The sequence below is a fragment of the Colius striatus genome, chromosome 1 (genome assembly GCF_028858725.1).
Source record: "Colius striatus isolate bColStr4 chromosome 1, bColStr4.1.hap1, whole genome shotgun sequence".
Classification (NCBI taxonomy): domain Eukaryota; kingdom Metazoa; phylum Chordata; class Aves; order Coliiformes; family Coliidae; genus Colius; species Colius striatus.
In genome coordinates this window covers 140,074,927-140,278,258 of record NC_084759.1, presented here as the reverse complement: position 1 = coordinate 140,278,258, position 203,332 = coordinate 140,074,927, and the positions used below count along the sequence as shown (strand labels likewise).

The window sequence follows — 203,332 nt, the reverse complement described above, 5'->3', positions numbered from 1 at the left end:
GCTTTTGAAAAGTTGAGGGAGGAGAAGTTCATAAAGCAGACCAGATAATGCTGATGTGCCACAGACACAATCCACTTGCACTCAGGCACAAATGGTAAAATATATGAATAGTATCTTGTTTTTTAGTTGGTACTAGGGAAAAGAGTGGGAGATAGGGCATTCTTATTTCTTTTAGTGATTTTAGCCTTTTTCTCTTTAGAGTGAGCTTTTCAATCTGTAGAGCAGCAATTCTAGCCTTCAGCCCTTTGAATGTTTTTGCTCTGTTTCTCTCAGCTTGGAGGGAAAAAGACTGAAGACCTGGACAAGACAATTGATGGGCTGTACTTTTCTTCTTCCACCAACACAGGGACGCTTTCTTGGTAAGAATTACACTTTTTAACTCTGTAGTAAAGAGTACCCAGGATAAGTGTTAACACTTTTATTATATATTAGTGCTATTATAGTAAATGTCTTTATTAGTGGCAATCCTGAAGCTATTATATCTGTCACCTTAATAAATTACCTATTTTCCAACCTTCTGAAATTGTGGCTCATAAACCAAATTCCCCTGACTTTGCAGAACCGTTTTAAGTGGAAGTCCCTGGAAGGGACCCTGACAGGCAACTGTCAAGCTCTCACCCTTCACACGATGCTCCCATCTGTGCTGGGAGACCATGGTGCCTTTCTGCAGTCTGATGTTGTAATACTAACTGGCCTTTACAGGCATTCCAGTTATGGTTACTGGATGTGGACAGTCTGCGGTAGCATGGAGCTTGGTGTGAAGTCTTTACACTCTGTCAGGAAGCAGGGTGAAGATTGCAGGAGAGCGTTGCTATCAATTGCCACAAACATTTGGACCTTGATAACCCACAGAAGCTGATGTCACTCACATTGTCCTCTTCTTAGTAGACCTGGCAGCTACAATTTAAAGAACGATTAAGGCAAATATCCCATATAAATACTCTAATTAGCAGCAAAATTTCTTGAGTTACATGAGACAAGGTCACATTTGTGATCAAATTTCTATGCTAACAGCACAAAATATAAATAAAAATAAAGAATTCTTTGTCAAACAGTGGCCAAAGATTAGCTTTCCAGCTCACATAATTTGGTCTAAAGTTACAAATGTGGAAATAATAGGCAGATGGTTTTATTTGGGAGTCACACGATACAGTTCTACAGAATTTTCCCTACTTCACATTTAGGTAAGCTTTGCATGAAACAGAAATAATAGTTGCACTGCACTTTTGAAGAGATTGTGGACCAAGTCAATAGAGCTAGAGTGGAGTAGGAGAGCCAAAGGGTAGCACAAACCAATAATGAAATCAACATGTTACATTATTTGGCCAGAGAAAGATGAGAATGGTGGTGGGATTTAATGGTTCATTATGAAATACCACTTGCAAGAAAAGTAACGCATTCAGGGATTAAGATAGGGTTCTAAGAATTAGGAAAATTGGGGTTTATTTCTGACCTTGTAATATACTATCTGTGTGATCTTCTACTCATGCCTCAGTTTCCCAGCACATGTACATACTCAGTTCAAAGATGTTCTGTGGGGTCCTTCATTGAAGGTTATAGCCTCTTTTGGGAAACCAGCTGAGATGAATGAGAGCATGTAATTAATTTCATTGACTATTTAATGTTTTAGATTTCAGATAAAAAAAAATGCTAACTAGACTGAGAGTTAGTATCGCAGACTCACAGAATCTCAAGTGCTGATAGGGACCTCGGAAGATCATCTAATCCAGGCCCCTTGCCAGAGCAGGACCACCTAGAGTAGGTCACACAGAAGAAATGAGAAGGAAGAAAATCCCTCTTTGTTTTAAATAGCTTCACCTTTCATTAGACCTTTACTGAGCACGTCAAGTCCAAACATCTCTTACAAGCACTCTGTAAAGCCTGATTTTTGCTACCCAGTGTGTTGGGAAGGGATTATCTCAGATCCATTAAACACAGATAATGTGGTGTCTAAAGTGAATGCTACCATTGATACACATTCATGTCAGTGCTTTGCTGATTTTAGAGCTTTCATGGTACTGAGGTCTGGTCTGTGGGTCTGAAGTGAGGAAAAAGAGAGGAGGAGGAAGAAAGAGGGAAACCATTAAGACTTTTGCAATGGTACAGCAAAGACTCTAGGGTTTGGATGATGAAATCTTTTTTATGTGAATGATTGCAAATTAGATAAGAGAGAAATGAGGAATGGCATCAGACAACAAAGCTCTCAAGGCCTGACAGTATCTGCAGAAGTTTTTTCCTTACATGTGAGTAAAAATGTGTATACTTCCCTCACCAGAGGATCTTTTCATGCTTTTGAAAAGAACCTGAGGAGTGCTTAGGAATATCAAGGAATACTTAGAAGACAGTTTAAGGAATGAAGTTCAAAAACATTTATGTTCTGAGAAAATTAGGCCCTAAACTCACCTACTACTACTAATGCTACTCATTATTGCAGCATGGACAACCTGTATGTCTCCATTAGGAAAGATCATTCTCAGATTTCTTTTCCACTGGACTCAGATTTCTTTTCCAAGAGTGAAGTGGAGCATACCTTAAAAACCACAGACTGTGAAGACTCTGAGGGAAACTTTAGGAAAGAGGAGTTGCTTTGGAGCACCAGGATGAAACACCAAGAAATGTTAGGCAGTGGCTTAGATTTGTTTGTTTCAAGGAAATGGAGAGCAAATTAAGCTATTTCTTCACATTCAAAGAGTCTATATTTGTCATCCCAAAGTGTCAGCTATCCAAGAGCTTTCCTGGTTATCTCTTTCTCACTTTTCCTATGAGAGAGAGTAGGAGACTCACAACACAGCTTTTTTTGTTGGTAGCCATCATTCAGTTAGCCCAACAGCAAGGACAGGAAAAGGTCTCATTCACATAGCCACCACTAGAGGCTACCCCAAACCTCAATAGAGAGCTGAAAAGCCTCTAATTTCTAGTAGAGCACAAATTTACAGAGAGAAACCAGAAGTGAGGCCATAACTTGTGTCTCATATGAGCATATGTTTCATGTCTTCAGCAATGAAAGAAAACATTTTGAGCTTATATCAAGTTCATATATCTATCAAGTTTTAAATACTTTTCTAAATTGAAATTTTCACTGGGAAAAGAGTTAGATATAAGAAATCTTTTTCATCATCATAGTTGTTTTTGTGAGGGCAATATACATTTAATGAAAGGGAAATACTAGGTTCAGAGAGGTTAAGAGACTTTCACAGATTGTTAGATACTGTCATTAACCCTTGCTGTAAAAGCATAGCCTGTTCTGGGATACAAGCTTTTTATAGCATTTTTATTCACTAGGCTCAGATATCACATATATTAGAATGAAGAAAATTGACCACAACTCTCTTAAAAATCAGTCTTTATTTAATACCATGAACAGCCTTGCAGTGAAGTAGTATCTTTTCTAGAGGTGGGTACCTACAACAGCTTCCAATATTTTGTGAACTTTCATAATCCACATCAACTTGTAACACTGCATCTATATGACCAGGGAGCCTACTGTGCATTTACCATGACTGAATGTAGACTCAACCATAATAATGAAAACTAAACTTTTTACTCCATTTAGTACTGTGTCCAATGCAACCTGTTTTGCTGTGTCCCAGATAGAAGTAAATGGATTATGTCACGCTTTGTGACAAATTATTTCAGACAATGTTGGCTTTTCTCCATGAAAAGCCTCTATCACTTTCATCAATAAACATTGGCAGCATCTAAGTCAGCCTTTCACAGCATTTCACGTTACCTTTCATACTGCTTTGCAGTATATCCTAGGACACGAGTCCCATATTTGTAATACATGTAGGAGACACTGAGATGTGATCAACAGATCAAGACCTTGTTAGGTGGGCACAGATTTTTGTTTAAAAATGAGTAGTAATGCTGATCTCTGATGGTGATATCTATTTTTTAGATATTAGCAATAATTGTTTCTCTTTTTTTTCCTCATTGTCTCTCATTTTCCATGATGTTTGACATTTCCAATGGGTTGTTTTGAATACACAAATCCCTGGTTGCAACTAAGATGACAAAGCCAAGTGAAGAGTTGTCTTAGGAGTTACTTGTGCAATCACAGAGGACACAATGTGATATGAAATACCAATAGGAGGCAATGACAGGACTATGAATGGTAAGATAATTGTCCCTGGTAGCAAAATGTGTTGACTAGTGGACAGAGAAGGAAATTGTTGACTTCATATTTGGACTATGTTGTCCATTTCCAATATTGTTATTGCTGACTCTTCCACCTACTCCTTGGACATGGAAAGACCCTTCCCTAAGCAGAACAATGTTGTCTTACTATTGGGAAGTGGAACTGCTTTAGCTTTGCAATGTCACTATCTGCATAAAAATCCACCAAGAAGACGACATAAGCATGGGGAAGGCACATGGTTTGCAAGAGGATTGTACTAATACAAAGCCTTCAATTCTGTCAACTATGTCTGAAATGGAGTCTGCCATTTATGGCAGAGTATGTGAAGATGTATTAGAAAAATGCAGTAATATTTTTTTTACTAAGTCAGTAGTGAGAAAGGAACCAGTGTTGGTGCTGCAGATATTTTCTTATGATGATGGAAGCAGTGGGAAGTGTGGGGCTGGATGTTCCTTACTAATTTTGTCTGCCTCTGTTTCTCAGGTTTTTGTATTATTCCTTTTATTATTGTAAAATATATTGAAAATCAACTGACATATCTCAGGTTTAAATGTTCCATCTCAGGAGAGAAAAAATAATTGTACTACTTTGAGTAGCATATAGTAATGGAGATCTGCTAGATACATTTTCGTGGTTTTTCTTTTCTCTCATTACATATGGGATATGTAGATCAGATCTAATCAGATCTGCTCTGGTAAATGCTCAACTCCCTTTGGATTTTTTGCATGCTAAATAAAACCAACTAGCTTTGTGTGTACATGCTGCTTTTGTCCTTTGAGATTCCATTTGTTTACATTCAACAAAGGTTTTGTTTGCACTGTAACAGATTCTTTTTTGCCAAAATAAGGGTATTTTTATCTTGCAGATAAATACACAAGCCCTTACCAAATATGCCTTTATAAAGGGTCAAAATGGTGCATATCATGGAGATAGACTCTGCATGCTGTCAGTCTCATGCCCCTCTGTGTTCCCGCTGAAGAAGAATGCTGTCAGCCATGGCATCTACCTATGGCTGTTGCTCATGGCTCCGTGACCTTCGTAAACCATGTCAATCATGTAAAGCCAGCAGGATTCTCCAGTAGACTCTGAAGTGCTGGAAATACTGACAAGGTAATGCAATTTTCTCTCTTCCCCATCTGGATCTCTTCCCATAACTTGCTACCTGTTCTCCTTAGGTGTTCAGTTGCTCTGTTGCTATGAACAGACACCTAAAAAAGGTGAAAAAAAAGATATAATATTTTCAAACATGCTTTGAGGAAAGGTCTTTTTGACATAGTTATTCACTGCTCCCAATGAATTCAGTGGGAGCACAGCACCTAAAAATGGAGCTTTAAAAGCCTTTTAAAAGGATGACCTGTCCACAAAAGCATCTTAACTGCATTGATTCTCTGTAAATGTTAGGCTCTGTAGGTCTGCATTCATCTTGCCTAAGTTTAGCTACATGACTGATGCACTTCAATTAGGAAAGTAATTGTCCTATCTCCCCTGTAGTCAGTAGAGAGAAGTAAGCTGCTTGTACCACAAAGATTTCAATTGCTCCCAGTAGGTGCCTCTTATCTCCTAGGATACTCAGGGTAACTCTAGTTAAGTGTCTAAAATTAGTTAATAGGGAGGTGGGGAACTACCTGTCTGTCAGTCACTTAAAATGGCAATGTAGATATTTTTGAAAGGTAACCTATTAAATTGTAAAATGTCTTTTTTCTGACAGAGGTCAGAATGATTTTTTTTTTTTTTTAACTAAGGAAAAGGCAGCTGATGCTTTTAGGGCAGATACTCAGCCGTTCACTACAAAACTGAAACAATAAAAAAAGAGTGGTTTTGGTTCTAGGTGCTCACTGATGCGAAATTATGATTATGACGCTTTGGCTCCATAGGCTCCATACCCAGGTGCTATGACACTATAAGGCAGGTATTTTTTTCATGGTTGTTCATATTGCCTGTCTTTGCTTCTCTGTCACACCCTGTCAGGTATTAAACACATGTGGAAAAAGTGCTGCTGTGAATATATAGTTTTTACTGTTTATTTCTGTCAAACAATTTCAAGAGGCTGCAGTATTTATACTTTTAAAAGAGGAGACTTCTGAACAGCAGACAATGAAACATCAGTCCATGTCACAGAGTCTCAGGTGAGCTGATGAATGGATTTACCTATTATCCATAAAAAAATATTAGTGGGGATCTTTCATGAACCGTGTAAACATACTTTCCTATGGATTCCAAAGGATATGACGTCAGATGTCTTTCAGGTTAGAGATTATTTTATTTCCCTTTCTGATTCTAAGTGTGCAACAAATGTCTGCACTATTATTAGATCCCTTTGCAGACACAAGCACAGAAACTCATTGGCAGTTACTACTGAATTAAAAGGTTTATCTTAAGCAATAGCCTGGCTGACATTGGAGAATGGATGGTAGATCATAGAAATAAGAACAGTTAGGTATGAATAACCTGGTTTCTTGATTTTCTTTTCTGCATATGATCTGCTTTCACACTGAGTCATTAGTATTGGAGACTCAAGAAGTGTTTGTACAATAATTTACATAATAAATCCTGGCACATATTCTGTAGTACTGACAAACATATGTTCTAGTGGGCTGAGGCTCATTAGGTATATCTTTTTCTCACCTGTTGCTATTACAGATTTTAAAGACTTCACTTTGAAACTGTTCTTGCTCTGAGTTAGTGGTGTGGAAATGTAAAGACATTTGAAAAGGTTCCTGAAAGACTTGTTTTCAATTCATAAGAACAGAATGAACAAATCTGTGGCAAGTTCACAAGGAAGTGTAAAACCAAAAGCTAAGGTGGCTTAAATTACATGGGACGTGGTACTGCCTCCATTGAGGAGAAGAACGTATGCCTCGTGAATTGCTTCCTACTGGAGTTGTTGCAGGACCACAACTGAGGGATCTGCCAGAACCCACATGTTCCACCAGTGGTGCTTTTAGCCAAGTGAAGGCAATTCATTTATTCTCACTCTTTGTGAAAGAGTTTAATGCAGCAGTAGCAGACTCATCACTAAGATGACCCTGGTGACATCTGCAGAGTCACAATTGGTGTAAGTTCTGTTCTTGGAGAACAAGTGGAAAATAAACAATTAAAGCTTTCTTCCACTGTCTAGGAACGTTTGCAAACCATTAAAATTATTATTTAAGTCAAAACGTGGCTTCAGGCTCAGAGAGATTGCCTTACATAGGACCTGCGTAGTAGGTTCAGTTGTTGTATGACATTCTGCTGAGTAAACATGGAGCAGTACCGGGGCTCAGGAATTTGCAGATAAAGAATGTTCCGTAATATTTTGCACTTGAACTTTTAATAATTACTTAATGAATGTGTATTCCTTATCCTGTTAAAAATAGTTATGTGACAGGATAGGCTGAATTCCTCATCTGTATAATTTTCTAGAGGCCACAAATATTATTCCAGTGTAATGCTCCAGAAGAAAAAACCCTCCAACTCTAACGTATAGTAAGACTTATATTATCAGTTTTGAGAAGGGCTGGCATTTATGATTTGTGATGCAAAAGATACTCTGCAGGATCAAGTTAGCTTTGAGCAAAGCAAGATTAGAATTGTGCATGCTGCACATTGCTGATTGCAAGATGTTGATGAGCTAATTAAAGGTTAAGTTGTGAGTTCCTTAATCAGTGGTTAATCAGTGCATTAAAGTAGGTAGGTGTGTTGCCTGACAACAAGAAACCTATGGAAGAGTTAGGGAGTGTATTGTTTCCCCCTCACCCTCAGCAACAGGATCTGTGAGTGAGGAGAGAGGGGGCTTTGCTGTTCTCTGCCTGGATTCTTGTCCAGTATTCTTGATCAAAAATTATTATTTTTACTACACTTACCATTCAACCTTTGTATTTAAGATGGCTTTTTTATGTTAAGAAAGCAAAATAAAGATAACTTCCCCATTTCAGGATTTGTGACTCTCAGATTAGTTGAAGGGGACTTGAATCTCACCTGGGTCTCTGAGGATTCAAACAGAGCAGTGGTTCCCTCTTTATTACCTGTGACCTTATGTGTTTTCTTTGACCCCTTTGCCTTAGAGCAGCAGAGGCTCTAGCATCCTGATTACCTGCTCATTTTCAGTCACAGGTATCTATTTCTTTATTTATTGTCTCCTGTATTACATGAATTTCCAGTGCTTTGGTCCCTCACCATTTGGACCTTGTTTGCTCATCCAAGGTAGGGTTTCTCTGGATGAGATTTGCCAGCTACTCTTATGATTTATAAAGTAGGAACTGCTCAGGGTTATCTCCTTTCTATCCTTCATCTGGTCCTTCTGACCTTCAGCTCTTTTTAATACTGGATTCATATATGTGTGAATAGTAGAGTTCTGGACTGCATTCACTCATGAGTGTTATCTATTCTTCTGGCATTATGGACAACTTTCATTGTCGTTCATAAGATGTACCTTTCACTTATAATGTTTATTTCCTCAAAACATTTAAAACAGTAGAATGTTAAAAAATTCATTTCTCTCCTACCTAAAACTAAAGAATGAAATGAAACTAAAACATTTTTCTAAGTAATGATAATTTGTTTCATCATGTTTAGTCTGCATCTCGTGGTGTTTTGTTTTCTCCCTCCTCAAGAACAGGTGGGGCAAAAATTTCTAAAATGTTGAAGGTTGCCAAAATGTTCAGCCTCTTAGAACTTTTATCAGCCATGGAGATAATGGAAATATTAAAATGTCATGCAAATGCGAATTAGTTGGCAGAACATCTTGTTTCAGACAGGGAAAAAAGCCTTGCACACAGAGTGGCATATTTATACTTTCAGAATTCTCCTTATTGGTTAAAATGGAACACATATAGCTGTACCTTGTAAAAATAATGAAGTCAAGTGTATAAAACAACTATGCTTCTCCAGTTTTCAAACACTTTCAGATCAACAAATTGAAAAGGTTTTTCAGGATTCTCTTGTGGCTTTATCCATGAAAGATGAAATCATTCAAAGAACAGGGCATAAAGATGCCATCTGATAGTGTTGATCACAATAATGCACTCTATGCTAAGAAAATAAGACCAGTACAGAAGTAGTCTTGAGTGAGGTTTAGCATTCATTGTTTCCTATAAAATTGATTGACAATTCTTTTCCAACTGTGTAATTTTTAAAAGAGCTAAAGGAATTGTTCAGCCCAACCTCATTTATATTTTGAAATAAAGCTTTGTGTGCTTTTATTCATCATGGCAAGCATAGAAAAATACCAGCACTTATCTGATCCTGGCTTTACATAATGCAGCATTAGTCAACAAAGTTTTACCTGCATTCTTCCTGTAGGTTACTAGGTCAAATACTGAAAGTCATTACCATTTCATGGCTGCTTGGTATATTGCTTAAAAAGAAGTTGGAGAGCTCAGCTTAGCTCCTGACAGGCCAGCAGAGCTATACGAGAGATGCGTAGGCTGTTTTGGACAAAATGAGAACAAACTCAAGAAAACTGAGCTAAACCCCAGCTTTAGGCTGTGGTCCAGCAACAAATTCCATTGATGTTTCCATGGAGCTCAGGGCAGAATCTGCCACAGTTTTGTTTTAAAAAATATTCTTGTGAGGCCACAGTGTTTTCTATCTTGCTGGAAGTATGGTAGGAAGAACAATAATTTTGTGTTATTTTGGCTCATCTTCCACATCTTTCAATGGAGCAGAGAATGGAAGCAGGAGCAAAAGGCAGATATAGCGAAAGATTGATTCTTTCTCTTATTGTTTGGTTTTAAAAACAACAACAACAACAAAAAAAAACCCATCTGTGGTGCTTTATAGAGAAATATAACAAGAGGTTCATGAATTGAGATAAAAACAGAGACGTCACTCAGTAATTAACAGCATGGGCAAAACAGATTCAACTTGGGGAGAAATGGTTTTATTTTTTAATGAACAATCAAAACAAAACAGGGATATGAAAAGTAAAACCAAAGCTTAAACCATCTCCCCCTACCCTTCTCTCTTCCTGGAACTCTCTTTCCTTCCCCCTAAGCAGCGCAGGGGATGGGGGTTGCGGTCAGTTCGTTAGAGATGAACTTTCCACTACTTCTTCTCAGTGGGAGGCCTCCTCACACTTCCCACTGTTACAGTGTGAGGTCCCTCCCACAGGAGACAGTCCTTCATGAACTGTAGCACCTGTCCAGCAACTTTTTCCTCTTCTCAAATATGTTATTGACAGAAGTGTTACCTCCATCATTAATTGGCCAGGCCTGGGTCAGCTATGGGTCCATCTTAGAATTGATTTGTAGTAGCCCTATTAGCTACAGGGGAAGCTTCTGGCAACTCATTATTTAAAGAAGCAACTCCTGTAGCCCCCCACTACCAAAAGCTGGCCCAGGCAAAACCACTACAAAACCCCAAAACAAACCAAAAGAAATTCTGACTTGAAATGACTTCTGAAGAAAGGATTGCTGTAATGCGTTAAGACATTTCTTTGGGGAAAAATTGCCTTGTCTTTTCTTGTTTCACTTTTTTTCCCTTGAGAATTATAGATTAAAGATGTCCCTAGACAAAGGTCTCGATCATAAAAACCCTAAATGGATGCTGCTGCATGAACCTTTCCTGGCTTTGTAGATGTACTTTAGCTCAGCAACAGCCAATCAACATCTCAGATCTGAACATTCACAGCTGTGGGAACTGTATCGTAGATTCCTAGTTTGATTTCAGCTGATGTGGTTATTGTAGTTGAAAGGAAGGACAGGCACCTTGAAACAGTAGCTTTTTCTTATGCTTACCTCTAACCTGAAGCATATTGCAAAACACTGACAGAACTTCCACAACTATGCTTCCCTTTTTCTCAAAAAGGCTAGCAAAGCATTAAATAAATTAAACCACATTCTGAAGGTTCATACAAATCGTTTTTGCTCTTTTCCAAATCTAGTGAACAGCTTTGGAGTAGGGAACAATTCTGCACCAGCTCCTGAGAGGGAGGGGTGTTATTTTAAACTAGTGTAATTCTGAGTTTCTGCAATTGACAGCTAAATTTATTGGATGGTGTGGGAGCTGACTTCTGGCCCTGAAAAAGAAAACAAAATGTCCTGATGCACCATCTTCTAACACTGCTGATGCACTCAATGACTGCACAGATCGATGGGACACAATGGTGCAAGTCCTCCTCCTTCTCACTCTGAGACATCTACATCATGCATCTCACCCACTCATATAGACTCTTGCAGCAGGCAAAGAAGACATTAGTACTCCCACACAGTGATTCATCACCTTAGGGCAGATGGCTGATCCCCGTCCTGCAGATAAAACCCTATGCAAACTCCTTCCATTCTGGTCTTCAAGCAGTGTATAGTCAACTGAGTCTATACAGCTGTAATTTAATGATCTGAATTCCCTTCCTGTATCTGCATTCATCTCAGTTGAAAAATGGATAAATCCTTCAAAAAGTGTAGTGGGATACTGCATTTCCATTGGGAAATTACCAGCAGTACTTATGTTATTTGTTTGGTGAAAAATGATTTCTTACCTTTCTAGGAGCCTGTTTTTCAGTTTCTGCTGTGAGATATGGGATTGTTTAGCCTAGAGAAGACTAAAGGAGGATCTTATAAACTCTTATAAATGCTTGAAGGACTGATGTTGAAAGGATGGGATGAGTCTTTTTTTGTCATACTCAGTGACAGGACAAGGGGTAACATGTACAAGCTGGAACACAGGAAATTCCACTTGAACATAAAGAGAAACTTATTTCTTGTGAGGCTGAGGGAGCTCTGGCACAGACTGCGTAGGGGGAGTGTGGAGTCTCCTTCTCTGGAAGTTTACAAACCCACCTGGAGGTGTTCCTATGCAACCTGATGTTGGGCCCTGGGCTATAATGAACGTTATGGAGTTAGACAAAGACAGAGAAAGTTAGCAGTTCATCTTTGAATCGCCTTCGGCAGCAGAAAAAGAAAAGAATGCCTATGTGATAGCAAGCTTGAGCAAGGAGGAAACCTTGCAGATTGTAACAGAAACAAGGTCAAAACAAGAAGTCAGGACAGAGTATTAAATTGAGCATTGAATAGAGCATTCAATTAAGCATCGTGTGATCGCATGTACGTGACTAATAAATTGCAATATATGTTACTAACAAAAGTATAAAGTTAAGCAAAAGGTAAGGTAAGCATAACCATAGTCTAGTGTGAGAGAAAACTAACTGAAGGCCAAACAGATGGGTTATATTTTAAACATAATAAGGTTGATGTTTTAAGTACAATAAGGATGATGTTTTAACACAATGAGGTTGGTGTCTAAGTTGTTACAAAAGTGAAACTTTGAGGCCTTATGTATAGCGCATGATCCTTAGTATTAACTAATTGTCATGAATTGTAGCATGTATACAGCATTTGGAAAAAGTATATAAGTGATGATTATGTGACAATAAATTTGGAGTCGTTGCACATCATATTGGTGTCTGGTTGTTCCCTTCTCGCATAATGAAGAAGAACCCCTGCAACCTGATTGAAGTGAATCTACTTTAGCAGGGGGGTTGGACTAGATGATCTCTAGAGGCCCCTTTCAAGATCTGAATCTAGAGCTGCTTTTATTTCACAGGTACCAAACAAATTAAATAAGCTGCTTAGGGTTCACATTTGACTAGTGCCACATATACACAGAGAACCATTTACATCTATGCCCTTCTGTGTTTTGATCTGCACTGTGTCCTCCAAAGAGAGCTGCAGTTGTTATGAGATTTTTCTTTGGATTCTGGAGAAATAGTGATACAATGCCTAGCTGTGGAAAGTAAAGAGGAAGCATGAAGATTTATGTGCTTTAGGTTTGACAAAACAGTGAAAAACCTTATATACATAACTCATCGCTGCTCATGTTGGAAATAGAAAGTCAACAGCTAAAGAAGATACTCTTACTGTATATTTTAGATTTGCCATTTTAAGATACATTCAGACATTTCTGTGTCATCCTATTTATCCCACTATGTTCACTGATTAGAATAAACATCTGAGAAAATTTGGCTTGCTTGTATTTTTAACTTTTCATATAAATGTCCTGTTTAACTTCAAAGAGAAAATAAAGTACCTTTTAAAATGTTTTAATACTTTTACAAAAATTTAATCCCCCTCAATTCAAAGGTCAGTCAGCGTTTGCCTGGGTCTCTGTTTCAGTTAGGGAGATGTAAAGAGTCTAGAGAAAATAGTGGTCCTAACACCAGAGACAAGAAAGATGCCACATCTTCTGTGATGACTGTGAGTTTTTCTTGTTTGTGTTTTACTGAGGAGCGTGATTTTATTACAGTTCCTCTTGTGATGGGAATTTTGTGAAGCAGCCTGTTAGATACATTAAGGGTGGCTAAATAGCAGATGTTTAGCAGTCCCAAGGTAGCCCAAACAGCTCCGAGTCAACTCTACTTTTTTGCTATAGGTTGAGAAAGAGAAGTGTCTACCTTCAGAAATTGTTAACCTCTTCATATTTACTCAGTTGTCTGTGACATTTGACACTGTAATACGTACAAGATCCTGTCTGTCTTTTTCTTCTGATATTTCATGATGCTAGGAAATAAATCCTGGGTACTGCTGAACTTCACTTCCATTCATCATCTTTCTTCATGTTGGTGGGAAGAGCAGAACCAGTTATAAGTCCTCCAGCATAAATTCCATTCCTTTCTGTCAGAGCAAGCTCCTTAGGACCTTTTGGGTGTCTCTGAGAAGTTTAAAACTAGCAGAAGTCACCACTTTGGATAATGTTACTTTCCCTCCTACAGCTGAGAACCTTCCACAAGCTCTTCATTTTACTTTCTCCACTGGTAAAATGTTTCTAATAAACCAATGTCACAGCAGCCAAAGGAAGACAGAATGAAATAGACAATTCTTGTAATTTTCCGTCAGTCATATGATACCTGATGTTTTTCTTCAGTTTGTAGTGACTAGTTGCAAGTAATTAAGTGGTAGAAAGCCAGATCCTCATAGTAATGGATACTGAGAACATGAATAAAATTAAAATTAGGGCTGAATATCTAGTTAAAAGTTCCAGGGTATACTTTAAAAAAATTGTTTTCAATACTCTCTCCTGGTTTTTTTTTTTTTGAGCATCACTTAAGATATTTTATGATTGGTAACAGACACATTGATGAGGTGAATTAGCTGAAGATCTCTTTCACCTCTTTTCCCTGTGATTTGGGTTTCTCTAAGCTATCTTTCATAGGCATTCAGGGCTGGCAGGAGTCAGGATTTTGTTTTGGTCTACAGAATACTTGATGAAGAGAAGGACATCAATCCCTGTCCAGAGTGCTATGTGCTGTGCATTAAGAAAGGAAGCAGGTATGTCTTAGAACATGAGTTTCACATGATCCAGAGTATGGAAAAGCATCTTGCAAGATTTTAAACTTCCTCCATCATTAAAAATTACAGTTCTATGTCGTATTTCCCGCCATAGTTAAAAAACCAAAAGTTCTTCAAGCAACGGTTAGGACAATTTTTTTCTAAAGTATTTGTTTGTCAACCAACTGTAAATGTAGTTACTGATATTTCAAGTTCTTCAGTTTCCTAACAAGCTTAAGTTTTAAAAAAAGTGATTAAAGTATAATTACTGAGAATATACTAAATTAAAATGGTTTGGCCTCTGGAGCAAAATCAGCTTGTTACAAACCAGATCTAGAAGCTGAAGAAACAGACATTGGAAGCCCTCTTATCTTATGCTGCTACAGATCCATGGTGGGGTGATGTTCTCTTGGAAAACTTTGGTGCACTTGGAGCAAATCCCTAAAATTCAGGCCACTTGCCAAGGACACCATAATCTCCACCCAAGTAGTGCAGGCTGTGGGAAAAGACAACTTCTACTTGTCCAGAACAAATCCCCTGTATCCAAAAGTGGCAGGAGATGAAAGGCAGAAATGGTGAATTGTAGATAAGTCTTTATGTCATTTGTCTCACCTTGACTTATGATCTGTAACAGGATATATTATTCTTGAGAGCACTCCAGATCAGTTAAAATGAAGATAGTACAATAGTTTCAGCTAAACTTAAAAGTGGAACATTTTCACAGAGTTAGCATAAAAAATGTACTCTTTGATTCATATTATTTTTCTTTTGTATTATGCTATTTACTTTATGTTGTTCCCACATTTTCTGCTACTTAAAATACTTTGGAATAACTGCCAGGACATAATTACATGGTTGTGTTTGTCAAGAAGTGTAGTTGTGAGTATGGCATTTAGGATTTTGGAAGCTGAGATATTGCCAGGGAAAGGTTGAATTGCAAAAATGCTGAATAGTAATAATAAAAAAGAATATTCCTCTATAAATAATCTTGTTAGACTTCAGAATTCCACAGTGGTCAGGGTAATAAGGCAACAGCCTTCTTTGGTTTTGATGTGCTCAATGTTTTGAAAGTTATTCTGGTAAACACAGACACTAGAAACTCGACTTTTCAACAAAATCTTAGGACTTGAAGAAACTTTGTGGCAAATATGCCAGTGTTGTGCCCTACCAATGTTGGGCATTGACAATTAAAAGAAGTGTGTACAGAGATTGAATGTCACCATTTGATAGTGCTGTGAGCTCCACAAACACACGTCTATATCTGTAGCTCTGACTGACTCTGCCTATGGATCATCACACCAAATTCTACTGAAAAACATATAATTTCACTGAGTTTTCAAAGTGGCATACTCATTCCCAAAGGCGATTTTGTTTTAACTTTTCCACTGTTCACATAAGCACTTTGTGAGACTGAAAATTTCCTGCTTCCCCAGTGAGATGCATTGGGCTTCTGTGTTGCAGTGCCTTAGCCCACCTCCCTGTCCGTCTCACTGCTGAAGAGAAAAGTGTCTGTGAATTAGGCTGAATTGATATTACTGAGTGAAATGATCTGTCTCACTTTGATGGTCGGGGTAACAGAGCAATGCTGTAGAGAATGGAGATTCCTGTGTTTATCCATCTGCAGGTCCTGCTATTGCGCATCTCTGGGAACATCTGTTGTTACATAGCAGCAGCTACAGGGAGTCTATGTGGTGTGCATACTTTTGAAGCACTAGAAATCCTTTGACAACGTTAAAAAAAGAAGAATTCAGACAGGGCCAGGATGGAGGAACTGAAGGAATAACAAACGAACTGACAGTAAAGACATCTGGAAACGGCATTACTGAATGCAAGACACACTTACCAGAATTAAAGTATCAGGCGTGGTATGTACTTTTATGATACCTACAAGCATTAAAACCTACTTTTGGAATCAAGTCTCTTTAATCACTATTCCAATACTTTATTTCACAACTAGAGTTTAGAACAAAGCAGATGTGAAGATTAGTTTTTTTTAATGTAATAAACTGATTTATAAATCTACTTGGTGTATTGAAATATCTCTCATACATATATCATAAGGATTCTAATTTATTATTGTATCTCCTTTGAAAAAAGCCACACAACTTCCTCTCCATATTTTATGCATAGTACATATTTTAATGACAAACTTCAAACATTTCCTCTTCAGAAGAATAACCTTCTAAGGGCTGCCTAGTGCATAGACAGACTATATTCTACATGGTTTTTTATAATTACAATCTTCTGGAACTTTATCATGATCTGAAAACTCCCTTCATGCAGCTACAATAATAAAAACTACACTTTCACCAACAGTGTACTATAGTATATATTGTATTAAGTGTTATAAAGTATTTTATGTGTGTATTGATACTTCATATAACATAGATACTATAGTATATAATTAGTAACATCATTTTGTATCAGCTTTACAAAAATAGTATTTTAGATGCAAAATCTGCTATCAGGAGTGTCAATGTGAGTAGCATGTCTTGCTGATGGCTAAGCAAATGGCTCAGGATAGACTTAGTTGTTGCAGATAAGTTTCTGCTGAATGTGAAATTGATACCTAGCAACCTCAGTATGCAATATGAAGTCAGGCTCTATCTTTGTAGTTAGGCTGAACTCTATTAATGTTCCTAATCACATCAACCCTGAGGCTGGGCCTGTGGTGAAATGGAGAAGAAAAATAGAAAAAAGATTGGTAAACTAGCAGAAGATGGAGGTCTTGGAGTTCTTGTCACAGTATCCCAACCTTTCATACTGGTACGTGTCATACAAAAACGTCTTCGGTGCTCTAAAAAGGGTTTCCTTTTGAGGAATATATTTATAATCCTAGGAAAGACATCTGGACTTTTATGACTCTTCTAAGCAAAAGGATGAAATAGATGTACAAACATAAATTAATAAAAATTTGCTTGGTAATCCAATAGCAAAACTCTTCTCACAATTGATGGATATTCTTGTCCTTTCCTGGTTGTGGCCACTCATGATCTCAGCGGAATGTGAGAGATGAGGAAGAGCATGATGTCAGAGACTAAACCTGCAGCACGGTACTGAGAAAACATTGTTGTAGACTATGAAACAGTCCAGTTTCCTTGCTACTGCAAGGAAAGGAGATATGAATTTCTGGAAGGTTCCCAGGAAGTTATCACAATTTTAACTCAATCCCATATAGTTTTGGAGGGTGCCTATTTCTAATGGATATTGATGATTATCTTAGTCCAAAACAATGAACTCTACAAGTAAATGTCACTGGCTAAATCCAGAGTTATAAAACCATTTCAGTTAATTTACTGAAGCCTCAGAGGAAACATGGAGGGGAAAAAAAGTGTATGCGTGAAGGTAATGCATGCTAAAGGAGAAAAAAAAATAATGGAGTAGTTACAACTTTATTTCTCTTTTTTATTTTGGAAAAAGCAGTGGACAATCAAGGTGAGATTTCAATTTAATATTCCCACAGATAACTTTGGTGTTCAGGTGTTTTATGACTTTAGGTAAACTGTTCCATATATGCACCTGTTGATCATGTAAATATCATTTGATCTCCTTTCCACAATGCACTGCATTAGCTTGTGATCCAACTATCACATTGCTTTTGGGCACAATGTTTCTGAAATTCTGAAATTAACACCAGAGACCTTTCCAACTGTAAAAAGTTTTCTTGACATCAACCAGTTCCAGTTGGATATTTTCCAAAATTCAAACTTAGCCATCTGTGGCTGGTTAAAGTAGCTGTTTCTAGCTATTACATTATTATCTTCATTATTTTACATGGGGATTAAATGTATGGTAAAGTAGTTACTTAAGTGTCTTGACATGTATGTGAGCCAGAATGAAACATAACCATGAGCCAGTACCTAACTTCAGAACTGCCTTTGCTCAGATTGTGGGCAGGTTTGGGCTTGGGGTTTCACTGAGTAGTTTGACATGTCTCTAGATGAATGTTATCACATTGCTCTTCAATCTCTCCTGGGCACTTCTTGGAAGGACATTGTGGCACAGAAAGACGTTAGCAGATGTTTTTATATTCACTCATTTTATGATTTGTACTCTGTGTTAGTAGCTCTGTTATAACTTGTTTAAAGAGAATGAAAAATTGTTATCGCATTTTGCAGGAATGACAGCACTGCTCAGAAGTGTCTCAGTTTTCCACTGTTTTAAACATTTTGCCATTGATGCACAAAGGGATTAGAAAAAGTGCTAGTTCAAGAGACGCATAACTCGGTACGTTTTTACTATGTTCAAGTCTATAAAGCAATTACACATTTCATTTATTTTTTTCCACAGGAAAATTGCATCAGATTTATTTTTCTAGAATCTGTTGATCCCAGTTCCTTGTATTTAACCTTACCTACATTTTATTCACTTGCTACCCTTTGGCCATTAAAGTGATTTATTTTTTTCTTTACTAATACTAGCAGTTCATTCCACTCACTAGAAACCATGCTGTGAACTTTTCATGTCTAATGACTCTTTTTTTTGTGACTGTGAGGAAGATTGTTCTGTGACTTTCTCTTTTCATATCCACCACAGAATAGCTTTATTTCCCAAACCCAGAGGGATTCTGAGAAGTTCAGAGAAAATAAGAAGAAGGGTCTTTCCTTTTCATCCAGTCTGTGGTACTGGGCTTGTGAGAGTATTTTTCATCCAGTCTAACTTTAAATACCTACATTTGACCCTAGCACCTCTTTACATGGTCACATTGTTGTCATATTTTGCCATTTTTTATTTTCAAATTTTTATTTCCATTACTAAACTTTTCTTTTCCCCCCATCTCTTTTTGTACCTACCGCAAATTTCACCACATCTGTTTTGAACTTCTTTGCTATTTGGTAAGGATATTTATCTTGCATGGTTTCTTTTGCTCCCTTGCCTCTGCAGGAAAATACATACCTCTGAAATTTTAATCCTAGATTTTACTTAATTTTACTTTTATCTTTATATACTTTAAATATATAGCTACTCTTGTTTTCTCTAAAATCTTTTCAGTTGGGTTAATTCTGCCAAGGAACTAGGGTTTGTGGAATTAAACACTTTGCAGTAAGGGTGGCTATCACAAAAGTATCTCTCCAAGGCCTCTGTCTTACAATGAGATTTATTGGGGTAGACCTTTGCATTTGACTGTCGTCCTACTCATTCAGTAATATTCCCCATAGAGCAGCCTATTTGTCTGGAGATCACTGAAGAATGGGAACTTACTGTGAAACCCATGCTGCTTGCTTGCTCTGTGCCTTGTTGCCAAACACTGAAACTCTGTTGACGTTTTTGCTGTCTCACATTGCAAATTCACATGATGTATGTGCTAGTTTCCATATTTCATCATCCCTTTGTATTTTAGGTAATTTCTCTTTGATTGATCTCCTCCTGATGTTCTGTTTCCTCTGGGATTGTCCTGAATGATGAAAATGCCTGAGTTCTTTATCTGAGCTGCATAAATTCTTTATCTCGGTGACTCACGGAAGAAGTGATGCACCTATCTGCAGAAGCGGTAACTTCCCTTTAAGAAAGTGAGGTCAGCATATGAACAAAGAGTCTTGGAAGGATAAGCTCTTGGAGCAATTAGATGTAGGAAGCTTTCCCCTGGTTTATTATTTTTCTTCTTCTGCATGACAGGCTTTTCTTAGTCTTGTTAATCAAGACTTGAGGAAAGTACATTCTGTAAAGATATTATTTCTTCAGGTCCTTTAAATAAAGCCGTGTTTCTGTTGCACTGCTTTAAGACATATTATTTTGGAGGTTAACCAACACCTAGGAATTTTTGTAGTTTCTGCTTTTCCAGCTGATGCCTGCATGAGCCTTTAAAAAACACAATTTCACAAACAGTATCTGGCCACTACTGGAATGAACTGAGACAGTGTTCTGTGTGACAGAGCCCAAGACAAAGAGGCATGAGGAGTTAACACCAAAACAATATTATGTAATCCATCTTGTGTTATATTGCAAGTCTAACTGTAATACACAGTGTGTATATATATATACATAATTAACTATATATATAGTTATAACAACATGCAGAGAGGAAAAACCTGGCATCCATAGGTCACACACTGAAAAGGTTATTTTTCATGTGTTCCACTCTCTTGCTTTTTTGAAAAAGTATTCAACCATGTTTACCTCACTTATATTTGGAAACTTCTTACTTCTATATTTAGCTTTCCTTTATGTCTTGCTTCAGCTCAGAAAAATTTGCCAGAGATATCTCCTTGAAGATGGCATCTCTGAGTCATGGAACTCAAGCTAATGGAAGCCTCTTACTCATGTCAAGAAACTGCTTCTGTTCCCCTGTGATCAGCCTGTGAGTGCTGCAGATTTATGGCTTGACGCAGTGCCTCACAGGAGAACAAATGCAGCTTTACAGCTGCAGCTGGAACCAAAGGAAAAGCTACAAGAGATTCATTTCACCTCTAAGTTTTCTTATTGTCATTTATTTGAAATTATCAGAGGGAAACTAAGCACTGATGATGGATTATTAAGAAATCTGATATGACAAACTTTAAATATTTGTGATGTATGAAGAAAAACACATTTTAAAAGAGTTAAGAAACTCTGTAGGGGGAAATATATAGTAAATACTATTACAAAATATGGAAGCAGGTGAATGAACCAGAAGTCAAAATGGGTATGGTCAAGGACTTACAACCCTCATTTACTCTGCCATTCAACTAAGGGTTTTAAGCAGTTGTGAAATTGTAGTGGTCACTGGGTTGATAGGTCCTATGCCGACTCTGGAACCTGCTGAACGTGTACTGATACATGTCTCTACTGTGAAGAACTCGTGTTGGGTTCTGGTGCCCTAGGAGGGCAACGGACTCTCATGGGAATTGCCTATGCCGGAAATTACTGAAGATATAGAATAAACTGCAGCCTTTTGAGCTACAAAAAACAAAGACATCATAAACTTTAAGATAATAACTGATCTTCTGAAAATATGTTGCTCTGCAGGTGCAGACAAGTGTGTGTCATGGCTGAAATGTTATTACATGAGGCCATCAAAGAATGAATGTGTATACTTTTTGCTATATACATCTTTGAACAGTTTTTTTTCCCCCTAAAATGTGTATTACAGACAAGTCCTTGTTCTGTTGCCATTAGACTCAGTCTAGCATTGAAACGGAGCAAATTTCTGGAACTTACAAGATTTCTCCATTTCATTTAAACATTAATTCACTAACGGAGACAGAAATCAAATATCAGAACACTTGAAAGTCTTAATAATTCACTTGGAATGCAGCACTATGCCTTGGTGAATCCACCATATAAATCACTAAGAGTATTGATAGCTTAAATTTTCCAACAGGCACAAAAAATTTTGAGTTTTCCTTTTTTTTTTTACATTTTAAACTTAGCCAAAATATCAAGATACTTCAGATTCAAGATTCTACAATAACTTCAAGTACATTAATAATATTAATATCATCCTTTCAGTGTTGTTATGAAAACTATTTTTTTAAATTAAAAAAATAAATCCATTATGCTCCAACTAGTAAGACTGAAACATTTCTTTCAGAGAACTTTGTAATGAGAGTATTTGTTTCACTTTAAGTATACTGAAGAAAATATTCCTCTCTCTACCCTTGGGGAAAAAAATAATGTGGAAGTATATTTTCATGAAATGTTTAATTCTGAACAAATATATGTTCCCAAAGGGAAAATTCTGACACACATATGTTTATTTACAGATAACTTCCTTCCAGTTTAAAAAAAATCAAGAAGTGTATGCTTGATGCATCTATTCTCATACTCAATGGGAGTCTTGGCTTGTGGCATTTTTCTTCATCTAGTTTCAGGCCTCAACCACTGGTTAAGTCAGGTAGGTACTACCAGTAATGTAAGACCACTTCAAAATATGGAATAGTATGCACAGTATAAAGGGAGTGGAGGAAATGCATTCTTCTGCATCTTCTTATGTAGATTCAACCGTTTTGCTTAGGTTTCCTTCCTTACCTAATCGTTGACTGCTAGTATTGGACTTCTGTGTGATTAACATGTTTTATTTCACAACTTTCTCAATCTATCTCCTTTTCAAAAGGCATTATATATGACTCAGAGAGCCAGCTATACAGACTGAATCACAAAATATTATGATCCCTTGGATAGATCACACTGATGCAGACATGAATACCATTTAATTCTTCAGGGCTTGCGGAATGTGCCTACCGTGTGGATATCAAAACTAGGACAGATGACCTTGCTTTGAGGCTGTGCTTCCACAGAGTTCTAAAATACCTGTTAAAACTGCTTTATAAATAAAACAGTAGAGCTTTTGACGTTTAAAGGCTTCAAGATATGCCATACGCTTTACCGCAGAGCACTTCTGTAAATCATCTGCTAACCTCATTGGTCCTTCTTAAAGTATAAAGTTTTTGTAAAAGAAAACAAAAAAGACAAGGTAAGGGGTGGTAATTAGGCACAGCAACAGGTAGCAGATTCTGCAGTTTCATACTATTGTCGTGCTTACAGCAATATACTTCCTTAACACAGCACCATTTCATTTGTACAAGGGGGTGAAATGTAACCTTTTTATATCATGAATGACATTTAAAACTGCTACTTGTTCCAGAAAACACATAGGAGACCTCAGTTCTACCTTAAGCCCCATCTTTCTGTCTGCAAGACAAAAAAGTAGTTAATTGTTTTCTTCAGAAGAATCCCGTATCTTTACATTCAGTATTTCAGGAACAAGACTCCATTATCCCTGAGAGAAAACAACTCCAAAACTTAGGCCAGTATAAAGGAGACAGAAATCTATTCCCTTTAAATCATTTAGTGCATTTATGTGTTTTTAGTTCCCATCTATTGTGAGCTGTTTATTTTTATTCCCTCCTAGGGGCCTGTTGCAGCCATTAGTACCCATTCTCCTTTTGTTGACTCTTGCTCCCACTGCTTTAATGGCACCTGCCTGCTCTGCAGTTGTCTTCAGCCTTATGCGTGTCTTTACTTCCAGTCTTAATGTCATCTATAAAACCCATTGCAGATGAATCATACCAAGGGAACACATGCTGGTGCTTACTGCTGATTGAGGCTCAGGACTGGGTTAATTAAAAAAAGTCTCCGAAAACACTGGAAGAGACTTGCAAAGAGCCACAAATAACAGGAAGCCTCACAGCTTGACTATTGACAGGGCCTGTGTGGACGTACTATTTTCTTAAATACAGAAGATGAAGAATGTCAGAGGAGGAAAGAGTTCTTTTTAAATTGGAAGCTGCCATATGCATAAACAACAGAGCAGCCTGGGTAGTAGAAGCTGTTTTTGCTTTAGCCCCCAAACTTAAAAGAATTATTAGCCTATCTCCAAGAGTTATCACCATCACGTAGGCTTTAAATAATGTAGTGGCAAATGACTCAATTATTGTTAATTTCAGACTTGATGGTAAACTTTGTCCCTTTTAATATTGCTAATTTGATAGTTCAGCCTTGTAACAGCTGTGTCATCTCAGTCTTCGTCTACTGATATAATAATTTTACACAGTACTGCACAGTCATTCATTAAGATCTGTTTTAAAAAGGACAATTCTCTGTCACAAAGATTGCAACTGATTAAGTTTATCAGTATCATTTTTGAGAACATCAGACACCTCAATCATTTCCAAAGACTTCAGCAAAAAAATTTTGTTGTTTAATGTATGTACCAGTTTTGTGACATACTGTAGAAGCAAAAATATTTGCCACTTAAAAATACAATCTTTATTTCATAAAACAAAGCCTATAATTTAATGGAATATTGAGATACCTTTGAGTAGAAAACTGCTTTCTTCAGAATGGTTTTTTTTCCTGATGCATAAGGAAAAAAATCATTATTTTGCTATTACTATCAAATTGTTCAAACCCAACAGTTTTTAATTCAATATTTGTGTGATTTCATGATAACACAGACTTCAAAGAATACAAGTTTAATGCTAGATTTATGTGAGGGCTGGCCAGAACTGTAGCACTCAAAGTGCCAGAATACTCAGATACAAGATTTCTGGTTTGGGATTTTTTTGTTTTTGTTTTTTTCCTGGAGGAAGCTCACATACACTAAGGTTTGGGTTATTGTTTTTTTTGTGGGTTTTTTTTTTGGCTTTCCATTTATAGTTAGCCAAATCATCCAAATAAAATTAGAAGATGCAGCAGTACAATCATTAAATAGTTGCAGGTTCCATATATGGCTGAAACAGTGAACAAAGCCTCGAGCTTTTCTCTATAGAAACATCAAAATCAGGGTCTCTATGAGGCCTCTAGGTCCTCCTTTCTTTTTAACCACCCATCTGCCCTTCACACAGATACTGGATTTACAGTAAGCTTTTAAAAGGAGCTCAGGGAGTGCTATCCCACATGGTACTTTGGTGAGGGAGATAAAGGACTTAATCCCTTCTTTCCATAGGATATTAGAAGCACTGTGGTTTGACAGGTCAGCATTGACAGATGGAAATTGTATGAGATATGCTGGATATTCAGCAGTAAATCAGTCCATCAGTCCCAGGAAAACTCAGGGACAGTTTGGGTTTTTTTCCACCATAGTTACAGTTTTGTGATGTGGTAGTATGAACACACTTCAGTCTCATGGCAGGGAAAATAGTATCTGGCCCCCTAAAGAGAGCATTCTTTTCCCCATGCATTACCTGCTAAAAGTTCCCAATATTTTCTTTTTCGTTTTACTTTTTAGACACACAGAGAACTAGAAAGCCACCGTTAAGCTCATGGAAGGAGACTGCAACATCAGCAAGCAAGCAATAGAACTTTTTTACTTCCTTGATCTTTCTGATATTCTCACTTTCATAGAATCGTAGAATCATAGAATCATAGAATGGTAGGGGTTGAAAGGGACCTTTAGAGACCATCTAGTCCAACGTCCCTGCAGAAGTAGGGTCACCTAGATCAGGTCGCATAGGAACATGTGCAGGCGAGTCTTGAAGACCTCCAAGGAAGGAGACTCCACAGCCCCTCTGGGCAGCCTGTGCCAGGGCTCCATCACCTGCACAGTGAAATAGTTTTTTCTTATGTTTAAGTGGAACTTTTTGTGTTCCAGTTTCATCCCATTACCCCTTGTCCTGTTGCTAGCTGCTATAGAAAAAAGGGATGTCCCAGCCTCCTGACACCCACCCTTTAGATATTTATAAATGTTAATAAGATCTCCCCTCAATCTCCTCCAGACTAAACAGCCTCAGTTCCTGCAGCCTTTCCTCATATGAAAGATGCTACATTCCCCTGATCATCTTGGTGGCCTTGAGCTGGACTCTCTCCAGCACTTTCCTGTCCCTCTTGAGCTGAGGAGCCCAGAACTAGACACAGTTCTCCAGATGAGGCCTCACCAGGGCAGAGTAGAGAGGGGGAAGAACCTCCCTCGACCTGCTGGCCACACTCTTCTTGATGCATCCATACTTACTTTCTGTAAGTAAAAGAAATTCTGCCATAATTTAAATCATTTAAATATTTAAGAGTCAATCCCAGTAATCTAGTCTTTACTCATTCCTATCATTCCCCTTTCCTATTCATTTTGAAGTGTCTAAGCCAATGCAATTCTCACATTAAAGACAAATAAGATAGTTTCTTAACACCTTCCTTACCACTTCATGAAGAACATTGAGAAGTATTACAGAAGAGCAAAAAGGGCAGGTCAAGGGAGCTTCTGCTCCCCTTCTACTCTGCCCTGGTTAGGCCTCATCTGAAGTACTGTGTCCAGTTTTAGGCTCCCCAGATCAAGAAGGACATTGGAACTTGGACATGGAGAGAGTCCAGCACAAGGCCACCAAGATGATCAGGGGACTGGAGCATCTTTCTTACGAGGAAGGGCTGTGGGATATGGGGCTGTTTAGCTTGGAGAAGAGGAGACTGAGGGGGGAGCATAAAGAATTCCACTTAAGGAAAAACTTCTTTCCTGTCAGGATGATGGAGCCCTGGCACAGGCTGCCCAGGGAGGGTGTGGAGTCTGCTCTGAGTTTTCAAGACCCACCTGGATGTGTTCCTGTGTGGCCTCATCTAGCTGAACCTGCTTGAGCAGGGGAGTTGGATTAGATGATCTCTAAAGGTCCCTTCCAACCCCTACCATTCTGTGATTCTGTGAAATAAAACAACAACCCATTCAACCAAACCTCAGCCTTTCATTTACTCGGCTAGAGACATCCTTATTAGCTGATATTTTTACTTAAGACTCAAGTGCATCTTAGAACACATTGCATCTTCTGGAGTCTCTTGCTAGCGAGATTCCAGTCAATGCCTTTTCACAAGTGTTATGGCTGAGGGTACCCAGCCCTGCTTCACAGGAAAGGGTTATCCATGCAAAATTTCTATTGTAAGCAGAGGTAGTATGCATCATAGAAGGGCTGAGATTGAATGTGAACTTTGAAGGTCATTTTGTTCAACCTTTCTGCTCAAGCAGTGTCATTTGGAACAAATGGGCTGGAGCACAGTTTGGCTTCTTCTTAAGGCAAGATCTGAGAATAAAAATAAGAGGACTCTGGAAAGGTTAGTGTTTCTTCTGTGCCTACATCTTTCTGTCTCTGCTTAGAGTCAAGGGGAATATTAGAGTGCTTGAAGGCTAAAAGTAGCTCAAGAAGTAACAGGGGATCTTTTAGGCTAGAGAAGACATTTTTGTGTACAGGAATGTGAGTAGAGGACTTATGGAAGTCTGGCTGATGTATCAGAGATGAAGGAAGGCTTACTGTGGCAGAGTAACCTGTTGTGGGGACTGAGCAACTGGCAGGAAGCAGGTTTTAGAGCCCTTGAAGCAGTATAGAGTGAGCTCTGTGGCTCTTGCGAGTTTTATTGTGTGTTGCTGTATTGTGCTGCTGTTGCTTAAGGTACAGGGAAAAACTATTTCAAAGGACTTTTATTTAGCTGCCCTACATGAGACTTTTCTCAGCCCACATTTTAATGCTTGACAGCTGAGCTTTTACAAGTTTTCAGAGCCATTAATCAGAGCAGTGTTTTGGGAAGATTTTGCAATGTATATTTGAGAATTTGTATGGTACTGGTTTAAATTAAAGGCTAAGGCTTACTTTTGAGGCTGCTTTTGGCCTCATTCTGTAAAGCATGGAACCCTGTATTATTGTTCTAAGAACCCATAATTAGTAGCAAATGTTTGCAAAATGCTATAGGTTGTTGCTAGGGTGCTCCTTCAGGCTGGGATGTGTGAGGGATGGTGAAACTTAATTTAGATCTATTTCAAAAACTGTTTTCTTAACTGTCATTATAAATCGTTTTTACACAGTGCAGTATATTCTGACTTTTCAAGTGGACAACAGGAAAAAAGGCATTCTTTCAGGAATAGGTATGCCCTTATGTGAGCAGAAATTAAGCTCTTCTTCTCTGAAGTAATTTGCCAGTGAATCAGACATGAGATAGGAAATTAGATTTCAAACCTAGCCTGGGTTTTTTTCATAGATGTGTTGATTCATCTGCCCTGAACCACTCCAATTCTAAGCTATCTTGTCAATTAAAAGAAGGAACAAAAGTATATGTTTATTTGTTTTGAAGGTAAATGATAACTTTTCTAAACTCATAGTAAAAAAAAAAATTGAGAAGCATTAAAGTACCCCCTCCAAATCTCTCTATATAACATTATATGACTCTTGAAAGTACACATAAGGTTCCATGTAACAACATGACAATCACTTTGTGTGTTTAATGTGAAGTTTTGAAAGACCTCTGTAGGAGGTGGGAATGGGGAGGGCAGGAACTACTGTGGGAATGGGAACTGGAGTAGGTACCTCATCCTAAACAAAGAGCTGGGAGCCCAGGATAGCTGCCAAAACCCAGCCCCAGGGGTGGCTGTGGACACCACCTTTTCTGTAAATGCCTTGCTGAATTAATGTCTCCAGATCTAAAGCACCTGATGGGGGATCAACAAAGCAGGGAAGATTTGTGTATTCAGGATGAGTCATGCACAGCCCAAGAGGGAATGCTGCCATAAATTATGACCGTTTTGATAAATAAGTGTTCAGGTGGACTGGTGATGCAACTGAGCATTTGGCTTGGCCTCAAAGAGTCAGGTTTCTGTACTCCTGCTCAAAAAATATCAGAGTGGAGACAGGTAGAGGTGCATGTGTAAAATGTTCATGGGAGTATTTTATTTTCTATCACAGAGACATGTGAAAAACATAGAAAAGAATGATGTCTGAGGCGAGGAACATGAGTGAGATTTGGCATGCAAAATAGGTATTTAAATATTCCTCTCTTTGGCCTTTCACCTCCATTTTTGTGGGACTAAATTGCCAAGCATGCAACAGTGACATTACAGTAGGTCAGCTTCCCTGGCATTCTCTCTGTATCCAAGATCCTTAGCTTGAGTTTCCATGCACAGTACTTACTGTGCTGGATGGCATCCAGCTCCTAGCATGCACTTGCAGGATGATAGGCTCTGGATTATGAAATGTCAGAGATCCTTTTGTGCTCATTCAGTTTTGTACTTTAATCTTGGGTAGCCAGATGCACATGGAAGCATCTGTGCGCAGCTGGTAGGGGGCCATAATGCTTTCCAGGAGACTTAACTGGGCTGAACAATTAACTCATAATTGTTCTCCAGCTACCTCGACTGTTGAGTTGGGAAAAAATGCACCTGCTGGTATAGAGTCCCTTCGTGAACCTTGGCACCCTCTGTGCCATTTCATCATGCCCAATCATTTGAATTGATAACGATGGTGGGAGGATGCCACTTATAAAGAGTATTAAGAATGCTTTCAATGTCAGACGTGAGTCCTCCCTCCACTCTGAACATCTTCTCTTCTTCTTTGATGCTTTATTTCTAAATAAAAGTATTTTTTTTAAAGTTCTCTCCCTTTCAGAGGGAAAGAAGGAGATAATGAGATATCTAAAGTTACTTTGTTTTTGCTGATGAAAATAAGATCAGGATCTGGTTCTGTAGAAGTCACTTCATGTAGTAATTTATTGTAAAAAATGTATTCTTTCTTTTACCTAACCTCATTAACCTCATTAAAAGGCTAATCTAACTTGGCCTAATATTTCACTTTGTACTATTAATTACGAATATCTGTTCCCTTTCTTCTTAAGAAGAGAGAACGAGATGTGGCTTCCACAGAGTATGAGGGGAGAAGAGAACATGCCCATCTAGGAGGGAATGAGGCTCAGTCTCAGCACTTTGGCTCACATCAGCATTCCCTAGCTAACATTCAAGTTAAACACAGAAGATTTGAGATGCTTTTTCTGAAATGAGCCTCAAAGGAGCAAAAGATGACTACTTAATTTTACATCCTACCCAGTGGAAAGAAAGCATCAGCTAATGTAAACTAACTCAGATATGTGTGAGTGCCTGACAATTTGCGCTAGTAGACAATCTGTCCAGCCCTAAGCCTAAGCCCTGTGTGTAGTGTCAGGAGGAGTATCTTTCTCTCCAGGTCTTTTTGTTACTCGTCAAGCACATGGTGGGTGTGTGAATGTTTGTATTTGGCCACTGAACTGCAAATGCCACATTATCTTTTAATGACCTAGGAGAATGTCATGCTCTGTCATTCTTTCCTTTACCCTGGTGCATTTTCCAGTGATTTCAATAACTGAAAATTGTTTTCTTGATTATTTTCTTTCATATGTCTTGGGCATCCCTCTTTTAACTGCGACACCTTTCATCTTAATGAAGGATCCAATCACTTGTCTTTAGAAGCCCTTCTTCCACAAGTGTTAACTACCAATACATTAACATTCAAGTGAAGTCACCTGAATGACATGCTGCTGTTATCAAAGAATCAGAGATATTAATTGGAACCAGACTGGTGAAGTGCTTATCTCTAAGACATGAAGTTTATAAAGACAATCTAACTACATTCCTTTATTGTTTAGGGCAGGAGATGCTTTATTTTTATTGCCTTGTTTTGCTCTCAATCTAACATCAGTGAGGCTGTATAAACTCAGCCAGTAGTTAGTTTTGTTTTGTTCCAATCAGATTCATGCATTAAGGGTTTGGAGTTATTTCATTTAGACTGTACAGTAGTTTGTATTTATAAAGCTTGTTTTCACAGAGCTTTGTTTTGGGGGTCTGTGTAGCATTTCAGTATTATTTGAGATAGTTATGATGCTGAAATGCTGCAGTTAGGACAATGTTTGGTAGTCTTTGGAAACTGATATTTTCTAAATTTGTTTCCCTTTGGTTGGGGAAAGAGCTTGACTTTTAGCTGAATATAAGCAAGTGTGGGTGTTTTTTGAAAAATGTTATCTTCTGTATGTGAAAGGCTTAAAACGGGACTTTAAAAGCCCTTCATTAGGAATACAGTCCTGCAAGCTAGAAATGACGGTGATTTTGCTTCCTTAAAATTAAGTGTTCACAGTTTACATATGCTGAAAAGAGGTTGCATGGCTTGTATCCTAATTGAGTGGCCTTAGACCCCTACAGGAAAGCTTCTTTTCAGATGAACCCTACTAGTAAAAAAAAACCAAACCACACAGGGCTTCAACTGAGAAAAAGGGATAGATGCAACAGGTAAGTGTTGCTTCTTGCGTACCTTGTACTTTGTACACATTGACCAGTACTTATCTTGTTGATGTTCTTCTCTACAGGGGAAAACACTTCTATATTTCAGTTTTTGTGAGTAGTTAAATAGTTACCTCAAATCTGTCTTAGAATAATTCCACAAGGAATTGTTGAGTTTCTAGTCTCACCAGTCTTACAGACCATGATGTATGTAAAATATCCTAAGAAATAACTGACAACAAAAACAGTCCTTTGCAACCAAGTCTCTACTGTTGTTTTGATAGTTGTTTACTATCTTTGTTTATGTTACACTAGCCATAGAACATAATACTTTTTGTAAACAAAGGTTATAGTATGGCTGCTACTACCTAGCCATCTCTGGAGAGCCTGTAAAGTCTTCCTGCAGTGCAGCAGAGAAAGGCTCTTCACTACATAGACTGGATCTCTAGAGTAAGCATACTGTGCAGAAAGTGTGAGAAGTTGCAGTTTGCCAGCTTCACTGTTTGTTCTGGTACTTTGTTACTCCTTAGAATGAGGAAATACCTGTAACAATAACTGCAACAAGTAGCATTTCTTTGTGTAAAGTTGACAGCTGTGGCCTATTGTCACTGTCCTTGAGGGAACTGCTGAAGGATCTCAGGACTCTACTAGCCACTGAATACTGTCTGACTTGCCCTAGGCAGCCGGTATGGCTTAAGGTGCCATTTCTTTCAGATAAGGATCAATATGACTAGAAACAGTTTAGAATGGTATTAGGAGCTACCTACTACAAACACTGAAAGATCATGCTGCTATTGGTAGATGAGATACTAAGATTTTTGGGCAACCTCTGGCTATCACGTAGGAGGTCTGATGGGACCTTTCTCAGATTTGCAGCGTATCAAGAATGAGGTGGGGAAACAGCAACCTATGTTGGGTAAGAAAAAAATTGTCTTTGCAAACATGGCTGATAATTTTCCTAGTAAGCAGTGTAGCTGGAGAGAAATGTCTAAAGCCTCATTATGGCTTAGATTAGGTAGCCTGCTTGAAAGACAGGTGAAAATATCCAGCTGAAATGCAGATATATGTTTCAATGTTTGATGGAAGCTTTCCTGAAGAGATGCTGAGCTCCAAAAAAAAAGATGGAAAGTTGAGAGAATGGCAGTTTACAGTGCATGGATGTAGATTCATAGCTTCTGTTGCCCAGCTGTTACTTGGTTAGCACTAAGATGTGTCTACAGTGTAGATATAAACTGAATTAAATTTCCATGTTAGCATATTGTCCACTCCTTTCTGAGAATATTTGTTTGCTATTGTTACTATAGAGGTTGAGTACAGTTTACTTTTCATTAAGCAAGCAGGAGAATCTGCCAGTTCTTCAGCAAAGGCCTGATAAGATAGTTTCCTTCATCTCACATTGACAGCAATGATGCAAATCAAAGAATGTAAACGGAAAAGCTGTCTCTTAAACTGCACTTTCTTGTAGCGGCTATACTAGTTTTTACATTGGCTGACTTGGCTGTTAGTGTTTGTTGTCTGATATCTGAGGACAGAGCTGCTATCCATCTGGGAGTGAAAAATCATTCCCTCTGTCTGAGAGGTAACATGCTGCTTCAAATCTATAGGCCAAGTGCAATGAAGTTCCTTTTTTGGGGGGAATGTAACTGGTACTCTAAGTCACTGTGTAGGGACCTGAGTTCTGGTTACTGTTTCCATTCCATAGAATGACAGATTCTGGTGAAGATGGTGTTAGATACAAAATAAAAGGCTGTGCAGATTAGTATAAAGATCACCGAATCCATTTTACAGCGTGAGTGTGATTGAGTCAAGAAGAGGACAAACAACCATAGGTGGAAAGGAAACAGTGCTAGATAAATACAAAAAGCTGTCAGACTGCTGGTTTGCACTTAAAAGAAAAATAAAATTAGGCAAGTATGTAATATGGCAGCTTTATGCTTACCTGTCTACCATCATGGCTAACATTGACATTCCTTAAGTTCAAACTCTTTGTTCCTTTGGCTTCTATCAACCTACGTGCATCCACAAAGTGGGCTGTTTCTGTAGCATTTTCAGTTTGTCAGAGGGATTTTCAGTTTGTCAGAGGACTCCCAGGTCTCTCTCTGCAGAGCTGCTCTTCAGCAGTTCGACCTCCAGCCTGTACTGGTGCATGGGGTTGTTCCTTCTGAGATGCAGGACTCGCTCTTGTCCTTGTTGAACCTCATGAGGTTCCTCTATGCCCAACTCTCAAGCTGGCTGAGCTCCCGCTGAATGGCAGCACGGCCTTCTGGGGAATCAGCCAGTCCTCCCAGTTTGGTGTCATCAGCCAACTTGCTGAGGGTACACTCTGCCCCCTTATCCAGATTGTTGATGAAGATGTTGAGTGCTTTTGAGAGACCTTCTTGAACCTTACAAGAACTACTTCAGCACAAATTAAACTCTAGTCTTATAACTCCGGTTGCCATACACCATCCTTCTCCAGTGCTTTCATGGAAATTCATTAAGCATTTACTTACTAGAGAACATTTACATACTAGAGAAGCCTGTGTATTGAAAGGAACCTTCTCAGAACCATCTCTGCTGGACTTCATACGAATTCCCACTTGCATTAACCTGAGCACAAGCAAAGCTCAATTTCCATTGTAACAGCTAAAATATACCCGAGGAAAACAAAACAAAACATATAGAGCTTACTGTTCTTCTTTGCTATTCTACAGTAGCAAATAACACTTATAGAAACACTGTTGGCATTCCCAGATTCTGCATCTCTACTTCCACAAACATACTGCAAGTGTTCTTGCAGTAGGTTTGAAGCAAAGCAACCATTCTGCAGCAGAACAAACTCTCATTGGCAATCTATAAAGGGCAAAAACCCCATATTGACAATGAGCAGAAAGTAATCCTTCTCATTGGTCGTAGTCATCTGACTTGTAAGTCTCTTACTACAAAAATACTCAAAGATGTGACTAAAAGCTTAAGTTCATGATGCTACTAGATTCCAGAAATATGGATTCTCTTGAGTGGTTTAATTACACATTAAAATATATGTGGTCCACAAGAGATACATGACTTGTCTTTATGACTAGCCTTTGTTCTCCTCAGCGTGAAATTACTGTATCAGTTTTCTTTGTTCCTCACATTCATCACCTCACTTTATTCCACAGGGATGCTAACTGCCTTTGCTCTCAAAAAAAATTATCTTACAGTAATCTTTGTAGCTAAACTCCAAGCAATGTATTTCTCAGCTTGTGTTTAGCTTTCAAAGGTTCTGTTTCTATTTCAAACTTGCATAAAAAACCTGATTTTTCCAGTCACATGATTTGTTCAATAAAAGTTATTACTTTAACCTTCAAATATCATCCTGACTCTGGTCTTGATTAAACATGCTACTTGAATTCAGCCTTTTTCCTTAGCTAGCACAAGTAACTATCCCTCTGGTTTTTAAGTTATAAGTTTGAGCCCAAACAAAATGACTTAGTGATGAAATAGTCTCTCTTTACTTCAAGTACGTCTCCACAGTATCTTCAAGTGGCCTTCAGTTTTTCCCATGAAACCTCATAGATAATTTTGTTTCTGTTAAATATAGGCAAAGATACCTGCCCATGATTAAACACACAGCCAAGGAACCTTCTGGATGACAAATATCTGAAGTTTTTAAGCTATTGATGGGAGTGAGGACACGAGCAGGTGGGGAGTATTGTGTCAAAAGCAGATAAATTGTGTAGTGCTAGTTTTAGAATATAGTAGGATTAGACTAATACTCTCGATTCTTGTCCTCCTTCAGCTACTTGATGTTATTCAAAGTCATTATCCAAAGGTGCCTTAGTTGTGAATAGATTACCATTACCTGTAAATCACGCAAAGTCATTTTCCCGAGAAATGGTTCAGCACCTTCAGTGTTTACGAGACAGCAGGATAAACTTTGAATTAGTAATTATTACTCCATATACCATTCTGGGATTCTGTGATATAGGCTGTACAGTGGACTTCAGCAGGATCCAGAAAATGAGGGACTGCAGTGAGTCACCGTGTCAGAAGGTCAAGTGAAATGTTACATGAGAGAAAAAACAAAAATATTTTTCCACTCTTTAGAATTTTTGCCTGCTAAGTCATCCACTCATCTTGATAACATGATGATTTATCAGTAATTCCATGTTTTTTCTTTTTTAAAATACCTATTTTATGTCATATTTTTACATTCCTTGTAGATTACTGATGTAAGACAGGGAGAGAGCTGTTTTTAAGTAGCATTTCCTACAAAATCTTGTGAGTTTCTCATTGTCTTCTTAATGATTTTCAAGGCATTTTAATTCCTCTACAGAGGCTTCCAGCATTTTAAATTTGTCTTTCTTAAAAAGGACTACTTGAACAGTTTCCTTATGTAATACACGTTATTGACAATGTATAGGGGGATGGAGTTTGTTTTTTTTTAATATAAAGAAAATTGTTCTCTCTTGTGAAAAGTGTGAAATATTTATCCTTTTCTCTGCAGCTGCAAAGAAGTATCCAACTTATAGAGGTAAAATATTGCTATTATGTTCTGGGGACAGGTGGGTGCATGTGAGGAAAAAACCTGACCATTGCTAGGCAAGGTAATCCCTTGGTCAATTTGCTTGGCGATTCAGAAAAAATTCTGAATAAAGACTGATATTTGTTCTTTATCTTATCCAAATCATCACCTTAATTTGTGTTTCATCTCTGTCAGATCCTCTGATTTAGAGCAGACTGGGATTTACTTTTTGCAGGTTCTATGATGATAAGCACAGAATGCTGCTGTTTAGTTTGTAGGATGTGAGATGCTGTTATTCTCCTATTAGACCTTTCACTTCTTTATCTTGTTTTTCAGCAGTATCTGCGCAGAATCTATCTTTGCAGCAGAATATAAAATGGAAGCAGATTACCTTCAGAGGAATCTAAGACTTTGGTGAGGGAGATAATGATCTGAACTTCTAGTGTCAGCCAGCACCAGCTTTGCGGTGCTTTGTGTTAACACTTTAGTAGAAGTCATTCCTATTACCTACTGCTTGTTGATGCTGTCATGACTGACCACTTGGAGACTGGATATTTTGCAGGAATTTGAATGGTTTCAACATGCTTATTTTGCATCAGAACCAAATCGGTGATACAGTTTTACAAAATGCAACAGCATTGAAACATCCTGTAAAGGAGCTTGTATTGATGGTTGTGTGACACGAGCTTTTGACGTCTAAAATCTTCCACAGGAAATTTGCAGAAACAGACTTGTCCTTGAAATGCTCAGATTTGAGAGACAGTTCAAAATAAATGGCACTTAGTTACCAAAATACAGAGCAAATGTTCAGAGGAAGATACTTGTTGACGTGTACGGTGATTAATTACTAAGAAAATATGATAAAGGGAGTCAAATGTAAGAAAAATACTGTTAGACTCAAGAGCACAGGGAAAAGTAATTGGAGGCTGTTGTTAGCTTAGCTTCTTGCTTGAATATCTCAGATGAATGCTACAGTCTGCTTAGACGTGTTGATGTACCAGTGTTTGCAGATAGCTGCTTTGCTAAAGGGCTCTTTCTAGAAGTCTCATGGTCAAGCCTAATCCAAATGATCTTCTGGCATTTATGTGTAGTATACTAAGTTCCAAGGGCAGACTCATATTTCCAAGTGGTAGTGGGAATGTGCTTATGTTCACTTTCTCTTCTTCCCTTGCTCCCTTCTTTGCTCTCTAAAACAGTGTTATACACACTGTAATTGAAAATTAATTAGGGTTTCTGATCCCTTTTTTTAAAAAAAAAGTTACTTTGGACTTTTTGAAATCTTTCCCTGGTCTTCATTTGGATTTGAGCTATAAGCTAAAGACTTAAGAATAAAAGAAGACTTTCAAGTGCAGGATTGTCAGTATAAGCCTCACTGGGATAACAGGGAGAGATATATTACAGCTTTTTTTAGTTTTTTCACCAGCTAAGTAGTACATAGTCCCTGTCCTCAGTTCCTTGGCTTCTCACTAGATTTCCCAGTATAACAAAGAAGATAAATTTTGGCATTTTTATATTTTTAAGATTTTAAAAAACAACTAATCTTTTATCTATTAATTTTATTTTTCCTCTTCATACACTCAGATCTGTGAAGATACTTCACATCTTTGAAAACACAACAGAGCTTTGCCTTTAATGCAAACAGAAAATGACTCATGAAAGATATTCCCCTGTTTGCCTGTTAATACCTGTGTGACTACCTAGGCTTAGGATTTCTATCATCTTTGTTTACAAGACGTCAATCACCTGAGGCAACCCACTCCTATGTCCCTCTTCTTTCCCACTGGCCTGAGCTGTGTTGCCCCAGGGTGCAACTGCATTTTCTTCACTTGTACTTGAAGGTCTGGTGTAGAAACCAGGTCAGAGAGTTAGATTCTGGGCAAACTTTGAAATAAAGGATGGGAATGGAGTGTGCTGCCTTCCCTGTTGAAAATCTGATGGCTGGGAGAGCAAGAAAATTGCCCTATGCCTCTGTCTTGAATTTCCCTTTGCTTGTAAAGTAGGCATAAATGTTACTTTTCCAATTAAGTTACCTTATTTGTCATCTTAAGATGTGTTATCATCCTTGACTAGGAGAAGGGCTGAATGTAAAAAGTAAATGGAGGAAGGTGAGGGCAACTGTATTTTCTGGTTTTATTATGCAACTATGGTAACAATTTGATTTGACAGGAAACAAAAAGAGTTTTGCTTAGTAAAAAGGGAGAGTCCCATACCCATAACTATAAAAACCAGAAACAATTTCTTCAGTGAAGAACTGCCAATATACAGTATTTTATTTTGATGTTGAGTAGATTTATTGCTTTCCTCTTTTTCAGCTGCAGTTGAAAGTATGGCCTTGAAACACTCCTGTTGCTTATGCTGTTGGATTTTTGTGCTCTGAAATACATGCAGTAATTTCTTGCTATGCATGGAGAATTTGAATAAATAACAGAGACTGAAGTTCCAAAAAAGACTTCAAATGGTCTGTTATTGCAAAAAAAGCCTACCTGAATTCCCAAATACAATCACTCCAGGTTTATAATAATATTAAAATACTGTACTGAGAAACTATAACTGTATTCATAACTTCTTTCTACTCCCAGCTGGATATTCAAGGTGTACCATACTCCACGAAGTACTGTGGTCTGATCAGAACTGTGGATTACTCAGTCAGAGGTGAGAGTCAGGAATGATGCAATAGGTGAGGGAGAGGCTTGGTGGGGAAAGCTGTCATATATTTTTGCAGGTAATTCCTGTAAATGTCAGATGCAAGTCAGGATGCCCAGAATCCTGAATTTGGCACAATATGACTGTTTAGCTTTGTTGACAACACAAAGCAGAAGGTTGTTCTGCTTGTGTGGTTCAGGACAGTGTCCTTGTTGCATAACCACTGTGGTAAGCTATTAGTGAGAAGAGAATGAACCCTCAGCACTAGCACCTAAAAGAAAAGCTTCAGATGATGGTGTGGGGATGATGAATTTTTATAGAGACTTAGAGTTTTAACCCCAAAGGCACAGCTGGATACAAGGAAGTACAAGCTGTTTGAGGAGAGGTGGTCCATTTGAGGCAAGGTCTCATCTTTCTTTGCTCTGGTATTCTGCCTTTCCTCTGCTACCAGGTAACATGGTGTTTCTGTTAGTCACCTCTTCTTGATGCTAAGCATCAGTACATAAATTGTGGCTTTTCCCATCATGGAAAAGGATAAACCACTTCAGATCTGGTCTTGCTGCCCTTTTGCCAGCACAGGAATGATACAAATAGTGGTGTTGTCCAAAAAGAGGTCTGGTTATCTGGTGTGCAAGTCACCAATAATCACACTCAGGAGAAATATAGCTTCTTTATTTCAGGTTTGTGTAACCCTGATGCTTGGTGGTAATTCCACAAATCAGGCACACCTACCATGAGCTTCTGAGCTGTCTTTAAAAAAAAAAAATTACAAGATTATACACTCTTATTTGCAATAATTAGTCAAATTTTAGGCACCTAGTGTGTAAATTAGTGTGCCTGCCCACTTTGCCTTTTCCACCCTTTTCTTTGGAGTCTGGGGTGTAACTGGGGTCAGTGGTCCATGAGCCAGTGGTCACCATCTCCACCTGCTGCAATTACCTTCCAGTTTCATTGCCTGGCAGGCATAGGAGGTTCATTGCAGTATCTTGACTGGTTCCTGTTTATCCTACCTAGGTTCCTGCTTTTGATATGCATCTACAATAGTGAACTGTTTTAAGCTTAATTGTTGTTCTTACAGTGTTTCTCACAAAGTTCTTCTGACTTTTTGATAGCAGTGGATGCTGCTGGGTGAAGCTACCCTTCCTGGAAATAGCTGTCAGATTACCTGCTCTGCCCTTGACATTAACAGCAATCAGAGAAAGTTTGTCTTCTGGAGGAGACAAAAAGGGCATCAGAGTCATGTCCATCTTATTGCTAATAGACTACTACCCTCTGCATGATCTACCTTGTCTATGCATGCATCTAACCTTTGTTATACCTCTAAGTCCTTCTGCTTATATAGAGGAAAAAAGGAATAAATTGCTTTTAAAAATTATTTGATCAGAAGTCAATTTTCAGTAATCAAAGTAAGCAATTCTAAATTAAAAATATGGAGAGTAAGAGTATCTTTTATGCGATGACTATGATCTGATTTGTTGAAAGTTATCTGGTAATATCTATTTCCTCAGTGCAGTATTCCCTTTTCTCCTATTAAATTGTAGTTCATTTATACAAACACCTCTTCAAACATAACACATTTTAAAAGCATTGACAAGAAAAGGAATCTGCAAAACGGATTTTAAAAGGAAGCAATCAAAATCAACTATTTGTGTCCTTTTATTTATTTATTTATTTATTTTCCTGAACTCATTTGGATTAGCTTGCATCAGTTAATACACAGTCACGCTCCAGGGGACAATATGCTAGGAAGGCACAGTTAAGCTGCAACATTAAAACAAGATTTGTTACCATACATTGCCTGTATATTCTCTTGAGTCTCTTCAACTGAATTGCTAGATTTTTTAAGCTCGATGCTCATGTTCACTTCCTCTGAGGTGTTTGAAATGCAATGAATTCCTCGAAGTGGTGCTTGTCCTGATTTCCCTGCTGTGTTTCTATAGGGACAGTCTGGCCCCCGCAAAGGCCATTGAGACAGCTTCCACTGCTCGCTCACTCTGTCAGCTCTTCCCAGCAGCCTCCTCCCAGTGTGGATCCCAATGAGCAATGCCGAGCCCCTGTGCAGATGGCAGCTCACCCTCACCTCAGCAAGGAGTCCACAAGGAATTTTATGGGTAAAATAAACCACACTCATAGGAGCATCCTGTGAGGAAATGACTGAGAAAGTATTCTCGCTGCCAGCTCCTGACAAAAGTTTAAAACTGTCAGCCATGGTGGGAGGAGAAGAGTGGAAAAGTTTCTTGCCACCCAAGGCTGACTAAAAGGGGTTGCTACTGTGTGTGCTTGCACATGGAAACTTCAATGTGGGGACAGGTGGCAAAATGACAATGTTGAAATGTAGTGGAAGATGGTGACATTAGTAACCTCTGGGGAGTTGTGATGGTACAAACATCAATTTGAGTGATACAGCTTCCCAAGGCTGCATCTGGAAGAGGAGATACTGAAGTGCTCTCAGTGGTATAATGCTCAGGCAGTTAGGTGGAAAGGGAGCCGATTTTCCCTGTTTCTGCATATTTGGTCTTTCCATATAATCTCTGAAGAAGATAAAATTACTGAAGATGTCTCCATCCTCTTGCCATTTAATATTTCTTTCTTCTCCACTCCTTAGCACTAATATATTCCAGATTTTTATTAGCTGGGAAATGCTACCTGGATCTGTTTCCTCATTTTCTCCTCTGTCTAGCGTGTGGGCGTTTTGACAAATTACCACCTAGTCCTCAGCTGGAAAAATCTGTTCATTCCACATTTGTTTTCATTTCAAAGATTAATAGCTGGTAAACCATAAATAAAATTCCTGAAGTAGATGGGGAGCAAGTCTCCAAAAATCCATAGTCCAGGTAACATTTCCACCAAATGCTAGCAAACAGCTTTTTATTTAATTGCATATTCACCATTCCTTTGAAACAACTTCAGTGTAATGGAACTTCTAATGAGTTAGGACCAGGTAATGACTTGGGCTCGAGCTGAGAAGAATGATGGTAGGAGTTCTTAGGAGTAGAGAATGCACAAAAAAATTTTAAGTTCTTCTCCAGAATAAACAGGCCAAAATTAATTACTTCTTTCTTGGGGAAGGTAAAACTAAACCAAAGATCTTGACATGGATATTTTCTTTCACTTACCCACAACTGTCTTAATTCTGGATCTTTTTGGCTAACCAGGAGGAGGTGAGAATACCTACTTAACTGGAAGTGCTGTCTTTACCTGATCTAAATAATCTCTTTTTCACCTAATTTAGAGTGAATTTCTGTAGTATAAATAATTCTTTTTGTCATCAGATATAATGTGAATGTCTGTGGGATTCCTCAGATCTGTGATCTGAATTTCTCTGGCCTGTGATTTTTACCCAGCGCTGATACCTTCTTATTCTTGGCAGTTTATGAAGTATTCTAAATTGTACTGGGAATCCAGGGAATCTATTTTTCATATCATTAAACATTAATTTTTAAATAAAATCTCTTATTAGACTAAAAGCCCTACTAATTTTCCAGATTTTTTTTAGTCATATTGAAGTAGGATTCTCAGTTCATATTATGAGGTTTCTGCTTTTGAGCGCTGTTTTAGTGCTTTTTATTATCTTTAGTATTTTTTTTTTTGTATAGAGAAGGGAAAAATAGAACAGCAACAGAAACAGAAACATAAATGAGATTTGCATATGTTTGCGAAGCCTTAGATAGATGACAGTATCAGCAGCTGAGCACTGTGCTATGTTCTCTGTAGGAGACAGAAAAAAGACTGAATGGTGCTTCCTAAGCTGATCCATGAAGGGGCTTGCATCCAAGAAAGAAAAGATTTAGAGCATAACTATTGTTTCAATTACATGTACAATATGGTTCAGAGACCACATTAGAGCTACTCAAGTAAATCGTCTGAGATGCCTGAAGTGCACATGTATAGTTCTTGACACTGATTGCTTTGATCCCCTAATTCAGTGTTAATGCACTAAGGTACTCATAATCTAGGATTACGTTAGACAATTCATCTCTACTCAACCTGAAATTCATAGTATTTTCTAAAGTTTACTGTGGGGAAAACATATGTGGATGTTTTTGATTTAGCATTCATAGAATCATAGAATGGTAGGGGTTGGAAGGGACCTTTAGAGATCATCTAGTCCAACCCCCCTGCAGAAGCAGGTTCGTCTAGATCTGGTCACATAGGAATGTGTCCAGGCGGGTCTTGAAGACCTCCAAGGAAGGAGACTCCACAACCCCTCTGGGCAGCCTGTGCCAGGGCTCCCTCACCTGAACAGTGAAATAGTTTTTTCTTATGTTTAAGTCAAACTTTCTGTGTTCCAGCTTCATCCTATTACCCCTTGTCCTGTTGCTAGCTACAATAGAAAAAATGGATGCCCCAACCTCCTGACACCCACCCTTTAGATATTTGTAAATGTTAATAATAAGATCTCCCTTCAGTCTCCTCTTTTCTAGACTACACAGCCCCAGTTCCTGCAGCTATTCCTCATATGAAAGATGCTCCAGTCCCCTGATCATCTTGGTGGTGCTGCACTGGACTCTCTCCAGCACTTTCCTGTCCCTCTTGAGCTGAGGAGCCCAGAACTGGACACAGTACTCCAGATGAGGCCTCACCAGGGCAGAGTAGAGAGGGGGAAGAACCTCCCTTGACCTGCTGGCCACACTTTTCTTGATGCATCCCAGGATGCATCCCATTGGCCTTCTTGGCCATGAGGGCACATTGCTGGCTCAAAGGAAGCATTCGGAAGACAGATTCTGTTGACAGATAAAGAACAATGGAAGTAAATATCTCTCTAGCACCTTCTCTCTTGTCATGTGATCTGTTTAACAATGGAAAAGAGGAATGTCAAAGGAAACTGAATTTAAAATATTTTGTTTAAACCATGACTTTATCTAGTTATTTCCCTATTTTACTTCGAACTTCATTTTGACACTTTAAGTAGCAATGAAGTGTTGATATTGCTCTACTGAATTCTATGGATCTTAGAGATTCAATCAAATCTCACCAAATAATTTTTAAAAGATAATGTGAGAATGTTCTTTGATTTATGAATCAGTTTTGTCGTTTGTCAGTGGGGCACAACTATAGTTGACAAAAAGTTCCACTTAAATATAAGAAAAAACTATTTCACTGTTCAGGTGAGGGAGCCCTGGCACAGGCTGCCCAGGGAGGGTGTGGAGTCTCCTTCCTTGGAGGTCTTCAAGACCCACCTGCACATGTTCCTATGCAACCCGATCTAGGTGAACCTGCTTCTGCAGGGACATTGGACTAGATGATCTCTAAAGGTCCCTTCCAACCCCTACCATTCTATGATTCTATAATACTGGATATTATATTTGTATACGTGCGACTCCACTTGGGAACATGAGCTTAGCAAAGTCTATCAGTGTTGATACCTGTCAGTTAACTTCTTTCTATTTCTTTACAAGACTGTGGATGAAGTTTACTGTTTGAGATAATGCTGCTTCAGAATTATCTTAAAATAATGATGATATTCCCTGACAACAACTTTTGAAAATACAAAAATGGCTACACCTCCACAGATATATCATCATATTTCTTCATCCATTTACTGAGAATTTTAAATTATTAGTGTTTCACTAGAGATACTTAAGCTTTCATTTATGCAGATGCTTTCATCCAAAAGGATCACAGAGTACTCTGAAACCTCTGGCCAAATCCAAAGTTTGGCAATGTAAATGGAAGCCCAGTGACTTCAGTTGATATTTGGATAAGCTCATTAAATTGTTAACAATAATGTCAAATTATTAAATGTAGATTATAAGATTCATTTAAAAAGTTACTTTCATACTAATTTATTTTTAATGTTTTGACCTTGACTAGCTAGACTCTCTGCTTTTAAAATTTTGCCTGATTTCTGTTGAACTGTTCTTTTTCAATTCAAATTATTCTATAAAAATATTTTAAATTACATACAAATATAATCTGGGAGTAATACATTCAAGTAATCAGAATATGTATATATTCAAGTACATCAGTGACCAGTGCTGGAAACTGAAAGGTGCAGGCACATCAGCAAAGGTGCCCATCTGCAGGTGTATTCTTGACTGCTTGTAGCTGTGATGGCTAGACTATGACATTCTTAGTGACAGGAGGATTCACTAACTTCATACAATAATTAAATGCATGGTTATTTGTAGTTCCAGGCATGGTACCAAGTATCCAAGTACCTGAGCATTGCAATGTTATTTGCTTACTGTCAACAAAACTAGTCTACACCTGGCTGGTTTGTGTTCCACTTCAGATTTATTTTGGAAAAAAGCTTAGCTTTGAACAGAGGTTGAAGTAGTAAGACTTAAACATTGAAATCTTATTTAGGCCAAATAATTGTCTATGATTCAAGTGTATGTTTAGATCAAAATTTCTCCCCTTTTTAGCTGTCTTGCTTCTGGCTTATCCTGAACTTTAATTATTTTGAACCTCTACTGATGAGGACATCTAATGTGGTCCTTTTTGTTGTTTGTTTCTTTGGTTTTCTTTTACCAGTTGAAACAAAGCTGTTGCTAAGCTGTAGAGCAGGATTTCTTAATATCACACTGAAACAATGAAAAGCAGTCTACAGAAATATGCATGACTTTTATGCACCCAGTAAACTTCTATCAAAATATTTGTAAACATTCACAAGCCGCTTCCATATCTATCACTTTGCGTCATTCTAGAAAGGCAACATATCATGCATAAATTTCACTTGTAGTCATTAGTAAAATTAAGATAGGTAGCTTTGAGAATCTGGAAAAAATGTTCACAGCCAGAGTTTCTGACTTCCAGTTCTGTGCCTCAATCATTGAGTCACATTATTAATGAAGAAAGACCAGCTAGAATCTGACCTTGCTTCACATGAAACAAATGGCTTATACAAGACAAACCAGTTAAAAAAAATTCTCGGAAAAAAAGCTCAGATTTATATTTGAAGAGGTATTACAATTTTGTTACCTGCACTTATTATTTTAATATCTTTGTGCCTTTTATAAAATGAGGAACCTTCACATTTTTGTAAATCTATGTGGAACAATCAACAAATTGGATTTGTTCTCCAAAAGACCAACCTCATTAGTGTTTCAGGCAGCTGTTATACTGTATGTCAATATGAGAAATTTCCATAAACAGACCTCAGTTAAAACTTCTGCCAGTCTTAAACTGCCAGGTGGAATTCTAGTCAGAAAATATCCCTGTGAAAAATGAGTGGAATGTTCTATTTGTTCTTCTTTGCTTTTATTTGTATGAAAGAGTCGATGTAAAAATACAGATATGTAGTACATTATCTAACAGCCTAAAATCTCTTTCCACTGTTTTAAATTATGAAGATATTACTTCTACGTCTTCTATTTCTCTGTAATAAAGACTCTTCAGCAGTGTCAACTACCTCTTCAATTCCAGCCAAGGCCCAGCAATGCAAACAGAAATAGATGCTTGTTTCAGCGTGTGCAACTTGGAGTTGAAGCTTCCTCCAGACTAGATGTGGAATCAAGATTATGATATTTCTACAACATCAATCTTTTGATCATAACCAAACTCCTTACAGCAGATATCTTACAACTTACTATTGGAAATGTATTTCAAACAGAAAAAAAATCTAAAATTCACCAGTTGACAACTGCATGTGGAGACTCAGCTTAAAAATCATGTGTTTTGGAGCCAAGTTTCTTTTATATACAAGGACAGGGCCATCTAGTGAAGTCAAAGCCATAAGCTGAAATTTGAATGATCAGAAGCAATTACCATTGATCTCAGCAGGTTATCCCGTGATAACTTGCTATAGGGTACAGTGTGGATTGATGAAATCTTAATAGTTTCTAAACCAGAATGCTCTTATGTACCAATGTGAAGAATATGTAAGAAGTCTTAAAGAGACATTGCTTGTATCCTTGCTACATATAACTCCAAAAATGATTTTTTTAGGGATTTTTTTCCTTCTTTCTTTTTTTCTGTTTTTGATTGTACCATTGCAGTACATGAGATTTTCTTTCTGTTTTCTACGACTTCTTTTCCAGCTCCTGTAAAACTTCTTGATACTTTCATTTCCCTTCCAGTTATCAAGGCATGTTGCAAGCAGGTCAAGAGATGTCATACTGGCCATGTGGGAGACTTTAGTGTTGGTGCATTCCAAAATATGTATTCTTGGTTGTGTATAACCAAGATTTTTTGTGTTTTTTGTTGATTGGTTTGTTAGGGTGTTTGTGTTCAATATAGTGATTGTATTCTAATCTTTCTGTGTGGATATGGCTATTTTGAAGCCACAATGTGGAGTTAAGGCCTTCTGCCCATCAAAGTAAATTGCATTTCCAACAGTAAATAAGTACCAAACCTTAGTAGAGAAGTGTCCAGAATTCCTAATAAAGTAAATAAACAAATAAACAAACCAAAATGTACTAGTCTGTTGGCATGTGTTACTCGAACAGAAACAGGTTCAATATTTAGGCACAATTTCTAAATTTCAGGTCAAGGAAATTTCATGATAATTAGCTTTAGGGTTAGGGATCAGAGCCTCTTTGGCTTGGAAGAAAAGTCAAATGTAAGGAAAACTAATATTTTTAAATTTTATTTAATAATTTATTTCCTCTATATTAAAAATCATAGAAAATATACCACATTACCTTTTTTATTGTTGTGTTTATCCTAGAAGAGATGTAGATGAAGGTGGCATTGTTTTCCTTAGTCATAAGTATTTATCAAGAATTATTTGTCAGGAAACAACTGTAGTGATTACATTTGGAATAATGCCTGCAGCAGAGGGAACAAATAGTATCTTGTCTAGACAGTCCTGTTATTATTATCTTTATTTCAATAAGATTGTCTTTGGTTGTCTTCTGGGACAGCCTTATGAAAGGTATATATTTTTATATCCAAGAATAAATGGCATACATTTGTGTTTAGAAAATATTTTGTTATCAACCTTTTGGCATTCAGAGACTGAGGACAATGCTAGCTTTTTTGAGTTGATTGTAAAGGAAATAATTTTGAGAGAAGATTTTTTTTCTGTCTCCAGAAGCTCTTGTGATTTGAAGAATTGTTCGGTAAATCTCATTGCACACATTTTGTATGCTGTTTAGTACTACAGTTAATAAACTTAGCATTTGAAGCTAAAGTGATTCCAAGCTTGGCAATGTTTCCTGTAATTCAGAGAAATGAGTTTTTGAATAGATATGAAAATTTCTGGCTGCTCATAGAAAACGTTATAGGCTTAGCTGCTGTGTGCCTCTGAAGCCTCACCAGTATCAAAGGAGTATGTGAATTTTGCAGGTTTTCTGACAATGTAAATAAACCCCATATCAAATATATTATTCTTCTTTTAGAAGTCAGCATCTTCAGGTCTTTAAGCTTTTAATTTATGGAAGATGTTTTGGATTGATTGTGCATTTCTAGATCCTTCTGTAAAAACTGTTAAAGCTCTAATGTGGGAAATAGTGCAAAAAGTCCATGTTCTTTCTTAACCAAGAGATCAGGAGAGATTACTATAATGATCCTTTCTTTTTGTTCCAAATATATATTGAAGGAAATGACACTGACTTTCAAGGTCTGATATATGGGAAAGGGGAACTGGGACCTGACTATCCTTTATGTTGGCAGAACTGGTACCTTCCTCCATTGTGAGGATGTAGTGATGCCCTACCTGGTGACTCATTCAGCTCTCTCTCAATAGGCCTCTGATTAGACCTGGACATGGGCTCGCTAGTTGTTAGGTCTGAAATGCCTCAGTGGATGATGGTGATGACATTTTAGTGCTCTAAAAGGAGTGAATCAGTGAATTATGATGGTACTTTGTAAAGCTGTTGCTATTCTGCCCTCCCCAATTTCTCTGGTTAATTGAAGGACTTGTGACACTAGTGAAAAACACTTGTGAGCAGAGATGCAGGGGGGAGTGCAATTCTAAAAGTGCAAAGACTTTGATGCTGTGAAAAATGAGACTCAGCTTGCACCTAAAGTAATATAGAAATACCATTTTCTCTGGAATTCACAGTTCCTGTATTTTACTTCCTTCTAACTTGGAGCAAGCTTGTGTGTTTGTAACTTCTCTGCAGAAGAGTTTCTACTTCCTCTGCCTTCCAGTTTTTATTTTCATAAACAAAAACTTTTCCCTAGATTGTTATTTAGCTCTCCTATAGCTCCCTTTTTCACTCTAATTTTCATTTCCCTAATGCTGGCTTGCAGCGTCACTCCTACAGCTATCTTAATTTTCTCCTTAGCTGATTGTTCATATTTTCAGATTTCTAAAGCTAACTATCAAAACCTAGGCATTCTTTGGAGTATAACTTGAAAAGACCTGAAAAATGTCACCAAGCTCTGAACTCTCAATACAAAACCTTTTTCATGCTTAAACAGGATGCTACCAAGGGGGTCTGGGCCAAAATAAAAAATGAAAAATAGTCTTTGTATTTTAAGTGATTTAGACAGCTGAAAAAAAAATCAACAGTATATATTAATTTCTTCCTTTCTTGAAGCCCATAAAAAAATCCCAACATCTTCCTCCAAACAACTGCTTTTTTCTCTCATTGTCACTTTCATCTCCTTTACTACCATTTCTTTCCATTTCTGTACATCAATGCACAGTGTTTTCTGGGTTATATCTACAGCTGAAATGTCAAAATTTGACTTGGAGATGACAGACTGATTAAAATCATAAAATTATAGACTGGTTTGAGTTAAAAGGAGCCTTAAAGATCATCTAGTTCCAACCCCCCTGCCATGGATAGGGACATTGTCCACTAGATCAGGTTGCTTAAGGCCCTATCCAACCTGGCCTTGAACACTTCCAGGAATGGGGCACTCACAGCCTATCTGTACCCCACTACCATCACAGTGAAGAACTTCCCTATGTGTCTCAGTTTAAAGCAATTACGTCTTGTCCTATCATTTCATACCCTTGTAAAAAGTCCTTCCTCAGCTTACTTGTAGCTGTTTGTCATTCTCCTTGCTTTCTGTTCAATATCACTAAGCAATTTACTCCTATGTGTATTATTCTGCTAGTGTTAATATTCACACTGCTTTACAGCAATTAAGAATCTGCACTCAAAAGTTTGTCTATGATTCAGAAAGACATCCCAGATGAAATGGAGCTTTTAAGTAGGGACAGAAACTTCTCTGAAAGTGGAAGACTTTCAAAAAGGTGTTAGAGCAAAACAAGGCTCTTCTTCAACAAATGACCTTCAAAATGAAAACCCCTAATCATAGAATCATAGAATCATAGAATCATAGAATCATAGAATCATAGAATCATAGAATGGTAGGGGTTGGAAGGGACCTTTAGAGATCATCTAGTCCAACCCCCCTGCAGAAGTAGGTTCACCTAGATCAGGTTGCACAGGAATGTGTCCAGGCAGGTCTTGAAGTCCTCCAAGGAAGGAGACTCCACAACCCCTCTGGGCAGCCTGTGCCAGGGCTCCCTCACCTGAACAGTGAAATAGTTTTTTCTTATGTTTAAGTCAAACTTTCTGTGTTCCAGCTTCATCCTATTACCCCTTGTCCTGTTGCTAGCTACAATAGAAAAAATGGATGTACCAACCTCCTGACACCCACCCTTTAGATATTTGTAAATGTTAATAATAAGATCTCCCTTCAGTCTCCTCTTTTCTAGACTACACAGCCCCAGTTCCTGCAGCTATTCCTCATATGAAAGATGCTGCAGTCCCCTGATCATCTTGGTGGCCCTGCACTGGACTCTCTCCAGAAGTTCTCTGTCCCTCTTGAGCTGAGGAGCCCAGAACTTGACACAGGACTCCAGATGAGGCGTCACCAGGGCTATTCCCTCTGGTAAAAGCAAGTGGAGTACTAGAACTGTTTCTAACATAGTCAGAAGCAGAAATAAACAGGCAAAAGGTCTTGCTTTGAGGAAAGTGAAGAGAATCAAAACAATAGCAAAACCTGTGTCAGCAGATACAATCATATCAGGGCTTTAGGCAGAGCCTAACAGATAGGCCATGGTAACACAAAGGTTTCACACAACTGTAAGCAAGAAAGTCTGGGACACTAAGACAAAAAACAGCATGCCACTAGTAATGTCATTTGCTTCCTCCATGCTGTTATTGCAGTCTTGGTCACTGGCAAAAGAATGTCTCCTTCCAGAGAAAGCTGATCTCATACAACCCAGTCAGGGGAATGCTGTTGTAAATCTCTATCCCACAGAACTTTGACTAGAAATAGATGTGACTGTGTGACAAGTACTTCTGCTGCTTTCCAGACAGAGGTGAATTTTCCAGATTCACTGCTTAGCCAGTGTTATTTTAGATGGAAATTACGATAATGTGCAAGTTACTGAGCTTGACATTCTTTTGGGTCATCATTATAAAGAAAGTACTCATAGATTTGTAAAAGTGGGAGATGGGAAAATAAGAGATGAGTTTTAATGTCAGCTTTTGAACAAAGGAGGTGTGATTCAACCAGCTGGAATCTGTCCTTGAATCCTTGTATTTCCGTATCATCAATCTGTTTCTACAGATAGAAATAATGAGCTTTATCTAACACAGGCTTGGTACTACTTCTGTTGTTTAGACCTTCTTAATGGCTAACAAGTTCTTCCCTTCCTTTTTGTTTTTTATTTTTTTCTGTAGCCTTTCTTCTTATCCTTGGTGACTTAAAGAGCTCTGTGGCATTAGTAAAGAGTTTGTATTGATATTCACTCTGACACTGTAAATGAAATGGAAAACCTTATATGCAAATGCTTAATGTTTAATACAAGTTAAAAATCATGTTTATTGACATTAAGTCTAAGTGGATTGGAAGACTGTAAAACCTACAGAAGTAAGACCTCCAAATAGACTTGCTAACTTCAGTTGGCTTCTGGTTTCGTAATGAGTTCAAATCAAATCTTGCCAATTCAAAATGTGTTTTTAGAAAAATCTTTCTGAAAGCTGAGAATCAGCGCTTCTCCCTGACACAGGCTTTCAGTAGTGGGCTAGATTCATAACCTTAGGCAGAGTCAAGCACCATTTATAATGGAGTTGCTTTTACAAGAAAAGTACACCAGAAGTTGCAAAACAATGTTTTATATTTGATCTTTGGTCACCAGTATCCTAAAGGTATCACAAGTACTCTTTTATTAAAATAGATTTCTAACCCATTTATGATTCTTCAGATTACCTAGCATCAGCCTCTATAAATCTTTTTGTCTGCAATGTCTCATCTGTCACTTGACATAATGCTACTTCAAAGCCTTTGTATTCTGAGAAAGAAAATTGCTTGTCCTTCTCCTTTCTTTAATTCGTGAACTCTCAGGGACAGTTTTCTAATTGATTGTGTCTTACAGGGATACAAAACTTACAGCTTTTCAGGAGAGGGGAACACAAGGAAGGCAACTGATTCTACAGTGCTTTATAGTTCACCCCTTCTGAAATAATCATGCTATATTAGCATTTTATTGTCTTCTATTTACTCTTTAATTGATCCACAAACTCTGACTGTATGTTAAGAAAAAAAGCCTTGTAGTGGACATGAGCATCAATTGCTTCACTCCTTCCATCTCTCATGAAATGAGGCTATCTGAATGATGAGTGAGCAGTATTTAGGGACTTGACCCAAAAGATATACCTTCATGTATTTTCTTTTTTGAAATTAGACTTTGTGGATTTTCAAGCTTGAGTGTCCAAATCTGAAGAGAAAAAGGATGACTTGGGCCACTTTGGGAACACCAAAATCCATTGAAGCTCAGAGAACAAGTTGAAGAATAAACAGTTGAAAGAAATTAAAGTTGGACTCTGCTCTTTTAGACTCCTCCTTAACTTGACTGCAGTGCAGGGTTTATTCTGCTCCTGTTACCCAGCTTTGTTTTATCTTGAACCACATCTTCTATGCCTGTTTTGCACTGCTTGCAGTACTGTCAGTCTCCAAATCACTTCTGCTACAACATGTTCCAAAAGCTAGGAAAGGAGGGGAAATAGCAGCACCTAAGGTAAGCTTATTGTGACTTATTTGTGTGCCAGCAGACCTATTGTGCCTGTAACGGAATCTTGCGCCTTTTCCTGGGGCTGGGAGCCAGCATGTACCTGCAGCTATTGTGTCCTTGACATCTGGAACAGCCTTAGCACACTATTCTGTTGTCTACTGTGCTCATCAGAAACCCAGGGGGGAGTAGGGGAAGGTGGGGGTCCTCTCTGGAGCACTCTCTAAATCGAACTAGTCTCCCTTAATAGCTAAAGCTAAGAATGCCATTCTGTTCCTCTTGCATTTAGAGTCATAGAATAATAGAATTGTTTTAGTTGGAAAAAACCTTTAAGATATCCAACCACTAAACTAACACTGCCAAGCCCACCACTAATCCATGTCGCTCGTTATCTCGTCAACCTATCTTTAAAATATCTCCAAGCATGAGGACTCCAGTACCTCACTGGGCAGCCTTTTCCAATGTTTAACAACTCCATCAGTGAAAGGGTTCTTCCTAATATCCAATCTAAATCCCCCGTGGTGCAACCTGAGGCCATTTCCTCTTGTCCTATCATTCATTACTGGAGAGAAGAGATCAATCCCCACCTCACTACAACCTCCTCTCAGGTAGTTGTAGAGAGTGACCATGTCTCCCCTCAGCCTCTTCCAGACTATACATCCCCAGCTCCCTCAGCTGCTCCTCATAAGACTTGTTTTCTAGACCCTTCACCAGTTTTGTTGCCTGTCTCTGGACATACTCCAGCACCTTGATGTCCTTCCTGTAGTGAGGGTCTCAAAACTGAACATAGTATTTGAGGTGCAACTTCACCAGGGCTGAGTACAGGGAGACAATCACTTCCTTGGTCCTGCTGGTCACACTATTTCTGATGTGGGCCAGGATGCCGTTGGCTTTCTTGGCCACCTGGGCACATTACCTGGCTCATGTTCTCCCAGCCGTTGATTAACACTCCCAGGTCCTTTTCCACTGGACAGCTTTCTAGCCCCTCTACCCCAAGCCTGTAGCATTGCATGGGGTTGTTGTGGCCCAAGTGCAGGACACGACACTTGGCATTGTTGAACTTCATAGAATTGGCCTTGGCCCATCTCTCGCCTGGCCAGGCTCATCTGAAGAGCCTTCCTGACCTCAAGTAGATCTTGAGCTAGGGTCACAGAATCACAGAATGGTTGAGGTTGGAAGAGACCTCTAGAGATCCTCCAGTCCAACCCCCCTGCAGAAGCAGGTTCACCTAGATCAGGTCACACAGGAATGCATCCAGGTGGGTCTTGAAAACCTCCAGAGAAGAAAACTGCACAACTTCCCTGGTAGCCTGTGCCAGTTCTCCCTCACCATCACAGCTTGTATATGTTACTCCTTGCCCTGTCACTGGACCCCCTGCAACACTTCTGTAAGTTACCAGTATGCACAGGGAGACTTATAGCAGACCTCAGACACTGTTGCAGCACGCCATTTCATGCTTATAGTTTACTAGAACTGCTTAGCCTCATCCTGAGCATGAAGTAGAAATTCCCTTCTGCTATTTAACATAGGCATCATACAGCTTCGTGGAATTGTTCATCAGTTTTTGACTGGGATCCATTGTGGACTGTTACAGGTGAAAGTCAGTGGTTTTTGTGACTCTACACACTTTCTGAAGGCCAGCCCAACATCTGATTGTCTCAAAGTTTCAACTGTGGACAAACAGCCTCTTCCAAAGCCTGGCTATGGTAATGCAAGAAGTCACAACACTAGGTCCCCATCATCTGCTGCCAGTGAAGCGGCTCATAGGAGACTCCTCTAATGTGTTTTAGTTCAAACAAGCTATTGCAGCCAAGACCTACTTCTAAGTCAATCCACTTAACTTTTATATAAAATGTGCCAATTAATAAATATTGAAGCCCTCCAGGCACTTAAGAGGAAGAAGTGCCAAGCATTTGGGTGCCAAGGTAGACATGACAAAGCCTTACATCAGTATACCTTGATTTGCATCCCACTCTCTTTACTCCAACTGTTTATTCAATGGGGATGGATCATTATTCTCATTTTATCTGTTTCTCTGCATTTAGGCAGAAAGTTGACACCAGAAGAGCATCTCCCAGTTTGTTAATCACATGGTAAAGAAATATGGGAAGAAATTTGATATATTAGATCTTAAACAATTTTGAGAAATTGTGACTGTCTCTAGTGTTAAGTGGAGTTACAGGGCTGAAAAGAATGGGGAAAAAATGTTGCATTTTTTCTTGTGGATGCCTAGCAGAATTGGACCTATTTAGAGGTTATGATAAATATATCTTGCTGGGATGTGGCCGAGAGAGTGCCACGGCTCATCGGAGATGCAGGCTACTACCCCTTACTTGTGTTCCATGTAGGTATGAATGATGTCATGAGGCATGACATCTCCAGGATCCAGAAGGATTTTAAATCCTTGGGGGAGCAGGTAAAAGATAGAGGAGCTCAGGTTATTTTTTCCTCTATCCTGTTCACTAGAGATAAAGGGGAAGTCTGCAATGGAAAAATCAGCCAAGTGAACTCCTGGCTGAGAGGCTGGTGCCAGCAGGAAGGCTTTGGGTACTTTGACAATGGATCCTTCCTTGGGGACTACGGCTTGATAGGACGGGATGGGATTCACCTCTCCCATAAAGGCACTGGGTTATTTGGGAGTAGACTAGCAAATTTAATAAAAAGGTCTTTAAACTAAGGGACTTGGGGATATGTGGGTGTGGATGCGGGGCCACGACCTCATTGTGGTCACAGAGATGTGGTGGGACAGCTGCCATGACTGGAGCACAGCCATGGAGGGTTATGTATTGTTCAGGAAAGACAGACTGACAAGGCGTGGAGGTGGAGTTGCTCTCTATGTGAGAGAGCAATTAATGTGTACTGAACTGTGCCTGGGTGGGGATGAGGAGCGGGTAGAGCTCTTATGGGTAAAAATCAATGGCCAGGGCAAGGAAGGTGATATTGTTGTAGGAGTTTGCTACAGGCCACCTGATCAGGAGGAGAAAGTGGATGAGGCCTTCTACGAACAGCTGAGAGCTGCCTCACGATCACAGTCCCTGGTCCTCATGGGGGACTTCAACCACCCTGACATTTGCTGGGACAGCCACACAGCCAAGCACACGCAGTCCAGGAGGTTCCTACAGATTGTTGATGATAACTTCCTGTAACAGATGATCGAGGAACCAATGAGGAGGGGTGTGCTGCTGGACCTGGTACTGACAAATAAAGAGGGTCTGGTTGCGGATGTGAAGGTTGGAGGCAACCTCAGCTGCAGCGACCATGAGATGGTAGAGTTCAAGATCCTGTGGGGAAGAGGCAGGACACAAAGCAGGACCATGACCCTGGATTTCAGGTGAGCTGACTTTGACCTCTTCAAAGATCTACTTGGACGGATCTCAAGGGATATGATTCTAGAAGACAGAAGTGCCAAAGAGAGCTTGTCAATCTTCAGGCACGACTTCCTCGAAGCCCGGGATCAGTGTGTCCCAATGCTCAAGAAAGGAGGAAAAGGAGGTAGGAGGCCTCCATGGATGAGCAAGGACCTGCTGGGACAACTCAGGTAGAAAGCAGCCACCTATGAGAGGTGGAAACAGGGACTGGCTTCTTGGGAAGAGTATAGGAACATTGCCAGGCCATGCAGGGGTGCAACTAGGAAGGCTAGAGCCCTTCTAGAATTAAATTTAGCCAGGGAAGTTAAGGACAGTAATAAGGCATTTTTCAAGTACATCAGCAGCAGGAGGATGGCAAGGGGCAATGTGGGCCCACTGCTAAATGCTGAGGATGCCCTGGTGTGCAGAGAAGGCCAAACTACTAAATGCCTTCTTTGCTTCAGTCTTTACAGCCAAGGCCGGCCTGATGGAAACCCAGTCCAGCAAAAGTAATAGGATGGCCAGGACTTGCCCTGGGTGGAAGAGGAAGAGGTTAAAGACTTGTTGGCCAAGCTTAAGGCTCATAAGTTAATGGATCGTGATGGGATGCATCCTAGAATGCTGAGGGAGCTGGCTGATATGAGTGCTAAGCCTCTCTCCATCATTTTTAAAACAATCATCGAGGACAGGCATAGTGCCTGAGGACTTGAGAAAGGCCAATGTCACGCCAGTCTTCAAAAAGGGTAGGAAGGATGACCCAGGAAACTACAGGCTGGTCAGCCTCACCTCCATCTCTGGAAAAGAGATGGAACAACTCATCCTGAATGTTATCACTGAACATATGAAGGAAAAGATGGTTAACAGAGGGAGTCAACATGGCTTCCCCAAAGGGAAAACCTGTTTGACCAACCTGATAGCCTTCTATGAGTGCATAACCAGCTGGGTAGATGAGGGGAGAGCAGCGGATGTCATCTACCTTGACTCCAGCAAGGCTTTTGACACTGTCTCCCATAACATCCTCATCAGAAAGCTCAAGCAGTGTGGCTTGGATGAGTGGACAGTGAGGTGGATCGAGAGCTGACTGAATGACAGAGCCCAGGGGGTGGTGAATAATGGCACAGAATCGAGTTGGAGGCCTGTGGCCAGTGGAGTTCCATAGGGATCAGTTCTGGGGCCAGTCTTATTCCACATCTTCAATAAACAACCTGGATGAGGGGACAGAATGTACCATCAGCAAGTTTGCTGATGACACCAAACTGGGAGGACTGGCTGATTTCCCAGAAGACTGTGCTGCCATACAGCGGGATCTTGACCGGCTTGAAAGTTGAGCAGAGAGGAACCTCATGAGGTTCAACAACGACAAGTGCAGAGTCCTGCATCTGGGAAGGAACAACCCCATGCACCAGTACAAGCTGTGTCCAGTTCTGGACTCCTCAGCTCAAGAGGGACAGAGAACTTCTGGAGAGAGTCCAGTGCAGGGCCACCAAGATGATCAGGGGAATGGAACATCTTTCGTATGAGGAAAGGCTGCGGGAACTGGGGCTGTTTAGTCTGGAGAAGAGGAGACTGAGAGGAGATCTTATTAACAAATATCTAAAGGGTGGGTGTCAGGAGGTTGGGACATCCGTTATTTCTATAGTAGCTAGTAACAGGACAAAGGGTAATGTGGTGAAGCTGGAACACAAAAAGTTCGACTTAAACATAAGAAAAAGCTATTTCACTGTGATGGTGATGGAGCAGTGGCACAGGCTGCCCAGAGGGGTTGTGGAGGCTCCTTCCTTGGAGGTCTTCAAGACCGACTTGGACATGTTCTTATGCGACCTGATCTAGGTGAACTTGCTTCTGCAGGGGGGTTGGACTAGATGATCTCTAAAGGTCCCTTTCAACCCCTACCATTCTATGATTCTATTGCTACCTGCTACAATTTTTTAAGCTATTTTGATCTTGGGTTGGAAATCTCTAGGCTACTTCTTACAAGAGATTTTTAAATGTAGCTTTCTGAGATTAGATTAAATCTGGTGATATCTTATAAAAACATTGCTTATTTTTGCAATTTTCATTTGTTTTGGAGCAAAGATTAGAAAAGCATGCAAAGATGATTCACATCTCTTTTGTTTGCTGAAGTTATGACTAGTTATGAATTTTCTACAGTTCTACATGATTTTCCAGAAGACTAAATTGTCAATATAAATATACAATTTCTGCTTCTGAGAAGAAAGTTGGGTTTTTTTCCCCAAATGTTTTTTGTTTTCTAGTGAAATCTTGCCAGAAATAGTCTGTTTTAAATGTACCGAGTCTAATTGTTAATAGGACTGATGTAGATTGCTGTTTGTTTTTGTTGAATTTACTCTCAAATTTTCAATCATGTGAAAGTGATGTCTTATAAAACTAATGTACTAGAGCTACAGAGTGCTTAGGTAGTTATCTCTTCCTGTCTTTCACCTTCCTATCTTAATCTCATTCACGTTGGCTTTAAAGGGGAACCATATGCAAGTATGTTCAAATTCAGTCTTTCTTGCAAACATGTATTTAATGGAGCTCCTTATTTTATCCGTAAATTCTTGCTACTATGCATGATAGACACAGTTATTCTATTTGACTTTATTATTAAGCATTTTCATTTAGCATCAGGTCAGAATGGGGCTGATCTTTTACTAAGGGCAATGTGCCAGGAAGGAGTTTCTAATGAATAGCTACTGTGAGAATTGCTTTGCATATTGTCAATGATTGGAGCTCTGTCATCAACAACCTGAACATGTGCTGCCCCTTGCAGAAGGAATGTTTTTAGCTTTTTCTTTTTTTTTTTCCTTCCTTTTTTTTGTTTTAAGTGAGAGGAGAGAAAATAGGCTCTATCTGAAGGCAAAAGGTGACAGAGATTCCTGATACAGTCCTGAAATTGTAAGATTTAACTTTCTGTAACCAAATAACTCAAATCAAAATCATGAATTGGGATCCTAAGCTCAGCTTCTGCTACATGGACAAAGGTGCCCTGTATGTCTACTAGCTGGGATATATGGTCTATAAACCCTGCCCTCCTGTAAATTATTTGGCTGTGGTCTTGTACTTAAAGAAGCAAGGTTTGGGATTCAGGCTGTCTTTTGGATCTAAAAGATTAGACCTTCACCATTGCTGTGCTCTGGACTCTTCTGGAGGGGTCTTATGCTGCCCTCTGTGCAACACTCTCTCATTGCATTTGCTGAGACACTGAGTACAGCACAAGATTCCTTCATTATGTAACAAAGCTCACTGTAGGTTACAAGAAATCCTGACAAAAGAATACAGAGAAATACTTTTTTTCTTTCTTTCTTTTGGTTTTTTTTTCCACATCCAGTTAACTAGTCACTTGTAAGAAACATTGCACTTCCTGATATATCAAGCTGTGGATGATGTGCAGGCACTGTGCACTGGGCAGCTTTTGGAACAGGTAGTGGCACATACTTGAAATATGTACATATGCGTTATGCCTGTGACTCAGTAAACTAGCATTTAAATCTCTCATTTCTTTGAAAAAAAATCTATACTTGCTTTAATACATCAGGGAGAAAAGCTTCTGAACAGAGAATCATTCTTAAAGTTACAGACTAAGTTTTTTGTAAAGAAATGACATTTGAAGCACATAATGGGAGATTTCCTTAATTAAAACATCAGGGATGTTGGTACCAACAATAAGTTTGGATTAGTTAACCAAAACACTCTTAAAGGAGCACAGCACTAGGCTGTACATAGTTATTAATTATTTTATTCATTAATTGAGAAGATGGAGGGAAAGTCCTTTCACTTGATCAAAACCAACAGACAAATGATTTTTCTCCCTGAGAGTTCTAGAAGACTGTTTGACTTACTTTGAGTATCAGCTTGGAAGCTTTTAAGCAATTTCTAAAATAGGTCTTTACTGCAAAAGGTCAGTTCCGCATTCCAAATTCTCCTGAGCTTAATGTTTGAAACAAGCCCATCTGTACCCAGATCTCCTCTAAAGCATACATACTAAGGTGGATGGCATGATTGCAATTTTTTTAAAGAGATGAAATTAAAACATACTCTGAAAGCCTAAAAAATTTGAAAGCCATATTTGATTAAAATCCCTTCAAAAATAATTGTGAATATTGGTATATATACCACACAATTGGTATATTGTAAATAATAGTATATTGGCTGGTTAATATTCAGACATGCTGTGATTTTTAATTTTTTTTTTCCCCTACATCATGTACCATGATGATCAGGGGACTGGAGCATCTTCCTTATGAGGAAAAGTTGTGGGAACTGAAGCTGTTTAGTCTGGAGAAAAGGAGACTGGGAGGGGATCTCATTAATATTTGCAAATATCTAAATGGTAGAAGTCAGGAGGTTAGGCATCCATTCTATGGTTCTATGTTGTTAACATTCCTCAGAAAAATATAAAAATAGAAAGACCTGCTTTGAATTTCTTCTCTAACTCCAGTGTCATTGGAGAACACATTTTTCTTGTAAATGATGGCACCAGGATATGGTCTGTCTCTACACTTGTTTCTGTATTTGCATTTTTAAAGCTTTAAAGGCAGTCGTCTGATGATGAGAAGTACCAGCAAAGAGAGGATGAATTAGGACTTCTGATGGCATATTGTCAATTGTTGAAAAGAAATCTCCTTTGAAAATGCAACATAGACTGTTGGAAAGAGAAACATCTGACCATGAAATTAATGTGGAAGACAGAAGCTGAGCAAAAGCCAAATTCATAGGCCTTCTGTGATGAAAACCATTCTTCCAAATCAAGTCAAGACAGTAAGGATGTCAGGGAGAGCTTTTGGCAAACTACAACTATTCTTAAACTCTCCTGACTTTCTCTGTTTTGTTTAGACTGTCAAAATGTAGAAGATTCTTTTAAAAACTCTGCAAAAGGTTGTTTGCAAACTATGCAAAATATCCATGTTCATGTTCTAATTTAAATATTTTGTATTATACAGCAGGAGGGAATGCTGGGTAACTTCACAGGAGCCAACAGGAACACCTGAGGTTCATATTTAAAAAAGAAAAAAAAAAATCCAATTTCTTTGTAGTTAGTCATAGAAGCTGGCAGAAGATCTGTTAGAAATCTCTACAAATCTGTTAGAAATCACTTCTCTATAACAAGAGACTCAGATGAGCCTCCACAGGCTCGAATGAAGGATGGACTAGTTTTATATCCCTGTGTAGATGCATGATCCCCTTTAGTATCCAGCTGTAGGAATCTGGATCTTCTTCCAAGTCCATAGGGAAAAGAAAATTCCACAGAGCTGCAAATTGAGTTGAAGTGGTGGTGGAAGGCTGTGAGACTCTTTAATCATTTTTCTTGTATTTATGGTGTTGCTTCTGGGTTGTTTGAGTTGAGCTTAAGCTAGTTAATGGCTCTGTTTGTTTATACATCTAGTTTTAAGACTGTCAACACTGCCTAGAATGTTCTTTATTTTTTTATAAAATGGTAAAAATTCAAATAAATTTCGCATAGCTTTGTCTTTGCCTTCTTGTTACAAATAAAGATAATTTAAAGGTTATTTATATTGTTTTTGCTTGACAAGCTTTTTTTGGCTACCCTCAATAGTTCTGACACACATAGAGTGAAGCATCACAAATTGTGGTTACTTTATCCAACTCCACTGTTATGTGATGTTTTGCTTTCTGAAGACTCTCAAACTTGTGTGTTGAGTTAAGATGCCAAAAATGTCAGGGCCTTCATAGATTAACATAAATCTAGGGAGTGAGTAGTGTTTTATGTTCAAGGTAACTAAATACAAAACTGGCAGAGCAGGCTCCATAAATTGTATCTTTTCACCTGCTAAAGAAGTGTTTCTAAGTGAAACAGTTCTTTTTCAATGAATTGTTGAATTATATTCTCTTTTACATCCAAAAAATCAAATGCTAAACACTTTTTTTGGGGGGTGATTCCCCTTGAGATTTTGTGGGAATTAAGGAAGAGGTGGTCTGGTTTGCGGATTTTTTTCTGTCAATAATACCAAAAGTAGTTGCAATTTAACTCTGGGAAGCTACTGCAGACATTGAAGGATAAGTTGTACAAAGGGGAAGATACAGCCTGAAAAACAGTGTAACACATTTGAATTGTGAACTCTGTTATGCATATTTGTAGAGCTGAGTAATAAAGCAATGCTAAGCACAGTGCCTTGTAAACCACATGCCTTAAATCTAAGGGATTTTGTTGGTAAAAAACCCACTATTCTTAGTTTCTGTCTCTCTGTGAGAAAAAACAAGTAACTGGCTACTTGTTTGTCAGTCTGGACCAGAAATAGTTTGCATTGATGTGTTGCAGTAAGCAGCGTTGATGTGGTACAAGGTTTTCAGTAGGATAGTTGTACCTCCAGTAACTGTAGTGTCAAGTCTGTAGTTCTTATTTTACTTTATTTTAAGGGTGTTTTAATCACAGGCATGAATCTCTCTCTCTCTCCAGAGTACAGATGCCCTATGTTTATTCAGAGAATTATGACAAAGGTAGAGCTAGAGGATTTCTGTTCTTGGGAAGAGAAGCTATTAAACTATTTTATTCTGTTTATTCAATCATAGTTTTATTTCCTGTAACTACAGAAATCATAATGAGGACACAATTATTTATCCTAGAATGTATTTAATATTCATCTCACTGTTGTAGTTTGATTCTACCAAGGAAGGACTTCAAAAGGCCAAACCTGAATTATTTTCATGTCACTTTATTTCAGACAAAGCTCTCAAACTTTTTTCAAACTTTCCTCCAAAGATCATTTCTAATAAAATCTAATTTTGATTTCATACACTGCAGAGTGACGTGCATTTCAGTAGTACCTTTCATTGAAGTCTTTAAAGCATCTTTATTGACAGAGCCAAAGACATGAGTTTCATTATATTTCTATGTGGATAGAGTATATCACTAGGCTTCGGCAAATGTTGCAAAAGTGGTCAAGTGTTGAGATGGTCACTGCTTAGCCATCTGGCTGTCTAGCAGCACATGTAGTCCAGAATTAGGTGTGAAAAGTTCCCACAAATCAGAAGGAAATGCTTCAGCTTCCTACAAAAACAAGAATGACTTCTAACAATAGAACACTAGTTATTTAGTAAAAGAAATTAGGTAAGGATTGTTGTGTTACTAGATATCTGTGAAGGTTAGGTGCTTTTCTTCTCCCATTTGTGGCTGGGCAATTTTGTTGTTGTTTTGGGCACTCTGGTGGATTTGAATAGCTTTTTTTGAGAGAGAATGAAGATACTTTGATTCTATATGAGGGCTAGAGAAATTAATTTCTCTTTTTATCTTGAATTAGATCTGAGAAAAATGACTGAGCTCCTGCCATGCATGAGTAGTTCTTAAACTTCTGGTGTCATTATTTTGAGTGAATTATTTAGTGAATTTACAGCATAATCCTCCTATGTACCAAGTAAGTTCTCTAAATATTGGCTAAAAGTCATGTTCACTTTCTCCTTTAGGTCAGCAAATAATTTAATTGTGTTGAGGGGAAGAGTTTAAACAGAAGTTAATGAATTTTCCCTATGTGCATGGGGCAAGAAGGACAACATTAACTTTTGATTCTTCCTCAAAAATATCTCAAGCAGAGCTCACTCTTTTTTGTGTGCTCTGCAAAGATCAGCAAGTTCTTGGAGTATGGGTAGAAGAAAACCTGTATTACAGATACTGATGTGTCTTAAAACATTTGAGGGACACGGGGCAGGTAGTTGAAATGCTTTTGTAAGAGCACAGAAGCTCTGAGGTTGGAGAACTCGGTTTCTACAAGATTAGGTAACAGCTGAGCAAAATTTCTATAGACATGTATATTGAAGTAGTTGTCTTTTTGAGGGGCAGACAGTCAAATGGTGACTTTCCCAAGGTTCATTTTGTGCATTAATGATACCTAGTGGTGATGTCAAAAGTGAGGAGTCAAGATAACTCTGCATGTCGTTCTGTAACTGGACACCTTTTAAAGATGATTCTGCATTGAGAAATGGAGTCTTGCAGTGCTTAAAGGCTTGTCTCATCAAAATACGCAAACAAGTGTTTAATCTGAGGTGTTTGCAGTGAATATCTCTCGGTTGCTTTCCACAATTGCTGTGGTGATGGATTTAATCTCACAAAGCCAGACTCCCGCTGAGCACTTCTTTGTGTCACAAGATGGCAGTGCAGAGCAGTTTTGCAAATACAGCCCTTTGTCAAAGTTGAAGGGCAAATTTTTTCCTATAGAAATTTGTGGTTTCTGACCCTTCATATGCTGTTTTCCCCAAAATCAATCTGGAGTACTGTAAAACTTGAAGATATCTTACAGTTACAGCATGAAGTTACATTTTCCTGAAGTTATTCTTATGCAGAGTCTATTTTTTAAAAGTTGCAATAGCCAGTATTTTATAAGTACGTTGAAGACAGAAAAAGCTCAGCATAAGTTCATAAGTAATGACTGTGGAAAATCTGGTCAACATCACCATAGAGTAAGCAGTAAGTCCCTATATCAATTTACTTGATTAGACTTGTAAATGGAATGTATCTTTGCTTCTGTGGAGTTGATATACTATCTTGAATTTGCTTAAAAATGTTGGGATTTAACATCAGTGGGTTCGGGTATCTTAAGACCAAGACATACATGGAGAAGATGTAGAAATAATTGTAGCTGAATTGCTCTGGGGGAATAGAGACCAGATTAACTCTGGAAGATGAGGAACTAGAATTCCTGTAACAGAGCGTATAATAGAAATAGCAGGTTTTATTTGCAAAATCTTTAATGGGTTCCAGTCTATAAAGTTATTAAATCCTGTTAGGAAGGTCCCTAGTCTTCCTCAGGGGAGGAAGAGACTAACAGAGAAGGCTTTTCTCTTGCTCTGTCCAAACTACTCAAAACAACAAGACCAAAGAATTCATTCAAACCTACTAAGATTAAGAACATTGCTATAGTCTGGGAGGACTACTATGTGAGACTTTTAATCAGTCTCACTGACTGACTACACTGAGCTCAAAGGTGACATCCTCTTACAGCATCCTCATGTTTGAATTTTTGGCTCTCCTTTCTGTATGCTGCAGTTGGTAACACAAATAAAAACAGGGAATAAGAGGGGAGAAATGAGTGTACATGGAGTGTGGCAGAAGCAGGCTTCCTTAACTGCTGCCTCTTTGTTGGCATGTCCCACCACCCACTTTTTCTTCCCGCACTGCCTCCTCTCCTCTCCTCTCCTCTCCTCTCCTCTCCTCTCCTCTCCTCTCCTCTCCTCTCCTCTCCTCTCCTCTCCTCTCCTCTCCTCTCCTCTCCTCTCCTCTCCTCTCCTCTCCTCTCCTCTCCTCTCCCCACATGGTGTCACAGGGGATGCATGGAAGAATTTGCCTGTAATCTGGAGAACTTAAGTTGTAGATGATTCTGCCTACTTGCTAATTTGTGACATTTACAGTGTTGAAGTGCTGCACACTTAATTAGTAAAATAACTGTGTGTTGGCTAGATTTAAATATTAATTTATTAAGGTAATATGTGGGTAATTTATCTTACCATGTATGTTCCATACTACAATAAAAAAAGTAAAATTAAGACATGAACTCGAAAAATGTATTAACTACTGTAGTGTAACAGAATAACAGTGAATTATGTCAAGCAGGAATGTATTAGAGAATCCATTTACATAATCACAGATCATACTGTAATCACCAGTATCTGTTTACAGAAACTTTGTATGGATTTCACACATTCCTCTACTTAGAGCTGATTTGCACACAGAATCCTAAGTCAAAAGGCTTTAGAATGGCTCAGCTTTAACAAAATAAACCTATTTAAGAGTGTTAAATAAATCTTGGCAAAAGATTGTGGCTATTTGCTATACACCCAGTTGAGCTCATCAGTTCAACATGTGTCCAAGCTCTTTTCACTAAATAAGGGCAAAATTCTCCATTCTATTCAGTGCTGTGTTTAGTGTGTGTCCTGACATCAGTGAAAGCCCTCTGTAAGATGCAGCCATAGACTGCATTGATATGGAGCTGCTGAAGCTAGAGACTTTTACAAAGCAAAGAAGTGTCTCATTTCCCAGAGACAGACAGTATGTTGGCCTATCTTGTACAATCTAGCCAGGCGATGAGCTACTCAAGCTGGCAGTAGTAGAAGGGGCAGGAAGCTGTAGCAAAATGCTACAAGCTGGATGGCATGGGCTAAATGCCTGCTGAACAGTTTTTCTGTGATTGTAAATGAAAGCGTAATTTCTCTCAATGGTGAGTCTATTTAAGTGAAACAAAATTGAATGCTCTCTATTGAATGACTCTCTATGGGTCAGATCATTCACAAAATGAGTGATGCTGCTGAGAGCTGAGGACATCAGTGTGTTGAGTACTAGCACCTCATAAAACTGAGCTGAAAATATAGATTGTAGGTTGCAGCAGATTCCATTAATCCATGTCAAGAGCTTTATCCCGTATATGCTTTAATTAGTGGTTCAGAACAATCATATTCATGTAAGCACTCAGAAGTCTTGTTGCTTATCTGAACTACAGCTGCATCTGCAAAGCTAGACTGGAAATCTCTAGGGGACATGCTTTTCATTAGATTTCTAGTATTTCCGTTTTCTAGTCAGACTGGAAAGATGAGAGCATCCTGCCCTTGCTCCTGGTTGCTGCTAGAGCCAAGAAATAAGAGAAGCATGTGAAAATAAAAGGGGTGTGTGGAAGAACAAAGAAATCCCTCTTACCAAACCTTAAAAACATTTCATCTTGAATTTCATGAAAGGGATGAGAAAAAGGATGGATCAGTCCTGAATTTATCTTCTTAGGTTCAGTCACTCCTAGGACTTTGTTAATATCAACAGACTCAGTAACAAAGGAAGTGACCAATGACCTTGCAAAATGTTAAACTTCTATTCTCTTTGGCAATAAATGGCTTCTCTTTCTAGTTGCAATGTTGTCAACTGCATCAGTGAACATAATATAGATTATAAACAGATACTTGAGATTAGGATAGTCTGAGTATATTAATACTATTTGGAAGGGGTTTAAGAAAGTAAAATCAACATATATTATAGGAGCCATCCAACCAACATACAGATCTGTGACCAAGATGATCTGCATGCAGAAACAATGTAATGTATATACTTCACTTAAAATTAACAAGGAAACTTCAGGTGAAAGAGATCTTAACTATTTCATCTTCTGACATGTAACTAATTCCATATGTCAGAGCTGAGCAAACCAACTCTGATGTAAATTGCCAGTTGATCTGCTACTGCTAATATGTAGACACTTCAAAGAACATGACATCTAACATATAATAATTTCCTTTCTCTGCATCAGAATGCCTAATCCAGTGAATAGTATTAACATTACCTTTCTTTCATACCATTTTCTCATCTGACAAAGTTCACTTGCAGTGTACTTAATTTTCCCATTGGTCTGGATACTTTTCTCTGAAAGAAGGAAAGTTTCTTGGTCTGTTTCACCATGATTCAAAGAAAAAAGTCTTCATTCCACGCCCCCCCCCCCCCCCCCGCTAAGGTTGTGGGTTGATCATCTTTGGTTTCATTAGGCATAGTGTCTACCAGCACCTTTGCACATAAAAGGCATACATATGCCTCTAATAAATTTTGTTTGACTTGAGAAATCTAGTTAACATGAAAGGACTGGCATGGAGAAGTGAGGGAAGAATGGCAAGAAGAGCTTTTCCTTTATAAACATTTGTATGGTAAATCTATTCTCCTGACTAAATAATCCTGACAGTTTATGCAAAGCTTTTTCTTTTCTTCTTCTTCGTCTTTTTTCCCTCAGTGTCAGGGACCAAAGTGAACTGAGAATTGTGTGTGTTTGTCAGTCAAATGATTATGCTGGATCAAAGGTGCTAAAAAAATGTTTCCACTCCTAACCTTCCCCTGCAACTCCTTCAGTCAGCATACGGTTTAAAGGAGGAAATTCACCCTGTGGTATACATTTTAATAATAAATTTGCTCTTGCAGGGTGGATTTGATCATAAGATTTATCAAAACCAAAATCAGATGTAAGATATAGAAAACACACTGTTATGCACATTTACTTTCTTCAAGAAGAGTTTTTTAAAAGCATATGGCAAAAATTATAAGTGGCCATCTATGTCTTTATCCTATACTCTTATTAATCTCATGCCTCTGCAGCCACCGTATGCACACTAGAGATTTGTAATGAGAGTCTGCAGCAACTGAAATCATGAAGATTAACTGGGATATTAGTGTGAAATTAAACTGACGTTGATTAGTAACTGCAGCGTCTGGAGTAAGTGCGGGGCTGGACTCAGAGAGCAGAAGGCTTGTTTGGTATTCTTCCAGCATTACACTTGCTGTGATGCATTTTTTAAACTTATCAAGAAGCAAATGCCTTGATGAGATTTTGTTTTTGGGAAGCTTTGGGATAGAAAGTGAAATTTAATTGATTTCTGGCCATTTGAATCAAGAAATCCAGTTGCACTGCAGAAGGATTAAATTTTGACTTGCAGCTTTTAATAACATTTTACAATATTTGCTTCTCTCCAGAGTTTCTCAAAATGATTTTGTCTATGATGTAATGTGCATATAGTGTGCATTAAGACACTATGTTTTATTTTAATCCCTAGATAGCACAAGTGACACACGAATGATACTATTGATGATAAATACAAAGCAGAACAACTTTCTGAATCTATGAAGAGATTTAATAAAACCTAAATCAAGAAAATATGGGCAAGAAACAAAGTGAAGCCTTTTAGATTTCATCTCCAGTGGATTGTCAGAGAAAATAGATGCCCATCAAGTGTCCCCTGTCAAAGTCTTAGACTGTATGCTTGGGCTACTCTCAAAATACCCATGTTACTGTTGGAGTTAGACCTGAAAGCAGCCCAAACTGCTCCTTCTGTAGAAGGGAAGGTGCAGATGTATCAGGCAGACCAGTCTGCAAGCATCAAGTTCTGCACACTGAGTACCATATACTGCACAGAGCTTCATTTAACAGCAAGAGTAACGTTTGCAGCTCATGATTTCTAAGCCAAGAGCTCCACTTCCCAGAAATACCATGCAATCATTGTGGGGATGAAACAAATAAGATTACTTCAATGACATCGGTTGGTGTACCCACAGCATATACTGTTAGGTTTCTTTCTGTTAGTGACTTTTCTGTTAGAAAAGTTAGTGACAAGGTATTTGTGGTATTTGAAGGGGGAAAAGGGGAACTAGTTGTTATATGCTGTGTTGCTTTGTGTCATTTTTAAGGACAAAAGTGTCTATTACAGTAATTAAATTGGAGCTTGTGTATAACTCAAGCCAAAGAATCTAGCCACTAATAGCTGCATCAAGCTTATAGTTTCTGATTGGATTGTATTTTAGAAAGACATGCAAAAAGAATATGTTTTTGGAAATAGCTTAGAATCTTGAAGTTGGGAGGGTGGCACAGACAGTATGTGTTAGACGAGAACAGATTAAAGGAATAGGTTAAACAACTTTTTTTCCTTTCAACTTCCAAACTTTGAAATATATTTAGATACAGACAGGCAACTGACTGTTTTATAAATAAGCTGATTGCTAATTTATAAATTAAGTAAGACTTCTGAGAGCCTGGATTTAGGGAGGTCTGTTTTACAGACATGCCTTTCAGGGGATGTGTGCCTATGTGATACTCTGATGTCTGATGGGGAATGAACACATGCTATAAGCTGTAGCCAAAGTGCTGTTCTTTACCCAGTTTCTTATTTATCCATCTTTCCATTTCTACTAATACTTGAATATATGAAGCATATGTACCTCCTAGTTGCTTTAGTGTCTCCCAAAAATTACTATAAGCTATAAACTTTTGGTTGTCAAGAAGTTCTAAAGATGTAGGTATTTAGTTGCAACTGTTCCTGCTTGCCTTCTCACAGATGGTGTGGTAAACAGTAGCTAGTGCAGTAACAAATGCTATAGACTTGGTAGGATTAGCTCCAAGTATTCAGTAATCACCAGAAACCAGCTTAAAACTTGCAATTTCTTTTTTATTTCAGAGAAGAATACATTTTTCAAGCTAGTTTCTGAGCTTAAATAGGTAACATATTTCCTCCTTTGTTCCAGAACAACAAAAGCTAAATTACTCTTACAAGGGAGGTTCTTCTCCTCCTCTACTCTGCCCTGCTGAGGCCTCATCTGGAGTACTGTGTCCAGTTCTGGGCTACTCAGCTCAAGAGGGACAAAGAACTTCTGGAGAGATTCCAGCGCAGGGCCACCAAAATGATCAGGGGACTCGAGCATCTTTCTTATGAGGAAAAGCTGCTGGAACTGGGGCTGTTTAGTCTAGAAAAAAGGAGACTGAGAGGAGATCTTATTAACATTTATAAATATCTAAAGGGTGGGTGTCAGGAGGTTGGGACATACCTTTTTTCTATAGTAGCTAGCAACAGGACAAAGGGTAATGGGGTGAAGCTGGAACACAAAAAGTTCCACTTAAATATAAGAAAAAACTATTTCACTGTGAGGGTGACATGATTCTATGATTCTATGATTCTATGATTCTGTGATCAGAGAATGGCAGAGGGTGGAAGGGATCTCTAGAGATCATCTAGTCCAACCCTCTCCTAAAGCAGGTTCACCTTGATCAGGTTGCACAGGAATATGTCTACACAGGTCTGAAAAGCTCCAGAAAATGAGACTCCACACCCTGTGGGCAGCCTGTGCTAGGGCTCTCACCCTCACAGGAAAGAAGCTTCTCCTTATGGTCAAGTGAAACTTGCTGTGTTCCAGCTTCTACCCATTACCCCTTGTCCTATCACTGAGCACCACAGAAAAAAAGACTCTCCCCATCCTCCTGACACCTGCCTTTTCAGTATTTATAAGTGTTGATAAGATCCCTACTCGATCTTCTCTACTCCAGACTAAACAGTTTCAGGTCTCACAGCCTTTCCTCATAAGAGACATGTTTCTGTCCCCTCATCATCTTTGTAGCCCTCTGCTGGACTCTGTCCAGAAGTTGTCTGTTTCCTTTGAAACGGACACTGCTCCGGATATGACCTTACCGGGGCAGAGTAGAGAAGAAGAACCTCCTTCAGCCTACTGGCCATACTCTCCTTGATGCATCCCAGGATGCCACTGGGCTTCTTGGCCACGAGAGCACATTGCTGGCTCACGGTTAGTTTATTATCAACCAGCACTCCCAAGTCTCTCTCCATAGAGCTTCTTTCCAGCAGGTCAATACCCAGACTGTACTGGTGCATGGGGTTGTTCCTCCTTAGGTGTGGGGCTGCACTTGCTCTGGTTGAACCTTGTGAGGTTCCTCTCTGCCCAACTCTCAAGCCAGTTGAGATCCTGCTGAATGACAGCACAGCCTTCTGGGGAATCTGCCAGTCCTAGTTTGGTATCATCAGTGAATTTGCTGAGGGTACACTCCGATCTCTCATTTAGATGGTTGATATGTAAGTTGAATTAGACTGGCTTAACTTGGTTAAAAATGAAGAATTAAAACTGCTATAAAAGTTCTGTTAAGGAAAACATGAAAGAAATGCATGAGCTGGCAACAGTCCAGTTTAAGACAGAAAGTGAGAAAATGTTTAGTGTCCAATATGTTACAGGTAATTGTCTCAAAAGCATCTATTTTCACCTTTGGAAGTCTAGAGCTTTCATGTATTCAGAAGAGAGACACTTCAAAGAGTATTAGTGGCACAGTTCCAGAAAATAAGCCTGTTTGTTGATTTCTTGTTCAGAGTTGTGCTTGTAAAGAGCTCACAGGAGCTGTTTTCTACACCTTTCCAGCAGATGAATTCCTTTTTTTTTTTAATGCATTCTAGATTGACTGCAGCTCAACAAACAGCCCTGCATTCCCATGGATGCTTAAATTTGTGATGATCTCCAAGGAACTCTACATAGAAAGAACATAGTATTTATGTCACCTGTAACAGGTATCTTTTTAGTGGTTTGATCATTCCCCAGACAGTTGGTGACATTCTTGCATGGACTACATTTGAAGTTTTGTGACTTCTAAGTTAAAAAAATCACTGGAGATATTGTTAAGCACCTCCCATGTGTGGAGGTTGAAAGAATGTTACCATTTTCAATCTAACAGTGCAAAGCTAGCAGCTCAAAGGTGGCTGTTTTCTTCCTTATCTCATATAAGAGTACAAATATGTGCTTAGAGTGTAAAATGGAATTATGTTCAAGGTTAGTAATTTGTCATGATTTGGTTATTGGAAATGAAAAATTGGAATGAATTTGCCTTTTTGTTGGTGTGTTTTTGTTGTTGTATTTTGGTTTTAAGTCTCCTGTTAGAGGTTTTATGACTTTCTTGTAAAATGACACAAATATAGTTTCATAACATTTAACTCCTAGTGTGAAACATTCTTAATCCAGTGGGATAGCTGCTGTAGCTGTGCACCGCTTCCCTGCTATGACAAAAGGGTTAAAGTTAAATTCTCTTATTGGCAACAATGGTCAAATTGCAGTTTGTCACTTGAATGCATTCCACAAAATTGGTTCTTCTCTTAATATCCTCAGCCTACACAATGTTAAATGCCCCGGACAGTTTAATATGTTGATTCTACTGAGCAGCAGCTACTGTTTTCCATACATTTTTGTTAGTGTAACCTGGGCATATATAGAAAGAAATTCTTACTGATGTTATGGATACTTTTGCTAGCATAGGAATGGTCAGTGCTCTTTGCCCAGGCATCAGCGTGAAAGCCCTATGACGTGAGTATGTGCATACTGTTATATAAGAGATAGAGCTCTGATTCCCAGCACTCCTTGATTACTTACTCTCTTATCTCTAGTTTGGACTGTTCCAGCTAGCTCTGTTGCAGATAAATATGTCTGAAGATCCCTTCTAACCCCTACCATTCTATGATTCTCTGATTCTATGTGGTACTGTGGGGCTTATCCTGCACAGAGTGGGTGGAAGTCAGAAAGTGCCTCTTTGCACTGCATCAGTCCATGATTGTGCTAGTGTCTGAGGAACTAATTCTGAGTTCTCCAAAACTGATGTATTAGGATGGAGTTAAATTCCTGCTGATTGTTGCAGTTTCCCCAAAGAAACTAGCATACGAAACAATAAAAAGACAGCTCTATCTCCATTATAGTGAGACTGTAAACATACTATTTGGTTACACCTACTGTAAAATTATGAACCAATTGATCTTGTGGCACCCATATAAAAAAAAATCCTGAATTATTACAGAATTCATCAATAGCAATTATGTTTTTGCTTTTTGACTAAGGACATTTTTTTTCAGGTTGAAACACAAGGTGCTAGTCAAATTGTGGATCATTAGTCTTGGACACTAGACAAACTCTGGACTATAAGATATGGTCAAGGGCCAAGTTAAAGTAGATGGAAACTGTGCATGAAGATTGAAATGCTGGGATTGGGAAAATGGGCAGTGATATTTTGATCTAGCAAACAAGATCTTCTCACTCAGTGCCTGATGCAGTCCTTCATGGAGTGAAGGGTTTTAGAAGCTTCTTCCTTGAGAATTGGGGAATTCCACAAGCTCCTTGTCCATTTTAGATCATGTCTGCTCTTCCCAGTCATGTGACCTAGCACTAAAGCAGGAGATCAGGCATTCCACCTCCTGAGACCTGTTTACATTTCTGTAACTGTCATAGAATCACAGAATCTTAAGGGTTGGAAGGGACCTTGAAGCATCATTTAGTCCAACCCCCCTGCCACAGAAGGACTATCTACTTATCCTCTTGTAGTTGCAACACTCACTTGTCATGTATCTTTCCATATGACTGCAGTGACAATGATCATTATTGGCTAAATTTTGACTGGGGAATAGCAAGGAATTATTAAAAGGGGTTAAATTTCCTGTTTAACCTTCCTGTGCTACACTGTTAGCAACACATACGATTCCAGCTAGAGTTCTGCTTTCACCAGCTCCTCACTCCAGAGAAGATGGGGTTGTGCATAAAATATTGAGTTTTCATCCCATTGGCAAACTCCCCATGTAGCTCTACTATTCACGTGCTTCCTCGGAAATCAGTAGTGCCAGGGGAGGGAGTAGAATCTTATAGCTGCAGTTTCCTGCACTCACCTTCCTCTGGTCAGTGCTACTGCAGTAGGTAGCATGGCACTTGATCAACTGATGTGAGAGGAAAGCTTTTAGAAACCTGCGATTGATGGAGAAGGGCAAAACAGCCGTAGGGGAAGAAAACAGGGTTAAGGTCTCTGTAATGCTGTGGGTACTGATGATTTGTCCAGCAGCCCTGTGGTATGACCTGTGTGTCTTGTATGAACCAACGCAATGATATATCTCTTCTGTGCTACAATGAACATGGAACAACATCACTGATGTTGTGGCAGTTAACAACAACCTGTTATGGAATCTTACAGGGGTTTATTTAAGAACTGTCAAGGTTCTTAATAAACTTTACCTTTCCAAAACTTTATAAAAAACAAACACCACTGTCAGTACCACAAACTTTGAAACAATCATTTACTCACATGCTTCACCCATCAGTGTTATATTCACTGGATCTCCATTTCCGTTCTTCACAGGGAGGCTGCTGTTGGTCTGGAAGGGATAGGCAGAAAGTCATGTTGCTATACAATGTGCTGATGCTTTCCATTGCCAGCCCTCAGTGCTACTGGGCAACGCTCCTGGGCCTTCCCCAGCATTTGTCTCCACACAGATCAATGATGTCCCAGATCTTTTACCCCTTCTTGGATCTTCCTCCAGTTAGGATCTTCATCTTTCTCTCTCTAGGCTGTTTTCTCTCCAAGACTACTGTTTCACTACAGGAACTCTCCTTTTTAGACTCTTTTGCGTGTCTGAAGAAACACAATGTGGGGTCAGCCTCCTAATTGGTGGTTCTGTCTCATGTTTCTCTTTAATTGAAGGAATTGGGATGAGATGCTTTTGTTTAGTTCAGTTATATTCAAAAATCTACAACAACTTGCACTTGTTGCAGCTATCAAGTATAAGACTTCTGGAGAGTTCAAAAGTTCAGTTTTGGCCATTCATCCATCTACCCACCAACATAAACACAACTAGTTGCTGCCTGTTAGCATTCAGAATTTAAGCTATATTTGTAACCTGTGACAATTATTTGTGTAGTCTTGTATCCAACCTTACTGCCTTGCAACTGAAGTAATCATAGGCGAAAAATCAGTGGGGATGAGAAGTGAGAAGGATGGACAGAGCACAGATTCTTTATTAAGGTCACCCAGCACTGCAACAAACCATGCAATGCTAGGCCAGAACCACAGAGACACAGACTTCCTCCAGATCATGACTGGTGTGTCCTAGCTAGCATCTGTACACTTTAGAGAGTAAATGCAAAATATTTAGTTAGTAAATGCAAAGAATCCAAATCTGTAACAATTTTCCTTTAGTATCTACTATCCAGAACCAGTTTTCTTTTTTTGTTTTTTTCCACCGTTTGGATTTCTCCCATTGTCTCCTTGATGTTAGAAGCCTTCAAAAACCGTTTTCTTCTGTCACTTTAGTCTGTCAGCTGCAGCCTGATTGGTAGTACATATTGTCAGACTGCTCAGGTTTTTTATTTCTGCCGTGGAGAAATCTGTCATGCCTCAGATTGGAAAATAAATTTATTTCTTCTGTGTTTGTGGTAGGATGGTAGTGGTTTCTTCAAGGTTTTTGCATTCTGTTGGTGGAAAATGAGCCAGTTCTGTATGTGATACTATTGACTGCAGGGCTTAGGCTGGGTCCTGGCAGCAGCTGCAAGGGGAGGAAGCAATGCTTCTATAGGAAAAGGAGAAACCCACAGAATGAACCATATATAAAACCTTAGTTACTACTGTTGTAAGCCACTGACATATTTAGTTGCTGAATCTGAAATGAAATATGAGTGGCACATCACATGAAGAACAAAGTATACCATTATCTCTTAAGTATAATGGAAATTTACAGACAAACTGTAGGCTTTTACATGATGATGTGGTAAAACACAACTTAGTTTTTCAATTAACCTGGGGACAGTTGATGCTGACTTACATGTCACCAAAGTGTCTCAGTGATGAACACTTTTTCTAAATGCCAATTAAATTAGTTAGGCCAGAGATTGTTCATTTTGCATTGAGGGCTATTTTACTTTTTTTCCCCCCAATTCTGGTTATGTAATTGATCAGTATTGTAAAGACTGCCAATGATCTTTCCATTTCTTATTAAGACAGTTCCTCCTTCTTCCTCTTCCATTCAGAACCCTGTATCTTGGGCTGCTTGCTTTGACATTCTATATTGTTTCAGCTAGACAAGCTATGAAAATATAGGCTTTATTTCCAGCACTTCTGCATATGAAATGCATTACGCTTTCTTTCTGCGATTTCAATGTCAGCGTAATAGTAAAGATCCTATGGAGAAATTAATGGAAGTGTTCCACCGTGCCCTGGGCAGATGCTATGGGTTTGTACAAGAAAAACAAATTTCTTTCTGTGGTTAGCAGCTGGCTGTGCCCAAACGATAATTGTTTCTTTGAACATAATTAAAAGGAATGACTTTCTCTCTTTATCAACTAGTTTTTTTAATTTTGTTTTGCTCCTCATAATCTCCCATCAGTAAGAATGCACAGTAAATATTTAGAATGCAGCTTTGTAACACATTTCGGGAAGATGTTCTTAGAATTAAGGTGACAAACAGTGATTTGTGGTGATTAGTGTATAGATGAAGCCACGGGTATTGCACAGGCCTTCAAAACATAATTCAAAGCAGACTTTGACATTTTCTTAGTTCTGACAAAGTCAGGACCAGCCATCAGAACTGGAGGATTCACTATTGTTAATGCAGGCTGATAGCAATGTCTTGATCCTTAATGACAACATGTTTTTGAGAGTTCATGTTTCTAAAGCAATTTGAATACATGTGCTTATTAGGTGTTTAAAAAATTAAGAACAGATGAAATTCAAAGCATGAGATTCCTCCACTTTGAACAAGACCAGACTGTGAATGGCTATGTTTCTCAGACTCTTTGTATTCATTTCCATGAAATTAGGATCATCTTTTTCAGACCACTTTGACTTAGATATTCTATTCTGTAGCTTCACATCCTAGTTTACCTTGAGGTGGCTCCTCCTCTGATAAACCACATGTACAGGTAACTTACAGATATAAATAATTAGACATTCCCTGATGCAAGCTCAGTATATTAGATTACTCTCCACCTAACATTGCAGAGGTGGTCAAACTGCAAACTTTTTAACTATCTTTGAAGTCAGAACTTTTGGATTGGGAGATTTATTCCAGTGGTGCACTCACTGCCAGGTGTTTTGATTTTTATCTGTCATTTAGACCCAGCTGGCAACGAAGCATCAGTTCACCACTTGTGCCCTGCTCCCCACTGTGGTGGGATGGGGAAAAGATAAAAAAGTGCTTATGAGTCAAGACAAGGACAGGGAGGGATCACTCACAAATTATGGTCCTGTTTAAAACAGGCTCAACTTAGGAAAATAAAATACAACAAATTGATTTAATCAAAACCAGAATAGGATGATGAAAAATACAATCAGCTCTTAAAACACCTTCCCCCTACCCCTCCTCTCTCCCCAGGCTTATCTCTGCTCCTGATTTCTCTACTGCCTCTCTCCAAGCAGTGCAGATGGGGCAGTGAAGGAGGGCTGTAATCAGTATGTTACCAACAGTCTCTGCTGCTTCTTCCTCCTCAAGTTCTTCTTTTGCTCCAGTACAGGGTCCTTCCCATGAGAGATGGTCCTCCATGAACCTCTCAGACATAAGTCCTTTCCATGGAGCGCAGCACTGCATGAACTGCTCCAGTGTGGGTCCCTTTTGCAGGCTGTAGTCCTCCAGAAACAGACTATTGAAGTGCAGCATTCCCACAGAGTCACAATCTTCTTCAGGCACAGAAACCTGCTCTGGCATGGGGTCCTCCATGGGCTACAGGCAGATCTTGGCTCCACCATTGCCTTCCATGGATTGCAGGGTAACAGTTGCTGTCTCACTATGGGATGCAGAGGGAGTCTCTGCTCCAGCATGACTCCTTCTTTGCCCTTCCCTTACTGACCTTGGTGTCTACATGGTTGTTTCACTCCACTGCTTCTTCCTGCTGCAGATTTTCCCTTCTTAAATATGTTATTGCAGAGGAAGCTGTGGACACAATGTCTAAGAAAGCCTGGGTCTAGAGTTTTAATTCAAACTTGATATGAAACAAATGCTAAACTCCCATACAAAATCTCTTGTTTGAAACTGCTACTACTGTGAGCCGGGAGTAAAGAGAGTATTATTTAGACCTGTTAGTCTACAGGTTTATCAGCTTCAGTTTACTATATGCCTGAATGCTACTGCATAAGAAAAAGTATACTCAAAGAGCTCCTTTTTTAGTTTTACTTGGATGACTTCTGCCATTGATGGTATCATAGAGCTGCTTCCGTTGAAGAGTGTAACATAGGATTCCTGTTGGGAGTTTTATGGAAAACAGACTTTGGAGGCATTTACCCTGGTGAGATAAACATACCAGTTACACTGCTTTTGCAAAAACAAGCTTTGGTCTAATGGACCATTTTTTTGTCACCAGAGAGAGTCTTGGACCTGCAGCTCTAGAGGAAGTGATAAACTGAGAAGGCAAGCTGGTCAGCAAATAAGCTGCCATCTTGAGCAGTGCACTGATAGCTGAGGAGGAGGTCAAATTGTGAGAGAAAAAAAGGAGAGAGAGCCAAAGGGTGAGGAGTGAAAAGAGGAAGGTAAAATCTTGAAGAAGTACAGGCTGAGGCACGATCTTGCTGAAACTGGTAGCTCTGTGTGCAAAGGAGCCTATGTGCAGTTAGATCGCCTGCTGAGTGGAGAGGTCTGTCTTCACCTGGGCAGTTTCTGAGCAACAAAAGTCTGGCATCAGTAATAAGATATTGGCCTCTTTCTCCACCTGTGCCTGACAACCTCTTTAGCAGCTGGTCATTTTTCTGTGAAACAGCTGCTTGACCAGATACTAATGAATTATGGTCAATAATATACATGTAGTAGTCTTCATTTTTACAAGGACTAAGTTATTTGCTTCTGCTGCCAGATCTGCAAGTATCTTCCCAACAGATGACTGTCCCTGGCAACTTTGTCCAGATCCCCATTCATTTTGTAGAAGAAATGTGGTTCACTTTAAGTTTACTGTGCTGTCATTTTAGATGAAGATGTAACTTAAAAACACACACAATGATTTTCCATTAATGCCAGCTGTACACACCAAACTGGTAGGGGGTTGATTTAGTGTTCTTAGTGCCAGTGTTCAGCTCCAGTTTTTGAAACCCAGAGTTATATTAAGAACCAAAAAAACTATTTTAGAAGACATGGGAGGATGTAACATTTTAGGACTGATTAAATTGAAATTATACTGCCAGAGTTGAATGAGGCAGGAAAGTTTCTAAACAAAAGAGAATATAGGAAACATAGAAGTTCCCATACTTATTCGTATGTTTTGTTCCTCACTTATTAATTTGCTTTTAACAATCTTTTGTTATGGGTATTGTCTTAATGTTTGGATTTCCTTTTGAGACCCTATTCCCAGTTTAAATTGCTTCAAATCTCCACCCAAATCAAAGATGTGCACAAAATGTACTTTGCTCTGCATACAAGTGTCTCCTCTTTGGTTAATCATTTCAGTGTGAGGGGAGAGGCGAGCAGCTTGTTTGGTTTTTTTATGAATGCAGTACCCATGAAAACACAAGGCGACTATTTAAGACTCTGGTTCCAGTGCAGTGCTGGATACACTTGAAGTTTAGCTCTAATTATGGCTTGTTAAAGCTAAAGGCAATAACATTCAGTTTCACAGAGAGATGGCTCTTTCTGAGCCTTGGTTGCTCATTTCCAAAGGAGAGATGATGGTAGTTCCCATCTCAAGGAGAAGCTCCAAAGTAACGCACAATAGTTTAGGGGAACCAGGTAGCTGAAGCATAGGAGTGGCAAAAGTACAGTGGATTCTAGCCTAGAGTTAAGACTGAGAGTAGTCAGAGGTTTTATTTCAGTGCCTTTTGGCTCCGACCTTGCATGGTGTTAGAATATATTGTATGGTACTGTATACAGCCTAATCCTTTTCTGTGACAAAAATAACTGTGAAGATGTTACAAACCATGTCTGGACTGTATGTAATTATATGCTGACTTGGAAAGAAAAGATTGCATTTCCCCTTCCAGAGAGTCCTCAGCTGTAGAAGCAGAGAATTAAATCTGCTCATATTCAGGCTGAAATTATAGAGGGCTTTTGTTAGAAAACGAAACCCGTCCTATCCATGATGGTTGGGAAAGGGAGTGGGAGCTCTTCATGATCAGGGCTGTTCTTCTCAACCATCTGGCAGAGATGGTGACTAAGACAAAAATATATGAGAACAACAAAGAAGAGGAGACTGAGGTGACCTGAAAGCCGGGCCTTCTCATGATGGGATGAAGCAGAGGAAACAGAAAATTGAGACTGACTGTCAAGACACAAATTCCAAACAGAAATTCTGGAAATGTTTCTTGCTTTTATGATTTAATGACAGAGCATGCTACTGCCTGTTTTGTGGAGGCAGAAAATTGGTGTCTGTCTATGGAGGTGAGTCAGGGATGGTTGATTTGCTCAACAATATTTCATTTGAGTGTGCTTATAAAGGAATAATTGTAGGTTTTATATAGCTTCTATCTCTTCCTCTGAAAGATGTTATTTCAGAAAAGCCCAGATACTAGGGTATATGGTGAACAAAGATTACTTTAAATGTCTATTTCACATTAACATTTGTATGGGTGTACTGAAGATTGTGGAAGCCATATGATTCCAAAGGCAGGATCTTTAATTGGGCACTTGACTATCTCTACACTCCCATAGCACTTAACCTGCCTTACATGAACAGTAGATAAGATTTGAGCAAAGGAGTGAGGATTCTGTTCTTTCTGGCCTAAGATGACTACTGCATGTGTGCAGAGTCTTTTGCTTTCTACACAGGGGCTACTGGTTCTCTCTCATCCTTTTGCAGATGGATCCTTTAACATCGCCCTGGGGATGGTGTGAGGTGTACTTACCACACAAGCATAAAACCACTGAGACTTTTCCTTCTTTAGTTTGACTTGAGCTGTTGAGGCATGAGAGAATTGCTGGAGAACATTTGGCTCTGTGTTTTTCTCATAGTGTTGCTTTAAGAACTTGAAAGTGACTCAGTGTCAGAACACAGGACAGGAGTTATTCTATATCCTCTGGGCTGCAAAGTTAGTGCTCTATTAACAAAGTTTGCCTTTGTGCATAGCTACATGTAGCAATTACACCCTTCTAGCTCTGCATGATTCCTTCATCTGTTTTAACAGCCACAGATTTTAAATAAACAAATAAAGGGCTTAAATTGCTGTGAAACTCCCCTTTGATACAAACACAGCACTGGAGAGCTTATGTAAAATGCTGATTTTTAAAAAAAATTTTTTTAAAGACCATACTTGACTCCCCAGTAATTCTTTTTTTCCAAAATTGCACAAAGATACTGCAAACACAGCAATACTTTAATTTTCATGAAAATGACGGATGTGAAAAATCTGTTTGAACTAGACTATCTTTTCTTTTGTTGTCGAGGAGAGGAAAATTTTCCCAGTACTTTAACCATTTCAATATGTGTGTCTGTGTGTATGAGTTCATAATTGCATGTATGTATATGTATATATATATATGAATATACAAAAATATACATAAAAACACTATGTAAAGCACTTGAATGTCCCTGTTACTCAACAATGTTCTCTCCTTTCTCTGTGTGTTGTTTATTTATTTCTGTAACATTTTATCCCTGCAGTCTGTTTTCTGAATGGGAGTGCATTGGGATCCACTTAGTTGACTTACTTGTACTTATCTCTTTAGACATTTGTAATTTAGTCCCCAAACACTGGCAGAATGCAATTAAATCGTAGAACTGCAGATCATTACTGGCAAGAAGCCAGAATACACATCAGGGGAATTCATCAAAGCTTAAAAGGTGAAGGCAGGTTGGTCCAATCCACAGCTGGATGGTAAAATCTCCAAGGAATACACAGGTGTTGAGACAAGTGGTGTTGATGGTTTAACGGGTGTCTTTCTGCACTCATAGTTTCTGCAGCTCAGTGTGTTAGAGACACTGTTTCTTACAAAAGTTAAACTGATTTTTTTTTTCTGACGTTGACAGCTCACTATGTGCTTCCAGCTGAAACAGTTTTTGTTTACTGAAGGCAAGCCACAGCCAAAGTAGAACAAACAGAAATACATATTTTGAAAGAAGCTTTATCTATATTGCCTACAAAATAGTAAGGCATTCAGGTTCTTCTTTAATATTAAGGAGGCAGAGTGGAGAAGACAAATCTACAGCGGTTATATAACTACATACATTATGTCAATCTCCCAGGGTACTTGTTTGCAGCCTGTACTCCAGCCATACTCTGGTCAGACAGCTCCATTAAGTATCTGTGAATTATATAAGTGCTTTGTGCCATCAAAATTCACTACCTAGTTCTGGCTGTTATCCTCAGCTACTCTCCAGATTTATCGTGCTTCACTGAAACAGCTTTACAATAGCAAGTGAAGAGATTTGTATGTATGAGAGAGTGTTTTGATAGCAAAAGATTGATGAACCTGACTTCTTATTTTGTAGATGTATGGCAACCCTTAATTTCACTGGCTTTGTCACTGTTTCTCAGTTTTCTAGAGAACTTTGCTGACTATCTTCTTAGATTGTCTTCTTAGCAGAACTACTTTCTGCACTTTTCATGCTGTAGAAACCATGGAGTAAAATGTGTCTGTTGAAAGACTGAGTTATAGTAAATTGCAGAGGTGCAGCATGATTTGAACATGTGAAAAGAAAAAGCCTGCCAAGGCAGTTTAGGATTTTGAGGCTGCCAACAGGAAAAGGCAGACTGCAGTTCGACCAGTCATCTATATCCTTCATTTCAAATATTAGCCCTCTGCTTTTGTGATCAGACCAGGAAATAGCCTCTACAGCTTACCTTCAATGAGATGAGTGCTGTCTCATCCCTTTTCTTTACCAGCTTTTCTTATTCACACACTGGTTAGACATGACCTCAGTTTCCATTTGGTAACTGATTAGAAGACAACTCACAGTGGGCTTTTGCTTTCATTAAATTCTTGCCATTCCTCTCACAAAGTTAATCTGATGCAAAGCAAGTCCAATGTAGACAGTTTTATCATTTCTCCATTTCTCCTTCTGTGGCCAGAGCAAGTGTTTCTTCTTATGATGCCCTGAAAGTACACAACGTCCTGTTCAGTTTTCAGTGCAGATAAACCACATCAGTTGTTCAGAGATGTATTTTGTACATTGATTTGATTTGCTTTATCTTCTGTTTGCATATTCTTCTTTTAAAAAGCAAGAAGCCTTAACAAGCTTAGGTCATGGACTACTGCTCAACTGGAATTATCTCAGCTTATTTTTCTGCTGCCCTTACTTAATCTTTGTGGAGCAGGTTGCAACTTGAGATAACTGGGCCTTATTCCCAGCTGTGGAGCAAATTATATTTGTGGCCCCCATATCCTCTTGATTACTCTTTGAAATGTGCGTAACCACTCTTATCTGTCTCATCAGTGACTGGTTCTGTGATATTTTCTGTATTCCTAGAAAAGCAGGTGCCTTGCTCTTATTATTAATGTCTGTTATAATGCAGGCTGTCAACCTCCTATGAGCTGATTAAATCCAATCAAATAACCATGTTGATCTTGTCTATAGTGCCTTTGAAAACAACTAATCTATCATGTCACTATCCTCAGACTGACTATATGCTGTCTCACTGAAGACCTCCAGCTTGCATAAATCCTCCACTGTCAGGTATGTGTGGGAGCTATGTTACAAACAAGAAAAGCATTTACAGTTGAGTCTTAGAAAAAGTGATAGGAACGGCAACAAAAGGTAAATGGAATTAAATACTAAGCATTTCTTTGCTCCACGTGTAAGTTCTCCTGGCAGTAGATTATGCTGTGTCTTTCCTATCCATTGGGAAAGATGTCCCATTGGTAACAGTCCCTTGTGGTGGGTTGTCTCATTCATGTATCCAGTCTTAGTTGTGATGTGGATCAATGTGGATTTCTTTATCTCTGATTTGTTTGCAGTTTGGGCTCATTCCCTGTGGATTCCTTTGTGTGGCTTGGCCTGTGAATCCTCCCACATATATCCTTACTGCTGAAGTTTTATGCCTATTCAGAAAGGAGTGCAAGTTTCATGGAGAGTACCAGAGGGCTCTGGATTTATATTTATTTTTGTAGAGTGGTAAGGGGATCAGAATTCACATCGGTATTGCTCAGGTCCATTGAAGAACTCTTGAAGGTAGTTATATGTTCTTGTGCTGTGAAGAGGGTGTGGATCTCACACATATAGCTGTGTTCTGGGCTGCCACATGTGGACTTCTTCACTTGGCTAAAGGAGATTTGGATTGCAAAAAGCCTCATTTTGTCTTTAAGCTTCTACTCCCCAGCTTTAACATAGTGGTGTTTAAGGGCCTTACTTGATTTAATTTTAAATCAATTTTCTTTTGCATCTTGTCCATTTCTTTTATTTTGGGATGCAATTTCTTCATCCCATTTCCTCCCCTTCTTAAATGTTTTTTGGTACTTAGTGCTTTGAGTGTAAATGCCTGTGGTTCCCTACATAAGATATAGAAAAGTCTTTTAGCCTATTATAGGACCATCTGTTGAAATGCCCTGTATTACCATTTATCATATTAATAAAAATATAATCTTCTCTTCTGTCTTGGAAGATAACAACCTACTTTATTCTTATCAGGAGATGCACAAACCTGCCATAATATGTAGCATATGAGGAGTTTGTCTATGTCCAGACTGCCAAATGGATGTCACTGGGCTATGGACCAGTTTGTAAGAGAGAGAATTGTCAGCTGGGCACCTCAAGGCCTGCCAACACTGGTAAATATTATATTTGGTCTGTAGGATTTTGGTGGTTGGCCACCTCCATGACAGGAATGCCATGCCACTAGGTGGTGGTGCTGCTCAGATCTACCAGCTAGTGGGACAGCTATGGATGGGCACTGGGTTCCTGGGAGAAAAAGGATAATTTTAAATTCATGAACCTTTTTTTCATTTGAAAACTGATCTGAAAAAGTCGAGTAGAGTCATTACCTCTTTTCATTTGTTCAGCTGTGGAAAACAGTCAAAGTGCTTGAAGGTCCATAAGGTTTGCACCACAATTTAAAAGTTTTGTCTTCTACTTTTTTCAAATTGACTGTACTCTTTTTAATACATCAGCAATATATATGCCTCAAAGATGTGGCTATATATTCTTTTTTCCTTCCACGTTTTGAAAGTCCTATTAAAATTGGAATGATAGTCTGAATCTTCAAAACGCATGACTAGTTAAATGGAGGTGGATATGTCTTTAAGTTTGTTTTCTCAAGTAACATGAATTTACGAAACATTATATTATTATGTCCTTCAATTTTATTTTATGACTTGTTCTAAATTATTAATATATCTAGGAGCAACATTGGCAAGCATTCAAGTATTTGTTCAGGGAATTTAAATGAACTATCTAAAGTGAAAGGAGGTCTTCCCTCTCTTTCCATTTTCTCCAACAGGCTATTTCATATATTTCAGATTCAATAAAATGGGAAGTTCTCTTCTTCCAGGGTGTAATTATTAACTTCTTTGGGTGCATACTAGAGATAGATTGTTCCAGTGTATTCTTTGTTGAGAATCAGCTTTGAAAGCAGTCAGTAAAAGGGCACATGGCAATGTGCATATATTTTTCTGCATTTTTCTAAGAATTAATCTTGTAGGCAGAAAAGAGTAATCTATTTTATATAACATTTTTTGGAAAAAAAAAAAAAGCCCCAAAGCATCATCATGTCTAAGACTTTTTATCAAGAAGTGTTGGTTTTCTTTCTCCTTTCTAGACAGTGCCAAGAACACTTGACTGCTCCCTTCTTGATCTTCTCTGCATTCAGTCCTTGCATGCGGTGCTCCATTATCTCTTTTTAATAAAAATATAGTGAAACTTTACTTGATTTAATCATATCTTGTTTTCTGAAGGTGCAAGATTTGAATTTATATTGTTCTTCTGAGCAGCACTGCATTAACTTCCTCTGCAAAGGTTACAAGCAGGCTGTTTAGCCATCTTTTTCCTTCCCACAGTTCATTCTTCCCTGAAGTTCCAACAGTTGTTTCCCAAGAAGGTAGCTCTGTAAGACAGTCTGGCACAGCAATGTCACTGAAACTAAGGTACCACAGGGACAGCCATTTCATCTTGTTCCCATAATTCAGCAAAAAATGCTTTTTCTTGACCAATTAGTTTCTACAAAGCTTTCCTCTTCTGCTCTCCTTCTAAAGCCTTTTCCTTAAAATTGGGAACTGACTCAAGTCCCTCCATCATGATCATTTTATTTCTCTGAACTATTTTGTACTACTTCAGCAGTGCAAAATAATTTTCAGGGTTGCTTAAAGAGCTAATAGAGAAAGGAGTTGATTTAAGTTAGAAGAATGGAAATTTTCTGACCTGGACTTTGAACTCTGATTAGTTTACATGTTTGATGGCATATGAATCCAGATATCAGTACTGCTTGACCCAGATCTTGCTGCAGAATTTAGATCTGAAAAGGATCCAAATTTGAGGGGTGCTCAAACCTAGTGTTTCAGATCCACTCATGTACAATACACATCCCAACTGTTAACGTTTGAACTTTATCTTCCAGTTACTTTCCAATTACTTTGGAGGTTTTGAGCCCTTCTCTGACAATAATGAAATTCCAACAAGAGGACACTGGAAAAGAAATATCATACATTTCTTTAGCCACCTTGCTGTCAGATAGACACGCACATACTTGGTATATAATAATTTGGCCAGATTTGTCTTGTTCAGCACTCTGCACGTCACTGGAGTTACACCAAGGAGAATGCTGGCCCCAAAGAGTCTGTTCGTTGTTGTTTTGAAATTCAAAAGACAGAGAAAGTTGATTATGTCAGCATCTTCTTCAAGCCATAATTCTTCCTGCTGTTTCCTCCAGAAAATATTCAGGATGACAGGAATTCTTGTAAATTGTATTTCATCATACATCAAAGCATTGACCATGTTATTATACTATTTTAAAAGACGCAACCACAGTAAAAGTCTCTATGAGAAAAGTTTTAGAAAAAAAAAACCTTTCTAAGTTAATAAAAACTCTTTTAAATGAGTATCTTAAGTTCAAAATTTTCTACTTTTTTATTTCATTCAAATGGCGTAAAACTAAAGTTGTCTGGAAATATATCTTGTAAACAGCCCTCACAGATAAGAGCAAAGTTTGACATTCCAAATATTTATCACTCTTCCAATTATAATTCACCGTTTCTCTTTGACGTAATTATCTTTGCTGAGAGGCTCTGATCAATACCTCTAAACTGCCACCAAACACGTTTCACAAAGTATCTCAAATAAGAGCAGACGTCATTTGCCCTGCTTACAAATAAAAACCAGGCTCAGAGAGCTGAAGTTATTTTACAAAAGTCATAGAGAATAAAAAGATTCCAGGGCTCCTGCCTGGAAAGTGTCCAGAATCTGTACACCATGATATATCGGGTTTTGTCTGTGTTTTCTTTGTTGTTTGGTTTGTGTATTTTAAATAAAGGATAACTAACCTTTTGAGAAAAAAAACCCACAAATATTTTAGTATATTTTCGCATTTAGAACACATTAACTACAAGGGGATGGTGGAAACAATGTTCATGATATAGTTTCATGTGGATTCAGGGGGTTACAAAAGCAATAATTGGGCTTGAAGAGTAAGAGGAGAGGACTGTTTATTTTTCTCCTATTTTCTAGTAAAATTTTCAAGGCTTTGTGTACCAAAAAGAGTTGCCAGGGTAACTATAACACAGAGACATTTACCGTTTACCTTCACCTCTGGTGACCTGGCTCTGTGGTTGAAAAGCATGACAGCAGACCACAATGCCTCCTATTATGGTTTCCTCATCTCCAACAATCTGGACTCTACACAAGCAGTCTCTTTTCAGTATGTGATAACTGCACAGTCTCGGCCTTCTAGGGAGAAGTTCCCTGGAATTTATCACAATGTAGAGAGTACATTTCCAATAAATAGCAGAAGATGTCAGAAGATGTGACTGAGGTGTACTTGAACCGAGTAAGTTAAGTCCACTAATAAATTAAGGCTCAGGAATCTTGATGGGGTTGATAAGTGTTACTGTCTTTTCTCTTCAAATGAGCAATCAGACCCTGATGCCAACGTAGACAGAAGTTTTGAAGCAGAGCCCAAAGCCCTGATATTTCAGTTTCTAAATATGTTTCTTAGAGGGTTTAAGTGAATTTGAAAAGAGATCCATTGCCTTCTGCTGAGAAATTGTCCCTATAAACCATCACTGATGTATAACTCATGTAATAGACCATTTTAGGCACGTAAATTGAAAAAAAAATCAGACATTCCTTAGGGCAGAGGGAAGCCACCCCTTTTCTCACTATTATGATTTCTCAGACTGATGAACCTGTAAATTCAATTCAATATGACTTCCAGCAATGACAACTAGGGCAGAGAAATAACAAAAGCTCTTGGATGTGTTTTCTATGTTCAGCATCATATCTGTGAGGGGACTTTTCTTAGGGCAAGCATCCACCAAGGACAGGAAAATAACATTGGAGCAACTTTAATCTCAATGAGAAAGCTACAAAATTTAGTTTCAAAAGGCTATATTTTAAAATTTACTTACCTTACCCTTCTTCTATCACCAGTTGAGTATTTCTTTCCAAACTGTGAAAGAATTTTGATTGAATGTGAAATTTTGTTAAACGTTATACAAAGTGATATTTTCAGAATGGTTAACTTACTTCCTACAGTCAAGGAACAATTGTCAGAGAGGAAGAAAAAGTGGAGAAAATACGGTTTATGGGCTTTTTGAATTACCTATTTACCAGAAACAGCTGACATTAGAAATAAGAAAATCATTTGTTTTATCTGTCTAGTCAATCCTTTTTCTTTCAAAATACAGTGCTACGAAGATGCTAATTATGGAGCTGTGGGTTTTTTTCTGCAGCCCTTTCTAAGATAAATTCTCATTATTGTGAGAATAATGAAGTACCCTTCCCTAATGCAATGATGCAAATTTGTGTATGCAGCCATCATCGGAAAGCTCCACAGATGAAAAAGGAAGTAACAAGCAATAGGGAGACTCTTTTAGAATTTTTTGGGTTTTTTTGTTTTCCACATAGAGAACAAAATTTGAGGTGTGCCAAGTATTAGTGCCCTAATCCTGTCTGTTTTTAGATATTTGTTCAACACTCAGTGGAATATATGGAAGAGAAAGTACATCTCTCAGTGCCAAAGAACTTGATTTAAGTTACATACTTTGAACTCTTTTGGTAAGTATCTTGGAAAGAATGGATGTTGACTTGGCAAGCAGGTGTTTTTTTGACTGAATTGGAAGGGAGAAGATGCTTACACAGAAGGGTAGAAAAAGAAAATAAACAAGTCTTAAATAGTACTATTAGTTTACTTAGAAGAGTGCAAGACAGGTTTAATGACCCAAGATGACAACAGACTGGGTAAAAGCAGCTCAGTGTTGAGTACCCAAAGCCTTTGAAATAAATAATGGCTATTTTTGTTGTTATCCCATTGGAAAGCTAATAAATGAATTTTTAAAAGGGATATGATCAGTCTGAAGTATGTAATGACTGAGTATGTAATTTTTTAGTTCATGCTTTACTGAGTATGGAAGTAGACAGAAAGAATAAAACACTACACGGTTTGGAGTGAAAAATGGAGATGACTACAGTGTGCACATGTCTTCAGATGTTTGAACAAGGAGGAACAACTAGGAAAAGATTTGTAGCAAAAAGGTTTTGATGACTTAATGCTTCCAAAAACAATTATCCCAATATGTAACCATATTATTGTTGGTGTTTATGAAATTTTTCTATCACAAAATCAGAGAAAAATAGTAGTTACGTTTCACTAAATATCATGATATAGGTTTATCTTTCTGGTAGGAAGAGTACTCTCATCTTTCAATTTATTATGTTCAGAGGAAGGAAACTTTTTTATAGTAGCTTTTACTTGATTTTTATTGTCTTTTTCAATCGTGGATGTCAACAGAGGGTCATCCATCTTTTCCTTTGCAGGCTCTCCAGGTGAGAGGACTTATACAGGCAAATGTTTAAACTTCTTCATAGAATTACAAGATAACCTAGTGTGTTGGTTTGGGCAGGGAGAGGGTTAATTTTCTTCACAGTAGCTTGTACAGGGCTACGTCTTGTATTTGTATTGAAAAAAGAGTTGATAACACAGGGATGTTTTAGTTACTGCTGAATAGTGCTTGCACAGCTTCAAATTCTTTTCTGCTTCTCACACCACCTTACTAGCAAGCAAGCTGGAGGTGCACAAGAACTTGAGAGGGGACACAGCTGGGACAGCTAACAGTTGGAAGTCACTCATGGATATTAACTAGTATGCTCCGCACTCAAAGGAGAGCAAGCTAACATCATGTTCCAGAACAGAGTGTTACTTTTTCGTTTAAAAGGATGGAGTTTTTATTTTAAAAAGGTGAATATTTTTTGAACTGAATCTCAACATTTTATGTCCTGTAAGTGTTAGTGACTGCCATATTCACAAGAAGCTTTCAAAAAAGTCTGGAGGTAGTCTCAATAATCACTTCAGCAATTTGGTTGTGTGATTTATTGCATACTAATGTCATCTCTTTCTCCTTCTCTCTGTGGTCTCACAGGAGTTAAAACCTGTGACAATGAAAGATCCATCTTTAAGCATTTTTTTGATCAGTGACATAAAACCTCAAGACAATGCCTCTGGCATGGAATTGATAAGAAACTAGTCTCACGAGAACTCTAGTGACAACTTTTACAAATCATTGCCTATCCACTAACAGAATAAGTCAACAATTCTTTCAAGACAGTTGGACAGTTAGATAGGCTTGGTCATGTCTGGTCTGATCTGGATTCACTGTAGCTTTTAGATGAGATGATCATTCTTCCTACTGTCTCCAAGATGTAGAGGCATGCCAAGAATTGTATAGTCAGTTGATGCGCCATGCCATAGAAATTTGAAAAGGGATTGGGGAGTTAATAGGTTGTTAGCTCTTGTGTCCAGTTAAGGGTAAAGGTTCAGATCCTGAACCTTTCCTGAAAACATATCAGGAATGATTTTTATTCAGTTGAACTAGTCTTACCTAATTTGCTCAGAATCAAAAGCGGGAAGTCTGAAAACTGCGTCTTTGTGCATGGCATTAAATCACCTGCTATGTACTCTAGTCCTGTCCTGTGGTATATTTTGGTATTTAAAATAAAGGGTCTCTCAAAAGCCTTACTGATACTTTCATCAGTTTTTAGGAGTTCCTGAAGTCTGCCACTGGTACATGTTCACCCCATGTAATCAGAAGCAGCTTATTTACTTCCTGGGACTTGATAGCCACAATCATTGCATGTTGAAAACACCACACTTCTAGTACTTTTTGTGTTCAAAGTTCAGACTGGGTCACAGAAGCAACTGGACTAAATCCATGAAGAACCACGTGTTGTAAGAACTGTGTACCATTTCTATGTCTGAGATGAAACATGTGCTGTGGCTGTAAATCAAGCACAGATGATAGACTAAGAGACCTCATATGCAGCTGGAATTGTTGGCCAACTGATGTTGGCCAAGAACGTATCTTGTCAAGCCACATGAAAGCTCTGCGATGATGCAGATCTGAGGCTTGCAAACCCCACTGAGGTGTTGTGTTGCTTCTCAGAAAGTTTTTGCACTAGAGACTTATCTTTGAGGTACAGTGTATAGTTGTCTGAAATCTCTTTCTGGAGGCTCAAGGAGTCTCAGGGTGCTATTCCACCTTCCTTAGTGATTTTGTGATACGGGGTGCCCAGTCTCAGCTGTATTGACACAAGAGGACGTCATGAGGAGTATAACGGAGAGATCGTCAACTAGCTTTCCCCGCTGGGTCCATAAGTAAATGTAGTGCAGGACAAAGCCTTAGGGAAACACCTAAATGGGAAACAGACATTCAAATGTGTGAATGAAGTAAATGAGCTCTGGACAATGTAGACATTTTCTGACTTGCAATGTGGGCTAGACAGGCATAAGGAACAACTCATGGAACTGAAAGCAAGTGGTGAGTTTCCATCTGAAACATAGTGACTGGTTTAGAACACGGGTACTGAACTACATGCTGCTTTTTCCTCCTGGTCACTGAGAAAATACTATGAGCTGTCAGTGCATTATGTGGTCTCTGATGTCTGTATTTCATTTAGCCTTCCTACAAGTTAAGTTGAATTTCCTTCAACAAATCTCCACAATCTCCTTTGCCTTAAGGAGTCGTTTCAATATACTAAGATAAAAACCCCACCAAACTCAATGACTATCTTAATTCTCAAACTTTGATTTAATCTGCAAAAATAAAAACCTTAAAATTATTTTTTTCCTTGATGTGGCAATTAATGTTCCTTTTACTTATCCATAAATATGGGAAATTGACTAGACCAATAGTAAACTCAGATGTAATTCACATGATCTGTGAGATGATGACATCCTCTGTGCAACTGTCTTAATAAAGCCACTTGTTTTAATAAAGGTTTATGGGAGTCCACAAGAATGAGAATAAGAGGCCTACTGATCATAAGATAACACCATAGAACTACAGAGTGTACTAAATTGTGTATGAGCTCACAAAAACAAAACATTGGAATGACTGTCCCCAAGATATTTTCTTCTTAATATATTTGTGAGAAATAGCCATCTTAAGTAGCTATCTAGATATTTTACTGAGGTCATCACAAGAATGTCTAAATTAAATATATGGTTGAGATTGGTTTTTGTAAATGTTTCTAAATGTTTCAATTCAAAACCAAACTGATTCCAAGTTCATTAACCTTTTGCATTAACAATTTGCATTAACAATTTTCAGGGTTTTTTTCTGAAGACGACAAAGACAGTCCAGAATCTCATAGTGAACACTTTGGCCTACACATGGGCAAAGCAAGTTATGTATGTGCTTAGTATATTTGAATTTCTGTCTAAGATCTCACGAAATCCTGAAGGGCTACAAAACTAAATTAAATAACAAGATCTTTCAGTTTCCATCTTTTTTCTACTGGCATCAGTTTACAAAACTTGAAGTGGTGGTACATTTTATTGCGGAAATTGTCTGAAACCAGGCTGTTAACTAACTCTTTGCTTTATTCAGAATGAAGACAAACTTAGCCCAGAAGGGATGACCTGATTGCCTGCTACCAAAACATACCATTTCATCCATATCTTCTTTCATCCCTGCAGTAATAATTATTTCAAAAGAATCTGAGATTAAACCTCAGATAGCAGCTTATTGCTATGCATGAATGTCAGAGTCCTTTGCCGAGCTTTAATTAGCTTCTTTTCTGGGAAGCCTGAAGATCTCTCTCTACCTTTCTCCTTCTCTAAAATAACTTCTTTTCATTTCTGATGTCATTCCTGGTATGTCATAAGCTTCTAACATTTTGACTCCACACCAGGGAAATACTAACCTTCAGAAAATCCTTCCTAAATGAAGTTGCAGGCTTTTTGCATTTATTGTGGTTATTTCAAATACTGGAAAATGGAGAAAAGAAATAAAAGTAACACACGGGTCTAAGAAAAGAAATGTAATACTTATAGAAATTATCCCACATTCTTTTTCTCTTTTCAGTTCATGTAGACACAAAATTCTTTTGTTTATGGATTTCCATTAAATATATTTTGTTATCATAAAATTGTGTATTTAACACTGTTAATAACACTCACTGCTTTGGCATTACATTCTATTCTGAAGAGTCCTTCTTTCAGAGTGAAAAAGTAAAATAATGTGAAGTACATACAAACTTCTACCCCAGATTAATACCGAATTAAGTTGAACATTTACATGCTCATGGTTGAGACTATATCTGTCCTTAGGAGATATAAGATTTTCAGATACTAAGTGTCAATTTTCAGTGTTCCAGCAAAGGCTTTTGTGAGAAACTGTAGAACTACAGCAAGCTTTTGCTCAGAGAAACTCTATGAACAAAAAGAAACTTTGGATCTTTTTTTTTCTAACGAGATTATTCTCCTTTTCTACCTTTTCAAGCAGAAGCTGAATAGAAGTGAAAGCTTCAAATGAATTTTGTAGATTTTTTTAAAGCAGAAATCAGTGACTCAGATGATATATTCTATGTTGGCATTTTAAAAGTCACTGCAATGATTTAGACAAGTGATTTACTTTTTCTATGCCCAGGTTCCTCCTTTATTGAAAAGAAAAGAGAGGTTGGGGAAGATGATATTGATATGGGATTTTTGGTTGTTATGAGACCTTGCTCATTGCTCTGCCGCTGCTGTTTGGAGCTTGGGAATGACTACTGTGAGAGATTTCTCGATAGAAAACTGATTTTCTTGGACTTCAGTTTAGATTCAAAATTATGCAGGTTTGGCTTGAAAAAGTTATGAGCAGCTCAGCCCCAAGAGAATGAAATTAAATCTGCCTGCAAACGTTGATATAACATGCCAGATTTCTGTGTGTGGGAGAGATCATATCTCCCTACAACAATGAACCCTCTCCACAACATGAACTTCTTACTGCTGTCATAAAGCTTTACTAATTTAGTTCAACTTTTAAATATATATGCTTTTTTGGACAATCCTGAAATCTCACACTCAAAAAAGTTTTGGGGGAAATATTGTAGTTGTTGTAGTCACTGACCTGTGAAATCTAGCATACAATTTGGGAGCTTTTTGCTCAAGTATGTTGCTAGCATTACGTGATATAGTCTTTTATAATGTTTCAGTTGTTAAGATTTCAGGGAAAATTATGCTTTTGAATTCCTGAAAAAAAAAATCATATTCCCCTATTTGTGACCAATTCTGTTGAAAATTAATAATAAATAGTACAGCTGGAATAATGCCGATTAAAGTTTTTGATAGATATTTGTTTTTCATAACTTGGAAAATGACCCTGAAATACTGAATAATCCCAAAACTTTATTAAAAGATGGATATTAGAAACCTGGCATTAATTACAAATTCCAGCTCTAATGTCTGTTGCACAATAATAATTTATTTTCTTTTCATTTAGATTTGAAAAAAGAAACAAAGCCAAACCTCAAAATATTCAACTTGCACTGCTTATTTTGGTCAGATTACCTGTATATCAGTGTTAATGCATGAAATCTTGAAATTGCTTTTCAGGAAAATGAGAATTGCATCATTATTTAGGTTGTGTCACTTTGAGGTTATTTACTGTTTCTTTTATTTGAATTTTGTCTTGTCAAAAGTTTGTTCTGTGTCTTCTGAAAGCTTTGACTAGGCTAGAGGAAATAGAATTTAGTTAAACCACGTGTAATGACAAAGTAGTCTGTAGTAACCAGAACTTGCTGGATTCTGAAATGAGGTTCTGTAAATTCCTGATACTACATAAATAAAATGAAAAATTGTGTAGGTTTGATCTGTTGAGATCTGTCTACAAATTGATTTTTATGTTTATTATTATTATTCTGCATGTTATTATTTCATGATAGGATGTAGCTGCTCCTAGTGATATCGAATGTTTCAGTCTGCTTTAGGACTGTGGTACTTGAGAAAGCGGTCTGTACTATTATTATGAGATCATCCTTTATTTAAAAAAAAAAAGAAATCCAACTTTTCAGAGCAGTTGTGCTCAATGTTAAGAATTTACATTTCAACGCACTTGTAAATACTGCATTCCTGTTAGAGGCATCCTGAAGAAATCATACAGCCTCTTTGCCCGTAAAACATCCCTAAGTATCTGAGTATATTGCCACCTGCCAATGAAAAAACCCAAACAACCAACTTATTTTAGAGGATTAGTAAAGGCAAAAGACAAATGCTGCTTCAGGGAATCAAGCAGAGGTGAAAGAGGTCCAAAGGTCCAAAAAGGCGCAAACTCCCATCAAACTCTAATTTATTAGATGACAGTCAGCAGTGCAAACTTACCTCCCATTTTCCTACCAGTCTACTTCAAACCCAAAATGGAGGAGAGAGGCTGGCTATTGGAGTGTTCTCTCCACGTGCTGGCTATCGAGGACGTGAATCAGGGGCTTGATTCATCCCACACATAATCCTGCTGGTTTCAAGGGAGTCCTGCTCTGGGAATTTAACCTGTTTCGTTCTGCTGTGAGCTGTGGCAATAGCTTTATGTGGAGCTCTGTTTACAGACACCAGACTGAACTGGCCTCACACAAGCTGTCATTATCACCTCTTAGTAACCTCGCAAGGCACAGGACAAGTCACTGCTCTGTATTTCATATCCCTGCAGTAATTAATGCCTGGCATCTGTAATAGAAATACAGTGCATAACATCAGAGCTTCTAAGATGATACTGTTTTCATTATATGTTTAATATTTCAAATAATGTAAAGGCAGATACATCAATATGCAAAGGAGCCTTTTTTAATTAAAGACTAACTTTTTTTTTCTTCCCAAGATATGCAAATTTATTGAGCCATTAAAGAGAAAGATAAAAGAAATCCAGACCACTGTTAATAGATAGCTTTTATGACTGCAGCTACTTATTTTGTAGGAGACACTGTTTTGACTGGAGCAAGGTATAGTGCAGCTTGATGTAACTCAAGGATTCTTTGCAGTGCTACAGAGGCAGATAGTGACTAGAAGGTTGCCTTATCTAATTTTGGGAAGTTTCACCTCATAGCACAGATCCTGCACCCAGATTTTATGTGGTGCTCTGCCAGAAGTGGCATTCTTATACTTCCACTGCTGTTCAGATGTTTATGATCATGTTATGGTTGGCCTAGGTTTGGAGGAAAGCAAGATAGTGGCTTACAGCTGATTTCCCTCTTGTGTGATGCAGCTTTCTCCGCAATAGCTTAATACCCACACTCTGTATGATTGTTCACCATTGATATAATGTACCTCACATAAGGTACGTGCAATGTACCTTCTCTTCAAAACAACAGAACATTATCCATGGAAAATGGGCACAGTTGGCAGCAGGTGAAAAGTTGTCTCTGTCCACATTGCTGGCATAAATCTCCCAGACACCTTAGCCCAGGATTTTACCAGAAAAACTTGGGATTAAGATCCATGTTATTTAGTTGGTAGGACAACGTATGAGTGGTGGGTTTCATGGAAGCCATTTAACAACCCTAGCACTGTAGCTTTTTTCAGCAGCCTTGAAATAGTTATCAAGGACATTCAGTTCTGTGCTTCACTGTAGATGCTGCCTGAACTCGCAATTTCAGGCCTAGCAGCCAAATAAGTTCAAATAAACTGATCCAAATGCTGAAGTGCTTATTCAGGCAAAATGCATTGGTGGTTTCCCTTACATGATGATTAAACAAAATCTTAATCAGGACTTCTGGAACTGGGCCCTTAAAAGCCTGAAGACAACACTTCACAGACAAGCAGTACAAAATCAGTGAGTTCAGTACACTATTTTTTTTTAAATTATTTTTTAATTTTTTCTTATATATTATCTACAAGCACAAGCTTTCATATTTTTAATGTAAAAATGCATACAGATCATTATATATATAAAAATCAACTAGCCTTGTAGCAAACTGCCAGATGCAACTATCCCCAGGTTTGGGGACAGATTGTCTGGATCTGGGTGCAAACTCAGTGTCTGATCCTCATTTCCATTCCTGGTTGCACCAAATCCCCTGATAGGAAGATTCTCAAGTTCCAGGGAAGTCTTGGTTCCTGATTCCTGATCCAGGTCTTGCAGCATGGGCATGACTAACTCTTCATCAATTGAAGATAAATATTTAAAAACTTCATAAATGATAATCAACTTGTAGGTAACAAGTATGCATTTCACCTTTCCTCCCCCCTTTTGTTTATCGTCCTTCCCATCCTCTCTCCACAGAAACGGTAATGCCACAGGAGAGGAATTTAGTGTTTGTGTCATGTATGTACATTTAAATAGCAGCAGAAGAAACAGAATTTAAACTGTTGATGTCTGCTGCAGAAAGGCTACCAAATGTGAGTTCCTGTTGCATTTGACATTTTCAATGCTTGGCCACTTTTTGGCTCAATTTGCACACTGTAGAAATATGACACGTTTATAGCATAGCCAAAAATATGTTGCAGTGCTGTGAGCAACAGTAAATCCAATTGCTTTTAAGATTACGTAACATGTATCAACAGATTATAATACACTATATTGTAACTGGCTTGACAAGCAGCCCATTCCACCAAGGAGAAAAATTAATGTCAATTAAATCAAGAAATTTGTGTTTGTGTGGGAGGAAAGGTCACAAAACAGCAGTCTCCTTTTGATCGAGTGTTTATCATGTTCGGCAGCTTCCAAATTCAGTCTTTGCAAAGGAATGTTACTATTTTTATTAGAGCTTCTTTATGTAACAAGTCATGTTTGCACAGTGCAACATTTTCTTTTACCGGGATTTTATAATTTCTCCATACAGACATTAAAAAGGAAGATACAGTTTGCCATGATTCTTTTGAAAAGTATAAGGCTATTACTTAGCCTCTACTTCCTTTTGACTCTCCTAAGATGAATATAGATATTTTCTCTTGTCATTCACATATTACCTTTTTGTATTTTAAATGCAGTTCAACCCTGATTGCAAGAAAGTTTCTCAGATAAAAGAACTGCTGAAGTTGTCTTAGGGCTAAATCTGTTGTTTAGTATAGAGACATAAAGACTTTCCTCTTAGCTACGTTGCCATGGGATTGCAGGTAAGAATTTTGTTTACTTCAGATTCGTGCAACAGCACCGATTTGAAAGATAACAGAATGACTTAGTGCCTCAACCTGCAAGCACTCACTCTGGCTCCTAATATTGTAACATACGCATTTGCAAGTTCAGACTTTCAGCTCATGACTGCTGGAGAGTGAACAAGCCCTAGCTCTTTACTTCACATTTGTATTGATTTTCCAATACTGCTAGGCCAAAAAGTTAGAAATATTACAATAATTTGGGAACAGGTGTCTCACAGAGACAGTGATATCACCTGTTGCAAGAACCCTCTGCCCAGAAGCCCATGGTGAAGTTTCCATTGCAGCGTGTCCAGCTGATGTACAGCAACTTATATGAATATGAGAACTAAAATACAGACACTGGTTCCAGAAGAGTGAAATGAATTTTCACTATCTAGAATAAGGAAACATAGAGAATAAATGACAGCACAAACAAGAATCTACATCTCAATGTTCGTTGATGCTGGTTTAGTAAAAGGGAGTGTTTTAAAAAAAAACCCAGACTTCGGTAAAGTATTTTTAAATAAGTATTTTTGAAAAAAGTCCTGACTTAGGACTTCATTAACAGGGATATACAGGCTTGATTCTCCAGCCTATTTCACCACTTACATGACTACCTTTAACTATATAAAGTATGATTCAACCAAATATCTTCTGTTCCTCAAGGGAAAATACTAATAATATTCTCATTTGTCATCCCAACCTTTGGCTCTGGTTCTACATGATGCCAGCCTGAGCTGCACACCACACTGCCTAAAGGGAGGCAACACAACTGGTGGCGACCAGCACAAGCTGAATTAAAATCTTCCAGTCTTGGTTCTTGCATCTCTTTGTATATGGTTAAAAAAACAAGTAGATAGGAGGCAAAACTTGACAACTGGCTTAAATGAGCCACATAAGGGAGAAGGAGGGAGGAGAAAAACTGGACATCTTTTACTACAGGCACTAAAACTTGATAAAAAGCACTTTAACTTCAATGTGCCAGATAAGAGTCACCAAAAAAATGTTTTAGTTTAAACCACAGAGTGCTTCAAGCAACACCTGGGAGTTTGAACAGCTGGAAATTATGGCCTTTTGATATGGCCATACACATCTGATTTACATTTGGGCTTAGACTTCAGATAATAGCCTTGCCATGGATTCAATTCTTCTTCGGTACAAGCTAGAGTAAGAGGGACTACTTGAATTGAAATAAGACCAAAACAAAAATGTAAACAAAAGCTAAAAACTATCCATAACTAGATCAATAGTAAGGTGGTTATCTTTTTAGTTTGATTTCCCAACACATACACTCCTGCTTCCCCAAGTACAGTATTGCACTTTGAGGGGGAAATGCTGAAATGTCACTGGACTAGCTGACTATTTCTTGATGAATTCTGCAGTTTCAGAGGATGTGGAAAAGCATCTGAACTTCAGCACTGTTGAAATGTGTATCTTGCTGGCTAAGCACTCCATGCTGTGTTTTTTGTATACCTTGCTAAGAACATCAGCACTCATAGATTTGACAAAATGAACAAGGAAGGATGGTTTGGAGTAAAATCACACAATGCACCAATTTAGAGCAAGTGAGAGGTGTCAGATGAACTTTCTGGTACAACACAACAGCCTCCCCAGTTGTGACGGTTGTTGATGGTCTGAGGGCTGAATCTTATTCTCCAATGGCTACTGAGTAGCTGGCTGGCTGGAATGTTTAGGCACTACTGATTTGCAGGGGATTGGAGCCAGCCTTGTAGAAGCAGAAGATGTCAGTGTCAATCCCCACAATCATATAGTCCTTTGGAGGTCGCTTTTTTTTCTTTTTTTCTTTTTTCTTTTCTAGTTCACCATGTTAGCCAGAAGCAGTGTGGCTAAGTAATTTTAAAACAGGAAAAAAATCTGACCCTGTGTTACTAAAAAAAAGTGGTGTAGTTTGTCCTTTCTATTTTTTTTTAAATTGCAAAGCTTTGACCATTTTTAATTAAATGTGTTCTGCCTGCCTTGTCCCTACTCCAAGCTAATATGCTCTAAAATGCGTCTCTGGCTTAGCACAGCTCTTTTTAGCTGCTGATTTTGGTAAGCATCTTATTAATTGCCTGCTTGACGTGGGTGGTCGAGCTTCGTCTCCGAGTCTTGCCCTGGACCATCTTTCGACGCCGTACCTCACGACACAGCTCATAGAAGGCCTCCATAATGTTGCCTTCTCCTGTGCAAGCAGAACACTCATAAAAAGCACATGCTAGTTCTGTGGCCAGCTTTTCGCCTTCCTCTGTGCTGACCTGCCTGGAGTGATCCAAGTCTGCTTTGTTCCCCACCAGGATCAGGGTGACATTTTTTGGTTTTTTTACTTCATCCAACAAGTTCTTAAGTGGCAGAACTTCCTCAAAGCTGCCTCTGTCCGTGATGTCATAAACCAGCACAAAGCCTTCACCCCATCGCACGTGTCCTTCTTTCTGAATAGCGTCCTCCTGTTTGTAAAAAACAGACAGCAGTCTTAGGAATTTGATTTATGAAGAAGACAGTAAGGCCTTCAGATGGACATTGGTCCTCTAAAGCCTGCAAAGCCATGTACATCTGCTTTACTTTATATATATCACAATTTTTATCATGTAGTGTATGTGATCCACTCTACTAGGTGTCATGGGCTGCCCATGGGTAGGCTGGCAGCAGGCATTTGGAAGTGGGTCTCTCTTCATTGATATCCAGCACACAAACTGTATAGGACTGTGCAACATGAACAACTGCCATATTTTGGAAGAAGGGGAGATTTGACTCTGACCAAATTGCCCTTCACTTTGATGGGAATCATTGACTGAGGCTGTTAAGCCTCATCATTTGACTGTAGAAATAGATGATGACTTTGCACATAATAATAATAATAATGAGTTGTTGGATTGTCTGTGAGTCGAGTGAATTTTAATCCCAGAGTAAACCCAGACTTTTTTGTTCTTCCCACATTTGAAAAACTCTAAGCAGTGTCCCTTGCAGAAGGGTCTGGGTCCGGCAGCAAGTTGATGGTGGTAGAGAAGGCAGGGGCTCTGTGCGGAAGCCAATCTCTGTCCCCAGACATGGAGCACAACTGCCACCCAACACACTGCTGCCATCACAACACTCCCCTCCCCTGCTATGTATCTTAGCCAAGGTATTGGATAATAGTACATGTATCCACGCACCTGACCAGCTGTATCTAGTATCTCCATGGAAACCACTTCATCATCAATGGTAGCTTGGTGACGATATGTAGACTCTGAAATAAGAATACATTTTGTGAAAACTATGAAAAGAAGGTTGTTGGTAATGTTTTGTATCTTCCTTACAACTATCCCAAGAACTGAGATGTGACATACAGCTTCATTAAACTGCATTTGTTGGAGCTCTTCCAACTATTCTGGAGCATAATCAAGTCCTAATTTTAATAATAGTTGCTATTTTACCTCTCTCCATAACTTTCTTTCCCATGTCTTATTCCTGCAAAGGGTTGTGCCTATGAATGCTGCACTCCGTGCCCAAGAAAATGAGAGATTCCTGCAGCAAAATGTTCTGGAAAGCTGCAGGCTATTTTTCACATTTGCTTACAAAGGAGGCTGTCATCTATGAAATACAAAATACCACTACTTTCAAAGTATCCAGCTCAACAGCCTGGCACTGTGTGGCTTGAAGTCTTAGAAGATCAAAACAGTATGGTTGCAGATCAGGGAACCTAAACACTAAGCTCAGGCCTTATAATGTGATAAAATTACAGAACAGTTAGCTATTTTAGGAATGTCTCTTTGAAACATGCTGAAATCATCACATTCTCCTCTTCCAGCAAGGGCTCAGGCAGTGATTTCTCTGTGTATGATTTATAAGGATAACTAGCGGGCATTAAGCATTCACACTATCCTACAGAAAAAAAAAGGAATCTATTTACTGTGTGCCAGGTTCTGGAACTAGGCAACTAACCAGAAAGTTAATGACAAAAAGACTTAGTTTTATCTTAATGAGCTGATATGTTAAATTTGATAGCATTTGACCTAAACCTTGGAAAATAATCTGTGTTAACATTCAGATTCATTACTGTTGCTAGCTCACAAACGTCCTATATCAAAAGGCAAATGAGTATGCTGTAAAGCTGTGGCAAAGACTATGAATGTTTTGCATTGTCAGAGACACAATTCTTTTTATTTAGTGCAAATCTTCTCAACAAGAATGAAGAAAATCTTTAAGGAAAGACATTTCTTTAATTTGAACTTCTCAAAGAGCTCACATTTGTTGAATGCTTTTTTTCATTACATACTTAAGAATGTCACCTCTTCATAAACATGAATGTTTCAACGCTGTCAGTGCTGCAAACACTCTCTTCCCTAACCACTTCCCTCCTGTGCCACCTTAATTGCTTTAAGCAACACAGCTGCCTTTGATAAGGACAAATGGTCAATTTAATTAGGCAGATGGTAAGCAACCTTGCTGTAGGGTTTTAGGCAATGAAGATCAGTTTTTTTAAAAGTTGTAAAAAACTCTTCTGTTTACTTTTACAGAGCTGTTGAAAGAGTTGGAGTTCTACTGTTGTGATCCTGAGGTTATAAGCAGAGTAAGAGATATCTGTCTTTCAGTGGTAAGAGTTCCTTCTGTGGACCCTCCTAGGTGCACCAGTTCATCCACAGTAATGCAGAAAAGGCAGGAGTTTTAGTTTGGTGTGGAAGCTGCAGTGATGCACCTTCAACAAGTTATTTCAATAGCTCAAATGTTCAGTGCTTGGTTGGGACTCCCTGAGCAGTACTCAACGTCCAGGGTCATTTAGGAACTTATGCTTTGTTTCTTTAGGGAAGAGTGCTGTAAAGAAGAGATGTCTGAGCAAGCAGTGTGATACCAGTTCCTTACATGTCTAGATCTTGCAGAGTTTTAATGCCTTTAGCCATGTGGCCCTGCTTGATAAGTAGCTGTTGAGAATTGCTCTAGAAAACCTGAGGAAGTGCTGCTCTAATCAGCAGCATATCCTTGAAATGCTCTTCTTAGAAGTTAAGAGTGTGGTAGGTCACATAGCTCTTCCTCATGAAAAGCTGCACGTTTCTTAAATGAGACTCAAGTTCTTAAACTAGGACTCTGGCGGCACTGTATATTGCAAGTTTAGCCCACTTTGGCTGTTCGTGTTAGGGTGGAATTTGATCCTGCACAAGTAGCGCTGGTTTGGGTAATAGTGTAAATCAGTCTTAGTAAATGTGTATCTGTTCCTGTGCTTTGGAATGTGTGGTAGCTGTGTGAATTTTAACGAGTGTAAAACAGCTGGACATTTAAAGTGGGGTGTTTTTTTGGTGTGATTACAGACCTGACTTCTCCTTCATGGGAACAGAAACATCTGAAGAATCTGTTAGTTTTATAGAGACCTGAAGTTGTGATTTCCAGCCTGTTCACATTGCTTCCATGACAATGCATTAACTTGCTTTGGGATTTATTAATGTTATTTTCTCTGTGGCCAGTTTTTATTTTTTTAGACATGCAGCTAGAGAGAAATTAGATAACTCAAGACACCTGTTGGATCCCTAACTGAAACTATCAACCACATGGATGTTTGTCTCAGCTAAGTATCCTTGACTTCTGTTAGGGTTGAAGTAAAACAGGTGCTGGAAATAGCTTATCTGATCTTTCTCCTTGCATAAAACACACCTCAAAAGAAGTCTAAAATTGGTCTTATGAATCCAGATTGTAAATATCTTATGCTTGTATCTTTGTGGACAACACAGTACCAGTGGTGTCTGAGTTGACCATAGGCAACTTCTCGAGCTTCAGATTCTCATTTGCACCAGGTGATTCCTATATATTATATTTATAGCTATATGGCTAAACCTCGCAGAAAGAGGAGAAACCTCAGAGCTGTGTTTTACTCTTCACAGACTTGGTGTCAAAAGTGCTAGCCTCAAAGCAGAATTAAGGAGCTGCTGCTGCTAACTGAGCCATAGCATGGCTGATGCTGCTAGCACTATAGAAATGGTCATATTGGGTAGGTTGCTCTGCTTCAATATAAGCAGACCTGTTGATAATCTGAGGGTGTGCCATGCTTCTATTCATGTTCCCAATAACAAAATTAAAGGTGCCATGAGTGTGGCTTTGGAAGCTGATGTCAGATTTCTGGGTCCCACTTGGTTATAAAGCTGCAATTGCCATCACTCTTGCCATGTAAAGCACTTTGGGTTCTCATAGTCCTGCTGTAGAAAAATTTACATTTATTCCAGAAACATTTACAGCTGGCAAAAGGCCCAAGAAACAAATTGGAAAGTGGTAGCAGTTGGTTTAGTTTTAAGTCTATCACATATTGCCACAATAACTCATTAACATGAATGGTAGAAAATTTTCAAATTACCACAGCTGCTGAAAAATTATGGAAATAAAGGAGGAAAAAAATTAAATAATAAAGGGGGGAAAAAATTAAAATTCCCCTTGGACTCTGTGTGTTAAGTGTGTTACAAATCTTCCTATTCTTCTGAGCAAGGTTTTTTTAAAAAATGCAGGAAGACAACCTTATATAGAGGAAACTTTGAAGCCCATGAGTTTCACCTTACTTCTGCCAATATAATTGAAAACTAACCAGTGAGACTTTTCTCACACTTAAACCAAGAAAAACAAAAGCCTGGTCTCTTGAAAGTGCAGAAGCAAGCACTGGCAACTTCTGCTCATCTGGAGAACATTTCAGAATATGATGAGCAAGAAAAGTAGAGGAAAAATACTTTGCAGCTATAGTTACAGCAAGAACAGCCACTACCATTTCTGATATTTGCTGTCTGTCAATGTAATGTAAAAAGGCAGTATTCTTATTATAGACATGAGGAATGTCTTCTTCTTGAGACTCATGAAAGAAAGCAAACCACATTTCCAGATAAGTGCTTCCCATGTTATTTCAAGCATCTTACTCTGCTGCTCTCAATTAAAATTTCATCATTTCAAGTCTTTGAGCATTTTGGAAGCCATGTCAAGAGTTTAAGATGCTCTAGGCCATACCAGTCCATTTCCTTACGAACACCTCAGAGAAATCAGGAATCCTTTCATGGCTCATTACTATAATACATTCAGTATAAATTCCAGCAGCTAAGGAGTATTTTTAAAATGATATAAGGTATTAAATGTATATCAAGTTAAGTAATGTTTCTACTGTTTTGAAGCAGGGAAGAATAGAAACCCAGGAAGATTACTAGGAAGACACATTCTGGGCTATTGAGGACCGAATCCCTTAAGCACTGAGGCAGAAGAAATGAGTAATTCTGTTTTAAAAAAAAAAAGAGGATGCTAATAGCTAGAGTTTGGCTTGAAAATAAGGCTGTTTTCCAGCAATTTATTAAGCATCTACACATTTGTCATGGTACTCTCTGAAACACGTGTTGGCGGCCATTCCTTCTAGCCCCAAATGGTTGGTTGCCTTTACATCTCCTTTTGGCTGAAAGGAGACCACCTATGTTATTCCTAGCTTGTGCTTTGATAAGCTGTAGTTGTCAAGATTACTGTTCAGATGAAATATGCAAAGTACTGCAAGATGATGGCAGAACTCTCTCCTCTTTTACTCGCTGTGGAAAACGGCTATTTTTAATTGTGAGCATGTCAATGATCTGGTCTATAGCACTGTGTAGACTGCAGTATCCTGTTGTGCAGCTAGAGGAAGACAGGGCTGGGAGAGAAGGCTTCCCCAGGCTGCCTTCCTCCTGGGGCTACTGGTCTGTCAACCTTTACACCCTAGGGCTGAAGGGACCATCAGTTATTGATCTATTAACCCTTATTTTAATATGGGCCCCTTTGTTAAAAGTTCAGTGTGCTTTCTGTGCAGTTTCTTTCTCAGTTGTGCTGCTGGGAGTTAGTGCTTTTACTGTAGAGGCAGGCAGTAAACCTTCATGAGTGTTAAGACAAACTTGCTGAGTGAGACACGAGTCAAGGAAACTAGAAATCTACAATATACAAAGACATGTGCTTCTCCAACTTGTGATCTGCAGCAGGGAAAACAATCTTGGGGTTGAAGAGTTTGCATTCAGACAGTGTTCCAGCTGTCCAGACAATGTGTTAGCTGAATAAATCAGAGAGCAAAGACAGTCCTTGAACTGTATTTGGACCAGAGGACCTGAGCTCTTTATCATGGCTGCATTGGCACAAAATTAGCCCAGAAAGACAGTTCTTGCATCTTCTTTGCTAGAATAGATTAGTCTTAGTGAGGTCTTGGCTCTAACTACTAAGTTGTTTCTGTTTATGACCCATTTTGATGGAAGCTAGTTTGCGCATATTCCCATTCTGCTCTGTGTTGTTTGTACATATCTATATTTATCAAGTGCATAAAAGAAATTCAGGATCGCAATATTTGCTAGCGTTGTAATGTTAATTACATTATGGTGTCTGCAAACTTCCCTTGTGCTCTCTGAATGACACCGTTTTGCTACAGAATCTCCAGCTATGGATATGGTCACATAGGCAAAACTGCCCTTCTAAAGGAAAAATAATCTTCCTTGTAACAAGCTTTCCAAAGGGGAAAAGCCGTCTTGCCAATGTAAACAATACCTTCACAAAGCGGTTTCTGCTGTTCTTGGAACAGCAGTGAAATTTATAAGTCTTGAGTGGGTCTACAGGAGATGAAACTCTTTGCTATGAGAGAATTCAGGACACTAAGAGACTAAGATCTGTCTCCCTCAAGTGCTTGTTTACGTGGTGTACCTTTATGTAGTTCTTTGCCTGTTTCATATTATGCTGTCAAAAAACAGTACTATCATGGGTCTTTCATAATCAAGGTAGTGGGACAGCAATTTGTATCACTTTACCTCCTATCTTTGCTGCTTTACTGATGCCTACACATTTTCCCCATGTTTGAGTCTTACTGGCTGTCTGTATGTTGCATTAGATAGAACCTTATAGAAACACCAACTTAGGGGTTTTTTTACCTTCCCTCTAGAAAGAGTGACTAAAAACCTGAATAACTTAAAAGAAATTCTGGCAAAGTTGGAAGAAATACTCTTTAAAGATGTAACTATTAATCTAGTAGTCCTAGTAAAATTATATTTTTTTCTTAAGATTCATATTTCTTTATGGTTACTTCTGCTTCTTCAAAGTAATGAATAGTCTTTTCCCTATCCCATTCAAATGAAATAAACCCCTATGCTTTCTATCTCTCTTCACCTTCATAGATGAACCAGACTAGCATGCACTGTTCCACTGATTATCTGCTCAGAGTTTTCCTTTCAGAGGATTAATGAAGTTGTATGAAATATGTGAACAGCTAGAGAAAGACATCTAGGGACAGTGAGAGAAAGCCAAATGACTTTTAGAAAGGTCAACAAACATATTGTCTCCTTGGTTGCCATTATTTTATATATAGACTTCTGTTTAAAACTGAGTCTTTGGAGAAATGCTCGGTGTTTCTGTGCACCTTTGACAAGTGAGTCTTAACTGTGTGAGTACCAGTTACTTAAAGGATTTGCAACCTCTCTATGAAATTAAGGATTTTACATTTGAGAAGCAGAGTCAGGGAGACTGTGGCACCAAGTCAGTGACAGAATCAAGGAAAGAACTGAGGAACCCATCTCCTGCACCTCCTTGGGGTTTCATTTGTTTGCTTTTTTCCCCTATATGGCAAAAATTGACGCTTTAAGTTCCCGTGCCTCAGGAAGTACCCGATTCTCTCAACTGTAGACAGAAATGCTAATTCAGAACAAACTACACAAGCCAGTTCAAGATTCCCTCTTTTTTAAAAAAAATCTCCAATATTCTAGCTTTGTTTCTAATTAAGCAAATTTTCCCAGTTATGTTAGAACAACTGTGTTCTTGTCATGGGTTATGGAGGCCGTTGCCCATAAAGTATTCTGTAGGTCATCAGTGCTGTCTGTCTATTGCTGTGATGACTCTTTGGGCTTCTTCCAACTTTTTTGCGCCCCAGTACTTACCAGTTCCCTTGATGATTTACTCTGATTCAATCTTAAAATCACTTGTTTGACTGCAAACCGTAATACCTCTCCACCTTTGAGGTCAGGTGAAGGTACTCTAAATTCTGTGCACTGGCACTAGCTCATGGGGGCAATTGCCAAGATCCAGACCGTTATGTCTTCTTACTGTCACTGAGGAGAGCAGCTATTCACAGCAGCCTTGAAAATTATGGTGTGAAGTTCTGGGTCCTCTGCAGCCCTGCATTCAGACCAAGAGTTTAGCTACAGAGGGTAGGTGGCCAAACAGAAATCTCTGCACCTTCACCTTTAAAGTTGTTCCTATAAACCGTGTCCACCCTTGACATGATATGGGCTGGCAGGTGTTGCACATTTATACACTTCTGATTTTGTGGCAGTGATGAGGTGGTTGAGACCTGAAAAGACCACCTGCAGTGCTGCTGCTTCAAAGGTGGCTGTCTGTAGGCTCCAAACTCTTCCCAAGCCAAGACACCTCAGCGGCAGGCAAATTGTCAGCCTGCTGCCTCCCCATTCCTCACAAGTGCTTCTGAAATGGTACACAGGAATGGTTGTTTTCATGCTGCTCCTGTGAATTTCTTAATACTGCCAAACTGAAGTATGACACAACTTTCCAGTTCTGTATTAAATTCACTGTAGATGCATTGTTTATGTTTCTGATGTGCTTTTAGGTTGTGGCTTAAGTGGTGCCATAGCCAGGCCAAGTGTTTTTAGGCCATGTAACATTACATTGAATTTGCTTATTAATTAGCAAGTTGTGTTCTATTTAAAACATATAAGTGCTACTGAATTTTGGTGAAATTCATGTGGTAACCCAAGCTCCTTTCTCAATACATATTTAACGAGCTAAAGAAGACTAGTTTAATGCTGAATTTGTATATTTCCTATTTTAGAAGGCAACAGTATGTATTTTTAAAATGTGCATTTCCTGCCCATTTCTACATAGAGCTCTTTTATTGGACCTTGTAATTCTGTTGCAAGTGTGAGATAGATAGTTGTGCGATTAAAGATTTAAAGATTATTAAAGATTTAAAGTGGAAACTCATTTGCCTTGATAATGACAGGAAACCACATAGCCTGAGAGATTAGGCACTTTTTGAAAAACAAACAAGCCAACAAACCACTCCAAGATGTTGACAGTGCCTTGTCAGTTTAACAGAAATAATGGAAATATCAAGGCTGATGGTTAATACTCCCCAGAAAATGACCTTTGCTGCAGTTGTTACCTTCTTGGCTGAGAATAGTAAAATAAAAGGCACAGTGATATGTACTTTTGCAAAGATGCAGCTGTCCTACCAAAGCTTGCGCAGATTCAACACCATGCACAAAAGGGGCAGCACTTGCAAAGCTATGATTCAGCTGCAGCTCCATGTGCAAAAGCTTGCAAGGTTCAGCGATGCTCCTCCCACCAGAAAATGTTATTTTGTGATTTGTAATTTGGCTCCTGGAGACATAGCAATATATCCATATGCTGCTAAAAAAATGGTCCTTCATTTTCTTCTGGCAGGTTACAGTAGTAAGGAATGTTTATAGGGTGTGCTTTTCCCTTTCTAGTTAAATTGTGCCACCCTTGAATTAAGAGGACAAGTTTTGTTTTTTTCTCACCCTGCTGCTTAGTTTAGGGTAGTGTTGAATTTCCATCAGGCCTTGTACAACTTGGTGAAAGCTTTCCTAAAAATAGGAATTATCTGGGGATTCCTTGTATCAGAGGGCTAATGGGTAGTTGAAAACTTGACATAAGAAATAAACTATAAATATGACATTTTTGTCACAAACCCAGTGGTTTTTGGCAAAACTTCCTGTTGCTTAGTAGCTAGATTGTTTGCATCTGTTTTACTCCTGCCCTTTCAAAATTACTTGACAAAGCTACTTATTCTCCCTGTATTGGTGGAATATATAGATACCTCTCTTCCCACCTAACTGCTAGTCCATACTTGCTATGAAGAAACGAATCTATTCAGCTAAAACTTCTCAGTAAATTTAGCTCAGTGATGTTCACAAGTAACTGACCATGGAATTCATATCAGACTAACATGATTAAGACAGAAATAGGTTACTTAAAGCATTGATCATCAAAACTTTCTGATCAATCTCTGGAGGCCTGAATAGTGGCTAGAACTCCAGGATATTTTTTTCCTCTGGCTTCAGAACTTCCTTTGAATCCCGTTGTGAAGCACAGTTTGAAAAAACAGTACTTTAAAAACCCATCTCTGGTGGGTATCTTCCACCAGAGGTTACTGTGACTAAAAAATAACCCAGAGACGACTGTGATTAAGAAAAAACTTATTGATACTAGTTTATTAGTTTTTGCATTTGTTAAACCTCTTTCTCTGGGTAACTTAAATCATTTAACTTCAATAACTGCAACAGATGACTTAAGCTGTTATCCTCTAAACTGAATGAGAATATACAATTCAGTAAGTCAAAAGAAATTTAATTTTTGCATGAAAGCTTTCCCTGTTGCAAATGTAAGATGATTAGATTCCTGAAGGCCATGGTTAATTTCTGTCTGTATTCATTTGTAAAATAAAAACAAATGTCATCAAAAAGGACATACGGCCTTCATAGTGAGGAAAAAATTATCTACCTTGCAGCTTTCTAATAACTTTTGTGTGCTTAAAAAAGGCAACAAGGATACTTTTGCATGCAGTGTTCCTGTACGACGTTAGTGAATGTAGACCATACTGACACTAAACACTCTATATGCTACTTCTATTGTCAAGTTCTAAAATTTCTGTTAGTGGTAGAGATGCAAAGTATAGTAAACATCCCACTGTGAAGTACAAGACAGGTTACATATGAATATGATGAATATGTTGGTATTACTATGTAAAATAATGTATTTGAGTTCAGATTGTTCTGAGAATTATTTTCCAAGATGACAGTTCTGATACCTGTAATTTCTTCATATTACCAGATGTAAATATTTAGTATGGTATTGGATAGTAGGCTTTGCTGAAAGGACTGCCTGGGTTTTGCAATACGATATTAAACTTTCATCTTTGTTTCTGCTATGCAAGTTTATGGAATACTCTACTTCTGTCTCTTAAGAGAAAGAACCCTAATAAAGAAAATAGGTATTTACTGCATGATCATTCTTTGAGTCTCAAAAAAAAAGGGTTAGGATGAAGATGACAAGAAAAAAGAAATTTCTCAGCCCCTTCCTTGTGCAACTCAGTCTTAAGGTATTGAAGGTGCTTTCTAAGATGTGAATGTCTCAGACTACTTGGTCTGGATTTTCTCTGGTGCAGAGCATTCAAATAGATGCTAACTTAGGAAATATCTAAAAAATTAGACATTGGTTCAAATTTTCAACCAGGTCCTCTAATTCACAGAAATAAACATCTGTGTCAGCTCATTAAAATTGCCAGACCCATCACAGCTAAACGTGAGTAGTGGAGGAAATGTGTGGATGCACTTTTAATGACTGGTGTTCATATCTGGTCACCTAAAAAGTGAGACGCAACATCTGTTTGAAAGTGAGACTATAAGTACATACAATTTTTTTTTCCCCCCTTGAATTTTTGAGAACTATATTCCAGCTATCTTATTCTCTAGCAGCTAATGTTTGGATTACCCAAAAGCAGAAAACTCATCGTGCACTAAATTTTCAGAGTGAAATACTAATGCAATTGCTTTCAATGGCAAATTTCCCACTGACTTCTGTGTGGGTAGAAATGTGCCTTATTAATTCTGCTTTCGTTTGAGTCCATTCTGCTTTCCTATTCTGCCATCTTAGGTAATAATTTGACCATAGAGGAGTTTTTAACAGCAAATTTAAAGGTTGACTCAGGCATGGAATTTTAACCCTATCATTTTCCATTACTTCAGTTGTGCTATTATATACAGCATACCATGTGTACAGAATAAAATGCAGCCTACCTAGTGTTGGGTCATACTCCCAGATGAACCGTTTGGTCAGGAAGCGTACAACGAGAGCTGGAGGAACAAAAAGATTCCAGGTGAGATGCACAAGCCCTCAACTCATCTGATTTTAAAGCTTTCCCAGCAAACTTTTCATTGTGAATGGGCATGTACCAGCTGTCTCAGGCTGTCAGCAAAATTTGGCTTTGCTTACTGGGCCAGTCAAGACCTCTTCAGTTTGTTTCCCCCCTCCAAAAGCGTATAGTGGGCCACAGTGATGAAAACAAAAACTCTTTACAGCATTAATCATTTACCCATGCAACAATGCAGGACAAAATACCAAGAGATGTTCAACAGTGGTCTCTAAAATTTTTTCCACTTTCTTTTTGGTCATAATAGCTTCTACCATAAGAAAACCAAAACAATTCCATGTATAGTGCTATGAACAGATGAGCTTTGAAAACAGCAGTATTTTGAATGCTTTAGATTTCCTATAACCAGTGGAAAAGGGGTTAGCAGTTTTTGAACCAGGATGCCTTGAAGACTCAAAACTAGGGGTGTTTGAAAGAATTTAATATTTAAACTTTCCCTTAAGATTTTAAACCTTGGAAGGTAAAGATAATTGGCTAAACATCTTCCTTCTGTATTTTGGCATGCCTTCCTTGCAACAATTTATTTTCCATTTCCGCCTACTTGTCACTTGAAGTCATCAGCTACAGCATTTTAAACCAATGATCAACAAATGCTATTACTGAATTCATAGAAGTAGAAATAAATCTTTAGATCTTGGAGCACTGGATAACTAGTCCTCAGTTTCAGTGGTAAGATCTTGATAATTACGTTCTTATTTTTTTCTGTCCCTCCATCCCTTTTAAAAACAACCTATAATCTTAGTCAGGATATTGATTATGTTCTGATTTAAAACTAAACAGTGCCTTGAATTTCTAATGGTGTGAGGAAAGTGTTCACTACTGCCAACTATTCAAAATCCTGCATTTGCAAAATGAAGCCAGAGCAATCACTGAACCAGCTATGATTGCACTGATTTCAACTAGAGGAAAAGTGTTCCTTGTCAGCCCACAAGATTGTTCTTGTTCTTTTGCTTGCAGATGGTCAGTAAAAGGTGACAGCTAAATTCCATTCTGATAGTTTTCAAAATTAAAGCTATGAGAATCTCACATCCTAGACTTCTGTGCCCAAAAGTATGACAAGGCAACACTGCAGAATAAATATAATTAGTTAAAATTTCCTTAATTTGAACCTATTTTCAAATACAATCAGAACATTAGTTTTTAGGAAGATTTAACTATGCCTCACACTTGGAAGAGGTAATAAGATTCTGAACCTAAGGAAATGAGATCACTGCAGAAGAAGCAATATTAAATTGCTGTTATTTAAAGTTTCTGTTTTCCTTAGGAAATCCTATTTTTATTTTTTTTTAGTCTTTGCAGAAAAACTCCTCTTGGCTCTCAGAGGGAATGCGGCAATTCTTAGCCAAAGTAGCTTTTCAAGTTGGTGTCCTAATGTGGATGTTGTACTACAAGAAGAGATTTGTGTAGATTATTTTCCATCCATGATGATGTCTGCACCAGGACTTTTTTATACAATCACTGAAAAGTTTGTATTGGAAGGGACTTTAGAGGTCCTCCAGTCCAGCCACTCTGCAATGAGATTCAACTAGATCAGATTACTCAGAGCCTCATCCAGCCTGACCTTGAATGTTTCCAGGGATGGGGTATCTACCACCTCTCTGGGAAGTGTTCCAACACCTTCATTGTAATAAATTTCTTCCTTGTATCTAGTCTATATCTACCCTCTCTTAGTTTAAACCTTGTCCTATCACTGCAGGCACTGCTAAAAAGTTTGTCTTCATGTTTCTTATAAGTCTTCTTTAAGTATTGAAAGACCACAACTAAGTCTCCCAAGAGCCTTCTCTTCTCCAAGCTGAACAATTCCAACTCTCTCAGCCTTTCTTCATGGCAGAGATTTTTGTGGCCCTTCTCTGTACCTGCTCCACAAAGTCCATGTTTTTCTGTGCCAAGGTTTCCAGAGCTGGATGCAGTACTCCAAGTGGGAGTCTCACCAGAGTGGAGGAGAGGAGCAGAGTTACCTCCCTTGATCTGCTGGCCATTCTTCTGATGCAGACCAGGATATGGCTGGCTTTTTGGGCTGCGAGTGCTCATGGACAACTTTTGATCCACCAATTTATAATTTTTGTTACAGTCAGATAGGATTCATTTAACCTAATTTTAGCCACATGAAGAAGTTTTAGCTAAATATCTAGTTTCTCTATATAGTTAGTAGAAAGACAGAAGGGCATGTCTAGTACACAAGTCACTAAGTTTGAGGGAATTTGATAACCTTTAATGTTCCCTTCTAACTCAAATCATTCTATCATTCTATGTTTTGTCCACTTGCATTTTACCTATCTCTAGAAAACCTAACACATGATTTATTTACATATCAAAGCTAGACTCACTCCTTAAGATTCTGTGATTATTCTCTAAGCTTTACAAAGCTAGAGTAAATTCCTCACATTTTACCTCAGTTGTAATAGTTTAAACATTTTGATGTTGCAAAAGTTTGGTCATGACTCTTCCCTAATTGCTAGTAAAATACACAGTATCTTCTTTCTTTTTTTTTTTCTTTTTACCTTTTGACTGGGGAAGTGATGCAAGGTAAAGGTTCTCCTGACATGCTTTGAGAATACTCCTTACCATTTTCTTGTTCAAGAAAAGATTTTAAAAATGCTTTCTTCTTTCACAGCTGTACTCTGAAGGAGAAGTAGTGATGTGCTATCTATGTTACAGTTCTTTACCTTGGGCCCATTCCTGGACCTGGAATAGCTATTGAGAGAGGGAAGGAAGGCAAAAAAGAGTGGGGGAACCTGTCCGGCTATTTTCATATTTAAGTATCATCGACTTAATTATGATAACCTTGTACTTGTAGATAGAAATTGATGGACAGGAGAGTCAAAGGGATGAAGGGCACTGGAAAAAAGTCTGTCAAGCACTAATGTCTGAGACAGGTGATAGAGAGCAGCAGCTTTGAAGGGAAAGAGAGAGAAGAGCTGATTTTTGAGGTAGCCAAAATGAAGGAGGTTAAAAGGTGACAAGTGATAAGAAAGAAAGGTAGAGTTGGACTGTAGCTGCTGAAATGACCTTGAGAGGAGTGTAGATACATTCATGGGATGAAACGGTACAGGCATTGTGTGCTAAAGAAGTGAAAGAGCTAGAGAGCACAGATGTGAGCTCTGGTGAGGATGGAAAAAGAAGGTTGTTTTTGTTTCCAGTAAGGAGGCCTGTATGCAGAAACAACAAATAATCACACACACAGGAGGGAGCTGAAGAAAAGAGAGGAAGGGTGGGAGTCAGCTGCCATGCATAGGGCCAGATGGCAATCAGTCTCCCTTGCTGGCAGGTCTCACTGGGGAGCACAGTAAGGTTACACTGTTGCTCACTCAGTACTACTGAGTACTCGCATAAAGTTTCATTGGGCCTCCTAAGGAGAAGAAGATGCCACCTAAGCACAACCCTGAGTGTCAACTTCAGAGCCATGTGCTCTGTGCCAGTTCTTGGGGCATGTGCCCTTGGGGCTGCTATTCTGGCAGGGCTGTTTCTGCTCAACTTCTCCATTTTTGGCCCAGTCAATTCCTTCAAAATACTCCTGCTTGCCTTCATGGCAATGGCCATGGCCCATCCTGTAGAGCTTTTCACTTCCAAGTATTTTTTCAAGGCTGAAGATTAGCAGCAGCATTTCACAGCAGGGTTGGACTAGATGGTCTCTAAAGGTCCCTCCCAACCCTACCATTCTATGGTTCTATGAAATGCTCTAGATCCAGTGCCTGTCCCAGTTATAACTATGTTGGATGGGAAATGTCTTCACTTTCGCCTCATTAGGGGTGCTAGGCAGATGGGCCCTTGACATCCAGTTGGGTATTCAAACAATGTATGTGACTCTGCTATCTGATTTGATTTTAAGCTAATCAATGACAGGAGAGCTGAGAAGGGCATCCAAGTGCTTGGGCTGCCAGTCCAAACTAACGTGACTATCTGTCAAATACATTTGCAATGTAACTCCACTGGAGACAATGAAGTTATATCAGCAATTAACTTGGCACGTAAACTGAGATTACCTTGTTGGCTGTCCTAGCAGTGATCCCTCTAGAGCACAGATATTACTGTGGAGCCACTTTGGTTATGTTGAGCTCACTTACTGACAGATTACATCACTTTTTACTAATATAATTTCTGTCAGCAGAAGAATCAGAAGTGAAGACATTAGGAATTCACTACACTTAGACCTGTAGCGCTTAGGTTTCTGTCAAGGGCATAAATGACGCTTCAGACAAAGCGATAAAATGTCCCTGTGTCATTAGCATGGCTGCATAGAAAGAGTTGAGATGGGCATTATTTCCTTGTCATCTTATTAAAGGTGTATACACTGTTAGACCTGCCAGCCTTCTTTAGACATGTTTAACTTTAATACTAACAATGAGCCAAAAATAACCTAAAATTCTAAAAAACCCTCCAAAGGCTGTGTTTTGATTCAAGATAACATTGAGGTTGAGAATATCTGAAAGATTTTTTGATTCAGTTAGGTGACTGATTCCACTGTTCCTATCAAAATGACCATCTCCAATGATTATCCTGAAGGAAGATGAAATGTACTTTGTAGCAGGCAAGATTCAGATCGATGCAGTACCTAATAGGAATGAATTTCATGGTCCTCCACTGACACTAGCCCAGGCACTTCCCTGAAGTCTTACTGCTTGTGAAATACAAGAACTTGCAGGCTTGGAAGGAAAGAATCTCCAACAAACTGCAACTTGGATTCCCACTGTGTTTTTCAGAGACATGACCATTACCTAAGGGAATTGATGTAATGTCCCAGCCAAGGAAGAACAGACTCATGTCTCTTTCTGCCTTTCCTTACACCCTCACTTCCAAGTCAGCTGTTTTGTACAGGGTTTAAATTAGGGTAGAACTTGGCCCAGGACTTTAATTCACTCATGTTTAAACCTTCTGCCTTAGAAGTTATTCTTGGACAAGAAACGCGACTGTCTGTCAAATACATTTGCAGTGTAACTCCACTGGAGACAATGAAGTTATATCAGCAATTAACTTGGCACATAAACTGAGATTATCAACCACATAATTAATCCATTTCTTTCAGATTTGTGTGGCTGAGTCCCTTAGTCAGCTTTGAGAATCTCAGTCCATATCTTTTGGAATTATTTTTGGTGGTGTTTTGTGTCTTGCTTTAGATCTTTGTTTGGATTTAGTAACATATAAATGCTCTGGCTAAATTTACAATCTGCCTGAATATATATCTTCATGAATTTATTATCATTACAGTTAATAAAAGCTGAGCTTTTGAGGGAAGAATGGAAGCAAAGTTATATTTTAAAAACATCCCCCTTCCCCAAAAGCTACAGATTTCAAAGTTATTCTAAGAAAAATAACAGTTCTTCACAGTGAAATAACTGTATAATGACTCTTTTATGCCATGAGAATTTTCAGCTATAAAAATGGTCTGAAAGGAGTCCCATTATTTAACTTATCAACAAGTCCATTCCTGGTGCCATGATGATGTGTCATCAGGAAACCATACTTGGCAGAAGACACCAGAGAGCTTAAGACCAGAGGTTATAATGATCAAAAGGCACTTTCACAAGTTCAGTATTTCATTTTTTAAAAAATGTGTGTATTTTTGTAGGAGAGTTCATCCCCCTATTCACCCTATTGAGGCCTCTGATGTATTAGAACTTTAATCCCCTTGGAGCATGCGCTGAGTTGCAGCCTGTGGGATAGTAGTGCCACACCACTCTGGCATGTGATGTACTGCCTTCTTAAACATCTCTGTGTCCACTTTTGGGAAGTAATGATTTGTTTTAACGGTGCCACCATGAGAATTTAATTTACTTCTGAAAGTGTATGCTGTTTGGGGTGTTTCTGTGTGTGTGTTAAAGTATGAACTTATAATGTAGAGTTTTTTTCTGATCCTGGTATGTCACAGATGTAAACATTCAGTCACTACTTCAAGCTGTCTGTGGACCCGGGTTTGACACAGTTTTGACAATATTACTGGTAGTTCAGCAATGTCGAAGTAAGAGTGAGTGAGACACCAACAGAAGGATTTCTCATCCTTCCGTCCTGTCTCAATTTGTTCAGTGTGGTCACTTCTGATGCTGAGACCTAGTGGGCTTGTAGCACACTAAAGGGTAAATTTAATAGGTCAAAATGAGATGAGGGAAGGAAAAAACAAACTGTACCAACTATAAAAATGGTCCAGTTTACACTGCCTTGCTGTATCAAACCGCATCTTTTGTCCATATTTTAACAATGGTCTTAAGCAGTGAACTGTTCTGAGAAATTACAGTGTATGTTTGTATGTTTTTTCTGTAACAGCACAGAGTTCCTCCATTGACTGATGATATAAATATTAAAAGTATGTAAACCTTTTTAATATATATACTGCTACACAGTACACATATGCGTGTGTGTCTATCTGTAGTGTGTAATAGTAAATAGAGAGAAGAATTGGACAGCTATGTGATGAAATGTGTTGCTCTTGCCTTTTAGGAGGTTATATTTCTCAGTGTAACATAAGCCTTTCTTTCTTCAGTGTTAATGAAGTAAGCCTCGATTCTGTGGACCCAAATCTGAACATCAAAAATAGTTCAAATGTCTTTTTGTTCGTAGAATCATAGAATGGTAGGAGTTGGAAGGGACTAGTTCATCTAGTTCAACCCCTCTGCAGAAGCAGGTCCACCTAGATCAGGTTGCACAGGAACGTGTCCAGGTGGGTCTTGAAGACCTCCAAGGAAGGAGACTCCACAACCTCCCTGGGCAGCCTATGCCAGGGCTTCCTCACCCTCACAGTGAAATAGTTTTTTCTTATGTTTAAACGGAACTTTTTGTGTTCCAGCTTCATCCCATTACCCCTTGTCCAGTCACTAGATACAATAGAAAAAAGGGATGTCCCAATCTCCTGACATACACCATTTAGATATTTGTAAATATTAATGACATCCCCCTTCAGTCTCCTGTTCTCTAGACTAAACAGCCCCAGTTTCTGCAGCCTTTCCTCGTAAGAAAGATGCTCGAGTCCTCTGATCATCTTGGCGGCCCTGCCCTAGAGTCTCTCCAGCAGTTCCCTGTCTCTCTTGAGCTGGAGAGCCCAGAACTGGACACAGGACTCCAGATGAGGCCTCACCAGGGCAGAGTAGAGCCTTCCTTGACTTGCTGGGCACACTCTTCTTTAGGCATCCCAGGATGCCATTGGCCTACTTGGCCACAAGGACACATGTTCTTGTGGTGTATAAAAGGGATTGGAATATTTATTTTAAATCTCTATCTTAATCTCCACAACAGGATCATGGATTAAATCAACATTCCATGTTCATGTACTTCAAAAACTCTAACGCACTTTCAAATGTAAAAATTACATTGTATATTAGAGTCATCTTTACAGTAAAAAATAGTAAATACAGTAAATAATATTTTTTAGATGCTGAATATGCATATAGCAGGACTTAAAGACTGTGTCAGGTGCTAATTCAATCGGTTGTTCAACTACATGTCAATAAATGACCTTCTTTTGACAAGTTGTTTGGGAAGACTGTGCTACCACAGAAGAGTATGGGGCAGCATTGTTTTCTGTAGTGTCCAGTGATAGGACTAGGGGTAATGGACAAAAGCTGGAGCACAGAAAATTCCACTTAAGGAAAAACTTCTTTCCTGAGAGGGTAAGGGAGCCCTGGCACAGGCTACTCAGGAAAGTTGTGGAATCTCTTTCTCTGGAGGTTTTCAAAACCTGCCTGGACGTGTTCCTGTGTGACCTGACCTAGATGGACCTGCTTGAGCAGGGAGTTGGACCAAATGATCTTTAGAGGTCCCTTCCAACCCCTGACATTCTGTGATTCTGTGATTTTTAAAATCACTGTCACTTTCCGTGACTACACAGTTTTGTGGAATACTCCTTTTGTTAGTAGCAATTTCAGTCTATCTTGGATGTAACTGTGTAACTGTGGGAAGTACCTGATTTTAGAACTTTTGAATGTAAAACGTCTTGAGAAAAGTAACTTGTTTCAAGGAGCTCAACTGAAACTCTGGCAGTCCATAGCATGGTGTATTTAGTATTTTTCTCTCAACTGTCTTAATTGCAGACTGTAAGGAAGCACTATATCAGATTATTTTGCAAGCACATTTTAATTGCAAGGAATGAAGTAAATAATAACTTGTGCTTTTATGGGAACATACATAATGGTTTACTTCTGCTGCCACTGGAAATGAACAATAAAACTCAGTGACTTCAGTGCAATGAAACTAATGTTTGCAGGCATTCATGAAATGGAAAGGTGAGCTTCATTCTACCCACATTCACAGATAGTTTCAGGGTGACTGTTTACTGAGTGCTCTGCTCCCTGTGTGTTTCTGCTCTCTTGCTTACCAATCAGATCATGTGTAGGGTGCTACCTGCCTGTGTGTCTCTATGCATGCGGTCTTGTGGATGCTCCAGCTCTTCTGTAACATCTAGCTATGCGCAGTTCTGCTTTTGTAGGCTTGTATTTTTTTTTCACAGATTGTCATGTTAGGGAATTGTCAGTACCTTCCCTCACTGACAAAGATGGCTGACCCCCAGGTTAGAGGCAAAATTTGCCACTACTCAGATTGAGGAGAAAGCGATCTTGGCACAGGTATATTAGCAGAACAAAGGCCAGTTTGCTCATTCAGTACTTAATATGGAAAATGCAGGACTCATTTTGTCAAAATCTCTGATTATAACCACATTCTAATGTTAATGGTAGGAAGTGTTTCGTGTCTTGATTCTAATGTGTTAACTTCACAATAAACGAACCTCTCTGTATATTCATCTGCAATAGTCTACTGTGAGTTTCACAAAATACACAGTATAGTAGTAATTCGTCCCCTTGACACTGAACAGGAGGATTTTAATAGTAATATTCTACTCATTGCCTTCAGTGCCAGAGGCGCTTTTCTATAATGGCTGCTGCATATGAAACACAAGCAGGAGGCTTAATTTATATTACCTTATCCCATTTTCGAAGATATTTTTCCATTCTAAGATTGTTTATTTCACAGGTCTCACACAAAAGATAAATGAGAAGACTGATGTGTCTAATGGTTTTGATCATTTTAGGAACACAGTGTGTAATATCCATACTTGTACCATTTCTCCTTTCTTGACTTCACTGTATAACTTGTCTTGTCGCCTCTTTGTGAAGACTAAACTTTCTGGTGTGCTATTACTAACACATATGGTTTTTCAAAACATAGTTAATGATAACACCTCCATATGTTTGCATCTCTGACACAGACTGTATTTGTAATTGGGCTGTAGATGAAATCTTACAGATGAAATCACACAAATAGCTGTAGCTTTTCTACATCACTGACACAGGTAACATTTGAATTTGCACGCTGTTTTGAAAGACACGGGGCAAAGTTAAGTAGAATGGGAATCTCAGTATAAAACTTTGACATAAACCCATCCTCCCCATCTCAAGGCAGAAAACAAAAAAGTTTCATTTATTTGAGGAAAAAATTGAGAATTGAAAGAAAATATTCCTAGAAGACAGAAGGAGTGGAAAGCTTTTTTTCTTTAAAATTCCAGTATTTCATTGAGACAATGTCAAGATGGCAAAATTTTCAGGGGATTGTATTTTTTTCCATTTTTTTTCCCTTATGCTTCTCCCTGTGTTGACTTTACAAAACATCCCACTCTCTTCTTTTGGTCAAATAGTTTGTCAACTTCAAAAAGGAAAAAAAAAAAGAAAGGAAATAAAAAAGGGAATTCTGTAATACTTTAGAGGGCAGGATGATCATCTGGTTATTACCAAAGCATTTTTATGTCAATGACTTTTTTTGTTGTAAAATGCATTTTGAATGGAAAGGCAATTTTTTGGGAAAGAAGATAGTTTTTTAGATTTCTCTTTCAAGGGAAATGCCTGAACACCTCACCATTTGTTTTCAAAGAACATGTAATTTAGGAAATGCAGATTTAAAACAAACTAACTCAATCTCACTAGTCTCCATTCTGTTATTTACTGCAGTGTTATTTTTTATTGCACTGGATAAATGTGCGTGACTAAATTGTGGGTTTTTTAACCAAATATCACTGTTACAGAGAGATGACAAAGATGTACTTTCTTGGCTGTAGCATCCACCAGCTCCTTAGCTTCAGTATGTACCAAAAGGGTTCAAATTTGGTTTCACTCAGATGGTGCTAAACCCTGCACAATGCACAGGCAACATGAGTGGCTTAAGTGGCATTCCTGAAGGGAAGGGCTGGTCGGTTCTTTTGGAGGTGCCTTTAGCTTCTCTCTTGGGAGAGTGTGAAGCAGCTGCCTCATCCTCTGCCAGTACCACAGAGGGGAACACACGAGAATAGAAGGAAGCCATGGCTAGTGCAGAAGTAGGGATTTTTGTTGCTGTTCTGTTTTTTGTTTATTTTTTTAATTGTTTTATTTTGTTGTGGGGCTTTTTGTTTTGGTTTGGTTGGTAGAATTTGGTTGTTTCTTTTTTTTAAAGCTCTCCTTATCAGCTCTTTATCTGTTCCCTATTTTCTCTCTCCTCATCTCTTTCCTTCTGAGCATGGGAATAAGAGGAACTAGAAGAAAGGGGAGAGAAGTAAAGTTGCTTTGTTAGAGAAGATGTGCATGTCAAGCTATAGACTCCCTTCCCAGGGAGCAGCGGAGGGCATGCAGTCTCATGCCCGAAGGAGATGAACCAATTTTTCCAAGGGAAAAGACAGTTCTATGTGAATCTTTGGTCAGGGTAGGGACTGGTCTACAAGGCACAGCTGTTCTGCAAGAGCATCCTGGCTGCCAGCAACAACCTGGCCTTACCCCTGGGGGAGGCTGCTTATAAGGAGCTCAGGAAACTAGTTTGCCTGGGGTTAGTGCTTGACAGTTTTGGGGGCCTGCTGGTGTTTCACCATACTACTGACTGTTTTTCTTGCCAGGATGAGAGGACAGTTATCCTGGTCTGACAGTCTCATTCTGTAAAGATGAAACATACTCTTGCTGCTAGGCTGAAGACTTAGTGTAACTGTAAATGCTTAAAAATAGAGTTTTATCAGGCTCTGGTGAGTCATCCTGAATGAAAGGTCAGTTAGCATACTGTGAGCAAGGCCACTGGCATTAAAGCTGGATCACTGCCTGCATTTGTAACCTTTGTGATGGGAAAAACTACCTTCGTGAAAGTGCCTTGCTATGCTACTGTTTCACTAAGTCTATACAGACCAGCACAAACAGTAACTCAAAACGTCATAAAGTGTACCATCTTAACTTATTTGCCTCAAATCCAGTGATGTAAAGACAAGCAGACCTCCCTATTTCATTTGAGTGCACTGTCTACTTCTGAGTGGTCAGTCTGAACAGGCTGTCTGTAAGTCAGCATGACTAATAACTTTATCATCTTATTTGAAGTCCACGTACACATTATCAGAAGATACAACAGCTTGCATCAAATGAAAAACAAAAGGTGTTCCCTGTCTTTTTCTGTGATATATTTCATTTATTTTACATACATAGCCTGGCTTTCTGGGTTTGGCTCTATGGAAATGCCGGGAAACCTGGAAAAACTTTGCATTGGGATGCCAATCCAGCTGGAGTAGGATATATGGGAAAAATCTTGAAAGAATATAAGTCCTGTGCAATTTCAACTTTCTTTGACAAAAGGAGCTTAGGTAAGCACTGGAAGTTTGTATTGGCTCTATTGATTGATGGGCCGCAAATCAATCCATAGATGCATGCCTGTAAGGTGCCTGTGTCAGAGGTAAAAGAAGAGTTAGGGCAACAAAATATGTTGCAAATCAAGCCATGGATTTTTCATTATCTCTTTTTTTTTTTTATAAGCCTGATGGCATAAGCATTGATAAATGTTACATCTTTTTAATCAGGACACAACAAAATATTTATGAGAACCCATTCTTTTTAAATTGTGCTATTAGTCAATTTTGCATTGCAGTTCCTTGGCTACTTGGAATTTTAAAGGCATAAGATAAGGAATTGTTTTCTTTCTGACAGGCTCATTGCCAAGTACCTGAATCAGACACCTGGAGAACTTCCCAGAAGAATGAAAGGAGAAAGGCATGTGAGAACAGATATATCAGATAGTGACATAAACCACAATGGTTTTCAGGCTTATGTGACTAGCAACATAGTGTATAATCTTCTAACTGCCTCTAGCATCTCATGGAAGGTGGTGGCAAATGTCCTGATGGCTGTTCTTACATTTTATCTATGCTTTTTTTTTTCTTCACCCTCTCTTCTTTTATCTGTGTTGAGACATCTGCTCCTGTTACTTGCCAGCAACCTGGAATCTTGAACTTTTGTTTGTACCAGCATTTTTTTTTTACAGCAAACAGCTTTGGCATTACACATGGAGAATTAACAGACACAGCAGCAGGAGCAGAGCAGAGACAAAGCTACCATTTCCACAGTAGGGTTTGTGATATTAAAGAACAAGAAAAGCAAAGTGCTACAATAAACAATTTAAGTAAAACAAGTTAAATGCTATGTAACACATGCTTCTTCTTACAGTACAAAGAAGTATGTGTCAAAGTGTGTCAGTTATTAGCTGAAGAAGAAAACTTAGTTTGAATAAAGGGTTTTTTAACATGCTGTAGAGATGCTAATTTCCAGAGGGGAAAAAAATTACTCTAAGGGAGAGGTGCTAGCCACCTAATAGTATCTAATAGCATCACCTGCAGCATCACCTCTTCTGTGGAGCAACTTTTCATAAATTACTAGTGACCAAATCTTATTTAAATCTGAAGCCTAACTGGAGATTAACCTGTTCTTACATCGCTGCTCATTCCATACAACCACCATCAGTAAGAAGATGAATTTATCCCACAACCTGAAAGTCACGATTTCCTATCAGAGCTGTGGCCATTTTACAGTGGACCGAGATAAACACTGCTCAGTGGTCCAGCCAGTATACAGTGTAGTGTGCTTGGTTCCCAGTAACAGCATTAAATGAATTTAAATTAATTCATTGTTTTGATAAACAACTATTATCTCCTATCTCTGGCTGCAGCTACTGAATTTTATGAGCAGTTATTTGGTGCCTATAATAATGTAGGGGTTATTATTAGCCTTCTGCTCAGAATCTGGACACACAATCCTGGGAGCTGCTCACAGTAAACTTAAAAATTATGTATGGGGGTGCTTTCATTTTCAGTGCTTAAGGGCATTCAGCTAATAAACATCATATGTCTTCAAACAAAATAAAAAGCACAGTAGTAGATAATGGACATTGTAAAACTTCTGACTTATCTCAAGTCTGAGACTTGGAGGATTAACATAACTTAGTTTATGATGTTCATCACCGCTGCCAGGAGATATGGCCCTGCCTCTCCAGAGTGTAATAGCTACAGGGAGGGTTCTTCTGGTCTCAGCTAATTAGTTGTACTTAGTTAAACCTTCATATTGAGAGGAAGCTCTGATACATTTTTTTCATACTGAATAATGAGTTATATCCTGAAAATCTGAGATGCTATCTGTGTGAGATTCTCTTGTCCATAGAAAATACACAGATAGCAAAGATAAGTCATATATTCAGTCTCTTTCAGTCATTATCTCATTCAGTGGTCTATCCATTTTGGAGTGACCTTAGTGATGGAATTTTCTTCATTCCTTTAACATGAGACTGCAAACACCAAGTTCCTGTTTGTTCTAGGGGGACGTTAAAGATCCCACGGCAATTTTGCAAGCGTATTGTGACATCTTTCCCTTCTAGGATCACATCCTGCATCCTGAAGGTAAATAGGTACATGCCACTGCAGAGGATAACCATGTTAGGGGCTCAGAGATCCTTCAGGACTAAGGAAATTTACAATTATGATGCTATTAGCTTCTGTTATTTTATCCAGCCAGTATGATAAACCTCTCGTCGCTGAGTTTTCCTTTTAATGCTTTTTTTTTTTTTTTTTTAAGAACACTTCCTCAGTTCACTCTGTGATCTTTTTAAAGTGAATGGAGAGAATATAAACAATTCCATTTTCTCTGCCAGCATTTGAATAAAACAATATACATTCATTTTTCCTGTTACTGCCCTGCAGAGTGCAGTATACTGGCTGCAGCAAACTGCTTAGCTGTTCACAATGACATCATATGAGCCATGAGGAAACACAGGCCTGGGAATCTAGTTTGACAAGTAAGAAAACCTCCAATTGCTCATAATGAAGGCTGATGTGGTGGCTAGGGAGCCAGGCCGAGACATGGTTTACATTCGTTGCTCAACCATGAGTCTGTAGCTCTTCAAGTTCACTTACTCAGCTGTGCTGGTTCACGTGTTTGTGAGGATGAACTCTACATCAAATCAATAACCTTGATTCAAAAGATACTCTTTCCCCAAGACTGGTTTTTTTTTTTTTTTTTTTGTTAAACTTGATCATTCCACTGACCTCAAGAAAGGCACAGTGCTTCCAACAGTCAAAGTGGCCAAACTGAGAGCAGAAAGTGGTCCTGTGTGAAAGGTGGGGAATTGTCTTTGTTGGAAAAAACACACTCTACACCTGCTGATTTCACTTATACTAAAGGCACTTCTAGAAGTTTCTTTTGCTACCTATCTTCCTCTTTCAGGTCCTAAGTGTCTTTTGAAAAATTTGGTCTTTAGTTTCTCTGCACATTCCTCATTTTCATCTGGAACCTGAGTGTAATGTTATTGCTGCTAGGATAAATGGATTATCACTGTAGATAATGCTGGAAAAACAGAGTTTATGAAACATAAATAATACTTTTTATTTGGATGCTGAAACAGTGCTTTCAGAGATGTATCTTTAAGGAAGGCATCTACTTTATTGTTTGTCAGAAGTTGCATTTTCAAAGAGCTGTTTACAGATATCAAAAAGAGTCTATAGCCATGAGTTCCTTGCTGCTTTTCAACAAGGAGGTAAATTTGGCTGGTATTTTTAACTTTCCTAATGCATCCTGACATAGCCTCTCCAGGACATAAAGTCTTGTGGTGTCACAAATGACTCTGATGTTGGGTGGGATGAACTCTTCAGCTTCAGCTGAGTTCAGCCAAAGCTGAGAGCTTTGCTCGCTGCTCTTACAGGAGCAAGGGTTGTTTTTCAAGTAGTCTGATCCCTCTTTATTGTTTTGATTTCATATAGAAGAAAGATACGGTCTTTAAGCTGCACTTACAGGCTCTGTCCTGACCTGTGGGCTTGCTGTTTAGACAGCAGAGCACTTTGAAGGGCTGTGGCTCCTCCTGCAGATCCACTTGGGGGAGATGTGATGGAGCCCTAGAGACGTGGAGCCCCAGGGGGGCAATGAAAGCCACAGTGCTCCTGCTCCCCAACAGCATTGCTCTGTCATGCTCCTGCTCCAGGCAAGCTTAGCTACTCTATCTATTCTGTTTGTTGTCCTGAAAGATGAGCATTAGCGGCAGCAGTTCCTGCTGTTGAGCTGGAGGAGGAATTTTGTTATTCCTCCCTGTTCTCTGAATTCCCTCCCCTCTCGTTCTTCAGGATTTAGCACAAGAAAAAAAATTAAAAAAAACATGAGATGTGGCAAGAAAAGATTAACAATTGACTAAAGGAAAGAGTATGATCTGGTTTGAAAAAATGCTTATGTTGTATTCTCATTTTAATTAGACAAAATACAACATTTCAATATGTCACTCAATGATACAGAAGATAAGAAGGCCAGGACTGTGTCTTTGTGGAAAGCAGAGAAGCAGCAGGCTCATTACAACCTATTGTCAGATAACCCACTGTGACAGAAAGCACTGGCTGGAAAACAGAAAAACATTCCTGGAAATAAAGCTGACAATGAAAGGGCAGAAAACTCACATGCCACTGAAATTATTCCCGGAGGAACACGCATCAGGAGGCTATTTTCGATTGGTCGGTTAAAATGTTCAACAGCTGGGAAGTGCCCTGCCATTGCTCAACATAGCTATATATTTTGGGGTTGACTTTTGCACTGAATTCCTCTTTCCTTGAATGGAGCCTGAGGCACAACCCACTGAAGTCATCAACAGCTTTGCCTTTCTCTCTGTAGGCTGAAGCTCGTGCCCCCGGCGAGTTGTTTGGGTGTGATGAGATAAGTAATATTCTCAAATTGATACCAGCCATAGCCTCACCCCTACAAGAAAGAAGTTAAGACTGAAATCCCTGTGCTTGTGATAGTTGGAAACAAAGAGGCTTGGGCTAAATTCCTGCATTATAGAGTGGTCTCCTAATGAGATAGCTTTTCATCTCTCCAAAATCTTCTGTGTTGAGGGTTCTTGCAAACATTTCACTAATTTTTCAAGTGTTTCTTTTGCTATTCATGGCTCTGAAAAGCGTGTCTGCACCTGAAAAGTTATCTTGTATGTAAATTAAAGTACAACTGCTGTGTCTCAAAGGCTTTTATGTGGTTAGGCTTACTCCTGGTCTTTCTCTTAAAAACCTGGTTAAACTAAATCAACTTAAAAGATAATTAGGAGAAAGATAGTTAAACTAAATTCTGACTGTTTGGGCAGGGAACTCCTTGAAAATTGGATGCCTACTTTTTCTCCTTATTTTTTAAATGCTCACCAGCCTGCCTGGGGCTTCCCAACTGTTTAGGTGATGCTGGCAGTGAGCACTGCAGTCAACTCAGCAGTTACTTCTGGGGTAGGGTTGGGTACTTGTTGTGGAGTATATTGGCAGGGTTAGTCCCTTGGAAGTGTATCCGTAAAAAGTGCCCAATTTTGGATGAAGGCATCACTCCAAGTGCTTACCTGTCTCTTCACACTATCTTCACTCAGCTAAAGGCCTCATCTATTTATTCCACCGGTTGTTTCTTCAAGCTACAATAATCACTAAAGAAACCACGTTGCCTAACAGAGGAGGAAAACAACATCCCACAAATATGCATAAACACACAGCTAATGAAACATGGACAATAACTGAGATTAGACTCAGCTGTTGTTTCATTACAGTCTTGCTCCACCAGACTTGAGCTAGCTTCCCGCTAGCTGCCATCACAGTGCCTAGCAAATGGCAGATGGATGCACTGTAAGCCACAACAGGCGACTAATGAATCCAAAGAGGTATCGAAGGGTTGTGTGCCAAAGAAGCCACAGTAAAAATGCTGGTTCGGTACAATCATAGGCCAGGGGAGGATGGATAGACAGAGTAGTTACATCTCTACAACAGAATCAGAGGAACTGTGTAGAGAAAAATTAGTGTCATTATGAGTATCATTGCCCTTGACAGTAGTGATTTCCCTAGAACTTTCTGATGGAAACGTTGCCATTTGAGGCTATTGACCCTCCAATGCCCCTTTCCCATTTTTTAAAAGAAAAGCTGAAATAGTTCAGATTTAGGTAAAATTTCAAGATGAGTTTCCCCATCCTTCTTGCTTGATCACTCTTTTTCTGCCATTTTATTACGGATGTTTTTTTCTTTTTTTTCACTAAAAGGATTTTAAGCCAAAAAAGCTGTGGTAACTTTTATGCTAACTATGGTTTGAACTAGTTCTTAGTAATTATATTCCCATACCCCATCTCTCCTCTTACTCATCCAAATAGCATCGTACACATTTCCCTCCAGTGTTTATATCTGTGAGTCTTGATTCTCAACTATAGGCAAATAAGTTGTGATCCAGCCACGCAGCAGACAAGTCTATCACCTAAGACAAATTAAATCCACTTTAATTCCATCTGGAAGATTATGTAGTAGATAACCTTTCTTATATTTCTCTCAACTAGGACTTGAATTGCAGAAAGTATGCATTTTTTCCTCCTTTGATCATGAAAATAGCAAGTATCATAAAAAGTGAATTAATGAGTAACTAGCCACTTCATAAGCTTGGTGCATGGCTGCACAGCTGATGGCCTATGGGTCTTTTCCACCTTGGCAAAATGATTTTTCCACTGCTATGTAAGATCATAAAGTACGTTTGTCTCCAAAGCCCAGTAGGAGCAAATTCCTATATCATTTGGTCTATGGTTGTCAAAATTTTGGATAACTCCAACTTAAAAGATTGCAAAATCTTTTAAAGGCATTTGAAAGATTTCCCAATCACTTCAGTAAGGTTAGATTTTTTTCAAAGGCCCAGATCCAACATCAAGTATCTGTCTCATTTACCATAAGCATATTTAAGACCTTATGATGCAAATAGGGACAATCGAATTTTCCAGAAGCACCAAGTTTCCTGGCACTTATTTGCAGCTCTAGGGACATACTTAGGTTAAAAATTTTGGCCCACAGTCCCTGTTTATAGCTTGCAATTACTGCCATTTTCATTATTTCCAAGAAGTACCACCCCTACTAGCTTTGCAAATACTAATGCACCTATGCAAGTTTAGACCATGTGTAAATATTCCTATAGCTTCTAAATTTAAAACAATCAGAAATTCTGAGCATTAATATGGAACTGGATAAACAATACTATGGTATGCATGAGGTGAAAAACCATAGACATAAATCAAGACCACATACCAAACTGTTAGTTGTTTGAGTTTTTTTTTTTCCTCAGAGGCAATGATACTAACAATGTTTTTCTGCAAGTCAATATATTTTTCTGCTGAAAATTCTACCATCAGTACTCAAATAGAGAAAGACTGGTAAGAGGAGCAATTCAGAGGCTTAACTGAGAAATCATTAGGAACCTTCAAATGATTTTTGGATTAGGTTCCTAAATCTAAACACATCAGTGCCCAAGCTCGTGCACTTGTCTTACTTTGACATAAATGTATAGTTGCTCACTTGCACAATCAACTAAATAAAAGAAAACTTGAAAGCTAAGATCAGAGATGTGTTAAGGATCTATTTGCAACAGCTGGCTTTAGCCTCACAAGACTAATTTCTCCAATATTTTTTTCTAGCTGATAAGACTAGGCTGCTGCATTGGCCAACAATCTGGAGGAGCTCATCTCTTTCCCTTGGGTAAAGAGTTGCAGGGAGGTAATGCCTATATTTAAGAATATAGTCCCTGCTTTTTCTCATCAAATACATTCAGCTTTCAATAATGTTAAAGACGTTTGGATTCCTTGACTATGCAGAGTCATTTTTGCACACTGTAGGAAAGTTAGGGACAGCCCAAGACTTTCTGTGAGTAAACAGAGAGCCTGTGGTTCTTTCAGAGTTAAGAAAAATCATCTGCTTCTCTGAGTAAGAGATGAGAAAAACAAAGAGCCAAAACAATCACCATCAACCAACCAGGTAAACTTGTGTATTTGTACTGCAGAGTTGGGTAGGTTACCAGCCTGTAAAAAAACCATAAATTCAGGCTTGACGCATTTGATCCAAATAAAATGTAATTAAAGTCTGAGGCTTTTTGTGTGTTAACAGAAGAACACGGCATGGAACCAGAGATAATTCTCTGAGAGCAGGATGAAGGGAGAGAGAGAAGCAAGAAATGTCAGTAGAGCTCCAATGGAAGGGATAGCAAACACTGACACAGAAAATGCAGTCCACAATTCAAGGCAACAGATGTAACAGAAAAAGGGGAAAAGCCCGAGAGAGCTGCAAGATTCACCTTTCTGCAGAATTTCTATTTTGACATTTAAGTCCATATCTAAAGTAGATGGGATAGAGAGAGAGCAGTTGCCATTTAGCACTGGCCAGAGGCTCTAGAGCCTGGGTCTTCACCTACACCAAGGAAACAGCGACTCAAGCAAATGATTCCTCTGACTTTCAGGGGCACTATTACATACAGGGCTATTTCTGACTTACAAATGAAAGCAGAGTAGAGTTAAATAAGGAAATCTCCTGAAAATACTGCTTTTCCTTTCATTCTAGCCATGCTTTCATGCACTAGTTTTGATAAAGTGAGTTAGTACAGTGGTCTCCAGACTAGAGCATTGGCAGTGTAGGATCTTATTTCTCTGGATACCTTCCCTTTCTTTTGCTATTTGGATGACAGGCTATTGCCAGCAAATCAACACAAAAATGGCTATGCCACATAATTAGATGAAGCACAGGGATTCTAGCATGCTTTGCACAATAGATCTGTTTTGCAGTCAATCATAACAGCCTGCTGAGCAGACCTGCTGCAGTTTAATTAGAGCATCTGTGTCCACCTCCTGTTCCTCTGTAATAACATTAGTCAGAAGTGAATGTCTGGTTCCTGCCTCTCCTAGACTAGAGTGCACTGCTGATGTGAAGCTGGCCAGATTGGTTAATTGCACCCCTGACTTTTAAAGGTCAGGTCTTACAGAATCTAATAACATTCAGAAGATTTCCAAAACAAGGTAGATGGGAGGAATGTAGGCTCTTCTTTCCAATGAGATACTGCTTATTGAGCTGTGGGACAAACCAAACACCCCTGCCACATCACCCTGTGGCACAGCTGGCTAGCACAGCCAGATAGCCAAGGGCAGTATCCCCACATATTTTGAGCAGTTGCAGGATTGCATTAGTTTCTCAGGGTGTGCACTTCAGAAGAGAGGCTAAGGTAAGAAAAAAGTCTATATGAAAGGTAGCTGTAACACCATGAGGGGGTTATGAGAGGGACTGCATCATAGCTTAGAAATTCTTGATCCTTGGCTGGCTGAATGGTTGCCCCAAGCACTACCAGTTGAGGCAGAAAAACTCAAGAAACCTGCAAACTGGTTTGAGAAGAATGTTTCAATAAAGGATGCATGTCTTCAGTTTCATGCATGATTTAACTGTCCCAGTGAGAAACAGGGTGGACCTGCTGAAGAGGACATATAACTAGGATCTACTGTTTGTGTATTCATCAAAGCCAATAACTTCTGTATTTGAAAAGCAAATTCTCTTCTGTTCTATCCTCCTTAATAGGAAAGAGCCCACTTGGCAAAGGAGGGAAAGCAGCTGAGGGTGATTGCCGCCCTCTTCCCTTCCCTTCCCTGAGTTCCCTGGCAGGAAGGAAAGGAGAGAGTTCCTCAGCTGCGGCACTTCCCCTTTCTTCAAATAGGCCTGTTTCCTCCTCGTGGAAGTAAGTGAATGAGAAGGCTCTAAGTCCTAAAAATCTCCAGGCCCTGCACTGATTTGAATTCAGCCTGCCTTGAGCCAGGTGGTTTTGACTGCAGTAGCCACAGAAGGAAGAAAGTCTGGAGAGGTGTCAGAGGAGCTCTTACTCTGCTGCTTCCAGAGCAAGAGGAGTCAATCTAATTACAGCCAGTACTCCCACTTCTCCTCCTCTTGGCAAACAACTTCGTTTAAAATCTTTAATTTTTTAGTCCACAACTATGAGTCCACAGGATTAGTAGATTTTATTTTATCTTTCTGTGGTTTATCAAGTAAAAAGTTTGAATGATTACTGTTGCTTTTTTCATTGCTTTTCTTCATACTTTTTCACCTTTTCTTGTGCTTTTAGGGGCCCTTTTCCTTTGAACCTTAGCCTGTTTTTTTCAAGCGCTTATTTTCAACAGACTTGTATGTAGAGGATGTTCAACTTGACATGTAATTTGGGAAGGAGATGTTTACAAATGGATATTAAAACACTCTGCTTGTTTGTACAAAACAGTAATTGAATAAATGCTAGTTATTTGTTTACTTGCATATTCGCTTTGCATTCTTTTACTTGCTTTCCACAAACAATACAGGAGTGTTTATTCTATAATTAATCACCCAGAGTATTTTAAATGGATTTTTTGTTTGTTTGTTTTTCTTTGGTGTTTCCTCTTTATAAAAATACATTTTTGAAAGAATAATACTTAAGACATAGCTTTAGGTTTTCACAATATTGCTACCTTCCTGATTGTCCGTATCATTCAATTTTTTTGGTTACATATCCACCCTCTGAGCTCCCATCCTTTTTTATTGCTTATTCTCCTGTTTCATGCACTATACTCATTTTGTCTAAAGCATGTGATAAAATTAGTAAAAGCCTAACATAGATGTATTTATGTTTCAGGTACTGAAACAGCTTTTATAGTAATGATTTTTGCTACTTTATTTTCTATATTGACAGGAACTTTCATTCACCAAACCCAAGCACATGCTGCTGTTCTTTACATCACATGATGTTAAAACTTTTGATTTGTTTGTAATGCAGTGCAGATTCCAGATCACTTTTTGGCATTACTCTTTTCCAAATTTCTCACCTAGGGCCTGCACCACCTTCCTTCATCTATTATCTTGACTTTATATGAGCCAAATTTTGGGTTTCTAAATCCTGCCTAGTTATCCAACAGCCTTTATAACATAATGATAGTCCTGCCAATGTATTGCTGATAGGCGGTTGATATTTCCTGTCTTCTAGTTAATACTTCAGAATTACACACTTGCATGTGGCTTCTATCCATGAGATGTTTTCAGCTACATAAGCAAGTTACTATAAATATTTTATATTAGCTGTTACATAATTTTGTTTTCATCAACAGTTCTGCATGATGACTTACTCACTACAACATATTTTACTGATTTATGATAAACACAAGGTACAAGGACACAGTAAAACTTGCTAAGAGCTACTCTGCAGTGTTGAAGTAGAAAGAAATCTCCAGTTCTGGATTCTATCAGGTAAGACTGACTTTTTCCTGTGTAGGCCAAAATTTTTCTGTAAAGATAAGATTTTATTGCTTAGAGTTTGTTTGGGTTTGGGGTTTTTTTTTTTTTTTTGGTAAAACATGATGTCTATTTAAAGGAAGAAAAAGAGCACTTAGATTTCCTTTGAATACTATCTCCATTTCAGCCAAATTAATCTGCTTATTTGTTTCTGTTACTTGAAGCTTCTCTGTAAACTGAAATTGCTCAGCACTTCTTTTGAAGTTTGAAACAGTTCAGTTAACTTACTTTTTCCACAATAATTTCCACTTTTTCTTATTGGTCTTGAATGAGACCAGGAAAAAACATACTGAACTTTCCTCACAGAAGTTTCTCCTAAGATTCTGTTACTTGTGCAACCAGAGATAGCTTGTAACAAAGCATCAAGATGTTTTTGCATATGCAGCCACAGCCCTAAACTCTGCTAGCACCTACATGCAGCACTAAATGAAGTACAAAGTGCAGCCTCATGAATAGCAGCTGTACTATGTAAACACAGTAATTTGACAAGCTTTCTTAGTATTGCTGAAGTTCAAAGCAAGCACTGATTAGATTAAATGTTTGTTTAATTTGCCATCCAATTACTCTCCTTTTAGCATTATCATTCACTTAAAGCAATAAACAATGCAATGTGTATGACAGTAATAGTATGCCAAAAATTTAGAGGGCAGGTGGAGGAAAAATAGTAGGTTCATCATTCTGTGCCTGCAACGATCTATATGAAAGCTGCAAGTATCCTTTTCCGTATTTTTGCCTTACCTTAAAATTTATTTACATGTATCTTTCTGGCATGCATTTAGTTACATATTTTTTAGCAAAATTGGAGTCACATGTATTGTTCATATTTGTGCATATGGTTAATATAGAGCAGAGAGCACACAGAATTAAATGGTCACTAAGTCCCAAACTGACACTTGGTTCTTTAAGCTATGAGTTGCAAAGGAGAGTAAGACACCAGAGAAAACAAGCATTTAATATGATTGTGGTCCAGGTGGCTGAAGATCTTGCTAGAGGTTTATACAACAGATCTGGAAGAGCCCAGACAAAAGGGTTCTTATGCTGAGAAACTGGGTTCCCAGGTTCAATCGTATGGTTAAATAGGGAACTGTTGGGCAAACTCAAGTGGAAGAAGAGAGTATATAGATCATAGAAGGAAGGGATGGCCACTTGGGATGAACATAAGACTGTCACCAGAGGGCAAGTGTAGAGCCTTGCATGTGGGAAAGAATAACCTCACATACCAGTACAGGTTGGGGAATGAACTGTTAGGGAGTACTGTAGGGGAAAAGGACTTGAGGTTCTTGGTGGACAGCAGGATGGCCATAAGACAGCAATGTGCCCTTGTGGCCAATATGGCCAATGGCATCCTGGAGTGTATTAGAAGGGCTGTGGTGAGTAGGTTGAGAGAGGTTCTCCTCCCCCTCTGCTCTGCCCTCATGAGACCACATCTGGAATATTGTGTGCAGTTCTGGGCCCCTCAGTTCAAGAAGGACAAGGAGCTGCTGGGGAGAGTTCAGCACAGGGCCACAAAGATAATTAAGGGAGTGGAGCATCTCACTTATGATGAAAGGCTGAGGGAGTTGGGGCTCTTCTTCTTGGAGGAGACTGAGGGGTGACCTCATTAACGTTTGCAAATACGTAAAGGGCGGGTGCCAGAAGGATGGAGCCAGGCTGTTCTCAATGATGTCCAATGATAGGACAAGGGACAATGGGTATAAACTGGAACATAAGAAGTTCCAAAGAAATACAAGGAAGAATTTCTTCACTGTGAGGGTTACTGAGCACTGGAACAGGCTGACCAGATGGGTTTTGGAGTCTCTTTCTCTTAGGACATTCAAAATCCACCTGGATGAGTTTCTGTGTGACCTACTCTAGGTGGTCCTGCTCCGGCATGGGAGTTAGATTAGATGATGTTTTGAGATCCCTTCCAGCCCTTAAGATTCTGTGATTCCTCATTGTCAACAATAAGTCTCATGAGCAGGTGAATAATGTGTAGGATATGAAAAACTCAAGTGTAGAATCATACCAGATATTCAAAGTAAATGGGAATCATTTTCTTCCAGGCTCTCTGGTTTGAGTCCCAAAAGTGCAGCGACAAGATTTGAGAGCACTCCATGTTGCAGTTGTCTACAAAGAAGCAACAAGGAGGGCGTGACCATTATGGCTGCTTTCTTTCTGGGCTGTGAAAGCTCTAAGGAGAGCAGGTCAGAGGTCTTGCTGGCTCTAAGTAAAAGGAAAACAGACAGTGAACTGTGACCTGCATGAACTGCAGTCGGCAGGAGGGCAAACCCTCTGTGCAGACCAGAACAGCGTGACTGAAGCTGAGACAAGTCTGAGTTGCATTTGAAGTTCAGTGAAACCAACAGAATGATGCTGATTTACACCAGCTAAAAAATTGGTTCAGTTGCCCTGGTTTGACTTGAATGTAAAAAGAAAGTATTGCCAAAAATGATCTCTTGCTGTTAATATTTTTTAACTGAACAAGAATTTGTCGGGGGGGTAAGTATAAGAACTAGTGAGGTTTTGGGAGGTTGTCATCTCAACTAGGAGACAGACAGTTACTATTCTATGTAAGTGTGTTGTCATAAATGTGATGCCCACTTATATTTCTAGATGCAGTATGCTGAAAGTCCTTCCCAGGTAGGATGCATATACCAGTCAGTCTTTTTAGGAGTCAATTTAGGAGTGAGGTTAAGAGACAATCTTGTCATGATCTTGTAAATTCTGGCATGCTTGATTTACTGCCTTCTAGTGCTTAACATTCCTGACTACCTACCAGTGTAGACCTCAGGGTTATTTTTTGTGCTGTGGACTCAGATCCTTCTGAATTGTCATGGATTAGACATTCCTGGTAGTATGAGCCCCGCACTTACATCCAGGATAAAACAGACCTCAGGCCTGGCTTTGCTCCTCTAAAGATCTAAATCATGACTCAAAAGGCCTCCAATATCCTACCATCTATAATTAGAAATATTTATTGAAGACCATAAACCGTTTCAACATTTTAACAATGCAAATAATGTAATGATATTCTTTGGATAATCAATGTGTTAAACAGCTGCTGTATGGAGTATTATTTCCTCTTATTTTGCTCTTAACTATATGAACCAGGTACTAATCTTTCCAGAGTCATGTTCTCACATTTTAACATTAGAGAAATGGGAAGCGACTTTCACCTTTCCCTTCATAATGACATGTACTCTCTTACTTCTCATCTGTACTTAATTTTTATCCCACACTGTGTATATTTTGGTGTGAACTCTAATTTGCGGTAATGCCCTCTTCTGAATTTTTTTAAAGCTCAGGTTTTGGTTGAGGTACAGCTGAAGCAATCTAGAGTTCATTAGTTAGGAATTATGATGATAAAGAGTTATTGTGCAGTATCATTATATTATGGTAGTTTTTATATTAGACCCTAGAGTTGTCTAATGTATCCATTGAGTAACATTTACTCTGGAACCAAAGTACTAAGGCACAAGTGTCTATTTCTCTTCAAACGTAGGAAGATTTGAAGCAGATGAACTCTCTGCCCTTCTTGCTTGTTATTGCTTTTCTTCCTATGGCATTCAGCTCATTAAACTAAACAGTCTAGTTAAAAACTGAAGCTTGAAAAGTTATTGTACTGAAGGAAATTCACCATAGGGAGAAGCTGCCTTCCTGCTACTAGTGGGAATGAAAAACTGGCAGCTCCTGCCATAGAGAACTGTGTTTTCTTGAGCAGTAGAGCTTGAGGGTTTGCCGTAAAGTTTCTCTTGTTTCTATTGAATCCTTTGGATGTCACCAGGGATCATTTGCAACTAATAGTCCTTTTGGTCTGAGAGTTTCTGCTTCTGAATATTGATCCTGGGATCTGAATAGGGCAAGGAAAGAGCAGAGCCTGTGGGGACACATCCCAGTCAAGACCATAGCTAAGTATGAGATGCTTTGGAAAATCAATGCGACTGATTAAGCCTGACATTTTGTCTTGTTTGCAGAACTAAATTAGGTTATGAAGAACAATGATGACTGTCTGTGATTAAAAGTTTGAAATGTGCCATATATCCTGAGACTTGTACTAGAGTGAGTGTACTCTGCAAGTACTAGGTTTGAAATGGCTGTTAGCAAAAAGGGTCTAAGAAAACAAGTGAAATTGTCAAAGCCAAATGAAAATGGGTTTCCTCCTCCAGATTGTCCCCTGTAGAGCTATAGTGTTAGAATTTGGTTTCCAAAGTTACCATTAATTCATGAAATTGCAGGATTTTAATATTGCTTTAAGTGCGGTTGTCAGCATACCTGTAATGCTGGAGTCCCTAGTGGTGCTTCTATAATGGTATCTTTATGCCACATTTAACTTGCACCACAGCAACAAGTAGCTTAAGTAGAAAGTACATAAATGCACATATATGTGTTTTTGAGCTTTTTCTAGCTCTGCTAGGTCTAAGAAAACTCAATTTATTTTGCTAAAGGTCTCTAGGATGATGCAGTCCCCTACTTGAAAGTTGCATAGTATTTTCCTCCTTACATTCATTCTCTTCCACCAGGAAAGAGTATATAACACCCAAGTAACCTTGAGCCCAGATAAACAGCCAAGAGTTATTACAGTGCAAAACCTCTATGTAGTTTTATTGCCCCCTTGAAACAATTGCTAGAGAAGTGTCTGTGGGAAACTGTTCTAAAACTGCCCTTTTGAATGCATTAATTAGGATATGTCAAGCATATTTTGACTGGAAACTGTTCATGACTGAATGAACATATTTTTTGCCTTAAAAGGATACAAAGACAGGAATAACAACAAAACTTAGTTAATACTTGTTATATATTTTTGTTATTTAAGTTAGCATAATTTGCAGCAGCGATTAAGCTTGATCTACTGACTTAAGGTCTAACTTGTAACATTAAATTCTACAAAAGAGTAAAACTTTTTATTCTTGGTTGCAGGGTTGGGTTTTTTTGGACCTGAGCATTTACTATCTGGAGACCTGAATTCATCAACCATACATGAACATGGCCTTCTGTTGAATTATTAGATGTCTGATATTTATGGTCTCACACTGTTGTAGGATGAATGAGTCACATGTTTACTTGGGAGATTAGACACCAGGGACCTGTTGCATAGCAAACAACCAGGATTGTAGGTTCTGAAGCACTTGTGGGCTATAAAGCACTAGAATAATGATGCCATTCCTCCTCAGTAATGCAAAACATGTCTGTGCTACTGAAACACAGTCTCCAATATTATCTAAAAGAGTATTTGAGAAAAGGCAAAAAGAATCAAGGACAGGAGTCTGAGAGGCAAATAATCTGACTAGTTGTCACAATTCAACATGCCAGGATATAGAATTGTTTCTAGGTCTTGAGCTAGACTCTCCCCACAGAGAACTTCAAATGTTACTCAACTGTGTTAGAAGATCAAAAATTATAAGAAGACATAAAAAACAGAAGGGCACAGACACATACTATTTCCACGCTACTTTAGAGCTATTAAAGGAGGGCAATTAATTTATTTCTGTGAAATTTTTGCTTTGGAAAACGTTTTGATTAAGAGAACCAGTGGTGTTTGCTCAGTTCTTTGGTGACCAGTGCCATTTACTTTTTGGACTGTGCTTGTCTCTTGGCTGTCTGCACAAGGAGCAGAAGAGACACTCAGGGCTCAATTCAATTGACTGAATGTAGACACGAAGTGGCATTAGAAATTCCGTGTAGTACCTTATGTGGCCCTAGCAGACATATAGAAAAGCACAGATCTTTGACAAGCCCTGTCTCATACCAGCCAGCCTCCTGGGGCTCTCTTTTGTGCCACTTGGTGACTCCATTTAAGCAACTTCAGAAAGTCCTGTCTGGACATGTAAAGTGTAGGCCCTTCATTTCCACATAAACATGAACATATAGGCACGCTGAGCTTTGGTTTCTGAAATTGAACCCTACCCATAGTCTCTCTCAACATCTCCTCCACAGGAGACTTTCTGTGGGACTTGACACCTGAATGACACTTGATACCAGAGGATGTTGAACAGCTTGACAGTAACTATGCCCCAATAATAATGCTGAACTGATCCTGTAAGGGAGATGATGTAACAACCGACCATCAGGATTTTTACTTTTTTCCTGCTTCCTGCAGATGAATGAATTGCTTCCTAATACATTTCATTTACATCTCTAAGGATTTTCTTCCTTCTGGGAATACAAATGACAAGTGAGTCAGAGCCTACTTGGGAGAATACCCACCTGTGACAGTGTTACAGATTCATAATCCTACTGCATGATCCAAAACTAAATCCTTTCTGTGGATACTGGTATAAGAAAGCTCACATACCAGACTGATCAGCTGAACAAGGTTATAATGTTAGCTTGGGACAATCTCTGAGAGGCTAATACCCACAGTTTATCTCATCTTAAATTGTCCTCACAGACAAAACAATTTTGCTCTTTAACCAACCAGTGAGATAGCAAATCTGTTGTGAAAAATGAAGAAGTACTGTTTTGCCAAGGACATTAGTTATCTCTATCTGGGAGAGGAAGGATATTTACACTCATGACAAGGTTACCATGTCACAGGATTAGTGGAGAAGTTAAGGGGGAGAAGGTAAAAGTTAAGCTTATCTAACAAAGATTTTACAAACAGTGTATGGGAAATTTAAGATGCCATTGCCCTCTCCTTTGAGGAGATTTTTTTTTTAAAAGGAATACCAAGCATAACAAGTCAACCTCAAAATAGCCTCTGCTTTACAGGAAATATAGGAATTGCTAAATCTTATTCAGCACATACAACTTCCCCCTCCTCCCTGCCCAGCTACAATACTGCTTTGTGCAAAACTAATGAATCAAGTGACTGGAAAGGCCCTGATGAAAATAACACACATGCTCTTACACTGGTGAGATCAAACAGAAACCTTTGCAGCAAGAGATCAGTATCAACGTTCGTGACACTACATAAACCACAGTACAGAAAGACAATTCCTAGTCCTTAAAGTAGACATTGACAGAAAGCAGAGCAGGTCAGACAGGGAATAGGAACAAATACTTTGGGGTTATCCCTACCATTAGTTGATTCTAGTACTATCCATTCATACTTGCTCACTAACATCAGTTTGGTGGGAGAGGGGGGAAAAAAGCTACACAATATAAAAGCTTTGGTGTCCTGTAATTGATTTAGAATTCAGTTCCATTTCAGACCGTGCTGTGCAACAATTGGAGATCTTCACTTCTATTGCTGCACAAACTGAGTTTTTATGACTTTGTTCTTGCTTATGCTATAGCTCTTTATCTGGGAAAACCTGACTGAAATGTTCCCATAAAAAAAGAATAAACACTCTTCTCCCCTTTTACGGATTCTGAGAAATTCCTGCATAGCATGGACAAATAAAACACTATGATCAATTTCCATAACTCTCAGGAACTTTCTTTCTCACCCTGCAGTACAAGCTTGTTTTCATTGCCTAAGGTAGGAGTGACTGAGGAAGTCAAGTATTCAGTCATTTTGTGCTTGATGATATGAGATTACATCTTTTTTTGCCTTAATTGTCTTTGGAGCTTCTTTCCAAGGATGCTACTGTTTGTGGATTAGGTCACATTTCATGCTTTTAGTCTTTACATGATCACACAGTAAGTGTGCACAGCTTCAAAACACCATCTATTGTATACCTAATCAGTGCTTGCTACTTCATATAACTCCAGTGCTGCTGCCTGGATTTACATATACTTTACATAGCCTGCTGTTTCAGTTGCTGTGTTTGGTTTGAGTCATCTTTCAAATCTCAGGTTTCCTCTTGTCTTGCAACAGTAGTCCTCACCTTTCCAGTGCGTACTCCAACTTAGAGACTGAAAGGGAGGGTTGTTTTAACCTGAGGTTCCCAAATACAGACCTTAAATTGCAGGAATGCACCTTTGAAAAAATTAGGAAAATGTGATTGATAAATACAATTAAAGAGACTGCAAAATGAAGATCCAGGGAGGTTAAATATTTCATTTGTATCCCTTTCAGTCACTCTTGACCTTTTTATTAATGAATGACGTTTTTGCAACTAGTCTATCAGTGACACCTGCCTTCCTTTCAGAAATATGTTGAGATCTTTATCATGTTGCTTCTGTTTGTGATTGCAAAATGGCCTGAAGCAAGTATTCAGCTCATGTAATTTGACATAACTCCGTGGAAATCACTGAAGCCGTGAATGCTTCTCCAGGGAGAGGATCAAACTCAGAGTATATGTGGATCTGTTTTTTTAGGAACATGTATTCATTTTTGAAGCTTAGAAAAGCACAGTTATGACTCAAAAATTATTTCAACTTCCCCCATCTCCCCAAGCTTTAAAGGTACTTGCCATTTGGTTGAAAAAAAACAAGACTTCCTGAGCAATCCCAATCTCAAAGATTATTTTACTTATATGCCACAAAGAACCAAAAATAGCTGTGTAGATAGAGGAGAATGGCCCTTTCATCCAGGCTCTGCATTTGATAGTTGTGATTTCATGAGCTGTGGCCAAAACCAGGAAATGGGCAGATCAAATTTCTCATCCTGTTAGTGCAGTTGATATTACCTCAGGGAAGTAATTATTGCCTCAGAGTTTGTTATAATACAGTGAATACCAACAATTGAAAACCACTGTGTATTGCATCCCTTTCTGACTCTGACAAACCAGCAAGGGACTTTTCCCTGCCTGAAGGTGCCAGTAGATCTTTCTTTCCCATGGACCTAACATGCCAGGGAGAGCAATGCCACACACAACTCAACTTGCAGCATGCTGCTGCTACACTGCAGAGCCGAGACCACGGTTTTATCTTCACAATGGACTTAAGCAACAATCAGAAATGTAGTCTGGTTGCCATCCACATACATTTTTCAAGAACTCAAGTGATGCTTCAAGCTGGAAATAAAGGGCTTGCCACTGGGCTGATGCTTTATCCTGCAGATGATGGACCTAGGGATGAAGCTGGGATGCAGACACAGCTCTACTGGGCATGGTCTCACTGCTAGTCTCATTGCTCCATAGGGCTGCTCTTGTTTGAGCTACATTTGCTTAAACGTCCTGATTGCATCAAGTAAACTGGAGAGAACATACGTTCTTTATGCTCAAATCAACAGCACAAATTCCAGTTAGATCAAGTTAGGATGTGATACAGGCAGCAATCCTTCTCTACAAGCTGTAATAAGTCTCCAGTATCCTGGCTTACCTCCAGATGCATTTGGATGGGAAATGACTTTTGACCAACAGCCATGTGGAACAGATCTGAACCAAGGATGAAAAGGAACATAATCTTATTGCATCTTTCCCACATACCAATCATTAGCTCCTAGCACAAACTTTTCAGCTCACTTTTAGCTGAAAATCTGACAAGGTAGAAAATGGAGCTAGTCATGCCTGCTGTCACTAGATATGCTTCCCCCTAGGAATCAGAAATGCATTTAGTAGCACTTCTCTATGAACATTTTGTTGACTTCCCAGCTAGCAGCAAAATATACTCCAAAGATGAATTTCACTCAGTGCTACGCAGATGATATACATAAGCAAATCCCAAGGGCGTAATGGAATATACAGTGGAGAGACATTTCTATGAAAACCTATTTTCTGTATTTTCAGATTTCATGGAGCTGTTTTATCATTAGGTTCCTCCAATTTTACACTGGTGTATCCCTACTTTGATAATGTGTTTTCTCTCCCCTCATCCTGGTTTTCTGTTAGTTTTTGTTTCTTTTTTTTTTTTCCAGTAGATCTCCTTCTTACTTACAGTCCTGAAAGCATGAAGATACATTTTACTTTTATTTTGCTCAATGACCAAACATTTATTATATTGCATAAGGACAGAATCTGGCCTACAATGTTCATTAGCATTACAAAAACATCCATCACAATTTTTAATTCATTTCAACCAAGTCAATTCAATTTTCAGATCTATTTCTGTCAGATTATTATATAATTTGCATCTGGGGAATGTTTTCTGTACAGAAGCATTAATTCCAATGCAGAAGGCAGCACTCAAATAGAATGTACAAGTCACAGCTATATACAGGTCCTGGATGACTTCTCCACATTAGGGTGATTGTTACTCTTAAAGATGTCTCCATAGTGCAAAAGTATGTGGTAATCCCAAATTTTTCTGTTAACTTGCTTGGAGTCTACATCAAATAGGAGAGCTCATCCCTCCAATTGAAGACAGAGCATTTCCCTAGTTTCCCTGTTTTGCCATCACTAGAGTGTAAACTGCAAACGAAAAAGATATTTATATTAATGTTCATTATCACCTGTGTCTGGAATATGAAGTGAATAAACATTTATGAATAGCAGTAGCACAGCCTCAAGAAGGAAGAGGGGCCTCTGATTTAAGGCATGATTTATCTTTGCCACACTGTGGGAGGGGACTACAGTGTCTCTGTCTATGTCTCCATTTCTCTATTTGCCAAATGCAAGGTGGTGTGAGATCATTATTAAATACTTCATGGTAAAGCACTTGCAAAGCTTTAGGTCTTCTGAGATGCATGCAGGGCCCCATATAGTCTTTAAACAGCTGCTGGAAATGTGTCAGGGAACAAAATTTGGCTTAATGAGGTTTCCCAGATAACTGAGTGGGAGTGTGTTCTTCTGCCCCAGTTAAATGTCACGGCAGGGATAATATATCTTGAAACTTCTAAAATGTTTAGTGAAAAGGTGACTTTCTGTCTCTGACAATATTTATTATTATATAATAACTCTTCCTTTAGCCAGTGGCTCATCTATCTTCCCTGGCTTCATTTCTTAAGGAAAATCATACAAACTCAGGGAAGATGGACTTTGTGCTTTTTTAAAGCCATAACAGACTCTGAATTGGTTTCTTCCCTGTCTTTTAATGCCATATATTACTATAAGCCTTTAATCTAAGGATAATAATGAACTTGGAAATTGTGTAGAACCTTCACAGGAGTGAGAGCTAATTCAGAAAGAAATGAGATGTGCTGCTTTTACTACCAACATAGTGGAATACGGATGAGCTTCTCAGCTAGTCCAGTGTTCCATTTAAGCGAACAATTGATTTATGCTTGCTCTGGCCCTGCTTCCTTAGAGTGTCCTATGTAGACTAGAAATCACACATGCCATACAACTATTCATGATCTTTAGAATAACTTCTCAGTTTAAAAAACTTTGGAGTGTTTTTTTAAGTAAAACCTAATTTTCCACAGAATCATTTTGCTTTATTTGAAAAATGTTGGGGAATATTTTTGTTCTGTTTCTGCACCAGCACAAATGAAAAATGGAGGCCTGCTAGTTTTCAGATGCTTTTCTTTCACTGACATTTTAATTACTTTGCAGAACAGTCCAAACTGTCACCTAATAGGAGCATATTCATTTTCCATTATGAAGTAAAATATTTACATTTTCCAATACTAAACACCATAAAATAAAACCAAACCAGCAAAAGAACTGAAATTATGAACAGTTATGTATTTTCTGAGTCTTCTCCCCAGCCCCAACTATTATTTTCTTAAACACACTGTGTTAATAATACCCTCTAAGATGTCTTGGAATCTTCTTAATTTCAACAGGATAAACTACTGCTTTTGGCAATGTTGCTCTCAATTCTTTTCATACTATCACTCACATAAGGCATATCAGCCTGTTCTAAAATCCCATTGATTTATTCACTTACACTCCACCAAATTAGGATTAAATTGCAGTTAACAGAACTTTCTTTCCCTGATGTGAGATCACTGCACATTTTATTGCTGTTAATAAACTTTGACATTATAGACTAATTGTCTTATCTTTGAGATCCCTGTGTGATCTTTGTTCTATACAGAGCCAGAAGGTGCAACTTGTCTCTCCAATGCCTGTACCAGTAATGGAGACAGAAGGCTCTTGAGATGTCACTTAGTGAGTTGTAACCACCAAATCAATGGTTTATCGCTGGATGTGAATATATTCACACTTGTCTTCCAAAAAGTTTATATTATTATACTTGGCACAGTATTCTGAAGAGAGACTGAAATGAATGGGCAACAAAACATAGCTAAGCCTGTTTAAAGATTGCAACTGTTGTAGTTACTGATCAGCATATCTTCATGCACGATGAGAAATAGCTTATTAAAATAGCTAAACATAGTTGTCTAACCTCTAATCTAAAAAAGTCTGATTGTCCATGTTCAAGTGCCAGCATATCACCTCTTCTTTCGTATCTGTAATCGTAAGCTTTCTCCAATCTGCCAACAAGACTTTTAGTACGTAGAAACAAAGTTCACATTCTTCTTGCAGTTTATCAGTAGAAATAATTGATTCAATAAAATTCTGTGCTAATCTCCTTGTCTGAGCACTCTGACTGATACTTTCTGGACTTTTCAGTCCATGATATCGATTAGTTGAGCAGTCTGGGTGCATGTCTCTCAGAGAGAAAGTACTAAGTACCCTGCAAATAGCATGTCCTTGGGGAACTGCTTTTTTTTTTTAAGGGAGTCACAATCACATCATTCAGGCCTGACCCTACTTAGAATCAATGGGCTGCCTTCACACTGCCCTGCACTTGGCCCTGATCCCCTATAGACCCCATGGCTCTAAGAGACAGCTCTTTTCTTGCTTGCAGGTTTTCATTTAGAGCTTTTTCATTTAGATCTCACATAGGCCATTTGACAGCTTCAAAGAGAGTGGTGTTTCTACAGTCTAAGAGCATGGGTGATTATTGCATGCCATGGGAGAGTAACAAGAAAGTGCTTACGGGTTTTGAGAGTACAGGGCTGATGGCAAAGTGCTGGAGGACATGCTGGGCACTTCATCCCTACTGCTAAAGTAACACAGTAAACTATCCCCACAGTCACACTTGGATGGGTATGGAGTTGTTATACTCCATTCCACACAGATGACCAAAGTACCAGATCAAAACATGCAGATAAGTTGACAGTGTGGATGCACTGAGCAGATTTCTTTGAAGGTTGTGTCTGACTTTATGTATACAAATTTGAGTTTACATTTTCATCTGGTTGGCTCCCTTTCCTTTCCTTTTCTTTGACATTAAATACTTTGTTTTATTTGTCTACAACTCAACAGCTTTGTAGCTTCAGAACCAAATGCATGACGTTTATGAGAGTTTTTATTGACTTTTTATCTTACTTATCCCAACACTGGCTATTTATTTTACAGCTCCTAACATGTCCCCAGTATCCAAATTTTCAGTGCTGTCTTGACCACCTCTACCTCCTTGGCTGAAAGGTGCCTCAGATATTACAGTAGAAGCTGTCATACATTCCTTTCAAGGGAAGGAGATGCTTCAGCTATAAAGATTGTAACCAGATCTCAGTCTGTCAGAAAGGCTGCTTATGTTTGGATCAAATTGTTCTGGTTTATGTCCATCTCTAGCAATGTTTAGTTATCTTTTAATTGTAAATTATATTATTCATATGCATATTTGTTGCATTTTCTTCTGTTAGAAGTGACATTTAAGGTTTTGCTCTCAAGAAATTAGAGTAGAAATCCCCAAAGCACTTAAATCACTGGAACATTTCAGCTATTACAAGCTGCAAATGTTAGCCTCTGCCATCAAACTAATAAAGTTACTTAGAAAAGCCTGTTGGTAAATATCAAAATCCACCACAATTAAAAAACCAAACCAAACCAAACCAAACCCAACAACCCACCATGACCTTTCTACCCCCCAAACTAGCAGGCCACAAACTTTGATAACATAGGTAGAAAATGTAAGTCCACTAAACATCATTCTGGTGGTGTTTTCCATCTCTGCTCCTTACACAAGTGAACGCTGTCAAATGTCTTCTGATAGGTTCAATAAAACCATGCATGCAGAGATCCTGGCATGTAAATGTGCTGATCACTTTCTGTTCTGACTTACTGTATTTTGTTATGATACTGCCTGAACTCAAAGGAAGACAAGAGTGGTTCCATCAAAGAGACTGCTTCCCAAAAGAGGCTTGTAGTGGATCTGTGTGGCCAGGTTTTGGTAGGTTTTTATCATGACTCATGAGCTCTTTATTATATTTTTCTCTTCCCTGCCCAGTTTAGGAGAATGATAGAACAATTTGGTGGACACCTGGCACCCATCCAGGGTTAAACCACCACAAGGCTCTAGCATGACCTAAAAAGGATCTGTTAAACAGGTCAGACCAAAAAAAAAAAATCAAATGGAAAACAGTCACCCTTAACTATAATTACTCTCTAAACTTACATTTCTGCCTTTAACATTTACACCTTAACAACTTGAGATGCAATTATTACTTAGGTTTGCTGATATAAAAGCTTCAGGTGCATTGTAAATAATACTTCATTAAAACCACAATAAACAAATGTCAGCAGTAGCCTCAAAGCTTTGATATTAAAAAAACAGGCAGTTTAAAAAAAATCTCTGCAAGTGCCTCTTCAGTGAAGGATGGCAAATTAATCTACTAATTTCTGTAAAGTTTAATGTAATAGTTTTATTATTCAGAAAAATGGTTACATTCAACCACTCTACATATTTGGGAAGAGATCAAATGTAGATGAAAGCTCCCATTCAACCTTCACTGATGCGTAATGAGCCAATTTACAGAGCTGCTATATCTTCCCTTATCAGCAGCCTCCTAAATCTCCTGGATTGCTAATGGCTTCTGTGAAGCAATTCAGATCAGCATCTGGTGTCTTGTAAAAACCAGTGCAGCAACGTGCTGATGCCTGAACAGAATCTGATTTTGAGGTCTGAACAACACAGAATTTTCCTGTTCAAACATCTGCAAATACTGTGTTTCACTTTTTCTCTCTTCCCTCATCAGTTTATTTGGAACCCACAGATTCAGAAAAGTGAGATTTCTAATATGTTGCTATTACATTTTGCTTTACAGAGAGGCCTGGAGCAAGAAATGTCCTAGGGTGAGGAATGTCGCGGGACGTGGCTGCTGCCATTTAGCAGCCGGGCTGTTTGCCTTTATTGCCCCCTTTCCCTGTCTCTTCCCTTTCGAAGAGGTAAGCAGCCACCATAAGACCGTGATGGATGTGCCCTCAGCACAGCCAGAAGTGTCTCGAGATCCACCCTAACATTCCACTCAAATAATCTGACTATCTGGCTCAGAGAAGTCAGCATGCATCTTCATGCTTTGTGCTGGCCTACCGTTGAAAACCATTGCATTAGTGCATTTTTCTTGTTGGTCAGGACACATTGAGCAACCGTATCTGTGTCTCCAGGCTATTCCAAATGTGAAGACAAGCTGGTTTACTGCTGCCTCTGGTGCTGTAAGCTAGTCATGTTTTCAGTTTACTGAGAGTATTATATGCTGAGCCTTTTGCAGCTCTGCTTAATGGAAGGAGCTTCTAGTTGAGGTGCGTTTACTATGGACTGTATCTGTATCACTGTGCTCTGTCATCCCGGGAACCCAGCACATATTGAAAAGAAATTTTCCCTTAATCAAAGTGGAAATAAATATTCCTACTAGGAATTTGTATGTGTGCAGGTTAGAGGGGGAAGGGAGGGAAGCCTCTTCTCACCTCTAGTAACAAATCAACTAATTTTTGTTTTCATTGGAATATAGGGATTAAGTAGAGCTCAGCAGTTTCCCACAGTACAATGTAAACAAAATAATAATGAAATGGAAATGCAGCTTTAGGGAGACCAAAACCATTTGCCAAATCAGTAGGCAGTGTGGTCTAAAAGAGAGGAGAAAATTGTTTCAGAAAACCCAAAGTGATTTTGCTTTGGAAATAGCTTTTCCATTGCTGATTTGATGTCATTCTGTAAAAATGTATAAACATAAGGATTTACTAGCTTAAAAAAGAAAAAAGAAATACAATGTGTTGTTTTAAACTGCCAAAAGGTCCCAGCAGCACTCTTTTCTTTCAACTTGGCCACTCTATCTCAGGTTTTTGGTGGTAGGAGAGTACTGTGTCCTGCCTGTAAGTTCTTGGGCCCCTAAAGGCATTGAGACTCTCTTCCTACTGTATCCTGTTCCCACTGCATTAGCATCCCCTCCTGTCACTCTGCAAAGTACCATGGTCATCTCCTGAAGTGCTTATATTACAAATAAAAGTACTCAGCAACGAAATGCCAGAAAACAGCAATCACTGTTGGGAAGCGCTGTATTTTCATAACCCTTTTATTGAATCCCATACATGTATTTATATTGTTACTTGCATGAAATGAAACAGATATATCCCATTATGTAGTATTACCTTAGTGAAGGAGTGGGAACATTGTTATCGAATTACCTAAAATCACTGGTTCAGTTCAACTTCTTATTAGCTGCCAGCTATACCTCATTTTTACATCTGCTTTCCTTTTCAAACCTATGCTTTCTACTAGGATGTAGCATACTGAACTGGAAACTAGAATCTAGTGGTTTAATATAGCAAGGTAAGGGATGGCAATTTTATCTATGAGGGGGGAAAAAAAAGAGGTGTAATTGCAAATCCCCCCTGCAAACTACTGCATTTGAGATGTGGAGTTTTTGCAGCTGTCACTAAATTGGCCTACCTGCATCTGGGCTGTGGGTGCTCTGTGTAAATACGTATGTGCAGAGCTGATAGTGCGCATTAAGCAGATACTTAGGCACATCAAGGACTGCATACATAATGTGATGTCTGAATAATTATCATGGTGGACAATTAACCTCCAAAAGCATACTTCAGAGCTATTTTCTGTGCAGTTGCAAAAGCTACATGACTAAGTGACAATCTATAAGCAAAACCTTCTGCTTTCTCTGGCAGCATTAATTGCAGTTCACATCATCCAGCGTCACTGTGAAACAGCAGATTCATGACTTTGCCTCACAGGTCATCAAAGAGCAGCTCAGTCTAAAAATCAGGTTTGTGAGTATCATTCTCCTGGTTTTCAGTTGTCATTTCTGAAAGCAGAGCCATTTTCTTGAATTATAGATAGAAGAGCTAATCAATTAGAGAAAATTGAGGTTAGAGTGGGCATTTTAGTCATTCAGTTACAGATGAATGTCACAGCACATTTAGATGATATACTTGTCAAACTCGTGAAGATAAATATGTTATGTTAACCTCACTTTGTGAATACCTGACACATGCATGATGGCCATATCCTGACATGCTTTCCTTAACAATTTTCCAAGCTAAGCTCCCCTTAAAATCCACACTGCATATTCAATAAGACTGTGTCAAAGAGGGAATATCTATATGCGAAGGAGCTTGATTCAGTGTTCATCAGACAATACACAGGAAGAATCCAAGGCATGACAATAGTCCTAGAAAAACTTACACTTGATTTAACCAACACTATTACACCTTAAAAGCACTATGACATACACAGGCAATCTTCTTCCTCTTTTTAACTTAAACCAGAGAATAATCTTTGAGTGAAGAAGCATCTTTGGCACTTGTTGATGTGTTTCATGATCCTAACATTTTTTTATTGTCCCTAGAGCAAAGCAATCCGCTATTGATTTCTACAGTGTAATGTCTTCTTCAAATACCTTAATTAATTGTTAATCTCTAAAACAGAAAACTTATGAGTGAGGCAATTTCATTTTTATACATCATTTATGTTGAAAGCAAATACCCAATAGGGGACTCATCACATGAAGTATTAGACTCAGTGATCAACCAAGCTCTCTTCCAGTTCTATGTGCCTATATAGCCACTCTACCATTTACACATAACAGCTTTATTTACATGAAATATAACTTATTTTTTAAGTATATTATGTGCATAAATTTAATGGATCATCTATATTTTAACACTAGCTGCCATGGATAGCTAAACTTTTTTGTTTGTTTATTAATATGCTTGCTAAGTTTGTAAAAAAATCAAGCTGCAACTAGTTTGTGTCTACAAGTTTGCGCAGTGTCTAGTGTACAACTTTTAGGTACATGATCATGTATTATTTTTAAAAGACTCCTGGTACCTTTAACATACTGCATGACAGGTGGAAGGCAGAGCCTTGAAAATGAATGAAATTTATGTACACTGGAGATCTGCCTCATTGACTGGAGAAGGTGGACACTATGCAGTTAAGTTTTGGATCTGGTTCTGTAAAGCTCAACCTGAGAAAAATGGCCTTAAAACATTTGATATTGAGTGAATATGTTTAGTATAAGAAGGTCTTTAGTTCCCACCTAAGTATTCCTTATGGTTATGAACTATAAGCTAGTGATAAATTTGCCATCAAAACCATTCTTAACCTTTAAATTGAATTGTGATTAACCATATTTTTATGAAATATTCCGCTATATATCCAATTTCATTTAATGAAAGAAAATTATACGGTAAAACTTCAGTTTTTCAGCATGCTGTGTTTCATCTGAGAGAATTAGCTTTCAACTCCTGCAGCAGTCAAGACTAGGACATGAACAAGTATGAACACACATTTTTTAAAATTTTTAAATTTTGATTTGATTCCACTTAATCTAATGACTTTCCAAATGAAATACTTCAATATACAGATCCCGTGTTTCAAGAAATCAGAGTAAACCAGCCCCCAAGAAGACAGTATAACTGTAAAACTCATCCAAGTATCCTGTTATATGCTTCTTCATTGTTTAGTATTACTATTATTTCAAAGGCCTTTGGTGACTGTTACAGCTTTGTTGAGCTGATTAACATTGTGATCTATGCTTTCAAGCTGTATTGGTTAAATTGCGCTAATAGATGCTTTACGCTCTGGGCTTTTTTAGGCTCATGAGCAAAGAATTTTAATTCCCAGCATTACTGGAATAGCAAAATGTCTTTATCCCTTCAAAGGGCAAAACATGACATTTTCAGAAGTCCTATCAAGTCAGATAAAACCCCCAACTAATTTTCTATTGAGTACTTTTTTGTCTAAAATCATTTTTTCCCTATAATGTTGTGATTTCTCCTTAAAAGATATTAAAGGCTAAATTTAGTTTCTTGAAATAGGATGACCCCAAACATATTAGTATTTTCCTCCTAAGGTTTTCAGGGATGGGACTGTGGTTTCTTCCCTATTTTTATCAGGCAAGGAACCAGTCTGAGTCTTGTATAATATAGAAATAATGATAACAATGCATAATGACTAGAAAGGGAAATTTAATCAAAAAAGCATTCTAGATTTTATATAATAAGGCACACAAAATGCCCAAGGCAAATGAAAAAAATTAATTTGCATTAAAAACCTAACAACTTTATTACTGGTAAAACAAAAGAAAACATGTAAGAAAGACAATATAAACAGCAGAAGAGATGCTGTATAGCTCACTCACTGATCCATAGAATCGCCACAGTTGGAAAAGACCTTTAAGATCATTGATTTGAACCACTAACATCACACTGCCAAGCCTATCACTAAACTAAACCATATCCCACAGTACTTCATCCATGCATCTTTTGAATATTATTTTAAATACATGGAAAAGTGAACAGGTCATAACAACATTTTCTTTTAAGTGGGTGGATCTGTTGTATGTTTCAGTTTGTATACCTGTGTAGCAAGGATGGAATATATTCATAAACCAAACATTAAAATCCCTTTTTAACTTAAAACCATGGCAAATTATTGATATCATTAAAGCAGATTAGTTTGGGGGAGGTCATTACTTGTTTTTTTCTCTTGACACAGGCAACATTGTATTTGTGTGTGATTCTTTAAAAAGTAGGAAAATAGTTGTCATCCTTTAGGTTGTACAACCACTTTGAGCTTGATATCCTTCCGGTGGAGTATTCCAGGACAAGAGAAAGGTAAAATTTTCTCCTGCAATTAATTACCAGAATGTAAACAAAAACCTTCCCAGCAGATGAATAACTGTTTTGATAAGGCTTCTTCAACTCAAAAATAGCACTTTAGTGTTTTTGTCATGCTTAGACCAACATCCCTACATTCATTTTTCAAAGGAAGATTTAAATATTCCTATGTACATCAAAAGTATCTGGATTCTTAGCAAAAGATATTCAAAACAGGCAATCATATTTTACTTTGAGCAATTGGTCATTGCCCTGTCAATGCTAGCAGAGTTCAGTGGAAGTTTCATGTACACAAAAGTGGTCTTCATCTTATTTAAGCACTTAGGAATCACTAACCGTAGTATGAACTATGGCTCTACTGTAACACTTTAGTTTCAAACTTGCCTATCGTTTTTTAAACTCAGTTTTACTCTCTGCTACCTCAGATTTACAGTGAGATAAACTAGTAATATATTAGTGGTGCAAAACTGCTCTGGCAGAATAGGGAATCTGGTCAGAGGGCACCTCTTATCATCTCTTCATCATTTGCTACTCCATAGTATCATGAAAAGCTTGTACCTATACTCTGAAAGTAATGGCATGATATACAGAAAGGGCTACAGGATGGTCATCCGCTTTCAAGGTCTCCCAGACACATATTTAACCAGGCATGTGAGGAACTGATTGTTTATTCAATCCCACCTATTCCCAATGTTGTCTGACACCATTCTAGATTTTTAAAGTTTGTGCTGCAATTGAGATATAAACCTCTGTATGCTTTTCCTAGCCTTCAATTTCCATGGAAATCATTGAGACTGGAAAACAGGAGGGATCAGAAATTCTCAAAAGATTTCACATAATCCTTGACTCTTGTTAACTCCAAATTGCCAAGGGACCAGTCTCTCCAGTGGAATTCTGATGTCTCTGTTTCTGGTTGACATCAAGAAGTGTTGAGGTATATGTAAAAAGACAACATCCTACCCTCCTCAAATCTCAACTAGCACAGAACGTTCAAATGGAGACGTAATTACATGTCGGTTGTGAGTTCTCCATGTCCTTGCTACAGATATTTAATTTCTAAAAGCAGCCTGTTAATGTCAAATATTTCCATTCTAGCCTTCAGAGATTATTAGTTTATTGCAGCAGCTGTAATCTTTGTGTATTTCAAGGGAAATATATTATTAGATAGTTTTAATGCATTTTCTTTTATTAACATAGATCTTGGTATCTTGTGTAATGAAGTCAAATAATAGGGTACAAATTACACCAAATATCCTTAAACAATAAAGAAGTCATAAAGGAAAAATTGAATTAAGATTTCAGGTTTAAAATTTTGTGTGGGAATGCTGTTCCTCAACAACAGGTAGTCCTTCTGTCATCAGCATACAAAAGCTGAGGCACTGCTAACGGGACACAAAACTTTTTACCAGAAGGTTAAATCCCTGTAGCTTCACAGTGTGTGGAAAACATGAGTCTCCACTGTCTGTATGCCTCTTGGTGGCTTCTGCAGACCAAGTTCCAGGGAGATACTAGAAACAGGTTGGAATCAACTTGTAGCTGCATTTCAAGTTTTTTCTCTTTTTAGGCTAGCTATAGTCTAGACTGTTCAGGTCCGAGTTCAACCTAAACAGCTCCAGAAAGTTCCCCAGAAAATGGTCTATGATGTAGAAGGTAAAGGGCATTGGCAACCCACCTCCATGCACTACGAGTTTGTAGCTGCCAAAACAGCCCACAGGGACTCTTGGCAACTTGTACACTTTGCCAGTATGAGCTGGCTGCAAAACCAACAGCAATCGATGTGCAAGCTGAAATCCCACTCCAGTCCTTCCCCTTGAGATGAGTTTAGCTCCCATCCTTCACAGCAATTTCTTGCAGTCCCAGGCTCTGACTCAACCAGCCACCTTTGCTACCTCTCCAGTACACTTCTTCCCTACAGGCCACTGACAAAACCCTCTGTGGTGAGCATAAAATACCAGGCATGGCAGTCAGGCCTGGGTTTCCAGGGCAGGTAACAAGCTATGAAGAGGGACCTCCCTCCACTGACATGTGTTAGCTGTGGCTGCATGTGGCAGTTGGCTGTAAAAGCTCTCATGATGAATGTATGCCCTGGGTAACATATCAGCAGGATCAGCAGCTGTCACCAGTGCTAAATGCATCTTGGAGTCAAAACTCTGGTGCTGTTTTGTCTTCTGACGCACAAGTGAAAGCTCATGCTGTTAATAGCAACTGAATGTGTTAGATGTCTACTCAGGATTGTGGCTGCGAGACAGCAGCATCTTTGAGCACTTATGCAACACTAAGGTTGAAGTGGTGGATCTACTGAAAGGTTTTGAAGGTAAAGATGTGTACCTACCATGTACTCGTAATGGCATATTGTTTAAACTCTGCACAGATGATAGTGCAGCTGTTAGGAGAAAACAGAGATGGTAATTGATGATTCAGCTAAATATTTTGGGTAATCCCTTCAATTAAAGGCTCCAAATTTGCACTTAATTTATATCTAGTTAGATTGCTGACATGTCTTAATAAAACAATACAGGCTTGTTAGGGACTTATTTATGGAAACAATTTCATTTCTGTGAGATTACAAATAATCTGTTGCATACTCAATTATTTCAGACAGTCTGGTTTCATGACCTTTTTCCTAGTTGCTTAGCTAAACTGAATGGAGACTATCTGGGAGGAAATGTAATAGAGTGGATATACATTGGGAATGTGATTGCTGTACATAGTAACAAACTGGAGTACTCACAGTCTAGCTAGTTGGGAGTCTAGGTTGTGGTATCCTGATACCATCTTTGGGTAAACAAAAACTGGCTCTGGCCTGTCTTCACAGGCAAGTTTCACCTTCCTATCCAACTGAGGAACCCTCCACTGAGCATCTGTTCCCAGATTTGCCACTTGGCTCTCCAGAAAGCAGCCTTATTGCTCATAGTAAGATGACTTCAGAGATGCTGCTCATGTATGCCCAGTTTAGTATGCTGTGAAACATGTCCTTGGCTTGGACTAGCAAGCTCAGCCCACAGCTAGACTGGGACCATAACGCCAGGAAGAATAATCCTTTTTCCATGGGATGGCGTATGGAGGGCTCCTAAATATATATATATATACACATATATATATAAGTATAGATATAGAGGTATAAAGAGACACTCTCTCCCTTTATACCTTGTGCAAATGGTCAGTGTTTCTTTTGTTTTCTGCTTGCTAGACCTATGTCTCTGCTAGCTGAATACACATAAATTATCCCAGGAAAATAAACCCATAGGAAGGCAATGAAAACACAAGAGAAAGTACAGGAGATCAACCAATCTATCTGCCTGGGTTTCTTAGCTTGATTCTGACAAAATGCTAAAAAAATGTTCAAAGAGAATTTTAAATAGAAGTTTCTATGTACCTTTAATCCAAATCTTCCCCATTTTTGCCACTACTTTATTACAGAATTACAGAATCACAGAATCTATTTACCCATTCTTCTTTGATTTTATGCCTGCTTCTGTTTAGAAGCCTATCTAATGTTTTATTTAACAACTACATAGTTTCAAAGTGGAAGTAAGTGATGAGGAAATTTCAGAAGAAAGTCATTACTTTGGGAAACCCTGTATGTGCTGAAGTGAATGTAGTAAAGCTCTTGATACAAATGCAAATGTAGTAATATTTCTTCTGCTGACAAACAAGTCTTTGTGTGTGTGTCAAAGTACTCACTCTCCCACTCTCCCAGAACTTTCTTGCGCTCTAAGATAGAAAGCTGAAAACCAAAATGAAAATACCGTTTCAGGGTTGTACACCCTCCATGCCTGAAAGTGATCTATTTTTGACTCTCATCATCTCTTTTTCTTGCTTGCTCAAGTATATTTTTAAAGTACTTTCTTCCACGCATGACATAAGGAGCCAAATTAGAACACAGTCTGCAGTATATATGGACTGAAGATAAGGACTGTAGCCATTTTAGCTTTTACAATAGAGTCCAGGAAAGTAAGTGTGAGGCAGGTAGGACATTAGATTTCACACAGAGATGCCAAATAAGAATCCTGATAAAAGCCTAAATAAGGACAAGGTACAATATGAACAAGGTACTTTCCTGTAGCAGCCCTTTATGCCATTCAGGGAGAAATAAAGAGAAGGTCAGGCACGAATGAGGCTTTCATAAATTCTTTGGGCCCAACAGCTGCAACTTCATGTGTGCTGTAAAGCCCAAAGGAGTTGAGCTCTGAATGCTTTTGTTTATGTGGCTTTATATGGCCCAAGCTGCACTGCCATCCATGCTAGAAATGAGTAGCGGGCACTGATGCTACCATTACCTCTTTACTGAATACAGCTTGCATCAACAGCCTCATCTTGCTTCTCCACTTGCCCTTGTACTGCTTTTGCTGCAAGCTGCCTTATGAATGCGTGCTCTTGCCAGCATCAGAATCAGTAAATACCAAAAGAGAGGCACTATTTCTGGTTGCTCATATTTGCCCAGGTTGTTAAAGAAATTGTAATGGTATTGTATTGAGCTCTTCTTCTTTCATACAGGCTTTACTAACAAATCATTGAAAATAAGGACCCTGATGTCATTAAGTCTGCCCTCTGAAAAGTTCAACTATATCTGTTCTTGACGGATGTTTATCTTGTAGATAAAAGCCTTCTGTGATTCTTCAACCTTCACACAGCAATCTGTTCCAGGGGTCCATCATCCTTCCTCTAAGCTGTTTATCCTTAAAGTCTAACTGAACCCTCCTTTCTGCAAATTTAAGGCCACTGCTTTTGTTGCACCCACAACTACATTTTAAGTACTGGAGAATGCTACTTATTGCTCTCTTGGTCTTAGGCCTCTTCAAGTACATACGATACTCTGGTTTAAATATACCAGTATAATATTTTTCCTGTTTGCCTTAGGCTGATTGATTCATGGTCTTAGTTTCCGATTCGTTATAACCTTCAAATCCTCGCTGGATAAAGTGATACCCAGCCAGATATACTCAAGGCTTATATAACCTATAATATAATAATGTTCAGATAATTAATTTCTGCAACTTCTGTGCTACACTATCTGTGTCTCTTTTTTCTACTACAATCTTTTTCTAAATACAAGTAATTCTTTTTCTTGAGAGAATGGTTAACACCATTTCTTCAGCTCACCATGGTCATTTCCAATTCTTGCTCTGTTTTTTGACACACTTCTTATTCATCCCAGCTTAGCATCTTAAGTGTATTCTCCATCCCATAATCTAAATTATCAATTAATAAACTGCAGTGCACCTCTCAGAGGTCAGTCTAACAAAGAATATTTGCATATTGACCCATTGTCTCTCCAGCAACATCTCTCTTTTCAGTTCTTTTCCTGAATCGTTTTACGGGCAGTTCCTCTTTGAGACTTCCCTGTGCATGCAGTTTTCTTTTAAGTAGTTTCTGGCTGAACTGGGAAGAGCTGCTCTTTATGGCTTACTCAAGTGTCTCAATTGATGAAAAACAGTCCTTGATCTTGCTGCAAAGCACCAAAGTACTAAAGGTCTCTTTTTAGAGAATAAAATAGCAAGTTGTTAAGTACTTCTTTGGTACATTAGATTAAAATCCAACTATGATTTGCGGTTTAAAGTTAAATAACTTCCACTTTTCATTCTTCTGAGCACCTTGGTGAGTGATGGACTCAATTGTATCCAGTACTCAGCCTAGCTATGTCTTGTTTTTATTTCTGTCTTGTGACCTCAACACAAAGAAAGCCATCACGACTAGCAAAGACTGTGTCAAGAATGATTACAGTAAGCAAATATAAGAAGTTAATGCAGGTAAGACTTGGAGAGATTATTACACTTGAATACCTTAGTGAGTGATTGGATTTGCACTGGGATGAACCAGAATGGATTGCCCTCTGGTACCAGAAAAGTTCTGACATTTTGCCATTTCTAGTGAAAAATGGCATTTTTCTTCAAGTTTTGGCTCTTTGAGTCACACTATGGTCTCCATTTTTTATTACTAGGCAAGAAATTTATGACTCCTGGTTATAAAGATGAGACAAAACTGTAGCCAAAGACATTACAAAGACTCAAATATATAAATGTGAAATATGAGCAACCTTTTTCTTTTTAATTTACAAACCCAGTTCCACTGGCTTGTGAAGAAATCCCATTATTTAGGGTGAAATCTAGGTCATGATTTTTGAGTCTTTGGCCTTGGCAGAATGATTTTTGGCCTGTAGTTCAAAATAGAGCTTGCCATCTGCACTTTGGGAATTCATTGCTGTTGTCAAAATCACACAGTGTAATATAGCAACTGCCCAAAGCAAAACAAAAATGAACCCAAAATACTTCAAGATACTATAGTCATTATATCCATCTGTCTAGTTATTTATAAACTGGTTAGCTGAGGAACTCCACACATTCTGGAGGCAATAACTTGTCATTCCTGTTTATTTTTGCAGGTGCCCTTAAAAGAAGTGAAAAAAGCAAAACAGCATAGGGTTAAGAAGGGGAGAATTTGTTTACTGTGTATAGTGAAACAGTAAGTCCGTTTCTCAAAACCTGAAAAATGATATATGAACTGCAGTAAAGAATTTCTGGGGTTAATTCCATTCCTTTTGACACTTTGGGGAATACTAATTGAGCGTTCAATAGCTTCAACACTGAGAGTAGGGTAAGCCAACCCAGGAAAACTATCAACCATGGGGAAACCAATTTCCTTTCTCAAACTTTTTGTTCCTTTATGTCAAAAGTGATCCCAAGAGATTCTACCTGTTGCTGACACATTCCAGAAATAATTTTATTTCCCAGTACATTTTAAATTTTTTTTTAATCAGCAAAAGCAGACACAAGAGTTAAGGATCACATGGGCAAAAGAAAAAACTTAAGCTCATAAAAAAATGTTAAGAAAAGAAGCAAGATAGTTAAGAACAGGCAAAAGTGCCAAACCTGTTGGTTTCCACTGCCCTTGGGGTGCTATGCTGTTCATGTATGTATGTGTGTACAAATAACTAGTGTATCTGCAAAAAGATTATTTACTTGACCAGTCTCTCTGCTGATATGAAATAGAGTAGCCCTGCTGAACTCATTAGAATTACAAATCTGTTAGATCATGGCTGCTTAACTCACTACAAAACAAAGAGACAGATAGTCCTTGGAACATGAAGATATCAGATAAATATTGCTAGACCTCAGCTGCAGCACTGTCAGCTTCTGATGAAGATATGACTCCCCTACACAGTGAGGATGTGCCAGATCTACCCTTACTCTTCATCTATGTTTGAGAAACTATCAGGAAATTAAAGAACTACATTAGAATTAAGCTCCTTCCTATTTCCTGTTAGAAAAATCTCTCCCAAAATAGGGTTACATGCCTGGATTTGAGACAATGAGTGAAGGCCTATGACAGCCACGGGCACTTTCACTAAGCAGGCGTTACACCAATGATCATGCAGAAGCAACATGCAATGATCATGATCAAGCAACAGGCATCTCCTAGATGCATTTCTCTTACTTTTTAAGTAGCTGTTAAAAAGAAAAACATGATTGCCATATTTATATAATTCTTTTACAAAGCTTGTCTTTCAGCAGTTTCAAAAATGTTGCTTCACATCCCTTCCATTTCCTGGAGAGGTATTAAGAGTCATCTGGAAAATCAAAGTCCACCTGACAACAAATACTCTCGTGAAACTAATAGCAACAGAGCAACATCTTTCAAATATTCTGTGCTCCTTGGTTAAGAAGTCAGGATTAAAGATTTACTATGTGTTTCCCCACATCAGTACAAGCCTATACTTTAATATTTTAAAAGTTCTAAAGTGTGCCAATAGTATCACATCTATCACTGGCAACAGTACCCTTTGTACCAGTGGCAGAATTCAGCTATGGAAAAACCTGCTGTCGTTCTCCTTGTGTTGTGGTTCTCCTTGTGTTGTGGCAGACACACAATAGGTTGTCATATCTTGCCTACTAGGTATTTTTCCTGAAATTTCAACACATGAAGCTATTCCTCCCTTCTTTACAAAGTCTTCTAGTCCTGTCATCGCTCTTACCCCAGAATCTCACATTAATTAATTATCACAGCATTCTTTTGTTGGATGCCAGGTTTTTCAGAGAGCGCAGGCACAAATTTTTGCATTCTCAACATCTAATTTGGAGCCACATTTTCAGAAAATCTGAGTTCTCATTTAGGTTCTTAAAGAAGGAGCAATTTTTCCAAAATTTCCCAACAAACTTTACAGCCGTCCCTGCTGCTCAGATTGTGTAAGAAGCTGAGTGCGCAAAACCTCTTTTCTACATATGAGTGTTACATTTTGATGCCTAAATTGGAGATGATTTCCTTGTAAAGTCTGTCTGTCAGAGTGGGAGTCTGAGCTCTTTTGAAAATCTGGATTGCTATTGTGAGGTTATTACTACTTTGCAGAAGACAAGCTGACAGATAGAGCAAGACCCCAGTGCAACAGAACATTTGCATAACAGGTGGAAATGATATCAGGATTCAGGCTTTCAAGCCATCCATTTTTGTCCACATATGTTCTTGCAAATTGGCTGGCCTGTAGCATAGTCAATTTATAATAGGGTTCAGCTCCAGTGAAAGCTGCATATTAGTGGAGTGTGAGGCAGGCACTGGCTAAAACACAAGCTGAAAAGCATCCTGCTTGATAACAGAGCTGCTCTATGCAATAAAGAGAATGATACAGTTCCTGGAAAGCTGCAACATAACTCTTTTTTCTGCCCTCCTCCTACTCAGAGGAGCTGAGAAAAACAAAGACGTACTAACTATCTGTGCTTGCATCACAGCATCAAAGCAAACCTAGGGAAAAAGAAAAGATTTTTTTCAGCACTGATTACAACCTATTACTGATTCTGGTTTACAGCTTGAATACCATGCACCATGATGCAGATTCATACACTCATGGAATGATTTGGGTTGGAAATGACCTTGAAAAACATCTAGTTCCAAGCCCCATGCCATGAGGATTCATCCATTGCAACTCCGTAAGCCAGTAAGGACAGCCCCAGGGTAGGTCTATGCAGCACAAGTCTATAATACACAGGGAGAAAACAAGACTGAGCAATAGCCCCGTTGATTCACAATGTTCATTCATCAGATTGCCCTAACTTTGTTTTGGACCATACTAAATAGCTCCCTCTGAGACAAATCTGCTTCAAGTGGAGTTAGCCCAAAGCTCTTCTTTTCCTATGCACCAGTACAGGCTGGGGCTGACCTGCTGGAGAGCAGCTCTGCAGAGAGAAATCTGGGAGTGTTGGTTGATAATAAACTAACCATAGCCCAGCAATGTGCCCTCATGGCCAAGAAGGCCAATAGCATCCTGGGATGCATCAAGAAGAGTGTGGGCAGCAGGTCAAGGGAGATTCTGCTTCACCTCTACTCTGCCCTGGTGAGGCCTCATCTAGAGTCCTGTGTCCAGTTCTGGGCTCCTCAGCTCAAGAGGGACAGGGAAGTGCTGGAGAGAGTCCAGTGCAAGGCCACCAAGATGATCAGGGAATGGAACATCTTTCATACAAGGAAAGGCTGCAGGAACTGGGGCTGTTTAGTCTAGAGAAGAGGAGAATTGCAGAGGGATCTCATTAGTATTTACAAGTATCTAAATGGTGGATGTCAGGAGGTTGGGACATCCCTTTTTTCTATAGTAGCTAGCAACAGGACAAAGGGTAATGGGATGAAGCTGGAACACAAAAAGTTCCAGAGCACTGGCACAGGCTGCCCAGAGGGGCTGTGAAGTCTTCTTCCTTGGAGGTCTTGAAGACCCACCTGGATATGTTCCTACGCAACCTGATCTAGGTCAATCTGCTTCTGCAGGGAGGTTGGACTAGATGATCTCTAGAGGTCCCTTCCAACCCTACCATTCTATGATTCTTTATTGTCACCTGGTTTCAGGGCTAAGAATCAGTCTTTTGTCTATTCTGTAGAGCAGTAAAGGCATAACCACAAAGCCCAAAACAACCAGCCTCACCAACAATCAGGGTGAATTACTCCAAGCATGCATAAACATCAGCTGGTTGATTTGCTTCTCCTTCCTGAGTGATAATATTCAGTGCTCACTTGAACTGAATGCACATGGACTAGCCATGCTTAAGGCTGAAAGCCCACTGCAGCCATATCCAAAGCAATGGTAAAACTCAGCAATTTTGGTTGGGCAGGAGTTCAGCCCAAAGGAAAGACTGTACAACTGTTTAACTGTTTGGAATACTTGCTAAGATATAGGAGACAAATTTATTGTTAAGATTGCATAGAATCCCTCCTCTCTTTGAAAACATCAGCAGAGGTGTTCCTATGTAATCTCTGGCAATTTTAAGGTGCCGTGTTTTTTGCTTCTAGTAAATGTGGTTCAATTTATAACAAATCAGAGCAAGATGTCAAAGGCCAACTTTGCAGTTGTGCTAAGCACCAACAGTGCAAGCAAAAAGTGGTGCTTATTATCTACAAAGGCTGTTGAAACAGGTTTCAAGGTAGGCCTAGGTTCTCAAACCCAAAATGGTAGTACTTCAGTCTCCCATTAACTCTGCTTCTCCCAGTCATATATGCAGTTCCTCATTCATTCTCTCCCTCCATATGATATCTCAAATTTAAAAAGTACTTCCAATCTGACTGAGTTAATGTGGCAGATGGGAATGCTCTGGCAGTTCCCTTCTGGTGAAACATTTATAAGGTGTTGTATGGCTTCAGAAAGCAACATATTAGGAAGGAGGGGGGGAGGTAAAGGGAGGAGCTTTCTGATTTTAATTTCAAGCAGCAGGAGCCCGAGTAGAGTGAGTCATAGCTCTTCAAACACGAATCCCAAAGCAAAGAACAAAATGGAAAGTGGAGAAATGCAGATTAGGTGGCTTTTAGTAACTACAGACCTTGATGGTGATTTGTTTGCAAAATGCCTAGGGAACAAGATGGGATGCCAAACATGGGTGTTTTAGCCACAGAGGGAGGTAAATCATTGCATAACTTGATTAACAGAGCCTAATTCAGCAAATTACTTGGGACATGCTCGACATGGAGTGTCTGAGGAGCTATATTGACAAGTTCCAGAACAGCTGAGAGGCTGCAGCTTGTGCTCACAGCTCTGTATGGAGGGAGTGTGTGTGGCTACTGCAGGCAAGCTGCCCTCTTCACAGCCAGCTGGGACGTTTACAAAGTTTAGAAAGCGGGAACAGTAATTACTGTCGCCCTGAACAAGAAGGGTGGATAAGGAAGATATTTCTGGTTTTCCTCACACCCCCTCCTGGCAATATCACTAACACAAGTACTCCCATAATGCGCAATATAACGGTATCCCAGCAACCGTGCAGAAATAATACTACTTGGTACATTATGTATAGAGCGGTACCTGCGCAAAACTCAAAGCCCTTTACAAAGGCAACAACCATAATTATCCTAAGGGCTAATTTTGTAAATTAGGGAGGCACTGGAATACCAGTGATGTTTTTGCCAATCAAACAGATTGTGTATTTTTCTCTAAAGTCATTATTTATTTATTTTGGCCAAGAATAGGTTCCAGTATGGCTCTTCTAGATGGCTTCATTACAAAACCAGCCTTGATTACCTGCATGGCAAAATAGAGTTAAGCTCATAAAGAGGCACTATCTTTCTGTGTTTTGTTACATGATAGTATTTAGAGATCCAGAACTCTTTCAGTTGCTGTGGTCCAACATACCTTTAAATTAGTCTTTATTTTGCCACTGCCAGATTGCACAGTTAGACAGCAGGGTATGCTTTCCTGTTTGCTTAGCTGAAGCCATTGCACTTTAATGTTTGCTAGCACTGCTAAGAAAAAATCTAGCAGGGTTGAGGTTTTTTTCACATTTTCCACTAGCATTTGTTTATTTGTAAAAACTGAAACAATTTGAAGAGATGGTTTGCTTTTGACAGTTTTCCTTCACAACCCAGGAAGCTTTGAGATCAGTAAGCACAAAGGCTGGGTTTCTCAGGGCTCTTGGCATCGCATTGCCTGTGGAGAAGAGAGCCAAGATGTCTACTCCAGAGTCCTAGTCCCATGGCTTTTTCTTTTTATAGAGAATTTAAAAATATGTCTCTTGTCAGAATAATACCAGTTTTCAAACCATCTAAATTCTATGTTAAGCAGAATCCCCTTTCAATGCAGAACTGTAATATTTATGCGCCTAACACTATTGTCAGAGGCACCAAAGTACAAAGTACAAAGAAGTCCTATTTGGACTGTTATCCAACACTTACTTGTGTTACAAATTATAATACTGTGTCTTTCTAGAGCATATGCGAAATAGAAGATATCTTCTCATTGATTCATCTCCACTCAGATGACAAAGTCTAACTGGAAATGAATGTGCCTTGTTAGACCTTGGATATGTCCCAGATGCTTCTCACTGATTTTTCCAATCCAAATAGTCTCCAAATTTCAAAAGCCACTTATTTTTAGACCTCTCTAGTGTCTTCCATTTTAGAGCTTTGTAGCAGGCCTTGGAGGTGGGGGAAACATTGCAAGCCCCCATTTTGCAAATGAGAAGGCTGAAAGCGGGAGGTTGCCAAAGATCACAGTGCAGTTCCAAGGCAGAGTGGGGAGAGGAGGACAGATGGCCACCCTTGCAGGAGAGAGGAACCGTGTTATTTCTGGCACACTTAGGCACTTCCATACTGCCAGCCTCTGCTGTGGAAGCTGGGATGGCTATAGGAGCCCTTCATTTTCTGTCCACAAGTGTCATAGCTACTTTGTGCTATGAAAAAGAATCCACACTTTTCCCCTAAGAAGGGAGTAGGTGAAACAACTTACTCTGAGTGGCAAATGTGCCAAAAGGGAAACATTTTCCTGGCAAAATACTAACATCCCTAACTGTGCTAATGGAGACCAAACAATCTCCTGTCACTCTCCCCCTAGCTTCAGTGTCCTTAATGGAGGGCACATGTTATAAAAAGGCAGCTACTCTGGCTAGTGTGAACCACAAGAAATAGTTTCTGCCCTGTCGGTTGGCCCTTCGGAATGTGAGCAGCACTGCTGCTAGAAGCCAACGCTGAGCCACACTGAGAGATGAGCTCCACATCCTTGTTGTGCTCCAGCTGTGCCCCACAGGGATTTAGAGACTAAATATTTCATTTATTCTGCAGAAAGGACTATAGTGTTTTCTCAGGAACTTGATATTGTGCAATGGCATTCATCTTGCAGAGTACAGAGAACTTTAGCATCCTAGGCTGTTACCATTTATAGCATTTTGGGAATCGGGGATACATGCTGTCTGTATATCATCTGTTACCATGGCCTGGAAGCATTCATTTCCAGATAGAACAGCTGTAGTAAAGTAAAAGTTGTCATAAATACATGGCATATAGTTGCACACTACATTGGAACTACTCTGAAAAGCAAAACAACCACATCCATGTCTTCCAAAACCTCCTGCCATCTGTATGGTAAACAACAATCTAATTTTGCTGGTGGCCTGGCAGAACTTCCTTCTCTCAAATTAGTGGGGCTGCACCTGCTTACTCAGTGCTAGTGAATTTGCCTTACAAGCATAAAATGACTTTTGCATCTCCAGGTCTGTTTTCATTGTGGTTCGTGGACTATGAATAATTAACTACAGTCATCTGCAACAGAGGCATCTACTTTGGCACATGAGTTCAGTTTTTGAGCTGCAGCTGAATTAGCACCTGGAAATAATTTCAAATGAAGTTTAATCCTCTAATATTCTTAATTTTGGGAATATAAGAAGTAACAAAAATGACACTTAGGTTCCTTTATGGCAGGACTCTAAGTGCAGTCCTTCATCACTTCTTGTATTACCAAAATGAGCCAATGTGGGGAGAGCAAGCAACACCTCTTCTTTCCCTACTAATTCCTGAAGATTATAAGATTGTTTAGCTCAGAAACATTCTTAATTGTGTTTCCTTTTGCATTTCCATTTATAGCTTTCTAGTTCTCTTCGATGTGGTCTTTAATGCCCACTGAATGACATGATGGTTAAGAAGAAACTGGTTGGTTTTGAGCTACTTAGTGATACTCTGGAGAAAGTTGAAACCTTCTGCATGTCTATCTTCAGCTATGCTGTGTAAAGCCAGCAGAATAGCTACATCACATGAATACACAGTAACATGACATCAAAACCCTAGTGTATGTGACCATCATGAACACCAAATGAAAATGGAGAGTAAGTACGGAGCTAGGTTTGAGCACCAGGAAGCCATACACCAGAACAGTGGGAAATCTGATAGTGATGGGACAGAGCTGGTCCTACAGTCAACAGACTGAGCTGTGTGGAAGACGAAACATGACAATGTAGATTAACACAATATTAACCACAGAGAGACTCGGTGAATGTCATGAGACTCCAATGCAAAAAGCTAGTGAGTGCAGGATGCTGACAGAGCTATCTTTTTCACAGACTGGTGCTTTGTTTTGCATGTTTGTATGTCTGGATATATGTATTTCACTTTAGAAGTATTTCCTAGGCCTTGTTCTGCTCTATGAATCCTTCTGTAATAATCTTTATTCTTGTGCTCGTGGTCTGTGTTTGCATCACATCTAATGCAATCCAGTCTGCTGTGCTGAGAGACCAAACTGCTACAACTATGAAAGTGGCTAAATCTGGGAAAAGAGACAGTAATGGAGTCCAGGTTTGGGGGTTTTTTCAGATATGGATCCCAAGATTAAGCTCAGATGTCTGAAGAGGAGCATTTACAATGAACCATTTCTTCAACTGAGGCTTTACCTGCATTATTGGAACAAAATATGCTTCAGATGACTATCTATTTGTCAAAGTTGGATGGAGTTTGGTCAGCAAATAATTAAGAGACATGTGGCAAGACAGAGGAAAAAAAAAGACAACAGGAAAAAAAGCAGTTTCCTTAGAAAACCAGGATCACAAAGGCAATGGTAAAATGAGATGTTTGGATTCTCATGGTATTTTCTCATTCCACCTCTTTTTTTCTGACATTTCACACTTCTCTACAAGTGCCTCCCCTTGTTATTTTTCCCTTACTAATTAGACTTGAGTTTCTTGTGCAATTAAAGTCACAATTCCCAAATACTTAGAATTAGAGTATACAAAATAATAGACTACATTAAGCTAATTTGAGATTAGAAGAGTAAACACAAAATACTTTTAAGACACTGTCTCAACAATAACCATTATATTGCAATACCCTTGCACATCTAGAAAAAATCTTCTACACTATGATTCTACGAGATAAATTCTAGGATATTTTAATTATGTACCATCCTCTTTCACTATTTTTTTTTTCTGAGCAATTCGGATTTCTACATAAATCCATGAATTACCATCCTAAGCAACTCAAGTCTAGTCATATAGCACCATCTCTAGTATTAATGCAACCCTGCTTAGGAAACATTCATTTAGTAACCTATGGAATTCTAATCACCATGTCAAATTATGCATTTCTCTGGTCCCTTCCTACTCACAAAATGGAGTAAGTTCCCAAGGATCAGAGACTTCTACTGTATCTTTGTTTCCCCAGGGATATACTTTATGTCCAGGACTATTCCATGCATAGATTCTCAGATACTTGCTAGTCCGTTCCAAATACCATCCTTCAACACAGTCTCCTGCTGCTAGTAAAGGCATTTGAGCACGTAACTGAGGTTTTGTTCCTTTATTAAATGTAGAATTTTTAACATTCAGAATCCTCTCATGTCTTTAGCACACACTTTCTGAGCCAAATCCATCAGCTGCCTAAACACCACTTTTTTGAAGCTGGGAAATGATAAAAGTTCCTGATCATTCTTTTAACAAAATCACGTATTATTTGTTTTTCATGAAAAAAGAGTTGTTACTCGTGTTGTTCTGATGAAATTTAGTTTGCTATTATTTTCTATTCTTCCTACAGCTTCAGCTTGATTTGCTTCTCCTCAACTACAGGAATGGAACTGTTGAAATGGATTTCATATGTTCAGTTATTCCTATGAAACAAAGCTTCTATACCAGTATCAGTCACTATCTACTTTCCAACTTCAGACGGCAATTAGTGAAAGAGATTTGAACTCTGCTCAAACACGATATATTTTGCTATGACTTACACTTAAAATCCAGCCCGGTGGTTCCAGTCCCCAGCCCTGCTGAAACACTCTTTTTCTTTTTATTTTTTTCCCTCTCTTTTTTTAAAATAAAAACATGGTCCATAAGGTGTATGACATCTCTGCATAGACTCTTTCAAGCACATCTTTTTCATGTGTGCTGCAGTAGTATCTAACCTATACTCTGCAAGCCAATTAGGTCCACCTGCAAAAATGAAAAACAGGACGGATGAACCATGAAGATCTATGAAAAAATGAAAAACAATACTGTCAAGTTTTCAATATATAACCTGCTTCTCAAATCTGCAGCCCATTGGAAATACTGCATCATAAGCTGATGGTGCCCATGTCCTGAGATAACTTGCATGAAGTTTCTGCTTAAGCAGAAAACATTCCTCTTTGTTGAAGGGCACCGTTTGATAAACTGTCCCTGATCAACTCTTCTTTATCTATTAGCAGCTGAAAAATTGTGTTTTTGCTGGATAATTCATAGGTTACATAGACAAAAGCATCACGTCATTAGCAAGGCCAGTATCAAATGTAGCTGTAAATCATAACAATTCAGCTTTTAATCATAGACCATCACTTGCAATTGTGAAAATATATGTTTAGTTAAATCATTTTTTTCGTCAAGAGAGAGAAATGAAATCACAGCTTTAAAACTGTTTCAGCACCATAGTGACTACTTGGCATATTGTTTTTTACAGGATGTAGGAATGTACTGAGGGCTCTTGCCACATTGTCTGCCCTGTCACTGCTATTAGTTGGCCCCAGAACAGCTGTTTTTCTGTCACCCTCTCTAGCAGGGATGGTTGGGAACAGCCCAAGACAAAGCCTTGATGAGAAATGGAGTCATTGTCTGAAGGGAAACAGGAGACCAGGTGATGGAGATCAGTGGTTACAGCGCTTCCTTTAAATTGGAAGCCCTAGGCTGCTTACTTGAGTTGAAGTTTGGAGGTTGTGCTTTTTAGGAAGTGGATAGAGCTGTCCTGAAATTAGTATGGTGTGGGTTCTAGGAAGAAACTTAGAGTAATTCAGTGTCTGGAGAGGAAGTAGGAAGCATGATGAAAAGCACCTTGAGGATGATAAGGTTGCTGAGAAGCTGCAGCCCCTCTAGCACAGCCACTCCTTTCACTTTGCTTGGGAGAGCTAAATAAATCCCACTGGTGTTTTGCTCCTCCAACAAGGGACAAAACTTTGGTTTGTAAGGACAAAGAATCAAGTCTCTAGTTGTGCGCCTGAAGCAGAAGCAGTTACCTGTCTGAGGCAGGGAAAGGACTGTGGAGCTCTGCTAAAGTGGTAGGAGATCTGCCTAGTAGAACTTCTCTGGGCCTGATTCACCTCTAAAAGGAGTGGACTTCTGCTTTAGTTGGAAGTAGATGTATATTGCAACTACTACCATGTGGATGCAGGGCAGAAAGCTGTGAAAGAGTCATGCTACAAAGGTAGCACAGAAATCAGTAACTGTTTGGGGCTGTGGTACTACAAAAAAATGACAAATCTAAAAGTCAGAGATTTTTTTATTAGAAGGATGTGGCTACTAAGTACAACAATGGGCTCTGTAGAAATTCAAACTCCCTGCTCTCTAGGTGTTGATCTATGATACTCACAAATGCTGTGCTTAGTTATAGCCCATATGACTTTCAGATATTTATTTATTTGTGTATATGTATTAAAAAAAACTACAGTCTTGCTATGTGCAGTGCCTGTTGCTGTAGCAACAAAAAATATTTTACAGCATCTCTCCTGGGAGGAAAAAAAAAAAAAGATTGCCTGGATATGCAAAAGGCATTTTCATGTATTCCCTCTAATTACATCAATTTCATTAATGTAATACATATATACAGTTATGGTAATGTAAAGCAACCAAAGAAGCAATGAGAACTATTTCCTGCAGGAAGGAATTCAACAAAGGTTCTGTCTTCTGGCCAGAGCCAAATCAACAAAAGAGAAGAACGGGGATTTCAAACTGGACTAGCTAGGGCCATTTCTCTGCCTTGTATTTCTGGTGTAGAGAACTGCTTGAAAAAATTCTAGGTATTTTTTTTTTTTCCTCCTGGAAATGTCAATTCATCAACAAGTTTCATGGGAATATGCTGGGTTTCTAAAAAAATATTTTCATTTCACAAAAAAGTAAAAATGGCAATGACAAGGTCAAGGATTTTTCTCGTATTTGATTTCAAAACTGTCAATTTTAACATTTCATCTTACATAAGATGTAAAACAGAGGCAAAAATGAACCATAAATTATTTCAATACAAAGATCCCTTTATGGTCAACTTCTGTAATTGAGTGGAGCTGGAAACTTTCAGGGTGCACTGAACATATCAGATCTTCTGCAGAGCTCCAAAATATGCTGCTGTTGCTTTCTTCTAAGGAGTTGTTTCCTGGATCCAGGAGCTTGAAATGGGAGTGGGTTAAAGCCTACTGGTTTCCCACTTGAGGAACCAAGGTTATTGATGGGTTTAAAAGAGGAATTTGGATCACTTGTGTATTTCTAAACTTAGAAATGTAGTTTTTTGCTAATGCTTTTCATAAAACTGTGGTATATAAGCCTTGGATGCTTTATGTATGGAAAATCTAGTCTAAAGTTTTAATTCCTATCCTTTTCCAATACTAACACCAGACTATTTGCATTCCCCATCTAATCTGGTAGGAGTGTGACTTCAGTAAATGCTAGATTTTGGCTGGTGAGGCTCCAAGTTTGTTTCCATAAACAGTTGTGTATGCTTCCATCCTCCTAATGTGATATGAGCAACATATCATCAATTTTGGTTTTAAATATTCAGTCAGCGAGACACATGGTAGCATCAAGGCTCAGTTTTTGCAACTGAGCAGCTGATCAAAGACAGCACGGAGTTCCTGGAACAGGGAAAGCGGAGAAGCAGCAAGGAGAAGGGGATAGTCCGATTAGGAGGCAGAGCTGAGGCAACCGTGGGGGGTTTAAATGGCCCCTTGGGAGCACAGGCAGCCTGGAGTGCAATATGTCAGCAACCCACTGCCTGCATAGAGAGCCACAGCCCAGGGGAGTGCTCCAGTCTCAAGCTGCAAAGATGGTGAGCACTTGCCTGCGAGCTAAAGCCAGGGCTCAGAAAGAGAAAGTCCTGTAGAGGATCTATGCATCCACCCAGATGGAGCTGGGAAGCAAGGATGCTTCAGTGCAGGCAGAGTGCAGGGGGTGTTTAGGTACACCTTTTGCTAAGGTGTGTGTGATAGGTGCCATCAAGTAGCATCAGATAAAAGAGCTCCAAGAAACCATCAATAGACTCTGAAGTATTAAAGCAGCAGAGCTAGATATTGACAGATGGTTCCAAAAACAGGCACCAGACCACTAAAAATGAGATGTTCAGGTGCTTTAGCTGCTGTGGTTTTCCTTTATTAGTATAATGGTCTTGATTTGTTGGAGTGGGTTGTTTTCTTGTGTGGAGTTGGAGTGGGTGGTGTTGCAGGGGTTGAATGATTTGGGGTTTAAACTTGCAATGAACATGAAAAGATTTGCTCATCTTTAAGACCAAAATATATGTGAATATGAAACACTTGTAGAGAATAAAGTATTCTTTGTCAATTTAGATGCTGATGATTAACTCTAGGGCTAAAGTGCTTCTCCTGGAGTTAAACCTACTGAAGCAAAGGAATCCATTTCAACTCAATTTAACAAAAATATGCTCTTGAAAAACAGCTTTTATGATGAAAGTAATTTTTGTAATAGGACTATACAGAGTTTACTTCCCTATATGCAAACCGTACCTATATTCAGGTCAAAAACATTAGATTTGGCAGATGCCTGTCTGGTGATGGAAGAAGAGCACCTCAGAGATACAAGTGTCCTGTGAGGTCACATACTAGTGGCAGGTAGACAAACCTCCCCCATTTGATCCCTGATGGGAAGCACTTGTACTCATCTTTTTGTACTAACGTTGTCAAGCCTGATGTTAATGGTGTTTGAACAGCATGGGGTGAGACCTTTAGATATATGGTGGGTGAAACCTTTGCAATGAGATTGCAAAAAATTAAGCTAAGGCTCCAAATATCCTCCTTTATCTGTTGTTTCCTAATGCTTTTCCTACATGGTTTGGAGCACAAGCTGAAAACCCAATCTAGGTCAAGGTGCACCTTCACCACTTAATTGGAAACTCTGGTATGATCTAACTTGGATGAAGCCGAATGTAATTTAACTTTGGTTAATGCAAGCAAGAGCTGATGTTGGCATACTGTAGCCAAATAATCCTTGGTATCTAGGAGATTTTCCTAATGGTTGTAGTTCATTGTGGTGTGTTTTTTATAACCACATGTGCCCTCAGCAGCTTCTCTTTTTTTCTTTTTTTCTTTTTGTACTGCTTTGGATTATTTTTTAAACTTAGTTTGGCCCAGCTGATGGTAATTACACCTGACCCTGCCTGTAGGTGGGTCCTTTAAGGTCCATCAAGGGCTGAGTGTACAACCACCCCTTGCTTTCAGGGAGAGCACAGCACACTACCACGATGAGAGCTACAGTGGCGGGAAGATCAGGAAGCAGTTGCCTTGTGTCCTGCAGTGTCTTTTTTTCCCATTCTCATTCTCTGTCCTACCCTTGGCAGCGTGTAAAGCAGGTGACCAACTGCTGTCAGCACCGAATGATTAACATAGGAACAAAAATGAACACTGAATGCCAGCAAGCCTGTCAAATAAGCATCTTCAAAGCATGAAAGTGCAAACACTTCTTTGCCTGACACTCCAGCCTCAAGAAGTTCTCACAACTTTCATTCAGTCCCCAGCCCTGAGAAAACTAGAGCTCAGCTAAGCTCCTGCTACGTGTGTTAGGATTGCTGCTTGTGATTTCAGGTGCTCTACTGTTCCATCCCACACTGCACTGCTGACAGAGCATTGGCCTGGCAAGCTTGCTGCCTGCTCATTGCTGTTTAGATTCCAGTCTGTTCTTGGGTGCAAACTCCAGACATCCCTAGAGCACAGAGGATAGACTATTTGAGTCCACTTTCTAGCTTGGAGATCATGTACTTCCACGTGCTGTGGATCCACTGCAGACTCAAAGTGCTTTCTGACAGTTTCCCTTATAGAGTTCCTTTCTTTGAGAAAAGACTTGTCCAGAAATCCTCATGTGGCCAAAGCTATGTGGCAAAGTACTCTTAAATAAACAGCTGCATCCTAGGACCTACAATGCAAAGAACTAGGATTTTGGCCTATGCTTCAACAGGCATCAGAGCTGTGGCACTAACATACCAAGACAATGCTTTTCTGGGGCTAACTAGGCTGTGCCATCCAGTTCTCTGTGTGCTAGACACAGTCCAGGGAAGTGCCATGCAGAACAGTGTGATCTTAAAAAGTGAGAGGTGAGGGTAGACGAAGGGTTTCCAACCATGTCAGAGAAAAGGGAGATGAGAAAATGATGAGCAGAAAGTGAAATGTGCAGGAGTGGATAGACAGCCATGTCTTACCTGTCTTTGTATTGTGCGTGCCTAGCTTGATGTGACTTTCATTATGGTTGCAGTGGTAACTCCAATAACAGGGTAGCTGGGGAAAGGACTGAAGATGAAAACTGAAGAGGAAGTTGAGAAGAGCAATGACAGTGAGGGAAACTATGCAAGGGAATTCCTGTGTGAAGAGATGCAGCCCTTGCTTACTACAAACCAGCCTTCTTTGCTTGACTGACCCAAGCAATGTGCAGATTCTAGGTAAAATTGCTTTTTAAAGGGATATGAATGATTTCATGCAATGAATACAGAACTGGTGCCTTGCTGCAGTCAATGAAGAGCACTGAGAAACCTTCCTAGGCAGAAAATATTCTTTACTGAAGTTTTAGTATTTGGGCCTGAACTAGTCAGTGGAGCTTTTTGTTGTTTTTCTAGACTTTTGGCTTGACTCGTTTATGAGTGGCCCTTCTCCAAGAAAAATGTTATGCTGTTTCTATGGGATACACAACAAATCAGATTTTTTTTCAGGATCTGATAATCCTACTTCTATTGCATGCCAGTTTATCCTACTATTTGATCTTGTAACTATCTCTTAGCTGATGGTACTATAATTTGATCCAGCAGCCACCAAAACCCCATGCATGTAAATACCATATGCTGTCTAGAACATATGGATAACCTTTTTAATTTAGCAACACATCAGTTCCCTAGGGACACAAAGCCTGTCTTGATAGGATACTTGATATGTTGTGTATAGGTTCAATCAGACATATGCTAGAGAAGAGAAGACCTGAAGAACAGCAATAAGTTGCAAGCTGGCATCAGGTCTGAAAGATTAATGCCTTTTTGCCTTGCTTCTAACACAGTACTATCTCACCAGGTTCGTCTAAAAATGTCTCTCTTAGTTCAGTCTCTAAACATTTAAGTGCTGATTTTGACAACTTTGGTGACATCGCCTGAAGTGACAATGAAATGTAATTCCATAGTCCCAAGCTCTAGCTAAAGAAAACTTTGTCTCATTATCTTGAACCACCCCTGCAAATTTTGATGCAGAACCTGTAAGAAAAATTGCATAAGGCACTGAAGCCTCTCCAAACAGAGAATATAATCATGGTGGTTTATAAACTAGGATGCAAACCTTCACTTTGACAGTTCCACAGGTAGAGATGCCATTTGCTGCCACACAGGCAATATTGTAAGCTTGTGTCTTATTTCTGGATCCCTGATGTGGAAAATGGAAGATACACAGCTTGAGCTCTTGGAGGCATACTTTGAGCAAGGACAAATACCTGAAAAGGAATTCAAGTAAATCCTAAAAGACCATGTTTAAAATCAGGACAGTCATACAGAGAAGTATTCTGGAATAGTCCTTGTGCTTCAAGTTAACACTGTCCTTATTTCAGAGCAATTTCCTTGTCTTCTGGGAAAGTCAACAGAGTCCTTTGCAGGATGTGCTTGTCTCAGAGCTTCCTGTCTTTGCAAGTGCTGAAGATGAATTAAGTTTAATGGACTTCTAAGGTTGTACTTGCTCATCTTTGTCCATTAGGAGAACAAAATCTGCCAGTCTTTCTTGACATACCTATAGCTATAAAGTCACTATGTATACAGTTGGTAGTACTCAGGGATGGTTCTTTGTCCTGCACAGCAGATTTAATTATGTCATCTGGCTTAAGCTGTCCTACCTAAATAACGATGTGGAGCAGGGTGTGTAAATAGTATTTGTTACTAGTAAACCTTCACGCTTACAGTAAAAGTAGGGATGCTTTTTGCCTAACTCTGTAGTGACTTCTGACTAGATTTCTGTCTACAACCTTGGTTCTTGAAAGGAAGCATTCTTTATTCTCGGTGCATCCTGATGCTCACAGGCAAGCTTAATGTCTCAACACACTTGGTTGCTGCACGAAAAGGGCATCAGGTATATGTCTAAGTGCTAACAAGTACCACTGGGATATTGCATGAAGATGTTTCAGCCACATAATTCTGTGGGACAGAAGGATCTACGGGGGAGAGTTATTTCAGATGAGTGCTTCAGTGCCAATGGGAAAAACATAGGGAGACAGTTTAAAATGGACTGAGAGGAAAAACATTTTCTTTAAACCAACTTGCTGAGTCTCCTGCATTCCATAATGAAATATTTTCTAACCTCCAGTCTTTTTAAAGCAAGTGTGTGAGCCTTCCCTTCACCACACAAAGAGCAGAATGTTCTATTAGAAGCCAACGTGCTTCTTATTTTCAGAAGGGTCCTGGGTCAGGTACCAAACGTATCAACTCCCTGCTCCAAGGCAGTACCAGTTGGCATTACTGTCATCACTGGCATTTTGTCTTGCTAAACTCCAGTGCAAATTACTGATTTAGCAGTGACAAAGCTTGTACTATGGCAGGCTGTGTCATATCCAGACTGTACAGGGATCCATGGATTCTGATCTTCTTGTTAACACAAACATGCTTAAATTGGGAACACAGATATGTCCAACTGAGGCAACAAAAATATTCTGTGTGGGAATTATTCATCCAGAGCTCCAGTGACAGCACTTTCCCTTCTAGAAACTTGTCTTTGAAAGCATTCTCATCCTCTGCACAGACTTACTAGCAGCCTAAGTCCCAGTAATTTTTTCTGGTTTTGCTTGTGGTGTTTGACTATATTGTTCTTTGAATGCACTTTAGTGAAGGTACTTCAGGCCAGCATGTCCTAGCCATGTATAGGGTTGTATGCCTAGTGAGTGTTGAGGGGAAAAAAAAAATCCTCAACGGTGAGGTGGGAGGAAATGCAAGTTATCTTTTGTAGGACAAGGTGAAGGCATCTGAGTAGCGACTCTGCTCCAAGCAGGGGCCCCTAGAGTTGAGGGTTACTTGAATCCCATTGTCCTCAAGATGCATCACAGAGATCACATTCTGTTGGGTGCCCATGGAGTACCCAGTGAATGAATAGGAAACTTGATTTTGAGGATACTGCCAGAGATGTTTGGACAAGATGGCAAAGGTACAGATAAAGAAAAAAACCTTCACGGGTAAAAATATTTTGATTGTTGGCTTTGCCTTCTCTAGAAAACAGGAGCTTTTCCTATATTATCCCCTGCAGACATTTATCTGATACTGCAGTAGCCTTTAGAATGATTTTCCTCAGCCTGTGGTTTTTGGATTGCTGGTTGTTTATGTGGAATCAGGAAGTGATCAACAAAACAACTGGGAAAAAAATGGAGGGAAAAAAATTAAGGTGCCCTGTATGCAGGGCAAAAAGATTCTTTTTCTAATACAAGAAAACAATTTTGACTTTAAAATATACCGAGGAAAAACTAATGTGGAGGTCAAGGAGGTAGATAGCAGTAAAAGAAGTCTCATCTACTTTTTCTCCCAGTACGTAAATTTCCCCATCAAACCTAAATACACTCTGTTCTATATAGTATATGCTGATAATATATCTTGTCTCTAGACCATTTTTATGCAAATATAACCCAAGCTGACATACTCATATGTGGAGCCTCCGACTGCTGTGACATTCAACTACTTAAATGTCTGAAAGCATTTATCCTTCCCAGGCTAGAATAAAGATATATTCTAATAATCGTGTTAGAGATGAAGTGGCTAACCTAAGGTTGTACAAGAAATCTGTGACAGATGGGAAACTTGAATTCAAGTCAGTAGCTTTCAGAGTGAGAGATCTATTCCTTAATGACAACTACATTGTAAAACGTGGGGAACCCAAACAAATTGGGACCAGGCAAATTCAGATAGACACCACATCATCCTATCTTCCTTCTCTTAGCTGCTCTATGCAGTCTTTCCCAAGAAAAGAAGGAAGTTCATCTCCCATTAAGGCTACCTTGCATCTTAGAACATTATGCTGTTGCCACACAGCAGCTAATAAACTATGGTATGAAATGAATGCCTGCCCCATGTTTGGTTATTCATGTAACCCTCCCTGAGCACTGTGTTACACTTGCAAAGCAAAGCTCCTTGCAGATAAAATGTAGGGGAACCAAACTATTCAGTTGAGCTGTCTAAGCCTTCATTTGGTCTTGAAGCCAACTGAGTTGGCAAACCTGTCTCCAGAATCAGTGGCCTATAACATTAGTACAAACAAATGGCTTTCTGCCGATGTATAATATAATCTATAGAAGCACACAAACTATACAAATAGTTTGCAAGAAAGGCAACAATGAAAACTCATCACCGAAAGTGCATTCAGAGAAAGCTTTAATTTTAAGGACAAGCATTCCCCTGAGTCATAACAACATTTAATTCCCATATGTTAGAGAAGGAGGAGAAAGAAGAGGAGGTTGTGGCATAAACAAAATGGGAGATTCCTCTAGTAAAAACTTCAGATGAGCAGTTGCTCCTTTGGGCATCTGCTTGTAGCAATATGCCAGACGAAAACTTTTCATCCATATGGTGCACTGCAAACAAGGCATTCATCAGTATAAAAACATCAGCTGATTTTTGCATATCTTTTTTGTTTGCCATATAGCAAACAGTAGAGAGAGTCCTCTGATCTCTACTAAGGCTTGCTGGTTCTTACCATAATGAAAGAGGAAGCAGAAAATAAAGATAGTATATTCTTCAAAGGCTAAGAGAAGTTGAGGTAGCAAACTATTAACTGCCTTGCCAAGACCACACAAGGAGTGAACTATTATTCATAGCCTTCAGGCTCTTATTTTTCTAGTCTGTGCTTCTCATTAGTAAATATGGGACACACATAAAACTAGGATTGCTTTACGCAAAGCATCATAAAACTTGGAAACTGCATCAATGCACCCATTGGATGTCTAGATAGCCTCTTGGCTACCTGTGCTCGCTATGGCTCCTGGGGACATAAGCAAAGAACGCATCTCATAGCTTAACCCCTCAAAATAAGCCACCCTGTGCTTGGGCACAAGTAGACTACATATCTTCTTGCTTTAGTGACTGAATATGTAGCCATCTTAACTGAGGGCCTTGCGATATTAAGTCTGTGTTTTCAGAGTCGTGGTGCTCTTTTATAGGATGCACTGGGTCCTACAGGGTCTTTGATAAGGATTTTTTTTTTAAAGTAGTAGTATAGCTAAAGTATTTCTTTACAGTGAGTGTATCAGGTTGAACTTTTCCTCTGTTTAGCTACAGTCAGATTAGGGGTTTTATGCTTTAGTAATTAATCCTAGGAACCTGGGTGACTATTTACACAAGCAAAATATCAAAATATACCCCAAACAACACAGGAAAACCCCAGTGAACCAAAAAAGAAAAAAAACTCTCCAACACTTTGAATAGTTCTAGCTTGAAGTTTTGTTACACTTCTGAATAAGTGTGTGTTAGTTCATCTTCTCTCTTAAAAGTGTTGTCTATCCCTACTTCTAAGGTTGCCAAGTGGAAAGAAGACTCTATGGGTTTCTAACTACCATATAGCCCAGCAAGCACAGAACTGTGCCTTCCAGATAAAGTGATCTTGCAAAAGAATGTACCCAGGCAGAAGCAGAATGAAACATAAGGCAACAACTTAAAAATTATATTAAATTACAATGCAACTGGCCAGATTTTGCTGTCTATTTCACCAACATCAGTTTGTGTGGTCAACCTCTGTTGCAGTTGTTTCTAGATGATAGACTAGATTAAAACACAATTCATCTGCTTAGCCTTAAGAAAAATCACCCCATACTGCTTTGACTCTGGTGAAAGGGTCCTCTTCCAGGAAAGCAGACTTTTAGTGCCATTTTTCTTTTTCTAATACCTGTGCTGGGACTTCAAGTGTCATGTGGAATAGTTGTTTTTCTTTGATGCAGACCCTTGAAACAGAACAATTCCAGAAATATTTATTATTTGTGGAAGCTGAATACATATATAATTATCTAGATGGCTGACAGCCAGCTGCAGTCTTGTTTAGTCACAAAAGTACTGCTATGTGTCATGAGTTAACTGCAATTTTTTTTGACATTTGCTACTTTTACTGTAGCCCTGACTGATGGCATCAGACGCTCTGAGAATTTCATCTTTGTTTGAAAGTCTGTGGGGATGTGTTCAGCCACCTTGATTATGCAGAAAAGTCTGAAAATGTTAAGCAGATGTGGTCTGAAATGTCACTCATAGAAAGCAAACAAAAAGAATCTTAATAGCGGATAATTGGAAAACGTTAATTTAAAAAAAAATTAAGCCTCCTTTTTTGGGGTGGGCAGTAGAAGCATATGTTCAGGGAAGTGGCTGCTTAAGATCTGATGATATTTAGAAGTCTGGAGCCAGTAAGGGAAAGATATCTTACAGGAGAAACATCAGAATATAAAGCTACTGCACCGTCTGTGTGATTTACAGCCTGTGTCACCGGAGCACCTGAAATGGCCTCCTGGGTCTGACCAGCAGTTCATCTTAGCCAAGTGCTTAGTCTCCAACAGTGGCAATGGGAGACACTGTTTTTCGAAAAGCATGTAAGCCTGTCTGCTTTCTGTGGTCTGCTCCCCTCATTGAGAATCTCTGTAATAAGGATGTTACAGGGCCCAGCCATGCCCTCTGCTTTCAGAATCCATTTGTAGATTTGCTATCCATGAACTCGCATAAATCCTTTTTGAATTTGCTGATGCTGCTGTGGTTTAAAATTCTAGCACATAGTTTTAGGATTTGGCTAACCATTCTGTAAATAAATACATGTTTGTACCTCTTTCAAGCCGTTCTTATACTAGTTTCATCCAGTGGCCCTATACCGTAGTATTCAATGAACTCTGTTCATTTTGCCCACTTTTTTAATGATATGTAAACTTTAATCTTACCTTCCTTTAAGCATTTTTTTTCTTTCTAATTGGAAACTCCCAGTTTTTCCGGTGTTTTATTGCAAAGCTTCTGTTACATGCCCTTACTTTCTCATTCTCTCCTAACCACCTTGACTGCAAAGCTGCAAAGCAAATTCAGTCACAAATGAGCATCTCTTTGACCCTAGCCAAACTTCTGAGAGCTACTTGTCTTGCAGAAAGACTTACAGAACTATGCATCACAGGAGTTCAGGAACTCCCTTCTGCCTTCCCTTTCTTTTACTCTATCCCCAAGGAATTTTCTCTTCATCATCCACTGCTTGCACTTGTATAGTTGCTTCTATTCAAGGACTTTAAGCATTTCTCTGAGATTAATAAAGCCTTGTCAAGGTTATCTAATAAAAAGCAGTAGAATGAAGAACATATGCTACAAAACTAGGACCAAAGCTTCTTGCTGTCAACCACAGCTAACTGTGGTTCATTTCAAGACACAAGTTATGGATAATATTCTAATGTAACATTACTTCCGAGCTTTACACCAAGCTAACCTCAAGGTTAAAAATTTTAAATTATGTGATTTTTTTTCTTGCTGCTAATTAACTAGACATGCTGTAGACATACTTGGACTTTAGAACTGTCCTTCATTTGCTATGTGCAATTAAACATGACTGTTGTATTTGTATTAAAAGTCTTTAGCAGTTAAAATTCACTGAGAGGACTTTTGAACATTCAAATGAACTTGCATGAATGACACTGCAAATCAGATTATGATTCTCTGGGAGGTGCAAAAAAGCAAGGAGATTCTCTCTTCCTGTATCATAGAAAGAAAATTACCAAATAGTCTGTATCAAACTAGTAAAACAATTAACTTTTTATTTCTAAATAGATTTTAAACCCATCACTTTAAAACAGTGACTTGTTTGCACTTCGTGAAAGATCGTGCATCAGGGGCAGTGACTATGCCCAGAGGAGGCCATGTCCCATGTGACGGACCCCATATTCACAGAAGCCATAGCTGCTGGGAAGAACCCACACCAGAGAAGTTTGTTAAGGAATGTGTCCTGAGGGTTGGACCCTGTATCAAAGCAGGGGAAGAATGTGAGAAGTCCTCCTCCTCTGAGAAAAGTGACAAAGACCATCTGTGAGAGACTGACCACATCCCCCACTCCCTGCCCCCCTGAACCATTGGAGGTGGGGAGGAGGTATAGATATTGGGAGCAGTGAGCTGGGCTGGAGAAGAAAGGAGAGATGGGGGATGGAGATCTTAAAGTGCTGGTTTTAATTTTCTCATCATCCTACTCCCTTTTTGCTTTTATTCTGTTCTATTTCTTGTAGGTAGTAGAATAAACTTTCCTTACTTTCCTCTCTGAGTAGTGGAGTCTGTTTTGCCCTCCCTGCCATTGTCTCAATCCACAACAACCTTGGTTATCTTTTTTCCTCCCTTCTCAATGTGGCCTCTGCCATCCTAAGGAGGGTGGGAGTGAATGGGGGCACAAAGCAAGAGACTGCCATGGTGCTTCATTGCTGGGTGGACAAAGCCACTACAAACATGCAATAGAAGTTGCCTTTAAATTAATTATTTTCCTAATAGCTTGTTTCAGCAGATGTACCCCAGGATGCTCCTTTCATGCACTTATTGCATTTGAGTGAAAAAACACTACAGAAGAAATGACCTGTCTAATTATGTAGCGGTAAAGCTCACACTTCAGCTAGTTAATACTAAGTATGAGTTTGTTTTAATGTTGAATTGTTCACTGTATGCACTTAGTGCTCATCTGTGACATATCTCCTCATAGTACACATTTTTTACATATAAATTTTCTAGTCAAAACTATACTAATGGTGTTTAATGTGTTGAGCTCTGAGGGTGGGTTATTTTTCACCCCTAGACTAAATAAGGCGCCAGCAAATCCATCAGATGAGATTTATTTAAAAGATTCATCACATTGCTGCTCTTGCTGCAGCAAAGCAGGATATAAAATTCTACCAAAGCTAAATAACAGTGTGCTGCTGAGCTGATGTAAATACCAATGCGCAAAGTGCCCTGCGCTCATCACTTGAGGCAGTCTAAACTCTCCGGCTAAACAAAAGCTTCCTCACTGCTGTGTGAGTGCTAAACCTTGGAAGGCATTTGGATTGCTGTCTGTTTTTGAATCTTACAGGCATTTGGGTAAGACAAACACCTAGAAGTAAACTGAGCACCTAGAATTAATTTAGTGCACTGACAATGATGTCTAGGCCTGCTGCTGAATGCTATGTACTCAAGATATTAAAACTGCCAACCAAGCAGCCCACTGGTGTCACTTGAACATTGCATCCCAGCCCTGCATGAAAAAAACTTCTTTCAAAAGATGGAAAAATCAGAGCCCACAAGGAACTGATAACTCATTTGAAATGGATGAAAAAATAACTGTTCTGGAACAGTGTCTATCTAGGATGTTAGACAAAATAGAAAAATTAATGACAGCCTCATGTTCCCTTAATGGCCTGTGTTTGAGAACAGGTCATATGAAGACAGGCTTTTCTCTTTTATAAGTGCTTCAGTGTCTTAAATTCATAAATAGCTCATATAATCCTTCTGTTGTCTGAAACCTGGAACTTCTTTTGCAGGATTGCAGCCTCTGCCTGGGCTATTAAAAAGACCGTGAATATGAGATCACATGTCCTAGCTGCCAAAAGATCCTTGGAGAGAGATGTATTTGTGTATGTGAATGTATATCCAACTCCCTGTGTGTTTATACTTACTGTATTTAACTTAGATTTTCTCCTCAAGAACCAGTGAGGTAAACCTCAAGCCTGTGCTTTGGTTTATTTTTTTGCGCTGGTGAGAGGTGCTGGCTGGCACCTTGATACAAGAGATCTCCACTTATGCATAACGTGACTACCACATAGCAGCAGCAGGAGGGAGATCTCCCTTTGCTGACATCTTGCAAACCTGCCCTAAAGGAAAGAGCATCTTTAAGTAGGTGAGACCGTTTTACTCTTTATTTTTAGTTGCACCAAATGCAACAAAAGATACAGAGCGTAAAAAGCTTCATCGGAGCTCAAGCACAGAAGAGAGGCTCACATTGATGTACAGACTTGGATGCCAGATGAGGTAAAGCAACTGAAGTTTTGCCACTGAGGCTAGGAGCTACATTTTTAGCTCCCAGAACTGCTTCCTGAGACAAATTTGTTTCAGAAAAACTAATTGAAATGCAATCTTAAACCTAAGTAGCTTTTGGCTTTTCATTTCTTGGGACTTTTGTCCCCCATGCAGTTCACTAGTTTTTCAGAGTGCCTCTGTGCCAGCAAAAGGGAAAATGCAATAATGTCAGTGTTTTCACTTTTTTCCTTATACAGCTCCTTGAAAATAAGTTAGTCTTGTATCTAGAGTGTGAATGTTTATCCACAAGGATAAACTTGTTGGGAAAATTTAACTCCTGGCTCCAAAGCCAAACATAAGTATATTTCACAAGCATAGCAAAAGCATACCCCCGCTGACATGCTAACCCCACTTTGTCGTATTTTGAGTCCCTGCTTTGAGGAATTGTGATACTACAGTATCTATGTAGAGTGGCTGTAAGAGTACTTTTTAACAGAGACACAACCTAATTTTTTCCCCCAATCTTGTTCTTCAAAATTACTGTATTAGTAATTTTGTAAGTGCAGACATCTAGGGGGAAAAAAACCCCAAACCAGGCAGCCCAAAGCAGACATCCAGCATGGAAATATCCAGCCTGAATAGTTTAAGCAGTATCATAAGAAATTGAGAGGGCCCCTGGTACTACCGTACTACTATTTAAAGCTACATTAAATAGTGTTGCTTCCAGCTCCACCTGTCAGCCTGAAAACTGAGGCTTAGTCTGACAGATGACGCTCATCCTTGCCAGAGAAAAAAATGCAGGAGCGGTGCTGACTTCACTTACACAATCAGCACAGCTAAATAGTTCTATTGAACTAGTGAGCCTGATGCTTTGTGCACTAGTAACTATCATTGCCTTCTCATTATTTCAATTGTCCAAACTCTCAAGAAAATATGTTTTTCTTACTGCTCTGAACAGTCTGAACCAGGCTCATCTAGAAGTATCACATTGCTGTCTAACAGAAAAATACTTCAACTTGCAGTCCTGTGATAAGCATCACTCTGCTAGGTGCTTTTATGTAGAAGATGAAGCCAGTAGGTTGTAGTAAGTGTGTTTGTGTGATTGAAAAATCTAATATGTTGATAGAAGCAGTTTAAACCATTGAAACAGAAGGAAGAGAATTATTGGTCTGAGAAGTCAGGGTCTCCATTGAACAGGAGAGGTCTGGGTTGGACTGCTGGCACAGCTACCGCCTTGGTATCAGTTGTGTCATGTCTTTCCTCAACGCCTGTCCTCAGTTCATGAAGTACGTGCTATTGCAAGGGTATGTTAGTGCTGCGATATCTGCAGTCTATTGCCGTTGCAAGGCAGAAGTCTGAACTGTAACTTTTTCAGATTACAACCTATGTGGCCAAGAAGGCCAATGCCATCCTGGGATGCATCAAGAAGAGTGTGGCCAGCAGGTCAAAGGAGGTTCTTCTCCCTCTCTACTCTGCCCTGGTGAGGCCTCATCTGGAGTCCTATGTCCAGTTCTGGGCTCCTCAGCTCAAGAGGGACAGGGAAGTGCTGGAGAGAGTCCAGCGCAGGGCCACCAAGATGACCAGGGGAATGGAACATCTTTTGTATGAGGAAAGGCTGTGGGAACTGGGGCTGTTTAGTCTTTAGAAGAGGAGACTGAGGGGAGATCTTATTAACATTTATAAATACCTAAAGGGTGGGTGTCAGGAGGCTGGGACATCCCTTTTTTCTATAGTAGCTAGCAACAGGACAAGGGGTAATGGGATGAAGCTGGAACACAAGAAGTTCCACTTAAACATAAGAAAAAACTATTTCACTGTGAGGGTGACGGAGCAGTGGCACAGGCTGCCCAGAGCGGTTGTGGAGTCTCCTTCCTTGGAGGTCTTCAAGACCCACCTGGACATGTTCCTATGCAACCTTAGCTAGGTAACCCTGCTTCTGCAGGGGCATTGGACTAGATGATCTCTAAAGGTCCTTTCCAACCCCTACCATTCTATGATTCTGTGATTCTTTCAGAGGATTTGTAGGAAATGCACCAAACTCTGAATGCAAAACACAGCACCTCTGAGGGGATAGCACACCATACTTCTCCTGGGGTATATGTTTCTGCCCTTACATTGCTTGCTTTCAAATAGTATTTTGTCCTTCAATTCATTTTACTACTTTCTGAGACAGACCACTAACACTTGGTGCAGGAACACCCCAAGGCTCCTCCTTTCCTCACTGGGCAGTGCCACGAAGGGACAGTGGGCTATGCTATGGCACAACTGACTGTGCTCTACAGCACTACTCAAAAGCCCACAGAAACGAACACATGCTTTTCCATTGATCTCCAGACTTTGGATCTCCAGATGTCAGTCTTCTTCTTAAATGTGGAAACTAAGTAATGATGGCAATTCAGAAAAGACCCAAACCAGTATATTTTGGGAGGGCGGGGTAAGGAAAGACTTACAGATTGAACACTCTCTTGGATCAGTTCTGTTCAAGTACCTGAGTAGCCAAGGCTGAAGAAATCTGCTTGTAATTGAGAATTTTTTTAAAAAGAAAAAAAATCCCCAAACATCAACCTTCTCACCCTTCCCTCAGTGGTTTGAAACCACTGCTTTTCAAGTCCTCCCAGATCTGTCTCTGAATAAGGTCAACTTCTTTTAAACTAGGACCACCTCTAAGGATGAGAAAACAGTGCAGAAATTGTGGAACCAACAACCTGCAATTTGGATTGTTTTAAATAACATATTGCCTATATATTAATCTCCTTATGTCTGTGAGGGCCATGACATTCATTCAGGGCACTGTACAAGGCTTAGTCTAGCATTTTATGGAGTCTTGAATTAATTTAACTGATAATCTTTAATTGCCCATAACTAATGATCTTGAGCTTTGCAATAATCCAGTGAAACCTCCATCTAGTTTTGAAGAGTTATAACTAAAGCTCATCTTTCCATGGCTTTGCTTTTTCATCTTCCAAGTCTGTTAAGATTTCCTTTCTGAAACTGTCTGATTCTAGACTTCTCCCCGAATATGTGCAGGATTTCCTCTGTGTATGATCTTAGTTTCTTTGACAGTGTGTTTTCAAATCTCACACTTACATTTCATAACTGTATTAAATAATTTGTCTTATGAAGGTGAAGCCCCATGTGGTTAGACAGCACGTAGGAATAACTAGATATGTAGAATATAAGCTCTACTAAGAAAAGGGAAGTTCAGGTGGCCCAGAGGAGAGAGGATCATGACTGTGTCAGTGATTTATGTTAAGAGGAGGAGGGGGAAAAAGCAGCTAAGCACCAGGGAAAAATTCTTAATTTAATATACTCATGGTCAACAAGATCATATTTTTCAAGTCAGGAAGGGTCACCACAGTCATGTACTCTGACCCCCTTGCAATGAAGGATATAAAATGCTTGTCACTGGGGAAATTGTTTACTAAGGAACAAAATAATCCCAGAAGGTTCATGAGTTACCTAAAATTGGACAAGTTTTGCGCTGCTGAGACTACTGCTAAAGAACCCTGTACTGACTCACTAAAGAGTAGAGAAAGTCCATAGTATCCCATCACAGTATCTCACATTACCGCCTTTCATTTTCTCTAGGATTATTTAATGTTAAGGTATGGTAGCAAGTGCATTACCTGTATGATAATGTTTAGGCAATAATATTCTCTTTCAAAGGCATGAATTGAGGGAGTTGCTGTGACTTCGCTTCTGGAGACACAGATAGCATCAATCCTCCTACAGTAAGGTGGTAATTAACACTTATTTTACTTTATCTGTGCACTAGAAAGCTTCAGGATGGTATGACTTTTTTATTTAGTAGTGACTATGCATTCTGCTGATGTAACAAAATTCCTTGATCACATCCCAGTACTTTACTAAAGTCCTTGAGTGATATGAGTTCACACATTAGTATCAGTGCCTTCACTGCACTCTCTTGTCCAGTGCTAAAAGGTGTCCCAACCCATAAGGCACTCTCAATACTAGCTGGCCTTCATGTGAGAGGCAGAGGGATCAACTGAAGACAGAGTAGTCATTAGGTATTATAGAGAAAACAGTGCTCATTCCCAGTGACCTAATAGCTCCATACATCCACACAGTTTTCTTCTAACCTGCTTTTGTGGGTTTTTTTGAGAGTAGGGTTTGTGGTTTGTTTTAGTTTTTAAAAATAGCTGAAAGGCAGCAGCCCAGGCACTTTGCTTACAGGAGTCAAATTTAGATCTCTTGGGTCACATACTACCACTTTACTGGGCTGTTGGCCTTGCTCTGCAGAAAGCTCTTTGTCCAACAGGAAAAAAGAGAATGAAGCTCTGAGCTTCAGACAGTTTTCTTAGAGATTGATATTCAGACTAAAATAACTCAAACCACATTCATTGTGTTTTCCAAATACAGGAGCAACATAATTAAGACCATCCCTAAGACTCTTCACAAGCCACAGAGGTGCAACTGGATTATGCCTTACAAGAGACCCATGTGCAAAACTATTGTCACTGGTTTAGTACTCTGGGAAGCACACTGAGAAACCTATGTCCATGACTGCGCTGGAAGCTTTTTTCTGAGAGCACTTTCTCAACCAGCAGGTTCAAAGTGTTCTGAAATGTCATATGAAATGTGTCTTTAGAATGTCATAAAAGTGTAGAGCCTCTTTTTTTTTTAGAGTCACCTATTAAAGTCAACAAAGAAGTCCTGGAATTGCACAATGATTTAGTACTTTTAACACATGATGTCAGTCTGCCCACGCTTGAAACTAAAGACTTTTTTCCATCCGCTATGTCTTGTTATCCACAAAACATAAAAGCATTTTAACTTTCACCAAGGGCAACAGTATTATGGAAATGAACAGAAAATGACAGTGTACAGTCAAGCTTTAAGACATTTTAATCATGAACGTGTTTCCCAAAGCCCTCTTTTAATCCCTGCTGTTGGTTGTATTCTTTTCTCTGCCTTTTTGAACAACATGAATGCCAGCTGTCTCCTGTGTAGAAGCTAGAGGTAGTCTAAGGTGGCACTCTACTGTTTTAACTGCTCTGTGAAGGCCATTCTTCCCTGTTGAGTCCCCTGCTTCTATCTGCAGGCAATCCCTGTCTGTGCTGCAGCACTGGGAACAAAAAGTAATACTTCCACTATTCTGATGTGCAACAAAATTCCTCAAACTTGATAGTATTAAAATTTTCACAGCTTACTAGAAAGTATCATTGAACAAACATTTGGCAATTGAAGAAAAGCTAAAAAATGAGCCAGACCAAAATTATTTTAGGTCTTTTACATACGGAGCATTAGAATAGTCCTATCACTGCTGAAGCTTTGTTCAGTTGGGTCTAGAGACCTCCTGCAGGCAAAATATGGTATTTTTCACACCTGTAAGGCACTAAAACTTAAGAAATTAGTCTACAGTCATTCTTCATTTTCTGTGGTCTGTCTTGTGCCTCATCTTCACAAGGAAATGCCAAGCTAGCCTGCTTCAGAGCTGGTGCTTATTATACCATGCAGATTGGTAACTGCTCATGCTTTTACAGATCAATATACAACATAAGTGTCATTACTACTTAGGAAATAGTCAACTTCAATGAAGTTTAGTCATGAACAGGCAAAGAAACTTTCTTAGCTCAGAATCCAACATGTCTGCCTTTTCAGGTAGGAAAGAATGCAAATAGCACACAATCTTTTCTTTGGAGCTCCAGAAGTCTGCAGGGCTTATATGTAAGAACTGACCAAACAAATATTTCCTACAGTAGGAAAACAAAAGTAGGTTTTTTTAATGAGAGAAATTTGGTTGTTTCTGATGCCAGGTCAGAAACTACAAACAAAAATCCCCCCAAAATAACCAGAGTGATACTGAGGATGTTGGGAGGAGAGGTGAGAAATTTACTGGTTTAATTACACTGAACATTAACAAAAGAGTAATCCTGCAGAAACAATACTTATTTGAGATTACTATGGGCCACTGAAGACTAATTAAAGACAAGACCTTGACTTCTTGCCTCAGCCAGTGCTTGCTTTTATTTCAGGCAGACAGTATCAATTATACAAGGAGAAGAGTGGTCAGTTAGTGTTTCCAGGATAGGTCTGACTTTCTCTCTGAACGAGAGAATTCTGTGAGTCTGAACCATCCAGTCAGGTCAGTCACTTCCTTTCAAGCAAAACATAAGCCTGGATTGCTTTTTGTGTGACCTACTTTTGCGTCACTTACTTTGCAGGTCTCACCAGTACAGCTCATCAGCGAATCCCTCCTCTACTGACACTTAATGGGGAGAATTTTAATTTCTGTTTTTCACCTACCAAATCTCAAAAGCATGTTTTGTTTTGTTTTTTTTCCTGTGCAGTTTGGATTGTTTTCCATCTAAGGCTAACCTATGTTCACTAGCCTTAAGGTGAATTATTCATAGCCCTAGATTCAACCTTATTACTTTAGACATCAATAGTACACAGTATATGAATATTTGATAATTAAAATACAGTAAGCTGTGTTCTGGGTAAAACTGTCTCTTGTTTTCAACCTATCTGCCTGCGGCTCTTTCAAGGCAGGTGGTGTTCTTTCTGGATTGTGCATCTTTATGGGAAAATTGCTGTGCTCCCTGTTCTTGTCACTCTATCAGCAAGGTAAACATAAATAAATAGAAACAGCAGATATAAGAGCCATATCTGCACTTTCACTTTCAAAGATATGAATCACAAGACCTCTTGATCCTCCTATTTTAGTGAATTTCTTGACTGTGATCAGGAAACAAGAAAAATTTCTCATCTCCCTCTTGCAGCAAGGAGGATAAGTGATAATGTGGGCACAGCACAGCAGTGGGAGGTTAACAGCCCACTTCATGCTCCTGGCTTTGTAAAGAAGCTCATTTGAACAGATCAGCTGGGGTCAGCAGGCACTCACTGCCAGAATGGGTACAAGACTACATGTTGCTGGAGGGTACCTTTTAAATAAAAACATAAATAAGGATGCTGATATTCCTCTATACTCCTCTTCAATAATCTTGTGACCTAAGGTGCTCCCTGTAGGTAAAGGACAAGTTGGCTTAATTGGAGATAAATTTCCTGAAACTTTGCCTGGCAATAGATCTAACAGACGTGGACTTATGGGACAAATTCATGCTGTGGATCACTAGTAAGTTATTTCATACTGGAATTCAGCTTGGAGCAGAACCAGCTTCAGCATATGTAACCACAAGCATCCAGCTGGTTTAAGCAGTAGTACTGGGCATCACAGATTCTGCCACTGAGGATGGTTAAGACAAGGTATTTGTTTTGGCATTCATACTCTCATGTCCCACATTTTGCAGAGTGTGGGGTTTGGTAGGGTTTTGTTTGTTTTGTGTTTGTTTTTTCTACTCCCCATAGGTCTAATACTGCATTCTTCTGTGGTGACTCTGTAACATACTTCTATTAATTCTGCAGCTCTATTTAAGTGAAGAAATAAAAGCCTTCTCTGATTTTTTGCCTTCTACATTCTTTCTTGCAGTTTCCTGCTCTCAGTGCTGAACTTGAAGTTCTCACTTGTAAAGCTCCTTGAGGGCACAGGTCAATTACTTGGTAGGTCAGGAAAAGATCATGGTAGACAGCCCTGTATAACTGGCTTCCAACATTAAGCCACTGACAAAAGCAGCCTTCTACAGTAGGCTAGACTATTCTACATCTATGCTAGACTATATTATAGTTATTCTGAGAGCTGAATGGCAAATATAGCCACATGAAGGAGAGAAAGAAGGTAAGGACAAGCTCACTTTATGCTTGTGGTCCTGTGAGTCAAAATGAAATAAAGTCCTACAGAGCAAACAGTGAATGATAAGATTACCAGATATGTTTTTAATGAAAATGAATATTACTTCAGTGCTTTATTTTGCTGTCAATAATTAATAGAAGTGGATGAACTATAAAGGGGCATAAAGATCCTGCAGGTCCTATAGGGGTTGGGGCTCAGATGCTGGGTAGCTACTGCTTCCCCAGGAGACACAGGCTGATTCTCAGCAGCCCTGGTCCTGAGGAGAAAGCAAAGAAAGAAGCTTTGGCAATGTCTGAGTCACAATTCCTTGGGGTATTTGAGACTATAAGACTTCTCTTTCCTTTGCCTCGGTTTCCATATTGGCCACTTGAGGATAGTCATGGTGGCCTGCCTTGCAAAAGGGTCATGATGGTGGCCCTTGTTCCCACAGCGCTTGAGAAAGCTAGAGTACTGTTCAAGTGCTAAAGAAATTCCCTCCCTGGGAGAGTATATCCTGTGCACTCTTCAGTTGCATCCTTCCAGCTTGAAAACTTTTCAAGCCACTTATCTAAACAGTTCCCACACGGTAACGCATCTCTGCGGCAGACCTCTGCTTTTTCTTGTCTGCAGCTTTCTTTCTGCTGATCCCGCAGCAGCAGCAGCAAAACAACCTGCGGACGTCAGAAGCAACATGTGCTTTCAAAACTAGGCTTGATATTTTCAACATATTCTCTCATTTTCCTGTGTGCAGACTACTGTCTAACATTTCTGGAAAAGCAGCTGGAGACTCCAGCCAATTTCTGTAGCATTTTAAAGCTGCACATATGTTTAATACATCTACTACTTCCTTCCCTAGGGCATCGTGCTTCTCTTGCCATTCATCTTTTCATACCATATGCATAGAATATGAATTATCTACAACGTCACTACCGTAATATATGGCATTTCCCAACACCTACACAGCAAATCCATTAGAAACTCTTAACAGCTGCAGACTAACTCCAGCAGTGTGAATGTTCTACCTGGTGGGAAACAATCACACAAACTACTTTTCCCATTCAGAATAATGAAAAGGCAATAGAAATAGATGCACCTCCCTTCTCAGTCATTTTTCTGATTGTAAGAAGAGGTAGAGGTCCACAAAATCAGGGGAGGCAGCCTAATCTGAGGCAAACAGAGATAAATGCTAGTGCCAGCAGCAGGCCAGGTTGTGAGGTGGTAAAGTAGGAATCCCATCACTAGCAGTGGCAATGGGGAGCGCTCATGGCAGTACCCTGCAAAATGTGCATGGAAAGCGAAGGAAAGACAAAGAGTGTCTTCTCCCAAAGTTGTAACTCTGCATCTGCAGCAGCGGGTATAATAAAAGTCTCTCAGTAATGCTAAGCAAACACAGATTTGGAATAAAAGCAGCAAATAGATGAGGATGTCGTAGTTTCCTTGCTCACTGCTATCTTATAGCAATTCTGCCACTCTCCAGCTCACCGCAGAGTCAGTAGTGCCTGCCAGATGTGTGCTGAGAGAGTACGAACACCTTCAGTAAACAGCACCTACTGAAAGACCAGGAACCACAGCTCGGCTGAAGCCTAAAGCATTTCATTGATCCTCCTACTTGGAGGCAGTGTTAGTTTTTCATATACTTACATATTTATTTTTGGGTGCTGTAAAAGGCATGAGTGAAAAAGATAAATGCAGGAAAAAAACCCAGATTGCTTGTGAAATACAGACATAACATCTCTCCTGCTCAGCTACAAAGTTGAAAGAGGTGAATTTACCTACTTACATAATCAAGTCTAGCTATGTAAGTTATACACTGCTTCCCTTTTTAACCTGTGTGAAACCGGCTTCACACAATGACTGACTGGAGCAGTCAAGGCTTTGCAGCATTAGCAAAGTCCAAGCCAGGGAATGGTTTGCAGGACAGTAGGAACTGCTTTATGATGGCTGTTCTTTGTCACATTACATTGCTGCTGCCAGGTCAGCTCATCCAGATCTCATGCACTGAGCCTTTAACGATGCACTGACAGCGTGGGCAAAGAGTGACGAAGGAGCTGGAGATGAGCAACAGAGATGGAAGGAAGCACCAAGTGAGGAGGCTGAGAAGGCAACCAAAAATAAAAAGTTTTCACGTGCAGTGCAAAGCAGAAGAGATTTCAACATATGCAGACTTTAGGGAACATGTACTAAACTGTCAAGAGGAAATGGAAGGGTGACAGCTGAGAAGACACAAAGCAAAAAAGTATATGCAAGGCAAGGGGTAGGTAGGGACTCTAAATAAGGGAGATAAAGAACAAGTTTGTGGAAGAATAAACATGCTAGCATTCCTTAAAGGATCCATTAGGGTCAGCAGCCTGGGACATACCAGGGCGTTTGGTGACCTGCTAGGCAACCAGAAGACTGACCAAATCACTGCAAGGCTTTGCAGTAAGTTGGTGAAGGATTCTTGGGACTTCACTGGGAACCTTTTCAGTTTTCTTTTGCAATGACTACAGAAGTGGGCAGGATAGCTATGTTATCAAGGTAGGAGCTGCAGGGGGTGGCTGGGTGCAAGCCTATAGAAAAATCTGTGCTGCATATATAAATCTTGAATCATGGCATTTCTCTCCCAGTAATCAAACAGCAGGTTATATTTAGCCCAACCTAAACAGAAACAAAGAACACCAAGTCTAGTCTTAGTTCTAACAGCTGCCACCAGCTGCTCAGAGGGGTTTCAGGTAGAGCCGATGTCAGATGTAGTTAAATGAGATGGAACAAGGAAGGCAGCTATGCTTGAATGAACAATGTTGGCATTTGGTTAGAGAAATTCTGTGTTTTATTATTTCATGGTTAACCAGAAGGAAGATTGAATGTTGAGCAGAACATGAGTGCTTTCTACATCAAGGGCAATGGTACAATGAATCATAGACAGGGAAATAAGCAGAGGAAAGGGAGGAGGTCACAGATACAAGTAGACCATCTAGCCACTGAGAGAAAATGCTTGTGTGTCTAGCTCAAGTTGTTGATGTTTCCTCTTTTCAGTGTTAGCATAACAAGAATCAACAACTGCAGTTTTCAGAAAGTCAAAGAAAGACTGGTTGTCTTGCAGCTGCTGACTAAAAGCCTACATCTGTGTGGTAAGCCCAGTGGGGCTTTTTCAAATTGTGTGCTGAGGGTGCCCACAGATACTGCTGATACAAGTATAGCCTTGCACTTGGTTAAAGTACACTCTGCACAGCCTGAAACTGCACGTGCTGGGACTGCTACAACAGCAGCCCCTTTCCTTGACAACACAGCAAGGACTCTCAGGGCCACACATTTGTGGGTATCAGTGACTTATTTCACCGATCCATGAACCCAGGGCTCACCCTGTGTATAGACATCAGTGTCACCCACTGGACAGGAGTTTGAGATGGTCATGTAACTGTTTGTATGCAATATTGCCTCCTCCAGAAGACATATTTGCATGTTTCCTGGAGGAGAAATGATCTCAAAACCTGACCCAGAGTGACCTAATTATCGTTACTTTTCTTCTAATACATATACCCATACATGAACAGAACCTTCAGTGAACCTGGACCTGGTTGAAAAATGTAAAACTAGAGGATGCAAAAAGCGGGACTGTTTAATGAGTGCTATATCAGAGAAATATTAGGGTACAATTAACACAATTACAAACTCTATCACTGAATAATCACTTAGGCATCTCGTTGTCATTCCTATTCTTAAGAACGAAGGAAGAAAAGCGACAGATCTACTCCACCAGTATAAAAAAGAAAAAAAAAAACCCAACTCAACACCTCACCACCCCCACCCCAACACAAAATCCACAGTCTCCTTCCACATTTTTGGATTTTGGAGGCACTTTATTATAGTAACTTTCCCTAGATAAATCAGTTGATATAGCATGGACTTTGAAGCTTTTGTGGTAGCTTTCCCTGCCTTACTATCAGAGCTGTGATCACTCCTTAGTAACTCGTGTTTCCTCCCCAAAAGTCCCTGGAATGAAACTAGTAGGGAAATCATATGAGCAAGGATTTGTGAAATAGAAGATTGCTTTGAAATTGACTACCAGTAACCTGTATGGTTTTTTGAAAGAGGAGGGGTTGGTGCTGAATTCATTTCTATTCTTTGCATGCCCAGTCCTTGCAATTGGGAAATGATCCCTGGTAGTGTATTTCAGATATATCCTCAAATAATGAAAAGAAAACACAAACCTGTTGTATGCCTTTCTGGCTTGTGTGTTGCTTTAATTTGTTCTCTATAAACATTCAAATTGAGAGGTCTTTCTCCCAAGTGTGTTCTCCCGTGTGGGTTGAATGGGGAAAACAGAATAAGGCAACAGATGTAAATCTAGGTCTACTCGGGAGTTTCTCAATTGTGACACTAAAATGACTGAAGCTGGTGAGATCTTCATTGCTGAGATGGGATAGGCTCTTTGCAGGATGACATTTAGTGATGTCACTTCATTGATCACCTTCTTGCCCAAACACAAGTATCTGAGCCATTGCTGGATGAAAAAGGTGTCAGTCGTCCCATGCCTCACGTACTTGATTACATAAGAAAATTATTTCCATAGCTGTCTAGAAGCAGATACATATTTACTGAGAGAAGCCTGTGGGAGCTTTGGTATCTTCTGTATCACTTAGGCACCAGCAGAAACCACACACACTTGTATGTCACTTATAACTGCTGCAGCTGCATGGCCTGTCCAGATGGATGAGAACTGCATCTGCCAGTGGCTGGGCATGCCATACATGCTAATGCAGAAACTTGGGAGTATTCAGCCTGGCACACACACAGCAAAATGGCAAGTTGGATAGCAAATGCTGCAGCTGGACATTCTATCTTTTTTGGCCAAAATTCAAAGGCTCCTAAGCAGAGGTATTTTAACCGTTCATAGTCAACTGAGTTATGAGTTGGAAAAGCATCAGCTATGCAGTGCTGTTCATATATACCCTTCTTTTCTCCTCCTGGCTCACACATTTTCACTTCTTTCTAGCTTTCTGGGCATGGAAGAACAAGGCCTTTAAATCTTTATTAATTGCTACTACTGTATTTTTAAAAGGCGCTATTTAGGAAATTCTAACTTTTGTTATTATAGGAATGAGGCTGTAGGATTCAACAGAAGAACAATTTAAACACCAATGTCTAAGTAATTCAGATCAGCTTTTAATTCTCTGCTTCTTCCAAGCTCCTCTTGGACATAAAGCCTTTAAAAGCTCTCTCTCCTCCTCAGTGTCACTTGACTCTAGCCCAAATTAGGAGGTGCAGCCCTGTTATCCATAGCAGGGCTTAGCAATGTCCCTTCCCACCCACAGTGTGCCCTTCCCACGTGAAGCAGCAGCAAAGTGCTCTTTGGCTCAGGCAGAGCTTCTCATCAGTTTTTTTCTAGCTAGTTTAAAGCCACATTTATGCAACTTCTACACAATAAGAACTGAGTGAATGGAGGCGCATCCAGTTCAGTATACAAGAGCCGGTTGACATGCTCATACCTGATGAACTGATCAGTGAATTACTACTCAGTGTAATTCTGATCTAAGTACACTCTGACGTGCCTGTGAGTTGGTTTGCTTCTCCTTTTCAATTTGAGAGCTTTAGGACAATATTAAGTTAAAAAAAACCCCACAACAGGACAGGTTAGTCAATTAGCAATTCTGCTGGCCTGCTCCAGGAGATGGGAGGACACAAGGCAAGGAAGGGGAACAGTAAAAGCTGACACTCAGACTTGCTATTCTCTCCTGTTTTCAAAGCCTTTGAACCATGGAAACTTGATAAGCAGCAATAAAGTGGGGAAAAGTTTTGCTTTCCCTGGCTTTAACTCTTTTTTGAGATGCTATCACTGTACTGACTTAACAGCATTCTGTTTTCCCACCTCATGTTTGGGACACTCTTGGATTAGTCAGAAGTGACTCAGTAGAACAAGGAATCTTGCACCCCATTACACAGATGTCTAGCCTTAATGACAAGATTAGGATGTTTCTCAGCTCTCAGTAATGCTAACAGTTCTATTGACTTTCATGGTGTATGAGGGACAGCTTTAACTCTCCACATGCCCTGAAGCACAACACTTCTTTCTTCATTCCTGCTTTGACTCAATGATCCAGTGTCCCAGTCAGGAACTGGAGGGAGCCTCTCCAGGATAGTATAATATGTGCCTTTAACATCACAGATACTGCCATGTAGTGAAGCAACTTACGGATTAAGAACCTAATGTCTGTCTCTTCCTCAGTCAAGGAAGATGAGTCAAGAAAGCAAGCCAGTGACCATATATTGGCATGAGCTTTTGTCATTTACAGTGGCCTTACATATCACCCAATGTCTCCTTTTCACTGCACGTATCTAGTGTTCTCCAACATCCTGCCTTGTGTTCTTGCTTTTAGGGCCTGGCTTATCTTTCAGCTGTCTGACCAAGCCTACTTTAGTAACCTATGGGCACAGGAACGTGTCTTAACCACATCTTACAAACTGGTCAGAGGGTTAGGGAATTACAAGGTTACACTAAAACAAGGCGGCACTATCAAAATTAATCTAGCAGGGTACTTATCTGCCAAACCCAACTGTCTGGAGACTCTGATTTTAGCAAAGGTGTAATGGCACTTCTACAGCTCCTACTTTTGCTACTGTTGGCTACAGGCAAATAGGTATTTTCAGAAACCACTACCACCACCCCCCTACATACACACACACTTATTTTTCTGGAGCTGGCTGAGCTGTTGAAACTGGATCCTTTTATGGGAATGTACAAAAGGGGTTTTCATAAGGAAGCTGGAGGTTCTGGGAAGCACAGTTGCTGTTCTGTTGAGGTAACTGACAGCCCTCTATAGTGTCTCCACCCCCTTAAATTCACCTTGTTGTGCTGCCTGTTTATTTGTGCCTTCATTTCCACACAGATTCACACATGTGGCCACAGTCAAAAAAAGGAGAATTTAGTCATATTTTATGTAATATATCCTTGTATCTCAAAGGGAAAAAGAAAAAAAATATACAAGAAAAGGATGTTTTTATTGGTTTTTCCTTAAAAATTATCTCCCAACCAGTTCCAGGACCACAGGAACACATTTTAACCAGAAAATCCTAACATAGTCAAGTCAACAAAAAGGTTACAACAGGTAAAAAAGGCTCTTTTTGATGCTAAACTGGTGAGGCATTTTAACTGAGAACTTAACTGATAGTTTTCTGGTTTTTAAATATAAGCTCTCAAATGATTAGGAATAGTAGGGTGAAGGAAACCTTTTAGTCTTTAAATTTTGCTGCAAATACTTCAGCATTCTCTTGCATTATTTCAAATACAGCCAAAAGGCTGGACAACCACAGAAATCATCAACTGAGTGTAAGACAAACCAAAAGGAGAACCACTGAAGTTACTTGGAAAACTTGGACAGAACGGCAAAACACAAAAGAAGGGTGGGGTGAGCACAGCAGGAGAGAAAGAACAGTTTAAACCTATCCCAGTATATTATAAGCATTCCCTCAGGTATTTTATTCAAAAAGGTAGAATTTAACCTACATTGTCTTTGTATAAACTGTATAATCTCTAACAACCTCTGCCTCACATACGCCTTTTTTCCTGCAGGCTGACAGAACTACTTCACTGATAGTGCTCTAGTAAAATACCTTCTGGGTAAATGTGCTTTTATAAACAACCCATTCTGAAGTTAATGAAACTATTAAACATTTACAGGCCAGAACCTCGGCACTTCTAATAATAAAAGTTACTTTGGGGAACTGGAGCTGGTAGACAGCAGCTGAAAGTCTAGCCTAATGCTCTTACCAGTACTTCCCAGCTCCGTGCTTCTCTTGCACAGATTTCTCTAAAATAAACAGTATCTTACAATTCCTCAACTGGCACAGAAGCATGATTAGACTTAGACTCCTTATTTCCTCATCCCTGAGGTGCAGGGACATGTTAGAGTTGTCCTGGAGCTGTCAAGTTAATGCAACAACCACCAAACTACCCGAGAAAGCTTGCAGCCCTGACATTACTTTCCTTGTCTCACCAAAAGAAAGGCTGTCTGTAGAAATGGATTTTTAACATTTATGCCTCCCCCTTGTGTTTTGACCGTATGAACTTACCAGACTATGTTTATTTCTCAAAAGATCTCTCCAAATGCAAACTTTACATATCATATTTTCTTGGTTTCCCAGTAAATATGTAAAACTAAAAGAACACTGAGAATATAAATTCTTTGAGTTGCTGGAACTAAAATTTCCCTCTGAAATCAACCAGTATTGCAGCTATTACAGAACTCATTGAATATTTAACAGAGGATCTGATCATAAGGGACAGAAAATATAATACAAATACCTTCATCTAGCACAAGCTATGAAGAGACAAATGAAATATTACTAATTCTGTTCCAATGGAAAAGGAATCTCATCCCGAGGAATCTTACTTCCTGAGCAGTGGGACTGAGTTGGGATGGGAAATTTTGTTGTTGCTTGGGTGGTTTTTTTAAATGGTAAAAGTACTTCTGCTCTGGAGAATCTGGAGAAAATGGTGTGGAAAGCAAGGAAGAGAGAATTCCTGGTCTGATCCTGGCCTCCCTGACAAGAATCAGGTCACAGCTGTCCTTTTGTACAAAGAGTTTGTCTGCCTAGACAGAGCAAAAAGTTATCTCATGACAAGCAGAATGACAAATCAGACAAGAAACATACCTGACTTGCCCACACCAGCTCGTCCAAAGATCGCCAGCTTAACTTCTGCACTTTTAGCCATGCTGGAAGGAAAGAAGTGCTGACAAATTCAGTCGATTATCAAAAGTGAAGAAGAAAAACTGTTCCCAGCTCCTGTCTTCAGCTTCACCGTGTCATTGTGACGTCAATGCAGAGCCTGAGGAAGAACACCATGAGGATGGAACTGTAAGGAGCCAGGCTCTCCCTCAACTCCCCCTTTCTTCCCCTTTAAATAGTCATGATAACTGATGCTATATTCCCACTTTAAACATTGCAGTAACACCACTGACACATTTGGCACTGTTCGTGCAAAACCCACCTTCAGCTTTTTTAGCTCTTGCCGTTTGTTTCACACTGACACTGTAATACTGCAAAAGGTACTTAACAACCCACAGTACCTGCTTCACAAGGTGCCCTATTATTTCTCTTTCAGCTGCAACTTTTTATATTTACTGTATTTGCCTCAACTCCAATTAGTTTTTGTAGAGTGTATTTAGAAGCTATGAGCATTCACTAGTAATGCTGCAGACAGCTGATCTTTCTTAAAGACCTTCAGTTCCAGAAAGGTTTCAATTACTTATCTGCCATTACTTTAAAACCTCTAAGCACTTGTACCTTGACCATTCTGCTAAACAAATCTGTATCCAGAAGTTCTCCAGTGCTCCTTGGTTAAGCTGCTTCAGCTGATACATAAACATCTGGCAAAGCATGGGGTTAGAAAAAAGATAACAGAATTTCTGATAATACACTTTTAACAGGCCCATGGGAATTATTTATTTTTACAGTTTTCCTGCATGACCTTGAGGAAGTTACTTGATCCTTTTTTCCTTGATTTCTCTAACCAAGACAGTAAAAAATACAAATTGTAGCTGTTATTGTAGAATGCTTTAACATCTTGGGAAAGAAAATGGTAACGTGTGATGATGATCATGATTCTCAGCCCTAACTAAAACATCAAAAATTCAGTCTCCCTTTAAAATTGAGTAGAACTTTACTTGTGAATGAAACCTGTTATGAAGGTTTGCTGTTATGTCAAAGTGTCCACTTTAGCCATAAATTCTATTAGTGATGTAGGAGGCTCTCTAGGATAATATTACCTGCTCTACAGCAAAATTAGTTTCAACTATGTTTCTTGAAATAAAAGCCTGAGACTTTTGCCTATTAAAAAAAAAAAACAAAAAAACCTTGTAAAAAGAAAGAGTGAGGACATCGTATAGAGAGAAGGGTCCCAGTTAATCTCTGACATCTTTCTGTCTTGTCCAAGAGGAAATATCAGACTGCGTTCACTTTCCACTAAAAGACAGAAGCGCGAAGTGTTTCAGGAACAGCATCACCCCGCGGGGTGAGTGGGAAGGGGACACCGTTCTTACCCTCCCACGACAGCTCCCTCCCGCCTGCCGGTACCCAGCCTCGCGGCGAGCCCCCGCCGCAGCCTCCGACACGACCCGCCACGCCGCTCCACTCCGCGCCCCCGCCCGCCACCGGCACCGATGCGTTCCATTTCTATGCAGATACTGATCCACTGCCACCGCCCCATAAACGCGGGGTGGGCTCCGCTGCCCGGCTGCTCCCGGCAGGTGACGCCCGCCCGGCGCAGGGCAGCTCCGCGGCACGGTGTCCGGCCCCGCGTGCAGTGGGCATCGTGCACCCTGAGACGCATCTTCCCGCTCACGCTTTTCCGCACGCCTTACCCCCTTCGCCCCCCTCCGCCGCTCCTCCCTTCTCCCCGTAGCCGCGAAGATGCCCCGCTGGCGCGCACAGCCCCGCGCCGCCCGCCCGGCGCTCACCTCTTTGCGCGCAGCGAGCAGGGCGGACCGCCTGCACTCGGTGGTGCCCGCGCTGCGCCGCGGCGTTCACAGAGGGAGGCGCGCTCCGGCCCCAGCCTCAGCCCCGGCCCCGGCCTCGAGCGCGCCCGCGCTCCCGCCGGCGGCAGCGGCAGCGGCGCGGCCGCACAATGCGGAGAGGTCGCCCGCCCCTCCGCGCGCCCGCCCGGCGGCGGCTCCTGCAGCGCCCTCCGCGCCGCGCGGCACTGCGGCGCCCCCTGCGGGCTGCCGTGAGCAGCACGCCCGCCGCTGCGGCGCGGTGCGGTGCGGTGCGGTGCGGTGCGGTGACTGCCGGGCCCCGGGCTAGGGAGACACGGAGGACGGGCGAAGTGGAACCATCCGCTAGCGGTTAGGTTCCTGCACGCGTAACCCGGTGCCCGGCAGCATCTCTGAGAGGCAGGAGCATGGCCCCGGAATGCGACGTGCTCGGTAGTAACGCAGACTTTAGTTACTTGGGACCCTGACTGTTGTTAACGCGCATAAATTTTGACTAAGTGCTCTCCATCGGCCCCAGCCAAGTCTGCTCCGCATTTTAACGTGGCATCTCAAGTACCGTCTTTCCCTCCTTCTCGTTTGCTCTGTGCTGCTCGCCAGTACCACCCCGCGTAGCTGTGTAGAGCCAGATCGTCTCTCCCTGTTCCGACGATCCCAACAGCACAGGGACAGTGAGG

At 39.2% G+C, this 203,332-nt stretch overlaps 1 protein-coding gene across 1 annotated transcript; it reads right to left on the bottom strand.

The window, feature by feature from the left end:
* Positions 1-96,374: 96,374 nt before the first annotated feature.
* Positions 96,375-202,753, bottom strand: RERG (RAS like estrogen regulated growth inhibitor). Its single transcript, XM_061988868.1, has 5 exons — positions 202,626-202,753; positions 200,821-200,995; positions 111,346-111,402; positions 100,738-100,811; positions 96,375-100,032 (listed from the first exon to the last, which is right to left on the bottom strand). Exons 2-5 carry the CDS (start codon positions 200,879-200,881, stop codon positions 99,625-99,627), a joined length of 600 nt encoding a protein of 199 aa, XP_061844852.1. The 5' UTR covers positions 200,882-200,995; positions 202,626-202,753; the 3' UTR covers positions 96,375-99,624.
* Between the last annotated feature and the right edge of the window lie 579 nt (positions 202,754-203,332).

Coding starts and splice junctions, on each gene's coding strand:
- RERG (XM_061988868.1), bottom strand. CDS start 200,881: ATGGCTAAAAGTGCAGAAGTTAAGCTGGCGATCTTTGGACGAGCTGGT. Junction 111,403..200,820: donor AGCTGGTGTGGGCAAGTCAG/GTATGTTTCTTG, acceptor TTGTTCCTCCAG/CTCTCGTTGTACGCTTCCTG. Junction 100,812..111,345: donor GGAGTATGACCCAACACTAG/GTAGGCTGCATT, acceptor TTCTTATTTCAG/AGTCTACATATCGTCACCAA.